The sequence below is a fragment of the Nyctibius grandis genome, chromosome 2, assembly GCF_013368605.1.
Source record: "Nyctibius grandis isolate bNycGra1 chromosome 2, bNycGra1.pri, whole genome shotgun sequence".
In the NCBI taxonomy this organism is placed as follows: domain Eukaryota; kingdom Metazoa; phylum Chordata; class Aves; order Nyctibiiformes; family Nyctibiidae; genus Nyctibius; species Nyctibius grandis.
Genome location: NC_090659.1, coordinates 110,902,924 through 111,191,281, shown reverse-complemented (window position 1 = coordinate 111,191,281; position 288,358 = coordinate 110,902,924). Strand labels below are relative to the sequence as shown.

General features: G+C 42.6%; 1 protein-coding gene across 3 annotated transcripts; it reads right to left on the bottom strand.

Annotated features, from left to right (window-relative positions):
- Positions 1 to 69,084: 69,084 nt before the first annotated feature.
- PDGFD (platelet derived growth factor D) lies at positions 69,085 to 219,975 on the bottom strand. 3 transcript variants are annotated; one of them, XM_068423896.1, is made up of 7 exons: positions 219,682 to 219,975; positions 135,805 to 136,009; positions 131,618 to 131,798; positions 105,527 to 105,586; positions 100,674 to 100,875; positions 87,117 to 87,331; positions 69,085 to 72,712 (listed from the first exon to the last, which is right to left on the bottom strand). In XM_068423896.1, exons 1-7 carry the CDS (start codon positions 219,809 to 219,811, stop codon positions 72,578 to 72,580), a joined length of 1,128 nt encoding a protein of 375 aa, XP_068279997.1. In that variant the 5' UTR covers positions 219,812 to 219,975; the 3' UTR covers positions 69,085 to 72,577. The 3 variants fall into 3 exon arrangements, with proteins under 3 accessions (XP_068279997.1, XP_068280005.1, XP_068280012.1); XM_068423904.1 differs by having other exon boundaries at positions 135,805 to 135,991; XM_068423911.1 differs by lacking the exon at positions 105,527 to 105,586.
- Positions 219,976 to 288,358: the final 68,383 nt, after the last annotated feature.

The following is a 288,358-nucleotide window of genomic DNA, read 5'->3' as shown; positions in this document are numbered from 1 at the left end:
ATAATATGCATCAGGATCAGCAGCTGAGAGATGAAACTGCTTTCTTTTGACATCTGCGTCACATCTGAGAAAAGGAGGCATGGCAGACCTGAGGTTGGGCAGAAGCCTGCTGGGTAGGCTCAGTGAGCCGGGGTGCGTCATACTGATCTTCCCTGGCACAAAGAACATTCAGCAGCTGAAGCATCTACTGAAGTTTTGCTCTGAATCACTGCTCAAAATACCTAGGGTGACCCTCCTGCCTCAACTATCTGTGTGACTTTGAGCAAGGTGCTGGTTTCCCTTGCCAGTCTGTGAAATAGTAATGCCAGTATAAAATTATCCAGTCTACTGTGAAAGGGTAGTTCTGCTTGTAACAGGCTTTGAGCTTCTGGAATAAAAGCTGCCTAGCTAACACAAAATATTACGATGGCTTTAAAACTGAATGGTATATCAAAACATGTAAGCGAAAGCACTCTACTGGAGACTGCATAGTGCCTCCAAATGCACATTTCTATTCGTGTTTTCCAGTTTTTTACTGCTTTAAAGTTCCTTGTACAGGTGTGAGGAACAATGGGGTGACCAGATCTTGTGTTGTTTCTGCTAGTAGGTGATAGAATTACCCATAAAGGAGAAAGTCTATCTTTTCTTTTTCCTAGTTTTCCTCCAATCTCACAGTGTAGTTCTCAGTAATGAAAAATCAACATGAATACCACTGTATTGTATTTTCCTTTTCAGCTCTGCAAAGCAAATACTTAATATTACATTATTTTCAGATCATCTCATAACACATACTACACTGCTCCATAGTAAAAGTTATTAAATAACGTTGCAAGCTATGTTCTGAGTAATTACTGCACGAGTAAGAAAGAAGGCATTTTTTCATGCTTTTTATTAAACCTTCATATATAAATTAATGTATAAAGGCTTAACGGATGATTAGTAGATATTTTAATAAATAACAAAATATCATATAGTTCATCAGACCAATAGTTTGCCAATTATCATGGTACTTACGTATATGATGTACTTATAACTATCTGGTACATGTACAGTTTAGACCTGTAGCATTCTTTTAACATATATTAATAATTTTAAATCACTTATTGATGTAATATTTGAATGACGTGGCGGTTTTTTACCATATCAAAAATAGAGATTTCGTGTTTCTTAAAAAGACAGAACCATTTAGTTCTTGGTTGTGTGTTCAATATGCTCAGCATCTAATTTGATTTGCAGCTTCTCTTGGTTTATGACAATGTGATCTTTCCCTGACAGCTTTCCTTTGACAGTGCCAATACCTGCAGTTGCTTGTTCATGTGTGAATACTATTTGATAAGTCTCTATATCCATATGCTGTCATTCTGCAGCAGTAAAATAAACTGCAATTTTTTTCAGACATGAGTAGAATTAGATAAGAGCTTTTCTTTTCACTGGAAGATAAAGTAAAATGCTGAAGGATACTATTGCTGTGTTTTTGGAGCATTGTGAACTGAGCTGATGAGGAAGTAATTAAAGACAGGAAAAAACAATCTCACTGAATCCATCTCGTACAAATTGCAGGAATCAGAAAAGCTTTTCATATGTAGAAGCCTGATTTAAAAGCTCTGAGGGGAGAGGAGTAAAAAGAGGCTTTATTTGTGAGCAATGCACAAAATCAATGGATTAGTCTGAACACGCATTAGCTCCTGGAGCCTGGAAACTGATTCACCTCTATTGTGTAGCAAGTGTTTGGGGGAGTTGGAGGCTCAAGTCCTTTGAGATTTTTCACAGAATCCGAACAATAAAGAATTCTATTGTGATTGCAGAATGTTAAATATTTCCTACTTACATTTCCTTCAGGGATTAAAGGCCATCACTGCACCCTTCCAGACTGAAACAGAAGGCAAAAAGGTGGGACTGACACGGGTTTAAAAGCAAAGTCTCATTCCCCGCACACTGGAAGTAAATAGAAAAGGGTAGTGTTACTTATTAAGGACTATATAAAATTCTTCCCTTCAACATGACTTTTGGGGACACACACATGATTTGCTGTGTGTCAAAGTCAGGCAGCTGCCTCTGAAAGTGAATATTGACCAACCTGTTCCCAGGCTCAGACAGACTCATACCACCAGAGCTTACTGCTGCTGAGAACGTCACGTCTCATACATGGGTTTTCAGAGTCCTCTGCAGACACAGGGAGGACTAACGCAACACTGGCTAAAACACAGGGTATGATTTAACTCAAAAGACTGAGAGAGGGAGCAGGTGGGGATGGAAACGGCTTTCAGCATTTTTCAGTGTAGCTAAGATATGTGTAGGAGTCCACTTTTCCCTAACAGCTTCCACAGGGAAATATCTGTTGCAAAGACACCGCAAAGCTTGCTGCTTCCAGGGTAAAGATAAAGGAAGCTCCAGTATAACGGGAAGTGCAAAAATTTAGCAGATGCCTCTCCCCTTCCTCCACCACAGATGACTGTAGATTAAACAGTGATTAAAAAATGTTTGTGGACACAGGAGTTTAATTGACCTGTTAATGGGGTCCCCGATACGCTTTTCATTCGTGCCTGTTTACCCTCACCCACACCACTCCTGGATATTGCACAAGGTCTATTTCCAAGGGGATGCCTGGATACAGCCACCTGATGTTGGGAGCTCTGAGAGGATGCTCTGTGGACACAAGCTAGTCCAGGTCTGTTGGTCTCAGGGACAACGACAGACCTTGGGTACATTTAATTCACTGATACATGTGCACATTCTATGCATTACTGAGTTAGGTCTCTCCCTAACCTGTCAAAGTGGGGAGGATGGAGCAGGCTGTCACCCCAGCTCTCCCAGCTCCACGTGACTTTGGTGATGAGGAGTGCTATGCACAGCTGTATAACCGGGATCTTCGCATGCCTCTTCACACTCTCATTAGGGATTGCTGTTCTTGTCAGTCTCACTGCTATGACATGATTGTGTAAGAGTAACAAAAGCAAAGGAGAGGACAAAGCTCCTGACCATCACCAAATTAACACAATCAATGAAAAGCTGGTGAGCAAAATATTTTGTGAAAGATTATATTGAGTGCATTAATTTTGTTAAAGGGGCAATAAGAGACAAATTTTTGGAAAGAAGTGCAAAGCCAGGCGTACATGAGGTGATTCCAGCTGAGGGAAGTCAAGGGGCAAAATGCCACATTGTCGTGGTTTAACCCCAGCCGGCAACTGGGCACTACACATCCACTTGCTCACTCCCCCTGGTGGGATGAGGGAGAGAATCAGAAGGGTAAAACTGAGAAAACTCATGGCTTGAGATAAAGACAGTGTCACAGTTTAAAGCTGGGCCGGCTATTAAACCTGTGGCAGATGCTCTCTGTTAACCCTCCCCCCCACCCCCCACCCTAAGGGAAAGGGAAAAGGGAGAGAGACTTATGGGTTGGAAAGTTAAAACAGTTTTAATAAACTATAGTAATGAAAAAGAGTATAATAAGAATAATAGAAATAATCAAATATATACAAAACCACGATCGAGAGCTTGGAAATCCTCCTCAGGCAGAGTTGCTCCCCCCAGCATGGGCAGAGGGGAAAATACAGTAGCTCCCCCTGCCATCACACCTGCAGGCTTTTAACTGGAGAATTGGCAAAGCTGGTACCAATCAGTGGGAGACAGGAGGGCCCCTCCCTCCTGGGCCCCACCTCCAGGAGGCAGTGGGTTAGTGGTAAATAGGAAAGTGAGAATGACATGTATGGGATGGAATACCTCGCTGGTCAATCTTGGGTCACCTGCCCTGTCTGCTCCTTCCTGCAGGTGCGACCCCCCTTCGGCTCTTCACTCATAAGCAGTGAGGAATTTAGCAGTGACCTTGGTTTCTCTAAGACTAATTGGCCTGGTTTGGGCCAAACCAGGACATTCCACCCCTTATTCCATACCATTCACGTCATACTCAGATCACCACTACCTTTTCATTTTCAAATATATATACACATATCAGTAGTTTATGATTCATCTCTATACAAAAAGTTCATGAAGTTCATTTGGTTCAGGATTGTGGGTTTCCATCTGGCTAGCAGTCTCTCAGCAGTCTCTCTGGCTAGCAGTCTCTTTTGTCATGGTTCGTGCCCACGGGTTGCAGGTTAAAGATGTCAGACTCGAGGAGGTTACTGGATGCCACTTGATGAAGCTAGCTCTGGTCTCATCACCACTGTCTTAACCTGAAAGACACTTATGCAGCAACAACATACAGTTCAGAATTAAGTAGTCTCACCCAGAATCAGATCACCTTCAGGGACACATCGGACTTCACCATCTTGCAACATCACCCACCAAGTACATCCAGGTCCCTGAGCAAAAGCAATCCCACGAATGGGTTTACCTTTGCCCGTTGCAGGAAGAACCCAGACAGTTTTTCCCAATAGATTCCTTTCATGCACCACAGGGACTTTATCTCCTTCTACTGTATGTAGAAGGTCTGACTGAGCAGGGCCAGCTCGGTTGATAGATCCTCTGGTGTTAACTAACCAGGTAGCTTGTGCCAGATGCTTATCCCAGTTTTCAAAGGTTCCACCCCCCATTGCTTTCAGGGTAGTTTTTAACAGCCCATTATACCGTTCAATTTTCCCAGAGGCTGGTGCATGATAGGGGATGTGATATACCCATTCGACGCCATGCTCTTTGGCCCAGTTGTCTATGAGACTGTTTTTGAAATGAGTCCCATTGTCCGACTCAATTCTCTCTGGCGTGCCGTGTCACCACAAGATTTGCTTTTCAAGGCCCAGAATAGTGTTCCGGGCAGTGGCATGGGGCACAGCGTATGTTTCCAGCCATCCGGTGGTCACCTCCACCATGGTAAGCACATAACGTTTACCCTGGCGGGTTTGAGGAAGTGTGATATAGTCAATTTGCCAGGCCTCCCCATATTTATATTTCAACCACCGCCCCCCATACCACAAAGGTTTTAACCGTTTGGCTTGCTTAATTGCGGCGCATGTTTCACAATCATGGATAACCTGTGCAATAGAGTCCATGGTTAAGTCCACCCCTCGGTCACGAGCCCATCTGTATGTTGCATCTCTCCCTTGATGACCTGAAGTGTCATGAGCCCACCGAGCTAAAAATAGTTCACCTTTATGTTCCCAGTCCAAATCTATTTGGAACACTTTAGCAGCTTGATCCACTTGTTGGTTGTTTCAATGTTCCTCAGTTGCCCGACTTTTAGGTACGTGAGCATCTACATGACGTACTTTCACAACTAGTTTCTCTAGCCGAGCAGCAATATCTTGCCACAACTCAGCAGCCCAAATAGGTTTACCTTTGCGCTGCCAGTTGCTTTGCTTCCACTGCTTTAACCACCCCCACAAGGCATTTGCCACCATCCATGAGTCAGTATAAAGATACAGCCTTGGTCACTTTTCTCGTTCAGCAATGTCTAAAACCAGCTGGATGGCTTTTACCTCTGCGAATTAACTTGATTCACCTTGTCCTTCTGTGGCTTCTGTGACTCGTCGTATGGGACTCCATACAGCAGCTTTCCACTTCCGATGCTTTCCTACAAGACAGCAGGATCCATCCGTGAACAGGGCATACTGCTTCTCATCCTCTGGTAGCTCATTATATGGTGGGGCTTCTTCAGCAAGTGTCACCTCCTTTTCTGGTGGCATTCCGAAGTCTTTGCCTTCTGGCCAGTCCATGATTACTTCTAAGATTCCTGGGCGATTAGGGTGCACTGTGCACCAGTGTCTACCAGGGCTCGATACCTTTGTGGTTTTAATGTGCCAGGCCATCGAATCCACACAGTCCAATAAACTTGGTTGTCCCTCTTCTCCACCTGGCTGGAGGCAGGGCCCCCCTAATTAAGAAATGGATTCGTGCTGCTCACAGGGACTGGACCTTCATTTCTCCTATTCACACTTGGGAAAAAGTGATTTGAGGCCCATCTACCCTGGCTGGGGTCCTGCTCACTGGTAACTGGAGCAGCCATCCTTCTAGAAAAATTCTCTCTGGTATTTCTTTTAGCTTGCAACTCACATACTCGTGCCTGTAGGGTACTGGTAGGTTGTCCATGCCATCTGCTCATGTCCTCCCCATAACCACGCAGGGCAAACCACAGGATACCTCGTGATGTGTTCTGTTTCCTTTGAACTGGTCCTGTAGGAGAGCGTTTTCTCCTAACAGCTGCAACGCACGCCTGTGTAGGTAGAGAGTCAAGTTTATTCTCGATCCTGGACAGTTTGTCTGACAGTTGTTTAAATGAGTCCTTGTTCTCCTTAGTCAGTTTTTCCACAGCCGAGATGCGTGCCTGCAGTGGGGAAGAAATACTATCTTCATACTGTCGCATACAGTTAGCCATTTCGCCCACACTAGATCGTGCCATAGCATCTTCTCCCCAGACTAATATTGACAATGTATGGGTATATGTCGGTGGAGCATTCTTCACAACCTTCCGGAACATGGATCGGTTGCATTCCACTTCATCAGGATCTACAACTTCCCGTGGGTGTCTATAAATGATCTCTTGCACAGCTAGTTCTCTAAGGTAGTTAATACCTTTTTCTATAGTGGTCCATTTGCTTAGGTGACTCATAACATCATCTTTATAGGGATACCTGCTCTTTACAGCTGACAAGAGTCGCCTCCAGAGACTGATAGTGTTTGACTTTCTTGCGAGCGCCTTATCAATACCACCATCTCTGGACAGGGATCCCAACTGTCTGGCTTCTCTGCCATCTAATTGCATGCTATCTGCCCCATTATCCCAGCATTGGAGCAACCAGGTAATAATAGGCTCACCATCATAACGGCTGAAGTCTTTCCTTATATTTCTCAGGTCCTTCAGGGATAAGGAGTGGTAGGTTATCTCTACGTCCGAGTCCTCTTGTGATAGTTCTGCTTTAGAAGGACCTTTCTTCTGTGATGGGTCTGCTTTAAAAGGATGATTGAGGAAACCCCCATCTGTGTTGGGCCCTAACTCTGCCTGAGAAGGGCCCTCACCTGAGTCATATGATGGCTCTGTCTTAGAAGGCTCTGAGTCATCATCCTTCACTTCACGAGCTGATTTCTTTTGGTATTTCTTCCTGGTTACAGGAGCAATTGGTACAGATTCGATAGATGCTGGGGTCTGAGTAGATGCAGTGGCTGTCTTGGGAGTGCTGAGAGTCTGAGTAGCTGCAGTGGCCATCTTGGGGGTGTAGCAGCTGTGGTGCAGGCTGCTGAGGTTTCAGTGGATTTAGTGGCTGTAGCGGCAGCACACGCTGTAGGATCTGAGGTGGCTGCATAACACCTACAACTGTCCCTGCACCGATATTTAATCTTATCCCACATCAGAAACACATTCAGGACAACCGAAAATAAAAACATGCCACCTAGACAGCACCATCCTAATTTCACAAAATCTAGTGGAATCAGCTTGGCAGAAAAGGAGAAGGTACTATTATTTCCCAAAGTAAAACTGGAAGTGTAATCATTAACAGAATCAGCTAAAGGACGCCTGGAGCGTGCAGATGAAGTCGCTGCTACTGATTCGCGATTAAAGCTGCCCATCATTGTGTCATAGAGATAAGAGATCGGAATATTAACTGCCCAGTTCATCACAGCATAAATCAGTATCAAACCCCATACCAAAACAATACATTTCGACCAGCGCCCACTGCTAAACTGCATGTAAACATTCATAAGAAACAAGCAATAACACAGTGCCCACGGCAGGTAAGGCATCATTGCAATACTCAACTGTGAAAGAAACTCTATAAAAAGACGAGATAACACAGCATTCAAAAATGACATCACCATCTTCACTATCTGTTTTAACTTTCCACCCCCCCCCCCCGTAAATCTCAAAGGAAGAAATCTGATATTCTCTCAGCTGAGGTCTCCAGGTCTCCTCCCACCAGAGCCAGGATTCAACTTATCAGAGCAACCTGTTGGAGCTTCTCTCAAGCCCCACGTTGGGCACCAATAAATCTGTCATGGTTTAAAGCTGGACCTGCTATTAAACCTGTGGCAGATGCTCTCTGTTAACCCTCCCCCCCCCCCCCTAAGGGAAAGGGAACGGGAAAAGGGAGAGAGACTTATGGGTTGGAAAGTTAAAACAGTTTTAATAAACTATAGTAATGAAACAGAGTATAATAAGAATAATAGAAATAATCAAATATATACAAAACCACGATCGAGAGCTTGGAAATCCTCCTCAGGCAGAGTTGCTCCCCCAGCATGGGCAGAGGGGAAAATACAGTAGCTCCCCCTGCCATCACACCTGCAGGCTTTTAACTGGAGAATCGGCAAAGCTGGTACCAATCAGTGGGAGACAGGAGGGCCCCTCCCTCCTGGGCCCCACCTCCAGGAGGCAGTGGGTTAGTGGTAAATAGGAAAGTGAGAATGACGTGTATGGGATGGAATACCTCGCTGGTCAATCTTGGGTCACCTGCCCTGTCTGCTCCTTCCTGCGGGTGCGACCCCCCTTCGGCTCTTCACTCATAAGCAGTGAGGAATTTAGCAGTGACCTTGGTTTCTCTAAGACTAATTGGCCTGGTTTGGGCCAAACCAGGACAGACAGTTTAACAGGTAAAGCAAAAGCCGTGTGCACAATCAAAGTAAAACAAGGAATTCATTCACCACTTCCCATCTGCAGGCAGGTGTTCAGCCATCGCCAGGAAAGCAGGCTTCCAGCACACGTAATGGTTACTTGGGAAGACAAAATGCCATAGCAACAAACGTTTCCCCCTTCCTTCTTCTTCCCCCAGCTTTATATGCTGAGCATGACATCTTATGGTATGGAATATCCCTTTGGTCAGTTGGGATCAGCTGTCCCAGCTGTGTCCCCTCCCATCTCCTTGTGCACCCCTAGACTACTCACTGATGGGGTGGTGTGAGGAGGAGAAAAGGCCTTGACTCTGCGTAAGCACTGCTCAGCAATAATGAAAACATCTCTGTGCTATCAACACTGTTTCCAGCACAAATCCAAAACATAGCCCCATACTAGCTACTATGAAGAAAATTAACCCTGTCCCAGCCAAAGCCAGCACACTGTCATGCAAAGATACCCCCATGGCATCGAAATTACATAGTCAGGGAAGTGCAGAAGCGAATGCAGCTGTGATGTTGATGGGGCACTGCGCAACAGCTCAGCATTACACCAGACTGGGAGGATGTAGGTGGACAACGCTGCATCTACTGCTGTCCTTTCCAGAGTGTGGGTAGCAGAGGAAGCCCACCACAGGAGGACGAGATTACTTCAGTTCATAGTTTCTTCAGGGCCTCAGTGCATGGACAGGCCCCTAGGCATCTCCAGTTTCAAGATTTGTAAAAGCACAAAGGTATAAAGTAAATTGACGTCTACAGGTGAACAGCACTAAGTATTCTTACAGTGATTAGTTGGAGGATCTCAAAACCAGGGAAACTTGTCACCATTCAGAAACAGCAAGATGGTATTTTTATGCTCAGATTTTTCCTTGAATGACCATATAGCAAAATCTAAGACTGATCAAACAGCAAAATCTGAGACCCATTAATTCAGTACATCACAAATAAGTACCTATTTACAATCCTAGTCCAACAAGTTGTTTTCATGCTTGTTTTAAAGTTTCCATTCTGCCTGTACATGCAATATTGTACTTGATAGGATGTTGTGAAATCAAGTCTATTTAATACATGATACCCTACACATGCTAAATAATCTTAATTACAAACTATCTGTACTTTACGAGATCACCTACAAGAATGATTTTCCATTGCAATTTGTGCATTTGGACTCCCACAGATCCCTGATATGGGGATGGATGATCTGTGAACCTTGTAGAATCGTGGTACAACCTATTAAGTAAGCCATGATCAAGCCTGACGATAGTTCATTTAAAGGATGAAGTTCTTTCTGTCTCTCACAGGGGTCCTAGGTAATTAACTTACACTAGATTCTAAATTCACTGATATCTAAAAGCAAGTGATGTGACTCTCAGCACATGTGAAAAAAGAGGGCCTTTTCCTAATGAAGGTTATATATAGCTACAAAATTTCTTCCTACTTTTGCTGTAAGCAAGAAGAAAAATGGACAGCAGTTATTCCCTTCTGTCCTGCAACAAGGGCAGGAGAAGGTGTGTGATAAAAGGGTTTATTTATATATTCCATGCAGAAAGGACTGACTTGTAGTCTACCACCACTGCCAGAGGTGGGCACAAAGTCCATGAAGTCTAACATACCATTGCTATTGTAACTGTTGTTATTGCAGTAACTTCAAAGAATACCTGCCATACATCAACACCCGACTGTACCAGGCTCTGTACTAAAACAGGCCAAAGGATGACCCTTCCAACAGAGTTTTACCATTCAAAAGAAGAATAAAATATTCTTTGTGCTAACACTTGATGATCCATGCTGATCTGAATTGTAATCTCTTCAGCAATGTGAATACTAGCTGAATCTTAATTTTTAATTTATCTTTGCTCACTGCTCTTCCAGCTCATGTGGCTGTCAGTGAGCTGCAAGAACATTTCTGCATGCTGCTGCTGGACCTATCCATTCTCAGTCATCTGCACTTTCTTCTATTTTGTTTGTTTGCTTTCTAATGTGTCCTCCTGATCACTCCCCATTCCTCCCAGGTGAGTTTCATTCTCTCCATTGAAACAGTTTCTCCAGCATCTGGATGTTTCTGGCATCCGGAAATTGGCAAAAAATGAGAGCTCTTAAAAATGTCATGCAGTTGCTTCTCACATTATAAAGGATTGCCAATTCTGAAAGCCTTTTTTTCAGGATAATCAGTGTTGAGGGAATTTATACTGCATGTAATTAACTGGGTATGTTATATGGAGCTAAGACTGGACACCCGAAACAAGTGCATTAGCAGCGATTCTGCTTCCACTGAAATGGGCACATCTAGTGCTCAGAATTTTATTTACCTAGGGAAGAATAAAGATATGTAGAAGGACATGAAATTCCAGTGATGTAAAATATGGAGAAAAACATTCTGAGTTCAGTTAAGGGGTTACGTAACAGTAAATAAAAACAGGCAAAGAGAATAGTTTGTGCACACAAAATATATTGCTTCATATTAATAGCATAGTGCAGACACAGATGACAATGAGCACAGCCATGTGTTTGTCTTTGTCATAACTGTGCATTGAATACTAAATTAACTCAAAAACCAAAACACGTTGAGGACATAGAAAGCTTGTATCTAAGTCATCAGCACAGGAGTGCTGGTGTAGAGCCAGAGTAACACAGTAGGAACCAGGAGCTGTGATTAAATCAACTGTCCTGAGCTGCTGCAGTTCTCAGAGAGAAAATAATTTATTACTGTTGTGTGGGTCCCTGAGTGAAGACAAAGAAATGCAGTAGAGTGGTAAGTGAAGAAGCTTTGATGCAGAAAACTTGTATCCTGATCTTCTAGTGTTACTTAAAAAAAAGAATCATAAACTTTCCCAAGTATTGAAAGATACCAAAAGAAACAGTATCTGATACCCCTTTTTGTTTTCCCTGTTCAGTTCTGATCATATTCGTGTTTACTTTACATACAGACAGAGATAAGATCAAGATAGTGTGCTCACGTCATAGACAGTCTTGCCTTACCTCCATTTATGTAAGCAGAATCTGGACCTCTGATGGCAGCAAGGAAGAAACTGTCTGGGGAGGAATGATAAAACACAAAGAAAGACTGTGATTTTCCCGAGGTGGAACTAGACTTCATCTGTGAAGAGCTGTGCTCTTGACATAGCGTGGTCAGCTGCTTTCATCTGTGGATTAATCTAACTAGAGGTCAGGGGACAGAGATCAGGATTCAAAACGCTAATAGTGAAAGAAAGAAATTTTCTCGCTCATCCTTCAGAAACTAACTGAAATGCCTTCAAAAACCTGACTAGAGCGGACAGGATCCTGCCTGCCTCAAGTGCAGTAAGCAAGCTTCAGCATGGGTGGTTGTGGGGCAATGATCACAGAATCACAGAATCAGCCAGGTTGGAAGAGACCTCAGGGATCATCGAGTCCAACCGCTGCCCCTACACCACCCTGTCAACTGGACCATGGCACTAAGTGCCATGTCCAGTCTTTTCTTAAACACATCCAGAGATGGTGACTCCACCACCTCCCTGGGCAGCCCATTCCAATGTCTAATAACCCTTTCTGAAAAGAAATTCTTCCTGATGTCCAACCTGAACCTCCCCTGGCGAAGCTTGAGGCTGTGTCCTCTTGTCCTATCGCTAGCTGCCCGGGAGAAGAGGCCAACTCCCACTTCACTACAACCTCCCTTCAGGTAGTTGTAGACTGCAATAAGGTCACGTCGGAGCCTCCTCTTCTCCAGGCTAAACAACCCCAGCTCCCTCAGCCGTTCCTCATAGGACAGACCCTCCAGACCCTTCACCAGCTTGGTTGCCCTCCTCTGGACTTGCTCCAACACCTCAACATCTTTCTTGAAGTGCGGGGCCCAGAAATGGACACAGTACTCAAGATGCGGCCTCACCAGTGCCGAGTACAGAGGGACGATCACTTCCCTAGACCGGCTGGCTATACTATTCCTAATAGTGGCCAGGATGCCATTGGCCTTCTTGGCCACCTGGGCACACTGCTGGCTCATGTTTAGCCAGCTGTCGATCAGCACCCCCAGGTCTCTTTCCAGCGGGCCGCTTTCTAACCACTCTTCCGCCAGCCTGTAGAGCTGCATGGGGTTGTTGTGGCCGAAGTGTAAGACGCGGCACTTGTTCTTGTTGAACCTCATGCCGTTGGTCTCGGCCCATCTATCTAACCTGTCCAAATCCCTCTGAAGGGCCTTCCTACCCTCCAGCAGATCGACACTCCCACCCAGCTTGGTGTCATCTGCAAATTTACTGAGGGTGCACTCAATCCCTACGTCTAGATCATCTATAAAGATATTGAACAGCACCGGCCCCAGAACTGAGCCCTGGGGAACACCGTTAGTGACCAGCCGCCAGCTGGACATTGCCCCATTCACCACCACTCTCTGGGCTCGGCCATCCAGCCAGTTTTTAACCCATTTAAGAGTCCACCCATCCAAGCCCCGGGCAGCCAGTTTGTCCAGGAGGATGCTGTGGGAGACAGTGTCGAATGCCTTACTGAAGTCTAGATAGACTACATCCACAGCCCTGCCCTCATCTACTAAGCGGGTCACTTTGTCATAGAAGGAGACCAGGTTGGTCGAGCAGGACCTGCCTTTCATGAATCCATGTTGGCTGGCCCCGATGCCCCGATTGTCCTGCATGTGCCATGTAATGGCACTCAGGATGATCTGTTCCATCACCTTGCCTGGCACCGAGGTCAGGCTGACAGGCCTATAGTTCCTTGGATTGTCCTTCCGAACCTTCTTGTAGATGGGCGTTACGTTTGCTAATTTCCAGTCAGCTGGAACTTCTCCAGTTAACCAGGACTGCCAGTAGATAATCGAGAGTGGTTTGGCAAGTTCATTTGCCAGTTCCTTCATTACTCTGGGGTGAATCCCATCCGGGCCCATAGCCTTGTGGGTGTCCAACTGGCACAGCAGGTCACTAACCGTCTCCTCCTGGATCCTGGGAGGTTCACACAGCCCCCCGTCCCTAACTTCAGGCTCTGGGGGCCGAGTCTCCTGAGGACAACCGATCTTGACATTAAAGACCGAGGCAAAGAAGGCATTGAGCACCTCTGCCTTTTCCTCATCCCCTGACACTACATTACCCTCCTCATTCAGCAAGTGGTGGAGGCTCTCCTTGACCCTCCTTTTGCTGTTGATGTATTTGTAAAAGCTTTTTTTGTCGTCTTTGACTGTAGCAGCCAAATCGAGCTCTAATTGAGCTTTGGCCCTTCTAATCTTCTCCCTACACGACCTGGCCACGTCCCTATAGACCGCCCAAGTTACCCGACCCTTCTTCCAGAGCAAGTAGGCTCTCTTTTTTTCCTTAAGATCTAGTCTAAGTTCCCTGTTTAACCAGGCCGGTCTTTTTCCCCGATGGCTTGCCTTCCTACAGACTGGGACAGCCTGCTCCTGAATATTTAGCAATTCCCTTTTGAAGCATGTCCAGCCTTCCTGGACTCCTTTGCCCTCCAGGACCGATTCCCAAGGGACTCGGTCCACCAGCCTCTTAAACAGGCTAAAGTCAGCCCGCTGGAAATCTAAGGCAGGAGTTCTACTCTTGCCCCTCCTTACTTCCCCCACTATCGAAAACTCTAACATTTCGTGGTCACTACTCCCAAGACGGCCACCGACCCTCACATCTCCCACTAGTCCTTGTCTGTTCACAAGCAACAGGTCAAGCAGGGCCCCTTCTCTAGTGGGCTCATTTACCACTTGCATGAGGAAGTTGTCCTCCACACATTCAAGGAACCTCCTAGATTGCTTCCTCTCTGCCATGTTGTATTTCCAGCAGACATCCGGCAAGTTGAAGTCGCCCACGAGTACAAGGGCCGGCGACTGGGCGGCTTCTGACAGCCGCTTGTAAAACGCCTCGTCCGCCTGCTCATCCTGGTTGGGTGGTCTATAACAGACTCCCACGGTAATGTCCGCCCTGCCGACCTTCCCCCTGATCTTCACCCATAAACATTCAACCTTGTCATCCTCACCATCTTCCTCAATTTCAACACAGTCCAAGCACTCCCTAACATATAGCGCTACCCCACCGCCTCTCCTGCTTCGCCTGTCCCTCTTAAAGAGCTTATAGCCATCCATAGTTGCACTCCAGTCATGAGAGTCATCCCACCACGTTTCTGTGATGGCAACCACATCATAACCTTCCTGCTGTACAGTGGCCTCTAGCTCTTCCTGTTTGTTGTCCATACTGCGTGCATTGGTGTAAACGCACTTCAGCTGGGCTAGCGGCCTTGCCCCCGACGCAGGCCTGTCACCCCTAGGTTCATTTGTGGTTGTCCTGGTGTTATCCCCCTCCCCCATCGAACCTAGTTTAAAGACCTCTTGATCAGCCCTGCCAACTTCTGGGCCATAACCCTTTTCTGCTTCTGATTCAGCTGTTCCCCATCCGGCATAAGCAGGCCCGGTGTCATGAAAGCCGCCCCGTGGTCAACAAACCCAAAATCCCACCTCCAGCACCAGTCTCTTAGCCACATATTAATCTGTTGTATTTTCATAGTCTTTTCCCTATTTTCACCAAATACCAAAGGAATTGAAGAGTATATCACCTGCGCACCTACCCCCTTTACCAAATGCCCCAGGGCCCTGAAGTCCCTTTTGATTGCCCTGGGACTTCTCTCTTCAATCTCATCCCTACCCACCTGGAATACTAATAGTGGGTAGTAGTCAGAGCGCCTCACCAGTTGAGGAATCCTCCTGGCAACATCCCTTACCCGTGCCCCTGGCAGGCAGCAGACTTCCCTGTGAGTCGGGTCTGGCCTGCATATGGGGCCCTCCGTTCCCCTTAGCAGGGAGTCGCCTATAACAATTACTTTTCTTTTCTCTTTTTTGGAGCTGGTTGCAACCCTCTTACTCGGTTGCTTCTGTTTACGTAGCCCCGCAGAGGATCTTTCACCTAGATTTGTATCTTCCTGACACTCAGGAAGACGCTCAGGCTCCAGCACCTCATACCTATTCTGCAGGGGGACGTGGGGAGGGAGGAAGGTCAGGATGGGATTCGCCTGCCACCCCGAGCAGGGACCTGCCTCCATTCCCCCCCATCCCCTAGGTCTCCTCCTGCTCCTTGTGGAGGAGGAAGAGGATCCTCCACTACCCGGGGAGCATTAGGCCCGGCCGTTTTCCCCAGGACAGGCAGGGAACAGCACTGCCCACCATCCTCTTCCTGGGATGCTCTTGCACTCCTTAACCTTTCCACTTCCTCCTTGAGCTGGGCCACCAAGGAGATCAGGTCGTCGACCTGTTTGCACCTCACACAGGTGAGGTCTCCGTTACTCTCGAGTGCCAGGGCCAGGCTCTGGCACTCCCTGCAGCCTGCCACCTGCACCTCCGCATGCTTCTGCAGCAGGTCTGTTTGGGTTGCCATGTCTTTTCTGGCACCTGCAAGGGACTTAGGGCCCTGCCGAATGGAAACCATACCTGCCTGCCCGCCTACCCTGCTCGCCAGCCTACCCTGCTCGCCTCCCTGCCTGCGAGAGCTGCTGCGCAAACTGCCACGCCCCTAGGGCTGTGCCCTCCCCCGCCCTGGGACACACCCACAGTCACTGCTGACTCCCCCTCTCCCCTCTGGGCAGGGACTAGCCACCCAGAGGCTCTTTATCACCCGATCACAGGGGGTGGTGGTACGCCCCCTGCTCTCCTGATTCATTGCCGGGAACTTCCGGGTCCAGGCGGGTCTCGGGCTGCTGCTCGGGGGGGCCCGGAGCACGGAAACCGCACGGAAACCACCCACCCTCCACGGCCCGATCTCTCCCTGCACCAACCTCAGCCGCTGCCGCCGTTGCCGTTGCCATTGCCGACTGGCTCAACGGTTGGTTTGATGAACCAAACATGGTACAGGAACCACATGCTCACCTGTTGTTCAGAAATATTTGAAGTTTTGAGGGTTTGTTCTGAAAAATCAAAGTAAGCTGGGAAATGTAAGGAGATTTCTCAGCCTAGATCTGGTAACAAGCAAAGAGTTGGGCACATATGAACAAACTATTTTGGCAGTCAGCTAGGTGGGTGGAAGTAAGCTCCCTTAACTCCAGGTGTCCAAAGCATCTTATTTCAGGTAATCTGTTTCCTTTGGGGTCACTGTAGAGACAGAGAGGAAGGACCATTCAAAAGACCAGAAATTGCTCTCTGGATGCACTTATCTTTTTCTATTGGCTATAAGGAGTTCAGACAACCAGCTTGGACTAGACACACAACTCAAGATGCATGAAATTAGCTAAGTCCTATCTTTAGTAACACAAAGCATGCCAAAAGCTTGCCAGTCAAAGAGGTATTATCATTTGTCATCAAAATACAAGTATGGGCAGAATGAGCTTTTTTGATTTGCTATATGGTTTGTAGAAATGATCCCATCCATACTTACTCAGGGACATATCCCAGGGTGAGCCAGGCAGGTAAACAGAAACGTAGTTTGCAGTATACTGGGAGTGTTCAGTACTTAACCCCGACTAGTCTAAACTGATTATGTAGGAGATTTAACTGAAAAAAAAACCCACCTGAATTTGAGGTAGATCTTGGAGCTCAACACAGAGAACAATATCAGGCCAGGATATGCAGTACGTCTGAAGATGAAATGTGGTGTATTCATTCACTAAAGTGCAAAGTTCAACTTAGAAACCATACTTTGAGAACTGCATGAGCCTGACCCAGGCAGAACTGTTCACGCTTGCAAGCCACACACCACTCAAACTCTTTGCAATTGCCTTCGTGCTTGGTACTCTTTTCACAACTGAGTTGCTAGGACTTCTGGGCTTGGGGGCATGCTGTAGGGTCCCCAGGTGTACCCTTCAGTGAATTGTCCTGCTTTGAATCATAAAGGATTTCACAAGCCCTAAGCAGGAGTGTTCTCAAACCACTCAAAGACACAAATATTTTTTTTAACCACTGTTTCCATCACAACCAACACCACATCCAGGTATCAGCATCAAGGCAAACTGTGTACCAGTAGCAGAACTTAAATTCAGGGTTTATAATGAAGTGAAGGGAGTGTTGACAGCAGCTTGCAGTCCTTAAATTTTGGAGTGTATCCAGCTAAATGTAACCTTCCATCTTTATGTATGAGGTGTCTGACTGAAGTTATGATGGTTGTGGATTCCCCTGTGCCCACCAGAGGGTTGGAGTCACAGAGCCGTGGGACCACACCAGGCTTGAAGTTATTATCAGGAGCTCCAGGATTTTTGTGTGAGTGCGGGACAAGATAGCTCTCTATGTCAGCCTGCAGTGAGACAGGTCTACCAGTTCAGAAGCAGGTTTTCACAGCCACACGGAAGCTGATCAGCCCAGACTCCAAGCTGGTTGTTGCTTAAAATTAGTGAGTCAGTGCTGTCTTGAGTGGGGATGGTGAAGCCACTGTGCTTATACTTTACCAGAGCTGTTGGAAATTGATAATTTCTGGAAAAGGAGATCTGAAAAATAGATCCTAAATATAAAATCTGTTTTCACATGAGCAACTTTTCCATGAGGGCCCACAGTACACCCTTTTCATATCCCCTGCACATCACAGAATAGTATATGCATTTGTTTCTCCATTTTAAATTCTAAGCTTATATTACCTACTTTGTAAAACACTTTAAGCTCTATGGATGAAATATGCTAGCTAAGATCCGGGTATGATTATCCTCACTATTATTCTTTAATCCCCCAAGGGGTTTGCTGAAATGACTCCGTAGATTACTTTTGAATGTTTATGACTTAATTTTCCTGTGTGCACATGTGAATAGGCAGGTGCCAACTGTTGACTACAATATTTGCATGATCAAAATTAGCACCATTGTGCATTAGCAACTGGTTGGATGGCCAGTCCCAAAAAGCTGTGGTGAATGAAGTTAAATCCAGTTGGTGGCTGGTCACAAGTGGTGTCCCCCAGGGCTCAGTATTTGAGCCAGTTCTCTTTAATATCTTTATCAATGATCTGGACCAGGGGATCGAGTGCACCCTCAGTAAGTTCACAGACGACACCAAGTTGGGAGGTAGTGTTGATCTGTTTGAGGGTAGCAAGGCTCTGCAGAGGGATCTGGACAGACTGGATCGATGGGCCGAGGCCAACTGTATGAGGTTCAACAAGGCCAAGTAACAGGTCTTGCACTTGGGTCACAACAATCCCATGCAACGCTACAGGCTTGGGGAAGAGTGGCTGGAAAGCTGCCTGGTGGAAAAGGACCTGGGGGTATTGATTGACGGCTGGCTGAATATGAGCCAGCAGTGTGCCCAGGTGGCCAAGAGGCCAACAGCATCCTGGCTTGTAACAGAAATAGTGTGGCCAGCAGGACTAGGGAAGCGATCGTTCCCCTGTACTTGGCACTGGTGAGGCTGCACTTCGAATCCTGTGTTCAGTTTTGGTCCCCTCACTACAAGAGAGACATTGAGGTGCTGGAGTGAGTCCAAGGAAGGGTAACAAAGATGCTGAAGGGTCTGGAGAACAAGTCTTATGAGGAGTGGCTGACGGAATTGGGTTTGTTTAGTCTAGAGAAATGGAGGCTGAGGGGAAACCTTATTGCTGTCTACAAGTACCTGAAAGGAGGCTGTAGCTAGGCAGGTGTCAGTCTGCTCTTGCAGGTAACAAGCGATAGGATGAGAGGAAACGGCCTCAAGTTGTGCCAGGGGAGGTTTAGACTGGATATTAGGAAAAATTTCTTCTTCGAAAGGGTTATGAAGCATTGGAACAGGCTGCCCAGGGAAGTGGTGGAGTCACCATCCCTGGAGGTATTTAAAAGATGTGTAGATGTGGTGTTTAGGGACATGGTTTAGTGGTGGACTTGACAGTGCCAGGTTAACGGTTGGACTTGATGACTGTAAAGGTCCTTTCCAATGAAAACCATTCTATGATTCTATCATTATTCCGTTCATCCCCACCTTGAATGTATAAGTCAGAAGCTGAGTGGTGAGCACTGGCTGCCATGACCCCAGGTGTGGGAAGAACAAGCATAGCAAAGATTTGCTTAGGACTCCAACACCTAATTAAATGAGGGGTTGAAGAGAGGAACAATAAAACAGCTGTGGGGGTGAAAATAAAGAAAGTGTTTTACAAGTTTGCCCATACTCCAGGGAATAGCTCTAGTTCAAAACATAAAAGAGTTTCTTTGGCTTACAAACATATGGCATGCTCGTTCAACTTAGAGGCATTAAATTTGCAAAAATTAAGTAAATATTCTGGCAGATTTATTAAGCATTCTGCTTTCTCTAGAAAGGCGTATCCTGGTTTGGACTCAGTTCAGAGAGAGGTTCTCAGGCTTTACCAGAGGCACAAAATGCAGCAATTATATTACCCAATCGATGGAGCTGCCATCACTTCCCCTGGGAGGCTTTTCACAGTCTGATAGACCTCACTACAAGGAAAATCTCATTGAAACATCAGGTTGAGTCTCAGTCTACTTTTCCCTTTCTTTTTTTTTCCTCTTCCTCCCCCTCCAAATTAATGCAAAATATTCTTAAAGTTATCAGCACTGAGGTACAGGCTGTTGCACTTCTGACACTGTCACGGTTTAAAGCTGGGCTAGCTATTAACCAGGTGGCAGATGCTCTCTGTTAACCCTCTGCCCCCCCTCCAAGGGAAAGGGAAAGGGAAAAGGGAGAGAGACTTATGGGTTGGAAAGTTAAAACAGTTTTAATAAACTATAATAATGAAAAAGAGTATAATAACAATAATAATAAAAATAATCAAATATATACAAATATATACAAAACCAAGACTGAGAGCTTGGAAATCCTCCTCAGACAGAGTTGCTCCCCCCAGTACAGGCAGAGGGGAAAAGGCAGTACCTCCCCCCAGCACAGACAGAGGGGAAAATGCAGTAGCTCCACCCAGCACGGGCAGAGGGCAAAATGCAATAGCTCCCCCTGCCATCACACCTGCAGGCTTTTAACTGGAAAATTGGCAAAGCTGGTACCAATCAGTGGGAGACAGGAGGGCCCCTCCCTCCTGGGCCCCACCTCCAGGAGGCAGTGGGTTAGTGATAAATAGGAAAGTGAGAATGACGTGTATGGGATGGAATACCTTGTTGGTCAATCTTGGGTCACCTGCCCTGTCTGCTCCTTCCTGCAGGTACGACCCCCTTTCGGCTCCTCACTCATAAGCAGTGAGGAATTTAGCAGTGACCTTGGTTTCTCTAAGACTAATTGGCCTGGTTTGGGCCAAACCAGGACATTCCACCCCTTATTCCATACCATTCACGTCATACTCAGATCACCACTACCTTTTCATTTTCAAATATATATACACATATCACTAGTTTATGATTCATCTTTATGTAAAAAGTCCATCAAGTTCATTTGGTTCAGGATTGTGGGTTTCCATCTGGTTAGCAGTCTCTCAGCAGTCTTTCTGGCTAGCAGTCTCTCTTTTGTCATGGTTCGTGCCCACGGGTTGCAGGTTAAAGATGTCAGACTCGAGGAGGTTACTGGATGCCACTTGATGAAGCTAGCTCTGGTCTCATCACCACTGTCTTAACCTAAAAGACACTTATGCAGTAACAACATACAGTTCAGAATTAAGTAGTCTCACCTAGAATCAGATCACCTTCAGGGACACATCGGACTTCACCATCTTGCAACATCACCCACCAAGTACATCCAGGTCCCTGAGCAAAAGCAATCCCACGAATGGGTTTACCTTTGCCCGTTGCAGGAAGAACCCAGACAGTTTTTCCCAATAGATTCCTTTCATGCACCACCGGGACTTTATCTCCTTCTACTGTATGTAGAAGGTCTGACTGAGCAGGGCCAGCTCGATTGATAGATCCCCTGGTGTTAACTAACCAGGTGGCTTGTGCCAGATGTTTATCCCAGTTTTTAAAGGTTCCACCCCCCATTGCTTTCAGGGTAGTTTTTAACAGCCCATTATACCGTTCAACTTTCCCAGAGGCTGGTGCATGATAGGGGATGTGATATACCCATTCGATGCCATGCTCTTTGGCCCAGTTGTCTATGAGACTGTTTTTGAAATGAGTCCCATTGTCCGACTCAGTTCTCTCTGGTGTGCCATGTCGCCACAAGATTTGCTTTTTGAGGCCCAGAATAGTGTTCCGGGCAGTGGCATGGGGCACAGAGTATGTTTCCAACCATCCCGTGGTCGCCTCCACCATGGTAAGCACATAACGTTTACCCTGGCGGGTTTGAGGGAGTGTGATATAGTCAATTTGCCAGGCCTCCCCATATTTATATTTCAACCACCGCCCCCCATACCACAAAGGTTTTAACCGTTTGGCTTGCTTAATTGCGGCGCATGTTTCACAATCATGGATAACCTGTGCAATAGAGTCCATGGTTAAATCCACCCCTCGGTCACGAGCCCATCTGTATGTTGCGTCTCTTCCTTGATGACCTGAAGTGTCATGAGCCCACCGAGCTAAAAATAGTTCACCTTTATGTTCCCAGTCCAAATCTATTTGGAACACTTTAGCAGCTTGATCCGCTTGTTGGTTGTTTCGATGTTCCTCAGTTGCCCGACTTTTAGGTACGTGAGCATCTACATGACGTGCCTTCACGACTAGTTTCTCTAGCCGAGCAGCAATATCTTGCCACAATTCAGCAGCCCAAATAGGTTTACCTTTGCGCTGCCAGTTGCTTCACTTCCACTGCTTTAACCACCCCCACAAGGCATTTGCTACCATCCATGAGTCAGTATAAAGATACAGCCTTGGCCACTTTTCTCGCTCAGCAATGTCTAAAGCCAGCTGGATGGCTTTTACCTCTGCAAATTGACTCGATTCACCTTGTCCTTCTGTGGCTTCTGTGACTCGTCGTATGGGACTCCATACAGCAGCTTTCCACTTCCGATGCTTTCCTACAAGATGGCAGGATCCATCGGTGAACAGGGCATACTGCTTCTCATCCTCTGGTAATTCATTATATGGTGGGGTTTCTTCAGCACGTGTCACCTCCTTTTCTGGTGGCATTCCGAAGTCTTTGCCTTCTGGCCAGTCCATGATCACTTCTAAGATTCCTGGGCGATTAGGGTTTCCTATTCGAGCCCTCTGTGTAATTAATGCAATCCATTTACTCCACGTCGCATCAGTTGCATGATGGGTAGTGGGAACCTTACCCTTGAACATCCAGCCTAGTACTGGTAATCGAGGTGCTAGGAGAAGTTGTGCTTCAGTACCAATTACCTCTGAAGCAGCTCTAACTCCTTCATACGCTGCCAGTATCTCTTTTTCAGTTTGAGTGTAATTGGCCTCGGAGCCCTTGTATCCTCGACTCCAAAATCCTAGGGGTCGACCTCGAGTCTCCTCTGGCACTTTCTGCCAGAGGCTCCAGGTAGGACCATTGTCCCCAGCTGAGGTGTAGAGCACATTTTTAACATCTTGTCCCGTACGGACTGGTCCAAGGGCTACTGCATGCACAATCTCTTGTTTAATCTGTTCAAAAGCCTGTCGTTGTTCAGGGCCCCACTGAAAATCATTCTTCTTTCTGGTCACTTGATAAAGAGGGCGTACAATCTGGCTGTAATCTGGAATATGCATTCTCCAGGAACCCACAACGCCTAAGAAGGCTTGTGTTTCCTTTTTGTTAGTTGGTGGGGACATGGCTGTTATTTTGTTGATCACCTCTATCGGGATCTGGCGACGCCCATCTTGCCATTTAATCCCTAAAAACTGGATCTCCCGGGCAGGTCCCTTGACCTTGCCTCTTTTTATGGCAAAACCAGCTTGCAGAAGAATTTGGATTATTTTCTCTCCTTTGTCAAAAACTTCTGCTGCTGTATCACCCCACACAATGATGTCATCAATGTATTGCAAATGTTCTGGAGCTCCACCCTTTTCTAGTGCAGTCTGGATCAGTCCATGGCAAAGAGTAGGACTGTGTTTCCACCCCTGGGGCACTCGATTCCAGGTATACTGGATACCTCTCCAGGTAAAAGCAAACTGCGGCCTGCACTTTGGTGCCAAGGGAATAGAGAAAAATGCATTAGCAATGTCTATGGTGGCGTACCACTTGGCTGCCTTTGACTCCAGTTCGTATTGAAGTTCTAGCATGTCTGGCACAGCAGCACTCAGCGGTGGCGTAACTTCATTTAGGCCACGATAGTCCACAGTTAGTCTCCATTCTCCATCAGACTTTCGCACTGGCCATATAGGACTATTAAAGGGTGAGCGAGTCTTGCCAATCACTCCTTGGTTTTCTAATTGTCTAATCAGTTTATGAATGGGGATCAGGGAGTCTCGATTGGTGCGATATTGTCGTCGGTGCACCGTGGCAGTAGCAATTGGCACCTGTTGTTCTTCAACCTTCAGCAACCCCACAACAGAAGGATCTTCTGAGAGGCCAGGCAAGGTAGACAGCTGTTTAATGTCCTCAGTCTCTACAGCTGCTATACCAAAGGCCCATCTATACCCTTTTGGGTCCTTGAAATACCTTCTCTTGAGGTAGTCTATGCCAAGGATGCACGGAGCATCTGGGCCAGTCACAATGGGGTGCTTTTTCCATTCATTTTTAGTTAGGCTCACTTCGGCCTCCAATACAGATAACACTTGAGATCCTCCTGTTACTCCTGAAATACTGATAGGTTCTGCGCCTTTATGATACGATGGCATTAGGGTGCACTGTGCACCAGTGTCTACCAGGGCTCGATACCTTTGTGGTTTTAATGTGCCAGGCCATCGAATCCACACAGTCCAATAAACTCGGTTGTCCCTCTCCTCCACCTGGCTGGAGGCAGGGCCCCCCTAATTAAGAAATGGATTCGTGCTGCTCACAGGGACTGGACCTTCATTTCTCCTATTCACACTTGGGAAAAAGTGATTTGAGGCCCATCTACCCTGGCTGGGGTCCTGCTCACTGGTAACTGGAGCAGCCATCCTTCTAGAAAAATTCTCTCTGGTATTTCTTTTAGCTTGCAACTCACGTACTCGTGCCTGTAGGGTACTGGTAGGTTGTCCATGCCATCTGCTCATGTCCTCCCCATAACCACGCAGGGCAAACCACAGGATACCTCGTGATGTGTTCCGTTTCCTTTCAGCTGGTCCTGTAGGAGAGCGTTTTCTCCTAACAGCTGCAACGCACACCTGTGTAGGTAGAGAGTCAAGTTTATTCTCGATCCTGGACAGTTTGTCTGACAGTTGTTTAAATGAGTCCTTGTTCTCCTTAGTCAGTTTTTCCACAGCCGAGATGCGTGCCTGCAGTGGGGAAGAAATACTATCTTCATACTGTCGCATACAGTTAGCCATTTCGCCCACACTAGATCGTGCCATAGCATCTTCTCCCCAGACTAATATTGACAATGTATGGGTATATGTCGGTGGAGCATTCTTCACAACCTTCCGGAACATGGATCGGTTGCATTCCACTTCATCAGGATCTACAGGATCTACAATGTCCCGTGGGTGTCTATAGATGATCTCTTGCACAGCCAGTTCTCTAAGGTAGTTAATACCTTTTTCTATAGTGGTCCATTTGCTTAGGTGGCTCATAACATCATCTTTATAGGGATACCTGCTCTTTACAGCTGACAAGAGTCGCCTCCAGAGACTGATAGTGTTTGACTTTCTTGCGAGCGCCTTATCAATACCACCATCTCTGGACAGGGATCCCAACTGTCTGGCTTCTCTGCCATCCAATTGCATGCTGTCTGCCCCATTGTCCCAGCATAGGAGCAACCAGGTAATAATAGGTTCACCGTCATAACGGCTGGAGTCTTTCCTTATATTTCTCAGGTCCTTCAGGGATAAGGAATGGTAGGTTATCTCTACGTCCGAGTCCTCTTGTGATAGTTCTGCTTTAGAAGGACCTTTCTTCTGTGATGGGTCTGCTTTAAAAGGATGATTGAGGAAACCCCCATCTGTGTCAGGCCCTAACTCTGCCTGAGAAGGGCCCTCACCTGGGTCATATGATGGCTCTGCCTTAGAAGGCTCTGAGTCATCATCCTTCACTTCACGAGCTGATTTCTTTTGGTATTTCTTCCTGGTTACAGGAGCAATTGGTACAGATTCGATAGATGCTGGGGTCTGAGTAGCTGCAGTGGCCATCTTGGGGGGTGTAGCAGCTGTGGTACAGGCTGCCGAGGTTTCAGTGGGTTTAGTGGCTCTAGCGGCAGTACACACTGTAGGATCTGAGGCTGTAGCGGCAGTACACACTGTAGGATCTGAGGTGGCTGCATAACACCTACAACTGTCCCTGCACCGATATTTAATCTTATCCCACATCAGAAACACATTCAGGACAACCAAAAATAAAAACATGCCACCTAGACAGCACCATCCTAATTTCGCAAAATCTAGTGCAATCAGCTTGGCAGAAAAGGAGAAGGTACTATTTCCCAAAGTAAAACTGGAAGTGTAATCATTAATAGAATCAGCTAAAGGACTCCTGGAGCGTGCAGATGAAGTTGCTGCTACTGATTCGCGATTAAAGCTGCCCATCATTGTGTCATAGAGATAAGAGATCGGAATATTAACTGCCCAGTTCATCACAGCATAAATCAGTATCAAACCCCATACCAAAACAATACATTTCGACCAGCGCCCACTGCTAAACTGCATGTAAACATTCATAAGAAGCAAGCAATAACACAGTGCCCACGGCAGGTAAGGCATCATTGCAATACTCAACTGTGAAAGAAACTCCATAAAAAGATGAGATAACACAGCATTCAAAAATGACATCACCATCTTCACTATCTGTTTTAACTTTCCACCCCCCCCCCCGTAAATCTCAAAGGAAGAAATCTGATATTCTCTCAGCTGAGCTCTCCGGGTCTCCTCCCACCAGAGCCAGGATTCAACTTATCAGAGCAACCTGTTGGAGCTTCTCTCAAGCCCCACGTTGGGCACCAATAAATCTGTCACAGTTTAAAGCTGGGCTAGCTATTAACCAGGTGGCAGATGCTCTCTGTTAACCCTCTGCCCCCCCTCCAAGGGAAAGGGAAAGGGAAAAGGGAGAGAGACTTATGGGTTGGAAAGTTAAAACAGTTTTAATAAACTATAATAATGAAAAAGAGTATAATAACAATAATAATAAAGATAATCAAATATATACAAATATATACAAAACCAAGACTGAGAGCTTGGAAATCCTCCTCAGACAGAGTTGCTCCCCCCAGTACAGGCAGAGGGGAAAAGGCAGTACCTCCCCCCAGCACAGACAGAGGGGAAAATGCAGTAGCTCCACCCAGCACGGGCAGAGGGCAAAATGCAATAGCTCCCCCTGCCATCACACCTGCAGGCTTTTAACTGGAAAATTGGCAAAGCTGGTACCAATCAGTGGGAGACAGGAGGGCCCCTCCCTCCTGGGCCCCACCTCCAGGAGGCAGTGGGTTAGTGATAAATAGGAAAGTGAGAATGACGTGTATGGGATGGAATACCTTGTTGGTCAATCTTGGGTCACCTGCCCTGTCTGCTCCTCCCTGCAGGTACGACCCCCCTTCGGCTCTTCACTCATAAGCAATGAGGAATTTAGCAGTGACCTTGGGTTCTCTAAGACTAATTGGCCTGGTTTGGGCCAAACCAGGACAGACACTTAGTTGTCTTTTTTCTTGATATTAGGGCCTTTTGGGTTAAATTATAACAATTCCTGGTGCATTTACTTTGACAGAATCAATCAGGACCTTAGCTACGGCAGTGACCAGCTATTAGTGCCAGCCAGGAAAATCCTGTATCTTCAGTACAGCATATGGACTCCTCTGTGCAATGCAAAGAGACATATAGGCATGTAAGTAGGGAATTTTCAGAGAAAACTGTGAATTAAACATGATAGGCTAATAGGAGAGCACCCCTCATGAATTCCTACCATTTAAAAGTAGTGGATACCCAGCTGCACTTGGCTTTCCCACTCAATGCATCCTCTTTTACTGCTGGAGCTTGATCCAGGTCAGCCCTTTAACATGAAGGACCTCAAAGACTATTGCCAGTGTGGGCCATAGATGTGGTCTGTGCCCTCCCTCCTTTGCCACCATGCCTGCTGGGGCATACTTGAATAATCCATGGCTTGCTCTCTACCTATGCTCCCATGTTTCCTTCCAGCGAGAAGGAAAGCAAAGTGTACATCCCCACCAATCATTGCATCAAGTCACTGAGCTCTTGGATTGAATCTGTTCCAAGAGATTTACTTGGCTGTGTTTTGTGAGGACGGGAAGGGCAATGACAGTGTTTAGCCTCAAATAGGGTCAGTAGCGGGGCATTGAGCCTGTGATGTGAGCTCTGAGCAGCTCAGCAGGGACACATTGCTGATAGGTTGGAACAACTGTACAGACATAAACGTGAACACCTAATGGGTGTTGCTGTCAGTTTAGGCTCTAGGCTAGTGTAAAATTAGGCTGTAGCTGGGCAGAGAGCTTGAGGACTGAAATGGTGCTTAGACACTCCAACATGTGTCCAGAGAGACCTGAAACCTGTATCTGCCATGGAATAGGTGTCTGGTTTCCCAGAACTGAGACAGACTTTTATAGAGAAGAAAGAAAAAGATGTCATTCAAGGGAGAAGGAGGATTTACACTGAGACAAGGAATTGAAATGACCTCATTTTTTTTTCCAAAGCACTGAAACACAGTAGTCAAGTAGGTCCTGCAAATAACTTTGTTGGTGGTGTGAACATTGCATGACTCTATATGTTACAGGTTTATTCTTGGATCTGAGGAGGGTTCTGTGGCAAATTAGCACTGTCTGCGGTCTGTGGTGACACCTGGCCACTGTGAAGCCAGTGGGAAAACTCCCATGATGCCAGAATGTGAGCAGCCTTGAACATGAGAACGAGAGAGTGGGATCAGGTCTGCTGGCTGTTCTGTCTGGTACCGAATCTCTGGTAGTGCTGAGTTACAGGTACTTTGGAAGAATATGGTAAGTGTAAATACTCAATTCCTAGGGCAGTATATTGTATCCAAGATATTAAGTCATTGCTTTTCATCCTTAACCATGGTTTTAGATTCTTCAGATATGTTTGTCTAATTGTATGAGATATTACACGGACTCTTCAGACGTGGAAGAGCCATGTCCTCAGCCTTGGAGACAAAACAATTTCACATTTCAGCCTCTTTTTCACCGGGATTCAGGTGATACTTTGTTGCTCTCTTTCATAGAATCATAGAATGGTTTGGGTTGGAAGGGACCTTAAAGATCATCTAGTTCCAACCCCCCTGCCGCAGGCAGGGACACCTTTCCACTAGACACGTTGCTCAAAGCCTCATCCAATCTGGCCTTAAACACTGACAGGGAGGGGGCAGCCACAGCTTCTCTGGACAACATGTTCCAGTGTCTCACCACCCTCACAGTACAGGATTTCTTGTTAATATCTAATCTAAATCTGCCTTCTTTCAGTTTAAAACCGTTCCCCCTCATCCTATCACTACATGCCCTTGTAAAATGTCCCTCTCCAGCTTTCCTGTAGGCCCCCTTCAGGTACTGGAAGGCTGCTTTGCAGGGGAATACATTTTTTCATGGTCCAAGCTACAGTTTTGTCATATATCCTCTGAGCTAAACAACTTCTGCCTTCCAAACCCGAATGACTCATCACCAAAACCCACACGATACCCAGAGTGCTATGATGTTTGCTTCTTTCCATTTATCATTTAGCATGTGAGTTGGAATGGGAAATACAGAGGATGCAGAACCCCAAGCCAGCCTGGCACAGTTGCTGAAATGCATGTCAAGTGCACCAATGCATGTTGACCTGTGCCAGGTTTTGAACAAGTCCTGACACAGGCTGGGAAGTAGCGTGTCCTCGGTCCTAGTCACTGCCTCCTTCCCAAGGGAATTCAGTGCATGCTTGTGAAACATCACTGAGGGAATGTCTCTGGCTGGGAGGGTGTGAGAACACGTCAATGGGCACAGCTGTTTCCCTCATTCCATGTGCAGAATATTTTCCTTTCTTGTTTACAGCGCTATAAATTGTTTTGTAGTTGGGCCTTTGTTCTGGGCGCAGCTCAACCTTGAGCTGGGTTTGCTTGTTTGTTTCTGTTCCTGCTGTTTCCTCTGCCTGCCTCCCAGAGTGACTAACGCTGTCTCCGCCGCTTCCCTTGTCTCCACGTCTTCCCCTCCATGCTCTGCCACAGACTCCGGCTGCTCCTCCATGCACTGCCACAGAGAGGCCTTCTCAGCGTGGAGAGTGTGGGAAAGTGTGCTAACAGCAACTGGAAGGTGATCACTTCATGGTGTAGATACAACAGACCCTTGCTTCTAGTTAAGCAAGTGAAAGCTTAGCTAGGCTTTCCTTTTTTTCTCTTACACTTATATAAGCAAAGCAAGATGTGTATGTGAGGAAGAGAAAGAGATCTTGTTAACTGTGTTACCCGAGATAATTTCTGATGGATTAGTATGAGTCTGGGAGATGTAAAGTGGCAGCTGTCTTCATTTGATCATTCATATTCCTTTGGACCAGATACGCATTTTCCTTCTTTCACTTTGTCTTATAGTTTGCTGGTTTCAGCCAAGCTTTTTGCTCTGCTATAATTGATATGATACATCTTCTTAAATGACAGCTCATTTTATCATTTCACAGAATCACACAGAATCACAGAATCACAGAATGTTAGGGTTTGGAAGGGACCTCGAAAGATCATCTAGTCCAATCCCCCTGCCGGAGCAGGATTGCCTAGACCATATCACACAGGAACGCGTCCAGGCGGGTTTTGAATGTCTCCAGAGAAGGAGACTCCACAACCTCTCTGGGCAGCCTGTTCCAGTGTTCGGTTACCCTCACTGTAAAGAAGTTTTTCCTCATATTTAACTGGAACCTCCTGTGTTCCAGCTTGCACCCATTGCCCCTTGTCCTGTCAAGGGATGTCACTGAGAAGAGCCTGGCTCCATCCTCATGACACTTGCCTTTTACATATTTATAAACATTAATGAGGTCACCCCTCAGTCTCCTCTTCTCCAAGCTAAAGAGACCCAGCTCCCTCAGCCTCTCCTCATAAGGGAGATGTTCCACTCCCTTAATCATCTTCGTGGCTCTGCGCTGGACTCTCTCTAGCAGTTCCCTGTCCTTCTTGAACTGAGGGGCCCAGAACTGGACACAGTATTCCAGATGTGGCCTCACCAGGGCAGAGTAGAGGGGGAGGAGAACCTCTCTCGACCTGCTAACCACACCCCTTCTAATACACCCCAGGATGCCATTGGCCTTCTTGGCCACAAGGGCACACTGCTGGCTCATGGTCATCCTGCTGTCCACTAGGACCCCCAGGTCCCTTTCCCCTACGCTGCTCTCCAACAGGTCTGTCCCCAACTTGTACTGGTACATGGGGTTATTCTTGCCCAGATGCAGGACTCTACACTTGCCCTTGTTATATTTCATTAAATTTCTCCCCGCCCAACTCTCCAGCCTGTCTAGGTCTCTCTGAATGGCTGCCCAGCCTTCCGGCACGTCAGCCACTCCTCCCAGTTTTGTGTCATCAGCGAACTTGCTGACAGTGCACTCTAATCCCTCATCCAAGTCATTAATGAATATATTGAATAGTACTGGTCCCAGTACCGACCCTTGAGGGACTCCACTAGACACAGACCTCCAGCTGGACTCTGTCCCATTGACCACCACTCTCTGGCTTCTTTCCTTCAGCCAGTTCACAATCCACCTCACTACCCGATCATCCAGACCACACTTCCTCAGTTTAGCTGCGAGGATGCTGTGGGAGACCGTGTCAAACGCTTTACTGAAATCAAGATAGACCACATCCACAGCTTTACCATCATCTGTCCACCGGGTTACATCCTCATAAAAGGCTATCAAGTTGGTTAAGCATGACTTCCCTTTGGTGAAGCCATGTTGAGTGCCCCTAATGATCCCCCTATCCTTGATGTGCCTAGAGACAGAATCAAGAACAAGTTGTTCCATCACCTTTCCGGGGATGGAGGTGAGGTCTGACCGGTCTATAGTTACCCGGGTCCTCCTTCTTGCCCTTTTTGAAGACTGGAGTGACATTCGTTTTCCTCCAGTCCTCAGGCACCTCTCCCGTTGCCCACGACTTAGCAAAGATGATGGAGAGTGGCCTAGCAATGACTTCCGCCAGCTCCCTCAGCACCCGCGGGTGCATCCCATCAGGGCCCATGGATTTATGGACGTCCAGATTGTTTAATTGGCCCCTGACCCAGCCCTCATCAACCAAGACAGATTCCTCCTCTATCCTGACTTCTTCTGGGGCCTCAGGGGTCCGGGGCTCCTCAGGACAGCCTCCAACAGTATAGACAGAGGCAAAGAAGGCGTTCAGTAACTCCGCCTTCTTTTTATCCTTTGTCTCCAGGGCCCCCACCTCATTCATCAGTGGGCCTACATTGCCTCTAGTGTTGGCTTTACCTGCAATGTATTTGAAGAAGCCCTTTCTGTTGTCCTTGACCTCTCTTGCAAGGTTTAATTCCAAGGAGGCCTTAGCTTTCCTAGTTGCCTCCCTACATCCTCTGACAACAGACTTATATTCCTCCCAAGTGGCCAGCCCCTCCTTCCACGATCTGTACACCCTCTTCTTCCACTTGAGTTTGCCCAGCAGTTCCCTGTTTAACCATGCAGGTCTCCTGCTACCCTTCCTTGACTTCCTACCTGTTGGGATGCTCTGATCTTGAGCTCGGAAGAAGCAGTCCTTGAATGCTAACCAACTATCTTGGGCCCCCTTACCTTCTAGTACCCTGCCCCATGGGATTGCCCCTAGCAATTGCTTGAAAAGGCCAAAGTTGGCCCTCCTGAAGTCCAGGGTTGTGATTCTGCTAGCTATTCTGTTCCTGCCACATGAGATCCTGAACTCTACCATCTCATGGTCACTACAACCAAGGCTGCCCTCAACCTTCGCCTCTTCAACCAGACCCTCCTTGTTAGTAAGGATAAGATCCAGCAGCGCTCCTCTCCTAGTTGGCTCATCCACCATTTGCATCATAAAGTTATCATCAATGAATTGGAGGAACCTCCTGGACTGAGGATGGCTGGCTGAGTAGGCCTCCCAGCAAATATCAGGGTAGTTGAAATCCCCCATGACAACCAGGCCCTGTAATTGCGAGACTGCTCTCAGCTGCCTGTAGAAGGCCTCATCACCCTCCTCATCCTGATCCGGTGGCCTGTAATAGACACCCACAACAGTATCACCCCTGCCAGCCTGCCCCTTAATTCGCACCCATAAACTCTCAACTCGCTCCTGATCCGCCCCTGGACAGAACTCAATTTCAGGCCTGTTAAGCCTCCTCGTAGCCTGGCTTGGTGCACAGACAGCCGCCGCAGCACTCCGGTCTGCAGCGCCTGTGCTGCCTCTGCGGCTGCTGGCAGTCCCTGAGCTCAGCTTCTGGTTCATGGGTTTTCACTGCTTCTCAGAAAGCGCAGACTGCCCCCTTAGCATAGGAATGGCTTCATGTACTGATGGATGTCCGTGTACCACAAGCATGCACCTTCTGAGCTGACTTGAGCAAAAAGGGTTGAATTATTTCCCTTGTCTACTACTGCTTGTATTTCATGTCTTTTGCAGGCTAAAGTGAAAATGAACTTGAACTGAATCCCACTGCGACCGGTGAACAGATTCCTGCTGATTTCAGTGGATGTTGGAGGATGGCTCTGTAACCTACAGTTCCTCAGGGTACTCACCTTGACCAGCTTTGCACCTCAAGTTATCCCACTGACTTCAGGCAAGTATTTAAAAGCCTTGTTGAATCCATCTGGGTCCACAGGGAATGTGCTTCAAAGCTTGTGTGGCAACAGAGCGATGACAGCTCAAAATGCAGGCAAGCAATGGGAAAAGCAAGAGTTTTGTTCTTGAACAAGAACAATTCAACAGAATAAAAATAAATTAGTGAGTGGATTTGATGCAAGTTTTGCCAAGCCTAGTGAATGTTTTGCCACGTACAGGTTTTGACAAAAGGGCATAATTTAAGGAATTTATCTCTGTTTTGCTTATTGCTCTGATATAAATTAAAATGTTGACAGCAGTATTATTCACTCTGGACTGTTCCCTGTGTCCTCAAGAGGGTGGACAACGTAGTGCTGGTGGAGTGAGTGTTCCCAGGGCCTGGGGTGCTGACTGAGACTCAGAGAACCTGGATCATTTTACAGCTTCGTCATGGACATCCTAAGGGTCCTATGTCAGCTACTGTACCCCATTTCTTCATTTATAAGATAGGGATAGCAGTGCCTCTCTGTTTTAGAGAATGCTGTCAGGATAAAGCCTTTTGATGATTATGAGGCACCACAGGCATGATAGTGATTGAAAGCACATACTTAGATAGATGCAACCTGTTGAGGGGCTCAGACTGGGAAATGGTTTTGACAGAAATAAATGGTGAGAATCTAAATACATATAATTGTTTTCTACTGAATTACACTGTAACAAATTTGATATTACACACATCACCTCAACACAGATGCATACTTTTTGTAAATCCTTTATAGCAATCACTCTGAATGTACACATCTTCATGATAAACAAGGGAAAGTAATTCAGGATATTCTCCCTGTACAATCTCAGTCATTACTCATGGGCAAGAAGTGAGCAAGTTGAGCATTTCCGCAGCTTTTCAGCTTTCAGGGAAGCTGAAGCCAAGCCTCATTGCTGGGCAGGGCTGACAGATGCAGGCTGTTGCTCAGGACAGCTTTCACACAGCACCAGTTGCAGAGTGCTCCTGCTGTGCTCCTGCTCTGGGAACCCATGTGCAGCCATGTCTTACATGAAGGATGGTGGAGGAGAATACAAGTAACGTACAGGAGATGTGTTAGGCACAGAAAGGGGAGCATGAAAAGGCAGGCCTGTATGTGAGCCTGACCTGACTCTATCTACTAGCAACACATGTATTCCTTTGTGGAGCAGAATCATGAAACAAGCTTTTCAACTATGTTAAGTGCTTAGGGGCTGCTATTTATTTAAATGAAAAAGGGATCATACTATCTATCTGTCTCTATGCAACTGAAAGAAATGGGCCAGGCACTGTTCTTCGGGCAGAGGACAGGGGACATGGCGTGGTTCATCTCTGCATGGCTAAACTCTGTCCTTTGTCAGAACAGAGTGGCCTCACCCATCCGTCCATCCATCCATCCATCCATCCATCCATCCATCCATCGTCCATCCATCCATCCATCCACATGTCCATTCACTGGAAAATATTTCCTGGCATCTGCCATCTCCAAACTCTGCCTGAACATGGTCAGGGAGAGGACTAGCAGGTCTGAGCCAAAACTGTTCCAGAGAACACACTTGTGACCAAACCCTGGCTGGTTGCAGAGCAGGGCTTAGGCCTGCACCTCTTTATTTTACTAGAATACCTATATTGGGTAGGTAATCGGTAGAGATGGTTGCTCCATTCTGTGTTTGTAGCATGCCTCAGATAAAAAAGGTTGTGGTCACTACATAACTGTAGTGACAACTCTTCATCTCAGTGTAAAATAATGAGTAACAAGAAAGGTGGCAGGTCTTTCCCCCCACCATGGTGGTATTACCTCCCCAAAAATATTCCTAACTGAGAAGTAAGGCAGATGAAATTCAGTCCTATGGTAACAACCAGTGTATAAAAATTTGTAATGTAAAGGTCCTGCAGTTCCCATTCTTATGGAGGTAAAACCAGAAACTTCATGAAATTGTAACTTTATGAAACTTTCATAGAAATTCCCACTTTTCTATGAGATAGGGTTCTTAATTTCTAGCCTAAGTACAAGGGCACTAAGAGATGATATTTTATGGAACCAAAAGGTATTTCATACCATTTACAGAAAGCTTTATGGCTCCCTCTGAGTCTGGCTTTATTGAACTTGTGATGAGGACATATGACATTAATATCAAAAGAATGCAAAGGAAAGACCAAATAATTTTTAAATATCCTTAAACTTTCATAAGATAAATTTCTGCATTTTCCTTGGCATGTGCAAAATTCATGATATGAGATAATACCAGATAGTGTGATGTAGTTTACAACCATCTACTGTTAGTTAGCAAGAAATCAGGTTTCCGCTACATAGACACTATGCAAAACAAACTCTGAGCAAGACACTTCCCAGTTTAGGCAAGACTATGCAGCCTGCTGACCATATATAATGGATTACTGATTACTCATTTTATTCCTACATAGGTCTGTTAAAATGATCTAGCATGGAGGGACAGGAACTTAAATAAATACTGGAATGTAAATGAAAAGGCTGGGTAAAATCTATTTATATTTTAAACAGTGAGAGCACTGTGCTGTAGGGCTCTTTTATGTGTCTCTCAACAACAGGGATAAGGAACATTTATCCTTATTGATTTAAAATCAACTGCAACTTTAAATTTAAAAATAATTTTAAAAATAATATTAAAATTTAGTAGACTTAAAAGTAATAGCTGTTACCCTTCCTGGCCTAAGCCCAATATCTTGCTTGTATGAGGTATGGTTGCCAATTGCCAACTGTACAGTGCAATGTAAGTTCCAAGTACTGGAACATTGCATTGCCCAAGTGGTTTATTCAGAGTGTAAAACAACGTGTTAATAATTTACTTAAATGCTAGTACATCCATTAGTTTTATGACATTGTGATTTAATTTATTCCCTAATTAAATTAAGAAAACTGAGGTGGGAGAAGAAAAGGGAAAAGGGCAGAGAAGATGAGATCTGATCTGAATATAAATGTAACTCCAGCGATGATTCGGGGCTGTAAAGAAAGCATGCATCCCACAATCTATACTCTTTTTCACAAAGGTAGGTATAAAGATGTATGGTTTACCTAAAAAAGGTAGCATCTGGACAACTCATTGTATGGACAACATGGAGTGAGGGAAAACTTCTGGCTTGCTCTAAAGATCTTGTTCAGGAAAAACTAGTCTTTGAGGTCACAAAGAGAACAGAAAAAACTGAATAACTCTGAATTAATTAAGAGAAAAAGATACGAAAAATATATAAAAATAAACCCATGTGGACCTCAAGGCAATCAAGGTAACCATCCAGCCTCTCCTGGAGAAGAGGAAGAAGACACCTCTGCTCCCAGACCTTCTTTCCCAAAGACTCCAGGATGCTGACACCCCCAGATAGTGACTGTCAGCATTAACACTCAGAACAGCACTGGCAGGGGGAGCATAACACTGCAGAAAAGGGTGAGCTACAAAGAAGGTTTTTCTATAAAAAATATTTAACAGATATTGAGGTTCTTCTGTATTCATTTAGGTTGTTAGCATACAGTGTTGTTACTGAGCAAATAAATGGGATTATTAACATGTTAAAACATTAACTCTACTGACTATGAAATTCTTGTCTTCACTTGTATGGTGTTCTCTCCTCTCTGCCCATAGTAAAATTTTGAGCATAACAGAAGGTAGGAGGATGGTCTTCCTATAAGCTGCATGGACTAATTTCAGAAATGGTAAGAAAGGTGACAGAAAAATATAATACTGCCAGGAAAAATTCAAGTCGTGGAGCAGAACGAGATGGTAGCGCTTAAAAACTGAGGGTCTTCTTGGAGCTTTTAACAGTTCTCTGCCTAAGTATTATGACAAACTAAAATTGCGTAATTATATAAACTGCCAGGATCAAAACATAAGGTAGAAGAACTTCGAATGAAAAAAAAAACACCAAAAAAAAAGAAAAAGAGGTGAAGTAGGTGAAAGTAATGTTGGTTTTTATGCCTGTGCTATGGACATTTCATTAGCTAAACAAGCTCCTAAGACCAAGTGTTTTTTAAAGTCATACTGTCTTATCAAATTGTAATTTTTCATCTGTGACTTAGATATGTCTTGTAACTTTTCAGAATTATTCTTCACATTATAAATAATGTATCTTAGTTTCTAAAAATAGCCTAGCTGTTCAGCAAAACAACTTAACTTCCTCAGACCATAGGGAGCTTATCACTTTTTATACGACCAATTCACACACTGTAATCATTCTTCTTTGCAAGGCTAAGATGCATTTTATTTCTCTCTGGTGGCCTTATGTACTATGATATAAGCTTTGGAGCACAGCATTTCAGTTTAAGTTAAAAGCTTTCTTCACTGGATGATTGTAATAACGCTTTTTCTGTAACTAAATTATGATTCTGCTAGCAGCTCCCTGTTCTATTTTATTATTATAAAAAGAATAACTTCCCATTAAAACAAACTTAAAAGAATATAAAAATATGGTTTACTTAGGAGTTCAACTACATCAGAACGGATTCATTTTTGCCAACTTGTTCCCAAACAGTTTGGCTTTTTAAAGTGCTCATGCACAGGTGAAGTTTCTGCTCGCCTAGGTACTTCATGTCGGTCCTGTAGGTAGAAACACTCGGGATATCACAGGAAATACACTTCCTCTGGAGTAGCATTTTTACAAAGAAACCTGCTTAAACATGAGAGCACACTTTAGGAAATGAGTACTTATATTTCTTTCTTCAGATGAGTATTTTCAAATCTAGATTTTTGTCAATCAAGATTTTGGTAACTACGAATAGGGTAAGTTTTCAAAAACTCCTAAAGACCAGAAAGCTTTCAGGGAAGTAATTGATCCACCATAAATGTGTAGCCTTCAGCAAATAATTTAAGAGGCTTTTGTGCTAGGTTATGTGGTAAGAAGCTGGTTCCCATGCACAGAAGAGCCCCCAGGATCAGTGGCGAGGACCCTAATAACATCCCGACCAGTTGCTCCTGGGGCATTGCAAAAGAGTAACCAGCTGCCTAAAGGCTCATCCCCCATCATAAAGGACCCAGGGGCACAGGGATAGGGGGGGCCCCAATGGCCCCATCACAGACCAGCCCTGACCCCTCACCCCTGGACTTCCCTGGGGATCCTCAGCCCATGGGCCAGGTCACCCCACCACCAGGAGCCAACAGGAGAGGGTCCTCATCACCCCACAGACAGAGAGATCACTGCCAGGGGGGTGAGGATCACTATGGGGGGCAGGGGAAGGGTATTTCAAGATTGCACAGGACTTATTATGGGATGTTCCAGGACAGATGGGGAAAGGGAGGATCAAGGTGGTTTGGGGAGGAGCGAGTGAGAAAACAGTGGGATAAGGGGACAAAAAGGGCTGGTCATATGCAAGCAGGGGCTGGTCAGTGCAGCTGCCTGGCCGTGCACTCTGTGTGACCAGCACAGTCTGTCCTGGACTCTCGCTAAACTCCATTTCTAGTTATTTTCCCAGGCGAGTGGCTCTGTCCTGTGTGCAGGGGTGTGTGAGGGTCTCAGTGACAGCCCCTGGGGTGGGACTGGGGTCAGAGGCCTGTGTGTTGGCTGCTGGAGGGACCAGAAGGTCCTAGGCCAACTGCCCAAGAGACTGTAGGGTCTGGGGGTCAACTGAGACACGTGTGTGTGTGTGTGTGTCTGTGTGTCTGTCTGTCCGTTTGTCTGTCTCCCCCCACCAGACACGTGTCCGTATCAGCACCTGGAGTGGGGCTGCAGCCTCGAGGGCTCACATATCCAGGTGCTAGCAACTGGGGAGACTGGGATCCCAGAGCAGCTACTGGGCAAACTGAGCATCTGAACTCAGCTGCTGGAAGGATCCACCTTGCATGATTGTATTCCCCAGTAAGTGACCTTCAGCCTGAACTACCAGATGGGAGGACAGGATGAGGCCGTTGGTGCTGTTTGTGTCTTTTGGAGTGCTGTGTTTTCTGTCTGTGTTGATCTGTGTGGCCAGGTAGGTATATATGTATATATGATATACGTATGTGGTGTATATGTGTGCTCTGTGTACATGTGCCTTCTGGGAACACCAGTTCGGCCTCTCTGCTGGCTGGACCTGGGGGTATGGAGATGTGGCAGACTTGCCTCTGTTGGGCCGCAGGATTTGGCAACCCCCTAACATCATGTGTAGCTTCACCTGCCTGTGAACACCAGTAAGAAGGCAGTACTCTGCTCCCCCCACAAAAAATCAAAGTTTAAATTAAAGAGGTTGTCCTTTAACATTTTTTTACTGAGAGAAGAAATCTGGTATTCAGCGGACTCAAACTGGTCTATGATCTGGGCTGAGATGTGAGGCCAAGCAGCTCAGGGGAATAAGGAAATTGCCTGGTTTTCAGGAGAGGGAGCACAGAGGTTTTCAGTGAAGTCACTGGGAACCCCACGTAGAGGAGATGCATGTGCAGGGGGGCTGTGCTAGCAGTCCTCACACTGAATCATGAGAAAGCTGTGGCTATTCGACTCTAGTCTTTTGTATACAAATTGAAACCCCAAGTCGTGGTACTTTCCTTATCTCTGTTCTGCTTTTGTTTCTTGAATAAGTGCAAATAATTGTCTTGAGAATGACAGTAATTACTGGAAAACAAAGCTGAAATCCTAGAGGGTGACTCCTGGGTTAAGCCCTTTATGCAGCTTTGACATTTATCAGGTTTTTTTCTATCCTGTACCCTTGCTGTACAGATGTGACAACTTCCTTTGCACCAGACAATAAGGAATGATTCCTGGGACTGAAAACACCAGACTTACACCATGACCAATTTTCGGTTTCTTCTTTCGTCAAGAGAAGAGGGCCTTTTTGTATTTCATATTTCTACCTATGTCTTGCTGCCTGAATGGCAACAACCTTAATGACATGCAAGATGGATAGCTGTGATGGATTACTTCAGTGACAGAGTCAATGTGGGGAGAGTACAAACAGTCTACACAGAGAGAGAAAACAAACACAACAGTAACCAGTAGACAGTTGGAATGCGCCTCTATAAGAAACCTCTGTCAAGCACCAAACAGAAGCCCAAGAGGGTCATTTTATACACACATTTTATGCATTGTTTGTTGCTTGTTCAAAGACTTGCCACATCTCTTTTCCAGTGAGGCCAAGCTGCAGAAAAAGCTAGCAGGTAGTTATATGTGAGATTTGGCCCATGGATTCTGGCTTAATTTAGTCATTGGTGTCTAATGGGCAGTGGACATTCAGTGCTGTGAGAGTAAGTGTTAAAAATAAAGGTCAAGTGGTTTCCTGTTTCTTCAGGTCTCACAGTGCTGTGGGTATATGGCCCTGCATTTCTCAGGTTTCTTGTAGAAAGAATACAACTAATAGTGATAATTTCTGTCCCCCACAACAAGAAAATCCTGACTGACAGCATCTCTTTGACATTCCATATTCACGATTATTGCTCTGTATCTCTTCCAGCCACTATTTTCCAGACTTGTAACAATACCCTTAGACATGCTGTTTGATTATTCTGTTGTGGTTTGCCTTATTTAGTTATAGAGCCTGAAGAAATCCAAACCCATATCTTGAAAATTTTGTTCTTCAATCTAAACTATGAACTAAAGCGCTGGAGGGGTTGATTAATAGATCCTCCTGAAGACACATGCAGCAGGACTCAAGTACGCAATATATTCGTCTTATTGGTAAGTAGAATATGGCACCTGGGAGTGCAAAGCTGCACCAGCTTTCTGTGCAGCACAGAAAAAATGGTACTGTCTTTCCAGCCTCGGGAAGATGTCACATGCTGCTTGGACAAGCAAAGAAACAGAAAAAGTGTGGGGGGGCCTTTAGTCATTTTGTGACCTTACCATATAGTGGTGCAATACTGCAGTGCTCAGACAGTTATGTGCATAGGCAAGGGAATGCTCAGCAGCCAAGTATCCTCATGCAATCATCACACTTATAAGATGGACTTTAACATTTACAAGTTAGAATAATTTATTACCGTCCTGCAGGTTTTTGACGCAGCGTCTTTAAGAATGAACACTTTGCTGCAGAGCACAGTCCTGCTTGCAGTCGTCGCCCTGACGTCCCAGGATCAGCGCATCCCATGGGAGCAGATCACCGAAGCTTTCTCTGCTCTGGCAGTGAGGTGTCCGTCTTCTCTCCTGGCATCAACTACTCAAGCCTAAGAACAATATACAGGTAACAACATATAAAGTAAAGGCCTTGATTATTTGCATTCACACAGAACTGTTACAGCATAAGGGTTCGGGTTCAAAATGTCACTCACAAACAGTACAATAGAATACATCATTCTCAGAGTCTTTGGGCATTTTTCTTTCCTTCTTTTTCAAAGGGGAACGTGAACTGACTTTCAGCAGTTTCTTTCCTCATGATGACTGCGCATCTGCCAGATTTTTGAGAGTTTAAAAGGTTAAAATGAGTTAGCAAAAGTGGCACAAGGTTAATCTCCTGATCTTCATCCTGCAGTAGAGTAATGGGCACTAACTGTGCTGAGTACTGCTGATTGCTGCAGCTTGTGTGGGTCTATGTGCATGTCTGCATTTTTTTAAGCACACGTGTGCAGTTTGGCAACGGCACAGTGATTTGTTAATTCTGTAGCTTCGTTAATTTGGGGAGTTTCCATGATGACCTCAGTATTTCAGATTAGGAAGGCCCCCACTTTGTGGCCACCAGCCAGCCCTTCCAGCCACCACTGTGCTGCCTCCAGCCCCACAGTTTGGCCACGCACAACCAGCAGCTGGGGCAGCGTGTGCTGCTGGCACAGGTGAGGCTCCACTGCTGAGCTTGCACCAGCATAGCCAAACTCATGTCTGGTTAAGAGCAGGGCAAGCTGAGGAAATGTAGTTGGGTTTTGCTCATTTTCTATGGAGAGGCACAAGCTGCTTTGCACCAGTGGCTGACAGGGACGAAGCCTATGTAGTCACAAAACCTCAGCTCGTGGTACTGATGGTACTGTGATGGGCACGATCAGATTCATTATTAGATTACGGTATATGACCCTTACAGACAGAGAGACTATATAGCGACAGTGATTTAGTATCTTGGTGTCCAGATGCATAGCGCTCACTGAAATCAATACCTGTTAGTTATCTGAGCACCTCTGAAGATCTGAGCCAATGTACTCTAATGCTTCATCAGCTCAGCAAGTGGAGCTTTTCCTCTGAAAACCAAGGACAGAGGCTCCCTCTGAGTGTCTAATAATGCCTCATTATGCCTGCTGATTTTACGTAAAAGGTGCTCTGACCATCTGCAGGTGGACAGCAGCACAAATCTTACAGGAGCTGCCTAGAAAATGCAGTGTTGGTTTTCAGTCCATCGGGTGATGCTGTTTTACATCGACACTGCTTTCCTTTCTCCTTATTACAGCAGAGATAAACTGTCAGGCTTATCAGCAATTTCTCCTCAAAGGTGTGACTTGCAAGTGCATTTAAAAAAAATCTCTGTTTTCAATCCTACCCTAAAGTTATCTATCAATCAGCATAAATTTTAACCATTGTTATCTCAAGAGGAAAAGCTATACTCCAATTAATGGCTCAAATAATTGTGCTCAATATGCAATTTGGCTGGAGGTCACAGCTTTTGTTAACTATATGATCACTGTTATGGCTCATACTGGAAAATCGTGTTATTACCATTCCAAGATAATCAGCATTCACTCTGCGAATTCGGAGGCTGAGCAGGGCAGAGTCGCATACACCAGAGTAACTCTGTGTAACATACTGCATTGCAGCAAGAAAGCTAATAACAGTGCAGCAAAGCACATCAGCTGTGAAGCAATACACTACGCTGTGGAGAATAGACTGATACCATGTCACGTTTTGTAATCATGCATACACTGGGGGATTTTTTAAGAGATGAGGCATATTTCTAAAAGGGATGCTAATACAATGAGCAGTCAAATGCATTTCTTTCACTCTGGTTATTTGTGAAACATTATCACTGTTATTTGTACATGTGGGTGAGACAATTCTCTATCTGTCAGAGCGCACTGTTTGTCTGATGGCACATCCCATAGGGGACAGAGCATAAAGTGACAAGCCTGTTGCAGTAACTATACACTGGCTTAAAACAAAATCTGGCAGCAAGAGTTATAGACCCACAATATTTTAGGATGATAATACCTTTTCTTGCGGGTATTTTCAGTCATGCAAACCAGAGTTGGACATTTGTTTTCCCAGTGAATTTCAGAAGTTTGGCACTTAATGTGTATTTGGAATAAATGGTAATTTCACTGGATAGTTGTCATTGTTGTAATGGTTGTCACTGTTTTGACTCTTAATTGAGGATGCAAGCAGTGTAGAGTATCAGAGGTAGACCTACTCCTATGAGTAAAAACCTGAAGATCGCACTGCACTTTCCCATCTCTTTACAGGAGTTCCTGTTAACTCGGCTTCACTTGAGCTGTCCTGGACCTTCCTACTGGCCACTGCATAATAAGGGGGATGGCAGGAAGAAAGGTAAGTCAAGCCTGATGGATGCTCAAGTGCCTGTGCAGTTCTATGCACAGTAATCACAGTTTTCAGTGCTCTCCAAACTGTGAGTTGATCTGCACCCACACCTTTTGCTTTGCACCGTTTCCTTACCCAGCAATGTGTGCCAATTCCAAGAAGTGGAGGTTTTCCCTCCCCAGGGCATGTCATTGCTGCATATTAGTAGCTATGAGTACAAAAGGACTGGCTAATAAATTGCTCTCAGCCAAAAAAGCCCTTTGAGCAACCTGGTCTAGAGGAAGAAAGGTGTCCCTGCCTGTGGCAGGGGGTTGAAACTAGATGATCTTTAAGGTCCCTTCCAACCCAAACCATTCTATGATTCTATGATTAAAAAATCTGTCCTGAACAACTGTCTTTCCACTTTCTACACACAAGCTTCCTGAAGAAGCACACACAGTCTGTCCAAATCATCTAGGAATGCACTGCTAGATAACATTAAATAAAGGCTGAACATTGCTTGACTATATAGCTGTACAGTAATACATGATTGGGAGAAAATACATTACTTGGGAGAAAAATCTGCTCATTTTCTACATGCAGATACATGGAGAAAAATGCTCAAAATCCCTTCAGAAATATTAATAGAAGATGCCATTTTTTAAACAGGAAGTAAATCAGGTTGTATATTTTTTGCAGATTTGATTTTATTGTGGCAAACAAATAAAAGAGCTTCCAGAATTTGCACTGAAATTCTGAAACTGCTTTTAAAGAGCTCACATAAACTACACAGTGATCCAAAGGAAGAGAATCAGAAAAATTTTAGCAGGAACAGTGCAGCCAAGGATTAGCAAATTCACAAGTACTTAGATAACAAAACCACCCTCATTTATTGTACACAAGAGTAACTAACCAAGAAAACTGCGAAAAGAAAGCATCTTGCTGTATTATATATACCAATATAGTTACATTATATATACAAATTATGTGTACAAAGTTTCAGTGGAAGAATAGAAAAGAGACAATATCTGCCTAGTGGGCTTCAGAATTTACTGATGACTTAAAAGGGTATTGTCGCAGAGACGAATTTAACTGGTCTATGGCTTTCAAACTTTATCACGAAACAAACAAAGCATCATGCATAGAAAGTTAGATCTCCTAAAAAGTGGTCTATATGAATGAAAAATGTTAATTTTTAACAAAATAAAGAGTAACAGCATACCAGAAAGGTTTTATTTTACCATTTAATCACATTGAAGAGATTTACCTCAAACTCTCCTCAAATTCTCCTCTTGTCAGAGATAAATATAGGAAATTCCAGGTTCAAAGACAGCTTTTTGAGAAAAATGAGGAGTATGTGATAATCATTTACCCAAGTTCATAACCTTAAATAGAGTGGGTTTTTTTTCAAGAAATTGGGAATTTTTTAATTTCAGGAATACAGCTTTGACTTTGTGTTCATCACTTCTATGAACATAATGATATTTTTATTAAGGTGTTTCCTCAAGTTGATTAGGTTTTTTCCAAGCAGATTTTAGGTTATGGGTCATTTGCGAGTGGTTCTCTTCACTATTTTTTCAACTGTGTGACAGTTAGTTATAAGCCAACATGATGCTTGTTTCACTACTGAAGAAGGCAGAAGGTGAAATTAATTCCATACAAAGAACCAGTGCAAATTATTTATACCTGTCATGAATAAATTGAGCATGATTTCTCCAGCAGTATATCTCAAAGTATGATCAGGGAGAAGTTTAAACTTGCCTTTTATTCTACTGCTGCCATTTGCATTTTTTGCAATGGGCTTCTGTAACATCTATGAATATCTTGTCTCTAATTATTTCATTTTGTTAACATGTCAACATGTTAATCAAAATATATTCTACTCCATGTTCAAGAGATTGATCTGCAGGATCCCAATTCCTGATCAGTTCAAAAATCTGACGTAAAGCATCTGTATGAGGAAATACTAAGGTAACTAAAAAATCTGGAGGTGAACAAATTACTCTTTATGTAACTTTATTGGTTTCCTGCAGTGTTGAGCTATAGAGATCCTTACTCCTCCTTATTTTAGCCTCATAGTGAGTATTTTTTTTTCTTTTAACTAATCTTTAGGATTTTGGTTTGGAGAGAAAACAATATAGCTCAGCTAGGAAACACCACTTTCCCACCAGTAGCCTTGAACATTTTTTCACCAAGTAGGTAACAAAATGAAAAGTACTGAGACAACATTATCTTTCTTCAAAGCCATTTGGACAAAGGAATGGCATCAAAGAAACATTTTCTATGGAGGATGATGGGCTTCTGGGCTGGCTAGTTGCTAGCAGAGCTTTTTGTGATGTTTTGGGGTCAGTTTTGGCTCAGGCTTAACCAGCTAATCTCTTTCTGGAGCATGAAATACCATGCTGGTCTGAGAATAGTTTCCCTTCCCTTCCCTTCCCTTCCCTTCCCTTCCCTTCCCTTCCCTTCCCTTCCCTTCCCTTCCCTTCCCTTCCCTTCCCTTCCCTTCCCTTCCCTTCCCTTCCCTTCCCTTCCCTTCCCTTCCCTTCCCTTCCCTTCCCTTCCCTTCCCTTCCCCTCCTGTCTCCATGGGCTGAGGACACTTGTGATCTGTGGGAACAGAAATCAGCAGAGAACTTATATTTTTTTGCATTTCCCCTCACTTTCAAGAGTTGCACTCTGCAAAGCTTAGTCAAAACCATCACACCAATGGTTCACATCTAAACATTGGCTGAAGAAGTGATGCATTTTTGTATTCAGCATCAATTGACCTCTGCTGTCATTGGCCTGAACAGTAAGATTTTCAGCAAATTCAAAACAAATAACATCACTGGTTTTGAAAAAAAAATCTCATGTAACTATTTTTGGAAATGGTCCTGGCTTTTACTCTTTTGATTATAGAGAAACTAAGTGTGGTTTTGAATTAATTGGCCATTCTTGTGAACTATGAATTTCTTGTGTTCTTTACACTGAGCCTTGACATGGTTCACATTCCACCTGCTCTGGTTTGAAACAGGTGCTGAATAGTCATCTTACAACAGAAACAAGGCATGTCCCCTATCTACTTTTGCAAGTTGCTTTTCTGGGCACAGGTATAATAAAGCATCCACAGATTAATTTGTTCCATGCTCAGTAAAAGAGTGTTAATCATGATGAACTAATGTGATTTTAATGGGAATGTCATAAGTACCCCTATGCAAATTCTATTTTAATGTAGCAATTAATTGTACTGTGATTTACACCAAATGAGATAGCTTGCAGTGCAGCATTACAGATGGTGCACTGAAATATTGTGACCTGTGATGCAGACCTGTGCTATTGGCAGCATCTTCCTACATAAACCTTGGAAACAGAGTGGGGGCCAAACAGCTGGGAGGGGGGATGTACAGACCAAGTTTGATTCTTTACTCTTGTTGTCTACATGGTAATTAATCCAACTGAAGGAATCAAAAGCAGGTGAGTAGAGTGTGGCTGGCCAAAATTTGTGGTGGAGAAATAGAGTTTGTAAATCACTCAAGACAAGAATTCCTATTTCCCACATGGAAAAGGACCTCTGCCTCCCCTGACCAGCGTGACTTATTTTTTTTGCACTCATGTCTTCTTGCACTTTTTCCCATTACTTGTAGTATTTCCAAAAGGCAGAGACAGAAGAACAGACCCTCCCATTTTACCAAAAAATGTAGAAAGTCCCTCTGTAGTACTTATGAAACAACTGGCTGTCTTCCCAGAGTGCTAGGACAATAATCTCCCTTAGCACCTGCATCAACAGTAGAGAAATATGTGTTTGGAGACCTGTTTTTGAGGCTGACATGCTCTTCTGCACACTGCTACTCACAAACCTCTGCTGAAGCGGTCTTCTCACACCTCTCCAAAACATGGGATGTCAGTCATAGCACTGCACTGGCCTTCAAAGAGAAGGGAGAGAGGGCAGAGGGGTATTAACTCTCCCCAGCTACTGTTAAACATACACGGTTTTACTGACTTTGTGCAGAAGTCTCCTCTGTCAAGGAAGAAGGAAAAGGCTGGTGTTCAAGTCATAGAATCATAGAATCATAGAATTGTTTTGGTTGGAAAGGACCTTTAAGGTCATGAAGTCCAACCATTAACCTAACAACACTATGAAGTCCACCACTAAACAATATCCCTAAGCACCACATCTACATGTCTTTTAAATACCTCCAGGGATGGTGACTCCACCACTTCCCTGGGCAACCTGTTCCAATGCCTCATAACCCTTTTAGTGAAGAAATTTTTCCTAATACCCAATCTAAACCTCCCCTGGCGCAACTTGAGGCCGTTTCGTCTTGTCCTGTAGCTTGCTACTTGGGAGAAGAGATTAGCACTCTCCTTGCTACAACCTCCTTTCAGGTACTTGTAGACAGCAATAAGGTCTCCCTTCAGCCTCATTTTTTCCAGACTAAACAACCCCAGTTCCCTCAGCCACTCCTCATAAGACTTGTTCTCCAGACCCTTCACCAGCTTCGTTGCCCTTCTTCGGACTCACTCCAGCACCTCGATGTCTTTCTTGGGGTAAGGGGCCCAAAACTGAACACAAAACACAACTGGCTTGTATCCAGTCACTGGATACAAGCAAAAGTAGCAGTCAGGCTCCCTCCTGGACATATTCTGTCCTGTCAGCAGAAATCTGATTTGCCTTCTTGTGGGATACCCTCAGTTCCGCTGGTGCTGTGAGGTTTTTTTTGTAAACTTAGGGCACATTCTGGGAAAGGAAGGGAAGGGAAGGGAAGGGAAGGGAAGGGAAGGGAAGGGAAGGGAAGGGAGAGGAGAGGAGAGGAGAGGAGAGGAGAGGAGAGGAGAGGAGAGGAGAGGAGAGGAGAGGAGAGGAGAGGAGAGGAGAGGAGAGGAGAGGAGAGGAGGAGGAAAGAATCAAGAGCTAAGGATTCAAACCCTCAAAGCCTAAGGAAAAGAAAAAAAGAAAGCTCTCCTTTTTTTTTTCTGGGCAGCAACCTGATTGATAAGCAGTCTTCCAAAGCAGACTGCTTCTGAGGGGATTTTGAATGGTCAAAGGTGCTGCTGTGCTGCCCAGAATCAGTTGCCCACATTGATATCGGTTTTCTGGACAGACAACTCCTCAGCCAGCAGGCAGGAGCTTTGGTTTGTCCTCTAGAGTAACACATTGCTCATTATCTAGATTGTCCTCTGAACCTTTTAATATTTCTGCAGCATCCCTTTTGGGCTGTAGGAACCAGAACTGCACCCAGTAGTCTAGATATGGTTGAAACACAGTTTTATTCAAAGGCATAGCTTGTTTTGTATTGCTTTCCAAGTAATTCTTAATATTTGCTTTTTGTCTGCCTTTTTAATGTGAAGGTTCCCACTTATATATGTATGTCAGAACAAACTCAAAAGAATTTCAAGTCTCAGGACAGATTCCAAAACAGTTCAGTCTCTGGCATGTCTGAGCTTTAACCTGATCATAGAGTCCCATAGTACCAGCTGAACACAATTATTAACAAATGCTTTATTCTGACTTTTATTGTGAGGCTTATATATAGCTTTTTGTTTGTTTGTTTGTTTGTTATGTACACTTTGTGAGCTCAGGCCATGAAGTGTCTTGGAAATATGTGGGGACCTTGAAAGTGATTTGAAATGTAGTGGAAACCAAAATGCAGACTACAGAGCCAGACAGATGTAGCCATGTGCAAGCATGGCTAAGACAGACTACCTGGGTTTCTACTACCTAGAATTTCCTACATGCTGAAAGTTCATAATTACATTTTGCTATTGTCTAGCAAGGAAGTAACATGGGAATAAATAATGAAAATAAACTCACTGCTCATCTGAGTCAGACAAATTCTTCTAATGAACTCGATGTGAGTAACACTGTAGATGCAATGATGCACAAACCTATCAGTAATGAGGAGTCAAAGATCAGTTGTCACCTTGGCCAGCTGGAAGCTTCACTTCTGCTCCATTGATATTATGGGCTTTTTGGTGCAGGTGTCTTTGTTCATAGGTGTCTTATCCAAGCACAGGGATGTAACGGTTTGACTGAACTTGATGAAAGATGGGCAGTGTGAGTCATCTGTATATTTCCATCATCCAACACGTTTGATCAGTCTAGTACGTTATTTCACCACTAGTTCACAGAATCATAGAATTATAGAATGGTTTGGGTTGGAAGGGACTTTAAAGATTATCTAGTTCCAACCCCCCTGCCATAGGCAGAGACACCTTCCACTAGACCAGGTTGCTCAAAGCCCCATCCAACCCGGCCTTAAACACTGACAGGGAGGGGGCAGCCACAGCTTCTCTGGGCAACCTGTTCCAGTGGCTCACTACCCTCACAGTCAAGAATTTCTTCCTAATATCTAATCTAAATCTGCCCTCTTTCAGTTTAAAACCATTACTCCTCATCCTATCACTACATGCCCTTGTAAAAACTCCAAATGTTTATTTCTAGTTTCTGAAAAGAACAACCTCCTATGACTTTGGATATCCATAAGGAGCAGGCTTACCTTAAGGGCAGGCCATTTTCTCTCACTGTAACCTGTCTCAGCCATGCTGAGCACTGTGGAGAGGTAGAGGAAGAACATAACAAACATGTCTTCTCTACCACTGATGACTAGTAGAGCCATTGAAGTTTTTTTCATATTCCCCTCCTTCCTGAATACAGATCATCATACCTAAAGTATTGGATTCAGTAAGAGAAACTGGCAGTTGTCTTACTTGGAAATGAGATTGACAGCAGAAATATATTCAGAGGATATCCAGACAATATCCAGAAAAGACTCCTTTATTAAGGGTTGAGACTTTGAAGGAGGGTATAACAAATCTTTCTCCAATTGCTTCACTGGTGTATGCAGTGTATAGAAAAGGCAACTTTTTTTTGTGATAAACTTTAATAAGTCACAATAATGGTTTAAAGGTAGGTTGCAAACAAATGGGACCGATGCTGACTTGTTGTAAAAATATGGGGTGATATTTCTCCGAGGTGAATCTATGATTTGAACTCTCAGACTTTTCTGGCAGGAAAACAAATTGGTATAAATCAGTTATAAACAAAAACAGGCCAGAATTTACAAGAAATTTCCTAAACATCTAAAGATTGAAGCTTTGGTAGAGTTTTCCAAAGCTCCTCCAACTGGGGAGGGAAACCCAACTCTGTTTAAGGCACAGTCTGTTAAAGATTAGAAGAAACTTATAACATGGCTGAATGCAACATCGAGAGACTGGGCTGAGTGATCCAGGAAGGCCTTTTTTCATTTGTATTCTTATAGTCATCACCTTATCAAGTGCCTTTGGGGCAAGATTTGGCAGCCTACATGGAAAGATTATGAGGAAATTGGTATTTTTCATCCAGTCTATCTTACCTTTTGTTTCTGCCAAAGTGATACCTGTGATCAGGTTTTGTTGTTCTTGTTTTCCATCAGGATGAACACAGGCAATAAACACCTGAGATAATCCCACAGCTATTAGCAATTGGGTTTCTTTTTCTTTTCTTCAGGAAAGTGCTTGCAGCTACTGAATTGGAATCAGAAATGCATTTGGAAGTCAAATAGTTTCCTGACTGATACATATTCCTGGTTTCTAGATGAGACTCCCTTCCCCCAGAGCAATGAGAGCTGCATGCAACTCATAGAAAACTTGAGCCTTCACTTGTGGATGTTTCCTGCATAATGTTTTCAGAGCAAATTCACTCTGCAGCATAGATCTCGATTACACATTTATTCCAATTGTTAGATGCATTGTCAGGAGGATAATAAGGATAGTGGGGAGGAGGAAGATTTATCTGGCTAGGAAAATCACATTGTGTTCACACTCCCTGTAGAGCTTTTATTGACTCTGCTGCCAGCAGAGATTAGCACAATGCAAACCTGTTAAATACGTAGCCAAGCACTTCCCACTATTTAAGTGGTTCAAATAATTAGCAGTTCTCAGCCTATCCATTTACATCTTCTTTCCAGCTGGCTGACTAATTTTTTAAAATTATATCTACATGGATTTGTATACCACTTTAACATTTTTGAATTCAAAGACTTCTACTGGGCAGTCAATCACTTTGGATAAACATCTTACCCAGTGCAACATCTTCAGGAGACTATTAAAGGCATTAAGTTAGAGCCTCTTCACAAAATTACAGAAGCCACATTTCATATGTAATTAATTTATTCCTTTATATTCAGTCATATAACTGCTGCATCTACAGTGGTTTACATTGTATGGTAGCATGAATACAATAAATTACATTCCAATTCTCTTTCAACAGAATTTCTTTCCACTGACGATAGAAACACCTGAAGGTATTTAGTCCTATCTTGACTTCAGCACCTAAAAGTATGTAGAAAGGTCTCAATGTTTGCTATCAGGTGTGAGGCAATGCACCCCTTCAGATAGCTTGGTGTGCAGCACACAATGGAAAGAAGATGAAGGAAAGACTGGGCTAAATTTCCGAAGTGTATTACAGTAATCATGTTCTCAGGTCTATATCAAACCTAAAGAGTTATGCTTCAAGACAGGAGTGTTACTGGAGCAAACTACTTCTGTGTGTTCTTGGGTGTTTCACTATATCGTATATGAGCAGCACTTCCTCTGCCTTGGTTTGTACGGTGCAATATAAGATTGTTCTTCTGCTACCTTCTTCTTGTCTGGCTGAATGATACTCTAGTTTCACGGTAGAACAGGCTCAGAATTTCAAAGATATGTGGGAAAAATTGTCGTGGAGAAGAGGTACATGGTATGTTTAAACTGTCTACCTAAGAGCAAGAATTGCTTCAGGCAGCGTGGGATCCTGAGAAAAAATGAGAAATGGGACCCTAAATTATTCTTAACCGGGCCTCCTCCAAAAGCCCATCCATCAGCCAGTTCAACTTCTTTTCCTCCTTTGCATAAGCTCACTTTCCCCAAAAAGCATCAGTATTAGGAACAAAGAGAACAGCACATACTTTGGCTATGCCATGAGAAGACTTCAGATCCAGCACTAAATGCACTGGTAATTCATTATTAGCTTTGATTTATGTATTGCCTCCTGCCAGACTCTTTCGAGTCTGATACTTCACTTTAGAGAATTGTCCCCATGAGCTCGAGGGGACCACTTTGCTTAATCTGTTTTGAAACTGCAGGTGACTACAGGGCATAAAATGGCAGACATTAATTGGTAGCTGTAAACACCACACAGCTACTGATACCCTGTAAATGTTGCTGCCTTCAGATCCTCTGACCTTGGTATCTTTGTACACTCCCAGGCAAAAGGTCTTTACACTGGTAGCTGTGGAAAAAGAATCTCAATTCCCTAAAGATGGGGATGCTGTCGCTAAAGGTACTGAAAGTCAGCAGCTGCTTTTCACTACTGGAGTTTTGAAGAGAAGTTTTAAAAAGCAAACACTGGTTTGGTGATTGTACACAGGTTCAAGTGTTTGTGTTGCTGTTTCAACTGTGATGTTTAATTTTTGGTATCCCCATCTGAGGAGATCTACTCTCTTTGTACACTGTCATCTTTACCTTTCCTAAGCTTTTTAATGTCTTTGGGAGTCATCTATAGACTTGTGAGTTTTGTGGGTTCTCATTCCAAAGTCCAGGCAATGAACCTGAGTGGGACTGATGTTCGTATTATTCTGGTCCAATAAATCACTCTGAGAAGACCTGGTCAAACCAAAGACCTGAATTCAGTGAGAATATCTTCTTTCATTTAATTGAATGAAATCAGACCCAGAATTGGAACAGCCTGGGAAAAAAAACAACGATTAATAAGCACAGCTGACAACTAGGTAGTGTATATGTGTACCAGCGTATTTGCATTTGTGCTTCCTCCTGGGTGTAATAAGCAGTGATTGAATTAAATCTTTATGTCTTTTTGGTCTCTGGATGATTCTTATTTTAGAAAAAGAAAAAAAAAAACTGAAGGAATTACAGACAGTACACGTGTTTAAACATGGAATTGATCATGAAAAATTCCAGCAGTCCCTATATCTTAGCTAAATCGCTGTATTTCCTCAGTGTCTTTGGCAACTCTGGAATCCCTTTTCCCTCTGGAGTGTGGGCATAATAAGAGCTATTTGTCTAACTCTGTAATTTTGAAGATTTCATAGTAAATATTTTCTTTATATCCTAACTGTTGCAACTCCAGTCTTTTTACCACTCTAAACTGCTGAAGCATACTGTCAACATAATATCTTGAAAACAAAAAGCTATGCTTGTCTTCTGTTTTTCTTTGGCTGTTTAATTTCTCCTTCAAATTCTGTGAGTTGCACACCAGCAAATTATAACCTTGCCCAGATAATCCTGTACCTTCCTCTTCTTCCCAAATTTGTAATATTACAATTATTAACTTGGATGACTGTTATTTGTAATCACTGGTGTCAGTCATGAATACACAGATCACAGGGTTAAAGGAAAATAGTGGTTAAAATGTAGTAGTGCTCTCCAGGATATTCATAAATCCTTTTCAGTCTGTGTTTGATGACAAATACTTGAAGGAAGTGTCAGAAGACCCTGCAAATGGTTTTAAATGAGATATTACAGTTTTATGTTTTAATCAGCAGTAGCAAATTATTGCTAGCATTAAATGTTTGTCAGAATTGACACATTTAAACAAAAAAGCTTGACCAAAATGTTATTCTAGCAATTCTGGCACTGTGCTTTCTCAGATTTATAATAAACTATTTGACTAATAAGGTGGGATGCAGTCTTCTAAATACAGATTTCAAGTTGCCTCCCTAGTAGGGCTTGAGACTCTGTAGACCTTGTTTCACATCTGCTGGTTCCAGAAGGGTGTCGGATTCCGCAGAGCATCTGAGAAATGTGGTCCTGAACACTAGTGTTCAGGCAATTGAACTCCACTCTTTATGTGTCTTATCTATCAGTTGATCTGTCTTGGTGGAAGGAAGGTAGCAAAAGAGGAAGAGGATACAAATCAGTTACCACGTTCATAACTGGTATAATTTAAAAGGTTTTGAAATTACTTAACTAACTTCTGAAAATTAAGTCTTCAGTCATTCCTACTTTTCCTATGCATCAGGACTACGTGGAAGTCTTAGAGAGTCACTTAAATTGTTGAGAGGAAGTTCTGGAGTCCTCTTGTCCAACCTTGTTCAAAGTAGGACTGTTGTTGACACTAGATGATGGCTGCATGGTTTTACTGAGCTGAGTCTTGAAAGAATCCAAAGATGGAGATTTGACAGCCTCTCTGGGCAGCCTGTGCCAGGGCTGCACTGCTATAATAGTGAAATAGATTTTCCTCATGTCCAGGCAGAATGTCTCAAGCCAGGAACTGTGACTGTTGCTTCTTGTTACACCATCTGTTGCTACCAAGAAGAGTTTTGCTCTGCTGCTTCTGTAAGTCTCCTTCAAGCAGCTGTTAACAACTATTAGATTTTCCCTCAGTCTCCTCTTCACCAGACTAAACAAGCACATCTTCCTCAACCTTTCCCTATGGGCCATGAGCTCTAGGTCCCTCATGATCTTGGTAGTCCTCCACCAGACTCTCTCCAGTTTCTCAATATTTTTTTTTAAGTCGGGGGAGTGGAGGGTCGTAAAACCGGACACAGGATTCCTAGTGTTGCCTCATCAGTGGTAAACGCTGGGGGACACTACCTCTTCTGCTGATGACAGTCACCCTAAGGTATCCCAGGATGCAGTTTGCACTATTTACATGTAGTTGGCTGATGTTCAGCCAGGTGCCGACAGTAACTCCCTGTCCTTTTAGGCATAGCTGCTACTCAGTCACTCATTTCCCAGCTTGTACTGGTGGATGGCGGTAGTCCACCTGGGCACAGAGATTTGCACTTCCCATTACTGAGCTCCATGTGATTTCTGCTGGCCCAGTTCTCAAATCTGTCAGGGTCCTTCCAGACTGAGACTCTATAATGCACTGCCTTACACAGTCTCTTCCTTTTTTCCACCTCCAATTTAGTGTCATTCACAGATTTGCCAAGGTTTTACTTGTTCTCCACATACAGGTCAACAATGAAGACACTAAAGAAGACTGCCTTAGTACTGACCTCTGGGTAAGGCAGCACGTGTACAGTCCTGTAGAGAATTCACCTCTGTATCTGATTTACATTATTTCCCTTTCAATAGTTTGTTGTTCACATGTATCAGATTACATTGGCACTACATATTCTTAACCTCAACAGACCTCTTAAAAACAAAATAAAGACAGTTTAGGTATAAGTGCTGGGAATATATGCTTTCCACAGAAAATAAAGACAGCTGGGTGAACTCAGTAACTTTGAAAGAATAGAGAAAACAACCATTTAAATATGGACTAGGTACTACATTTTTGTGGTTAAATGTCATATTATTTAAGAAATTTATGGCTTGTACAGTCTCCACATAAAGCACTAATTTTCTAAAGTCAGATACTTGACATAGGTGGCTAAGGCAGAAGCCATATTTTACTACTAAATTCAGTAAAGGAAGATAGGAACAGAGAAACACACCTCCAGCCACACACATCTTTCTCCAACAGGTACTTCATCCCATCTCAGAGGCGTCTTTGACTCAGGATTCATCTCACCCATTGTTAGAGGTCTACAGTGCAAATGCTAAGGATCCTGTTAAAATTGATGTAGGGAAATAAGCATTTTGGGGCATAATTCTTCTGACTAAATGTAAAAATCCACTTTAGGTTGCCTGTTTCTCTCCCTTGGTTGTACATGGGACATTCTTATCATTGATTTAAGTGTGGATGCTTACATTATGGGCATCTACACTTGGTCAACTGAATCTCATCCTCGTTGACTATAGAGGGATCCTGTGGTTTACACAAATTCCAAACTTCCATGCCTAAATGTAATTTGAATAATTATGTTCCTTCTTTGTGCTCTGTAATGGAATGCAGAAATGGAAACTGTCTTTTACTGGTTTCCTTGACCTTAGATGAAGTACACTTCATCTATTGCTGTCAACCTTTTCATCTTAATGCTTTGCAACCATTTAGAAGATCCATCGTTGCTGTACTCATCTCCATTCTTCATTTTAGTCATTGTAAGAATGATGGTGTCTGCAAACATCAGAGCTATCCCTCCTCCTGTACAGCTGTGATGAGAGGACACTTCAGGAGATCATCAAAATGCAGCCTAGAAAGACATGCAGTGCTGCTATCCAAACTATAAAATAAAGAGTCAATAGTAGTTGAAACTGCATGTGACAAAAAGAAAAATCTTTGATAGAATCAGAGAGGAAAGGAGGCCAAAGGAACCTTTAGAGAGATCACATAACTCAATAAAATATAGCATCCATATAGAAAATTATATGAACTTAGCTTCTACTCAGCTGGGCAATACTGACTCCATCACAGTAAATAAGCCACTTACATAGTTGTCATTTTAGTATTAGAACATATGCACAGTATTTTAATTTCTCATAATTCTATAGAACTGAATAGAGAGCCCGAATCACTTATATTAACAGGATTTAGGTAGATACCTACTGGTATTTAACCAAATTACCATATGGGAAGAATACTGGGGCGCATATAAAAATAACAGAGCATAATACCATTAGCAGCATTAACTAACTACAGTCTCTTACTTTTTTCTCAGGGAGTATGAGCAGAAAAGATATTTCCTGTTACTTGGGATCTGCTACCCTGAAAACTTCCCTTCTGCTCGACGTGGAACTTCTTTTGCAATCCTCAGCATCGTTCTGGGGTGGAAGAGCCCTGAGACACTTCTGAGAGCACTCAGAGGCCTTTGTGGGCTATGGGACCATGACTTTGGACTTCAGCAGGGAAACAGGATCCTGAACGAGGCAATGCCAGACACTAGCTAGAAATCATGATTTCTTTGAAATACAGCTATTTTCTGCTGTTTATTACAGAGAATCCCTCGTCAGGGAATTGGACACTTGCCCAATTGATCTCAATGGGAATTTGTGCAGTGAAAAAAAGATATTTTATGTAATGTTGCATATGATAAAGCTTCTTAATGAAATCATGTTTTTATTGGCAATAAAACACACCCCTCCTGCGTGTAGTAAAGTTCTGTGGGTTCTATGGAGGGTTCTGATGTGGGTTGCTCAGATAGTATTTCTTCCCTGGCAAGCTGTTCAGAGTCCTGCCTCTAAATCCAAAGTGGTAATGTATACTTTTGACAGCTAATAAGGTGGTTAAAGTTTCTACCTCTTTTAAAGACTGTGTAAAACTCACAGCATATTTCTTCTGACTGCAGAGCTTTAAGAATCATTTGCTGACTGCAGCACAGCATTACTCAAAGAAAATTTGTTGAAAAATTGGCACTATTTACAGTGCAGCCAGCAGGGGTGGCAGGTAACATTTAATTACACATTTAAATGCCTACATGGTTCACTATGAACACTAAAGCAGGAAAAAAAAATCACATTTTATTAATAACACTAATGCCTGGTCTGGCTGTTCCTCATGGCAGGTGGTATTGTTTGGATCACAAAGCTGTAATCAAAAGGGTATTAAAGCCAGATTGACCATTTTCTGAAAACTTACTTTTTTCAACTTGCTGGATTTTTACAGTTCAAAATTGTCTCTCTTTGTGCCATTGCAATTCCATGCAATTGCATGTTCATGCAGTTGCAGCTCTTTTCTTAGGCATTGGATTTTTTTTGAAACGTGTGTCCCTCTCCCTCTAACCAACTTTCTTTCTTCCCTCCCTCCCTTCCTTCCTTCTGTAAACAGTAAAAAATAACCTTGAGCTAAGTTAGCTAAAACAATTAATTATTAAAATTGACAAATTTATGATAAAGAATTTACTTCCAAATGCAAGAATACAAAGTTGAACAATTCTATCAGAGAACGTGGTGGTCCTGCATTCTCTCAGCCAGCTTTTCCTACCAGCTCAGAGAGCTGCTTCTGTTATGTTTTGTTTTTTTTTTAATTTTCATCCAGATACGTCCATGATCTAGATCACTGCATGACTATGTAAATGTTAACAACAGTAGAGGTGAAGCGGATGAGACTAACGTCCACTACAGTGATATCAAAGATAGTGGAACTTAGCATTTTGGATGAAGCACAGACTGTCCTATGGATGAAGCACAGACTGTCCTAAGTCTGCTACCAAACCTCATTACCTTCAAGAAATTAACTTAAGCATGCACACACAAGCTTTGCTGAATTTCAGTCATAAACAAGATTCAGAGATTGAAGCTGTAGCCTCTAGACATGCTCAGTTCCATGAAACCAAACCAGAATGAACAGCACTCAACTTAACCTGTTTTCCATCTTATGATGAATTTCTTCTCAGCTTCCGGCTTTTGGATCCTCTACCCCTCTGGCACTTCTCTTTTTCTTTAAAGCTATACCTCAAATCCAAAATCTTTTTAACTGCAGAACCTTGATGCTTTATATATTCTGTATATAAATACAGTATTTCTATTTCTACCTCAATGAGGAACAGTTCTTGCAAGTGGTCTTTCTGGCTAATGTTGTTTTCTGTCTCAAAAATTGCACAGGTATTATTTTTAAGCTCACTTACGACACAATGTGTACAATCAAAAAAAAAGTTTTGAGAAATAAACTATAGCACAAACTGGTTTTAAGGTTTAGAAACTGTCTCTGTTTACTGGATCAAAACAAAATTAACCCAGAGTTTCTCTACAGTTTGAAAGCAGCACTAAATTAAACGCTATCTTCTCTATCATGCTGCCAGTGTTGCTAAGAAATATAGCGTTAGAAACAAGATGCCACAGTAACTCTTTCGCACCTTAATTCCTGCAAGGCTTCTAGCATTTGTTTCTCTGCAATCTAGGATTTCTTTAGCACAGTAAGAAGCACAGAGAAGACTTCTGAGAGGGCAAAAGGATAATTTATAACATGCTACTTGACCCATTCCTCAACTAATAAGATCAATTCTACCCTCTGTGATACCTGAATGTCATGGGGAGTTAATCATCACAGCTTTTGGTCTTTACACATTTCCCATCAGGCTTAATGCATCATGGGTTCCCTCAACCTAATATCTCTTCTCAAATTCATATTGCTTATCTTCTCCATGTTATGCTGCTGAATTATTTCTTTGGGCTTTGTAGTGACGCATCACACACTCCAGTGGGTCCAACATTAAGTAAATTAACATAACAGGAGTCTACAAAAATACAGATTTTCAAAGGTGTTTTTCAATATCCATTTTGTCCATTAATGTGACTGGGAATTTGGAATGAGCTAGACTAGACAGCTTCCACATAAATATATATATATATAATCATAGAATGGTTTGGGTTGGAAGGGACCTTAAAGATCATCTAGTTCCAACCCCTCTGTCACAGGTAAGGACACCTTCCACTAGACCAGGTGCCTCAAAGCCTCATCCAACCTGGCCTTAAGCACTGACAGGGAGGGGGCAGCCACAACTTCTCTGGGCAACCTGTGCCAGTGTCTCACTACCCTCACAGTCAAGAATTTATTCCTAATATCTAATCTAAATCTACCCTCTTTCAGTTTAAAACCATTCCCCCTCGTTCTGTCACTACGTGCCCTTGTAAAAAGCCCCTCTCCAGCTTTCGTGTAGGCCCCTTCAGGTACTGGAAGGCTGCTATGAGGTCTCCCTGGAGCCTTCTCTTCTCCAGGCTGAAGAGCCCCAACTCTCTCAGCCTGTCTTCATAGGAGAGGTGCTCCAGCCCTCTCATCATCTTCGTGGCCCTCCTCTGGACTTGCTCCAACAGCTCCATGTACTTCTTATGTTGGGGGCCCCAGAGCTGGATGCAGTACTTCAGGTGGGGTCTCACAAGAGTGGAGCAGATGGGCAGAATCACCTCCCTCAACCTGCTGGCCACACTGCTTTTGATGCAGCCCAGGATATGGTTGGCCTTCTGGGCTGCAAGCGCACATTGCTGGCTCATGTTGAGCTTCTTGTCAACCATCACCTTCAAGTCCTTCTCCTCAGGGCTGCTCTCAATCCATTCTCTGCCCAGCCTGTATTTGTGCTTGGGATTGCCCCGACCCACATGCAGGACCTTGCACTTGGCCTTGTTGAACTTCTTGCAGTTTGCAATATATATATATATATATATACATGTGTGTGTGTGTATTTTTTATATATATATATATATATATAAATTTTCTGAAACTAGAATCAGAACTTCTATTTCACTTAAAAAAAAATCAGAATCTTGTGAGTGCTAGCTTTCTGTCATTACATCTGCAATATCTACAGTTTCCCTGAGCGCTCTGCAGTTCAATCTTTTCCAGCAGTTTTTATTGGCAACCGTTGCTCATGAGTGAACACTGGCCAATGCCAATGAGGTTTGACTGACCAAGGTCACTGCAGGGACAGTAGATGTGATCGGGGCTTGCAAATCACCTGCTGTACACAGGCTGGAAATGAACCTGTTTAAAATTCAGCTGTTTTTCTCAGACAAATGGTTTTGGGTGAGATTTTATCTTTATCTTCTCAGGAAAACCTCTGCAGAATATAAATATTTGTGAGGAGGGTATCACAACAGTTTCAAAGTTTCACTATTTTTCCAGCTAATATCATACATCAGGAAAGCCAGGGAAACTGAAACCCTGATTTGTATTCATTTTTGGATGCGGGCACTTAGACTGTTTTTCTAGCTTGTGGTGATATCACACCGGTGCATGTAAATAAGTACTCAGCACAAGCTGAAAACTTTGGCTTACGTGAAGCATGGCTGTTCTGAATTGCACAGAGAGAGGTTTTCCCTGTCATTTTACCAAAACACCTTTATTGCATTCAAGTTCCAATGTAAAATAATCAGCAGGACTACAACAGAAAGAATAATTGTTTATTTGTGGACCAGAATCAGTTAACTTATGAATCCAGCTGGGGAAAAAAAATATGGAGATGGGGTGAAATGAAATCTTGCTTCTGAACACTGCCTGAAATGGAGGTACCTGAAAAAAAGTGGAGCAAAACAGTTGTGTTGGATTACAAATAACAGTTAGAAATACCAAGATCTGAGTTGTGAGCATATACGCCAACTAAGCTTGGGAGCTGGGGTTTTGCTGTAGAACAATCTCTAGAAACAATTGTAATGATCCATGCCACGAATGACATGATATATGATGTTGTATGCCTGAAAAGAATTAGTACTCTACAAGCATGATAAATCCGTCTGCCATCCATCCCGGAGGAAAGGGGAACTCATGTAGTTTCCTCTGCATCACTCCATCCATTTCAGCTGAATTAAAAAAAAATTTGGGCATGGTAGGTTTCCCAGCCACTTGTACATTCTCTTGTAATAATTCTTTTACGGGAAGTGAGTGTTCCTGTTATTAGTTGGAATGTACTTTATAACTGCCCATTGCTTCAGCCAGTCCTAACAGTTCAGAATTAATAGACAGGAAGTTTACGTTTTCTGCAGTTTTCATGACTTTTTTGTTAAATTGCATCCTGCCATTGCGAAGTGAATGGAGAGTATTGTTTGCCAATAGACAAGGAAGAGGACTTTGCAGCGATCTATCATTTATTTTTAGTTTCACCAGATTTTAGCATGAAGTAATGGATGATGTAAACATTGTAGTCAGTATAGTTGGCAAACACTGCCTTGGAATAGGCAGTGTGAATAAATAGCATTGTATCACTCATTTTCTTCATTGAAGAAAAAAATAATTATTTGCAATGCAATAGTGTTCTTTTGCTTAAATTTACCTTACCGTCTACAAAGCGTGCCAGTATCTCTGCATTCTGGTCTTATAAATGCTGTATTAAGACCATGATTAACATGTATAACTGTATTTAACATCATGTTTAAGTTCAAACCTAGGAAGAGGTGGGGAATCTTTACATAATCAAGCAGGAGCAGTAAATCTAGATGACCTTTCTTCAAAGCCCAGGGAGTGGTGTGTTTAGTTACTGGTGACTCCTCAGCCCAATTATTCAGCTTTCCATCTAAAGATGTGTCTACTGGGACCAGCCTTCAACCTTTAACAAAAGCAAGACTTAAACTAACCCTTCTGTATTACCTTGTATGAGCTGATCTCCCTCAGTCCCTCCCTCCCTCACCAGTCCCTACTCCTTGTGGTAGCTAATTAGCTGTATGTATCAGGAACTGAACCTGGGACAGGTCAGCTGTAGCACTTGCATTGAAACGGGCTGTTGGGCAATCTTGTCAAGGGAGCGCTTGTTCCTCTCTGTTCTCCTTCCCTGACCTGGTTTAGATGCTTGTGTTATGGTCAGGGAAGTTGCCCTCCATGGACCATTTTCTCTCCTATGACTCTCAGGGGATGTAGGCTGGGCCAGAGATGTGCATTTAGTTAGAGGAGTCCTCTGTCTTGTCAGACATATCAACATTGCTAGGTTTCCAGGCCAAAAATCCAGTTAATTTTCCAGTGCTAATAACTAATAAGTAATGCACAATCACAATATCAAACTGAAGCAAAGATTCTTGAGGTCAGACTAATCTTCTTGCTGCTTTTAGAAGAAAGGTTCATGTTCATCATTCATCCTCTGTGTGTCTTTTCCCATTCTGTTAAGTGAAGGCTGATGTAGTATATATTAGATAACTGTTCCAAGTGTTCTCTGCGTAGGTTGTGGCCCATATGTATACGAACCTAAGACTAGTTATCACCTTAGATGAAAATGATAATGCTGGAAGGTTTTTAAGGAAGTACAGCTCAAGGCATTGCCCCTTGTGGGTGAAATGAGGTAAGGAAGATGTTTCAGCTTTCAGGCAGTTCATAATTTCCCTAAGATCTTCAGGCTTTGCTAGTATCTTGAGACAGTAAGACCTCTGGGTTCTTCTAATATGTCTGAGGCCAACAGCAATGCCTAATTCAAAGACATTGGCAGAGGTATATGTAGCATTTCCTCTTTTCTGATCACTGAATTTCTCTATCAAAGGCACATTTCTTTGATGTCTTGTAGATTTAAACACCCAAAAGACAAAGCATGGCTATTAGCAATCTTTCAAGACTTGTGCAGAAGAAGTAAAACTGCAAAATTCATAAAAAGAAATTCAGCTGAAGAGTTTCAATGAACTATGACTAACAACCTTCGGTAACTGCGTTAGCACTGAGCAGACTGCTCAAAATTTCCTGTCTGAGCAATGGAAGCCTGGAAAAGGAAGACTGGGATAAAAATGAGAGGGTCTTGCACAGTACTTGTATTAAAAGCCTTCAGTGATTTTCAAAGAAAGACAGAAAATTTAGCTGTAGTGTAAGAATAATATTACTCTCTGTCTGCTGATGGATTTTATCTTGATGGAGTAGGATTTAAAGTTTTTCCTGCCTTTTTTTAACTTGGAGTTATGGAAAAGGTTATATACATGTATATGAAAAACTACATATATATATGCATACATGGACGTATTTATACATACACAGATATATTAGCAAGATGCATTTGATCAGAGGGTTGTTCCATTTTGGATTAAATGGAGGAGGAGCAACTGCTTGGAACCAAATGCAGTTAACTAAATTACTCAGAAAACTTCCTGAGACTAGAAAAAAACCACACAAGTTCAGTGTAATATATCATTCACTATTGTACAGCAAGTTTCTCAGTTATTCAGTACTGTATCAGGTCCTCTACACTCAGGAAAGTTCATAAGGTCCTTGGCAGTTTTCAAGGACCACCCAGATAATTTGGTTTTCCTGGAGCATGCAGTCTCCATGAATTTTCTCCAAGTTAAAGGCCTTAGTATGGTCTTTTTAAATTTCCAGCATTTATCTATAGGCAACTTTTTGCCTATTTTAGCTGCATCCACATAATCATATAGTTTACACAGGTTTAACAGAGAGCAAATAACAATATTGTGTGTCAGCCTTCACTTTGAAAAGTTAAATAAATGTCAGGTAGCTTCTTTGGTCAAAGCAGTTGTAGAGTGTATACTTGTATGTCCTTGAAGGCCAGCATCACTGGGTATCAGACACTATAGTTTAGAGGGTCATGCAGTGGAAAAGGCAGGAGGTGTCAATGGGAGTAACAGTTCACTTAGCAGATGCCTCACAAACATAGTTTATAGGTGGGTTATCACTTTGCCAACTTGTAGCCACTTGATTATTCAGTAGGGTCCTACATGAATACACAACATTGCATTTTGGAGTCTAAAAGCAAATTGTTGTCTTTAAACACATGCCAGCAACAAGAAAACTCCCTCAGCACATATACAAACCATTCTAAACATGGTTGTGGTGGATTTTTTTTAATGTAGATATTTGCATGTCCATGTGAGCTCGGCTCTATGCAAGGAGTACTCTGGTCTCTGTTTTTCAATAAGCGCTGCTGTGAAGGGCAAAGAACAGCAGTTTAGTATTTGGTAAAAGTTGCATAGCTTGTTAAAATGCTTGTCAGGCAAAAGAACTTATATACTCAGGTAAAATAAAAAGCACTTGATGCTGGCCAGAGCACAGTGCAATCATCTAGTGATATTAAAATGCAGGGACTAGTTTTCTTTTGCTCCTTGAATTAGCTTTATGTGGAAGGGCTTTTTAAGGGATACTTCCATTTTAATTATTAAAATTGCTGACTTAGCCTGCATTGTTCAGTCCTGAAGATTTCAGGTATGCAGTAGCTGCATTTCTCAGTGAAACTGATTTGCTTACCTTTTCTTGTCTGGGTCTTAATTTGGACCCAAGTGTCTTCATTTTAATTGAAAAAAACAATTAGTCTTCTTCATTGAAGCCTACATGGCTTATCTTCATTTAATAATCAGTTGTGTAATTGGTGTTCAGATACAGTTTAACTGGGAAAATTGCAGCATTTTGCCTATGTGGGGTTATTTGAATACTGAAACTGCAGCTTGCTATAAAGCAATCGATTCCTCGAGGGCACACAAATCCTTGCCTGACCTTTTGAAATAAATTAGCAAGAGAATCCAAGGGTTGGTATTTTGAAGTAAAGGTTGCAATGAATGCCATCTGTCGGGTATCAGAACAGTTTAATGAAGGCCCCTTTTACATCAGGTGCTCTCCGAGTTCAGGAGGGTGCTCTGGGGGCTGTGCTGCAGCCCAGTCTGTATATTCCAGTAAAGCTGGACAATTTGCCTTCCTATGACTTAATGAGAAAATCTATCTGGAAGTGCAAAATGCTGCAGTCTCCAATCTTTTCACAATTTATGAAAGATTCCTCTGTGATGGTTTGCTGAATGGTATTAGCAGATGCTGAGTCTGATGGCCTGATGGAGCCAAGGCTGCCGCAGCTCCGTGCACCCACATTCAGCCAGCAGCAGGGCCGAGCATGTGTTCCCATAGACACACACACACTCACATCCAGGTGGGTCTCCGTTGACCCCCAGACCCCACAGTCTCTTGGGCAGTTAGCCTGGACCTTCTGGTCCCTCCAGCAGCCAACTCAGTCTCTCCAGTCATGGCACTGGGGACACACAGGCCTCCAGCCTCCATTCCCAACCCAGGGCTGTCACTGAGACACTCCCCCCCAGCCCCCCATCCCTGCACACAGGACAGAGCCCCTCACCCAAAATGGCTAGAAACGGAGTTTAGCGAGAGGCCAGGACAGACTGCGCCGGCCACACACAGGGCACAGCCAGGCAGATGCACTGACCAGCCCCTTCTTGCACATGAGTGGCCCCTTTCTTCCCCTTGTCCCTGTTTTCTCATGCGCTCCTCCCCAAACCACCTTGATCCTTCCTTTCCCCATCCTTCCCAGAACATCCCATAATAAGTCATGTGCAATCTTGAAATCTCGAAATACCCTTCCCCTGCCCTTCCATGCTCCTGGCAGTGACCACCCCTCAGTCTGTGTGGTGATGGGTACCCTCTCCTGTTGGCTGCTGAAGATAGGTGTCCCCTAGCCCATGGGCTGAGGCTCCCCAGGGTAGCCTGGTGGTGAGGGGATTGAGGGTTTCATTGGTCTGATGAGGTGACTGGAGCTCCCTCCCATGACGGTGTGCTCCCCTGCTCCTTCTTGTGTGTGGGGACAAGCCTTTAGTCATGTATGCTAACAAGTTACATCTGTGTTATTAATGAACCAGACATTTACTACAACTTGGGGGGAAAAATCCTCCTGCAGAGATGTTTGGCCCTTCTCCCCACACCACCTGATACGTGACTCCATCTGGTCCTTGAATTATCATACTGCTGATACTGTTGGGTAAGTGTGAGGCTAGGAGCTCGAAATCCTGCCTACCTTGGCAGGGAGGAGGGCCTGGTCACCAGGACTGGAGAGTCTTCCCTGAGCCACGGTCCTCAGTGGAGGTCCAAGACTTTGTCAGACTTTTCTCTGTCTCTTGTTTCTACACAGCTGTCAAAACAAACTAATGCCTCCTCCTTGCACCAAATAAAGTCTAGTAATAGAGTGGAGTCTCTGTCCTTGGAGAAATTCAAAACCTGACTGGACATGACTGAGCAACCTGCCATAGGTGACCCTGCTTTGAGTAGAGGGCTGGACAAGAACATCTTCAGAGGTCCCTTCCCACCTCAGCCAGTCTGTGGTTCTTCAACGCATAATAGTTTTTCATTTTTGGGGAGGGAATCCTGTTTCTTCATATACTGGGTACAAATGGAAATACCATACTACCAAACCAAATTGATTTGTTTATTCTTTGGTAAAAGGCTATGACTATGACAGTGGATAGAAAGATTTGACAGAATTGTATTGATATGAAGCGTGGTTCTCCAGATCACCTTCATCTCGGAGAGGGTAAGTTGATTTCAGACTGAGCTGAGAGAGCTCATCTCAGTGCCCCCACTACTTGAGATGGGGGGGCACTCAAACACAGAACAAAAAGGTTAAGATGTCTGCTCTTATTACTTACCTAATAAAATGCAATGAATAAAAGTTAAGGTTTTTTTCTTTTGTCATCACCCTTTATATCAAAATATTTGAAAGGTACCCAGTCCTTTTTATCCTGTTCTCTTCATACCGGTTCTGAAATGGAAATTCTTTTAACTGAAGCAGAAATCCTTTGTCAGCTTGAAACTGGAGAATCTAATACAGTAACTGTTACTATATAACTAGTTTCATTTTTATTAAAGCATGTCAGTGCCACAGCAACTTTCTATAAGTCATATATAAATGAGGTTTTGAAACTCAGTTTCAAAAATCAGGTTTTGTAAATTCAGTTTTGAAATATCATTTTTGCTACCCATATAGGAATTTCAGACCAAGTCTTAAATCAATTTTAAGATAGTCTAAAACCTAGAATACTTCCTTCCTACTATTCATGGCAGAATGTTTGCTGGTTTGGAAATCCCATTTCTTGAAGAAATCTTTGAAAAGAAATGCAAAATTGAATTTGCACTTTAAACACTTAAGATGGATTTTCAAGGCCCGTCAATGAATGACCAAATAAATTATGAATGTATGTATTTCAGCATATTTGACGAAGACTATCAATAAACAAAGTTAAAGCTCCTAGAATTGGAGACCAGAATACTAATTTTTGCATTTTCATTAGCTGCTGCACTGGAGTCCCTCGGAGAATAAGTACAAATTGGACATCTGTTGAATTCTCATTACAGCAGTGTGACTGGGCAATGCACTCAAGAAAAGAGAAAGGGAAATCTTAAATGAATTTGCAGGGAAGTATTTTTACAGCAGTTGCAGATCTTAAAATCAGCTAGAAGAAGACTCTGTGTTCTTCAAAAATAGGAAGAAGAATGTTTAAAAACCACATTATTTTTAAAAAAGGGTAATGATGAGTTCCTGAATGACCCCAGGAACCATATACTTTTTCAGCTGAAGAGACACAGAGCTACTTTTCACGTTACAGATTTAGAAAAGCTTTCACTCGTGAGCACAAGGACAAACTGATAGTGTCAGCTAGCCATTAGTTATATAGGTACACAGTGATGCCAGATGGGAGGAGCTTTATGCCATCCTTGAACACTTAGCAATTGCTGAGCTGCTGTCTACACAGTGTATTCAGTCCATTTCTGAAGGGCAAAAAATGTCTCCTCCACCCATTAAATACGTCCTGGTTCACTGTACACAAAAGAACTGCTTCCTTTGTTAGAAAATGTCTCTTCTGACTGCCTTTTTTTTTTTCAAAAAAAAGAAAAGATATATGAATTCTTTCCCTGAGTAACAAGGATCAAATCAAAGGGGATAAATACACTCATCTGAATGGCTGACTGTGCCAGGTCGGTGGCATTACCTTGTACAGAACAAGGTGCACATGCATGAGGACCGGCTGCAAGCTGGGTCCCTGGACTATATGCTATCTGTACTTCCCCTATCACACAGGGTGCCTAGCTAAGAGAAGAATTAATCTGGCAAAAATTTCATGTTCTTATTCAGTCGAAGATCCAGTGAAGGCCTAAGGCAGCTTTAGCTTAACACAAGAACCTTAAATTGAAAGTTAGTTATCAAAGCTATGAAAGTTATGTTCCAGATGCAACACAACAAAATTTGCTTCTGCCAAAACTGGGGGAAACGCCCGAACTCACAAGGGTAGATTAAATTTCCCCAACTTGAGAGGCTTTAGGTTCCTCCAGCTGCCCCGTAACAGCAAATGGATTCTTAGCTCTGCCCTGGTTCAGGTGAGACGTGGAGCTTCAGCGGGAGCTTCCTTTGCCAGTAAGGAGCAGCTTCAGTAGGACAAGTGAGGACATCTCTGCTGGAGTCAAGCCAAGCCCACGGGGGATGAGACCAGCATCAAATCCCTGGGAGCACCCTAATCCAGCTATCACAAATGCTGTGCTGCTGTCACGCTGCTGCTGCTCCGCAAGGAAGCTGTCAGCTCTTCCAGCTTGGGGGTTCAAACTCAATTGCCGCAAAACTGCACTTTGGTACTTCCCTGATGCTCCTGGGAATGACTGCTAAGATTCACAAGGAGAGCTACCATGGATGGCGTCCTGTTGTGGAAATGTCTTCCGATAAATCATGGGTTTTACTTCATCTCAATTCGGAATAACCACTCAGAGTATCTTCTTTCAAAAGCAGTATTTATTTTTTCATCAAGATAAGACACATTACATACTGCATAAAGTAAAAAATACTGCTAGGAAAGCTGCATTTAACTGAGATAACAAAAAAAATATATATAGATTGCACTTGAGAGAAAGTAGGCCCTATCCCAGAAGAATACAGTAAATAAAAAGCTAGCGAGTGGTTTGAAATTAGGAATCTTTCTGAATTTCCTTTGAAAATGTTATTTATTTTGTGGGGTTCCAATTCCACCAATAAAAATGAACCAGATTAGGTTTTTTAATAGCTTTGCTTTTTAAGTTAAAATAGTATGTAAACAACATAACGATTATTACATAGGCAAAAGAGAAAATACAGGTATGGAAAAACATCTCTGCAATTTCTGCTAATAAATAAAAAGGAAAAGTTTTGCTGGCATTTGGTTTCACCAGGGTCATTGCAGCTCGGGGCTCCGTTTTATGGGAGTTTTTCTTAGTTCACCTGTATGTTATCACCCCCCACCTGCAACACAAGGCCCATCCTTGACTCTCCTGCACTGGCCGGGAGCATGCTGTGTGCAGGGCAGACAGCAGCAAGAAGCCCTGAATGGTTCCATTGATTATTAAGTGTCCCAGGAGTAATACTTTAAATTTAGTGACAAGTTTAGCCTATATTTAAGAAAGTAAACCCAACATTAAGCAAGAGGATAATCCCTATTATACCAATCTCTTTTTACTTTACAGCTGAATGTTTCTGCTGGACCCTGGCATCCACTGCTGCCTGCATCTAATTCAGTTAGCTAAACTACTAGCTGTTCAGTCTTTAAAATGAGTATTCATACCAGCTACCTTTGTGTACCTCACTTAGATGCCCAAATCAGATTTCTGATCTTTCTACATAGGCAAAAGAGAGAAAGAAAAGCTCCCACACTGGGTGATTTCAAGCTGGGGGCTAAGGCACACTTTGGAAGAGCCTCTCTCTCCCAATTGCCTGTAGCAGTAATTCAGGCTCCCAGACAAGGCTGGATCCCCCAAATTAGGAGTTGTAACTACCCCTCCCAACACATGGCTGTTGGGGTGGAGACTGGGCGAGGAGGCAGAAATGTGTGGGAGACGCTAAGCGCCGTGGGAGACGCTAAGCGCCGTGGAAGCCTGGTGCACATTTTACCCTGGGAGGTAGGAATTAAAAGGACCACTCAAAGCACAAAGCCATATGAAACAGATGTTTCCTACAAGCAGTGCTAACTATGAGGCCAAAGTGCTAAGGCATAATTTGGGCATAATTCAGTCAGGAATATACATTGGAGTGCACTGTCTCAAAACCAATCAGTACTTCCAAGGTCTCGCATGCAAATTTCTTCCAAAATTAGCTAAAAATTATGGAAGGGTTGGGTCAATCTTGCTATTAAGCTAGAGACAGAAAAAGAATTAAGTCTTCTTTAAACAGTCCTGAACTACGAAACGAAGCTGGCACTCTTTGGTTACAGTGCTGTTCTTTTAATGTGGATTGCTTTAAAATGATGAATCACTTCCCAAGTCAGCATTCAGGAGCATTTTTAAACAAGACATCTGGGAGCCAGAGAGGAAAAATTAATACAAATAATAAAGACCCCACACTTTTTGAATCTCAAAGGTTAAAGTACAGGAAAGAAAGAAACACAACATTTCTAAGGGAAGTTTCAGTAAAGTTTTGCTAGAAGTTTTGCTAAAATTATAAAAGAACACTTACAAAATGCTTGAGCTGATAAAGACGGTAAGTCAGAACACTAGGGCACTTTTGTAACAAAATTGTAGATTGCTAAAACATACTGGCTTGAAGGTTCTCAACATTATATTATAGCACATGGCAGTTTCCACTAATTATAATGCACTATTGTCAAACTACTTCACTCTTTCAGGGAGACAGAAACACAAAAGGCAACACAAACAAGACGAATTGATGCAGCCTACATCTGCTATTAAATATAAAACCTCAGCCATTAAACATGCCACCCCATTCCCTCTGTTACATTCATGATCAAAACTCCAATTCTTTGCCAAACTTAAATCTGCCTGCATTTTACACTTTTGGAGCAGCATTTAAAAACCCTTAAAGCTAGCTTGGAAGGATTATTTTTTCCTTTTTCAGCTAGAGCACTTTCATAATATTTTAAAAGGCATAGGAAGCTATGCTGTAGCTTTTAAAGTGCTTATTTTATTATGAGGTGGTGTTTAATAATATTCTTCTGGAAGTTAATAAATGATGCACGTTTTCCATGACAGACAGACATTGCTTAATGAGTTAATATGTCTCAGCAAAATGCAATTAAGAAGAAATTCACTGTCAACAGTTTAACCATGGCAATACACAGAGCTGAAATGAGACAACTAACCTCAGATAACTAAGATTAATGCATATATGATAAAGCTATAATAATACATATTTAAAACAAACAAACAAACCCCAAACCAAATAACGATAATTAAATCTCAAGCAGTTTTGTTTCCCAGTAACACAACTGCAAAATAAATCAATATTTTCGACAAACAAGTGCCCTATCTTCATCGCCTGTGTGGGGAAACACAGCACTCCTCGAACTGCAGCGAGGAGCATACAAGGGGAGGGTTGTCTCTCCCTTTTCATGTAGAGGTGGCTCCTTCTGGGCAACTGCAGGCAGCTTTGGGCAAGGGGCAGGAGTCCAGTCCAGGACTGGTAGAGACCAGAATCAGCCCCAGCCCACAGGGATTCACCTGGGGACATGGTGGGAGCCCCTCTTGCAGAAGTGCCTTGGTGATGGCTCCTGTGGAGTCACCACAGAAAAAGTACCAGCCTCCGCCCCCCCGACCCCCACCAGCGTCCCTGCTTATGCAAAGCATCTACTAATTTCAGCACACGATTTGCTCGAGTACAAACAGTGAGATTTGACTTTACTGGTGTGTTATTTCATGTAGTGATGGATTTTCTTCATTATATCTCACCCTGTTGGGCCGGAATGCTGGGAAGTTCCCTCTCAGAGTGGGACAAACCATTTTACACTCACATAGGCTCAAATTCTCTCTTCATTTATACCCACAAAACCCTACTGACTGTCAGGAGAGCCGAGCAGGTAGAAATGGCAGCAGAATTTGAGTGTAGGAACTAGTGAGTAACAGAAACACAGCGCTATTTCATTGCCAGCTACCACAAATACCTACACAACTGGTGTTTAATTTCAGTGGGCATTGTGTGCCTAAGGACTGTAAGTGAGCTTTGAAAATCTCAACCCTCAGAATCTAGCCACAGATAAACATAATCCTATATTCTTGGATGCTGATACGTAAATCTATGATATACCTGTTTAGCTGCCATGGCACTAATCAGCACAGCTATGCTGAAGCACAGTGATCATTTTTGCTAATTGCAAAGGCAGGCTAGTGGCAAAATTCAAATGATTAGTGACGAAAGGTCCTTCGAGCAATCCTGTTTAAAAGTAAATGTCCGGTAAGCTGCAATTAGTGTGTCTTGGTTTTCTTCTTTTCTTTATTTATTAATTTTTTTACCGGGGTGGTCTTGAACTGCAGATACAATCACAACGCTCATGGTGATCCAGCTGTATATCTACTAAGGCCATGTTGTTCCTGGTTCTGCCTTTTCTTCTGGGATGCCCAGCCTCAGGGACGAATTTCAGCACCTGGGAGGATCAACAGAAATGCATTGGTTAGAAAACACTGTTAGAGATTTGAGGATGAGAGTGGCGGCGCCCTGAGGGCACCAACAGCCCTTAATGGCCCTGACCAGCATTAACTTGGACACATTTTTGTTTTACTTCCAGCTTTTTCTTTCCACTCTGTGACATTCTGCTGTACTGTTTGTCCTGGAGCTTTGACAGATTGGATTATTTCCCTCATCAGGTATCTTTATATCGTGCAGTTCCCTAACCGTGTCTGGAGTTGCTCCTTTCCATGAGAGTTATCAAGTATGTTTCCTTTGGCTCATCTTTGCAGTCTCATACTTATTTGAATTGCTCTGCCCCTTCTCTCACTTGTATAATATTTCTGCTCTAAAGAACAAGGAACACTTTTTTATGCAATTTGAAATTTCTGAAGCACATATCAATAGAATTGGTCCAAAAATGAAATGCCTGTGGGAGGCAGAAGGAGATGAATGGAGCTCGCACAAAATACGTGCTAGAAACCATCGAGTTTCTCTGGAATCTGACTTTTGTTGGCTTATCTTAAAAAACTCTGCCTCAATTTAAATAATTAATGAAGAATTTACTGTGAATAATGTGAAAAAAACAAACAAACAAAAAATTATTTCCTAGGGAAGTATACATCATATAAGAGGCTTCTGAAAAAATTATATCTAGGCAAGATAATTCTGAGACCCCTAAAAAAGAGGGTTGTAGGTTATAAAGAAGATGAAAAAGAGGCAACGAACATAAGTTGCAACAAAAGATATCCTATTTGGCTATATGGAAGAAAATACTGAGAGTGGTTAAACACTGGAGCAGGTTGCCCAGAGAGGTTGTAGGAACCTTGAAGATAGTAAAAATTAACAGGACAAGGCCCTGAGCAACCTCATCTAACTTCAAAATTCTCCTTGCTTTGAATGGGACACTGGGCTAGATGACCCCCAGAGCTGCCTTCCAATCCGTATTATTATACTCATCTATGATTCCCTGAAAATGGTCTTGTGGATGTGTGGAAAACAGCCCTAATATTGCATCCTATCTAATCTTCTGTGATAGTATAAGTATGTAAACCACGGACTGGAAAAAGCTGAGGAGGATGGCAGTTGGCAGGGGCATGCTTTGTGAGCCCACTGTGGGAGGTTGAGTTGCTGTGTAAGAGCTCATACCCCCACTAGGATGGTGGTGCAGGTTCAAGGGAGGAAATCCTGTTTTCACAGAATCACAGAATCACAGAATCACAGAATCACAGAATCAATCAGGTTGGAAGAGACCTCAGGGATCATCGAGTCCAGCCGCTGCCCCTACACCACCCTGTCAACTAGACCATGGCACTAAGTGCCATGTCCAGTCTTTTCTTAAACACATCCAGAGATGGTGACTCCGCCACCTCCCTGGGCAGCCCATTCCAATGTCTAATAACGCTTTCTGAAAAGAAATTCTTCCTGATGTCCAACCTGAACCTCCCCTGGCGAAGCCTGAGGCTGTGCCCTCTTGTCCTATCGCTAGTTGCCCGGGAGAAGAGGCCAACTCCCACTTCACTACAACCTCCCTTCAGGTAGGTGTAGACTGCAATAAGGTCACCTCGGAGCCTCCTCTTCTCCAGGCTAAACAACCCCAGCTCCCTCAGCCGTTCCTCGTAGGTCAGACCCTCCAGACCCTTCACCAGCTTGGTCGCCCTCCTCTGGACTTGCTCCAACACCTCAACATCTTTCCTGAAGTGCTGTTTTGTTAGTTTGCTGTTGATGGGCCTACAGTAGTTTAACAAAAGAGATATTTATTTCCAATTTCTGCCCTGAGGCTCAAATACTAGTTTGGATTAGCTACAACAAATGAGTTAGGACTAAGAACACTTTAACTCTCCTACAGCATTTTTCTTCCCAAATCTCACAGCACATTGCACAGAAAGATATGCATCGTTGCCAAACTTGTATAGATGGAGAATCTGAAACTGATTTGCTCAAGGCTCTGCAACACATCAGCAGAAAAACTACCAGTGGCATTATATGGTCCTTTCCCATTTGAAATCACTTATTTACTGATGGGGAGCAGGACACAGAAAGCAAGACTGCAGCTCCACAGCTGGTGGTAGGCAGGTGGGCCGGTTCTGCTTTCTGTGGCCTCAAGCACTTGAGTCCAGAAACCAGCACGGGTAAGGTACTAGAGCTAACACATCTCACCTCTTGGCAGGCTGTCGTGACTCACGCTAGCTCGGCCAAGTGACTGCTAGATCAGCTAGATTTGTCTTGCTTGTTCAAAAGATGGAGAGAAGTCCATCTTGTCCATGACCTGCCAAAGCGACTGGTCAAGCGGGAAGTGGGACCTAAACATCTTTAGCGTCTCAACCACAGAAACACCCTCACTTCTGCCCTGAATAACAGGTCCCCTAACTAACAGATCATACTGTTACTCAATTAATAATCCTCTCTTTTTTTTACAAACTACTTTCTGTATTTTGATATCACAGCACCATAGAATAATCTCAAGAATTGAGATGGTCTCAGGAAGGAGAGGGAATAAGGGCCTGCACACTAGATCAACCAAGTATTAGTAATTTGAACAGAATTAGAAAGTCCCCAAAAGTAAGTGTGAATGCCTCCTCAAAGGTTAACCAGGGATGCTGTGCAGAGTGGGTGGGGAGGGGCAGGCAGGTGAGCAGCCTTCGGGATGAGACCATTCGTTCTCTACCATTAATGCCTGGAGGGCAGGAAAGCCATGCGATGTAACAAAAGTGATAAGCACTGAACACAGTCTATTATTTTGTCCTTCCTTTTGTGATAAAATTCATGTTTAACCTATGTAACACTGAGAGGAAGGACTGTGCCTAAGCAAGGTACAGACATGTTGCTTTAACTTGTTGGGAAGATATAATTACTTTCCCCTGTTAGAAATGCAGAGACATGCCATTTTATTTTTTTTTTAAGCAACAAAATTATAATAAATTTGAATTGACTTCAAACATTGACTGCCTCAATATATGCAACAAATCCTGATGGACAGCAGGACAATTCACTGTACCACATTGCCATTCAAAACACAGAGGAACTGAACCCAATCAGGTTGCTGTGATTATTACAGAGCTGAAAATATACTGCAGCTTCAATGATGTTTTTTTTAAGAAAACATACTTTTAAAATCAAGTACAGCTGCTGACGCTGAACCCATGATAAAATTCTTTATTTAAAGAAGCCTTTCATCAAAATCTGACAAATTCAGATGACTGGCACTTTGCAAGATCATGGGTAGGTAGATCTGCTTTTTTCAATTGAGAGAAAAGGAAGCGTGCAACGGGATGAGAGTAAAGATGTGGGCTGTATTTAAGCTAACCGACCTCCTGACAGCTTGGGGATTTTCCCTGTGTTTTATATTAAGAAACATGAGCATAGTGTATGGGCTTTGCTGATAAGAGTAGAAAAATGAATTGGTAGGCACTTCCCCAGACAAGACAGGAAATCAGTGTTTGAACACAGCTGAAATTGGACTGCTTTAATAGCTGATCACAGAACTGATGTTCAAAGCTCTCCATCTAGCTTCCATTTAATAGTTTTAGTTTCAGCTAAATACAAGGGAATTTAAAAGAATCAGGAAGTAAGGCCACTTCTGGTGACCAGAGTAGCTGAAAGAAAACCTTTTATTCTGAAAATAGCTGCTGTTTATTCATTACATGGTCAGGTCCTTAAAGATGAGGAACTACTGAACTAATGAAAACAGTTCAAAGAGATTTTGTTCAGGACACTTTATTGATGGGATCAGTAGCTGTAAGAAAATATGGATGTGAGGAAGGTCTGGAATGCTCAAAAGGTTTGTTTTGTGTGGGTGAAAAAGAAGAATAACCTTGCAGGTTCAAATTAAAGGAGCCATGTCTGTCACTACTAATCAAAATGTGGTGCCTCAGCTGTTCAGATCATTGCCTCACAAAGAGTATATAACTACAGCCATATCCCCCCCATCAAACACTGAATTAATTATGGTCATAAAACTATTAAAGCAATAAAAAACCCCATCAAGACAGAGGACTGACTTAGTTTCTGAGCTGGATTTGGTGTTTATAAGTAATTAATACAAAAAAGGGCATCAGGCCCTTGTAGCATTTCTTGTGCAGATAGCTCCATAGAAGCACACCAGTATGCTGGATGGCATTTTAGTTTGTAGGTATGCCTGAGCATCTGAGAGGTTTCAAGGTGAGGTGACTGTGGCCACTGCATTATTTTCTTTGGGGGCGGTGGTGAATGAAATATAAAGAAAATGCTTACATGTGTTTCCCTGCCAGGAATCTTGCTCATTGATTGTGCATTGCATTTGGATGCCAGCTTCTGAAGGGCTCTTTAAATGAGCGAGCAAAGTCATCACAAAAACCAGTATCTGGAAGCTGAAGCCAGAAAAACTCAAACTGGAATTCGGGCACACTTGTTTAAGTTAGCCCTCCAAGAAACTGTGGGGTTTCCAGCCTGTTTGAGGACATCAGAAAATGGCTGCCCTTCCAGAAGGTATACAGTACAAGTTTGGGTCTTGCTTTGGGGGAAACAGGGTGCTTTCCTGGAGCACAGGAGGTCAGGGCTGATGGCCCAGCAGCTCTTCCAATCTCAATAGATCCGTAAGAGCACTTCATGATCAGGGGCTGAGGAGAGCAGAGCGGTGATGACTGCTGGGGAAAGGACCCAGATGGAGATAACCTGTTCACCCTGACCCATACCCGGCATTTCTCCAGTAGAAGCAGCAACAAAGACGTGACTCCAGAGAATGGTTCACCTGAAACACCCACCTGTGGTGGGGCTAGCTCTGGTAACTAGGAAAGGAGTCCAAAGGCTGGACTTGCAGATTTAGATGGGTAGAGCCAGATGAGGTAAACCACTCCCTTCAGCATTTGCTGATAGTCCTAGCCATGTATCATTTACCTTTGAAGTCAGGCAACATTTAGTCATGACAGTCCACGATGACTGATTTCTGTTTTAATAAAAAGCAAAGAGTAATAGGAAACCCAGTCAACACTTCTTACAAATAATTAAAAAAAAGGGTGTCCAGTTGCTCATAGCCATTTTTTACTTATTATCATTTACTTTATTTATTAGGAACAATAGTGGCATTCTTTGTTAAATTCTTGACTAGTAGTTTAAACCCCAATAGAATCTGAAGCCTCACTCAAAAATCAGCTCTTTTTTTTTTCTGATTAGCTTAAGAAGACCATAGCTAATCATAACATGATTATGGCTTACCAAATATCTGGTTAGCTTCATATTCCAGTGACAGAGGATGGACAGCAACTCTGGATGCTATTTTAGATAGTGAAATTTGCACTTTGAAGAACTCATTTTAAAATCCTGCTATGCAGCATTATCTAATCTCCTTCTGCTCATCTAAAAATACCATCATTCTAGCATGCAAACCAAATTATGTTTGTCTGAGATTCATGAAAGAGGAAGCATCAAAAGCGCATAACATTCAACACAGATCCAAGTTCTGATATAGATAAAAAATCTTACTCCGCAATTTTTGAAAGTTATCTAATCCAAAGGTCATACACAGTTTAACTGTGTGTGGAACATAAGAAACCAAGCATTATGGGAATGTGGTTCATAATTTAGCACAAGGACCTTTATTCTAGTAGGAACATAGCCTAAAATAACGACACAGACGGAAAGCTGTATTCTGTCTTACCAGAGATAATTATAGGATACCAGGAACAGCAAAAGAGTTCATTTGCTGATCAGCGGTAGCATTCAAACTAAGGGATTATTAAATGGAAATGGGATTATTGATTCTATTTTTTTATTTGTATGAATAAGAAACACCTGCTTTTAACACAGCAAACATGGGAAAAATTTTAATTGGCTTAAAACTCAAACACGTAAAACAGTCACTAGAGGTATGATGTTTCTGACATACCTGACATCAACAAGACCCTCACTTTTGGTGATCTTGTCAGGCATTATAGCTCCAGCTATTGCTTTTTCACTGACCAGATACAGGTGTTCACCCTTCCTAAACTGTGTCTCTGCCCAGACATGTGTCACAGTATGTCTCACCTGCTTAACTTCCACATGTCATCCCAAGAACTTTCATTTTTCATCCAGCAAAAAAGGAACCTCTTTTCTCTCTCTGCACCTCTGTGCTCTCTCTGTGACCTAGCAGTCATTTCTGACTCATTCTGTTTCCTTGTATTTGCATTCTAAATAAATCCCATTGCTTCTTCTTGTATAATATTTCTATGCATAAACTCTTTTGTCAGGTTAATTCTGTGCCTTTATTACCATAACAACCTTTTATCTCCTGCTAGCAACTCCAGGACATACAGCAATCAGACCACATTCCTTGCACATTGGTTTGATGATGTTAGCTCTTTTAAATCCCTTAGCAAATTTCCTTTGTTGTATCAATAACATTTGTATCATTTTTGTCCAGTTATCTTATGTTTCCCTGTGTAAAGAAAGGGTGAGAATTATTGTCTGCTCTCTCAAGTGCCTCCTTAAGGTTTGCTTCTCATTTCTCTGAAAACAAAAAAAAAGAAAAAAAGAAAAAAAAAGCCCCCCCAGCTCCAAATTGTATTAAGTTACATTTCTTAACTCCATTGCAACAACTCCTCTGTCTTACTGAAGTCCCATGGCACCTTTTTATTTTCTCCCCTGCTCCCCTATTCTTTTCTCCCCAATAATATTCCCTACAGTCTTGTTCTCCCTTTACCATGTTGGGTCCAGTTAAAGCTGTTTCTATGCCCCAGCAACTTGTGCGAAGACCTAGTATTGCGTAGGTACTCTGAGGCACCTGCTAACTCTCTCAGGGCAGCAAGAGGTTATGAAGTAGCTACCCTAACACTAATCTAAGCCTTGTTCTTGAGAATTAATTGCACGTATGTCCTGTGAAGTCAGCAGACTAGCTCCAGTCACTATGAAACTTGAATGGAGGTATAATGCTTCAAAAAGGGGAGGATGGGGAGGGGTGGGGAAAGAAGCATCATATAGACAATGAAAAATGCATCAGTCTTTACAGGACAGACAAGTATGCAAAAGATGCAGTCAGCTTTCACCCCTTTGTTTTTTTCTTTAAATGCCTTCTAGCTGTGATGCTCATCACTGTGTTTGTGGAGGTTTATACACTCTGACAAATTCTGGTTGCTACCTTAAGTGCATTTATTCCTCATGGAAACTCATTTCACATCTCATCAGTTACAGCAATGAATGGGGAAACTGATTTCTTGTTTCTCTGAGGTATGGGCATCCTGGGCAGATGGCACAGCCACAGACTGAGCTGAATTGAGTCCTGGCCTGAGTTCCCCCACACCTCCTCTGGGCTGGGCAGATGGCACAGCCACAGACTGAGCTGAATTGAGTCCTGGCCTGAGTTCCCCCACACCTCCTCTGGGCTGGGTGATTTCCAGATTTAGAGCCCCCCTCTCTTTAAAGAGCAGCTCCAGGCATTTCCAAAGAAATGCACTGTAATGGAAAACACACTTTCATTTCAGCTCCCCTTTAGCAAGTTAGACAGCAGTAGACGTGAGCATTTGATTAAGGTGTGCTGCATCCATTTCCATGTGTTGCTTTTTCTTTCCCTTGCATGGAGCCCTGCGACATAACTCAGTATCACTTATGGCAGACTGTGTCTGAGAGATGTTTTGAGACGCTGCCAGCACTTAGCCTGTTTGGTTTGCAGGGTTCGTGACACTATGTGCTAAGTCATGAGTATTTGTCCATGAGCTCTGGTCTCAAGCAAACCCAGAAGCCACAGAAAACCACAGAGCATCACAAGACTCCTGCAAAAAAACCCCACCCATAAAACTATCTGTTTACTCAAGTTATGAACTCGTTTACTTCTGGAAACTGCTGAGTATTTTGGTAAAGTTATGGCAAACTTCCAGGTTATAAAAAAGACCCAAGATCTCATTATTAGCATTTCCCAGGGTAATAAAGAAAAAGATACCCCTTACCATGACATTCTTATTTTCTCATTTTCCCTGCTGTTGCATTACTTCTTACAACTGTGATAGGAAAGAGCTATACAGTCTGTTCAGGGAACTGGAGCAGCACTCACAGCTTGGGGAAATTAAAGGCTACACGTGATAGCTATTAGTCCTGTGACAGTAGGAGGGAGCGCTCGGCGATGAGTACAGCATGAGGCTTTGAACAGGAACTAAGGGAACTAAAAAACATTAGGAGCATAAGGAGAAGATAACCTTGAAATCTCTCTGGACTAGAAGCCTCTTTCTCAACAAACACTCTGGGTATTAGTGTCCCCACAGCTGCCAGCATGCAGATACTCCAGCACTGCAAAGCACTGGCTACAAAGCCAAAAAGGAGCCTATCGCTTCTGGAAAACTTGCCTGCTTGCCTTTCTCACCCAGAAACACTGGGTAGCTCAGAAATGCCAGACAACTTTTAAGTGATTTCCAGTCACATTTTTAATGTTGAGAACAAGCAGGTCCTGCTTGACTAACCTGATCTCCTTCTATGACAAGATGACCCGCTTGATGGATGAGGGAAAGGCTGTGGATGTTGTCAGCCTGGACTTTAGTAATGCCTTTCACACCATCTCCCGCAGCATTCTCCTGGAGAACCTGACTGCCCATGGCTTGGACAGGTGTACGCTTCGCTGGGTAAAAATCTTACTGGATGGCCAGACCCAAAGAGTTGTGGTGAACGGAGTTAAATCCAGTTGGTGGCTGGTCACAAGTGGTGTTCCCCAGGGCTCAGTGTTGGGGCCAGTTCTCTTTAATATCTTTATCGATGATCTGGACCAGGGGATTGAGCGCACCCTCAGTAAGTTCACAGATGACACCAAGTTGGGTGGGAAGGTTGATCTGCTGGAGGGTAGGAAGGCTCTGCAGAGGGATCTGAACAGGCTGGATTGATGGGCCGAAGCCAACTGTATGAGGTTCAACAAGGCCAAGTGTTGGGTCCTGCACTTGGGGCACAACAACCCCATGCAACGCTACAGGCTTGGGGAAGAGTGGCTGGAAAGCTGCCTGGCGGAAAAGGACCTGGGGATGTTGATCGATGTCCGGCTGAATATGAGCCAGCAGTGTGCCCAGGTGGCCAAGAAGGCCAAGAGCATCCTGGCTTGTAACAGAAATAGTGTGGCCAGCAGGACTAGGGAAGTGAATGTCCCCCTGTACTTGGCACTGGTTAGGCTGCACCTCGAATCCTGTGTTCAGTTTTGGTCCCCTCACTACAAGAAAGACATTGAGGTGTTGGAGAGAGTCCAAAGAAGGGCAACGAAGCTGCTGAAGGGTCTGGAGAACGAGTCTCATGAGGAGTGGTTGAGGGAACTGGGGTTGTTTAGTCTGGCGAAAAGGAGGCTGAGGGGAGACCTTATTGCTGTCTACAAGTACCTGAAAGGAGGTTGAAGCTAGGTGGGTGTTAGTCTCTTCTCCCAGGTAACAAGCGATAGGACGAGAGGAAACGGCCTCAAGTTGTGCTAGGGGAGGTTTAGATTGGATGTCAGGAAAAATTTTTCACGGAAAGGTTTATCAAGCAGTGGGACAAGCTGCCCAGGGAAATGGTGGAGTCACCATCCCTGGAGGTATTTAAAAGATGAGTAGATGTGGTGCTTAGGGATATGTTTTAGTGGTGGACTTGGTAGTGTTACGTTAATGGTTGGACTTGATGATCTTAAAGATCCTTTCCAACCAAAACGATTCTATGATTCTATGATTCTATGACATATCCATGTGCAGGACAAGTAGCTCTGGTGGGTCCGGGAGCTCAACAGATGAAGCAGTTAGGCAAAATCAGCCTGTCAAGAGAAGCGGTCTGGGGTCTGTGGGATTCGGTTTCAGCTGCTACAAATACCTTCTTTGCTCCACTACCTTATACTTCCTCCTGGTGTCTTTTGCATGGAAATCAAAATAATTGAGACTTGTGTTTTAATCTGGCCTACATTCTCCTGCGACAGAAGGCAGAGATTTTTAAATGAAATTAACAGCACTGGGGATTTCATAAAGTGTGAAGCTCTGTCCTTCGTTATGCAACTAAAGGCTTTTTGGTTAATGTTGGTGGGTTTCAAATTGGCTTTGAAAAAAAGGAAACCAGATCCATGGTTCTAAAACTGACATTCTGAGAGGCCCTTCCTCAGTGCCTTTACTGCCAGGCATTTAAATAAAATTAGAGTTAATTGTTGAAGCAGAATAAAGAATAAAAGTGATTAGCTGTGCGTGGCTAATAATAATAATAAAGTGGAAAATATTTTGGACTAAAATTAATGGACACATCTTTAGTATGTCATACGTGAATTTATCTGCATGACTTCCACTCATGTTAATGGGAGCCACTTGGCTAAATTTCTGCTCAGTGAGCTGTTAATTTATCCGTAAGGGATTAAGTTTAATTTTAAACTTACACAAGCCATTTAATGTTAAAGTTGAAACACTGTCTTGAATTCATAAGGTTTTCAGAGAACAAAGGAGCAGTGAAATATATTAGCAGTGATACATTAGTGTGAATACTGAATTTCCTGAATTTAGTGATTAATTTGGGACAGTCATAAGTTGTGACATCCTGGTTCTGACCAATACCTGGTTAGTGTGATATTCTGGTGTCCCAGCACCAGATGCTCCCAAACACTTGATAAAAAATAAGTGCTTGATTACATGTTTATAACCAGCATAATTTTTTTTCTAGCTACTGTCAATAGGTGGCTTAAGTTCTGATACAGATGTATCCCAGGATTCTTTAGTTTATATTTTACTTCTAGTTCTCTCAGAATCCTTCTGAATTATACACCACTCATATTTAAGGGTCGAAATTCCATATAGATTTACTGTGAAAAAAAATCAAATTTCTTTTTGTAATTATAACTCACTTTCAATCTCTCTCTTGATCTTTTCTTAAGGAAAAGATTATTTAGAAAGACCTAATTTTCCTTTAGGTACTATTCACTATGTTCTATCTTTCACTATGTCCTCTCTTATTCCAAGTTTTTTCTAAATGAAATCCAAAACTTTTGAGCCACTTTCCTTACAAATGCTTTTGATGTGTACCTTCTCCTGTATCTCTCTTGATCTATGTTTTCTGCTTCTATATACTCCTGCCTGCATCCTTCTAAGAACCAAAGGTCAAAACCCAGTCTAAGTATCCCACCAATTTACCCAGGCCATAATATCTGCTGTGTTATCACCTGTTCACCTCTCTTCCTGCAGCAGACTGTCACTTGTTTTTTTCCTATCACCACTGCACTAAATAACTGTTTTCCTAAAGGTCTTATTGGTGATTCGCTGCTTGATCTTTAGTCCAACTTCCACCCCTTGTTTCTCCTTCCTCCCCTCACACACCCAGTGTTACACAAATAAATAGTTGAGACTACTCATCCTAATTCTTGCTGCTTTTCTAAACTGCATTTATAAGCAGTTACATAGGCCTTCTGAAATCCCTTGCAGCCTCCTCTGCTGTTAAAGTATGTTATCTCCTGTGCTAGCTGTCATTTTTGCCACCTCTCTGTTCACCTCCCTCCAGACTGATCATACATGAAATAATAGCAGTTAGTCCGCGTGCTGGGGGCACCCACAGATAGCCACTTCCCATGTAGAAAATTGCTCATCTCTTCCACCTCTTTGCTCTTTATCTCTTAACTAGCTTCTGATCCACATCTGATCTTGTCTGGTTGACTGTTCACTCTCTGAAAGAGGTGCCAGGTCTTTTAGCATTCTTGTACAATGTTGTGGTGCTGTACAAATATTTGTTCATACATAAGGCATTCCGAGTTCATTTTTTCAGCTCATAGTCATCTACGTGCTTTATATCTATTATTTTTTTTTTCCAGTTAACTTCTCTACCACTGAGATAAGTCTGTCCACTCTGTAATTTCCAGGGCCATCCCCTGCATCTTGTTTAAAAATGGATAAAATATTAACTATTCTCTAGCCTTAGCTGATGTGGAGTGTGCTGTATTCTGTGGTTAATTGTGACAAAAAATCTCTTACCTTGGAAAAGAGTAACCACATTGCTCACAGCAAGGCAAAGGTCTGACCTTCAACAGCCTTCTGCTATTGCAGCCCTAGGGTCTCCCAACTTAATGCCTTTATGGTAGGAGACCACATCACATCCAAATTTAAAGACCATAAAGTTCATTTTCACTTGAGACTTAAGCCAAGTGGCAAATCAGGCTCTTGTAAGAGATATGTGTCAGAAATCAAGTCAGCATGGCATGCAGCTACCTACTTTCAGACAACTGAAAGGATAATACCAAGTAACCTTCCTAGATATGTTCACGTTAGTGAACATTGTTCATGTCTGGTTCTGAAAATACTGTTTCAGAGGCAAGAATATAAAACACTCTTTCCTTGTTTTTTTCCTCTCTAAGTGTGTTCTGAACAGATTAAAAATTAATATAATGGACTTTGTTCTTATGCAAAAATGTTGCCTTCCTAAAAATTTGTTGAATGGGAAAAAAACTAAGGCTGAAAGATTCAGCTGCTTCCTACAGGTAATAAATCTGGAAGGGAGGAGAGTTTACAAGTGACTTTTAATTGTCATTTCCAAGCATGGTCAAAAGTTTAAAAGATATAGCACAAAACAAGAGGAAGTGCAGTCAAATGCCTCAAGGAACACATGTCTCTTAGTTACTAAAAATAATAATTTCCAGTGGTGTATACATTCACATTGTTTCAGTCCTTTGCTGGGAAAAATCAGTCCAATGCAAGCCTCACTCTTGCAACAAAGTTCACTAGGATGCTGCGGTAGCATCCACACAGAGAGGTGGCAAAAGTTCTCTCCAACTTCTAAATTAACTTACCCATAAATATCTGTTAACATCCCTTTCTAACACATATATAATCTCCTTCCACTCTGCTCATTCACCACTTCCAAATGCAAATCACTGGGCGATGTTCTGGCATTAAAGAGATTAATATTAAACTTATTTAAAATCAAGCCTTCCTGCAGGTTGACTGCATGGGTGTGTGTCTCTGTATGGCTTATTGCAGTGGAAGGTGTGAATGCTGCTCCACGAGGTACCAAGCTGGTATCTAGCATGGACAGCAAGAGCAATGCCATCATCTAAGTCTAGGCTCCACTCTAAGGCTACCTGAACCTGTCTGGAAGCCTAAGCAGATCCTTCAACTCAGGAAGAGAGGCGACCACAGAGGTCATTCACTTAAACACTCTGGCCTCTCTCAAATGTTATAGTAAATGGGGTTACATCGGGCTGGCGACCATTCACTAGTCAGGGACCCATCCTGGGGCCAGTGCTCTTCAATATCTTCATTAATGATTTGGATGCAGGACTTGAAGGACTACTATCCAAGTTCACTGATGACACAAAACTGGGACGAGCTGTTGACACTCCCAAGGGCAGAGAGGCCCTTCAGAGAGACCTAGATAAATTAGAAAGGTGGGTGATCACCAACCGCATGAAGTTTAACAAGGGAAAGTGCCGGATTTTGCACCTGGGACATGGCAACCCTAGATGTACATACAGACTGGGCAATGAGAGGCTGGAGAGCAGCCCCGCGGAAAGGGATCTGGGGGTTCTGGTCGATGGCAAGTTGAACATGAGCCAACAGTGTGCCCTGGCATCCAAGAGGGCCAACCGTATCCTGGGGTACATCAAGCACAGTATTGCTAGCCTGTCGAGGGAGGTGATTGTCCTGCTCTACTCTGCACTGCTGCTGCCTCACCTTGAGTACTGTGTGCAGCTTTGGGCACCACAGTATAAAAAGGATATGAAGATACTAGAGAGTGTCCAGAATAGAGCCACAAAGATGGTGAAGGGTTTAGAGGGGAAGCCATATGAGGAGCGGATGAAGGCACTGGGTCTGTTCAGCCTGAAGAGAAGACTGAGGGGAGACCTCACTGCGGTCTACAACTTCCTCACAAAGGGAAGTGGAGGAGTAGGCGTTCACCTCTTCACCCTGGAGACCAGTGACAGAACTCAAGGGAATGGCAGGAAGATATGCCTGGGGAGGTTTAGGTTGGATATTAGGAAAGGGTTCTTTACCCAGAGGGTGGTGGACCACTGGAACCGGCTCCCCAGGGAAGCAGTCACGGCGCCAAGCCTGACAGCATTCAAGAAGCATTTGGACAATGCCCTCAGACACATGGTGTGAATTCTGGGGTTGTCCTATGCTGGGACAGGAGTTGGACTTGATGATCCTTGTGGATCCCTTCCAACTCAGGACATTCTACGATTCCATAAATGATAGCATCTTTGCCTATGACGTTTCACTGCAGTCAGTAATCTTTGCCCACTAATTTTTGCACTGCAGATCCAACATGATAAACAATACAAGCATAATAATATAACATGATAATGATAATATAACATGATAAAGCATAATGATAATATAACATGATATAGCATGATCAATATAACATGATAACAATGTAAGCAGCACCCATGGCTTTGAGAAGAGCCTTCAAAATCCATGTAAGCAATAAATACCCCAAAGAAGTACCAAATAAAAGAAAAAGGGTGAAAATACCTCATGATATTTTTTCACTGTTTTTCCTGACATGCATGTGCAGGATTTCCAGTTTGAAGTCCCGCAGCCACAGTTTCCTCCACAGCGCTGGACAAGAAGGCAGCGGGGGAAGAAAACTACATTTGTCAGCTTCAGTTCCTCCCTTAAGTTGACAGAGTAGTTTCTTGGAGTGCAGCTGTAACGTTTCACATCATCATTCAACCTGTCCAGGTCAACTGCAATGCAAAATAAGTTTCATTAGTCAGGTTTGAGTGGGACATTCCTCTAGTTTATACCACTCCCCAGGCAGTCAATAACACAAAGTGATGTGACACTGGTTGGAAAATACATGAAGTATAGCAGTGATTTCTGAACAGATAAACATAAACCCACCAATTTTAAATCATTACAGGTGGCCATCCAGGCTCTCATCCGGCTCCTGCTGACTCCCATAGCAGAGCTCATGTTGACTATAAAGGTGAAGGGAAGGCTTGCAGTAAAATATTGGCCTGAAAGCTGAAGAGTGGTTATTTTATTTGCTTTGTCACTGATCTGTTGTATCCTTGGGTAAGAGATTCCACCTTTGCTACTCTCTTCCCTCCTCTGCTTATACCTGGCTTGCTTAGACGATGAGCTCTTTTTTTTGTTATTATGGGCATAACTCCTTCTGCCTAACCACAGGCATACAAAAGGCAAACACTTTAAACAAGGCTCCTCCTGTGGTCAGTAGAGAAACATCTTTGGGAAGTGATTCATCCTTTCCTCACAAGGGCATTTAGGACAGGTGGCATGACTTGCTTTCTCAAGTTGCCTGTCTGTATTGTTTATGGATAGAGTCTAGATAACTCTCTTTTAGATGGAGAAATCAATCCAAGCAATATTAATTTCAGCTGGTAAATGCTACTATAATAGGCATACAAATAAATACAATTAAAAATAATGAGCTTCATTGAATGCCAGTAGTTGGTTGATGTTTAAATGCCTGTTATCTCTGTGAGATATGTCAGGTAAACAAGTAGCAAAGCTAACCATAAAAATAACTTACAGACTATCACTGTGAGTTTAAGTGCTGTTTCTAGCTTTAGCTTGTAAAACTAATACAAAACAAAAATAACCTTCAATAAATACATTTTTCACAATTGTAACACAGATAAAAGTACAAATTTAATGAGTTTTATTTCTATGGAAGTCTTCTGATTTCTTTTCCCCTCCTTTTCTGCTTTCTTCTTTTCCTTAGGATTCTGTCCACCAACTAAGCATTCAAAAGCTCAATAATTCATTCAGGACTGGAGGACATGTGAACTTGTGTTGAGTTCCCACCCCAAAGAGTATTTGCTAATAGAAACATCATCAGGAAAATAGGAAGGGCTCAAATGAGAACTGAGATAATGGTGTAGTGTTTGTGAACATACCAGATTTTCGTGGGCATGCTTAATAGCTCAACACCATCTCTGGTCCTGATTGCACCTATGCTTGCACTTTACTATAAGCATGTGAAAACTTCCAACAAAGACACTTCATACCTTCTGTGACTCAGTCCCTGTCAACATCACAAAGTAAACTGTGGAAAAAGCTGTGGTTTTTAAATATCATGCACCTTTTCCTTCTGGCCTGGAGATATTCACAAGGCAGATATACAAGAGGCAAGGGTACGCAAATGTCACAAGTGCTATTATAGAAAATCACAGCAGCTTCACTTTTCTGGCAAGGTGTTACCTCAGTCAACGGGAATTCAGCAGAGAAATTGTGATTTTTTAGCAATTGTGATACATGTCACCATGAAATCTCAGTGGTTCTCTACAGAGAGCCAGCATGTCTCCAAAAGAGGTATAGATCATCCTCCTGACATAAGCACAAAATCAATGGGGCTACTGGTATACTCATGCACTGGAAGACAAATGCACTCAGAATGTCCACAGCCAGGACTTAGAAGTCCAGACAATATTGATTTTTTGCTTTAACAGATGGTATTTTCTTCTCTGCTGTCATTCTCCAGAGCTACCCCTTCTCATTGCAGGGTCTCAGGCTAATTCTTCTCGCAGGGAAGTGTTTCCCACTCCTCTAAACATTCTCATCAGGACCTTCGCCATCAGCTTTGCTTACTGATATAGCAAAGAGGTATCTGGCTACTCCTCATTTCAGCCGATTGATGTGAATGAAAAATTAAACAAAGGAAGAAGAGGGCTGAAAATATTCTGCCTTCATGATAAATGAGGTTTCTTGAGGGGAGAGCCTGGATCATCCATGCTCTGGCACTGCAGCAATCCAGGGGAATGGATACTGATATGAGCAGGCTCCTATCAGGACAGGCTGGCTGTGGACTAGGATGGCATTTGCTGATGGTGCATCTCTGGGCAGATTCAGAATAAAAGGCTCAAAGGCTTAATTCAGCCTTAATTCAGCTGAGGTAACACAGGAAACAAGGCTTCCAGTAACAAACTGGCCATTAAAGAGGGCCCAGACCCAGGTCACGTGAACTGACATCTGTGTCCAGGAGAAGATGTCTGGGAGCTGAACAAAATTTGCTGTATCACAGATGAAATTTCCCCTCAGGCTCGACAGTCCTCCTTCCTGCATTGAGCTGATATCTATTATCACTGCTGTGTTATCAACACAGAAATGAGTCTTTGTAATGAGACTGGCAGAGGGGGAAAGCACCCGCATTTAAAGGACCAGGGTGGGGGGGCTTTCCTGCAGAGAGCATATTATATCCATCACAGTGTTACACATATTAGCTTCAGTACTTAAGCTGCTCAATTTAAATGGCAAGGGGTGACCTGGCAAAGGGCTTTCACTGGAGGGAAGGCTTTGCTCACTAGCCTCCAAAAGCCTAGTTTTGATGACTTTCAGAAGTCTTTGCAGGGTCTCTTCGGCTGTAGCTGAGTCAGTACTGAGGATAGCTGTTGACTTGCACTAAGCATAGGAAGGAATAACCAGATAATTAAGATTTTTTTTTTTTCTCTATGCAGTATGAAGGAATCAGCTGTTTTCAATGAGGGCTCAAAACCTTCTCTGGATGAATTCCTTCAGGAATTCTGAAATCAACCAGTAGCAAAACACATTTTATTTAGTGTATTTTTCCATGATGAGCTATATTTGAAAAAACTATGGGAAATTTTTCAATGAAAAATTGTATGAATTCTCCTTGGTATCATACTTAAAGCATTCTGATCCTGACTTATTAGCAGTTTTCAAGACCCCAAATCCCAGAATTATCAGTTAAGATATGAATTCTCTGTACTTCGCCATATCTCAGTTATCAGAGTCCAGGATGAAATGGACAAATGCAATAGCAGAAAGCTCTTATTTTAATGATGCTGAAATCACGAAAATAAATAACTTCAAGCAGAGGAGGAAAGACTAAATAAAGGGTTTAAGAGATACACAAGACATTTTCCATAAAAATTCATCTGGAGGTAAACACCTACGCTTCTTTTGACTCTGCTCTACAGAAATCCAGTACCTGATGGGATAAGGTGAGTGTGCAATGTCTTCTGTGAACAGCGTATACTGTACTCTGGTAGCACCATACTGACACTCAAGAACAGTTCCCATTGCCTAATTAGCTTTAGACCATGGTTTACAGCCCGCTAACGAAAGAATACAGTTTGCTCTGAACAACTCTCTCTGCTGAAAACTTCGATATGCAATTTTCCCTGTCTTGGGATTGTTTTATTGTCTGGAGCCAGTACATTTCCTTATCCATATAACAATGAGATTTTACAGTACAGTCAGTTTCATGCATCACTTCACTGCTGTGACTAAAATGTAACTGAGCCTTGGTGTGATTGGTGTGAAATCCTGCTGCTTTACTTATCAAGGACTGAAACCACTGGAGTCCTTAATTTAAAACTAGAACTAAAAGGTTCTGTAGACTGGATGCAAATAACTTCAAAGTATTATTACACAATACCTGCATCAGAGATTCAATTTAAAGGCAAGGCAGACATAAAAAGATGTACTGGAGCAGTAAGCTGGATAGTTGGGGTACAGTGTTTGCCCCCTCCTCCCCCTTAAATCCTATGCTTAAATCCATCCTCATTTCGCACAGTGCTATGGCATGTGCTTACTTTGAAACATTGATCTTAATCAGAGGTAAGCACTGAAATCAGGGACTGCAGCTAATACCACGTCTTATTCAGAAGGGACAGCCTTAAAGATTGGAGCGAAAATCTGTGCTGCTGGTCGCTGATTAATTTTAAAAAGACAGGTGGTCTGTTAGGGTTTCTTTTAACACTTTGTTCCACTTTCATACATGGCCCTAACATTGTCATAACTGAACACTACATTTTTTTTCATGCATCAGCCACAGACGAGAGCTGAAGCGTAAGAGATGGTAGCCACCTTGCCACACTTTCCCTATACCACATGCCAAGGCCATCTACAAGCAAGGCAAGAAGGATTCAGGCACGTGCAGACCAGTCAGCCTAACCTCAGCCCATGGTAAAATTAAGGGGTAAAACCTCCTGGAAGCAACGTCCAGGCATATGAAAGGCAAGAGGGTGACTGGGAACAGCCAGAACAGATTTACCAAGGGCAAATTGTGATGGACCAACCTGAGAGTCTGCTATGATGAGACAATTGTCTTGCTGGATGCAGTGAAAGCAGCAGAGGCATCTGCTGATTTTTCACAGTGATCCAGAGCATCCTTGCAGCCAAACTGCTGAGATATAATGGGAGAGGTGGACTACAAATTCGGTAGATAATAGGAAGGTCACAGAATCACAGAATCACAGAATCAGCCAGGTTGGAAGAGACCTCAGGGATCATCGAGTCCAACCGTTGCCCTGACACCACCCTGTCAACTAGACCATGGCACTAAGTGCCATGTCCAGTCTTTTCTTAAACACATCCAGAGATGGTGACTCCACCACCTCCCTGGGCAGCCCATTCCAATGTCTAATAACCCTTTCTGTAAAGAAATTCTTCCTAATGTCCAACCTGAACCTCCCCTGGCGAAGCCTGAGGCTGTGTCCTCTTGTCCTATCGCTAGTTGCCCGGGAGAAGAGGCCAACTCCCACTTCACTACAACCTCCCTTCAGGTAGTTGTAGACTGCAATAAGGTCACCTCGGAGCCTCCTCTTCTCCAGGCTAAACAACCCCAGCTCCCTCAGCCGTTCCTCGTAGGTCAGACCCTCCAGACCCTTCACCAGCTTGGTTGCCCTCCTCTGGACTCACTCCAACACCTCAACATCTTTCTTGAAGTGCGGGGCCCAGAACTGGACACAGTACTCAAGATGCGGCCTCACCAGTGCTGAGTACAGAGGGACGATCACTTCCCTAGACAGGCTGGCTATACTATTCCTAATAGAGGCCAGGATGCCATTGGCCTTCTTGGCCACCTGGGCACACTGCTGCCTCATGTTTAGCCGGCTGTCGATCAGCACCCCCAGGTCTTTTTCCACCGGGCCACTTTCTAACCACTCTTCCCCCAGCCTGTAGAGCTGCATGGGGTTGTTGTGGCCGAAGTGTAAGACCCGGCACTTGTTCTTGTTGAACCTCATGTCGTTGGTCTCGGCCCATCTATCTAACCTGTCCAAATCCCTCTGTAGGGACTTCCTACCCTCCAGCAGATCGACACTCCCCACCCAGCTTGGTGTCATCTGCAAATCTGCTGAGGGTGCACTCAATCCCTACATCTAGATCATCTATAAAGATATTGAACAGCACCGGCCCCAGAACTGAGCCCTGGGGAACACCGCTAGTGACCGGCCGCCAGCTGGACTTTGCCCCATTCACCACCACTCTCTGGGCTCGGCCATCCAGCCAGTTTTTAACCCATTGAAGAGTCCACCCATCCAAGCCCCGGGCAGCCAGTTTGTCTAGGAGGATGCTGTGGGAGACAGTGTCGAGTGCCAAGAGGCTTGAGTAAAATGGTCAGCAATTCCAAGTACAACTGGTGGCTGGTTACTAGCAGTGTTCCCCTGGAGGTAACACTGGGGTCAATATTACTAAAGATCTTCACTAATGATCTGAACAATGGAATGATGTGAACCCTCAGCAAGTTTGTCAGTGACATCACATTAGGGAAATTTGTATATGTACTGCAGGGCTGCCTTTCAGAAGGACCTCAGCAGGCTGGAGAAATGTGCTGTCAAGAACCTCATGAGTTTCAGTGATGACAAATAGAAATTCCTGTGTCTGACATGGAATAACCCCATGCATCAGTCCAGACTGGGGACACATTGGCTAAGCAGAAGCATTGCAGGAAAAGCCTTGGCATCCTGGTAGACAGTAGGTTGAACATGAGTCAGCTGTTTGCCTTGCAGTGACAGAGGCTGCATGCCGACCTGCATTAGGAAGAATGTGGCAGCAGGTTAAGGGAGATGAATGCTCCCCTTCATTCAGCTCTTGTGAACCTGCAACTGGAGTACCGTGTCCAGTTTTGAGCCCCCTCCAGCAGAAGCGAAGGATGAATCACAGAATCACAGAATGTTAGGGACTGGAAGGGACCTCGAAAGATCATCTAGTCCAATCCCCCTGCCGGAGCAGGATTACCTAGAACAAACTATGTGTTCAGTGAAGGGTGACCATGATGGTTAAGGTGTTGGTCCAAAACAGCCACAGCAAAGCTGAGGGAACCAGATTTGTTTAGTCTGGAAAGAAGACTAAAGGGGGTTCTAATAAGTGCCTCCAGCGATCTAAAAGGGGCTCCAGGGAAGACGAAGCCAGTCTCTTCTTGGATATGCACAGCAAAAATACAAGGGGCAAAAATCACAAGTTGCATCAAGGGACATTTCAGTGAGCTCTAAAGAAAAACTAATCACCATGAGGGTGGTCAAACACTGGGACAAGTTATACAAAAGCTTGTGGAATTGCTGTAGTTGGAAATATTCAAAACTTAACTAGAGAAGGCCCTAAGTAACCTGATTTAACTTTGAGGTTGGTCCTGCACCGAGCAGAGGTTTGGATGAGATGATCCACAGAGTGCCCTTGTAACCAAAATTATTCTATTAATCTATGATTGATACTAACTGTCATGATGCCTATATGTGTGCTGTCCTCCCTGAAAGGGTATTGACATCACTATCCATATGGACAAATAAGGTTTAAAAGTCTGATTTTGGTCTGTTATGAAGGAATGTGGATGTGTGGAACCAGATTTCAGCATGACACTCAGCACCAGACTATGTTGACGACAGGCCATGTTAAGAATCATCTGTATGTAGACAGACTATAAGGCTCAGATCCTCAAAGATGTCAAAATACCTAACTTTCACTGAAGGGACTTGCCCACATTATACAGGGAACGAGTGCAGAGACTTGCCAGCCACCGACCATCCTCCCCTGGATGTCAAACAGAAATCTACATCCCATTGGGCCTCCTGCCAAAGGCATGCAAACCAGTGCCAATTCTGCTAAAATTTCTAACTCTTGTGCTCTTTCTGACAGCTAAAGAGATGTACTCACGAAAGGGGCCTGCATGTGTTAGCTTGCCCCTGTTCATATTTTGTGCATCAGCAAGGCATGGAACTACAGTGTGGTTGGAGTATTGTGTGTCAAGTGGGGACAGTTCTAGTTTGACTCTCATCCCTTTTCATGTGTGGCTTACAGTTTGTAACAAAGGTTGTTGTGCCACTGTTTTAATTTTGACTCTTGGCTGTAAAAAATTCCTCCTATAGAGCACATAATTTCTCAGAGACCTGTGAATGTATTGAACCCTTTCTCCCCAGCATTCATGCTCCACTAGCATAAAGCTCTGTGCTAGGACTGTGCCAGGTAGAATAGAGGTACTGTACAAGCAGTCAAAGACATGCAGAGCCGTGCTGTAGCTGACTGAAGCTATGCTGTGGTTGAACCTGAGCTGGAAAATGCAGTCCCATACATATGATAACCAGTCACATCTTCCACTGGTTAAATCACTTAAATGCAGTGACACTAATGAAAATATTCTTCTCCATACCGAACGTTGACCAAACCCTGTGGTTTTCAGTTTTCAACACATACGGCTGATGGTTTTCACTGTTTCACTGCACATGCTTAATGATACCACAATAAGCACTTTGTTAAATATACCTGAAAACTCTCGGAGCTGTCCAAGTCTTTCTCGCGGGAGCTGGGGAGAAGATGCTGCAATTTGCATTTACTACAGAATCACAATGCCAAGATAAACCTCCTCAGTACAGCAGCTATTATTTTAGAGGAATGAGAGATCAGGATTTCAGTGGGATTGTAACTGCCCGCATGAAACAAGGTTCACAATATATAGGCCTATTATGGACTGGCAAACCAATTATCAGCTGTGGTACGGGTCAAAAAGCAAAAGCAGGCCAAACTATCAGTGTCGTAAATGGACACAGCTTCATTGAAATCAATGGAATTGAACAGCTTATTCCAGTGATAAATAATATGCTGCAAGTTTCACTAGCATTTTATAAAAGGGTTTAATAAGAAAAGCTTTCACTGCAGTGACCAATAATAATGTCATGTAAAGGATAACGGAAAATCTCATTTGTCACAGAGGGGCAAGAGTACAAATGTAGATATGAATTAGATTGTGAAATGAACGAATGTGTGTAGTTTGGATGAAACAGACAATTTTGTTCCCAACTGAAGAAGGATGGAAGAAATACCCTGTTTTTTAAGCACGGAGAATACTTTAAGTTAGCAGCTATTTGAGAAGGTATTCCATCTACTTGGAATACTCACATTTGCTGTGAATGAGCGGCATTCAGCATTCGTGATGCCTGCACTCCCTGTCTGGTGCACTGAAACTTGCTGGCAGCCATCCCAGAACCTTTCAAGGAAGAGTACATGGACATTTGCAGTAATTTATTGGCCACTGTTTGCAAACCTCTGAGTAATTACATTCCTGAGTTAAAATGTTAACTTCTTGCTAGACCATTGTAAGCAGTGACAATTAAAAACTATTGTTAAGGACATGGTGAACCTTGCCTGATCTTGGGAACCTATTTGGCAACGGACAGCAGAAACATTCCATGAAGACTTGTGGTCTCACCTTGCTACTCCCCTTCTAGAGAGCAGTGTGGCTATGCCAGCAACTGTTTATTTATTTAACTTACAAAGCTGTCATTGCAGACAGATGTTATTGCAAGAATGTCCCACCTGATTAATTTCTTCTGATAGCCAAAGGCTTCTTGCACACTATTTCCAAAAAAAGAAAATGAGCTCAGAGGCATGTGTAGTCTTGTTAATTACCAGAATGTATCTACCTACATGTGTTCCTGCTTCCTATGTTTATTTGTGAAAAAAAAAAACAAAACCCCAAACTCTTCCTTTTTAAAGATGACCCCTTTCTCTAGGTACCATCGCCTAGACATTTGGATCTACTCCTATGACGAGAAACAGTGAACTTTTTCTTTCTCCTTTCTTTCTTCATTTGTACACAAGCCACTTCACAGGAGAGGTTTTTTTTTTTTTAAATTATAAAGACTTTTTCAATGGGGTGTAAAAATTCAGAGTGAACAACAAAAGATAAATGTAAACAAGCATTTGGGAAAAGTTAAATAATGTTTAATTGATGGTTGGAACTGTTTACAACAGTATCTCTGAGGAGCTCTTCTAATATTATCAAGCTGATACACTGATGCTTTCAAAAATTTAAACTATAGGATGAAAAGGTTTCCTTCAAACAGGCTGCCCAGGCAAGTGGTTGAGTCACCATCCCTGGAGGTATTTAAAAGACGTAGATGTGGTGCTTAGGGATATGGGTTAGTGGTGGACTTGGTAGTGTTAGGTTAATGGTTGGACTCGATCTTAAAGGTCCTTTCCAACCAAAACAATTCAATGATTCTATGATTCAAACACGTCTGAGTGCTCCTTATGACTCTCTAAAAGAATAGAAGCCTGTTTGTCTAGAAGTTCAACATAATTGTAGAGTATGGCTGTTTTCGTTTCCATATCTGCCTGTGTTCTTGCTAAGAACAGTATTAAATAATCTAAAAGCCAGTATCCTTTTAGAGATGTTTTATATTTGTAGTAGCCAAATTACTAAGGCACTGAGGTCAGCCACAACATATTACAGCAAGGCAAAAGTAATTATTTTAAAGGATATACTTATTTAGTATGACCTGCTTTTTCCCTAAGAGTCTAGGATGATCTTAAGGCTGAATATTCAAAAACGCAGCAATGGCTAGTAAACCTTTTTGAATATATTTACAACTGCTTCCAAGGTTATTTGAAACCTCTATGTGCCACATTTTCGTCTAGGAGGTGTACACTGTAGTTTATAGCTTATACAAGGCCTCTCCTTTAAGGATTTTGAAAATGTGAATGTGTGTCTTCTCCCTTCTTTTCTGTCCTTTTCTGCCAGTCTGGATTTCACTATGCTTCTATAGTTAACTTTTACAAGAGGGTTTAACAGCAAACCTCACTGAACATATGTAGAATTAAATTGCAAAGTTCATATGATTATTAGTGAGACACACCCGATACCAATGTCTCGTTTCAATAGTGTAAATAGAAAGAAATGCATTTAACTCAGTAGAGTTGCATCAGTGTTGTAGAGGTGTGAGATCAGATTTTTAGATGAAAAGGAGTTATCATACACATAGATTTAATCAACACGCTCTTCATCTTTAAGGTTCTTGCAGGAGGTATCCAGGAAGGGATCGATCTGTGTATGTGAATATCGATGTGTATAAATACATGATGGGAGGGAGTAAAGAAGATGGAGTCAGAGTTGGCTTTGAAAGGACAAGAGGTACTGGACTCAAATTGTAACATAGGAAAACCTCTTTAAATGTTAAAAAAACCCAATTTTTTTTGTTTGTTTGTTTGGAGGGTGGTCAGACACAGGTTGTCCAGAGAGGTTGTGTGGTCTCCATCCTTGGAGATGTTCAAAACCTGACTGGACATGGTCCCGAGCAACCTGCTATTGGTGACCCTCCCATGAGCAGGGGAGTTGGACTAGACAAACTCCTGAGGTGCCTTTCCACTTCATCTGTTTTGTGATTCTGTGAGTTTTCAGCTATGCTAAAATACTGTACTTCTTATCTCCTTGACCCTGATCCTTGTCGTTGTAGATTACTGATTGCCAAATTAAGAAAACATACCATTTAAATGTCATTTATCACCTATCCCTGTTATCAGAATCGGTGTTCAGCAACACTGCCTCTTAAGCTCAATTTTGTGGCACAATTTGGTATGGCAGAGTTGTATAGGAGCGAAATCATTAGTGATTCATTTATACCGTTTATATCACATGTTCTGTAAATGCTGTGAAAGATAGGCAGAGATTTCATCAAATTGTTCTTATCTGCCTCAGGGCTGTTCTAACTAAGGATAAAAAATAAAACCTAAGCTGGAAGAAACAGATAGATATCTGAAATAAATGACGATATAATCTACTGCTCTCTTTGTTGCAAGGTTATCCCAGTGCCTATAAACATTCCTCAGAGATCCACAGTGTCTGTGTTTAAAAGCCACCAACCATTTCTAATTTAAGGACTTGTTAAAGCTATTCCCTACTCCTGACATCACCCAAGAACAAGTCTTTAATCTTGTCAGAAGTTTATGACTAAATAAAAGTTCTTAAGTGAAATTTTTTAAGGATTTGATTGAGGTGAGGTACTTTTGTCCAGTGGGCTCCTAACAAGTCAGGGAATAATAACTGGAAAACTCTTTTATGTTTTTTACAGTGTTTCATTATGCAAGAAGCTGAATTACATTTGTACTAAATGGAGAAACCTTTATGCATCTGAATTTCCCGAGCACTATCAGATCAGACTGATACCTCTAGCCTACATGATCAGCATCAATAAAGCAGAAAATGCTATTTTATATATATGTGGTCATTTAAATATATGGGATACTAGGCCAAATATAATCTGAGAATCAAATGAAATCTGGAGAGCAGAACCAGTATATGATCCAGGTTTCTAATCAGCTTCTATTAAAATCAAAACAGACCCTTCATTTCTTTTGTATACATGTCTCTCGGTGCCAAATCCAGCACGGGAATAAGGGACACACAGGTTGCGTTTCACAGATCCCTAAATGAGATCAAATTGATCTCAGAAGTGATGCAATGGCAGTTAGGTGATGTTTTTCACAAAACATGGGCTGTTGGCGGTTGCCTGAAATTTCTGACGTGCCAAAACGAAACAAAGTAAAGGGGTCCAGTTTTCACTGGATGGGTGCTCAGGGCTTTATTGCAGATTCCTTTGAAGTGCTGAGCCTAAAAACAGAGACGGACAACATGTCTTGGAAACTATACGCCAAGTTGGGCTGTGCTTCTACCAATAAACAGTATGTGCCTGAGGTTATTCTTCTACACAAAGGACAACAGCCATGGGACAGCCCACATCCCTACCATTTATCTCTTACTCTCCCAGACAAGGTGGCCACATGCAAACTACCCACCAGGAATGGTAGGTGGTCTCTGCCAACTCCTGGTTCATGCCCAGCAATGACCTGGGAGAATGACACTTGGCTAGGCCAAGACTAAGCACAGACCAGGCTGATAATTTAGCAATATAGTAACTGGATTTCAGGGCCTGGGAACACTCCTCGACACTATTTTCCCTAATACAGATGTAGCCTATATATCCCTTTTAAGATCAAAGCCTCATCATTTGATAGCAAGTAAGTTACAAACATAGAATTAAAATCCTCTCTCCCTGCTTAGCACATGCTTAATGTAGAGGGGATGGGATTTGAGATGCAAATAAACGGTAGATTACATAGAATCAGAACTGTGATTTGGGCACTGTAATTTTAAAGTTATAAAGAAGAATGCTTATGAATACATACTCCATTTCCAAGAATGGAAGACAGTATTAACAAGAGAATTCAAATAAAATATTTAACTCCAGATCTTCTGTAAAAACTACAGCAATTGTCATCTTGGAGAACCCTAACAGACCTCCTAGATCTGTACTTGCACATAAAGGACAATTTCATCAGGCCCTTCAGTGCATGGTTACCCCAGAGCACGACTGTCTCTTCTAAATAGTGTTTCTTTATCATTATGGGTTTCTACTGCTAGCTGAATATCCTTTTGCTTTACCATTTGGTGGATGATTTGAACTAACAGAAGGAAAGAAGAAACATAACCCAGAAATGTGTGCTTTGCTCAATTACAGACAAAGATGTTAAACCATAATACTGTTCCCTGCCAACATAATGAAAAACAGCGAGATGTTCACATCCTAAAAAACCAGCTGCACATACAGGTGTCTGCACCAGATGCTTCCCTAAGCACAATGAGAAAAAAGTGATTATTCCTCACTCAACAGAGAACAATCCCTAAGCAGGGTATTTAAAGGAGGATGATAGTGCAGGTAATTAGGACCCCATACCTTACACACAAAGCAATGTTTAAGAGTGTGAAGCTGAGAACCATCTGTCCTTTACACGTGGACCTATGTTTTTATTTGTGAATTCATCATAATATGGGCAGTTTTCAGTCTGATTTCTCAGGCGAGATCCTACTCAGTCAGAAAATGATTAAGGATTAAATGACTTATCCCTGGTTTTAATAGGTGGCACCTTGCCCTGTGACTCCAACAGGAACACAGGCACCAGAATCTAATACCTCACCAAAGGACATTTCTGTGAGGAGTGAAGGAATATCCTGGTCTTGCCCCAAAGTATGTATATAGTGTCTTTTCCTACCTTTGGACTTCCTGTCATGGTAGCTCCTGCCTCGATAATGGTGGCCACTGTCTGTGTACAAATTCTCGAGATCTTCTTGCCAGGAGTCTGGGTTAAAGTGTTTGAGCAGATCCTCCACCGTGTCAAATGCAGCAATGGTCTGATCCAGTGCTTCCGCTGTGAGCGTAGGGTCAGTCACTGATGGAGAGGGATAGGATACCCCCTAAGAGTGACATACATCTCAGTGTACTTGGAATAAATTACAGCACCACTTAAAACAACTGAAAACAGTTACTGAGAAATTTGTCTCATTATTGACTGAAACAGCTCCTTTGGGCCATCTTTTGAAGTCCTTAGCTGAGCCAGGCTTTGTTATGCCTGTGTTTTCTTTTTGCAAGGAGAAGAGACACCAAGGAACTCCGAAGCAAATCCTGGAGGAGATGCAGGGCATGGAAGCACTGCCACTGCTGGTCTGTCAACATGCACACCCACTCCTCAAAGTGGACGACGGTTTGCACATATACAAAGATGCAATGGAAATATCTTTTGAAACCCCTGTGATGGCCATGACCACAGAATGGAGGTGCCTTGTAGTGCTGGGGTGGTGCCTTCACAATTCTACCAGCTCTGTTGGTAAATCCATAATAGGCAGATCAGAAACCACAGCAAAGAGGCAACAAGTCCACTGGACTGTCTTTCTTTCCCTGGTCAATTTGGATGACAAATTTGGCTTGGTTAAAGACTTGAAAAGATGGCCTTTTATTCCCAGTAATTAAATGCATTATGAAACACTGATGAACACCAATTCTCTCACCCTTTTACCAAAAAATACAAGTTACTAAGAAAACAAGAAAAAATGTGATATTTGGATCTCAGCAATGTAACAATGAATATTGGGATTACCAACATAGTGATATCCTCACAATTATATTGTAATACCAAATGGAATATTATTTCCCACCAGGAAGGGCCAAGTACCATTCTCTAAGCGTATCTGATTCCCACTGAACTTGTGGCACAACGTGACTTTGACAGAAAGACTGCAGCAATTTCATTTTTACTGGAGACAACTTTAAACATTTTTAAAAATCGTTATTTAGAATCACAGTATACACTACCCTGATACCACTTTTTCCCTTGTCCAAGGGAAAGCCTAATAGTATGGGTAAAATACGTGTAAGAAAAACTATTAATGCAGATCTGTTATGTTATGAAGGACCACAATCAAAATACCTGATTTATCCAACAAGAAGCATAATACAGTACAAGAGCTGCTTGGATTTTGGTCTTATAAATTAAAACATTGGGGGAAAACCCCTAGAAACCCTCTTCTCTCATGAGAACCCAGCTCTGAAGTAATGTAGCAGAAATATGACATTTAAAATTAATGGCTCCCCAAAATAATTTTTTGCCTCATCTCCCAAGTAAATGCATACTTTAAACTATTAATCTTTGTAGTTAACTTCACTTGGGTAGTAATAGAAAGGTCAACTCATTTGAGTGAAGTTACTCACTTGTTTGCAGGATTGTGTCCTTCAATGCTTACTAAAATAGTTTTAAAGTATATATGTCTTTTAAAATAAAACATTTGTCTTTAACAGTAAGTTATATCACAAAAGTAACAGTCCTTGATATTTTACTCCATATGTTTGCTGAAAGTATGGACAGTCCAAATTATTAAAAACAAGAAAAAGAATAGAAAACATTACAATAGTGTGGTCAAGAAAGCATAGCTGCACTTTACCGCTTATCGCCAACAGCACAAAAAGTTTCAGAGGGCCCACTTGTGACTGCGATGCCTCTACAATGCAGCGCTAAATAAGACACAGTGCAGATGGCTGTAAAAATTCATGACCCACTAAAAGGGAAGGCATACCTCAAAGTATCTCTCCTGACTTCTAAGTGGCTTGGAATAGAGACCATCAGAGAGATGGGAGGCCCAGGAGTTGAAAAGCTCACGCCAGCAAAATGAACACAGCGTTGTTATCTAAAACAATGCTGCAGGAGAGACTGTGCTGTGGGTGAGCATCACGCAGGATGCTAATGCAGTCTTTGAGGTTACAAAAGAAAAATGCACCCAAATGCTACTTGCTTATTGAGGAGAGCTCAGTGGAGCTCATGGCTTGTCTGTGACTGCAGCCCAACAGGGAAAAGTCAGTCCCTGACTGTCTTTCAAAAGTGAGGGAGATGGTGCAAGGATGCTGAAGAAACAGCAGCATAAAAATTAGGCCATAGGTGTGTGGCTTAGACAATGTAAGAGTTTTCTTCATGTGTTCAGCTGTGCATTTCATTACAGAACTGTGGGTCAGGCTGTGAATTTGCAAGGCATTTCAAACCCATACAGGCAGCAGGGATTTCCCATTTTCTTTTCATATAAAGGCTCCTACTCAAGAGATTTGTGCAACCTTGTTCACACACAGAAGAAAGCTTAACTTTTTCTCAGTGACAGCCAAGTCAAGAGGAATTATTTCAACAGCTCAGATAACCTACTGGCAGCGACATCGTGTGACAGGCCCAAAAGCAACTTCAAAGCTGCCAACCCAACTGCTTCTCTTTTGTCTTGCCAAGAACGATGTGCAAGCTTTAGAAGAGCTTGTGCTCGTTGTAATCTGGCTTCTGAGATCACATCCAAAGAGAGGGCACGAGGAAGAGTGAAAAGCAAGAAGCAATGAAGAGCAAAGATTCTCCACATTATGTACCTCTTCTACATTTCTTAAGAGCACTGAACACATTTTTAATTTCATGGGACACAAAGGTATCTTTTTTTTTTGTCAGTGCTCTTACCCTTAATTTCTGTTCCCTCATTCTTTTCTGTTTTCTATCTGTATTGTGAAGCTAACAGGCAGTTCAATGTGTGCACCACAGTTGTTTGTTGGTCATAACATTACTTCACAAATAATGGAAACTAACCTAATAAGAGGTGAATTTTGCTTCCTTTTTTTTCTGGATTTGCCATACTGGGTTAAGGGCAGAAGTATTGGTTTTAACTTTCTGAGAAAAAGAAACTCAAAATATGACTCTGTGATATGACCTCAGCCAAGGAAGAAAGCATTTTCTCACTCTCAAATGAGAGCTGTAATGTACCCAGATCCTAAAATGAGTCTTTGGGTTGCCTGTGGGTTGAGGGGAAAAAACTTAGAGCTGCCATTCTAACTGAGCATCAGCAGAACAGTATGTCATCTTGTCGGCAACTGACAGGACCCTTGTCTGCCCCTCAGGACCAAAGCAGAATCCCTGAACCTTTCTCTCCTGAAGAATTCAGATGTCCTCAGACTTTTTACCTGGTGTCTTTGGGAAAAATTGCTCAACCTCTCTAGCTTATTTTCCCTTAGGATAAGAAAGGGCTAGTGGGTGCAATGCATGCCCAGTGGAAGAAGGTATGTCATATTAGATAGGGGATGGCATGGGAAAACTAATGAAACTGGCGTTCTGCTTTTAGTTTAGCCGTAGGTTTCGATGTGACCTTGGGCATCAGCTTGCTACCTGTAATATTTGTACTGAATTTCCCTACCTGTAACACATTAACAGCAACTTTTCATAATCAAGTAGATGTGAAACATAAACTTTTTTTTCAATATGAAAAGAATACTGGGTTATTGTTTGGCGTGTTGTGCGCCTTATGATGTTAAGGAGGATAACTAACATGGCGCTTACCATGTACTTGATCTCATTTTCATAGTTACCTGATGAGGGAGCCCTAGGCTTACATTTTCAAACATCAGCCTATCATACTTTAAAAAAAATATTCTATCACATAGATTTTTTTTCTAACCCCATAACAGAATGAAAAATGAGTTTATGTCTTTCAGTAAAACAGTGTTTTAACATCTCCTGCTTGGCACATCCAGTAGATCTCAGCCCTGCTAACATTACTACTCAGGACTTTCAGCACAATTAGTTCAAGGCTATCAATGCATCGTATCATGAAGGGCAAGTGTAATTTGCAAACTCAAGGGTAAACACGAGTGAGATCGGCTTAACCTCTTCTAATTTTGGCAATACAGAATTTTCTCTCTAGTCACTGCCTGCCTTGGACACCAGTCAGTAGAATTTACCCATATTTTATTTACTGCTCCTCAACTGACAACTCCTGGCAGCTACTGTAACAAAGGTGCCATCACTAAATCCTCTTCCATGAACGCTCCAAACATTGGTCTCAAGTCTGCTTTGAATGCTTATCCTTGTCTCACATTTTAAGAGGAGTTTACAAGAGCTGTGACATGGTGCTGACCAGCCAGGAGAGCACACAAAAGACGACTGCCTATATTACGAATTCTGATGCTACATTGCCATTCCCCAGCATTCAACTTTACTTGGGAAATCAAAGAGGGGACAGATTTTTGGCTAATGACACAAATCAAATCTAATGAAGAGGAAAATAAAATTTTACACTGGATTACTTGTTTTCCTTCTTTTTTTTCCCCCCAAGTTGCATTTCACTGCTGAATATGGAGACTTCAGATATAATATTTTATTATGAACACTTAAAAAAAAATCTCAGTATTGACAATGAAAAGCTAGAACCATTTTCCTGCCAGACTGTTTTAAGTATAGTCTTCCATTTAGGTCAAGACATTTTACAATTGAAAATTCTAAGGAGTTTATATCTTCTATTTTCATCTTGGCAGAAGGAGTTTGAAAGCAAGAAATGTTTCCCAGTGGCTATCTCATGTGGTTACAACAGCTGATGGCATATACTGAATCTTTTTTCCTTAAAAAATACTGGTTTACCCCAGTATCGGTTGGATAAACTCTTAATTCATCCTCTTCCAAAGATGGACACATGGTTCCTCTCTGCAGGTGCCATTTTAGTGAGTTCGATTCAAGCCATCCTATCAATCCATCCATGGGCAAAATAGTAAGAAATTACTTACTGAGACAGAGCTTGTGACTGACTCCCAGTTGGTTTCTGAGGCTGCATGCTGGAAATCATCCTAAGGGGAAAAATCCATAGGAAAAATCACCATTAAGGCAATCTCCTAAGTTAACTGCAGAAACTAAAAAATGTCTCAGCATTCAACATCTGTGACCTTTTTCAAACCTCTTTAATGCAAGAGGCCCTTGCCATGTGTCATTCCTAAATAATGCTACTTCCATTCAGGTTCCTTCCTTTTCAGTGTTTATAAACTAGCTCCTTGTGAGCTTGCTGGGGCAAGAATAGGTATTATTATTTGTAACATGATATACGCTGCTTTGCGTAGGAGGACCTAATCTGGTCAAGGTCAATACATTTATCTTCTAACACAAATATTAAACACCACCTCTGTATGTCTACAATCAGAGTATTAATGTGGTTCTCCAAACTGATCCGTTCTGGAAAGAATGTGGACATGCTAATACCCTGGTACTACTTAGCCAAGGTGAAAAGTAGGGTAATCTAATCCATTTGAAATGAAGTCCTAACACGACTGTACTGCTTTTGGTGTTTGTGCTCAACAGGACTTGCTCACCTGTGCAGAGCACTGAATAGCACTATGTCTTTTACATCAAAAAACACAGCCACAGTACATTCACATTAGAAGTGGCATCACAAAAAACCTCTGGGCATTAATGAATAATTTGAGCACAGGGATGGGATTCATCTCATCTACCTTTGGACACCTACAAAGCAAACATCTAAGTTAGTCACTCTTGTTTCCATTTACAGTCAACTAAAACTAGCATTTTTAGGGTGCAAATAATCTGATCTATATTAGAAGCTTAATTTGGGATAACATTGCATCCTAAAAATGCTTTTTTTTCTCCATTGTCTATAAAGGGAGCCTGGGAAGACTAGCTTAGATACAGATGTCAAAACAGTAGATATTGACATGTGGTCACCTGAATCCCAATCCGCTTGTCTGACCAGTGATGGGCAATCATTACTTAAATAATGAAGAAGCCATTTCTTTAATCTTTTGGCAGTTTTACTCATTTCCAACTGGAATAATTAAACCATGAAAAATGGGAAAAAAGGCAACATTACAGAATGGTTATTAAACACGCACATGCAGTGAATAGCTAATGAGCAGCATGAATAGGCAGGTAAGGAAAGTGGACTGAAGTGACATCATACAAAGATTTTCATTTCTAATAACAGAATTTATAATGAAAGGATTTAAAGATGATGGATCTGAGCTCTCCATTTTACACTGACTCAGTACCTGCTACGCATTTTTTAAGTTGGCAACTGAAAGGGAAAATAGAAGGGTAGCTGCTCAGCTGATGCTCTCTAGACTCAATGCTGCATTGGACCATACACATACACATATATTCAATTATTTCTTAGGAATGGAAAAGTGAAAATTGATCACATAATCTGCTAATTCATGAATAAAATTCTCCTTTAGTCAAGATGGAACAGAGCCGCTTTCAGATGCACACTCAATATACGTGTTATTTTAATGTTTTTAATTTGTTACAGAAAAATATTCAAATGTCTCAAAAGTCACAAGATTGTTTATTCAATATTGTTATTGTTTCTTCTTCCTTAAAATGTTCCTTTCTCTCAAATTTGAGGCAGTAAAACTGTAGTGATTTCTTCAGTACTTAAGATTAGTAGAAGTTAAGAAACCCCATCACACAATAGTGTCACTAAGTGACCACTGAAACTGCAGGGCTATTAAAAGTTAATAATTAAAGTGGTCGTTTTCTTCTAGCAATACAGAAGCAAAACATTATTGGTGAAATTTTTAATGCAGATTTTTTTTTATAAACAGTAAATAGATCTGTAAATTATATGATCAGGTCATAAATAATTCAGGAGCAGTGGGCTACCTTGGCCACATTCTCTAGACATTTGGTTGCCCAGTTCTTGACAAGCCACGATTTAAAGTACATAAAAATGGATTTGAAAAGCTCATGGATCCTCTGGTAATGGTTGCCAGTTGCAAAACTTGTAAATCATTTCCTCTCTATCCTTAGCTTTCATTTAGCACTTCCAGAAAAATAGTGGCATTGAGTTCTGAGGCATTATTTTAAAACAGGAACAATCTGCCTCATTGAATATCTGGAGAAGACCGTAGACAAGGAATGATTTTGTGTTTGAAGTGACGGTCCCCCTGTGTTATCTAATTGTAGATATAAAAACTCTTTCTTTAGTCTATGATTATTTGAGATGGTTGATGCCAGGGAACCCCTCCAAAACCCTGAGATAGACATGTGTACCACCTGCTTCTTGGATCTCAAACCTGATGACTGCACATTTTGACTCTATGATTATATTTCATCTGCATAAACTATTCACAACTATATGGCTTTGTTCCACCATCACTCAAGGCAGCTGCAGTCATTCTTGGCTTCTTGGAGCTTTCAACCTCTACAGTTTGAAGATTATTATTACCTATGGCTTCTGCTTGCAGCTATTTCAATTGATAATATCAAAGTGGTTGTCATCATTACAAAACCCTCTCCTCCTTGCTCACCATTGTCCCTAGCAGAACCTGAAGGACAAATCTATTTTCAGTGCTAGCTATTCAATTCATACTACTTTGTTTACATGAGTTTGCATATGATCACTTGACTATCGTATTTTCCTTTACTTAAAACGACAATAAAACTTTTCATTATAAAAAAAAAAATTACATCTTTTTTAACTGAAAAGTGGAAAAAGAGGGTGGTAATAACTTGGATACATCACCCTGACAACAGTACTTTTATTTTCGTATGTGTGTCATGGTAACATAACATTACATGAGACTTCAGCAAAGCATTGCATTAACTGTTCTACAAGCAGCAAAAATACAGGCAAAGCAACAGAGCTACCAGTTACCTTCTGATAGCAGCTACTTTTATTGAAGAAAACCGACTTCCATACCTCAACTTCCAAAATTACACCTCAGCAAGACAAATTCTGAGTCAGTCCTTAGAGTTAAATATGTGTGGACATTGATATATTGTTCTTGGCTCTGTTTCAGACAAAGATAAGCTACTCTCTCCTTCACAGACTGACTTTGTCTATAGCCTGTCTCCCACCACTGATCTCCTGTGACAAGGAGGCACAGGGAACACACTTTGTTTCACCTAGGGCTTTCACAAGTGGAGATTGTGAGGCAAAAACACTGCTATCAAGGATATATCAGACTGCAGAGCCAGATAGCACTGGTTGCTGAGGAAGATGTTTTGCAGCCTGGGGGTCCATGACCTGCAGCAGCACAGGCTCTGCCTGGCTCAAGCCATGGGGTTTGGCAGCATCAGTAGGAACAGGGAGGCATCAGGAAAACACCAGGGATGAGGATAGGAAGCTCGCCAGTTTGAGAAGCATGCTGTCCGTGACTCACTTTGCCGTACCACAAATATGGCAAAACATGTGAGTCCTCCCGGCAATGCTGAATTACTCCTGGTCCTCAAATTAAAAGCAAGAAGCACTTTCTAACATTTCTGTGATCGTTCATTTTTTACATACCTTATGACTGTAGGCCAGTCTTTTGTCATCTTGGTGCTTGACATCTGAGAGACATGATACCTGGGATAGGCAGTAACTGCCACAGGATGGGCACAACACACCAGCAGCTCTCTCCAGTGAAAAGAAGCATCTCCATATCTCTATAAACTCCTCTCTAAACTCTTTCTCCTAATCTGCAGGTCTCTGGGGTGACTGGATTAGGTTTGGTAAAAGATTGTTTATCTGCCAAAACAACTATAAACTAATAAAAGCTGAGGTGATTCCCTCTCCTTCAGGGAGTGCGAAAGGTCCACAAAAGAGTTGTGGTTAAGAGCCCAGACAACATCCTAGAGTGATGTTTAGGGCCTACAGGTTTAATAAATTCCTCTCCTGAAAGATGACTTCTCTACTGTGACCTTGTCATGGGAGTGGAAGAGAAGTGAGGGGGAAAAGGTAAAAATGCAGGCATGTTATTGGGGCAAGTAAACATGAGAAAGAGGAAGAAAGAAACAAACTAAGGAAAAATTAACACAGAGAAGCTGCAAGTGTTGGGCTTTGTCTGTGGTCACCTCATTTGTGGTATGTAGATGCCATAGCTATAAACTATAAATAAAGAGAAGCAGTTTCTAGAAATTTGCAGAAGAACAGGGCTAAGGAATGTACTGAAGAACAAAGCAGATTCTGCAAAACCAAATCAGAGGTGAAATGGGACATGTTCAAAGAGGACCAGTACAGAAACAAAAAGAAGTAAGAATCTTTCACTGGAACGTAAGAATTGGGAACTAGGACAGTGGAAGGTCTGTAAGGAAAACCTAGGGTAAATTACAACTTGAAGAAAAAGAGATTAAATTATCTTAACATTTATGTTAATAAAAGGAAACTCAATGACATCTGTTTTTGAACAATAGTCAACAAGCATCTATTGCATTCAGAGCTGTTTGCAGACAGGTAGCTGATAAGCAGATAAACTTGTAGTTAGTAATAATAAATTATAACAATCTGGAAATAAGGTTTTTCTTTTTTTCCCTGTAACAAGCCATAGTACCAATATTTCCTCTGATCATTGAATTTATAGATATTACATTTTATATACAAAGCGACAGGTATTTCAAGCAAATAGACCCCAAACTCAGAACACACTGTGTAACAGCAACAGTGTTAGGTAAGTAAGAGGCAAAAGAAAAGTCATAGTTCCATTCAAAAAAATGTTGTAATAAATACTCAAATCTGTATACTTCCACTGATTAATTATAATTTCTTGTGTAGCATTTTAGTACACTCCAATTTCTATTCTTAAAGACAAATAAAAGCATAAAGATGTACACTTTGAAATATCTTTTACTTTTACCATACTTTCAGTCCATCACATTGCTAGGTTTCATTTTCGTATCAGAATGATATTTATTACCACTTCTCCTAGGGATGTGGAAAGATACCTATTTTTTTACAGTAGGATATTCACTAGGAAGTCAGAGGCTGCGTTTTTCTTACCTACAGTAACGGCCAAATCACTGCTCTGTTCAGTTCTGGTGACCAGGCTTTAAAATAAAAGATACTGAATTTGGAAAGTATGTAACAATGTTTATTTGTAATGTGAAAATCATGCCTTGCGATGAAACATGAAATAAAGGCCAGTGTCTTTCAAGAAGGTTAGAGGTAACTTAACCTTGTCTCTCCAGGTAATAACCTGTAGTTAACTACAGGAGGCCATTACCACTGTCAACAAGCTTTTATCTAGCAGTGCAAGCATTTAACAAAATCAGGTGGCTGTAATCTGAAGGCAGCAATATTCGAACGGAAGTACGAGCAAATTTTACCACTGATGGCAACTATTACTGGAACAGATAAGAAATGAATGAATAACTTTAACCATATTGAATTTTCTTTTCTATTTTTTTGGTGTAGTCCCATAGAGGCAGGCCATCCATGACACCACTATTTTAAAGTCAGTAACAAAAGGTCAGACAACCACCAAAGTGTCTGATCCCAAATGTGACAGTATGATTCTTGCCCTTTAAAAAAAGACACGAATTGAGTTTCTGAAGCCCCGTTGCCACTACATATCAGTAGCTACAACTTTATCAGTTATGACTAAGTTAATGCTAGCGCAAGATGACATATAAAATCACTCTTGATTTGTTCTGACACATTTACTAGCTAGAACTGAGCGGGAAGCACAAGATACTTAAAATTTCAAAAGTTTAAGGCTGTAATAATGATTTAGGTTAACTGCAGTTTGATACATTTATTTATGAAAAGTTGAAGTAAAAAAATACATTTAATAAGTTATGTTTGGTCAATACTTCATTCTTCACCTAGTTTTGGTGAAGGATGAAGAGGCACTCCTGTGCATATTGTAAGAGTGCCCAAGACACTGACATTTAAATGATCTCTCTAAAAGGTCAGATAATACTTGCTCAAGTGAGATGTTAGCTATGCCTTTGAAAAATCAGATGTCATCTAAAACTACACTGCCCGTGAGCACCTCGTTTGATGCACATGCTCACAAGAGAGTGCATAGGACTTCACTGCCATGCTGTGCAAATTGTTCATTGCCTTTAATTTTTCTGTTTATCACAGAGGCCTGTCCTTATATCTCCATGTTCAAGGGATTTCATTTGCTAATAGCTACTCTGATGCATACTGCACTTAAGCACTTGTATACAAAATATAAATCAACTAACATTCATTGTAAATACTCTGCAATCACTCCTTTGCCATTTTTACCTGAATGGCAATTTTTAATTCTGCAATTAAACACTGGGGCACAAAACTTGAAAGGCTCTTCCAGGTTGTCACTTCCAAACCCCTCAGACTGGTTGGCTGTTTCCAAGCTAAATTTATCTTTATTGCACTTATGTAAGTGCTAGCTTTGTCCTTTTGCTTCCTGCAGTACTTCTGAAGAGATGTTTTATCTCCTCTCAGCATCCATTTTATTACACTAAGCAAGCCAAGTTGTCTTGGCCCTCAGTAAGAAATGTCCTCTTTTCCCCCGACTGTCCTGTAGCTGTTCCCTGAACACAGTCCAAGAAAGATGTGGTTGCTCCATACTATAGGGACCAAAAATGTACAAAGTATTACAGAAAGATGCAACTACTGCTTCATTGGTCCTATGCCTAGTACACCCAGAAACCTTCTCCGTCCTTTGCTAACCAGTGAGATGCCATTTAACAGCAAATGTTTTTGTTATTGATCTCTAAATGAGTGGACTCTTTGCTCTTTTTGGGCTGTTGCATTTCACTGCAAATCAATTCTCCAGTGCTCAAGATCACCCAGTTCTCCTCTCCGATACTCTGATTTTCCCATTCATGAGCAGTGCACTTCAGCTCTCTTCGTATGCTGCAAAAGCCATTAAAATGCTACTCTGACAGGCTGTTTTAAAAAAACCCGAAAATAAAACCGATCATAAGACCAACCCTTTAGAAACTCCCATTAGCGAGCTCTCCCTGGATGGATACTCCCTTTTGCATTACAGCACAGTCTCCCCTTTGACTGCCTCATGGCTCTTTTATTAATTGCCATCTCCTCCAGCATAAGTGATTACTTCCTGCATGGCACCAGGTGAGATGCTCCTCTGAAGTCCAATTAGATTTGCTATACAGCATTTCCTTCCTCTCCAGACTATCCTCCAGCCTGGCATGAGCTCCTTTGATAGAGAGACGTGGAGTTTTTTTCTAGTTTCCTCTATCTTTAACCACCTTCTCTACTGACAAGTGCCCCATAAGATTTCTAGGTCAGACTAATGAGCGTGCAGTTGCCCTGACCACTCTCCTGCCATTGATGTTATAGACTGCTGCTGCATTTGCTGTTTCCATGTGAGCCCTGGCTCACCTTATCGCTCCCCAGGGATGCAAGCCAGGTGCGTTAAGCTAAGACTGTGGCTGCTCCCTGATCCCTGCTCCCTCTATATTACTATTGTATAGAAAGGAAAATTTGCTTTCAGCAGTGATTCTTTGTGCCTTATGGTCTGCAGCACCCATCTCTTGGCAGTGACAGTGGAGGGTGCTGAAGGCAACCAGGCTCCTTGCTCGCCTTGGTTTAGTGTCTAAGCATGCCTGGGCCATGGTGCCAGCCCATTTTGCAGAGCTTGCTGGCCCCCCTGTGATGCCCCATGTCGGCTCTGCCAGGGCGGTGAGGAGCGGACATCAAGAGGGGTCCTGGTCAGTGCGATATTTCACATTAAAATGGTGTCAGGATGCTGCCAGGTGGAAAACAACTTGGGAGGAGTGATCCCAGGAGCCAAAAACTCGCTCCCAGGCCAGAGTCCAGTGCCCTTGAGAGGACTTTGGTGAACTTCTGCCATGCTGACTGGCAGGTTTTGGAAGCAGCCTCCCTGGTAATAGGTGAATCTGCCCTGAGCAAAACTGAAAAAGCTGACACTTCGCTTGCCCGGCAGCATCCAGGTGGGCAAAAAAGTCTTTCAGAGTTAACAGAAGGCAGTGACAGCTGGTTATTTCAGGTCCTGCTTCTTGGTGTGACTCACACCAAACAAGAACGTACTGAGGCCCCAGTACTAGGGGTAGAAGGAAAAAAATTAATGAAAGAAAACCTCCTAGGACCTAGCTATTAATTTTCTATCTTTCTTCCACTTGGGTTTCTACTCATTTTTTATAGATTTAAGCACGCTCTATAATCAGTGGAAAATAATCATTAACAACTACAGCCTAATTTCATTTAATATTCCAAGTTTTCAGTTGTTCTACTAGGATGATATGCTAAGTGCTCTGACATGCATGCTCACATTTGCAGATGTGATTTGGGAGAAACATGGGAGGAATAATAATAATAATGAAAAACTCTAATGGAGCTAAGCAAATTTAATTCCAAAGCTGAGGACACAATGTAAAAAGATACCTGTAAGGGACATTAGCTGTCCTAGCAGCAATTCAAGCCTATTGATTTTTTGTGAAGGATCCATTTGTTTTTGAGCTCTCTCCCAGAGGATGTCGTTTAATTCTGCAGTAAGCATGCAGCAGGAGCATGTGTTATGTTTCACAGATAATGCAAAGCAAAACAATTTGTTTACCCTCCTGCTTTGACTGGAAGGCATTGCGTTTTCTAGGACAACAAAAAAGGAGTGCTATACAACTATACAACTAACAAAATAACTAGGAAAGCTAAGGCCTCCTTGGAATTAAACCTTGCAAGAGAGGTCAAGGACAACAGAAAGGGCTTCTTCAAATACATTGCAGGTAAAGCCAACACTAGAGGCAATGTAGGCCCACTGATGAATGAGGTGGGGGCCCTGGAGACAGAGGATAAAAAGAAGGCGGAGTTACTGAATGCCTTCTTTGCCTCTGTCTATACCTGCTGGAGGCTGTCCCGAGGAGCCCCGGACCCCTGAGGCCCCAGAAGAAGTCAGGATAGAGGAGGAATCTGTCTTGGTAGATGAGGGCTGGGTCAGGGACCAATTAAACAATCTGGACATCCATAAATCCATGGGCCCTGATGGGATGCACCCGCGGGTGCTGAGGGAGCTGGCGGAAGTCATTGCTAGGCCACTCTCCATCATCTTTGCTAAGTCGTGGGCAATGGGAGAGGTGCCTGAGGACTGGAGGAAAGCGAATGTCACTCCAGTCTTCAAAAAGGGCAAGAAGGAGGACCCGGGTAACTATAGACCGGTCAGCCTCACCTCCATCCCCGGAAAGGTGATGGAACAACTTGTTCTTGGTGCTGTCTCTAGGCACATCAAGGATAGGGGGATCATTAGGGGCACTCAGCATGGCTTCACCAAGGGGAAGTCATGCTTAACCAACTTGATAGCCTTTTATGAGGACGTAACCCGGTGGACAGATGATGGTAAAGCTGTGGATGTGGTCTATCTCGATTTCAGTAAAGCGTTTGACACGGTCTCCCACAGCATCCTCGCAGCTAAACTGGGGAAGTGTGGTCTGGATGATCGGGTAGTGAGGTGGATTGTGAACTGGCTGAAGGAAAGAAGCCAGAGAGTGGTGGTCAATGGGACAGAGTCCAGTTGGAGGCCTGTGTCTAGCGGAGTCCCTCAAGGGTCGGTACTGGGACCAGTACTATTCAATATATTCATTAATGACTTGGATGAGGGAACAGAGTGCACTGTCAGCAAGTTCGTTGATGACACAAAACTGGGAGGAGTGGCTGACACAACGGAAGGCTGCGCAGTCATTCAGAGAGACTTGGACAGGCTGGAGAGTTGGGCGGGGAGAAATTTAATGAAATATAATAAGGGCAAGTGTAGAGTCCTGCATCTGGGCAAGAACAACCCCATGTATGAGTAGAAGTTGGGCACAGACCTGTTGGAGAGCAGCGTAGGGGAAAGGGACCTGGGGGTCCTAGTGGACAGCAGGATGACCATGAGCCAGCAGTGTGCCCTTGTGGCCAAGAAGGCCAATGGCATCCTGGGGTGTATTAGAAGGGGTGTGGTTAGCAGGTCGAGAGAGGTTCTTCTCCCCCTCTACTCTGCCCTGGTGAGGCCGCATCTGGAATATTGTGTCCAGTTCTGGGCACCTCAGTTCAAGAAGGACAGGGAACTACTAGAGAGAGTCCAGCGCAGAGCCACGAAGATGATTAAGGGAGTGGAACATCTCCCTTATGAGGAGAGGCTGAGGGAGCTGGGTCTCTTTAGCTTAGAGGAGACTGAGGGGTGACCTCATTAATGTTTATAAATATGTAAAGGGCAAGTGTCATGAGGATGGAGCCAGGCTCTTCTCAGTGACATCCCTTGACAGGACAAGGGGCAATGGGTGCAAGCTGGAACACAGGAGGTTCCAGTTAAATATGAGGAAAAACTTCTTTACGGTGAGGGTGACCGAACACTGGAACAGGCTGCCCAGAGAGGCTGTGGAGTCTCCTTCTCCGGAGACATTCAAAACCCGCCTGGACGCGTTCCTGTGTGATATGGTCTAGGCAATCCTGCTCCGGCAGGGGGATTGGACTAGATGATCTTTCAAGGTCCCTTCCAATCCCTAACATTCTGTGATTCTGTGATTCTGTGATAATAATCATAAAAATAGCAAGAATACATAATCTCTGAGGAATACAAGAACCATTGTCTCTTAGCTTTTTCAGGTTTTTGATGGGATCAAAAGCAGTTGATCTATTGTAAACAGCACGGGATACTGCTTATTGGGAATTTCTTTTAACTTGAGTTTCATCAAACAGCTAGAGTAAGGAAAAGAAAACTATTCAGACTGGACTTCCGCCCCCATATCTATTCCTAAAAAATGTCATTGCTGTTAAAGCTAAATAGGAACACTCACACTTCCCATTTCTCTTATGCATTATTCTTACAAATATCAATTGTAAGTAACACTATGAATGAAGACTAGGTAAAAATAAAAGACCTTACTTTTGCCACATTTTTGTACACAATCTGTCTAAACCATGTTATTAGTTTTGGGATCAGCTTACCAAAAGCCAACCTGGGAAATCCTTCTAAACACCAAACTGAGACCATGATCTCAGGACCAGGAAGGTGTGTACTGGGTCAGAATTAGTGTGTGACATATTTTATCTAAATTCTGACTAAATACAAGCATAACTAAATAGACTAAGGATGGATGCAGAATTATAATAGCCTAGATATTTTTCAAGCAATTAAAATCAAGAGGAACGGTTTATTTCAGTTTTATACTAATGACCTGGAAAATGTCACAGAAGTTGAAGCTGGAAAAAAAAAAAAAAAAAGAAGTTGTAAACACCATTTAATACAAAGAAATATGCTGTGACTACCAGAGGTCAGAAGCAGAGGCAGGAAAGAAAAACAAGCTTTCATTTAGAAGAATGTAAATGGAGAAAAAGGTACAAGCCTATCTCTATTTGATGGCATACATGGACTCAGAAAGGAACTTGTGCCAAGAGCCTGGGCTACGCAAAGAAGAAAAACATGAAACTAATCTGCAATGTGACATGGTAGCATGGAATGCAGGATGATTTATGCCCACACATACAGGGCATGGGGAGATCTCTCCATACCAAGGGGATACCATACCACCACCAATCACCACCTCCCAGGGGACCATGGGCAGAGGTGGGGCCTCTCCTCACTGGTGGGGGTCTGTGAACATCTGTGTGTCTTCACACCTTCCCACAGGTGCAGGACAGGGTTGTGCTCAGAGCAAGGTCTATGGGTGCAAGCGGCTTCTCTGGAAACCAAAGATGGGTATTCTCCAGACAACAGGCACATCCAGTTAGTTTTAACCTACTTGGGTGTGATATCAGTATCAATAAAAATTGCAGGAGGTAGCTTCATACCTTATTTATGAAGATACCAAGGTGGCACCAAACCCTTGCCATCCTAGGCTCGCAGTGCTGGTCTGAGCATGCCAGGTTTTTAGGCTGTCCACCTCCATCAGCAATGCAGGTTTATGGGGAGAAAACATGGGGACAGCAGTCGTGAACTCCCTGGCAGAAAGACTTTGCTCTGCGGTTCAAAAACTCTGAGTCTTTCCTGAACACCAGACAGCATTTTTAAAGTACCAAACCTATAGTCTGTTGAGTTTTTACTGCTGATTTTAACACAGCCCTCCTGGCCACCCTGTCGATCTTCGTTCAGGGTGACAAACCCTCCTGGACAGCCACTGCACCACCAGAAGACCTGCAGCTGTGCAAGGCTCTACATTTCAGCTGCTGGCATTACAAGCATTTTCTCTGCTTTTAATCTCTTTCTTAATGCACCTGGAAGATGTACCTGAACTAGCACTGAGTTTGCAATGCCAGCACACAAAGTTGCTGCTATGGTGGGAAAGCAGAGTGTTTACTTTCACATATTTCTGATGGAGATAAATTACATACATAGGGAGCAGAGTGTCCTATTTTCTACTGCCTTATATTACCTGTCCTGATTGCTCCTTTTTTTTTTCCCTTCAGAGCTTAATAATAACAATTTTTCTGTATAAATTCATGCGTATGCAGAAAAGGGATGGAAGGCTTGAATAAGAGTATGACCAATATATCCAGGCTCTTCTCTAATCATGAGCATAAGATAAGCACATAAGACCTTGTGTTCATCATGTCTGCCTAGAGGACAGGCTGCTCAGGGCTAATACGGACATGTAGTACAATGCACATTTTCAAATAAGATTCTCACTTCCAGTCAGGTGCAAAAGTTTCACCTCTTCTGTAAAAACAGCAATTGCTTTATGTTTGGTTTAGGTACACATACCTACACAGTATTCCCAATTTCTGTTCACTTCTAGAGAAAGCAAAGTTTTCAGCAGCCTATTTCTATCACTAGCAGCCTCTTCAGTATGCCACACAAACCATACGGAGCAGTCAGACTACCTGTCCTCATAGTGACCAGGTTCTTCCAAGCATTTTTTTGTTTCAAGTTTATTGGCCAGACCTTAGTGTGAGAAAAATTTGGGTGGCCCAAAGGTGTTTGTTTTACCCTGCCTTACAGCAGCTGAAAAATTAGCCTCATTCTTTCTAGGCCGTTTTCCCAAGTATAAGTGTTTGTTTGTTCTTTTTATTTTTCTTCTCAAAGATAAGATTCTCGTTTAAAATTACCCACAAGTCTGCAAACACTGAATCCCAGGGCTCACAGATGCCGTTAACTGTCACTCACGGTGCTGTCAAGCAATGATGAGAAAATGATAGAAAAGACTGACCTCCATGCAAGAACTTTTGGGCTACGTCTATATTAGTAAATAAAACGAGGTAGAGATTGATCAGACATGGTATGACTCATGTCCGAGGATATAACTACTACCCTGCAAACCAGAATGGTCACAACAAACCACATACTGGAAACAGCCAGAGGCCTGTGCTGGCCCCAAACCAGCCAGGCTAAAATTGTGAGAGTGCAAACAACCTTGTGCCTATGCTTCGGCTCACACACAGCATGTTTAATAGTCTTTTCTCACAAGTTGGGATACTTTAAAAGTCTTTGCTGGCAATTTAGGGTACACAGACTTCTTTATTAGACGGTCTGATTCTGCAAGAGCTTGTATTTATGCTTCATTATATGACTGATGGTTGGACAACAAAGGTGCCTAGAATCAAGAACATGAAATGAGACAACACGGTGCCTGATTCCTACACTCTGAGGGAAACTTTCATTACAGAGTATTTTTTACCACACGTCACCTAAGAAACACATCAGGGCACAAATATTGATTGAAAGGAAGCATTTTATAGCTGCCAAGATCAGAAGTATTACTAAAAAAAAAGGCCTCTGCAGCTTAAGAAAAGAAGGGAACCTGTAAAATAAGTTTTGTCTGCCACAAATCATCAATTCGTACAATTAAAATACTTCCACAAACAAAAGCAATTAAAATGAAAAAAACCCTGTTGTCAAGGGTCACAGAAAAACTGGATGTTATTTGATTCGGCTGAAAATGATCTGACAACAAGATACACAAATTCCACAGATCTAAAAATTATTTTTAGTTTCCAGTGCTGCAGATGAGTTGCAAAATCTGACCCTGTGTAGTTACAGGCTCAGACCTTCTTTAATTAAGAACTGATCGGTCATCAAACTGACAATTGAGGAAAACAGAACTGCATTTTTCTTGGTATTACAAGAGATAGGAAATGTGATAGATCTTTTTTTTTGGCATGGCATGTATGTTCAAAATCAGTTCAGCATGGAGAGAAATGTGTGGGTTGAAGAACAGACAGGGGCTTGTAGGCAGAGCATTATTGTAACAACCTAGACACTGGGTTTGAGGAGGTGTTCAGTTCAGTAGCACAAAGCTCAGCACCAGGAAAGGGCTTACTTTATGTAAGTGTCACTTAGAGAAGAATTTTCTAGTAAGATTTATCCTATCAAGTCTAAAGTGACAGGAACCCTGTGACTAATAAAAGATGTGTGTGTGAATATGCATGTGTAAGGGAAAAGCAAAAACACTCTGTGACATATCCGTCATCTGTGTTATTATGAAGACATGCATGGACTTTATCAACTCCTCAGAGCAAAACAGGAGGTTGTAAATTTAATAAGGATGTATGCATAGAAAATACAAAACAGATTTATACAGCACCATTACTGTCTTTGGAAATGTGGTATATAGCATGAAGGTCACTGAAACCAGAAGCAATGTTCTGAGCAAAGAACAGTGCCAGCCTGCAAGCACACCAGCTTCTCCAGCATGGAGGGAGGACCTTCTCTGATGACCTGTGCCTGGAATTGCAGAGTCAGAATAAGACTAAGAACTGTTAAAAGGAAGTGTGGTGATCCCAAGAGCTCCAGTTATGATGCAGTCCAAGGAGGACGAGAGGGACGACAACAGCTACTGGCCTTCTCCCACCCACCAAACCAGTTGCAAGAGGCTCGGTGTGGTCTGAAGATGATTTTTGCTGTTTCAACTTCCTGGTTTGGAATCTGGGATTGCTGTTCTCCATTTCGTAATCACTTTCTTAAACTAGAGAGGACCTCAGGTAAGTCTGGCAGGCACAGAAAAAGCAAGCACACGAATAAAAGAGCATAGCAGACAAACGCCTTTGTTCATCAGTCTCAGTCTGGCCATGCAGCCCACCCTGCTGGCACAGTGTCCCAGACAGCAAGCAGGAACAACACAACGTGCCTCTGTAGAATCTTTTAGAAGTTCATCTTGTGGCATTTTACAAAGGTTCATTGTGCTTGCTTTGAGGTGGGAAGACCTGAGGCTGTGAGAAGCTGTCAAGGCAAGCAGTGGTGGAGCCTGGCCCGGAGCCACGGCTGAGAGGCCAGCCCCCTCCCCGAGGCCATGATGCTGCGTCCAAACCTGCAGGCAATGCAATAGTGGGCCAGCCAGCTTCACTGAGGACACGGAAAAATCACAAATATTATCACAACCCAGAAAGGGGAAAGTTCACCCGGGAAAAATGCAAGCTAATGTGTTCCTAAGTCACATGCTGAGCAGAAGGAGGAACCTAGGAAACTTGGGAGCTCCAAGATGGACTGAGCTGACAGAGGAAAACACATTAAAAGACACATTCCTAGTGTTAGGGCAGCCAAGCTGGCCACCACCATATAGACCTGCCTAAGCAGGGTACCATGACAGGTGACACTGCACCCATAACACAGCCCTGGTGGTGCACGAACCACCAGATTCAGCTCCCTTCACTACTACAGAGACATTGTAAAAAGCTAGGAAAATCTGGCGGAGTTTTGAAAAGAACATCAAAAACTCTGAAGGGATTGGATAGCATGAATTTTGGGGAAAGATTAAAAGCTAAATATGGACATCATTGCTTGACTGAGAAATAAGCAAAGAAGTGTGAGAGCACTCTGCAAATACCTGAGGAGATAGACATGCACGAAAAAGAGAACAGACTTCTTTATCATAAATTAGTACGGAATATAATTACAGGAAATGGTATGGCATTAAATAAAGGAAAATTAAAACTGATTATCAAAGAAAAAATGTCTTTCCAACAGTGATTTATTAGTCTACGGTTTAATCTCCTGTGAGGTATGCTCCCATGCTTGCTATATTTAAAAATGATACTAGATGAACAACCAATGAATTTACAATACAGAAAATTCTTGTCCTTACAGAAAAATGGGTTGAATGACCTCACATCTTTAAATTATCAGATTTTAGGTTTGGCTGCATTACACATTACTGAACAAAAAAAAAAAAAAGCCTACAACCCCCTAAATTTAGACTCAGAAATCTTAAAACAATCATACTAATTTGATCCAGGGCTGTAAGTATTTTACAGCTGTTGCAACAAACAAGGCAAAGATTTATTCTGTAAGGAATTAAACATGCATTATACATAATGCATTGTTTTCCCCAGCTTGCCAAGAATGACAAAACCACATTGAACAGCGCTAAGGTTGAAACAGACCCTGCAACCCAAACTTGGGTTAGAACAGGGCAAGAGCAGGATTGTGCTGCCAGGCTTTCTAAGATAATGTTGACACATAGTCAAATAAATAGTATCTGTGGAACGCAAAGCATGAAGTTGAGCCAAGAAGTCCATCTCTCCACAAGACTGCGAAGACATGCAATTCTCCTTTTGATTTAAAAAACAACTTGCAACCAACACCTGGTGTGATGGATTTTCACAAGTTCCTCAGTGCAGGCTGGAGGTCTAGCATGTTTCAATTCACCAGTCACTTCCTCTGGAAGTCTGTCAGAAGAAAATTCTGAAAGCAGGCTGACTTCCTACTCTTTTCCAGCACAGTTGGCACATACTACACCTTCAGCTTTTGTGGAAAATCTAGAGCAGAGGCTGCTCAACATGAACAGGGCCTGGGCCATTTCCTCTTCCCTTGTGGCCACGGTGGTCAGAGGGACCAGCCTTGACACACTGAAGCACCAGGAGTTAATTAACACTTCTTTGCAGCATTGTAATACAACCTTAGTGCCTAACTAACCTTTTTACAGAATCATCATGGCATCTCTGTGCTCCCTACAAATCTGTCGTCTATAACTAGATTTCTATAAAACACCCTCCAGAGTTACCAAACAAAAATAAAAAGCAAGTTAAGTTCTTCATATATTATCATCATTTCACGTGCTAACATTTTTCAACTGTTGCTGAAGTGGAATTAAAGGACAGAATATGGATTTACAGAGACAGTAATATGTCCTCAAGTCAGCAATCTAAAATAGTCCCACTTTTCAACCAAACAGCTTGGTCACGTTAAAGAGTGCTCTTAAAAAAGTTTGACAGTGTAAACTCACCGCATGTTCATACACACTGATGTGTGGTTTAGGGTAAACTTAGGTGAGAATGTTTGGATTTAACCTTCCTCTTTAGTGTAGACACAGAGAGGTCCACACAAGGGGTGTTTATGGCAAACTGGACACGTCACAAACACCCCATGGGTGGTGCTTGCTACTGTATTTCCCATCTCTCCTTCTGGTGCCCTCCTAATGGTCAACTCTAAGCAGACAGATTAGCTACAAGGTCTTTCCATGTCTTCTAACAGGAGCTGTATTAAGACTGCTATTGGTCTGTCCCTATTGCAGGGTTGAAATACCATGTCCAAGCCATTGATATTTTCTGTTTGGTTACACAGACACGGGAAGCAAAGTCAGGGAACAGGATGGCTTTTGACCTCTCCCAGGTTATTGATCATTATGGCACAGAAAATGTACCCTTTCATTTCATGCACTACAATTTTCAGTGTTGCCTCCATCCTAACTTTCTGCTGCCTATACACGTTTAATATTAATTAAGAATATTGCTTTATGGATACCCTGAAAAAGCTGTCCAACATATGTGGTAAGTAGCATTACTGATTTTAAGACTGGCAAGCTCTAAAAAAAGCCTGAAATAATAAATCCATTTTAAAACTGATTGATTTGCTCAGAGTAGTTTTAATACAAAAATATCTTGAATACCCTCCATGCATTTTTTAACCACTAGTCATTCACAAGATTTCCAGACTGTTAGGAATCCTTGATTTATTTCTCTAATTATCAATGGTTACTTAAGACTTTTCCAACAAGTTTGGAGATGGGTTTCATTTCCTACTTGTCCAATAGCACAATTTTGCCACTGACCAGTAATTCATGAACTGTGGCTCACTGGAAGTCTACTTGTAGTGTACTCTGTATTTTTATTTAACAGAGATTGCTTGACCCTAACTGACATTTGAAGAACGAGGAAAAGATTACCTTTCATATAGAAATTTTTAATGTATCCATCTATGTTAGGACTAGAAACTGATTATGAAGCGTGAAGCAGCATGAGCATGCAAGCTGAAGGAACAGATAACTCACCATGAATCTTCACACATCCCCTGACTTAGCCAAGTACAGTGGCAAGATCATGGCCAGTTGCTATGAGACTGGTGTTCCCTTCATTCATTTAATTAAAAAAAACAAAGTCACTATTCTGCCAGTATTACACACTCCCCAACAACTGCAACATTCCTGTGGCCCTTATCTGCTATTCTTACACGCTATGTAGTTTGATCTCACTACTGATATGGTTGCATGCTTCTTGGAATTTGCATCTTCCATTTGCTTCTGACATATTTTGCAAGAAATTATGTTGATGTTGAATAAGGCTTTTGAACTTCTACAAAGAATAAACTATGTTTTTTTTTTTTTTCTAACATGGGTAACCCTCTTGTACTGCACATGATGGTCTTTTTCTGTTTTTGTCTTTGTATGTCTAACTTACCTTGGAAAAGTAGGAATTTCCTCTGGGTCACTGACTTCCTCAGGAATTCTTAAAACAGGTAAGTACTGCCAGCAGGAAATGCAGTCCTTCAAAATCTAAAGCTGTCCTAAATGAACAATACCTCTAAGTCTTGTTAGAGTCAACTATTTGGGACAGGATACTGGATCTGAAAATAACATGCTTGTGTTTGTATAATCCTTTGAAGATGTAAAGTGTTGTTACATTTTCTTATCCTTGGCCACTGCTATGAGTTTGGTGAATTCTCGAACAGTGCATAACACACTACTGGATTAAAGATGTAGCATTTTCAACAGGAACTGGACATCAACAGGATTGCTCTTATGTTAAGGCAGATCGATGACAACGTCCTGCAAAGGAGCCACACTTTAACTGAGCTGTCAACAAATCAGGGACGGAGGAGAGCAAATGGCCAGTTCTCCACCTTGCTGTTCAAACAACAAAACTGCCAGGCACACATGCTTGCAGCTGTGAAAACACAGACACTAAGGTCTATTTTCCTTTCCAATTAAAACAATTGTTTTATCAGTTGAAGACTGACAGCTTCCAGGAGCTTCTGTGTGCTTATTGGGTCCTGCTGCTTCTGGTTTTGGTATCTTCCTCCCCAGAAGGTCTGTATTTCCCTGGCCGTAACTTAATTCCTCACCCATGTTCCCGGCTGACTCTTTTCACTTTTGAAACATCCCCAAATCCAGCCCTACTACTCCTGAAGTTCACAGTCAGAGGTTCTGCCATAAGAGGCTGATGTAGTGAAATGGCCCTACTTTTGCCCTGCTTTCTACCCGATCCACACCTGCCCTCCCTCCTCTCCTAGACCCAGTCTTTTCTATTTCAGGTCCACTGCCTGTTTAAAATCTCCAATTCGTTTGCCTCCCTTCCTTCCTAACCATGCCACCACAACTCCTCTGTTTACACAAATCCCTCCTTCTCTTCATTCCCTTGTTAAAACTGTTTCCTTAATTGCCATTCACCCTTCTAGATGTGGTGCTTAGGGAGATGTGGTGCTTAGGGAGATGTGGTGCTTAGCAATATTGTTTAGTGGTTGACTTGGTAGTGTTAGGTTAATGGTTGGACTTGATGATCTTAAAGGTCCTTTCCAACGAAAACGATTCTGTGATTCTGTGATTCTTCAGTCCAAGTGAAACTGCTTTCACGCTACTGTAATGAAAAGTGACACGTGGACATCTTGGAAGAGGAAAGGCTGCTTCTTCCTCATCGTTCATGATGCGTTTGTAAAGTTTGATACTGTCAGTCACACTCTCTCTGTCCTTTGGCTTTTCTATTTTTCCTTTCAGCTTCCAAGAATCTTTGCTTGTTTGAGGCTTCTTCCGCCTCTCTGACCATTGTGTTTTGGTGTTTCTGCTGCCTTCTCTCTCTCTGTGGACTTGCCTCTTCCACTGCGTGTGCTTGCCTTACCCACAATTACCTTTATTTCTGAACTTGGACTATACTTAACTCTCTTCCATTGTCTTTGCTGCTGCTGCTATTTCATTGCCATTCCTGGATGATCCTGTATCAGTCCTTCCCTTTAGTACTTGTAGCATCCTCTGACACCAAGCTGGCAGGTGATTTCTTTTTTCCCTGAAACCTACTTTTGTTCACCACCCTCTCTCTTATCAGTGTCATCTCTGACTTACAAATGGCTTTAGAAATTAGGACACAAGACAGGGAGACTCCTAATGAAATTAAATTCAGAGTCACATCGTAGAAGGATTGGGACCAATCTTTGTGTCTGAGACAACAAGAGTAAACACGGAAAAGGCATCAGACCTTCAGAAGAGCCTTGCCAAGAGAAGGACTACTTTAGACCACACTCTAGGGAAAATGGGGAGAAGATGCAGTCTGGGACAACTGACTGTGAAGTGTTGGGCCAGGTCAGGTTATAGCTTTGGCTGCAGCCCCCAGGCTCCCTCTGACTCACATGCTGCATTCAGCTGGTGGGTCTCAGGCTTGAAAACCTGCAAAGTTTTCCACCTGAGGAGATGGAGCAGGCAAGACTTAGGAGCTAGGCAGTGAAGGTTTGGGGTTTTGGACAGTGTGATAGGACGTTGGAGGGATAAATATCTCTTGGGTAGATGGAAATGTTGTAATGAATCTTTTAATTAGGAATTTGGGCTGCCCCTGGAGCAGCCAATGCTGCCTGTGAAACTGCTCGTCCAGACATGCCTTCTCAACCAAAGTACACCGTTTCCTTATTGCCAAGCTATCTGACTCCCAGTTTTGCTTCTTTTGTATTCTTCACTATCTTTTGTTCTGCCCTGAGTGCTGGGAGAACTGCAACATCCCTGCCTACCACACTGCTTGGCTTGTCTACCACGCCAACTTCCTTTCTTCATCAAACCCTGCTGAAGGACAGGTTAGGTCCTGTGAGATGAATTAAGCAGCAGATTGAGGCTTGCTGGTTTCTCACGAACCTTCACTAAAAGGAAAGCATTCCTCCTCCCCATATAAAATTGCTTCATGTCCCAAGATGCACTGAGGCACAATCTCTCTTTTTAACATGCTGTCATTTTACGTTGCTTTTTAAAACATTATAACACCTTCCAAAGTAAAAAAAAAAAATAAAATTGTGCATAGATTATCCCTTAAACCCTCTGCTTATGTAAAACTAGGGAAGGAATGTTAAAGATTTTGAGCAAGTTTTATCTAATTAGAAAGGACTTAATTACTTCTCTCCTGAAAGATGAGCCTCTGGCTGATAATTTTATGAGGATAGTATGCCATGAGCAAGACCACAGAAAATAGTTTTCTGCCAGAACTTAAGAAAACAGAAGTTTCATCATATAGATTGTTACGAGTTTTGCACATGGGTTGTATTTATAAAAAATCTTTGCTGTCTAGCATAGACAGGCAATCAAAACTGAAATCAGAGAAAGAGTAGCAGAAAAACAACTGATAAAGCTTCCACATGTAAGTTCTTGCTTTTTGATCGTGAGATCTATTTCATGTTCAACCACTTTATTAACCAAGACACTCCTGCCCCCCATTCCTCTCCTTTTATACCCCCAGCAATTTACTGGGATTCCTTCTGTGGATTATCTAAAAGCAGGGAAGGTATTCATGCACCATTATCATGCCTGTTGTCACATGAGATATATTATATGGGTTTTCAGGCAGAATATTTTGTCTTGGAGACAGAAATGAAATGTCTATTCTGTGAAAGAAGTGGCAAGCTTAAACAGAAGCACAGCAGCAAAGACTCATGCAGCTTCGGGGCTGGATTCAGCTTTGTGGCCAGCGACAAAGAATTAATCATCCTTTATGGTCTTTATGAATCTGTATTCACACTGGTGGCTGAATCTTTCTGTGATCATGTTAACTCTTACAAGGGAGTTTGTTTATTGACTTATTGTAACAAACGGCAGCTTGGTGCTGCATTACTTGTGCAAGCAAATCTGCTAAAATACAGTGAGCCAGTTGCTTAATTCAGAGTGACTGCCTATGAGTACAAGTATCAGGATCAGGTTATTATTCTGCCCATTTTCATTTTCTGATTGTGCTTTGAATTTTTAGTGTTTTCTTGTGAGCTTAACAGGCAAGTATCAGAGAGTTTAAGTTTAGTATTTGAACTAACTTTTGTCAGTATTTTTTTCATGGCAAAGTAATTAAATTTTATTAGACTGGCTGTGGTGTCTTACCCTACTTTGTGACCAATGCTCTTTTTTTGATCATATGAGTGGTGACCTATAGCCTGGGTGTTTAGCAGACAGCTACTTCTCTGTAAAATTCCACGTGATGGATCAAACCCCAAAGTTCCCCCCCTCCATTCCATTAATTTCTTTATGGCTCCTTCATTCAAAAAAATGTCATTTCAAACAAATAAAAAGTACTCGTGATCTAACACACTGATACACATTTTGACACGTAAGTTTATCCTGGGACAAACACACTTATGGTCTCCTGTTTAGCACCACATGTCCACCACTGTTGGTTTACAATTCCCAAATAAGTAAAGAATGCTCTTAATGCCATGTGATGTTTCCTAGTCATGAATTATATTACAAAGAAAAGAAAGGTAAAAGCACATATATATGTGTATATATATATATGAATGATGTATATGTAAATATGTATTTTTTTAACCTTACATCTTTGTATATATGCATGTTTGTACATATACATACACATATGTTCCTACCTTTTTTGTAGCCCTTGTTTCCAATAATGATTTTAGTTGAAGTTCCAAAATATGGATTCATTTAGGATGAACAAAACAGTTAGTAATGCAATAACAATTTACTGTTATAAACATATAACAAATATTTGCCTTTTACAATAAATTTAAAATAATGTTTTTAATTAGCAGATGGAATCCAACATTTTCTAGTTGTCTCATTAAAATGAAATTAGATGCAGGGTTAGGAATTTTAATTCAAAACATTCACCTTTATTGTTGGTACACGTTCCTGAATGAGTTCCTAGATTATTTTAGAAAACGTCCATGCTAATGTACTTGTAAAACATGGGGTTCAATTTTGTTAACATTCCCTTCCAGAATTAGGACATTGGAAGAATTTCACTTCAGAAGGTAAAAAGGGATTGTATAAAATGACTTCAGTCAAGCAAAGATTATTTCCATGTGTAACAGTGTAACTTAATTTACACTCCTACATCTCAAAATAATTAATGCAGTATTTTTAGTAGTTATTGAATACTTACTTGCTACACGCAAGATCCCTTGGTTGAGGTAACTGCACTGCAAGCAGCGGTGGAATGAAATTTTACATTTGTGGCAATGTGGAATATTCACATCACCTACTTTAAGGTGTGCAACCCAGGGGCCTTTCTCCTGACAGTGCCTACCTCCCCTCTAGCAACTGTGTAAGCAACCTAAGATTACTTATCTTCCTCTGTATCACACATTTCTACAGCGTTTGTTGTGAAACACTGTTCTTAGAGTAAGAAATTATATAACGTGAGAAAAAAACACTGGAATACCTCAGAGCCTCCTATACTGCACATTAATGTTTCTAAGGCAACTCAATCAAGAAAAGCAAAAAAAAAAATGTTTGAGAAATAAGCACTTTAAGTGACAATGGCAGGGAGGAATTTCAAACAAACTTGCAGCTAAGGGAGGCTCATGCCTAATAGCTGTCCAGGGCTTGCTCCAGACCATTTTTGCTCTAGGTCTGTGAAACTTGAAGAAAAGACAAATTTTAAAGAGGTTCAAGGGAGACATTTCTCTGTGTGGGTACCCAGGCTAAGACAATGTCCTAGTTTCATTGGGATTTGGTTTCAGTTTGTGGCCAGCCATGGTGATCAAGGCCCTTAGCAGTTAAATCCAGGGCAGCTGACCCAGGCTGGCCCACAGGTGTATTCTATATCATTACATCAAGTTCACTATAAAAGGGAGGGCTTGTGAAGTACATGAAGATAATGACGTATGTTTCTGCTAAGCTCTGCAGTACCTCATTTGTGCCTCACACAGAGAGCTGAACTAAGTAAAAACTTGATCTGCATCAAATGAAGTGAACTTAACTGACTTCCTTGAAGATTCATACATGAGAAGGCCAGAGAGCAAGGCTGCGAGGCTGTTTGGCTGCATGCATAACAGGGAGAAATTCACCCAGCCATTCTGGCACCACGCTCAGGAGATGCAGCTAATCAATAAACTCAGCTGAACTCTCCAAACTGCTTGCTTCAGTTTTCTCTGGAAAATTATCAATCAGAGTCTGATATACAAATAAGTAACTGCCATGCAGATCCAAACTCCAAATAGAAGAAAAAATAGCGGAGTTAAAGATTTGCACGTATCTTGTGCACCGTTTTCCAAGAAAGCCCCCAGAAGTAGCCTTGTCTTGGAGAAGGTTGCAAAGGAAAGAAAAAAAAAAAAAGCAATGTAAAGGCCTTTCATTTCATCTGATACAAAATACCGTCTGTTTTCGCATGCTTCATTAATGCTCCCTGGTTTGCCGCCTAGAAACGCACAATGAGTTCAACCTTCAGGGGTCAGCAGTGCTCAGCATATCTATGAACTGAGCTCTAAGCGACTGTGGGGACTACTGAATAAGGGCTGACTGCCGAATATTAATCCTGCAATTTTAGGTTGGACTGTTTGGAATCTGAAGACCAGCTAAGTACATATCGCAAATGCCACTGATCGCCTGCACAGTTCTCTCCTCAGAAATAAAATAGTATTTCATTCAGAGGGTGCACGTGGAGAGTATTCTTCTGAATAGATTTGCTAGACTGTAAAATTCTCTGTTTACTCATAGTTTTGAAATTACATAAATACAGTAGCTTTTTTTTTGACCTTTCTAGTGCAGTGTCTCCTGTGTTTTGAGTGATAACATTCATTTTTGGAAACCCTAATACTATCAGACGCTAGTACGTGGTCTGGAATAAAGCTTGCTAAATGCAGCAGAGTTTTTGTGGCTGTACTGAAATATGAGCAGTGTAAAGAGAGGCTGCTTCACTGTCTCATTTTTATGCCCAGTGGTCTTTCATAGACTGTTCCGCCTAAATTTTAGTTTTAGATTACCTTCAAATCAAAGTGAATTAGAGCTCAGGATATACTCACAGTGCAATGCTTACTCCACTAGAAGCCTAACAATTTAAAGGCAAGGGAGCACAATATTTATAGCTTTATAGTTGTCTTAACCACGTGCTGTTTATGGACTCTTTTTAGCATACATAGGCATACGTGCACGCAAACCAAGATGTTGAAGTGAAATGACTCAAACAGTGGATCTCTCCTGTTACAGCATTAACATTATTGCTGTTCCAGGCTTTCTTATTCTTGTTAAATAACAGTGGATTGAATAAAAAGGGAATAAGAAGCGTGATGGATATGAAAATATAATGAAGACAGTATAACAAATTAATGCTTACCATTTTATGAGCGCTTGCAAAATCTGCCTCTTTTGAGCTACACTGCACCAAAAGCATTATAATATTAATCAGGACAATACAAAGGCATACATATTTGTATCAAAATCTACTTAGAGCAATGAGTATTCCTGCTCCCTAAAGACAAAACCAAAATAAAAAAAGAGGAGGTTTTAATCTCATTGAAACAGTACATGATACACTGCTAATGCCACTGCATATACAAAGAGGCATGTTTATACGTGGTTAAAAATACAGCCTGAGCCATACCACATTGTCTTGCATGTAGAATTTTATTGCACATAGAATAAAGTACTCTGCATCTAACTCAGAATCACAGCCATAACCCCTCAAGGTATTTTTATTTGACCTCAAATGAACATGAAAAAGGAGTTCATAGAGCAGCCATTTCTTTGCTATTTCTGCAGCATCTGTCAAGGCACTGACAGTGCAGCCTCAGTGTAGAAAGTGTTAGTGCTTCTGAAACATGGTATGAGTGTAAATCTTGGCCTGGACTTGACTTTATTTTATATTTAATGACAGGATGTCAAAAATACTTTGATCTGTATTAATGTAGTTGCTGGAATGAAAATACTTTCAGTCAATTAGTGTTTTGATCCAATGCAGTTAGCTACACCATCCAGTCTTCAAGTCCTGATGCTCTTTTACACTACAATCTGTCTCTCACCCATGACACAGCTAGGTGACTTACCACAAGGGAATAACAAATCTTGAATCCAGGTTTAGCCACAAAGTAGTCATCGGATTTGAAGGTTATCTTTATCTGATTTGTTCTTGATGTTATTCTTGGAGGTACTTCCTTGTGTCCACACCACCGTCCTCGTATAACCGTGCTGGTCTCTGATACATCTTCCACTTCCACAAAGTCATACCTGGGAACCAGTTTGAAGGATTAGTTTTTGCTAACTCTGGTTACAGAAGGTGGCTGCAAATAGACAGGAGCACAGCTGGAGATGCAGAGACAACCGTCCCCCGTTCTCTACTGCAAAATATCAGACTAAATATTACAAATGGTGGACATGCTTGTGTAACACAAAATACACTAAGCTGCAAGCTACTGCCTGAGTGCTCAAATGGCTCCTGCAACATGACAGACAGTATTTTGTACCATGTTAAAATAGCAATGAGAGACACTTGCATGTGCTTAGTACACAGTAAGCACACACATTGTGTTTCATGTGGTGGATAAATAATTTAGAGACCTGATAAAATATTATTTAAGGCAGGCTGCCCAAGCTGAGCAGCTGAAGCACTTGTGCACTTTCTGGTGGCCCCCCAACTCCTTGCACCAGCAGCCACCGGCTCCTGCCTGCTGCGCCTGTCAGAGGGCTGGAGTCGGGCTGCCACCATGCCAGGAGCAAAGGGAGATGCTGGAGGGACAGAGGGCACTGCGTGCTGCTGAAAGGTGCTTTTCAGCACCTTCTTTATATGTCGCACGGTGCCCCTGCTAGATGATTTGGCAAGACTCATTTCAAGCTTTCAAGCAGAAAAGGGCAGGCTGGCACTTTGCATGCCATGGTGGGGACTCCTCCGCTGTTCGCATGGGTGCTGTCACCAGGGGAAAAGCAACAGCACATCTTGCCCTGTGCAAGGTCACACCTTGGCCAGGCACCCGTGCCACAGTCGTGGTGTCCTGGGCCCAAAGAGCGCTTGGCCAGGAGCAGCAGACACCGAACCCCAGGGATGAGAGGAGGACACAGTGACAGCACTCACTGCCACAGCCTGTGTATTTGCTTGGTTGGGTCATTTATTGAGTTCATTTATTGAGCTGGAGAATAAGGAAGGCAGAGAATAAAGTTCTGATCTCACTACGTCTGTGATAAAAACAGTCCCTCGATATCTGTGGAACCAGAACTAGGCCCCACACATTGTGGCCGGTGACGGGGAGGTGATGACGAGAGGGGCAGGTTGAATGCAGGCAACGAGAGGTGGGGAGAGCTGCCATCCTCATGGTACAGTTAAGCCTTAAAACTTTGGAGGTCTTTACCAGCAAAGGTTTTTATTATCAAAGCATGTGCTCCCTCCAAACAGGGTGTTTAAGACTGCTAACCGATCCTTACTAGCAATGTGCTGCTCCCCACTCCCGGGCCTGTGGACCAAGCGCCCGCCTCCCTGCCCAGATGTGGGAGCTGAAAAGCTCTGTAAATAACAGACCTGCTTTTCTTTTTCTGCTGAGAGACCATGTGAAAAAAAAAAAACGCAAGTACTATGCGGCTTGAGAATATCAGCACTGCTGCTTTTATATTCACCAACCCCAAATTGCACAGAACAAAATAACAGATTCGCCATAACCAAATCACTTAAGTCTGCCCAAACTCTGCTGAAAACATACATTTTTTTGTAACACAGAAAAGTTTAGTTCCAGACAGAGGTAAACTAGTCTCAGACTCTCTCCGCCGTCCTCTGCTCCCAATCTCTCATGGTGATGGACGTGGTACCTGGGCAGAGCTCTGCGCTGCCTGCACTAACATCCACCACTGCCCCCCGGGCAGCGTGACAGCCAGTGAACGCTGCTTGTAACACGAGGGGCTGCAGAGTTTTCAGCATAAGATGACCTTGTAGGATTTGGTGAGAATTGTCCTGAAGGGCCTCCCCACTTTTTGAGGCCAGGAGCTAGGGGAACTGCTAGCAAAAATGGGGCAAATCCATAGGCTTTCAGGGATTATTTCTGCTTTCAACAGCAGAGGGTTTGCTGCAACGATCATGGAAGTAGGTGCAATCTTGGTTGTTTCTGTGCATCCAAGCAGCCTCAGAGGCTGGGTAATTTAATTGCTTTTCAGAATCATATCTTATCAAGCGCCTGTGGAAATGCTAACAGCACTTCTAGAAAATTCTGTAAAACCTTGAATATTTCTCCTCCTTCTGAAACAGCTCTGCTAAAGTATACCTTTTCATTCCTCAGCCTGAATTAATTTCAATCAGTTCAGTCTTAATAGTATGCAAATTACAATAATTAGCATTAATGAAAAATTGAAAGAAAACACTAGGCAGTTTCTCAAAAAAAAAGCATAAGGTCGAAAGCAAGTATAAAAGGAAGGTAAGGTGCAGAGGTCCTGAATTACTGTCCAATATGTGCAGCATTCAAGCACATGCTCAGCTCTCAGTATTCATTTCAATTAAAACACGCCTGGCTGTCTCTCTAAAGCAGCACTGCAGGGATTGTCAGGGACTGAAGTTGCAGAAAGGACCTCGTTTTGAAAAACATATTGAGTGTTAGCAAAAAATCTAACTATGCACACAGTACTTAACAGGCTTAAAGCCATCATGAGCTGTCTGCCCGAGAAATTCCTCACTCTGGAAGTAATACTACGCAAATAAAGGTCTTCCAGGAACACCAGGGAAAGCTTTATTGCACAAAAGAATGTGATATTTCTCCAGCTTCTATAGACACTATGGATGATGGAAGGTCTTTCCTTCTCTCTGCATCCTAAATTAGCTGCTCTGGAAAAAGCAAGCGGACTGTCTTCCAAGACGGTCCACAAACCCATAATGCTTGACTTCCCCTCACCGTGCCACCACCTTTAATGGTTCTTGACATTAAGCCATGGCTTCAACTTTTTTTCCACAGTAAATTAGCCCTCCATTTCAAAGTTGCAATGCTTTAAGGTCAGCCACAGTTTATCCACTATGTAAATATTAACAGGCTGCTTCTGTATGCATTAGGCTCTCAATCTGGGAAAGCGTTTGCAGTGCTAGGAGGTAACTGTCGTTACTGACTCTGCTGCTGATCTTGGACCAACAGTACCAGAGGAGAGCAGCAGCTGCCAAGACCATCAAGGCCCAGGGAAGGAGCGAGTTTCAGGCTATTCTGTTATTACTAAATGGAAAGCAAACCTGCAGAAATGGTTCTCTCCATTGGTAACACAGAAAATTAACAAAGCAAGACAAGAAAAAATAATCCACCCTGTAAACCCTGCAGAGCTGCCAAACCCTATAAATGCAAATTAATTGACAAAGAAGATAAGATAAGCAGAGGCTGGGTGTGCAGAAATCCTAACAACTCAGTTCTCTGCATAGCTAAGGCATAAGTAACAACATGATCAGGCAGAGAGCTGGAAGCTGAGACTTGAGCGTTTTATGTAAGCAGCATCACAGCAATCTGCCTTTCGGAGCACACGGGAATCCTGAGCCTGCTCTCTCCCACAGAACAGATAACTGAATAAAAGAAATGTAAACAAAAAACTCCATGGATTTATACTGGTTTAGTGCAAGTTCACCTCTGTGCTCTGCTAATGCAAAGCAGTTTATTCACCTGCGTTAATCAGACAGATCAACGGGGCTCATGGTCGCTTTTGCTTAAAGGGGAAACTAGAGCAACTGGGTATAGTAGAGTATACTTTGTTAGATATATTATATATGCAGAGTACATTGATGTTTGTGGACCTAGATGTAAAGGTTCTAAAAGAAACTGTAATAGTGAAGAATAACACTGAACACAAATAATTTGAAGATCACAATTATATTTTTCAGTGCATTTTCATCTGTCCCTCACACCCCAATATAAACACATACCTACTCACTCACACCTCCCAGAACCTTCCACCTACTGCCTGGCTGAAACACAACAGAGGTGACAGAGGACAAAATCCTATTAAAGTAGTACTTGAGTTTTCAGGTAGCTGGATTTGAGCGTACAAGTGTCTTGTGCTTAAAATGTTATAGAAGGACTAAAACCTGCCAAGACTGCTTCAAGTCCAGGACAGCAATTCAGGTTGGAAGGTACCTCTGGAGGCCTGTCCTTGAAGCAGGGCCATCCTAGACCCAGCCAGAGATACCCAGGTTTCGGTTTGCAGTCTCCTGCCAGTGGCCACATCCTTAAGCTCGGGTCATGTTAAGGAGCCCTTTGCTAACTTCCACACAAGATGGCTCTCCACTCACCTGCAGATATCATTTTCGGGCTCCTCCAGTCCAAACTGATTATCAAAAGCCAGCTGGATCCTGGTGTTCTCCGGGGAGTGAAGCCGCCACGTCAGCAGGAGATTCCTGGGGTAACTGCTGGGGAAGCGTGGACTGTGGATGCAGCCGTTCCCAGCCACGCTGATGGTCTCTTCTTTTCGGTACAAGTCTGTGAGGTGATTGCTCTCTGTTAGTAGTCACAACTTGTAGAAATTAGTATGTTGTTCCAGTTACAGGAAGGCAAAAAACACAACAGTTTATAACACAGCACAAATTATTTGCTATTAAAGTCTATAAAAAGTTGGGTCTAGGAGCAGTTATTATTGAATAAGTACAGTGTATTTTCTTTTAACTCAACCCCTTTTAAACAATAAGAACAACAGTACTCAACTATATACATAAACTCTTTATTTTATGATAAATATATCATTACTTTTACATCGATATCAATTATATAATTTCCTTCTCCCCATTTTGTTTTTAAAACAGAATTTAAACTTTAATAAAAGCTGCAAGCATGAGAACAATCAAGTGAGACAGAGTGAAGTAAAAAGGTAAACATTCCCAAATTTGGTGCTCTGGGGAGACATGCCCTCTGAATAAAAGCAGCAGTAACAAGGAAAGTACGTGCGAGTGAGTCTAAGTTTGTTTATTGTGCTTAAGTGCTTCCTCCCAGAAGCATGTGTTAGGTCACATTTTGATTTTATTTATATGGTGTGAATCATTTGCTGTCAATGGATCATTAACACAAATAGCTACTCCATGCTTACACCGATGTAACTGAAGTCAGAAACTGTCCCATCAACCATCTTATTGAGTAACTTCAAGACAAATAGCCAAGTCTTTACTTAATTAAAATTCCGCAACTTCTGCCTGAGCAAATACTCAATTGTTCCTAAAGTTTACTTATACTGAACTAAAGCCCCAGCTGCTGTAAATCCCTGGCTCCAAGGATAACAGGAACTGTGGCAAGACCCAGCTCTCTAAAAATCAAAATGTCTTCTCAGTTGCACCATGCACTTGCATTGTCCAGCTGTTACTGACACTGGATTTGACTCCCAGCATCAAAGAACTGCAAACAATTAGTTTTTTGTTCATTGACAACTTCAGTGTGGTGAAATTTCGAGTATTGGAAGGCTTCAAGGCAACATGCAGATCATGGCAGGATTCGGTCCCCAGTTAGGACACTCCACATGCGAGATGGCTATCTGTGTTCCCCATGTGGTGCATGGGGATCTAGGGCTCAGTTTAGTTACTCACAGAGAGATTTCTAACGTGATTTAAGACATGGTATGGTTTCCTGCCTGGCCTCCACGAGAACGGGGAGGACCAGCAGCACATCCATCAGCTCCCAGCAGAAGTCCTGTGGAAGATGTGCTGTCTCGCAGAACCACCTGCATGTGGGCAAGCTGAGCCCCTTCTCAACACAGCTGGTACAAGCTACACCTGAGAAGTCCTGAGTCAGTCACCCAAATGCACTGACCAAATTTCTACTTACTATGGGAACTTGGACACTTGCTTTCATGTAAATACCTAAACTCTGGTGTCCTGATCTTAATCTGAACATCACTCCCACTACTCTGCTGAAGGACAGGTCAACCTCCAGTTCCACTACAAGCAATACAAATATAAAACTGGTGCCTTCTCCTGAACTTGGCTACAAAGGAAGGGCAAATGGGGGGGGAGAATTTCTCCCACCAAGACACTCTATGAACGCTGGAAATACAAAACAAAAGTAAGCAACCAGCCATCTGTCACACACAGTAATCAAAGTTTTCTCTCTTAAAATAAAATCTAATGTTTGACTGAAGCTTTCTCAGCTCTTTATATAAAAGAAATATATTTGTTTATGAAAAACAGGAACCCAGAGAAATAGTACAAACTTCATGGTAAGTACATCTATTTTTCAGGTTTCTTTTCACTGGTTCCTGGCTGTAAATACCTCCCTGCACGTAGCTGTAAGCAAAGCATGATTGTGTGTCAACAGTCCATTGTACCCTTCTGACAGGGTAATAATTCTAGTTTCCAAACAACCTGAAACTTAGAAGATAAAAGTCTTGGTTTCCTGTAAAAACTACCTCCAAAGATCTATTTGTGACATCTTTCTAAGATGCTTTCATTCAAGATGAAATGTTCTCACACCCTGAGCCACCCTTTCTAAGCAAATACAGCCCTGACTCCATAGCTCACAAAGTGCAGAACTAGCCAGTTTTGTTCTGGTTTGTTCTGTTTTGACCAAATAATTGGCACTGGAAAAGTGACAATTCAGTGAGAATAAAGACCACACACCCATTAGTTTTGTAGCAATTTTCATCAGTAACATCTACACTCAAGTCTGTTTTCTATTTCATTTTATTCTTTTTTTTTTCTGGAAAAAAAATAGAGACACCTCTGTTTTCTTTTTTTCCCCTAATCTGGAATGAAACAAAATGTCCAGCCAATACTACTGAGTTCCTCCTGAAATGCTAAGGACCTTTGGACTCTGAAAACACCCAGTACACCCAAGAGGACAGAGTATTTCACAGGACTATGTCCAAAACATCCAGGAAAAGGGATAAAAATAAAACAGTTTTGATGAAAGCAAGTTCTGGACTTCTGAATGAAACAAACATTCCCTAAGACAGAACAAAAGTTTCTGCAGAAAAACACAGCAGAACTCATCCTATACCTGAGAGTACTTTGCTCTTCTTTCTTGGACAGCAAACTCTTGCCATTTTCCCACTTTCATCACGCATTTCACTGTGTGGTTCAATGCGGTTCATGCTTCTGAGGGAAAGGTTCCCCTTTCCCAGCCAGTCCTAGTACAGGCTTTACTCTGGAGCTGTCAGCTGCTGAGATTAGACTGCTAGGGACAGTGTCTTTTAAATGTACCCATATATATACCCCCAAACAAAAAATCTGTGCACTCTACTCAGCACACTAGCTGAGAAAGTATGTTACCAGTGTTCTTGTACCCCAATAAGATAAGCTCTGTCACGGCTTTTCATTTAACTTAAACTCTGAATCCCACAGAGTGGGGTGCTCTGTCTGCAAGTCAGCATTGACCAAGATCAATGCTGAAATGTAACGCCTGGCGCAGCACTATCCAAGTTGAACAGGTAAATGGAGAAATAAAGCTGCGCATGTTAAAAAGCTTAAAAATCAAAGCACAGTGACTTGCTATTTCTATCATGGTAAATGCAGTAACTATACAGTCGTTATAGAGGAAAGGCTGGAAAGAAGAATGGGGAGACAATTATCGGTACAGTAAAACAGGGGATATAAAATTATTACTGTATGAAGATATGCCTTTTCCACAAAGGAAGAAAATATATTTGACAAGAATTGCCATAAATATTGTTTCTATAACTCACATGGGATGAAACGCAAAGCCACTCAGAGCCTTCACCTGACATTGGAGTAGACTCTTCAAGAGCTCTGGAACAGCTTGATCCCCTCTTACCTCTCTCCCCACGTGCTCAATTACAACCTGAAGTGGTGCAGCCAGGACTGAACCAAAAGCACTAGAGTTTTCCAAGGGAATTTTCAGTGGGGTTTTGCAGAGTTAACTGGTTTAGATAGATGCGGTAACACAGTCAACCCAAACTCGGTCTCTGGAGGTTGGCCCCTCATGAAACACCAAGCATCTGGGAAACAGCTTGGGGAGACCTGAGCAACTCCTGTATTTCTTGCAGCAACTAAGATGTGAGACTAAAATGACAAGACCTTTCCAAGCAGACAAGCATTGTCCTCATCAGATACACCGGGGGAACTCATGGAAACCAGACACTGGCTGTGCAGAAAGTCAGGAAAAAAAACCACTTGAGAAAAGATGTAGGCAAAGGAAAAGGCAGTGCCTCTTTCAAGGCACTGAACTGTCCCATGTTGCAATGCAATACAATGCCGTACTATACAGCATCCTGAATGTCATATACTAACTGTATTCCATAATGCTTTATGGGAGTAAATAAAAGACGAAAGTCGGTAATACACTGCCTGTCACATTTACTAAAAAGCACATAAAATCATTTCACAATGAATAAAAGTAGGTGTTAAGTCATAAGGCAAAAAGGCCATTTAAAGCAATACACAGAAGGAGGATATTCTAGATGGCTGGAGCCACAAAGATATCCTTGCACTGGGCGAGGGAAGGTATCTCATAAGGAAGAGGAGTGGGAAGAAATCTGGAAGACGTCATTTGCAGTGAGGTAATTCCCTGCAGAGAGTCTGAACTGACTGGAAAGCAGCTTGCTCTCTATTTTATTTATCTGAACTAATCTCTCTTTTCTTTCCCTCTTAATTCTTTCCCAAGCACTAATTTTAAACACAATGGTATACATGATAGTCCAGTTGTCCAAATTAGAGGAGTTCCCATTCAGAAGGGCTCGCCTTCCTCCCCCTGCGTGGAGGGCACTGGGTATCCAACTGGGAACTGGGAAGTTCAGCTCAATATTCAGAAAATTGTGCTTGTCTCAAGACGTTCCCCAGTGTGGGTGCCCAGCACATGCAATGTTTCTCCTTCCCAGCTAGGGCATGTTCTCCTAATGCCATGCAGCGTGAGTAGCAAGATTCAGACACACAAATTTCATCCTGCGTTTGCTCTGGATGCCTGTGTTTTCTTGCAAGCTTTAGCAGTGTTTCCACACTTTCTTGTGAAAGCTACTCTAGTCATGACATACATACCTACTACAGAAAGAAGTTTGCTTTTATTATCATCATTCAACAGACAATGAATTCCTTCACTAAAATGAAAAAAAAAAAGGGCAATCACTGCTTACTAAGAGCTAATCTGACATCTGTTCTTGGATATCCATTGAGCAAGGAGAGTCTGTAAGTGTCAATTCCTTCAGAAAGAAGAATAATTCACTGAATGACCTTGTCTACGGACCTAACCAATAATATGGAATATTTAGTTACACTTTTCTAAGGTTTCTGGAATTTTAGCCTCACTTCCTAAGGCGTTGTCCTGTGTATAAGTTTGCTTCTGTCTTTCTTCCTCTTACAGAAGAGGTTGGCCAACCTCAACAACTTTGACACAGTGGTAGAGGCCAAAAAGATACCATATTCTGAGATGTTTTATGAGAAGAAATATACCCTCTTAAATCCCATGGAGCGTAACCTGATGAGCTCATCCTCTGCTACAGCTGAGGAGAGAGTTGCTGGAAACCACGTGAAGTTCATTTCACCACTCGTGAAACTATTTGTTATTTCAGGAAAGGACCTTGGGAGTTTGCACGTGGGAGTTTTCCAGATATAACCCTCCTCCCCCATGGCTGCTCTCTTTGAAACAAATACAGTGGTCAATGGTTTGCCACCAGTTTTTAAACAAATGAGATAACCTTCGGGGAGAATAATAGCTCTTCAGTTCCTTCAGTTGAAAATTAGCCTGATCTAAATAGCTGAATCCACAGAGTGAGAAGCAAAGAACAGTAAAACGTTTTGGAATCCAGGCCACAAATCAGTTCATCTTGGGTACAGGCATGCCAAGTAAGCTGTATTTATGGCAGCCTGTTCAGATATTCATTGGCTTTTTTTTTATTTCCCCACCCTCCTGCAATAAGTAGAAACTTTATCTGTTATCCTTAAGGTTCTGTGTAAATCAGAGGAAAAGATGACAGAGTTCTCGGTCAACAGAGCATACTCCATAGCTGGTCACAGCTTGTTGGGAAGATACAGAACTGTAAGGTCATTTACCTTGTTAAGAATTATTTTTTTTAGTGAACATAAACACAATCAAATGAATCCTAGCCAGCAAACACATTACATTTCTGTTCTCTAATGAAGAAAATAATACTATATGGTAGTACCTGTCTAAGACACCGCTGTCCTTTTAAGGACAGAAGCCTAACACACCTAGCTCAGCTCTGCTCCCACCATGATTCACCAGCAGTTCTCCAAGACGGCAGACCAAAGGAGGGAAAGAGTTGGGATCACCAGAAATAAAACAGGAATAGCATGACCCTGGCCAGGCTAAAAATGGTATATGGCAGCAGTAAGCTGAGAAAGCAGTCATTCTGGTAGAAGGACACATATGTAAGAGTATATAAGGCCAGTGGATCCAATCCAAAGCATTACTTCAGGTTGCTTTCAGCTTTATAAAACTTCAGTAGTCCCATTTATTTCAAGGAGACTACAAACTAATTTATAGTTAATCTCGTGGAGTTTGCTGGATCAAGACTCAAATTTAAGAAAGCAGCATTTTAACACCGCTCTATGTGTTACTTGTCACCCAGCAACCAAGCAACTAAGAAGTGGATCCAAACCCCACTGGAGTTGATGACAGACTCTCAGTTTGGTTGGCTTGCCACTGAATTTCAAAGAAGCAGCTCCAGGTACCTGCTCCTTCTCTGATCAGCTGGCCCTTTCTTTTTATCAGGAGCGTGAAAGATACTTCAGGCATCATCAGAGTTCAAATCCAAAACATGACCTGTTCTGTCACTGAGGCAATATCAAAAGATGCTGTGTCCATGTTCTTCCACATTCAGACCTCATGTGCACTCACCCAACTCCTTCTGAATCCCTGAGCTGTGTGGAGATCTTTGCTAGAAGAATGTCTTATATCTATACAGGATATACCAAAGCAATGAAAAATTGAGCTGTAGTTGAAAGAAGCAAAATTATCCAGCGCAGAATACCAGTGCAGAAGGTATCAGAGAATGAAAAAAACTCCAGCCACTTAAAATTCGATTCAGAGTCATCATTCATTTTATAACAGAATGGTTAGTAGGCTGCCTGTGCTTCTGTGCACAGCAACCCCATGAGTCTTGGCACTACATAGCCAATCCTTAATTTAACAGGACCTCAGTGAAGACCACTCACGAGAATACTAAGTGGGCAATTGATCAGGAAGTCCAGGCATATAATTCATAGAGACAGCCTGTTACAGTGCTTCTCACTACAACAAACATTATTTTATTTGCATTTAATGATATTATTTGTACTGTGGAATGGTCACCATTGTAACTGCACTTTGAATGCAGTACTAAAGAAACAGTCCCCAAACTGGCCTGGATTTTGGTGGGATGAGAGCTGTGACTCTCCTTTGTCCCCTTTGATGGATGCCTTGCTCAGCCTTCCACAGATGAACACCAAGAAAACAATTCCTGACTTATTTTTATTGGGATATCAAACTCTGTGATGTTTGATTTTTGCTTACTTGCCATTATTTGAATTCTTGATAGAGATTTTGTTCTACACGAACGAACATGCTGAATGTCATATATTAAAGCAAAAGTGTCTATAGAAAAGTAACATATGTTAGGCCAACATATAAAAAACTTTGTTAACTGCAAGTTCTTTCATGGGTGGTAGTGTTGCAATGCATCTCTCTCTGTTGGACTCTTAAACTAACAGCAAACAATGTATTTTTCTCTTGGGATTCCATAATTAAGTACAAAAAAGATAATGTGTATATCAAGAATGTGTAGCTCTAATGATGTGGAATAAGACTAATGCAAACAACCCCGTGGATGTGAGAACAAAAGTACATAAAACCTTGAGAAACCATGAAAGAAAATAAAGAGGGAAATGACTCTCCTGGTGCTCCAAAGAGCTTAAGGGAAACCTGATAACTGAAGCAGAAGTTTGCAGTGAGCACCAACACCTCCATGAGAAGGCTGGTACATAACAAACTTGTGTAGTGCCTCAGATGAGGTGGTGCCCATTATAAACACAATTGCTGTTAAGCATGAATATCAACACCTGACTCCGTCTCACATTGTTTTGCAAAGAACTAACACACTGTGGATTTAGGCACTCCATTTTTTCCTTTTTAAGCAGTGGCTTCAAGTAAGCAGACCTTTGTGGGAAGCTTCCTTCAAATCCTCCTGGTGCAATGAAAATATACTCCTTTTTCATTTTCCCTTCATTATTTTTCAAATTTTTACAACCAAGGACTATTTGTCTCAGAAGTCTGGCATGGCTCAAGTCTTAAATGAGAATTTGTTTTAAGATATTGTTTTAGAAGCTGTTTCGGTCAAGTACCCCTAAGACTCCACAAGATGGGGAATTTCCTTAAAAAAAGAAAAATGTCAATAAAAGGAAAGAGAAAATTCACTCAAAGGGGGAAAGGCTTCTCATGTTAAACATATTGTAGCAGACAGACAAGCAATTACTGAGTGGAAGGTCACACGTTAGAACATTAGGCACTAAAAGGAGAAGCTGTTTCAAAAGACAAATCAAGGCAATTTTCTCTTGTAATATGAGTTTTCTTACCCTCTATGTCAGTATTAAAGATCTGAAATCTCCGGAAGGGAGTGAAAAGTCACTTCTTATAATGGGAAGTCTGGAAACAGTATTCTAGCAGACCGTTTCCTTGGTCTGAGATTGCCATGGGCGTGCCTTTAGTCTCAGGGTCCGTATATCAACTGATTGCACAAAGATAAAAGCTTGTGGGGATATTTCAGTCCCTTTAAAGCAGGTGCTTTAAGGACCTAAGTACCTTAAAGTTACCTAGATCTTTGAAAAAAAAATAGCCATGTCTCACTGTATTAAAATATGATTGTCGGTAGTCCTTTCATTTTTCTATAGTAGCCTAGCAGCTAAACCTCTTGCAAGGCAATAGGAGCCTGTGTTGTGATTCTTCTATCTGCTTGAGAGAATTCAGACCACTTCTGTCTCCTCTAAAGGGACGGATGGGTTTTGGATGCTGCTTCAAAGATGAGCTGTTAATTTTCCAAGAAACAGTCAGAGGTAAAATGCAGAAGCAGTTCTTGGAGCAGGGACCAGAACCTAAGACTTAGCCACAAAGTAAAGATCCAGAAGCTTTTCTACTTTCTACTCCAAGGCATGCTATCCTGGGTCTGTGACAGTTTAGACCAGAGCACACCACGGCTCCCTTTTTGTCCCCACACCTCAGTTTTGTTCTGCTGGAAACCACAGCACTGGGGCAAAGAGGGCAGTAGACATCCGAGGTCTTTTCCCAGCATGGAGGAAGAACACAAGTAGGGCCACAGGGATGGCTTTCTATCATTTAGATAAAACCCCTGTGCCGAGAAACATTTTCCCAGTCTGGAAAGCGATTTAAGTTGTACATACTGAAAGTACTGAGTACTTTAAGTGCAGAGGATCTTTCCTGTAAGTGCTTAGGATTTTCTCTGGAGGTTTGGCATCAGAATGCTGCAGAGCTGTCATGTGCTGCAGATAACTGCAATTTAACAAAGTTTCCAGGCACATTCATAAAATTCTTGGCTGTGGCCTTCTTTTATTGTTATGATCTTGCACCAAAGGATCATCTAGAGATTTCCTTAGTGCTGCACCAAAGAACTAAACTACGTGTGGTGAAAGAGCAGGAGAACTCATTCACTGCCAATATACAGGGACTGGTAGCTGGGAAGACGATACTGGTGCACATCAGCACAGCCCACAAGCTCAGGTGCTGCTATGCCACATGCAGCAACAATCTTTCACACCAGCACAGCCACATCCTGATCACTGTAAGCTGAAACCAAAATTGGAAACGGAGTTGGCTCCAAAGGCTCAATTTACACATCGCAGCTTCCCAAGTCCTTTCTGGAAAAACAGCTGTGTGGCTGGTTACCAAGAGGAAGTGATTGGAAACATTCCTTCTAGGCTGTGTGGGGGTGTATGACAAAAAAAAAAGAAGAGCCTAAGAAGTTGTGGACCTAAGCCACCATTCAGGCTCAACTCGTGCTGCTGCCCCACAGTCCCTCCTGCAGTCCCTCCTGCAGCCATCTCACCTGCCCTCAGCCCCAGCGGTACAGGGCTTCGTGCATGTGACTGGCTGGTCACAGCTCTGCAGTGACGGTAAGGATGTCAAGTAATGAGAATCACATCATTTTTAATTCTGACTGTGGAATTTACCAGTCATTTAGTGATACTGCATGAGTTGAGCCACCTAGTGCAAAACTTAGCTCTCTTACTGTTTCCTCATTGTAGTGCCCGAGATCGGAGGGGCAATGTAAAGTGTGACATAACGTAAATTAAAAAAAAAGTAAAAAAGCAGTGTAAAGACACACAAAGGTAAAGGTAATTCCAAGGTCAGAAGACTATTGCATTACAGTTCGCTGTTTAACAGTGGATGTCTCATTGTTTTTGCTCCCTGTCCACATGAACCTAACATGTTCACTGGCAATCTTCTAGTGGTTGGAGATTCTGATCAATGTTGTGTTGTGCGCGATGGAAACAAAGCCAGACATAACCACTCCTCTGAAAAGTTTACAGTTTACAAGATGAAGGATGAGAGAACAAGAAAGTCCAGAGAAACATCATTTGTATTGTTCAGCAAACCAGTGATGGGACAAAGAATTAAACATATCTTTCCAGATTTCTATTCCAAAGCCCTCATTGGGCAATGCCCTTAGAAAAACAGGTTTTGTTCTTTACCCAGAAGCTCCCTAAATGGAATGAGAAAACTACGAAGAATAATAACAATTTTAAAAACCCAGTAGGTTACTTTCTCCTTTTCTAGCAAATTAAGACGCAATAAAATGGAAGCTGAGCATGGAGGTTTTCTTCCTGAGAGAAAGGTTTTCTGTCCATTTCACCCGTTAAATAAATTCCACCTCACACACTTTCAGCTGAAACACATGTGATCACAGCAGGACTGGGACTTTCTGCTGCACATGTTCACAAACCTTTCATAATACATTTTCCTACTCTTAAGTTTGTTAAGTTAGAGCCACAACAGATGCTGCATGAGCACAGGAAAACACATTGAAACCTGCGTGGAGGAAACGATATTCAGACCCTGCTAAGACTCCATGGGGAGCAGACATTATGTATCTTTATGTTCTCAACAGGCCTGAGTACACTGTTGGAAAATCAAGAAGTAATTAAATAATCCTTCACTTTCATGGGCCTTTGATGAACTCTCACTTTTCAAATGGAAAACTGGAGTCCCCCATGTAATTACACTGGAGGCAAAGCCAAACTTCAGAGTTGTTCTTTGACTGTGGATTCAGTGAAACGTTTGACATAAGAACTGAGCAGTTACAATGATAAATTCAGCCAGCTTTGGCTCCACATCTTGCCAGCAGGAACACGAATCTGCACATTTCACTCCTCCAGCTTTCAGAAGACATGAGACAACATTAACCAGCAGACACCACCAGCACCCCCTCACCTTAAAGCTTCCAGACAAACATGGTCAACCAACCAAACTCAGTTTGCCCCTACCTTGCTGAAAGCCTAATGCTGTGGAGAAATGTTTGTAGATATCAGGGCAGAGGATTTAAGGGAGAAATCTCAGGCTATGACTTACTCTTCTTGACCTAGATTGCATATGAAAAAAGCAGAGAAGCACACAACAGTGGTATGCATGTGGCTGGACACCAGATGGGACTTCAATGCTTGGCTCAAGCATGACTCGAGTAGGTCCCTGGGAGCATGCAGGACCCAGCATGTGGAGACCAATGCCAGGCCACCAAGGCTTGCAGCCTGCAGATAGCCCTACAGTGAGAAGGTCCACCCTCCATCTGCGCTGGCTGGGGAAGTCAAAGGGGACTATTTCACTGCTGTTTCACGCCAGCTCTGTGCTGGTATTGGTGTTGCACTATCTAGATGAATGTCACATGCTGAGGTCCTGTCCACTGGAAAGGCACAGCTGTGTGTTGACTATTTAATACAGCTCCGAGCAGCTGTTTGACCAGAGAGGAGCCCACTAAGAGGCTTATGTGACTGAGATAAAAAGGGTAATAAAGTCCAATAAACACAGCACTCTCACATCATTTCATTTTATGAACACCCTGTATCAGAGCTATTGAATGGAGATAGGGACATAGTGCACCATTTCCTAGGAAAACATTTTTCCACACTAATGCTTGAAATGCAGAATGCTACCTTGGCATTCTTTGGACCACCCAAACAGATGCCATTTTCACGGCATCTAGGATTACAGTAAGACAAAAAATTTAGTATCAGTCCACCTCTACCCATAACAAGAACAGAATATATGATACCAGGGTTTTTTTTTATTAGCTCCAGCAACCTTGAGCCAGATATACCAGGTATGGCAACAAGAAAAGAAAAATAAATTCACCATAGTACTGCCTAAAACTATGCTTAGGTCAATTTCCAGAAAAAAATGAGGAATAATAAATGCTCCTTTATTGCATTTAAAGCTCAGAAAATAACAGTTACAAGCCACTTCACTTTTGCCAGGTTGAACCCTTGCCCAAAAGAGGAAAAAAGTTCATGTGTTTGACACAAGAAAGAAAAGCAAAAAATTCAGCTTGGCAGAACAGATATGAAAACAGGATTAATGACAAATTTGGTGTCAAAATTGTATTTTTCTGGTTTCTATTTGTTGGAAAGAATTCCAGAGACCTTTTTTTTCATTGTTTGTTTGCACTTCCAACCTGCTTCACACATTCCTGCTGAGTTATCTCAGTCTTTTCCACAGAAACCATGGAAGAATAGTCCATCAAAGATAAAATTTTAAACCTTTCTTGATTTAGAGACTTCAGAAGTCCTACTTTACAGCTGACACTCAAGAGTAGTCAATAAGATGAAATGGCAACAACCATTTTTGGGTTCCCTAGGGTGAAATGTTCTGGGGGTTTTTTATAGCTTAGACTGTAATTAAGAAAATACCACAAATATGACCTTCAATATCTTCTAGTATAAACTATAATTAAATAAGTGACATCTTCGGTAAATAACAGCTGCACTGTGTGTTACTAAAATCAGTTGTGAGTCGTGTAAGTAGTGTTTTATTTAGACAGCTCTGCACTACTGTCCTATCAGTTACTTACCTGTGTATTGATTTACTTGATTTGAAGTGGTTACTTTTTTTTGAATTCTCAGGGTGCTCCTTGTCTCACAACAGCTCCATCTTTCTCAGACCTTCACTTCTGATTTGTTACTAAAACAAACTTCCTAGATTGTAAACCTCATGTGCTCTTATGAACACTGATTTGCTCCATTCTCAGCCATTTCTCTCCCCTCTGCTCGCAGCTGAAGCTGGGCAACTGCAAGGACCAGTGAGATGCTGGACTCGGCTACGGTGGTAGGGGAGGGAAGCAGATACCAGCTCAGGGAAGCTGCGGGAGCACTGGGGGAAACACACCAAGACGTTTCACCCCACCTCCTTCGCACACAGCAGATTTGCCAACCCAGTCCTTGCCCTGTCAGTGCACAAGATGTGGGGCAGCGTTTCAGAGGCCTCGCCCTCACTGCACTTCCTGAGAGCATCATGGGCTATGGATGGGATGGAGCGTGCTACGGCACGGGCTGCCCACATCCATGCTCCCTCTCCAAATTACAGCTGCGTATGCACTTTTCAAATTCACACTGACATGAGCAAACATTACCAAGATTTGTGCAGCGAATATTTGGCAAGGAGAAGGCAGTCCTCCCTCCCCTCCGTGCTTGGGCGCAGCAGGGTCAGTGCTGGCACGCACTGGCAGAAAGCGGTGGTGTTCCCAAAAAGCAACAGGAAAATCCGAAATCCCAGCAGACCCACAGGCTGGAGACTGCCGAGGGTTTGTCTGATACAAGGTAAAGGCCATGAGTCTTCCTGATTCATTTGCTTTAATTAAGGGACTGGTAATCCCCCACCTGCCAATTCAAGTCTACCCGTATACACATTTACTTGGTTATTTCATACATAAAGCTTTAAATAAAATGCCTTTCTTTTTTGTTCCTACTTTTTAATGGATGCAGAGAACCGTTGTGCCAAGAAAGAAACAAATGTTCCAATAAACCCATCTCAATGGACAATTTGTTTCTTCAATGCAGCATTTAAGTAATAAAGAAAGAATAAACATAAAATTCTCCTAAGAAATAAAATGAAAAAACCCTTAAAAAACACTTGTCTGAGGCATATTAGGATGCTAATAAACTCAGATCAGACATTTACAGATGAAGCTCCCTCGCCAAATTCCTTTTCATAAAACGGTAAGACAATCTGGAACCAGATCATTTGCTTGTGTAAATCAGCAGCATCCTTATAGTGATCACAGCTATTTACACCAGTTGAGGATCTGATTGGAGCAGCAGATGAAAACGGGATGAGAAAACTCTAAAAGCAGGATGCAAAATCTGAGAAGGAGCGGGAGCAGTAAATGCCCAGTGCAGCGATACCCTGGACTCATGAGAAATTGAACTAAATCAGCTCATAGTGATATCAGGGAAAATTCAAGATGTGCTTCTCTGACCTAGCAATTAGAGTTGAAGAAATAACAGATGTTTTTCAGTCACAGGTTGAATTGGGGAGCGGAAGATTCCTATTTATATCAACATGGGATGAGTTGTTTGATCCAAAGGAAAACATTTTATTTTCAGGTAGTAACATTCATTTAAACAAATAGTAAAAGATAGTATATCAATTTTTTTCTTGTCATTTCTGAATTATCTTATGGCCATAAAAGTAATGGCTGAATTCAGCCAAATTTGTGAATTTCATTCACTATTTTCACATTTTTAGCAGAGCTATAATTTGCTGGGGTTAGCAAGGCACCCTTGAAAGTCTCCCCAAGCTGCACTGGGGACTCTCATATGACTCAAAGAGAACATCAGCTCATCAACCGGTGCAAATCAGTATTGTTCAGATGACTGAAATGGAGGTGGTCTGAGTTATGGTCCCAGAACTGGGGCTGAGCAGCGAGCGCACAGTGAAGCCAGCTGCTCTTCGGCCTGCAGGAGCAAGACCTCCGAGCTCCCTGCCATTACCAGAGAGCAAAGGAAAACACTCAGCCCTGTACCAGAATGCAATGATCAATGCCTTCACCCAGGCAACGTAATTCCTGTTACGTTTTTTCTTTTCCTGACTGCGTCTTTTGAACTAAATTTCCACTACTGCACAGAGCGCTAGAACACAGATGTTGAAGTAAGAGTTTGACATTAAAATGCATAGTTTACCATTTATGAAATTACTCAGATGCTACACTGTTTGTGAATTTTTTAAAACTAATGTAATCCCTTTAACATCATGCTACTGACATAAACACTTAGATAGTTTCAGGCCCTTAATCAAAAATTCACCTAAAAACTTGTCAATAGCAGATTCTTGGGCATGGTATTTGACTTTGTTTTTTTTTTTTTTTCTCCTTGAATCATCTGAAATATTTCCATATGGCCATAAAAAGACTGCTTTTAAGAAGCAAGTCCTGAAAGAAATGCCAGCTAGTCATTAAAAGCCTTATGAATCAATTAGATATGTGCTGAGTTCTTCACATTCTCCAAATACAGGTTGCTGTTTATGTCAAGATGCAGAATTATCAGTCTTCATATACTATAACAATTAGTCAAGAAATCCAAGGGCAAAAGGAGACAGCTCAAAAAAACCTGAGTTTGGATGAACCGGTTCCAAAAAAGCACATTGGCAACAGCACTTTTTGTTAAAAGGAATATTAAAGGACAAAAAGTCAAGCCAACTGCAGGCTTTAAACAAGATAAACAATGAAAAGAGAAATTAAAAAACTGGGGGTTTATTTTCTTAGTTGAGAGTGTACAGCATGGATGTAGGGATTCATTTTTTCCTCCCCCAAAAAGACAAGAACTCACAAGCTGGACGAACTACTAGAAAGGAAAAAAGTTTGCAAAGTATGACTTTCTACCAGAACATAATTCAGGGCTGATTACAAGGAAGCCTGCAGACTGTATTTTCTTTCAGAAACTGAAGGAGTAGAGCATTTGATATTACCATAAATATCTAAGATTAGTGAAAGGACATTAAAGGTAGTATTACTCTCCAAATTCAACAGTGGCAGATAAGAAAAGGGAGTTTTCTTGGCTTCTGGAAAAGACAAGAGACATGTTAGGGCTATAAATTATTAGTATCATCATAGTAGCAGCAATATTGTTAATATACAGTAACTTGCAGCAGACTAAGACCAAGGCTCTGTTATTGCAGGTGTTGACAAATATAATGGGAAACAGACTGTAGTCCTAGGAGGCTACATACTGAATAGATATCACCAAGGGAATCTAAATTATCTTGGGATTCAGACAAAACTTACAATTCAGAGCGACTGCACACTGGATCGCTTTATCAGGAGACTCAATACATTTGTCATTACTCATAATCTTTGTACCCCAAATTGTGTCTGGATCCAAAAATACCACTTGGGCATCATATTTGTACTACAATTCTGGCAGAATTGTACTACTGAACTCCACCAGCGCACTCCACAAAACTTCTGCCTCCCTTCTTAGGTGCCTGGGAGCACCATACCTTCTGCAGGGCTTTACCCTCCACGTTCTGCCACAACTCACACCCACGAGGTACCAAACACAGACTGACTGGGCACAAATTACTCCTGATCCCATGTTTATAAGAGTGAATAGGTGTTTTCTGGCAGATTATAACAGCTTTTCGTCAGGCACGCCATGGAGCACTATGTACTGTGATAGTAGTCAGCATATTGATAGTGTGAAGTTCTGTGCATGCAGGGAATATGTATTCACAGTCATTTTTCGAGAATCTGCATACACAGCTATGACATTTCTGCATGCATGCCTCCAGTGATTTTTTTCCCTAAATGAGCACATCTATGATTAAATTATAATAGTTTTCTACATAGTTTTCTTAATGTTTAGACTGATTGATAGACGAATATGTTTTACTCACATTACTTGAAAAATCTCTCTTATTGAAAGTAAATAGTGATTAAAGAAACCATAAACATTGCTTCATTCAGAATTAAAGCTGCTTCAGCTACTTCTTTCATAGTAACTACAGAAAAAAGTGAAGCAGGCAGGGTGCTGTTCTTGCACAGAATCTGCTCACGGCATGAGTATTTTTTAAGTGTCTTCATATTTTTGCAGGAAGTAATACAATTACCAGAATAGGTCTGGATCTCAAAATGTTTTATTATCCCCTTCTCTGCTGTTGCCAGCATGAATAAAAGAAACCAAGCAGACAGAAACTGAAAAACAAACCACAATCAAGTTGCAATTAGTTATTATGAAAGGCTCCCTTGTTAACAATATCCTTTATTCTAGATCCTGCTTGTCATTAAAAAGGGAATTGATTATTACAGAAGACACCCAGGGGCTTAAGCACATTCTGAACAAAAAACAGAAATCTGGAGAGAAAAGCCCCCACTGCTCTTGCCAAGCAGAATTAGGGGAGGATGGTATTTGTGGATGTTCATGTAGCCTCTCTCTTAGGACATAATCTTACTCTCCTTGAAGCTGCGTTAGTTTCATCAGTAACAGGACTGGGCTCCAATCTTTCATTCATGCTGGATTTTCTTTCTGTGCTTCTTTTCTCCCCATCCTTTCTTCATGGTTGGGAAAGATGTAAACCGTATAAACAGATGGGATTTTGCCACACTAGTTAACATGTTGATCGATCACATCATCTGCTGTGTGAGCCATCCTTCCCTTCGTTCCTCTCCTTCCACAAACACACAAAGAAAGCCAACCAGACAGTATATCATTGGCCACGATGACAGGCAACACATTTCTCAATTTGCTCCTCGCTTCGAACATATAAAGGTCTACACAAGGTTTTTGCACCAAACTTAAAAATGCTCAGAAAAAAAGCCTGGTGCTGGTTTCTGCTGTGCAGTGTTAAGATCTAGTACATATATTCTTGGAAGCCTTCCTCCAGAGTTGGCAAAGGAGCATGCCACAGCTGCCTGGGGACACCTTCAGTGACAAGATGTCTCTTTATAACATGGCTGTTGCTCTTAAAATGCATTATGGCAATGACTTGTAGTCCTCAGGATTCAAGGTGTTTCCTGAGCTAGGCACCATATAGTTATGCAAAACCCTTCTGCAAAAGCTGCCGTGATGACAAGAGGCAGGATAGGAAAAGAAGTGGAGAAGGAACATGAAAAACAGATCACTGCAACAATGATAACTGATAGGAGAATATACATAAAGCAACAGTCACTGCACATTCACATTAATTACTAATTATATGTCTAGTGTTTGCCAGCAGAAAAATGCCGTGTGGCCTGAGGGTAGAAAAGAAAGTTTGCAAGAAAAGGTAAAATTTTTTAATTAGACTGGCTGAATGGGCTTGAAAAATCAAAACGCCTTTGGGCACAAAGTATTTTCATTGGTCCTCTCTTCTTCACGGCTGAGTCCCGCTGGTGAAGTTTAGAAGTGGATTTTTAGAGGCCTCACTCCTTCTTATGAGGGACTCAGGGGTGTGGGAAGGGCAAGTGAAATACACTTTCCAGACTACTGGGACTGGTCTCCTGGAAGTGGGCACCTTGAGGAAAACGGAGAAGGGCCAAAACACTCCTGACTTAAACAACAGTCTTCCTTCCTGCATGCAAATGAGACATCAGGGCTGGACCCCATTTTTTTAAGGAAACCCATAAATAGAATCATACCTACTTTACTCTGAGCACTTTTTAGTAGTAACTAACACACAAAGATTGCAAAGCTCTTCTAGCAGCTGCGATGCTGCTGTTCTGTAAAAATTCTTAGGAAAGACATGACGCTGCTCCTTGCCTTAAAAGCTGCTGTCTAATAAAAGCAGACATTAATTCCAAATTGCATTCAGAGCACATGGGGGAGCAAAATCAATGTTTGGCCAAACAGATCGAGGAAAACAACTCCTTGGCAAAGTAACTGTGTTTTTCAGGCTCCTATGTGCCCAGTTCAAATGCTACAGAAGTCGATGCAAAAACTCCCTTGGGGTTTTGATAGAATCAAAAAACAGTGCCAGAAAAAATAATCAAATACAAAACCAAAACCTTGACCGTGAAGCACATTTAAATTGCAAGCAATACACACCTCACATTCTCTGGACGCAGTGTTTTAGTGTGAGAATCAGGAAAAGGTGCATAAGGTCCCTTCAGCTGGTGTACATATTAGAGAGAGAATTTTGCCAACCATCAAGATTTGAACTGAAATATCACTTCTGTTTAATGTTGTCTGAAAGAGCTGTAGCATCTAATATTTAAACATCAAAGGAGTTGAACATATCCCAGCAAAACTATTAATCTTTAAAGGCAGAAAAAAGCTAGTATTTTCAATATACTGAGAGACTGAAGATTTGTCTGCATTATATTACTATTGTTCAATAATCTGTGTCAATTCATAGGTAGCAGCACACGTTTAAAATGTTGAAAAAAAAATACATTCCAGCAGTGGCAACAGTACAGATGCAATCGGCTTTTGACTTTGATTCCTTTAAAGGAAAAAGGCTGACAAATGGGGCTGTATTTATGGCAAAATGAGTGCAAAAGTAGTTGGAGAAAGGGAGGGAGAAAAAACGCCAAAGCTTCTCTTATAAAGTGATATCAGAACTTGAATATAAAGATTCAATCATTGTTTATAAAGTTGTGTTTGCAACAGACCTTTTCATCAAACCCATAAAGGAACAAACAACTCCATCATTAATCATCAATCATTTGTATTTCACCATTTTTTCCATTTTTGTGGAAGGTTTACCACTAGAAAATGGTTGCTAAAAACCTATATTAATCTCTGAAACTGCTTTTCTTTAAAAAACTTCTGACATTTTCTTTTTTAAAAAATACATAAAATACAGGCAAAGAAATGAAAGAAAAGAGAAGCAGCAAACAGAAATCATATTGTCAAAAATTACTGATGTTGTATAAGCATTATGCACAATCTAAGAGCAAGGACTTGCTGCTCTTCAGGATTCAATGGTTTATGCAATACTCATTCATTCCTGCTAGGGAGAAACCATGGGCAATGCTATTTTGGTTTTCTTAACTCCATGACCAAAATGTGAAAATCATATGCATAGCATTGCCTTCTGTGTATTTGCATTCTGTGACTGGATTCAAATGATTCAGAGCATTTTTCTTACAATAATCGTCGTGTTCTGCAACATTTTTTATGACTTTTTCCACATCTGGATATTGCAACTGTATTAGAGAAAGACACTCAGAACTGATCAGGGACCCAAGATTTCAAGATTCAAACCCAAATGCACTCTCTCTCACACGGTTTGCTTCAACAAAGCCTTTGGATAATACTAAATGTCCAGAAATAAAAGTTAACAATTGTGCTTGCAACTGATTTTTGTGACAATCAACCAGCTTTATGGAATTCTAAGATAAATAATTTCTAAAGATTTCTGTACAGAACAATCTAGTAGCAAACAAAATTTAGACCAGTATTGTTTACCTGTGTTTTATAGGCATCACTGATGCAGTAGCTGTCGAATACTACTGTGGAAAAGGGATGGAGAGAAAATGTGACTTACTGTTCATGTCCCTTAGTTGTTCTTAAAGGTGCTAACACACACTACAGTAATACCTTGACAGGTCTTGGAGGATGCGGGACTATCCTAATCCAGAAAGTCCATGGCTGAAGAAGGTATAAAATGGCTTGAAGAAAAGCTCTTCTCAAAACCTCACTAAAGACATTTCAGAGCAGTTTTGAGATAACAGGCAGCAGTTAACTACCTAATCAATAATCTAATCACACCAAACCCAAATCATTGCCTAAATCCATGATCAACAGGTTATACTCACAATGTCATTAAAAAAAAAAGAAAAAGGAAATAAAAAGAAAAACGGGGACAAGGGATAGACCTTGATACGTATCCAAGAATCAACTAATATGTTATTCTCAGATAAACAGTTCACAGATCATAAAACCAGAAGGGAGTATCATGAATATCCATTATAACTTGTGGCAGCATATAGACTACAGCCCAAAGCCAAAGTGTATTGGGTTAGAAACAACAGTTCTGTGAACAGCAGAACAAATGAAAATTGGTTTCCTACTGTCTCTCTCTTGCTCGCTCAAGAGGGATCAGGGAGACCTGTGGGAACCAGATGATACAAAAATTGCCTTTTCTAAACCTTAAATGTGAAGATCAGAGGTCAGGAGATAACTAGTAAAATGTGTATATGTATATATACGTGTATATACACATATATTTGTGGTAACCAATACCTATGTATGGGAAAGAGGTATAGCACTTTGGCTACTTACAGGGAAATATTAATAACTAAACACAGAGATGTCTCCCAGCTTGACTCCAGCAGCAATATGGAGTATATGTTCATGAATCAGATTTCTTCTAGATGCCTCTAGGGATAATGAGCAAAACTAATTAAAATGCCATCAAAAAAGTAATGGCATTCTTTCTCCACTAAATTCAGGCACAAATTTAATTCTCCAAATGCTGTGTCAAAGCTGCACTCTGAGAAGGACTAGTAGGTCTTCTTGGCTGAATAGGATGTAACCAGATCTCAGGGACTGTACATGGTATTTAAACTAGAAATCTTTCAATTCAGCAAAATACTGAATGGAGAAGGAATGTGGAGAAAGGAGTTCCCAGCTGTATTAATTTGTAACTGCGACTTTTCCCAGAAATTATTACATAGCACAGTGGTCAACATCGGTCCTTCAGCTTCATCCAGGGTGACAGCATATTTATGTGTTTGACCGATATGACGGTCAAACCATTACTTGCCACCATTCGTTATGGATCCCAACCACATTCCCCACACCCTGCTTTGAAAGCACACACATATCGAAAAAGCAGAAAAATAGATGAGCAATTATATCAATTTATCCCACTTTGAATCCCAAGCATTGGAAGAAGCACCTTTGTCAATGCTCATTCAGTTGATGGAAAAAAACAGTTGCTAACACAATATTATCCAATCTTTCTGTCACAGGCAGTTTTAATGTACCCTTCACATGGAACCTACATTTAGGAAAATGTAAGGGTCAACTTAACATAACAAGGCAATTGCAATATTTGATAAAGAAAGGAGGGTGAGAATGAATAAACTAACTACCAGTTTGGTAGCAATGTTGTAAAGATATGTGCAATCTAGAAAATGTCTTAAAACAGCAATGTCCGTTACTGTAAGTGGGGGAAGGTTTGGGTTTTTTTTCTTTTGGTGTTGTGGTTTTTTTTTCTCCAAACCCTCCATTTTCAATACATAAAGCAAAAATTTCCAATTTAGAAGACAGATATGTACAGTTCAATTATAGGGGAGATAGTTTTCTCTTATCCTATAAAAGAAGAATTCCAGGGACCGTACAGGATTTTTCATTCGCAGCAGCACCTTGGTTTTATAACGCGAGTCAGAGAAAACTGCTTTGGGACCCAGCAGCTACTCCTTGAGATTCTGAAGACGTTCAGGTCATGCTTAGTCAGGAATACAGCATGGAAAACATTTTATTTTAAATAGATGTTTTCATAAGTGTTTTCAATAAGCAGCATTTTTTGACCTTGAAAGGCAGCTATTCATAGGGCTTTGTCTATCCTCGGGCAGAGACTGAGGTGAAGAGAGTTCCTGTCACTTGCAAAAGGGATCTGAAGTCCCTCAACAGCACTTGGTGCAACTGCTCACATCTCTGAAGTTACATATGGACCTAAACGCCTGGAAGAAGACAAGTGTCACTGCATTCACTTAGTTTTCTAACAAGCATGAATAATATATGCAAAATTCACTCCAGAATTCCCCTCTCAGAATTATCTGTCGTAGTTGAGATAAGGTTGTGTGCATTTGGTTGTCAAAAACCAAAGTAATTGGCTATGCTGTAATTTTAGCTTGTGCCCTGCACAAGGGCTGTGTGTAGCTCTGCCAGCCCCGCGATGGACCAAGGCATGAGGGCACTCTGCCGCTCACGACTCATTTAGTTTGCTCTGGGTCCTGAGGTCCAGAGCCCAGGTCAGGATGCTAATCTGACAAAGCCGTCTTGGTGGAAGTATGCGGTCCTGCACACCCATGTCCACACACACACAAAGCAAACATGACTCCGTAGTGAAACCGAGCAGCATGTTGGCTTCAGGTCAGGGAGCTCTGATATACTATAGTCAGCAAAAAAAAAAGAGCAGCTTTAAAAGAGTTACTCAGAGCTACAACACAAGAAAAAGATTTTCCAAGGTAAGAAATACCCGAAAGAAGTGGATTCGGTTTTCTGATTTCAGGAACAAATGTGACCTTTATGGAAGCCTTGCTTTGTTCCAAAGGTAGAACTCTAATAAAAATGACTTTAAGTTTTATTATTCAAGTAAGTCCTTCAGAGGTGCCTTAAAACCAAACATATAACAAGCATTTATTTTAAAAGGCCATGTTCATGGTTTTCAGGGGCAAGACTCTGAAATTCCTTGTTTACCTGCTTTCCCTTGTTCAAGAGTAAGTTGCAGAGTTGACAGTGTGCCAAGCTAACAGAGTGCCAAGCTCCTTACCAACACGACAGCCACAAACCTTGTACAGCGTCACATTTCTGAGGACTGAAAACATTGATATTCTGCAATACTAAACAGGAAGACAACAGAGCAAACCACCAAACCTGACCTTGTCACAATGCTCACATATTTCTCCACATACTTTTTCATGTAACCCAACAGCAGCCATTAAGAAATTGTCGCTGCCAGGCAGTGAGACATCCAAGCTTCACTGAATACTCCAAACCTGGGATAATTAATTTCAATTGATAGCTGACAAATGCTGAGCTTCGTTGCATCCAGTTAAGTCAGATGTCTATGACAAAAGATGTACTGATATGGAGAAAAAGAAACAGGTAGACCCTTCCCTCTCATTCACTGGGGTCCTGTAACCATGTTTCTGGCCTGTAGTATTAGCAGCATTTTCTCACTCCAGATCCTATATTTGTTATGCCATGCATAAGCTGTTCTATTCTCTCTGGATAACAGGATACAGACTTTCACAGCTGAAATGTGGCCTAAGCTGTCATCTCTACCTGTACCATGCAGACTTGTGCACCATTCATATCCATCCTGAAACCTCCTGCAGATATCATTTCCCAGGCCTCTGCCTTTGACCATATCACCCCATCTATATGTCACTTACTGACCCCCTCTGCTCTGTTGTATCAAATATAAGGTACTTCTCCTGACTTCCAAAGCCTTTATAATTTATTATGGCTCACTCATAACTTCTTATGTGCTATCAAACTGTTGATGACTATAGTGGTAAACTATGACCTATGATCTGCAGTACATGACCACATTGTCTGCTATCTAACTTTCAAAGATGCATCTTCCCATCAGCCCCTGAGGAATTCATTTATGCTTCTTTATGCTCTCCTGTATATAATACCTATGAAAACTTTACAATGGACAGGTCAGTCCAGCTGCTGGTTATTATGCTAACCTGTTTTAGAATCATAGAATCGTAGAATGGTTTGGGTTGGAAGGGAACTTAAAGATCATCTAGTCCAACCCCCTACCATGGGCAGGGACGTCTCTCATTAGATCAGGTTGCTCAAAGCCCTGTCCAACCTAACCTTGAACACTTCCAGTGATAGGGCATCCACAACTTCCCTGGGCAACCTGTTCCAGCATCTCACCACCGTCATCATAGGAAATATCTTCCTTAACATTCAATCTGAACCTCCCCTCTTTCAGTTTAAAACCATTACCTCTTGTTCTGTCACTACAGGCCTTGCTAGAAAGTTTCTCTCCATCTTTCTTATAAGCCCTTTTTATATATTGAAAGGCTGCAGTAAGGTCACCCCAGAGCCTTCTGTTCTCCAGCCAAACAACCCCAACTCTCACAGCCTTTCTTCACAGGAGAGGGGTTCCAGCCCTCTGACCACTTTCAGGGCCCTCCTCTGGACCTGCTCTAACAGGTCCATGTCTTTCTTGTACTGGGGACATCAGAGCTGGACGCAGTACTCCAGGCAGGGTCTCACCAGAGTGGAGCAGAGGGGGACAATCCCTCCCTTGACCTGCTGGCCACGCTGCTTTTGATGCAGCCCAGAGTATGGTTGGTTTTCTGGGCTACGAGCGCACATTACTGACTCATGTCCAATTTTTCATCCACCAGTATCTCCAAGTCCTCTGCAGGGCTGCTCTCAACAGTCTGCAAATTTAGCCTGCCGTTGCTTGTGTTGGACTCCACCTGGTCAGGGTAACCTCCTCTTCTTTTTCATTCATGCAGCACTCATGACAAAGAAGATGCCCAACTGTATTGATGTCAGAGGATAACACGGGTTTTTCTTTAGGGAATGTGACCTAAACAAATTCAGGAGTGGGACGTGAACATGCTGAAGAGGTCATGTCTTTGATATTTAGCTGCCTGAAAGTAAGGCATCTTACTAAGCCTGTCACATAGGCTCCATTTACATTCAGTGGATTCAAAATTAATTAAGACGTTTATCTGCTGGCAGCAACAGCTGAATTGTCTCACTTTAGGATGCCCATCGTTTGGTATGGTAATGCTCACCTTGGAGTAGGAGGCAGCAAGCAAGGGCATGGGGCTGTTGGTTTCTCCAGCTCCTCCCTGGAGACTCTGGGGACCACCTGCCCTGGTCCACTGAGGATCTGCTCACACCTGGGCAAGGTCCAACAACCTGCAGTAACTTCCTAACTTGAGCCCCCCTGGCCACAGCCAGGTACCTCGATCGAGACCATGACAGCATCTGGTCTCACTGAGAGGGCTGAGGATCTTGGGGACCACTGCCACAAGTTTTAACCAACTACTGGAACCTAACATCACCTCTATAACAACAGCAAGTTGGATTTAAGGAAAAAGGGATCAGCCTCCTGGTTTGCCTGCCCTGCTGTCAATATGCTGCCCTCGCTGGAGTAATGGGGGCTTCTCATACATGACCTGAAGTGAATGGTTTGTATTAAGTTTTAGTGAGAAGCAGAGAGCTAAATTGGCTTGGGAGTACTTTGGTCCCTCCTAACTGGGGCGGCAGGGGTGGGCGGGGGCGAAATTAAAAAAAGATTCTCTATTCTTTTTCTTCTGAACAAGACCATGTTTTGCCTTTTTTTTCTTCCCCTCGGCTAACTCAAAATCAGAGACACAGCACTCATGTGCCTCCAACAGACTTGACATCAGCTGTTACAGGCTGCAAGACTTGACAACACTGACAACTTTACCTGATTTTGTAGGAATGCGTTGTTTCTGCCTCCTTTTCGAAAAGCAGAAGGTTTGACTGCTTGTTCTTAGCTATTAGCACAAGCTTGGATGTTGCAGGTCAGAAGGTTTGACTGCTTGTTCTCAGCTATTAGCACAAGCTTGGATGTTGCACGTCAGAAGGTTTGACTGCTTGTTCTCAGCTATTAGCACGAGCTTTGGATGTTGCAGGTATTTCTTTCACCTTGGTCCTTACCCAAAACCTCCCCAAACTGGCACAGCTTAAGAGGAACAAAGAAGTTAAAAAGAGTAGAACTTGATTTACTTTCTTTTCCCCTTCATGTAAGAAAAAACGGCACCTGCACACATATCAATTTCATGAGACAAAATGCCTAGTTCATCTAAAATCTCTCCAGGGGTGTGTATTAGAGTTACCTCGCCCTCGAACGTCCAGCTGTAGAAAAAGTCACTAAGCACTTACACAGGTCAGAAACAGACCTAAACAGGGCACACACAAAAGGAGGACCCTCACCGTTAGTGACCACTGCTGGCTTGGTTTAATGGCTGGAGTGTGATTTCCAACCTCATGCTGCCAATTTTGGGTATTTTGAGTACTATGACTCAGGAGCCAGGAATCTGTAAGAACTGAACCACAGACCCCAAATGCTGTTGCAGCCAATGATGCACAGGTGCACGCTCCAGTTCACGTGCCAGAGACAACATACCTGACACGAGGCTGCACATCACCCACCGCTTTGAGATGGAGGAGCAGAGTGTAGGGCTCCCTCCTGAGCAGTCCCTTCCTCCTGGTGCGCACTGGTAAATATGGTGCCTTCCTTACACAAATCAGCTATCCTCTACACCACTCAGCCAGAACGTATGTCATGGAAAACACATGCAGCCCTGTGTTCCCCGTGGAAGCCCTGGTGTCACTGCAGGGAAAGTCTTTGTCAGCCTCAACCAGGAGATGCTCCATGTGGCTGCACTCGCAGGAGCTCCGGGGAGTATCCACTGAGCACGGACAAACACACGGCTTTTCTATATAATTATAGGAGGAGTACATCAAAAAGCCCTTTCTTATCAGAAATTCGGCCCCTCGTCCCCACGACCAACCATCCCCTGACAAATTTCAGGTCTCCATCAAAATACAGAGGAGTTACAGCTACTCAAAGGAAGTCACCACCATTTATCAAGATCAGAAAACAAACTTTTTCTTCCCTTGTTTTATTCCCAGAAATGCCTGAAATTTTTTGGTCACCATTTTCCCAAAGAATATAATTAAAATAATATGGCTTAGGGCAGATATCCATCTTGGAAAAACCCATCCCAAGCCGTCCAAGTGTAGCACAGCCATTAATCTTAAAAAAAAAAAAAGAGGAGGAAATGAATGAGGTCTTCGTAAGACATGTTATTCCTATGAGTGCTCAATGGGACTGTGAGCGGAGCGGAGCCGATCTTTCCTCCCAAAACACATCCCACCGCACAGTCGGTGGTATGCCAGGCCAGCCCCGGAGTGTGCCGAGCGGTGGCTGCCACCGCTCCTCCCTGGGGCATGGTGGTCAGCACATGAGCTCTCACTCCAAGCACAGAATGAAAATGATAAAGTCCAGGCCATGGTAGTGAATCAAGTCTAGCTTTAAAGGCAGACGGATATGATTAATAAACCTATAGATTTTTTTTTAAGAGCACTATAAATGTTTCTCAATGAGCTTCCCTGATGCATCTCTACCATGGAACCCCTCTGCTTTGGAGTGACACAAGGGTTTATCAGCACTCCTCCAGGAGAAGTGCATCACTGTGTCATGGCTAATCTCCAGTAATAAAGCCAGACCTGAAAGACTCACAATAAAACCCTTATATCATATCTCACAGTACACTGTTTTTTCCCCTCAGCCTTCATTGCTCCCTCTCACCCTTCTCTCTACCCATAAACACACACAACTTTGAGAGCATTTCCACATACTCATGAGTGTAATCTTGTATAAAATATACACATTGTATTAATTATACCTGAAAAAATAATCTCACAAAATATATTACCTGAATTTTGCTTTTTAAAAAATAAGACCAACATGAAAAGCTTGTCACATTATGACATTCAGATTTCTCTGACTAAAATTGATTAAAATGTGCACACATCCACACATGCACAGAAAAGAGATGGTGAACATAGATACTCTCAAAGAAGACATCTTTAACTGAAAGCTGCCTTCATATTTTGCTTGCTGCAAGGATATACTTCTAAATGCTATAAGCACAAAAATCTGCATTACTAACTAGTATACTTCAGTCTCAACTTATTCTATGTTTTTTTTAAAAAACTCATCAGTCACTAATTCCTTTGCCCTAGAAGGTCAATCATTTAAGAAGACAACATTTCGCCTTTTTAGAGCACTATATATCACTAGAAGTGTTGAAGAAAGAACTTCATTGAAATCCCTTGATGAAACATGCCTTTGAAAAAACAAAAATCAATAAAATCTTTGAAGTGTTGTTCCTAAGTACAACTGGTCTCATTTTCTGATGTGTCAGCATAAAACTGACTTCTGAGTAATTTTTACAGAAAGAAATAAGTAGGAATTGTCTTATCTGAAATGGAAGCCACAATAAGATCAATAGAAAACTTACGCTATCTTTTAGATAAATGCTTTGAGAGGTCAACAAAAATAAACAAATGCCGTAAACATTTTAAAAAATTAATGACAGAGCCAAACGCTTGAATTTAGTGAGGTATGTGTTCAATATCTGGAATTTTGGATGGGGGGAAGAGGAATTTGAGCTCCCAATTCCAAGGATCCTGCCAATTTTCTTGGAAAGAGAGTTGAAGAGGTCTGCTGGTGGTCCCTGCAGCCTCCCCTGCAGTCCCACTGACGCTGGCGTGGCTCAGGAAGATCACAGCAGTCTGCTGCAGCAGACACAGAAGTCTGTCTGTGCTTAATTTCAGTTTTTAATGGCATTCATCATGACCCTTTATTGTACTCAAACCCAGCAGGGCCCATGCCCACACCACATTCATCAATTTGTGCAAAAGGCTACAAGCTTTAGCTTCCACTCTTGCAATTGCCCACTGTGTACCTGCCACGGACCCACTTGGCACCTCATGTATTTATTCCACCCTTCACTAGAGTGCTATGATATCTATGGAATTGTATAATCCCAATTAATCCTAATCAATGATTAATAAACACAAAGCCCACACAGACTACTAGAGTAATTCGGAACCACTGAATGATAATACTACCTAATAAGGTTGCAAAAGATTTTGTCACCGTCTCTTAAATAAAAATTGCAATAAAGGTGTACAGCGCATCATCTCTCTTCAGATGTTTAGCAACATCTTTCCCTGTTTCCAGGGCTATCATAGCACTTATGGGATACTCATAAGCATCAAAGTAATGTTTTAGCTGCTCAAGTATCACCACATTTTCATATTGCATTGGTAAGAAATGTTTTTGACTTAACATGGTATTTTCTATGCACGTCACTGCCTTAATACGTTTTCACACAGTTGTTCTTTTTTTTTTTTAATTCCATAATTTTTTAATGTGTTAAAGCATCTTTGTGAGATTGCTATTCAAAAGGCATTCCTTGGAGGGAAGGTTAGAAGCAGTTACAAGAAAAGACTGTTCTGCCATTTTTTCCTAGCATCCATCAAGAGGAATACAAAACAAATAGTCAGACCACTTCAAAGGGACCACAGGCAATGCTCACAACGCTCCTGAGAGCACTGCCCTGCCCTTGTCTCGCAGCTCCTGCCTCTGAAGCCGCCTGCTGAAGAGTTGCTTCCACTCCCCCTTTCATGTTCCACATCTTGTTTCATTTTGAAACATAGTTCAGCATCACTCCCACACTGCAATGCTCTGTGCAGCCTCAGAATTAAATTATTAGCAGTACATAAACATGCTGCCAGCATCGACGTGCCCGTGCCACACCAGGCGTCTGATGAAACACAAAACATTCCTCACTCAAACCAGACTCGTGTCACTCTGACCTTCAGGCAAACATCAATGTCAGGAACTATTAACTTTGCTAAATTCATTATCTATTGAGTGTTTTTCTTGGAAATGTTCTCATTTGTAATCCTGTGTTGTATAATGTTATTCTCAGGCTTATATGATTTTCATAATGGTCTGGAATCGGACTTTGAACAATATTACTACAAAACCAGAACAGCCATATTTATATTTCCTTAATTTTGAGACAAATAATTGCAAATAATAGAGAAGAAACAGATGGGCAACCACGTAAACAGAAGCAGATATGGCCTCTGTTTAAACTGTTGCTGAGTTCTGTCATCAGACCACCGCTTCAGCAAAAAACAAGACAACATCCCACTACTCCATGAGCTATGGGATTTCACATAACCAGATGCAATGATAGGAATTATGCCATTATTAACATGAAGTCCCAATGTTTTAAATTACAGACATCATAATTTCATGACTACTGAAATAGTACAGGGCTAATTTGTAAAACAGAAGTCATGTCCACACAGGCAGCCATGGACTAGCAAGATCTCCAGAGTCATGCAGGTGACTCAATGCCTTCTAAACAATCTTTAAATGCCTAATCTTTTAATGATCTTTAAATGCCTTTTAAAACCTTCTGCAATATTAGAAGGTCCTGGCATGGTTAATGGCCAACAGCTATTCTGAAGTAATGTGAAAGACCCCTCTGTTACAGCTCCTTCATAATAACGGGCTCCACACTACACTACACATTTTTTTTTTTGCCTCAGAGCAGTTCCTGAAATATTCAAAATAATCAGTGTGATTACTCTCCAGCTGTATATATGTGTGGGTGATATATAGGATCTCAGTGTCTTTCGCCCTTTTCATACTCCTGCGAGGAAAAAAAACTGCTTAATGTCTTCATTAATATTTTGCAGGCCACTAATATACGTTATGAAATGCAGCCTCAAGTGAGAGGGGAATAAATGAACTTTCCGAGCCACCGGCAATTAGTTTTGAAAGATCGTGTAGATCTAGCAAGCTCCTGAAGAAACAGAAAAAGAAAAATGTGGCCTCTGTCTTTCAAAAAATAGAGATAACAGTTATCCAAAAAAAGCAAAGCAATGTGCCTCTGGCCCTTCCAAAGGCAGACCAACCAAGTCCCTTGTCCTCTATTTTCCCACAGTGTGAATATACCACCTGGGTGTTGTGTTGAAGGAGAATCAAAGAGGAGAAAATTGCTAAACTACCCATGGGACAGTGACAAAGGTGTGACATGGAAGAACAGCAGCTTTCTGCATCACGACGGGAAATTTTCAGGAAAAACAACGAAGAACCTGGAAGTTCATTTGCAATGTAGAAAAACACATCCAAGGAGACAATGTTTTCTCTCCAAGCGAAGTGCTCCATATGAAATGCTCGACTTTGTTTTTAACCCGTTCACTCATTTACAAAGAAAGACTATCCACAATATGCCTAACCAGAATTTTACCTTATTGGGTGATGAAAACTGACAAGTCTGTCACTGCGAACCATATGTTAGACATAGCTGGCAGTTCCTCTGCTTATAAATCTGAGTCTGGCTTTTATGAGCCCTTGCTGAAGACATGGTGATGAGGTTGTTACTTCATAACTGAATAATGCAGGTTTATGGCTTGTAAATTCACTGCTGAATGGTTTGACGTGAACTCGTGGAAAACTGGGGGAGGCAGAATGGCTGTAGAGGAAGATCGCTGCAGAAGTCTGTCACCCCCACTACCCAGAGGCAGCTCCACACTCTTACTAAAGGCTGAGTCTGCAACTTCAGAAGGTGCCAAAGAATTGAAAAATATTTCAGGATGCATGACAAAAATAGTGAAATGTGTTTCGCCTCTGTTTTTTGCATTGGTTTGAGAGGAGAAGAAGAGTGTATTCAGAGGCTGTGCTGACCATGTTTAGTTCACCAAATAATATTCTGCACCCCAAAATTACTTCAGTAGATCTGAAGTTGTTGCAGGTCAGATCTGAGCCTCTGGAATTTCTTGGTTTGTAAAAGCACCCTATTCCACAGAGTTTATGTTCATATCAGGAGACAAGAGTCCTGGAAAAAATACTACCAGAGAAACTCAAATAATTTATAAAAAAAATTAAGTGCTTTATTGCAAAAGATAAAGGGGAGAAAGAGAAATTGCAATACAGCATTGCAGCATAGCAATGCATGAACTTGAATGAAGTGTTACAGTAGAAGAAGAAGAATTCACAGAGAAATCCAGCAAAGACAACTACAAAGTATAAAAGATTAAACTGTATTTCTATGCTACATGCTAACCCCCAGGGTATTTCAGGGCATACATATTCTGAAACGCTGTGACTGAACAAGGGTCTGGAGAAAGCTGTTTCAGTCAATTAAAGGCAGATTTTTCTGTCACCAGTGCTGAAGTGGCCATTTTATTCCCTGCCAAACTACAGATTGCTTTGAAAGAAAAAAAGGTTACTTTTTTTTATTATGATCACTCTAAACCAGTTACAGCTGTCTAACAAAACAGATGCGGGACAGCAGAAGTGGAGGAAAGTTCACTGGATCGACTCTAAAGGAAATAATTGTGAGACAATACACTATTCTGGAAACCTAAGTCAGTGCAGAAATGCTAACAGCTTTCATGTGGACCTCCCTCCCTTCCGAATGGCACTGCTGACAAATGCAGGTGCTGCTGAGCTGTGTTCGCTTGCTCCTGGAAGGCACCGGCGCCGCGCGTGCTGCTGCGATGCTCAGAATTTTAATGCTGCCCTATCACAAGAAGAAACAAACACAGTGATCCTTATCATGATGATGTCCTGCCCCTCCCTCCCATAATTTTCCTCCCCTTTTTCATTTCCTGCAGTCAAACTGAATACCTACAAATGAAGAAAATCAGTCTTCCTTTTCCATTTTCCATTATCTTGTTGGGTATACCCCATATATTATATAGAATACTTATTCACCGTGTAATCAGAGTACTTACTCACGGTCAACACTCCAGTCACTAGAGCTCAAGGAAACATATCTGAGCTATCTTTAAATTACCTATCTCAGTACTGATAGCAGGGCAGCTGTCATAACACAGAGCACAGCACAGCATGCCGAATATTGCAGCTGCTTCAAAGTTACCACAGGCATTTCTACAAGAGCTGCAATCTCAGCAGCATTTGCAATGAAGGGCTTTTTTTTTTTTTTGCATCTTTACTGTAGCTATCACAAGTTCAGAAATGAAGAAGGGAGGATAATGAAATAGAGAAAGAGAAGGCGGGATGAAAACCAGCATGAATCAGCTGAAGGACGGAAACAAAAAACAGGCTTACCTTCTTCATCCCTTAAATTATTCAGCATTATTTACCAAATTACAATGTAAAACAATCTTTTTGGCTTAGATCTGCTCAAATTGAAGTCAAGAGAAAAAAAAAGGCAAAATGAATGGGGTGAGGCTATCAGCTAGAGAGATGTTCCAGGGCTTAAAACTACATAGAAATGTGATGAGAAACACTAGGAATTTTGGAAAGTCATTACTTTTACTAAAGCTTAGGACCCTGAAAGAAGCTAAATTTGCAGTTGTGTAATGGACTCTCACATTTGCTGAAATTTTCTCACAGGAAAGTGAGAAAGCATATGCTTACTTGTGGGTGACAGAGGGATATAGTCCTGGTCAGTAGGATGGATGGATGGATAGGGGAAAGTCCTCAGGTATGATGCACAAGCAACACCTACCATTTCTATTTATTTCTTCAAGATAAGGACATTTCGAAGTAATTAGTGCTGGGAAACTGTCTACATTTGGAAAGTCACATCAGGCATCACACACAACAGAAAGCAGATCAGCAAAAGGACAACATGACTTACAAAACAAACTTTGAACCCTCTTACTGGTTAGTCTGGTTGACTTAAACCATTATTTGAGCAACCCACTGTTCTGAATTAGAGATCTTGATGCAAGGTAGTATGTACAGATAGATGAGCCATCAGTCAGTTCCTTCTCCTCCTGTTTTGAGACTTATGATCTATCTACACAGCTTAAAGAAACACTCACACTGATGCATTTTCAATATTTCATGAACTTAATCTTCATTTTCACCCAGATGGTTTGCTTAGTCAGATGATAATTTATATGATCAATATATTATGAAGCCAAGAATTAACACAATACAGTATGAAAGATCTGGAAGACTGGAATAATGATACCAAAAAAAGTTGTTTGAATTATATCCCAAAACTTGTGTAAACCTAGAGTGAACTGAACCGTCTTCTCTCATTCCAGTGGATTACCGCATGTCAGAGGTCTTGTATGACCCAAGCAGAGATATGGAATAAAAATGAGCCCAAAAGCCAAAGTCTATCAAAAAAGATTTAGCTTAAAAAAGGAACAGTGCTATAAATACCCATGAAAAGCATTCCTGGCAAGTACTTACCAGAGGGAGTGCCACAGATCTAGAAAGAGATACTGAAGCTGAATGCTGAAGCTTAATTTTCTAACAGATATCAGATTTTTAGTCTCTGTAGCCTCTAGAGACAGAAAGGGAGTTTGGATAGTCATAAAAATGCTCTGGGGGAAAGGGATGATACTGAATAACACAAATGTTTAGTGTTGTACTATGGTCTGCACAGGTTCTTATCAATAAAAAATTTACTTACCTGAATATATCCTGAGGCAAATACTGTCCTCAGCTACACCAAGGCCATTCAACTGAGGTCCATGAGTTCAGGCAGATGCAGAAAAAGGCAGGATTATGTTATTTAGTGCAACCCGTCATTTATGAACCATGCTAACAACACCCACTTGTAATAAAAGAAATATATGGAAATATCAGATTAGGCTGTTATTAGTTAACTTTTTATATAAAATTATCTTTCCCTTTTGGAGAAATTAGTCTTCTTCAAACTAATGCAGCATATTCATGGGTGACTATCTATGTCCTCAGAGAACAGTAACATTAGAAATAATTATAAGCCATCTTAATTAATTAAAGCTGTTTTTCCACCCACTTAAGTTTTAATCTATTGCTGCGCTAGCCAACTGAGAATTGACACACTGACAGTAAGGAACTGATTATATCACCTACAGCATTTTCTGAAAAAGCTAAGAGCCAAACAGTGGCTCATCCTTGGGAAAGAATGCAGTTCTAGGAGAGAAAGTGGAACTAACCCTGGTAAAAGCAACATCAGATGCAAGACTTGAGGCATTTCTGTACTGATGTCTCTTCCCAAAGCCAAATTTCAGGAAGACATATGCCCATACTGGTACATGTAAAAGGCCAGAATGAGATCAACGTGCACAAAACCCAACAGAACCAACCTAACCTCCCTGCAAAATGAGGGAGCAAAAATATTTTTTTCACTATGTCCTTAATGTAGGTGTATCTTTAAAAAGGCTTTTCAGAAAGAATGGTGTTTGCATGCTCCACATTCAAAGCAACATTGTCTCCAAATGATGTTGAAAACTTTGGCCAGCAGTACCTGTGGCTCTGCTGCTGTAGGTGTCACTGCACAGAATTACAGGGTAATACTGGCTCATGGAAGCAGTGCTCATGCAATTGCACCTACAAAAGCAGAGCATGTCACAGTACAAACCTGGACCAAGACTTGCGTGGAACAGTGATATGAACTTTCATTCAAGAAAGAAAAAAATTAATTTAATAAATAAAAGCTACCAATGACTCAAGAAAATTTAACTCATCTCACAGGTAAGCTTTAAAACTGCTATATTTGAGAGTTTTTCAGTTATGTCCAGCTCTGCTGGAGCCGTTATTGCTTTGCTGGACCTGATATTCATCAACAAGAAAGGACTGACCAGGGATGTGAAGACTGGGGGCAGACTTGGCTGCAGGACCATGAAATGGTGGAGGTTAGGTTCCTCAGAGGATGGAACAAGGCAAACAGTAGCATTACAGCCCTGGACTTCAAGAGAGCAGACTTTGGCCTGTTCGGGGATCTGCTTGGAAGAATCCCACAGGAGCAAAGAGGGGTTCAAGAGCTGGTTGATTTTCAAAGATCACCTCCTCCAAGCTCAAGACTAGTCCATCCCTAAAAGTAGGAAGTCAAGCACAGGTGGCAGGCAGCCTTCATGGGTAAACAAGGAGCTGCTGACTGAACTCAAACATATACAGGAAGCATACAAGAGGTGGAATCAAGGACAGGAGAAATGTCTGAGCATGCAGGGATGGGGTTAGTAAAGTCAAGGCCCATCTGGAGTTTAATCTGGTGAGGGATGTTATAGGCAACAACAAGAGTTTCCACAAGTTATCAGCAGCAAAAGGAAGACTAGGTAAAATGCAGGCCTGCTGCTGAATGGGAGTGGGGACCTGGTGACAAAGGACATGGAAACAACTGAGGTATTCATTGCATTCTGTATTGACAACACGATGAAGTATGGACTAGGTAAGTGGACAGTGAGGTGCACTGAAAACTGTCAGGCTCACAGGGTTGTGGTCAGTGGCACGAAATCCAGCTGGAAGGCCAGTCACTAGTGGTGCACCCCAGAGGTTGATACTGGGACCTACTAAATACTGCAATTTTTCAGATGATACAAAATTGGGAGGAGTAGCTGATATACCCTGCCATTCAGAGGGACCTCAAGAGCATGGACAAATGGGCTGACAAGGACTTCATGAAGTTCAACAAAGGGAAATGTCAAGTCCTGCACCTGGGAAGGAATAACCAAGCACCAGGACAGGCTGGCATCAAACAGCTGGAAAGCAGCTCAGCAGAGAAGGACCTGGGTGTCCAGGTGAACACTAACCTAACCACGTGCCAGCAATGTGTCCCTGTGGCAAAGAAGGCCAACAGCCTCCTGGGCTGCATTACCAAGTGGAGGGAGCTGATCACTCTCCCCTCTGCTCAGCCCTGGTGAGGCCACACCTGGAGTGCTGTGTCCAGTTCTGGGCTCCTTAGTACAAGGGAGACATGGACATATTGGAAACAGTGCAGCAGATGGCCACAAGGATGATTAAGGTCTTGAAGCATATGAGGAGAGGCTGTGAGAGCTAGGACTGTTCAGCCTGGAGAAGAGAAGGCTCAGGGGGATCTTATCAATGTATATAAATACCTGATGGGGAGTAAAGAAGATGTATCCTGAGTCTTCTCAGTGGTGCTCAGTCAAGAAAAAGAGGCAATGGGCACAAACTGAAACACATGGAATTTCATTTAAACATAATAAAAAACATTATTTACTCTTAAGGATGGTCAAACCAAGTTGCCCACAGAGGTTGTGGAGTCTTATCCTTGGAGATATTCAAAGGACACAGCCCTGGGAACCTGCTTAGCTGACCCTCTTTTGAGCAGGGGGCATGGACTAGATGATCTCCAGAGGTACCTTCTGACCTCAACTATTCTGTGATTCTGTGACTCTGTGATTCTGTTTTACCTAGCATCCTCACACTTCGCTTTCTGTCGTGTGAATAAACACAGAATTTTAGGAGCATAACAGCAAAAAACGCATACATGCTTGCATATACAAAAGCAGTCTACACAAATAGAGTAGCAGGTACCTTTACAGACATTCATTACTGTGCATTTCTGACTGGCTGGAAGTTGTACCACAACCTCTGTTCTTTGATCGAGAGAGAGAATTGACCCAAGTCCCTACACAGCAGAAAAGCAGTTATCCCTTATTCATCACTTTTCAATCAAAGGCGAAGAATAAAAGTGATGTGCATGCTGCATGTACCAGGAATGTTGGGAAGCAAAGCACCAGCGAGCAAACCACATCTGTACTCCTGTTATATCAATTTACACTGTTCATGGCTGGAATGTGCTGAAGCACCATGGCCCAGTTGGCAGCCGGTGAGTCAAACCCAGTGCCTCCGTTCAGCCTGCTGCCTTTTCCCGGGGCGGCACAAAGAATGGCTGAGCAGCCAAACGCCTCCTCCCGCACCAGCCCATGGGCCTCCGGGCTCTGCTGGCTGGCTCTGAGGGAGCAGATGGGAAGAGGTTGCTATTTCTGGAGGAGGGATGGAGGGAATAATCCTTGGTTGCCAGTAGGGTGAGAAGCCTACCTAAGTAGGAATAAGGTAGGAGTAGGTTGCTGCTGTCCTGGGCTGGTGGGGAAGGCAGGTGCTGGTGTAGGGAGGGTGAAGATAGGCAGATGCTATTAGAAGAGTGTGTGGTGGTCTTTAAGGTGGAGAGACAGGGGGTAGCCCTCTCTGGGATAACACAGACTGGATCCAGCTGCCAAGATCACTCCGCACAAGTGCATCTCCACAAATCCCTCCTAAACAGCACTCGTGATTAAATGCCTTGCTCCTAACATCGCAGTTCTATGCTACCTAATTCCCCACCTTCCCCCTCCAGGTGTGAGCGAGCCACCTCCCTGCCCAGGGATGCGACTGCACTGCCCAGCTTCTCTGGTACGTGCACAGCTGCAGCCATCCTGCAGTGCGATCATGCTTGCAGGGAGACTGCACGGAGGGAGCTGCCAATCTGGCAAGCCTCTTCCGAACCTGCATGTTCCTTCCTTACATACTTTCTTCTTTGACATATGGTATTGTTTAAGCACCACCAGTGCTTTAACTGAATCCTATAAATAGGAAGAATCCTATAAATAGGAAGAAGAGATATTACTTTTTGTTTACCAATAGACTGTTAATAACTTTTACTGGCAGTCTCCTGTCCTCTCAAGTAAATTTTTCAGGTTAATTTTACTTTACTATGTTCTTTAACTATGCAAAATTATGATGTAATTTTTCACAGATATATGCAAATATGCCTATATGCATGGACATACGCAATATTAGACAGAAGAGACATGGCATCAAAATTTGTCTTAAAATGTAGTTAATAACTTGACTGACCCAAGAAAGAGTGTGTTGGACACTGACAATCAGAGGAAAATGTATCTGATGCACAGATTCTGTTCACTCACTGTACCATAACTGCACACACGTATAGAAACTACTGTGGTAGCCTCACCCCTCCTAGACGGGGTAGTACTCCGGCTGAATGTATAATACTGTTTCCAAAACAAAGGCAAACTCCCAGGTCCTAAATCCAGCTTGCTTATAAGACAGGCTCACAAAGCTAATTCCCCACCGAGTCTGCAGTGAGGTGCCCATCTGCTCTTCTCAACTGGAGATTTATTTCCACAATGATAAACAGCTAAGCTTGAAAAACTTTGAGAGACAATAATTTAGAACAATACAAATGAAGACAAGCTATATCAGAAAAGTCACTTCAAAAAACGTGCATTTCTGATAATAAACCAAAAGGCCTGCCTGGGATGTCAATACCCTCTCCAGCTAGTGGTCCCATACTAGCACCCCTAATCCCCTAGGATCTCCAGGGAATATTTTCTACTCCACGGAGAAATTATCCATCTCTATAAGCTGCAAGATGCTAGACAGATGGGGAACTAACACCACACACTGAAGACACTAAGCACTTTGTGGCTATCTGTCTTGTTTGGCAGGACAAATGCTATGGCAGAAAGGGTGGTGTGGCCTCAGCTGTCGGGAAGGGGAGAGTCCAGGCAGAAGGTGTCTGGAAACAGCTGGGAAACCTCCCCACACTTTCCACCCCATGATAAGCCAGCAATAAAACAATACTTTGTAAACCAAGTAAGTACCCAGATTTAGTGTGGAGTTTCCTTCCAGTGACCCCTGCAGCGCTGTACAACGATGGGAAAGTGTCACAGTGTTCATTTTACATGGGGGGAACTGGCAGCGCATCTAATGGCAGTGATGGGAACGAAATCCAAAGCTGTAACCCTGGCTCCATGGTAATCCTAAAAGTTTTACCACTAATGCCACTGGGGGCAAATTTCACTCAGATCTTCTGACTCCTGTACTAGCCTCTGTGCATTTTTCAGCCTCTTTTTTTTTTTTTGGTACGAATTTGCTTTTGGTTTTTTAGGGCGTGGGAAGAGCTATTCCCTAGGATTCCTCTTAGCAATGCCCATCCCTTTGTCACAAATATGGTCACTACATGCCAGGGAAACAAAGCCCAGTTCTGAACTTTCAAATTCAGAAGCCCTAAGGTGGATATAGAGAAAGATGAACACGGTGAGGATCTGACAGAAGAAAAATAACGTGAAATTTAAAAAAATAACCTGCAAAAATTGATTAACTGCTTTTGCTTGTATTTAAACTGGTAACATGCATGGGTAGCAATGCAACCTTTAACCTTTCTCCATGATATCCTCCAAACACACTACCTCCTGGATCTGCTGGGATCAATTCTAGGAGCACAAAGATAATTCAGTGCCCATAATCATTCAGGTTGAGGCCTCTGAGGTGAGGCACGTGGTAACGTCAGCATTGCTATGCTGTGAGTATGATGCAACTCCACTATTGTTATTTTCAGTCTTATAAAATATTCATTAATCGTTTTCTATCTTACCACTAACTTGTGCTGGAAGTCCTCTCCCATGGCTGATTCTCTGACCTCATCTTTGACCGTTCTCAAAACCTGCTCACATCTTTCTGTTCCCTGACCCCACTGCATTAATGATTCTGCCTTCACGTTTCCATATAGCTCAGTCCCAGTCACGGCACAGTCCCAAGCCCTCCTTCAGCCCCGAGGACCCCCGTGCCTGCCCACTGGCACTTTGATCCTTCCCAGAGTCATTATGCTGTTTTAACACACCTTCTCTTGGGCAAAACATTCACAGAGAGGACAGGGGGCTATTGGCTGAATAAGGACTTTGCAAAAAGCCTCAGATTGTGCTCACTGAGGTTATATGCCTCCAGAGGAGACCAGTTCACAGATTCAGGCAAGGCACTAAGACACTAAACCTGACATGCAGATAAAAAGGTATATCTCTTGAATTAGTGTCACAGGGGGACATCGCCTTCTCTCGTCAACATAACCAACCAGCACACACTCTCTCCTTACTCCAAACACAAAAACCAAACAAACCAACCCAACCCAACTCAACCCAACCAAACCAAAGCCATGACAGGTCAGAAGCTGTCCTCCAAGACACCTGTGCCCCTGAATCGTGCCTTTGAGCAACACAGACCCACATCATATCAGCAACAGCTAATTCATTTCAGGTCACCACAATTTTTACGAGGGTGGCAGGGAACAGTCCTTACAGAAGGCATCCCTGCTCTGTCCCTGGCCAGCGCTTGGGGCAGGGCCATCACTCCTCCCCGCTAGGAAAAGCAGCAGCGTTCACTGTCACCTCTCATCGTGGGCAGAGGAGTTGAGCAACTCAGTTTGGCTCATGCAAGGACACACATGTGACAACGGCTTGATTTGGTCAGGCTGCATCCAGCATCATACCCCATCAAATACACTGGGCATGCTACAGGCTGTTTAAAAGCCACAATGAGGAGACAACAAGCTCTTCAGTGCTAGATGGCTCTACACAAGCTCATGCATAAAATTAGAAGCAATCTGTAGAACTGTGATTTCCATTCTCCCATGGAATTGAAAGGAGGATGATTATTATAGCAGAAATTGCTAGGGCTGCTATATCAAAAGGTCAGCCTGCAATTTTATTACTTCCACCCCTCAATACATACACACATAACAAAGACCAAACCATTCACATTTCAAGAGCTTGTAACTCCTCCAGACATGTCATGTAGTATACCAATCAGAGCCCAGAAGCACTCACTTGCCATAGTAAAACTAGAAGGTCTGTTTGTAAGTATATCTGAAGTTGAGGAGGTGTAATAAAACCTGGGTACATTTTCATGTCAGCTTGTTTCACACACTTCAGCAAAACAGCTTTTACTTTTTCTTACTGAGAAATTTTGCACCCTATTAACCTTCTCTCTATTGTACCAGAAACATGAGCACAGAAACATTATTCTCCTATGCAGGAACCAAAGACCGGACCTGTGACTGGGGACTGATCCTTTCCTTTGATTCTTTCAGTCTCAGTACATTTACAGAATGTAACCAACTTACAAACCACATTTCTACAGGATTAAAATATGTATTGCTACCAGCAGTAAAAGGTGAACCACCTTACTGAAAGAGAAACTTTAAACTGGCATTGTCCCTTTAACATTGCAAAAGCTTCTTCTGAAATAAAAGCCATAATATCTATTGGTTTCAAGACATTTTTTAAATTGCTAAATGTTCTGTGATTGTGATCAGAGAAAACCAAATTATCTTCTTTCACATAACAGCTTCACCTTCTAAAAAATATCATCAATGAGGAAATGATATACTAGTTCAATATAATGCTTAACTATGATGTCCCACAAGAACCTCAGTGAAATTTTGGGTGATGAACACTGTAATATTGAACATTATATGAGACTGAAGGAAAAAATGAGGGAATCTTCAGTACATTAAATGCAATTACCAACTAAACTGAGATCAATGACATGACAAACTACAACACAGGAATGCTTTTGCTTGCTTGAACTGCTTCATCTGCTCTCAAGCTTCAAATAGAAGACTAAATTAGAGCTTCTGAATTTCATGACCTTCTAATACAATTTGCTTAGTTCACACCAAAATCTTGCAGATAAATACATCAATCAAGTCGCTTTGATGGCATAAAACCAGTCTGGACCTGTTGCAATGCATTCTTTTACACAGCAACAATACACCATAGGGCAGTCACTGAGATTATCTCAACCTAAAATGTACATTTACTTTTGACACCAAACGCAGGGAATTTTTTTTAAAGGATTGTTGTAGTTAGGTCATTATACAAAACTAGAGGAAAATAAATCTGAACTCTCTCTTTAGAAGATCTGACATCAAACAAAGCATGGAGGCCTGGTAAAGAATTGAATTTTAGTCGCTTCAGCAGATATTTTGGCAGGAAAAAGTAGGAACAGGCCAGAAAATTATTTGCTTCATCCGAGGCTTCCTACCAGACAAACTGGATGACATTTGCTATTAATTCAGTCTTAAGAAACTTATCCCTGATGAGGTTTTCTAAATGACTGGGTGAGGGATAGGAGCATGGTCTGAGAATTTTGGCTCGCCCTTCCTTTGTAAGCAGAGCCCTCTCTTCTCAGCAGAGATGACAAAAATCACCCTGCTCCAGAAGAAAGAAAATGTGTTAGTGGGTGCATAGGAGGGGCCTTTTAAAAACTGACTATGGACATTCAGAAAAAAACCCCACCACTTCCAGAGTAAGTTGATCTACACAAAATCCTTTTTAGTAAATTAAGAATAAAGAAAAAAAAGAGAATCCTAATCCAGGGATATTACTGCCTCCAAGCTACTTGCTGTACAACCCAGATGGACTCAACTTCTTCAGAGGACAAAATCCCACCACCTCCAAATCCACCAAAAAGCTGAATATCAAATTATGCATTTAATACATTTGACAATGTGTTAATTGTCTCTTTAGCTTAGAGAAGAGGAGACTGAGGAGTGACCTCATTAATGTTTATAAATATGTAAAGGGCAAGTGTCATGAGGATGGAGCCAGGCTCTTCTCAGTGACATCCCTTGACAGGACAAGGGGCAATGGGTGCAAGCTGGAACACAGGAGGTTCCACATAAATATGAGGAAAAACTTCTTTACGGTGAGGGTGACCGAACACTGGAACAGGCTGCCCAGAGAGGTTGTGGAGTCTCCTTCTCTGGAGACATTCAAAACCCGCCTGGACGCGTTCCTGTGTGATATTGTCTAGGTAATCCTGCTCCGGCAGGGGGATTGGACTAGATGATCTTTCGAGGTCCCTTCCAATCCCTAACATTCTGAGATTCTGTGATTCTGTGATTCTGTGACAATGCTATCTGTGCAGGAACATATTCCATAAAGGAGCAACAACTGCACAAGAACATCCTGACCTGAAATTTCAGTCCCAGTAGGTCTGTGTAAGGACATATCCATGGTATTCCTGTGCCCAGCACTGCCATAGTACTGTACAATCTTTAACACATGTATCCTCACAAAACTCCTGTAAGGCAAGGGAGTATTATTGCAACAGGAGATTCAGGTCAGTGCTACAAGAGGGATGCTACTGCATCACATGGCATTGTTTTATACTACTGAGAGAAGACAATCCTCCAACAGTCCCTGAAATACCTGTCATTATTAACACTGCACAGAGAATTGAGATGCAGAACGATCACAGGGTCAATAAGGATTGCAATGAAGTGGTAGGGGAAGCACGGGTTTAAAATGTTCTTTCCCAAGCAGCCTTCAGACTCTTATTTTCTTCCAGACTCTTCTTTTCTTCCACTATTCTTATTCAGACCTAATATTTATCACCTTCAAACCTCCTCTTGGCTTTATTTGCCATCTACATAGGACCTACAGCAAACTACTATTACAGACCTAGTGCTGGTCTGATTCCCCCATAATTATCAGTTTAAGATGAGAAAGAGGAACTCATGTCAGGAATTCAAGCCTCCTGAAGGTTTTGATGAGGAAGGAGAAAGAACTCACAGTAATTAATACGGAATCATATTTTGAATTCCAGTCTATGTCTGGCATCTTTTGCCTTATCATGACTGAATCTACACTATGAGAGAACAAAAAGGTCTCACCTTATTTACAGACAACTGCCTAAATGCTGACTGAGACGTGTACTCTGCCTGAAGTGTCAAAAACTATGGCAAAAGCTAGCTCATTTTTAAAAGTTATGTACATATTTGAATAGCATGGTTATATGTTAAGGATAAAAGAAAAATGTATTGTGGCTGAAGTCTGGCATGTGTTTGGGAATGTAAAACAGAACACGCTTGCAGAGGAGACGTTGTCAGAGTCTCAGTTATAACAGGCAAGTTATTTCCATTATAATACAATGCAGATATTTCAAATAATTCAAACATTTAGAATTTCTGTACAATCACAATGCTTTTGAAAATCCACTGCATTAGCCAGATATTCAAGTTCTAGCACACATTTTTACATGCAGCTATAGAATTTCAGACTCCAATAAGAGTCAATTTTTACTACTCTATGTCTAATACAGCTTTGCTTTCAAAAGAAGATCAACATACATTTATAACCTTTAACTCCTCTTTTCCTCATGACAAAAACAAGTTAGGTTTTTTTTTCTAGTAAGTAGGAAATACTTCTTTTTGTAAAATATCTTGTAAATAAACTGCCTTCTAAATGTGTAAATTCCACAAATTAGGTACTAAGTACCCTAGGCTTTTGCTTCAGAATAACAATTTTGCACAGTAGGTGCAATTTCTTCTTGAGCACAGCTAACCATTAAAGTAACATTAAATTTTACTACAAAAATAGTAAGACATTTATGAATATTTCCTACGTAAAAATGGGACCAAAAAATCTCGAAGCAAAACTTAATGATAACATCTCTCCCTTGCCCTATTAATAGACTAAATTACATATGAAACCATTTAAGCATTTAATTCCTTAAACAATAAAAATTTTACCAGGCTTTAAAAAAGGAAAGAAAACTGAATATATTTAACATTAGTTCACTTAGCACTTGATGAAATCCAAAGGAAACCTGTTTATCTACCTCTGGAACCAGCAGCTCTTAAATAATGGCTGTGCTTTGTTTTCTCTGTGTGCAAGGAAGTATCTAAATCACTGCTCTACACCACCCACACAGCCACACTCTCCACCCTTGCCAGAACCCAGCTTTATTCTTGCCGTTTTATAGAGAACTGAGGCCCAACCTTAGTCCTATGAAACCGAGCTAAAGCTTCTCTTGCTGTCACCAGAGCATCAGAAATACCCAGTGATGGTTCACACCACCTACCAGAGATACCGTCTGTGGGACTGGATGAACCGCCTTACAGAGGTGGGTAGCTCTTTCCATTGACTGTGGACGAAGATTAGAGAAGCTTTCCCTAGGCTAGATGCTTAACTTTAAAATCTCCAGAGCCAGATGGATTCCAGTCTGACACGGAGAGAGATCTGGCACCCATCACAAAGGAACCTCGAAGCACAGCAGCCACCCAGGGCTGGCCAGTGGGCGTCCCAGGGCGGTGGGCCACCCTTCCATGGGGAATAGACCAGCCCTGCATGAGCATTTGCAGCTCTGACTTCTTAGAAACACAGGTGGTTCAGCAACAACTCCATAACTTCATAAGGAAAGCCGCGGGGGTAGGTGGGGTACAACAGCCACTCAATAAAAAAGGTGTGCATGGTCCTCAAAAGTGACCCTTACACCTCAAGTGAGTTTCATCTTTCCCTTCTTATCCAAAATCACTTTGTTTTCCCCAAATAATCTTAGTTCACACGATGTCAGTGAGGCCACTCCCTTAGAGTAGGATTTGTTCACATGAATAAAAGTCACTTACTTGACCCCGAGTGCGAAAGAAGAGGCCTGTAAGACTAGCACACCTATTCAGCTGTCCCAGGCTGTGAGAGGCCTATGATCAGGTTATTAGATGACTGGAAAGTGCCTTGCATCAGCACCAACTTTCTTACATCTGAATATGTACATATTTAGCTCTATATTTTTAAGCAAGAAGAACCAAAGACACTATTTGCTCCGACTATTCACTGAGATGTGAAGAATCTCTCACTTCATGAACGTAACGAAAAACAAACAAGAGTCGTAACATATATTCTTCCAAGAACAAGCCGTGGTTGTTCATACAGCTTTTGAATGGTCTAGCAGCCCTTTCTGCCCATGAACAGGCTGTAATTGCTGCCGCACAGCTGGAGTGAACCTCCAGCCTGGTGCCTGACCTTGTGGTCACCCCCACTTTCATCTTTTATGTTGGCTTAGCAGACAAGAAGGCTTTATAAAATCTGTGCCTAACACATTTTGGCAAAGTACAACTCGATACTGTTCTGCTTTTGACAGGCTTCTCGTAACTCTGGCCGCTTCTGTAGTTTCACTCACTGCAACTATTCGGTATCATCCAGGGATCGAAATGTGCAAGTGGAATGCTGCTAGTAAAAAAAAAATCAAAAAAAGCCTCCTTCAGGCCAAAGGAAATTCACCCCCTGCCCTTGAGCTGAGCTCTCCTCATTCTCGGTCTCACTGGGCTTCAGTCTGGAGGCAGAGATGTGCCTCCTCCTCTCCATGTGCCAGAGGAGAAGCTGCCAGCCCCCAGCGAGGCTCGGGTCTGGCACAGACCCCAGCAGAGACCTCAGCAGCAGGCGTGATGGCTGGGACGTATGACAGAGGTGGAAAGGTTAGAGCTTCCAGAGCAACTGGGATGAGAAAGCTGGCAGTTCTGTGGCGAAACAAGATTTGACACAGATATTTTGGCCACTGTTTGCTTATAGGTTTGGAAACAGAAAGATCATCAATAAAGTTCCTTAACAAGAAAAGCCACAATGAAACCAACACAGCAATAGAAAGGAATGCAGGCTCTTGCAAAGAGCCAGGATTTTTAAGTAACAAATTCCAGAAAAGGAAGGCGAAGCTGACACTTACTTGGTTGCTGATGCTTTCTGATTGGAAAAATTGAACTGCCTCGTTTGTGTCATGCAACTACCCCAACCCAAAACTCTCCCAGACGGGAATGGACCACTCCTGCCCTCTCTTCACACTCTGAGTCCAAGATAGGTACCAGCTTGAACCCACACAGGGAATTTTCTTCTCTCACTTCCAAAGGAGAAGAAAATAAATACATGTTAGGTTACCCAAGGTTGGGGTCATCCAAGTATAGTTACCTAAAGCAGAGCTATCTCTGTCACTTCAAGGCTTTTTCTGTAGCCAGCAAAGACAGGCTGCCCTGGAAAGGAGTTCGCTCTCTGTGCATCTCAGAATGGGAATGCATTTACTTTTAAACTAACAAAGTTGAATGACGTAAATCCCCACCAGAGTGAACCATTTTTCCCGTACCTTCTTTCCCACAAAAGTTCAAGACAATTGCAAGGAGCAAAACAGCTGCCAAAACAAAGCTAAAATAAAAATGGTTTGCATCAATTCAGGCCAATCCCCGGCTTCAGTTGAGGTCAGGAATTCCTGTAGCAGTGAATTGGAGCTCGCACTCTGAATTTCATGGTGGGGTCTGTGGTGGGGATGTGACAAAGCTACTGAATTCCTGGCCTGTGTCATTCCTATGTTAGGGGATTGCTCTCCTTGCCCCACTGCAGCATGTTTGTGGCACTTCTACGCTGACAGGAGAGCACACGCAGACTGTGTCAGGGATGAGAATCAGCTGCGATAACTCTCTGCATTCAAATGCTAGAAGGCAGCTGGCTTCAGCTTTTTTGTACCAAGCAAAGTGATGGAGATGAGAGCCAGAGGGGAAATGCAGTACTTTAGGAGCTCCTTATAGCCTCACTCCTCTGCTCCCTTGATCCTCATTAAATGTTTGCTCAATCCATCAAACTTACTCAACTATTGTTTTCCCAGCTCAGCTGTTTTGCAGGGACTCAAAAACAGAGCACAGTTCCCGATGAACTTCTGGGATCCCCAGCAACGTATTGCAGAAGAAAGAATGCCAACACTGCAAAACAAAGGAGGAAGAAATTGCAGAAGACATGGGGACATCCAGACTGTAGACCACAAGACAGAGGAACTCTTCTCCATGCCCACGAATGAAGAAGAAAGGCTAAAAAGCTACCTTGAACAAGCACTACCCTGCTGACTGGTTTGTAAGATACATACTGCTTCAGAGGAGTAGTTTCCATGTGCCATAAGAAAAAGTGAACTAGAGTTGCTACAGAATCCCTGACACAGAACAATTTTAAAGCCTCATAAAGGCTGGCTGAAGTTATTTGTGGATATTGCAAATAATGGAGGAGGTGGTAATGTAGAAATGCATGGGGCAGACAGCCAAGAACACATGATTTCTATCTACTGCCCCCCTAATCTCATCCTAGAAAAGTCTCCAATGAAGATCAGATCTAAATAAAAAAGACTAACTGATTAAAAAAAAAGATCACTGGCAACTGAATGGGTACTTAGGGATCTCATGCCTCTGCAGAAGCTTCAGCTGTCTGTGGCCTAAGAACTAGAAACTGATGGACCTGGGCTCTCCAGGATGCCCCTTGGCCAACTACAGGTGAGTAAGGGTCAATCAAGAAAAGGCCAAATAGAACCCAACCAGTATTTGTTTAAATTATGCTATTGCATTTGAATGCATTTGTCCCTAAACCTATTTAAAGTCAAATTGAAAACAATTATATCTATTAAAACATAAAATATTAATACTGTTTTAGTTATACTGAATAATTGAAGCAGTACATGCTTGTTGTCAAAGTTTTAAAACAAGTCAAATATCTAAAGTGGTTTATTAGTAACAAGTTAAATGGAAGACAGTGGTTAAGCACCTTGAATAAGAAGTGCTAAAACAGATTCTGACAGCACTAGTCTCTTCTGCAAACACAGAGATAATGTATCTTTCTTGACAGTTTATTTAAATATTTTTGGTTCACTGAATAATTCATTATGAGTTGAAACGAACTAAAAATTGAGGGGAAAAAAAAAACAAACCAAAAGGCTTCAGAGGCAGCTTGCTTTCTAATTTCATCTTGTGCATAAAAGCACAGGGTGAGAGGATGAGCACTGCAGTTCCAAAATCCTGAAGGAGTTATCAGAAAGAAACAGATCAAGTCATTAATTAACAAACTCTTTTGTTTAATTAATCACTTTGTTTTAAATGATAAAACTTGCAGAAAAAAATTATCTAAAGGCAAAATATATTCCATGTATATAAGGTAGTTCTGACTCTTTAACAACATTTTAAGAATACTGCTTTTGAACACTTCTTAGTTAATCTGGAAAGTTGGGACTTGAAAAAGTAGGAGAAAATTATTGTTATTACCCAGGGAGAGCTGCGCTATTCTTTTTTGCTTGTTTGTTTTATGATAACGTGTAGATCAAGGATCTGAGTGAACTTGGTGTCTCTGGGTCACAAAAGGGACGCTAACTGCACGTTGCCACTTAACAGCTTGTAGAAGGGGAGGGCTTTGCTCACAGAGCAAAACTGCTGCTGGGGAAGGTGCCTTGTATGAAGAGAGGGTAATGGCAGTGCAACCCTACAGCCTCCCTCCTTAGTCCGTGAGCAGGGAGAGCTTGGTGCAGAGACCACCAATCAAGCTGCGTGTGACCGATGGAGTCCTGGGAAGGGACAGGGGCCACAGCTCTGCACTTCAAACACGAGGAGCAGGTTTAGCTGTGGCAAAGTGTAAGACAAGAGTCAGCTGTGCAGACCTCATGCTCAACACATGGGTCTAGTACTTGGGACATCAAGGCCCTGCTCTGCCACCGACCTGAACTCTAGCAAAGGCACAGGCTTTCTAAGACCTGCACATTGGCCAGGAGACTTTTTACCTTGATTTTCCGTTGTGAAGTGATGGGAGAAATGTTTCCCTACCTTCCTTGCAGCTATGCAAGAAAAGTGATCGAGCTGAGGTTTGGAGGGCGCTTCTGACAACAGAAAATGCCATATACCTAAATGAAATTGACTGAAATGTTAGTACTAAGATCAACAGGAAAAGGAGGCAGGAGGATGCATCTTCACTGCTCTCTTAGAAGCAGATTCAAATCTGTACATGATCCCTACAACCAAGAAAAAATAACCCCACCTAATTAAAAAAAAAGAAGAAAATGAGGAAAGTCAGTATTAAGGATTCCTCTTTTAGAGATCAGGTTACTGCAATATTTGCTTTCTTTAAAATTCTTCAAGCTGTAAATTTTAAATATCACAGGTCCTTTATTACTCTGAGAAGACAAATTTATGCTGCTTAATTTGTATCCAGAAGTAAAAAAGGGGGGAAAAAAAGATTCACCTGACACTCAGTTATGCAGTCATTTTTTAGCTCTGCTGCATTACTGCACAAGGGAGATAAAGTACCATCACTGGGGAAGCTCTGAATGCTGCCATGTAGCTAACAGCATCCTGGGCGCATCTCCTCAAATGGAGCCACGCTTCACTCACTGCACCAGCACTTCTCTGAACGTTGTGCTGCAAACGATGGGCTGGCAGGCTCCCTTGATGGAGTGCCTTGATGGAGTGCCTGGATCTGCAGCGATCCAATGTCTGGAGACACTCAAACAGTTTTCTTCAAAGATGCCACTTCATAAAAACTGCAATATATAAATTAAGTTTGGTCACGTCAAACATTGTTTGGGCACAAGACAAAGACTGCTGTTGTGACAGACAGAAAGTCTGCCTGAATTGCGTGGTTTGGCACTAGAAAATCCCAGCCCCTTTCCATACTTCAAGGAAAGAAACAGCAGCGAGAGTTACTGCTGTCAGCGGTGGGACACAAATGCTCAATTTCCACTAGCATAAAATGGAAATTATTCAGGGCCTTACCTGTATAAACAACCTTCTGTACTTCAATCCTTCATGCCAAAAAAGTAAAGCAAGAGGCTTTACTCCACAGCATATGACTACAGCAGCGAGACTTTGCCATTCCTGAGATGCCGCAGAGAGGAGCGGTGCCCACACCCCCACCCCACCCACCCCCCCCCCCCCAGCTCCCCGCACACTCAGGTGCCCACCTCCGTTTTGGTGGTCGGGAGGAGGATGAGTGGTTCATCGCACCCCCTGGCTCCTGGTGCAGACAGATGGTCACAATCCCAAAACTGGGCACCTTGGGCAGTCCCAACTCCTCCCTGCCTCCCCATGCTGTCTCCACGGAGGACTGGCACCCGGCAGTGTGGGGTACCCGATACAGACCCACTCACTGCTCTCATGAGCTCGAGCATCACGATGGCTGCAGCTCTAGCTGTGTGTCGCAGAAGGTCTGAACTCAAGGAACCTGAATTAATTCCCAGGTCCTCAGTGAGGAAACAGAAGCCGCTGAAGCATCTTGGCTTCCCAAGGCGAAGCAGGAGTTAGCTGTTTTGTTTATCTTGTTTGCTTCTTCCAGGGTGGCCCTCTGTGTCTTGAGCACAAGGAGTTTTGCAGACACAAACAACATTCCTGGGCCTTTGCTGCTATTTCTGGTGGGTGTGGACCCATCTCTCACCAACACCAGAGCTGCTCCTCCCGGCTGCAAGCTTGACAAAGCAGTATCTGCTGAGGCCAAGCTCTATACCATGACAAGATCATCAATTATCTCATTAAGAACCATCATCTTAAGGCAGAATTTAGCCTTTGAGGTAGGGAAAAAGTCACTGGGGGAGATGCCATGAGATAGCACCATGGAAAATCAGTGCACCATAACAAGAACACTACAAAGCAAGCCAGGCTGTAGCAAAGCAGTCCTACAGAACAGGTATTCCACATCTGGGATTTACAGAAATGTTAGGAGTTCAAGAGAAATTACTCCAAAAAGCCACAGGATTTATTAGAAAGTGCTAAACTTTCTATTAGCGTTTTGACCTATCACATATAAAATACAATAGGTGTGCAGCTTTTTAGTGTAGAGCATGTTCCAAATCCAACATATATTTTTTTCTTATTTTCTATTAAAAGTTACATGAGTTTTCAGCAGGCATTTTATGCCTATAGAATTTATTTGAGATCCTCGTCTGTTAGCCCAGTGGTGGTCTAAAAACACTTGAAAGGTCTCACGATGACATTTTTCCCTCCACTGTTAGATCCTTTCAAAAGGTGAAACACCCTCCATGAATGGCTGGCGAGCTGCCCAGCGCAGTAAAGAGATGAAGCACCTGCCATCTCCCCTCCTGTTTATGTAGGGAGGAGAGAAAAGGGAAATCTTCTATCCTGAAAGCACGAGCTGAGCTGCATAGACATGCTATTGTCTATAGGTTCTGTGGGAAGGCATGGGGGAAGGTCTCCAATGAACAATCAAGAGGAATCAGGAAAAATGTCATCCTCAGACAAAAGGGAACTCCGCCTAGAAAGTGAACAACCAGGAGAGACCTTGAAAATTTGCTTTTAGTGCTCTTGGGCAATTCGGAGCAACGCTGCCAGACCCGGGAAGACACTGTCCTGCAGAGACGATGCAGGTGCACTTGCAAGGTCCCTCTCCTGCTGCAGGGACCCCTTACGGCAGGAGGACCTGCACGGGCCCTGCGGTACGTGCCAAAGTCACCGCGGGTTTAACGAAGAACGCAGCCTCCTCCCCACTTGTTTCTCTCATGGAGGCCAAGGGAAAGAAATGGGTCCAGCATTAAAACACAATACCAGACACACACACCCCATAATCTAGTATTAAAAAGAAACAATAGACACCATTCAGATCTCAGTGGATATTAATCCTCACCTTGTGTACTATCCCTATCCACCACAAAACGTACAATTGGTTGTGTATTAAAGATTATTTACATATGACTTTAATTTTCTCTTTTTTAATTAGCAGGAGTAAGGAGGTTTAGTGGGTTTAAGTAAAATTAACTGGAGTAACTGTCTGATGGTTTTAAGGATTAAATGCTTTCCCATTCCTAGGCTGAAAAGCATACAGTGTGTTTGCAACACAGAGGTTATGGGGAAGGTCAGACACCTCATTGAATACAGTTTCTTTCCAGAAAGTCAGCAGAAGTGCCACCGACAGCTTTTTCTGACAAAAGAAAGCACGCCAGTAAATGGTTGGGTTGAGGTTAAAATGAAACCTATACTTTCCTACAGCTAGGGAATCTCAAGCAGAGAGGCCAGTCACTCCAGTCATGTGCTGTGTGGCTCACGAGAGGCAGAAGGACGGTCACCACGTGCACGAGCACGGCCAGGCACCCCAAGCCCCGCTCCCCAACACCTCATACCCTCTGCACAGGCACGGGATGGGAGTCACACTCCAGTGAAGAAAACGGATATTGTGGAACACAAGCAGCACGTTTACAGCCAGCAAAATGAAATAGTTTCCATCCAGCATGTAATTACCTCGCAGAGCTCACTAGTACAGGATACGGAAGAGGCTAATGGTTTAAATAAGTTCAAAAAAGGAACAGACATTTGTAGAGGATGGATTCAACACGAGCTGTAAAATATGATGGTTTGGATGCAAACTATGTCTCAGCAAGTCTCTACAGTATTGATTACTGAAAGCTGGAAGAGTGTAGCAGAGAAAATGTCTCTAGATTTCCTCTGATTTTCATATTCTTTGGTCTGACCTTGCATTATTGCAGTCTTCGCACAACTGAAAATAACCTCGCTGCGTGCACAAGATTGCAGCAGGAAAGCCAGGAACTACTTTGTACTAGGCTCTGACTCCCTTTATGGCCCTGGGCAAGGCATTTGGCCTCTGTTCTCCTGCAGTCACCAACTTGCAAGCAGTCTGAAGCAACTAATTGGCTAATGTTACATATGTCTTAAACATGAAATATGCTATATATCATCAATTGGTCTCATTTAACAAACTCAAAAGAAAAATATTAAAAACCATACTTCTTTACGACCTTGTACGAAGAGGTGGCTGTTACAGCTTCTAGCACAGCAAACTGACATTTTCAAAAAAAATCTCTGTATTAAAATACCATATTAAAACAGTACAGCCTTGAGGGTGAGATGGAATAACTGATGACACAGCCAATTCTGCTCAGCTTTTACATAGTACTAGCTTCAAAGACACGATATTAAGTTTACATGGATACAAGCCAGGTGTCACAAACTTCCAGATATTATGCAGTATCTTCCAGATGGATCTCAGAGACTGAAGAACATGGACATGACTATACCACAGTCTGCAGCAACAGCAGCTCGTGGAAACCACTGCATTATCTTGAAACTACCTAAATCTGGATAGCTGTAACAGTACATGATGAACTAACTACCAAAGCATTTACCCAGCTCCTTGGCCATGCTTACCCACCAATCCTGAGCTCTATACTTACACTAGTGGCAATGCATAATCAAGGTGGGCCAAAATTACATTGGGTAGACACAAGTGCAGTCCCTGCAGTCAAGGAGAAATGGCCTCACTAGCTGGTATAAGCCATCTGAAGCTACCTGTACAGTCTGAATTAAATGTCTGGGTTTCCTCTGTAGTCACAAGGGCTGGAATGACCAAGCACAGACCCAAAGCTGATGCTGTGTATGTAAGAATCAATACCTAATTCCGGACACCAGATTTTCTGGACATCTGATGTGAACTACATTTGTGCCTCCATCCTTCATTCAGGTTGTCTGCTGTTTTAATTGAATAAAATAATAAAACTATCACTGTGCTATGTAAAAAGCCTTAATGCGGCTTCCAAGAGGGCCAATTAAGAGACAAAAGGACCAGTAATTTATCACATGGTTTATTGCTGAGAAAAACAGTACGCTCAAGCCATTATCAGTATTATGCTACAAGTTATAACAAGAAATCAATAAGGATAAGACAGAGAAATGTTCACATTCATCCCCAAGGTACTGAAATCTCCCCTCCTTTATGCAAAAGGAAAGAAGAGAATTGAACGGCTGCAGTGTCCCTGAATGATGTCAAAAGGCACGTCTGTAACCCACCGTACAAGCGTTGCTGCAGCAGCCACTTAGTGAACTTCTGAGTGCTTTAAACCAAACGTACCCTCAGTGAATTTCCTAACACAGAAGTATCAGACTGTAGGAAATGGGGTGTAGCAGCAAATCCTCTGCCCAGCATAGATACCCCCAGCCCTGACGCCGGCTGGAGCTGACGTCTCAAGCTGCCGACAGACAGGTCTAACGTACATCTTGGGTGCAACTGAACGTAAAGGAGCTTCCCTACGCTCCTGCTCTGTTCCTGACACTGCTTTTCTCTTGCCAAGCCCAGCTGTGGCACAGGCTGTTCCTCCCTCCCCAGCTCATTGCCTCTTGACCTCCAGGACCTTCTGCTGAACGTTGCCACTTGCTGTTGTCATTAGCACTTGGAAAGAAATATATCCATACTACAGGATGGTAGTAGACCAGAAACTAAGACAGACATCTCTAAAACAAAGGTCAGTTCATTCTCCTTGGGGAAAAAAAGATATTAAGAATGATTTTTATGCAACTGTGTTTCATCCATTGACGTTGCAGTGTAGCTCTTGAGAACAAGTGAAGGAAAAAGAAACACAGGAGTGGGTGAGGAATGGACACAAGGAATGAATGGATGGGGACAGTGAGGACAAGGGCAGAGACAAACTGCATGTAGTAAAAGGGAGACCTATATTAGAGAGAGCTGGGAGAAATGAAACAAAATAAAAAAAAACATGATGATGATGCTATTAAGTAAAAAAAGGCTGCAGCTGCTGAACCTCCAGATCTGAGGGCTGTTCTTACTTTTCATCATATGCTCACAAAAAAAACCATGTTTATTATTTGCTTAGTTATTATTAGTACATCTTCTTTATGCTTTATCAATGAAAAGGGTCATTATTTTATCTGCTCTGACTCACAAATTAGTCCAACCTATTTATAGAACGTAAGAATACAGAAAATAGAACTCATTCATTTTCTCCCAAGACATCTATAAAATATAAAAGATCAGCTTTTGTATAAATATGTAATATAAAAAAAAATCCATGATGTTGAAGCCTAAGCATAATACTGAGGTGTGCTTTGTCCATGGCTTCGCTTCTATCTTATATTTCAGTATCTACACGACAACGTTAGAACAGAAGAGAACTGACCAGTTAACATTTCTCAACTGATGCACCTGATTAATGAAATAACATAACTGATTAGCGAAAAGTGATGATGGTGTTTCATTTTTTTCCCCCCTCCATTATCCATTCAACTTAATGCTGTTGTTTTTACAAGTAGGAATGCATAAAAAATGACACTTTTTCAAGCTCTCTCAAAATATTTCTAAAATACATGAGACATAGCCAGAATGTTTAATTTAATGCTGTTACTGAAAGAAAACATACTCTTCTGGATGGCTTCAATTTTTGTTTAACCTCAAGTAAGCAATGCACCAAATTGAGGAAGCAATCTAGGAGGTTCCTAGAATGTGTGGAGGACAACTTCCTCATGCAAGTGGTAAATGAGCCCACTAGAGGAGGGGCCCTGCTTGACCTGTTGTTTGTGAACAGAGAAGGACTAGTGGGAGATGTGAGGGTCGGTGGCCATCTTGGGAATAGCGACCACGAAATGTTAAGAGTTTTCGATAGTGGGGGAAGTAAGGAGGGGCAAGAGCAGAACTTCTGCCTTAGATTTCTGCCAGGCAGACTTTAGCCTGTTTAAGAGGCTGGTGGACCGAGTTCCTTGGGAGTCGGTCCTGAAGGGCAAAGGAGTCCAGGAAGGCTGGACATGCTTCAAAAGGGAATTGTTAAATATTCAGGAGCAGGCTGTCCCAGTCTGTAGGAAGACAAGCCGTGGGGGAAAAAGACTGGCCTGGTTAAACAGAGAACTTAGGCTAGAACTTAAGGAAAAAAAGAGAGCCTACTTGCTCTGGAAGAAGGGTCGGGTAACTCAGGAGGTCTATAGGGACGTGGCCAGGTCGTGTAGAGAGAAGATTAGAAGGGCCAAAGCTCAATTAGAGCTTGATTTGGCTGCTACAGTCAAAGATAACAAAAAAAGCTTTTACAAATACATCAACAGCAAAAGGAGGGTCAAGGAGAGCCTCCACCACTTGCTGAATGAGGAGGGTAATGTAGTGTCAGGGAATGAGGAAAAGGCAGAGGTGCTCAATGCCTTCTTTGCCTCGGTCTTTAATGTTAAGACCGGTTGTCCTCAGGAGACTCGGCCCCCAGAGCCTGAAGTTAGGGTCAGGGGGCTGTGTGAACCTCCCGTAATCCAGGAGGAGACGGTTAGTGACCTGCTGTGCCAGTTGGACACCCACAAGGCTATGGGCCCGGATGGGATTCACCCCAGAGTAATGAAGAAACTGGCAAATGAACTTGCCAAACCACTCTCAATTATCTACTGGCAGTCCTGGTTAACTGGAGAAGTTCCAGCTGACTGGAAATTAGCAAATGTAACGCCCATCTACAAGAAGGGTCGGAAGGATGATCCAGGGAACTATAGGCCTGTCAGCCTGACCTCGGTGCCAGGCAAGGTGATGGAACAGACCATCCTGAGTGCCATTGCACGGCACATGCAGGACAATCGGGGCATCGGGGCCAGCCAACATGGATTCATGAAAGGCAGGTCCTGCTTGACCAACCTGGTCTCCTTCTATGACAAAGTGACCCGCTTAGTAGATGAGGGCAGGGCTGTGGATGTAGTCTATCTAGACTTCAGTAAGGCATTCGACACTGTCTCCCACAGCATCCTCCTAGACAAACTGGCTGCCCGGGGCTTGGATGGGTGGACTCTTAAATGGGTTAAAAACTGTCTGGATGGCCGAGCCCAGAGAGTGGTGGTGAATGGGGCAAAGTCCAGCTGGCGGCTGGTCACTAGCAGTATTCCCCAGGGCTCAGTTCTGGGGCCGGTGCTGTTCAATATCTTTATAGATGATCTAGACATAGGGATTGAGTGCACCCTCAGTAAATTTGCAGATGACACCAAGCTGGGTGGGAGTGTCGATCTGCTGGAGGGTAGGAAGGCCCTACAGAGGGATCTGGAGAGGTTAGATAGATGGGCCAAGACCAACGGCATGAGGTTCAACAAGAACAAGTGCCGGGTCTTACACTTCGGCCACAACAACCCCACGCAGCTCTACAGGCTGGGGGAAGAGTGGTTAGAAAACAGCCCAGCGGAAAGAGACCTGGGGGTGCTGATCGACAGCCGGCTAATCATGAGCCAGCAGTGTGCCCACGTGGCCAAGAAAGCCAATGGCATCCTGGCCTCTATTAGGAATAGTGTAGCCAGCCTGTCTAGGGAAGTGATCGTCCCTCTGTACTCGGCACTGGTGAGGCCGCCTCTTGAGTACTGTGTCCAGTTCTGGGCCCCGCACTTCAAGAAAGATGTTGAGGTGTTGGAGCAAGTCCAGAGGAGGGCGACCAAGCTGGTGAAGGGTCTGGAGGGTCTGACCTACGAGGAACGGCTGAGGGAGCTGGGGTTGTTTAGCCTGGAGAAGAGGAGGCTCAGAGGTGGCCTTATTGCCATCTACAACTACCTGAAGGGAGGTTGTAGTGAAGTGGGAGTTGGCCTCTTCTCCCGGGCAACTAGCGATAGGACAAGAGGACACAGCCTCAAGCTTCGCCAGGGGAGGTTCAGGTTGGACATCAGGAAGAATTTCTTTTCAGAAAGCGTTATTAGACATTGGAATGGGCTGCCCAGGGAGGTGGTGGAGTCACCATCTCTGGATGTGTTTAAGAAAAGACTGAACATGGCACTTAGTGCCATGGTCTAGTCGACAGGGTGGTGTCAGGGCAACAGTTGGACTCGATGATCCCTGAGGTCTCTTCCAACCTGGTTGATTCTGTGAAATTCAGTTAGATAAGTTTTATTTGACAATACCTATCTCTCATATTCTTACCTGCTGCCACACAAAAATTATCATCCATTTGAGGAAGTTGCCAGATTGCACAACCAGAAGCTAGAACTCGTAAAGCAAAAAAGCGGTGAGGTCACTCATGATCACACCTAATTCAGTCCCTTCGTTCCACTGTTCAGCCTCTGCTACCATTCACATTAACCCACTTTTGCTTCATGATTTTCTCTGGCCTGTGCTATGCAAGACCTAAGGCCCCAGAGTAACTTTTGCTAAATTACAAGGAAAGTCAAATTTAATCTAGGCTATTAAACTTATTGGGGGGGGGGGAGGAGCAGGCTCTCAGTAAATATTTCAGATTCCCATTTCTTTTTCATTTCTCATGCGCATCCTCTACTCTCTGTCCTTTCACAGACCCTCGTATCATATATGAAATATATTAACTTCTCTCTAGTATCAAGACACAAACACAGAAATTGGCAGCTCATGGTAGCTTTCAGCTTTTCCACACTGTCCTCCATTTCGGCCATTTTTGGTCCCAGTTGTGCAACATTTAGGATGTGCTACAAGCTCTTCAGAGCAACACATGACCTAGCACATTAATTTACAAAGAGACAGAAACTAAGTCAAAAAAGCAAAGTAAACTAATATATTCTCCCGAGGGTCTGGGGCAAATAACATAAGGAAAAGAAGGAAGAAAACAGCTCATAGATCAATGTAATACCCTAACCAAAGTTCTTCATTTAATGGAAATTAGGAAACAGCTAGAGTGCTCTGAAATGCTAACAGTTAGGGGAATGCAGACTTTGTTGCGCAAAAACAGTCCCACAGGACAGTCACAAGGTTAGCCGAAAAAAACAGGAAAGCAGAGGGGATTAGTATCACCTTGCCTTAACATCAGCCTGAGGTAGGGTAAAGCCTTCTCAGGATGAGCCTGTCACTGTTCATTGCCTACAGAGAGAAACCAGATGACCGGCTTCACGTACACACTGCTTAAATCATTAAGTGAGATGAAACCAAAGGTGTCACCAACCCTGCTCCATTTCAATGCAACATTCTTCAACGAGGACAAAAAAAAATAGCTGTGAGCCAGCTTCAGGGAACATCTGTGCATGTATGTTCCTCTGAACCCTCTGCAAGTCTGCATTCCACTGAATCTCCCTGTAAACAAGATGATATCACTTTCTATTTTTCGTCCTTTCTGGCACACTATTTCATCTGCATTTCTCCTATAATCACTAATTGACACCACATGCTAGCATTTTCCGGCATAATATTTAACATTGCATACAGAGAGATCTCTGCCACAGTTCCACTGTTTCACTGGCATGTTGGGCAATGCTGGAAATATTCTCCTATCAGAAAGCTTGCCACCTCCACAATCTACTCTTCTTTTTGATAAACTATTTGAAATTCACTCTTCCCAGAATCTACAGGAGTCTCAAGTTTTCTGGAGTATTTTTTTGTTCTTTTCAAGCTTCATTAAAACAATTAATACATTAATAAAATTTCCAGTTAAGTTCCCAATGTCCTTTTTCCAGAATGACATCCTATAATCTGCCACAAGCCCAAGCTTCTGTTAAGCAAGAGCTAACAGCTCACAGAGTGGTTACACATGGGGCTAACCATGACTCACGAAGCCACACCAAATCTGAAGGATGACCATGCTGGATGGAGAGGTCTTATGCAGATACTCCCCAAATCAAACTTACAGAGCTCTCTTCATGATAGGAGGGGGAAAAAAAAAAAGCTTTCCACATAAAATCCTGTCCTTCAGAGCCCATGGCTTAAAAAACTGTAGGTCTGCTGCTGTCCTACAGCAATCCAGGTTTCTGGGGACTGACAAGCATGAATCCCAAGGGTTCACACTTCCAAACTTTTACGTGAGACTTTCTTCAGCAGTAAGGAGGACAGAGGGGAGGAGAAGTTCGAGGGTACACAACAGGCCTTAGTACGTGGAAGACAGGAGATACAGGTCCCCTTTTACCAGCTGGAAAATAGCGAATTCCACAGTTCTCCCAAACGGAAAGGAACAGACCCAGCAAAGTGGCAGGGAGAGAAATTTGGTCCATAACAACAACCTTCAGTGGAGAGACCAAGATATAAAGTGAAGTATGTACTTTTGGCAAAGCAGCTGTGTTATGATCATGCTTCTCACCAGTAGATCATAAGCTGCTCTGAGGCTGGAAATCATTCTGGGATATACCTCACATAGGTATAACAGGGCTATTTGATTTCATATTACATCATATTTTAAAGTTTATTAATAAAGTGCAAAGTTGACTTGAAAAATCTGAATTCTGATCAGTCACATAGGTGACAAAACTGTATAAAACTGCTATAAAGAACAAGCTTGTCTTATTGCCTTAAAAAGATGGGAGTAATCTTTCACAGTAGAGCAAATTCACATATTAAAAATCTTCTTAGCCAGTACACATCTTCTGTTCCCATTGCCATTATTGCAAATGTTTATATTTAAGGCACAGCAAGCTGCTATAGTTCAAAGACAAGTCTAGACAAAACCAGACTGAAAATGAGATCAAATTAAACTCTGAACCAGTGGATAACTTAACAATGGATTTTATAAAGTTCACATTTTTAAAAATAGGATTTTTAAGTAATGAAACAAAAATTTGCTCTGAACTTAATCAGAAATGTGTCACTGCAATGAAATAATCATGTGGTGAAATAGTATAGTCTGCTTCATGAAGAATGCTAGAATAAATCTAGTGGTTTCTTCTGGTCTAAAACTTGCTTACAAGTTCTGAAGGAACTCCTCTTGCAGAGTAACTATCCCAGGACAAAAAACCCTGTGTTTATAACAATATTGTAAGTCCACCACAATGGCATTATTGGAAAGGCCACTGTCAGCATTACAGGCCTAACACATCAGGCCATTCCTTTGTAGCATCCTACTTCTGCTGAAATCATTCAAGCTACACTGGCACAAAACAAGAGAAAGGTCTTGAAGACTCAAAAAATGAAGCCTTCGTTCAGAGCTGAGAGAGCTGGTGAGACCAGTCTTTCAACTCAACATCCACATGGTGATCAGCAACCACAATGGGAATAATGATGATACACAGATGAAGGGTAAGTAGGCTTCAGTGTAAGAGGAAGAGTCCTCAAAGTCTTTCCACCCTAAAAAAGTATTCATGCTTCTTTTATTGTATGGTTTATGTTAGCCTTATTCATTCCCAGATCACAATGCACACAGAATCACACAGAATCACAGAATGTTAGGGATTGGAAGGGACCTCGAAAGATCATCTAGTCCAATCCCCCTGCCGAAGCAGGATTACACCTCTCAATAGGAAAAAAGCTCCAAAGATTAATAATATCAAATATATTCGGTTATTCTAAAGAAATGCAAATATTGGTCATGTTTCACCCTGCAGTGACATGAAACTTGTGCTGAGAGTCCCCTCAGCTCTAGTTGCTGGCACATAGCAGCATAGTCTATGATCTTCTAAGTATGAAGATTTGACAGTGTGTCTTGGATGCAGATTTCCATCTTTAGGCAACTGCTTCACATAACTTTTGCAATCAGACCTTTGTTTACAATGTACATGCATGGACACAAAGAAGCCTAATGCTGTTGAAGTCAATGGGATGGAATTATGTGCTTGGGTGTTGTCTTGGTTCAGGGCCAAAAAGTAAGGCTCTTAAAAAGAAGAGGTTCAAAAATGGGTGTTGGAAGGTGGGACACACTCTGATGGAGAATTCCGCTAAGTATTTAATATGCCGTAAATCATGAGATTCAAATGCTCTTGCCCACTTTCTTCCACTTAAGCCAACATAAAATCCAAGAGGTGCAAAGCATTAGAGCTCTGACCCTTAACCACCTCAATGGGTTGTATATGCCTGATATTTCAAGAATATCAACATTATCTCCACTTTCTGCAAAGGACCATGGTAAACAGACAGAGCTACTCCTTAATACAGGCATGAGATTCGCCTTTAAACTCTCTCCACAGAAATTCTTTAGTCATATATATCTTCCATTAAACTATCTTAGTATTTTTAAGCATGTGAGACTTGCACTGTAATTTAATAATTATACTATGCTTGAAGCATGCACAATAACATTCAATATACAAAGGGATCTTATATCGAGTCAGCACATTTACAGGCAAACAGTTTTAGAGCTGGTTTCCCATGTGAAAGCACTAAGTCTACACATCTGCTTGTCAATCCCCACTACTGGATTTTTAACCTTTGAGCTAATCGGAACCAATATGAGATAGGAAGAGAGGCTGCAAGAGACAGTATTTCTACACATTAAGAGAAAACAGGAGGCCAGCTAGAAAAAGGGACTCTGTTAATGACACCTCTCTGAAAAAGGCTGCAGAATGGGAGCATCCGTATCAGGCATCAGGGAATCCATACTGGCTCCCACCATAAAGACTGAAAACCCTTAAGAAACCAATTTTTGTTCTTTCACTGCTCACAAAAAGACTTATCGTCACTCAGAAAAGCATTTTAATAACTTAGCACCCAAAACCTAATTTATCTTCTTCTCTGTTAGTTTTCAACCACTCTTAATACGCTGCCACTGCTTGTGCAGCAGCATTGCGTTCATGTGCTAAAACTGGAGACCAGCGTGCTAGTTCTGCATTCCAGAAGGGAACGGGAAACAAAACGACTCAGAACATCTTCCGATTATCAAGGGTCAGTTTATCAATACGTAACATGATCATTTTCTATAAATACACCAAAGAGTTCATTGCAAAGCAAGAGAACCACCTCAGCTAGAGGACAGAGTTCATTCGGGAGCAAAGAGACGTAAACTTGGCACAGCCAAATCATGTCCAGAATTACAGGGAGGTTGCTGAGCAGCTTTGGAACAGCCCCCAAGTAGTACCAGCAGTAGCATAGAACATACTATTTTTAAGATGGAGCTCACTTGACCTGTTTAGAGGGGTTTGGACTGAGGCAGCCCTTCCAACTGCCATGTAAGCTAAAAAAGGACAGAGGTGAAGCACCAGCACATATTTTAAGTTGAATAAAATATATGAATTTTAGCAAAGGATTGCTTAGGAAATGTGAAGAGCAGTAAATTATGTTAGGAATATTGCCTAGCAGGAAGACAGATATAGCTCTGTTAATGGGGAAAGATTCAGGCCCTAGAAAAAATGCTGATTTAGCATATTTAGCAGAATATAGCATACAAAAAAAAAGGCATGAGAAGTGAAAGACTTCTCTGTGGGTAGCATGAGGCACTACTTACCCCTACTGAAGGCTAGAAAGGGGAATGAGCTGCACAGAGAAAAGGACAAAAATCATTTAGCCGAAGAATGGGAGAAGACAAAAATCTGAGAAGATTCCAGTCATAAGGAAAAAAAAGCCCTTGAAAGTGGACTATAGCTTAGAGCAGAGAGACCACAGGCCTGCAAAATGTAAAGGACACTGAGTAATCTACTCTCAGGATTAAACACGTTTACATTTGTTGCTATATCTGAGCCACAAGTCTCAGTATTTTTTAAGATCAAGCCAGGAAGGAGGAGAAGAAAGCCATCTAACAGTTCTGAACCTCATGAAGATGTCAAGTGAAAAGACAGAGAGATGCAGGAAGAGAAATGACCACCTTAGTTTTATTTTTAATGCCTGTCAAAAGCCTTCAAGGTGCAGACTAAAATTAAGATATGAAAGGCTATTATCTTCAGTTCCTTCATTCTGAACTAGTCTTTCCCCCAGTGGACTGCTATTCAGACCAAAAGATGATTGATGCTGAGATCTTTGGTTCAGATCACATCCAAGTGAGTTTTTTCAGTGTCAACAGATAATAATCAGAGGAGAGGACAAACAGCCACTGCTTGTCCAAATCATTATCTCCAACATATTCCACACATCTGCCTTTGCTTTTCTGTTTAATCTAAGCTCAATAATAACAGCCAAGAAGGAACTCTTGTGATTGTTGGTTTGTATGTCTTGGTAGGAACTTCTGGAACAGTCCAAATCAGTCAGTCAGTCTGGCATCTTTTTTCTGATAGTACTTGTGCCAAGTTCCTCAGAGGGCAATTTAAAACTACAGCAGGCATAAGCGATTTTGTAGTATTATATAACAAAAGAAAACATCTTTTTGATTATAGACTTTTTAATTCTATTTGGACTCATAGTCCTGGAAAGAGTCAGTTAATTTAATGATAGTTTCTATTAAATTTCATTCAGGGCCAAGTTCTGCACATTGGAAACAATGGTAGCAATATCATCATCTTCCAGGGCATATGGTCAAATCCAGAAGTGTCTCAGCACTGGTCAAAACTTATTAAACTATTTATCTCACATTAGAGTAAATCAAGTACCCTTCAGAAATCTTCTAAATCAGGCCTTCTACCACTTGAACTTTCACAAGTGAATTTATTGTGTAAACAAATCCTTACAAGACCTCTACAGAAACACTGTTTTTCAGTTAAATTGGGTTCCATCATCAATTCCCAAAGAGGGTGAAAGAAAGAATCCCATCCTAGCTCTTCTGGACTGTGTTATTTATACACCCTCTCACTTCTGTGTTTCTACTCACTAGCTCTTACATCTCTTTTTTGTGCAGTTTGTTTGCCCAAATAAAAGATGCCTCACAGCTGTTAAGACAAAGAAGCAAGACTTAAAGTCCCCACTGGACATGTCTGTATTTCCTCAGTTTGGATTTTTGGTGTATCAGAATCTAAAGCTTTTCAAGCTTAACTTTGAAAAGACAACTGATTAATAATTATACCATTTAAACTACAAGTTATTTGTGGGGACAAAAGTCCAAGCTTGCAAATACTTTTTCAAATGTGAGTAGTTGGAAGGAAATAATGTAAAGGGATCTTTTCTTGAAAGGGATGAAATGGGGCACGCTGAGCTATGATGTTTTATTTGTGTTGTAAATGCAGTACATGTGAATCAGAAACAGTATTTGGATGTCCAGAAAATACTCAGTTTCTAGTTGCAATTGTTTTGGATTCAGAGCCACTGCATAATGCCAAACAAACCTTATAGACTCATGGTGTTCTTATAAATATATAAATAATATGATGATTCTTATAAATATATAAATAATGATATAAATCTCAGTCTAATATCCAAAATGTGATTTACCTCTCTATTTCTCCCATGCAGTCTGTAATCTATGATATATGTTATGCATATGTTCTACTTTCAGATGGGAATTACATATTAACTACCTTTACCAGCAAGTGTAGATATACATACCTTATGTCCATTCTTAATGGCACAGAATCTCTCCGGACTCTTGCTTACATTCACTTCTTTTGACTATTATCATTTTCAAGAAGAGATACTCATTTTCTCTTCTTTTTCAAGAAAAGAAATTCCCTACTTCCTATGACTGTGACTTTCTTCCTTTATGTGTTTAAATACTACTATCTGAAATACTCATAAATCTCTGAGAAATAAAAATATGACTGGATGGGGATTTCTGAAAGCTCTCAATACTCTGTTCCCATTGAAGTCACTGCTAGATTTATCCCACACTCCAGTGGGATGAGAGCTCAGGCATGCTGAAGCCTGATTTCACATTGTAGTGCTTCCATAAATGGACTTCTAGGCGTACACAAAATCTATTTTTTTAATACTTTAGCAGTAAATAACATCACCAGTGTGAATTTGCTCCATGCCTATATTCCCATTTGTGAGCTTCCCTAGTAACTATTGAACCTGTTGGCTAAATTGAGGACAAAAGCCTCAAAAGTATTTCAGTTCTGTTAGTTTTCTGAAGACAGGCAAGAAGACTGAAAGAAGAGAGACTGTATTAATGCCTCCCTGGGAGCAGGGAAGCAGCACGAGCCTCATCCTCACTGGGCAGCAGGCAATCCAGAGGGAGAACATTACTGTACGCCTTAACACTGGGAAAAGTTTCAAATGCAGCTCACATTTCACAGCAGCCTACCAATGAGGTACAAAGCCTTTAGAGATCAGGTTGCATTACTTCTGCTGTCCAAAGAATTACATTTTATTTGAATTCAATATATTAAATAAAGTTTAGGCCTTAACATAGTAAGATTTTGACATTTTATATCTGCATTTAGATAGATTTATGCTAAGCAAGAAAACACAACTTAAAAGAAATTCTAAATATGTGGGGGATTATTTTTTCTTTGCTTTTACATCTGCTGATCAACAAGGGAAAACAGTATCTTACAACACGAGAGTGGTAGTCAGCCACCAAATATCTCTCCATTACACAGTCTGAGGTGCTGGAACACATGTAGAAGTCAATGACCACATGTGCTACAGCAGCAGGTCCACGGAGGAAATCTGCAGGGCACAGGTCCCTCACTCAGCATTCTGTCTGAGTTGGTTTGGTCAGGATGAGGGAAGAGAGGGAAAGGGGAAGAGGCTTCAGCTGAGCAGCAAGATAAACACAACTGCAAATCTTCAGAAGGTAGAGCGGTAATGGGCTCAAAAAGTATAGATTCATGTTTGCACTTACATGTTTACACAACCAGCTCGCACCCAAAGGTATCTTCCTAGGACAGCTACCACAACAAGATTAATGATGTTCTTTGCAGTTTGGGAGTCGACATTCAACCAAACCCTTTTCCCCTGAGTAATTCCAACTCTGCAGCAACCTCTGGCTCAATTTTCATGACTGTGTGTACCTTCAACCAGGCGTCGCTGAGAGCTGCTTCCTTACAAGCAGTGATTTCAGTCCCTGCCAGAAACCTCTGACAAATTCATTCTCCATGAGTCAGAGCCCAGTGCCATTATGAGGTCTAAAACAGCTGGCAAGGGTGATACGAATTAATCTCAGTTGACCTCTGTACTTATAAAAAATTGTTAACACAAGATCTTGCACAAATATATGCTGGTCTAATTCTGTTTAATAACTGCCTGTGATCCTGAAAAAAAAAAAAAAGGGGAAGCCAAATCTAATCCTAAACCTGCCCTTATTCCAACAGTAGTGTCAGCCCTCCACATTTGATCCCAAAAGCAGTAGTAGCAAATGTTATTCTTGAAGCTCATTCTCTCAGTGACATACTGATATCACTTGCCAGTCAGAAATAACTAGTATAATGCCACTGTTCATCTCTCTAAAGAAACCTCTAATCTTATCCTAAAGATGCAGCATTTTGAAGAGACCAGGAAGACCCAGCTCAAATTTCTCAGGGAGTGATAAAAACTACAATACTTTTAGGTACTTTTCTGAGCTTGCTGTGCTACTGACCCAGTCGCCCTAGACTTGCTCTGCATTGAGTGCAAAAAGGCGGCACACATAGAAGGTAATTCATCCCACCTGAAGATGGACATCCAGAACAAATGGATGAACGGTTCCCTGCAGGTGGCTTTCTCTCCCCCTCAATTACAAGGGAAGCTTTAACAAGGTGCCCCATTTTTCCAGCCACCAAAGTTTGGTAAAATGAACTTTTTTCCTCTACCAGTTACATTTCTGCCTCATGTAAACACACAGTAAAGCAGACTGAAACTAAATGTGAATGTGTAAGAATCCCTTAAGCACAAGGCAAACACGAACATACACACATACAGAGGTGTATGTACATACTTATACGCACACACACACTTTTCAGAGGCCTGCAGCCAGGACCTGAGATAAAGCGACTGACTTCACGACATATTTTCTGATCCACTGTGGAATTGAGAAGATGGACTGATTCACGTCTGAGATTGCAGCTTGGATTTAAAGCTACTAGTAGGAAACTTAGCTTTATATCTTTAATTTTAAACTGAGTTTTCATTTTTACTTTTCAGGCTTGTTTGTTTTAAAAGAATATCTAAAGACACAACCATTAAGAACATATTTGTCTGCAATTAAATATAGCTTACCACAAGATCTGGTAATTCTTTCTGTTCCCTAGGAAGATGAGCTATGTCTAATAATATTTAAAGCTACTTTGTCTCACCATACATTTATTGCATAACCTGAATTTTATGATTTTTAAGATGTCAGAGAACATATTCATAATAGTGAAAATTATTGTTTTGACCGTGATTTGCATCAAGCTGCATTAGGATAGATATCAGAATTCCACTAAAATGTGCATATCCCAGCATTTTAAATAGCTTAGCTAAATAAAATTACCTTAATTGTGTTGAAAGCATCAGAAAAGGAAGTACCATAATATGTTCTGCATTCAATTTTGACTTAGTAAATAAAGGAAATACTGCCTATTAATGAACTCCCATCCTATTCACACAAGAGCAGCCATATTTCTGAAATGATTCATGGGCCCCAAAATAAAATGAAGTGAAAATTTAAATCTTTTTGAAAGCATCTGTTCAGGTGTATTCCTTTTTGTATTTTGGATGGTTTTTTTAATGCAATGCTGATATGGACTGATCAAGAAAACAAAACATTCTGTTTGTGTTCTGTTTGATTTGTGGTTTTTGGTAAGCCCAAATTGATTTCTCAATTTTGAGTGTACTAAATAAACAAAATGAAAAAAGAATATTCACTCTACACTTGCCAGGTAAATGGAAACCAAGAATAATGAAAGCGAAATTTCTGTACAGCAGCAACTGAAGTCTCAGATTTTGAAAAAATGCCAAAACCAGCATTCAATCTACTGAAATAGAAAATACAGGTATTTAATGAACTACATTCTATTGTGGTATGTTTGCAAAACTTGAGATGATCTCCAGGGATAAAAATAGTTCTTCAATTCCACACATAATTAAGAAAACAGCAGTATTTCAAGTAGTAGAATTTGACAGGTCTCAATGAAACAGCATTTTGCAGTTATCCAATACCATGTGTTATATCTTGCAAGGTATTACATTTTGCTCACATCTTCAAATAAGCTGTCATGATTTCAAATGGGTTTCTTTTTCGAACTAGAAAGCATGCATTTTTGATTATCAATGTTTTTATTACATAATCGAGCCCTATATTTAAGAAAAAAACTCCCTCAAAAACTAATCATAAAGAAAAATTTGCAGATTTTAAGGATATTTGTGCAGAATAGTCTCCAGAGTATAGCAGCCCCACCACCATTCAGTTTGCAATGCAATAGATGTAAACAACACAAAAAGTAAATAGACCTTCACAATGCTATTCATTTTATCAAGATCATGACATCAATTCTTCAACACAACACAGGATTAGAAAGATTTTCATTGAAATATAAAACATGATAATAGCTGAGAACAACACGTTTATTACTGTAATATAAAAGTTTTATGTCCAGACAGTTCCAAAACTGTAGAAGCAAAAAAGCATGACCTGCTTTTCTATGTCTATCAGAACAAGAAAAAGTCCTATATAAAGTTTATATAGAAGGTTGTAAGGCCTGTTAACAAAATTGTATCATTTAGACACCCGAATTTGGAGTTAGGTCCCAGATACTCAGACATGAGCATCAGCTTAGATCTCATGCAGACTACCAGGGAATAGTGGAACTAAATAAATTTATAACACTTTGCAGTTATTGGAAAGAAATCATAGAATAGAATCATAGAATCATAGAATGGTTTGGATTGGAATGGACCTTAAAGATCATCTAGTTCCAACCCCCCTGCCACAGGCAGGGACGCCTTTCTTCTAGACCAGGTTGCTCAAGGCCCCATCCAACCTGGCCTTGGGGGCAGCCACAACTTCTCTGGACATAAGTGACATAGGAACCTTCTCACTGGCTGATAATGTCATTTGGTCCATAGCAGAGATTCTTTTCAGAATGGAGGCAAATATAAAAGGATTATTCTGAAATTATTCTGGCAGGAAGAGCCGAAGGAATGAAACACAAATGTTACAGCACAGAGGTTGCATATTATCTTCAGAATGCTGTATGGAAACACAGCTATTTACACTAGAAACAAGTAATACTGCATGGCATTTGACTACCTTCCCATAGATAGCCTAGTTGCTACACACACAGGTACCTGCACACACAGAATCACACAGACCAGGAACCACTGTTTCTCTCTTAGAAAAACAGAATGCAGGAGAAGTTTACAGAATACTGTTAAGGTCTCAAAACTAGATCCTTGAGAACACGGGAAACCAGAACTCTCTCCAAAGATGCCCTAGGACCTCCACTTAACATCCCCATCAGTGGCAGCGTGAATGCAAGCCTGAACCACCTTTGCAGCAAAGGATTTCTGCAAGGGGAGGACAACCAAAGCTGTCTGAGGTGTATTCATTACATTTTAGTTTAGAAGTTGCCAGAATAATCACAGGGAGAGAAAATAACCACTAGAGGACAATACAGCTTACAAAAGAATAACTCATAATTTACATGCTTAAAATTACATGGTATCAGCTGCTGCCCCAGTGTTGACTGAGTGATCGTGACAGATTTGTGAGATATGATGCCAGAAACCGTTTCCTCTCAAGATTTCCCAAGCACGTGTTTCTTTGCATACAGGATGGTCTCCGTCTACCAGATTTAGAGGAAAGCACACATGAAGATAATGCCTCTCATGTTTTCTGTAATATTCCTTTCTCCTCTGCCAGCCACAGGGGAGAAAAGCCATAGTTGTTTTATACAAAGTTCAAGGAGTTCTATTCTTTCTCTTCTCTCCTCTCCTCTACTAAAAGTCAAATAGGAATTCGTAGAGTATGAATCTAGGAATACCAGTTAATCCTGGAAACAAGGACCTCACTCAAACTACAGCGGCATTAACAGCTTCATTATAGTTTGATTCCTCTCAGCAAAGATGCCTAAAAATTGTCAGATTAGATTCAGTGTAGTGCGGAAATTAGGTGCTAATTAAGTCATCTGAACACCTGAACTTTTGCAACACAAGAGCTGTAAAATAGATTAGCATTTTATTTACCAGTCATTAGTAAGAGGTGAACGGCAGCTGAAACCACACTACGTTAATAAGGACACAATGACTGTAAGTTACTTTTGTACAAACTGAGCACAATCACACAATATTTAAAACTGCATTATTCCCAGTCTTGGGGGTGAGGCGAGGACCAGATCTACACCCGGTGCCCATCTTCTGCGGGAAGTGAAAATGGCAGGCGTGGACACAAAGGGACACAAGAGATATGCCTCACGCAAGGTGCACGTGGGCTGGCTCTCCCACGCAGCTCAGCGAGGAATACAGAGTGAACACACCATCTCTCCTTGCAAAAGCTGCAGCACCACATGGAGGAACCACAAAAAGACACAGCTGGCAATACGTCGGATCGTTTGGTGGCACAGGGCAAAGCTGTGGCTTCAGTTCTTCAGGCAGAAGGGAGGAGGCAGGAGGCAGCCCTGTCCCCGCACACACTGGAACAAGGGGATGCCCTTCTGTGTTCATCAGCAAGACACGGAGCAGCTGCTTCAGTAGGGAGCAGGGAGGAGTCTTAACACACTATCCAACTACTTCCACCTCTCTCCTTTGGTCATTATTTATGACGACCCCCTTTCTGTTGCACTGTGTTTGCACCAAGGGGAAGATTAACTGGGAAACCGAGGCAGGGCTGCAGCTCCTTCCCCATCTTCCGCCTGACACTCAGTACGTGGCTCGTAATGCATATGCTCAACTGGCATGATTTTACCCTTTAGTTCTGCTGTGTCAGGCCCTACAATGAATCTAACAAAAAGAAAAATAACATTTTTAGTTCTGTTTTCTTTATTTTGTACATTTAACAAGGCTGTGTAGTCAATTCCACTTCGTACCTAACGTGGCTTTGAACTTCACATTAAAAATATGTTTCAGGTTAATTCCACATGTTTAGTCATCTGGCAATGTTTCTTTTTTGTCCTGGCAATAAATGATATGAAAATGTCTCTGTTTCTAAGATTTTTTTTTCTTCCTTTCTTTCTGGTTGTTTTCCTTTGCCTTATTATAAGAGCAAATATTTGGCAAAAGGTTTGTGAGGGCAGTGGTTTGTTTTCAATGTAGTAAATGTGGGGATTTGACAGGTACTAGAAATCTTCAGCTCCCAGTATTGTCAGTGTGTTCTCAACTTTTTTTTCTGGACCTCAGATGTTAGCATCGAAAAGTCAAAATTTACCAACATTTTAACAGAAATGGTCCATATGTGCAAGAAAAAAAAAATAGCATTCCATGTGAAATCATTCAGCAACCATTACAGGTATGAACCCTCTATTCGTATTCATCATAAGCAAGCCCGGTGTATCTTGGATGTGGCATGTAGCTTTTTTATAGAAGTTCAGCTAAGTCCCTAGTGGGAGATCCCTGGGTTTCTTCCAGTCAGCTCTTCCAGCAGGCCCACTCATGCTCTCTGCAAAGCTGTGCCAGCTGCTGCTGCACGGGTGAGAACCTCTGTCAAAACCAATTTACAGAAGTGCCTGGATTCATGTGCTGGCATCGGATCCTCTATTTTATCTGGTAATTTTAAGAAATTTTAAACTGGCAAGAACATCAAGCCAATAAAATAATGATAATACTGTGAAGCTCATGCTGGTTTGTCTCTTAAGTTTAGGCTTTGCTTTAGCCACTGTAAATGTAAAATAAAAACAAAAAATCAACAATACTGATTTATAATAAATAAGCAAAGGAAATGCTTGTCTCCTACCCAAGGAAACAGAAGGGAAGCAGAAGCCACATTAGGTGACCAGGCTGGCTATCTTCTCTAGAAAGAAACAAGGCAGATCTGGGTATTTCTGTTCTGGTTTGGCCAATCATCTTTGAAGGCCTTCTTGAAATGAAGTGCTAGAAATACATTGTCAAAACTACAATGATGGGTACTTAAATTTGCCATAACTTCATTGCAAACGCATATATAGAAATACATTCTGTCTCTCTTCTGATAAAAAAAAAAACAAACCAAAAGCAGGTGACACTTTTTTCCCTGTCAATATTTTGACCAATGGCTTGCCTAAAGTAAGCTGAAAGGCAATCTGCCTGACAAAACTTGACTTTAGGTCCTGCAAGAGTTGGTGATGGCACAAAAAATAGCAGTAGCAGCAGGAAATGGCATTGTCATCGTAAGGCTGCAGAGAGAAATCCTGAGACAAGATCCTTGTACAAAAATAAAAGGCAGAACCTGCAAGTCTCAAAAAATAACCTGCACGTATTGATAAAAAAGCCTTTAAAGTCATTCTTCAAAAAAATAAACTGAATTGCCATATCAGGTGATCATGATTTCTTCTTCAATGGCCTTCCTCTATTTCCTTATGCACTAGATGAAACCAAACGCAAGGAACGTGCAAAGAAACAAAACCAGGATAATAGTAATAGCTTTCCCTGTTTTGTTCTGGGGTTTCTCTGGAGGGGAGACTGCTATTTAACTCCTACGCCACAGGAATTATTTTCAGGCAAGCATGAGAGAGCCAAGTTACTTGATTTTTATGCAGGACATCACACTGTTGCGTTGTTTGATTCTCTGTTCCCCAAAAACAGCTATCCACATGCTGTTATTTTACCTCAGTACGTCACACAGCTCTGAGACTGCAAAAACTGTGGCAACTCTGAGCAGGAAAGGGGACAGGAGGTGGGAGAGCACAGGCAGCATGGCCCCAGCATTTTAAGGATGGCTGCACCCTGGTAAGGATCTCCAGTCTTGGCCCACACGTAATGACTGCTGTGGGTGGCACTTCTGCCTCTGCAAGCTGCCGGGGTCAACCCCTACAGTGAAAGAGAAGGTGTTACCATATAGTGTTACTGCCCGCAGAAAAATGTCATCAAATGCATGAACACTGCCCAGTGAAGGCCTGCTACACGTGCTGTGACTGGTTAGGGGACTGGGAAAAAAGCAGGCTGAACAGCCACGCTGGGCCACTTATCCTCCTCTGCTTGCCACTGTGGGAATGATGCCAGTCCAGAATCAGTCCTCAGATGTGCACTCGAGTCTGGCATGAGGTTCCTCTGTGGTGAAAACAAGTTTCTTTTCTGGAGTGACGCTTGTTTCTGTGTTGTCATGTGGCCAAAGGAATTACTCGTGTCTTGAATTCTGCTGGGCGGCAAGCAGTATGTATGGAGATGGAGATCTAACATCAAAACCTGGCTCTGCCATGAAGGTCCAAGGACAGACCCAAGACACCTCAGCATCACTCAAGGGTGCTGCAAAGGTGGGGCTGTCACAAGGCTTCCCTGCTGTGTCCATTTCTCAGAGGCACCGCTCAAGACACCCTGAGTGCACTGTACAGTAAACGTGGTGTGCACCGCCAGAGAACTGACTTTGGAGGTTCACATGTTTGCACATGCCGATTATGTAAAAGCAGATCTCATATATACTAGAAGCAGCCAGATCTCTACTATGTGATGGAAGACTTTTATCTCTTGCTTAGAAGAGGTTAAGTTTGGCTCCCACTTTCCAGTATCTAGTGAATGATGAGAACTGATGAGAAATGCATACCATGTCATTAAACTCTCCTGGGTGACAATTGTTAATTACAAACAAAAATAAAACCAAGACTATCCAGATAAAGAACTGTTCTCTACCATTATGAGGATGGAAGGAGCAAAGAATATCTTTCCCCTTCTCACAACTACATAGCCACCCTACCAGAACAGCAGTGTTGCGTACAGGCACGGGGGTTTGGGAGCCCCAGGTCACACCACAGGGACAGCAATGAAGCAAACCAGCATCCCCGGTTGCTGCCTTCCAAACATTCAGCAACCTAACACAGCAACATGAAGGCGTCTTACAGCAGCAAGGCCTGCAACCCGATCCAGGAAAAGAAACGGTACTGTAACTTCAGGGCTTGTTATCGATTTCAAAGCAGCAATTTCTCTGTAGGCTTCTGTCATGAGGTCTTAAAGCCCTTTACTGACATCTGGATGTGTTAGTGAAATCATTCCTATCAGCGTTTATCCCTGCTGAGACATCATGATTAGGAAGCTGTGTTGGTCCATTTCCACGAAGAATCTAAAGGCATTATTACCACCTACTTGCTGTTTTCATGCAACACGTCTGTCACTGGTTTGCTAAAGCAAAGGATTTATCTTTCAAGCACATTCCTGGTTGAAAAATTAAGGGCACAAGGGTACATAAAGGGTTTCCAAATTCCACAGTACTTCTGGTAATCAACATTCTGTGTAACTATTTTTATTCCTTCTCTCTAACCAGTCTGGGTCTCTGCTTTATCCTCAATCCACTTTTATTGTGAGTCACATCAGATTAGAAATACATTCAACTATGAGAAAAATCTTCTGCAACTGATCCAAGAAGAAACAGTAACAAAAACCCACGCACATTACACTTGGAGCCTCTTTAAAACTAAAAACCAAACAGAAACAATGCAAGACACTGAAAAATACTGACAGGTTTCCTTAAGGTCTTTTTTAGAAATGTACTGCAGCTGAAGTCTCTTATAGGATATCCTGTGTATGACACGCAAGATTGTCAGTACAGGAGAAAACGCTGCCGGACACATTGAACCCACCAGGCTTTGTTCTGTACTTCTGCTACACGATCTGTGACCACATCAGTTACCCCTTCATCTCTATCAGTGGAAAGGATTTGGGTTTTTTTTAAGTGCATGGACTCTAACTGAGTATCCTAATTGTGACTATTGTAAAGCTTACCTACATAAGCCCCTCACTACAAGACATTGAGGTGCTGGAGCGAGTCCAAAGAAGGGCAATGAAGCTGGTGAAGGGTGTAGAGCACAAGTCTTATGAGGAGCGGCTGAGGGAACTGGGGTTGTTTAGTCTGGAGACAAGGAGGCTCAGAGGAGACCTTATCGCCCTCTACAACTACCTGAAAGGAGGTTGTAGCGAGGCAGGTGCTAGTCTCTTCTCCCAGCTAACAAGTGATAGGATGAGAGGAAACGACTTCAAGTTGTGCCAGGGGAGGTTTAGGTTGGATATCAGGAAAAATTTCTTCTTCGAAAGGGTTATCAAGAATTGGAACAGGCTGCCCAGGGAAGTGGTGGAGTCACCATCCCTGGAGGTATTTAAAAGACGTGTAGATGTGGTGCTTAGGGACATGGTTTAGTGGTGGACTTGGCAGTGCTGGGTTTACAGTTGGACTTGATGATCTTAAAGGTCTTTTCCAACCTAAATGATTCTATGATTCTGTCACAAACTCATCACTGAATTCCTAACCATTTTCTTTTATGCTGTATTAATTCATGTAAACTGTGAGCCAGACTCTGCTGCAGTAAGAGCTGATGGAAGTTTTGTCATTGATTTCAGTGCAACGAAGGTTAAGACGGCTCTTTTTCAAGTTTTTTCATGGACCTAATGTTTAATAAATATTTTTACGGAGTCTAACATCATCAAGTCCCAAGGCACAGAAAGGTTAAAATACATTGGCAGGATGTTTGTACAGAAGGTAAAAGTGTGTCCTCCTGCACCATCTCCAAGTACGCAGAGCCCTGATTGCCAAAGCAGAAATATGGGATGTTGGCCTTCGTAGCGTGGGACACAGATCAAAAAGGAAGCATGAAACTGAAGATTACTCAAGTACAATAGGAAGCTTGAGATCATGTAGGATTTATTCACTACCAAAAATATTAGAGCCAAACCCAAACTCCCAAAAGAAAATGTAGCCAGTTTGACACTGTAAACAAGACATTTCCTTAGCTTTGTAAACAGGAGATTGATTTGAAACAAACTGCCAAGTAACCTAACACAATCCAGTATTTTAGCCAAGAGATCCTCACCAGAAGCAGTGATATAAGTGGTCTCTTTTATCCAAAATGTGGTATAATGTAATCAACCTCTTAAATATAATAGCAGGATTTTTGGAGGCAATTCTTGAATACAGCTTGAATCAACTAACTAAAAGGACTACTGCTAAATTTTCGTGCATTAGTGGGCAAATTCTTACTACAGAGAATGCCAACACAGAGCCTTCATGGTATTTCTTAGGACTCATTTAATATGCTAGTGTCAAATCCCTGCAGGTCCACAAAAGCCAGAGCAGGCAGGGGCAGATGGCCCTTCTCTAGCGCTGGGAACGTGCTGTGAACGTTGAGAGTTAACTCATGGTTTCTCAGCTGGGTAGGCAAAACTGAACATTGCTACACAAGGAATGGAGGAGGAAGGCAAGGAGAAGGGACACAACTGGGCCCAGAGATGTGGGAGAACCAGACTTCATGTTCCCGCTGCTGCTGTGTGTGGGAAAAGGGATGAGACTGGGAAAGAGGGAAAGCGGGGCGGAACAGACGGGGAAGGTGACCACTGCTTCTGAGGCAGGATGTGTTCCACCCACCGCCACCCCCTGTCAGCTGCAGTGGGTGCCATCACAGAATGGCTGAGGTTGGAAGGGACGTTCTTGTTCTGGAGGCAACAAGGAGCTGCACATTTTGAAGCCTTTTGGACTCTGGTATCGCAGGCAGCTGCCTACTTTTCCTGTGTTCACAGCCAGTCGTGCAAGATATTTTACTTGCTGTCAAAGAGATCAGTCTGTAATTTGCTGTAGATACATTTTAATATAAGAAGACTATCCATACGAAAAGACCGGCGTATAAAACATACAAACTTCTGCTGCACCTTTTGTATATGTACTATTACTAGAGGTAGGAAATGAAAGCCATTCCCTGTCCTTCTAATTTACTGTTCCCCAAAGGAGTTTCTTGCTGTATAAATAACACACATTTTGCAGATCTGTTCCTTTTATGTAATATTTACACCCAGTCTAAAGGAGTGCCCGAAATGTAATGTAGTGAATTTGTATATTATTTTGTTGAAATAATTTCTGCCTTCGATAATCCTTTTCCCTATAAGTTCCTTTTTACTTAATAAAAATTTTAATAACATGTAAAATACTTCCAGAACTTTCACTCGCAATCTGGGAAAGTGACAAACATTTTTAAACATAACTGTCACTTTCAACCCAAATTCCATAAATTACACTGCTAACAACATCACGTACAGAGGATCTTAACTACCTCGAAAAGTTACGCTCAAGTATATATGTGCATATATAATATCCTACACTACACAATATGTAAAAGATACAACATATATTTATTCTGTGTATGCATGTACATAATATTCATGCCTATGATACATACGCATTATATTTTTAACAGAATATTTGACAAATTCTGCTAATACTTGTACTCTTGCTTCATTGTAAGATACAGTTAGTTTTACTCAACATCGTCTCACTTACAAATAAGCTATTCGAGCTTTGTTATCACAGAATCCTGCAGGACTGAGCCCCTTGACTTGAATCGAATTACAAAGATGCTCGAAGTTAAGGACATGAAGAACGTTATTGCACTGAATCCCCGTGAGTTACCTATCTACGCCTATTCCTAGGTGTTTGATAGAACACCACCCCTCTCTGAGATCACAGTGAAAAACCTATTATTGTAGAATTTTCAGCAGTGTTCAGTTTCTAAGAATCAAAGCAATAAAATTATCAAGTTTTCTCTGCAAGCCTTTTAAGAATTAGCTGGCCTAATTAAGTTTCATATAAATACATTTTAAAAAAAAAGAAACAAGTGTTGAGAGACTGGCTGGAGCGTTTGTAAGTGAAGTGACTTCCACTATGTGATATACATCTGCATGATAAAACATGTTTCAAAGCTCGTTTAGAGCATTCCTCCATGCTGCTTGCTGCTGAGTCAGAGTTGGAATTCTCACATAATATTCTTTGATAATTCAGTCCAAACACTTAATTATACAGATAAGAGACTTCATCAAAGTTAAACAATTGTAGACCAAAGTGCATTACTACAGGTAAATTACTAAGTTGTTGGGTTTTTTTTGCAATCTGATGAAGCCTGAAATACATAAAAAGCAAATTTAGCTATTTTCCAGTTGACACAATTTAATGGTACCAGAGTCCTTTAAAAAAACATGTATACAAGCCTAGTATTGAAGAACTCAATAAGCATTCCAAAACTGAGGCTCCTATATCACTAGTGATACAAGAGCCATTTCAAAGTCATATGAAAGAAACACCAATTACATCTTTTCCCAAGAGCAGACAGTTAACACCTATTTGGTGAGGGAATACTGCCCAAATTATCAAATGCTTTTCCCTGTGCTTAGGCACAGGCCAACACAGGGAAGGGGAGGGTAGAGTTAATGGCACACAACACTTTGGACAGGCCATCAAAGAGCCAAAAGCTGTTGCCATTTCCCCAGAATGGCAAAGTAAATTTTTTCTTTGTATTTTGGTGGTACACAAGCAAACCAAAGTTTAGAAATTCCTAATTTTTTGGATTCAGAATGAAAACCACAACAGCCCAGAATCTTATCTCAAGTCATCTGATGTTATGGTTTCAAATCCACATCAGAAGATACTGATTCCATGGTTTTCAGTTGTTTACATACTGAAATGATTTGACACTATGCTGTTTGTTCTGTTCTGCCTTTTCTTTAAACTTTGGATTTTAATTTTTAAAATATGTATAGTGATGCTTAGTCTGAGTATACAGACTAGGCATACTTTCCTAGATTGAGTATTCATGCAGATGTTTGTTCAATAAGAGATAACAACAAGCAACTGCTGTTTCAGTTAGACACCATACAGTAAATATTATTACTTACCACTTTTCATCTCCAAGTACACATAAACAACCAAAATAGCAGAAACAAACTATTAGACTTCTTGTAATTAGGCAGTATTACCTGCATGCTGCAAATTGGGAATCTGAGGCAAAGAAAACAAAAGAGGCATCTGGAAGCCCTCTGTGTGTTATTCTGCTGAACTTCAAAGGCCTTAACAGGTAAAGGCATTAATAAACACTTTAAATAAATACCACCACTACATGTGCTATAAATGTGGCTGGCATTTTCAAGACACTTTTAAAAATTGATTAGTGCTGCACTGGACAGCTGAGTCATCAATGCTCGTCCTTCCACCAGGACAAGAGGATGCCTTGTAAGCAGGTTATTTATATTCTTAATAACTTCAGCAGGAAGTACAGTCTGGTTAGGTTTGGTAGACATTAAACAGCATTTTTTTTGTCTGTGCTGCCCTTCACCTACAGATTTCTTCCCAGAGCAACCTCAGCCTTATGTAAGAACAATTACAAATAGGCCAACCTCTTTTAGCCTAAAAGAAGAAAGACAAACTTGAATCACACACAGTGCAAAGGTTTGTTTTGGCCGGAAGCAAGACCAAGCCTCCATATTAAAGCTCTGTGTATGCAGTATCACTAGTTTATCCTGCTTGAGGGTAACAGAAAACTGGAATCCAAAGGATTGTTTTCTTTTTTAATAAAATGTGCAGGTGGTCTTGGACTTGCCAAGATATAATATTTTTTTAAAGGGCTGAACAGACCTTGCTTCCTCTTCAGTATCTCTCTTAATTCCACAACATAATAATTATGATCATCAACCCAGGACATAATATTAAATTAGTTTTTATCCCTGCTGTGCATTTTGAGAGAGACTGTTGGAACATATTACTCCCAGTGTATTCTGTGCTCTCAGATCCTATTCCGTATTGTCATGTCTGCCAACATTTACAAAGCAAAAAATACTGTCCCACGCAGCAATGCAACACACATGTCTTTAACGCTATTCCATATCAGCGCTTCAGACCAAAACAAGACACAAACACCACTGAAAATTATAAAAGACAGAAATACTTTTAGTGGCCTACAGCCAACTATGGTCTAAACACTTTGCTTGTGAGCTCATCACATGCATGCAACATTTGGAATACAGCTCATAACCTCTGGCTGCACAAATATCAACCTTTAGTCAACAAACTCAAGCAACATCTTGGTTCATTTGAGTAAAATCAGGGTGATCAGCAGCTGATCTGCTTTAGATGTTGTGACCCGATGCCCAGCTCCACCAGCCATACCAGAACACACCGGTCTTTGCAGGGAAAAAGCAAGAGGATTCCCAAACACAAGGCCAGAGCAAGGCTGCAGCATGCTAGGGGTCTGCATGTGGTCTTCCTAGAAGCGTGTTACCTCCTCAACTACATGGATAACATCCACTAAAGGACTGCAGACGTGTCTGACTTCGGGGTGCATTTCACTATGTCTGTAGGCCTGCCTAGCATATGGCCCAGGGAGGGTCAAAGGTAGCATGTAATTTCATATACATCTGCCGCTTTCTGTCAGAAAGTTCAGATGTATATGACATCTGTGGATTGTGGAAGATAATTTTAAAGGTACAAAACTTAATCACAACGTTAAATGATCACAAGTAGGAAAAAAGCAGTTACGTAATCATTTCAAATAGGCTTGTTCTCTTCATCACTCCAAGAAGCAATTTCACCACAGGAAAACTTCTGCAGAGTAAAACACCCGTCACGCTGCCAGTAAGCTGGAAACTTTATTTATATTAGGGGTTACTGATTTCTTCACTGACTCTGCAGGGAAGATCAGAGTAAAACACATTTTGAAGTTCTAAGTAAATCACTGCAGTTTTCCACGAAAAAGCTCGTTTGGAGTTTGACTTGGAAGCAAGCTGTCTTAGCTTAGTTCAGAGATGGTCTCAGTTCTTCTATGAAGTTTAAGATAGCAGACTAACAAGTCATGAAGCTTGATAAAATATACAATAGTTTTAAAGGATGAAACAGAAATAATGGACATACGCTTTTATTACAAACACCTACATTTTTTATTAGATTCAATTTGACTTCTGAGACAGAAGGAATGGCAATTCTGTCTTGTTTCCAGACTCGCTATCTCAATTCTAAGAAAAAGCCTCTTCACCTTCCCTATGCCTTCTTTCAGTGACTAAGAAAGGCATACAAAAGATTATAAGTTCAATACGGCTCCAAAGCTGAAACAAAAACAATCTTCCTAAATCAACTGTATACCCATTATACACATTGTATACATGCTGAAAAATAAACACTGGCAAATACAGAGTACAGTCTTGGAAATGGCTAAAGTGACCGGGTTTTTGAAAAGGGTTTATAAAATATATAAATTCTGGCAACTGGAAGATGGTAACTTGAAGAATGAACTTAACTCTGTTCGTTTTCAGAGACAACATCTTGCATTTCGCTCTGCAAGAAGGTACACTATGATGTGCAAAAGCAGGTCCTCCCACATGAAGTTGGAACAAGAGGCTCATTGCCCTTCCCAAACCAAAAGACCTGGTTTTCTTTATCTTTAATCATGAACAAGTGTATTCCAAAGGTGAATTTCAGTGGCACTATTTTTATGCAGTCCCCACATTCATTCACCATGGGGCCACAGAACACGGCCATGCTGACTGCTCACTTGAGGCACTTGCATCCCACGCAGCTGCGCTGCAGACCCTCGACAGCACCTCAGCTGCCGAGGACATGATCTGCCGGCGGCTCAGAGCTGGAAACGCTCCAGAATTCAAACATGAAGACTGAAACCACCCTTCTTGTGAGGCGGGCAGTGTCCCAAAGCCCACAGCTGCCCTCCTTGGTGCTCACCATCACTGGGCATCTTACATCTACAGCAAGGAGGTTCTAGCAAGGAGGGTGTTACTCTCTTCTCCCAGGTAACAAGTGATAGGACGAGAGGAAACGGCCTCAAGTTGCTCCAGGGGAGGTTTAGATTGGATATCAGGAAGAATTTCTTCACAGAAAGGGTTGTCAAGCAGTGGAACAGGCTGCCCAGGGAAGTGGTGGAGTCACCATCCCTGGAGGTATTTAAAAGATGAGTAGATGTGGTGCTTAGGGACATGGTTTAGTGGTGGACTTGGCAGTGCCAAGTTAATGGTTGGACTCGATGATCTTAAAGGTCCTTTCCAACCAAAACGATTCTACAGTTCTATAATCGTGTGGCGGGTACAAGGGATGAGGCCAGTCCTTGCAGGGGATTGCCCAGCGAACGCCCAGCCCCTGCCGCCGAGGCAGCCCTCCGCCGGGAGAAGGGCACTCCGAGGGCCGTTACAGGAGCCGAGAGCCGCGCTCCCGCCAAGCGCCCCTGAGGCGACGCCGGCACCGCCCGCCCCCCGCCCTGAGGCCCAGGGGCCGCCGCCCGCGTGCCCTCCCTCGCCCGCCGCACACCGCCCCGGAAGGGGACACGGCAGCGGCCCCGCTCCGGCCGGAGCCGCCACACACCCGCCGCCCTCCCGCACTGCCCCCGGCGTTGGCACTTCAAAGGGACACACAGGAGACGGGGCCCGCGGGTGCCGAGGGGCGCCGGGCGGAGCCCTCCGCGGCAGCTGGGCCGGGCACCCCGCGTTGTCAGGGGCGAGGTGCCGCCCGCAGCCGAAGGGGACGCGGGGGGCGCCGCCGGCTCCCAGGAAACCCCCTCGAAGTTGCCCTGAGAAGTTTGGGACCGCCCGGAGGAGCAGCCGCCGGGCAGAGCCGCCCCCTCAGCCCACACCTCCCTCCCTCCACCTGGCCACATGCTCCCGGGCCGACCCCTGCCGCCCTCCGGGGACCGGCCCCCAAGCCCCGGCCGAGCCCGCCTGCCTCTCAGGGACGGGACCTCCCCCCGCCAGACAGACCCCCGCCGGCCTCTTGGGACGCGGCCCCCGCTCCCGACGAAGGGGGGGGACGGCAGCCCCCGGGGCGCGCTCGGGGCTCGGGGCTTTCTCTGCAAATGCAGCCCTTGGGAGTAAAGAAGGCAGAGGGACACTTACCATCTCGCCTGATATTCGAGGCCCGCAAGGCTTTTATAGATCCGCTCTGGGCAGGGGCAGTGGTGCCCTGACGGCTGCAGAAGTTCGCACAGACCACAGCGTAGAGGAGGAGGAGGATGAGCAGTCGCATTGGGATCCGCTGCGAACGGGACCGTGTCTCTGCAAAGAAACCCGGCTCTCCCCACCGAGGGTGCTTCCCTCTCTCGTGTTCTCTCGCCTTTCACGGACTTTTTGGTTGTTGTTGTTGCGGGTTGCTTGTGTGTTTGGGGGAGTTGTATGCAAGGGCGGGGGGGGGGGGGGGGGGGGGGGGAGGGAAGCAGAAACAGAAAACTCCAAACAAACCAACCCACCCCCCCGAAGCAGCAGCCACAGCTGCCGAGTTACTCTCCGAGCTGCCCCCAAACTTCCTGCATGCTGAACTTTCTGCCGCGCTTGTGGGGCCGGCCGAGCTCGGCAAAGGTGAGAACTCCCCGGGCCGGGACGGCCGCCCCCTCCCCTCGGCCGGCAGCGCCGTGCGCCGCGGCACAGCTCCGCGTCCCGCTGCCGGGCTGCGCCCGCCGCCTCGCACCGCCCCCGCCGCGCCGCGCTGCGCTGCGCCGCTCCGCTCGGCAGGAGCCGCCGCAGGGGTCTGGAGCGGCAGGAGCGCTCCGCGCTCCGCGGCGGGGGCCGAGGGGGGGAGAGGCGGCCCGGGGGAAGGGGGCGGCCCGGGGGCAGGGAGGGAGGCGGGGGGGAGGCAGGGAGCGGTGCCCGGGCTCTCCGTGAGCTGCCGGCCGCGCCGCCTCCAGCCCGGGCAGAAGGTGGCAAGAGGGGTGGTGCGAGGGGGGCTGGCCCCGCTGCGGCGTGAACCTTCCCTGCCGGGACGGCGGGGCTCACGGCGGGGCTCCCGGCGGGTGGGCCCGGTGGGAGCCGTGTGCCAGGGGCTCCCCGCCAGCAAAGAGGCCACGCACCCAAGTGTCCCGTCACCCGCGGGCCCGCAGCGGCCACGTAAAGGTTATCGGTTGGGCTGGAAGGACTCGCACCACTGAGTTGCCCCAGGGCGGGTGAGGAGACTTCACAGAATAATGGGTGAAAACACGTTGGCTGAAGAAAACCCTTAGTTGTCCCTGGGATGAATATATGGGCTCTTATGTCATGCCAAGCACTGTCCAAAGCTTCTCATAAAAAGTTAATTCCTACTAATTTAGGCCCTCATTAAACTGGATCTGGTATTAAAAGATGGTATTACTGCCTGGAAGAGTTTAGGTCTAAACCAAAGGTATGTGAGGATTGTGATCAGATTGCTGTTTTAATACTTTTTCCTTCCATTAGCTACAATGAAAATAACCGAGTGAAGGCGCAGAAAAAACAATCAGGTTTTAACAGTTCTTAATAAATCCTTACCTACACAGTTTATTTCTTAAGGCATTTCATATAATCTTAGCCAGTCTAACAAATTGTAATATGCTGCCGGGCCTTTAACAAGATGAAACAGCACCTCACCAGCAGAAGAAGAATGTTGATACAGTGCTGTATAAGGAGTATTGAACGAGCCCTGCTACACTCAGAGGACTGCCTCTGGCTGCATGAAACATTTTCTCCGAGAGCGTGTTAGGATGACAATGGGACTGAAACATCTTGTATGTCTTAACGAACCAGTAGGGTGCAATTCTGTTATGCATAATTCATGGTTCTTTATCCCTTTCATGGTCCCCAAAACTGACAGTGAACCTAATCCTGCTCCCATGTGGTAGATAATGGAAAGGCTCCAACAGTGCTTCATTTGTGAGCAGATGTGCCTGTATTTTAGTTGCCCATTTCAGGGGGGAAACTGGGCAAACGGAGGGAAGGTGGCCAATCCAATCATCCTAATAGAAGCAGAAAGTCAAACAGAAGAGATGATACAGCAAATGAAGATAGGGGGAGCTCTGAAGATGTCTTCTGTTCATCCAGTCAATGTGTCTGCATCTTTCCAATTACATTACAAGGAACCAGCAGAAAGCATCAATAGGATCCCAGCTACCTAGCTCTCTTCTGAGTGCAGGTACCTTTTAAGATAAAAGGAGGTGGTCAATACCCTGACCTTTACCACAACCCCTTGGTGAAGTCTTTCTTTTCTCAGTGACCTCAGGCCCTCGTTCTCTCTTAGACTCAGGGAGTTAGAACCCGTAATTGCTTCTCCTTGGGGGCTGGCAGTGGCCATTTTAAGGTGGTAGAGAAGGAAGAGAAGGAAGGACAGATTAACTTCCACCCAGAAGGCAGGCAAAAGGTGTTTTCACAGTATGTGAGCAGTTAGATAATTCAGTCAAGAAAGGGTACTGTTTCCAAGGCTGTTCCTCTTTTCTGTACCCAGCTTTACCCATACACATTTTCTTATATAAAATTCACACACCTTCCCAAGGGCTGGGTCTGGAGCTACAGTCATGTGGTGTCTTTTTCTGGCCCTATGTCTCCCTGTCTGCACAGGTCCAGCTTTGACACAAAAGTGGAACACGCTTTCACCTAAAACAGTCCACAGCTGTTTGGCTGATGTGCTCCCTGGCTTGATACAGACTATAACTTTAAACTTCCTCAAGCTGACCAGGGCACAGGAATGAGATTTTCTCAGCTCTTTTTTTTTTTCTTTTAAAAAGAATACATGCTGCTGTGGCGCATAAGATTAAATTACTATTTCTGCAGCAGAGGTACTTGTTGCTTAGCAAACTCTCAAGCAAAACAGCATGGGGCCTCATAAATTAAGACAGTGATGAAAACAGGCAAGTGGATTCCACCACCAATGGCTTTGATATGTATCAAGAGGAACTGTGTATAACTCCGTCATACACTCACGGTACATTTCTGTTCTTCCCTGTGCAAAGCATGGGTTGCTGCCATCTTTGTTCAAAAGCCAAAAATATTTTTGTAGCAGAAGGGGCGAGTCTCTTTCTCTCCCCACAGCCAGGGAATATTACAGTGGGGTGCCAAACAGAGGCCTAGCTCTGTCAATTAGCAGACATTTGTTTTAGTCCCAGTATCAAAAAATCGCAGATTTTTCCATTTGATGTACAAGTGTACAGAAGGATTTTGGGATAGAGCAGCAAGACTGACATGCATTGGTAGACCTTTGTAAAGATGCCTGCATTTCAATGACTGTTGCTACAGCTTCTGAATCCACTTTAAAAAGCACTAAACCCACTACAAAACTAAATATTATCTTTATAATAAGGTGTCATAGAAACCCATGTCAAAGGGTGAGAAGTTTGGATTATGCTCAGACAATTTTATGAGCAGATCACTGGATCTTCACTTTCTGGAGAACATTCTAGTACATTGGCTAATCTGTATTCTAAGGGTTTGGGATAATTTAAAGCATCAGGTGATTTCTCTATGAAGACCTATAGCAAATCATGGTTACTGCATAAAAGGATATACTGATGTATAAGAGTTATGGCCTAGGTAATTACAAATCTGTCAGCCTGAGTGGGATCCTGATAAAATAATGTAATAGTTGATATGAGACTCAATTAATGCAAATTAAAAGGAAAAGAATATAATTAATGCTAATCAACCTGGAAAATCTTATCATGATAACTTGGAAATCTGGTTGACAAACAGATTAGCTTCAAATTATGGCTTTCATAAGGCATTTGACTTGGTACCACACAATTTAAATTGTATGAAATGAAAGTCATGCATACTAAACGTTTTCAAAGCTCATTAAATGACAGGTTTAGACATGTTTCCTAAAAAGGGAAACATTATTAAATGGATTCTTTGCAAGAGAGCCCCACTTAGGCTAATTTTTGCTTCTGCATTGATTTGCATTTCCAACAATGACCTGGGAAAAACGCAGTCATTGCTCATGACATTTGCAGATGACAAAAACCTTGGGGGAGTAATAGGCTGATTTATAGTAATGGTGTTATATGAGATAGATGTGTAGATACTGGGTAGAACTATAAAGTTGAGCTCTGACATAGATTATGCTTTAAAGTAGCCAATGGCTGCGCTACCCAGTGCCTGTGGCATCCATCTCACCTCATTTTAGTCTTCTGAAAGTGCCTGGTGTCAGCCAGTCACGTAGGTTCTCAGTGTTCATGGGGAGAATTGGATATCCATCAGAGGGCACTCTAGCCCAGCAGTTTTAGGCAGTTGAGCTGGGATGGGATAAATTGTTTTCCAGAAGGTGCAGTTTCTCTCCACTGACTATGGAGAGAGCGTAAGGAACAAATACCTTTATAGTTACTGGATAAAAAAGTTAATCCTGGAAAGCACTGATGCAGAAAAAATTATGAGGGTGGATTATCAAGGAAGTCAATGGGCTGTAGCCCTCTGTTATCATTTATTGGCTGGGAGATGCTCCATTGTCGTATAGTTTGTCCATGGAGCACAGATGTGCTGTGTGTACACCCCTTAGAACATTGGAAATATGCTGATTAAGTAGCAAAACCTAAGATCTTTGTGTATATCACTGTGATCCTTGGATATTTATTTAAAGAGGGGAATATCAATTAGAGTAGGGACATTATGCTTTCTTCTGTTATTATTAGACTGCTGCACCAAGTTCCCGTGAATATAGTCTAAAAAGGACCATGATAAAGTGGAAAATACTGAGAGAAAAACCACAGGATTGATTAGAAGTTGAGAAACATGCAATTCAGGAAAAGCTTAAATTCATGAGTCATTTAGCTTGTCAAGGAGAAAATCACAGAGGTCACAGCTACCTCCCAGAGGTAGGATATTGATTCTAGAAGGGTATTCTGTCTAGTGGACAGTGACACATCAAGGTGAAAGTTGGAGTTAGACAAATTAAGATTAGAAATAAAAGGCATACATTTCAGTGTGGAAAGCCATGGAAGCATCAAAGTTGTATATTCTTCATGACTGAAAATTTGAAAGGCAAGATTTGATGTTTTCCTAAAACCAGTCAAGTTGTTTCAAGCTGTACTTAGGAACCTGTGGAGTCTATTGATCACTTCTAAAAGGTCTGTAAAGGTGACAGAGAAAAGCATGTTCATATATACTGTACTAGAAGCCACAGATGAAATTTCTAATTGGTGCAATTTACTGGAAAATGACAACTAAAAAAATGTACCTCCAGGGATTAATTCAGGACAGCACTGTGATTTCTGTTATATAGGAGGGCAGGCAAGTGATGGCAATGACCCCACCCCCCAGTTTATAGTCTGTTAATGGTTTGAGAATGGGCAGAGGTGCATCGAATAGGACGGAGAAACGTCTCACATTGCTAAGATGTGTGTCTTGAGTAAATGAATGTAGCCATGATGGCAGACCAAAAGAACACAGGGAAAAGGTAGACCAAAGCCATTCTGGAATTCGAAAATAGGGGCAGAGTCTTCTGTTGCTAAGAAAATCACAATACCCCACAGGCACCAAGAAGAGTAGTGCAGCACAGCGATCCATGGCCCAGATTTATGATCTGGGCTACAGGCAGCAGGTGAACAACATACAAAGAAAATCACCAGTGAAACTCATCACTTTAGGTGTTGAGATTATCACACACATGCCCAATCACTGCTGACTGGTATCACTATAAACTAGTCATTGATTCATGGGAACTCATGCTAAAACGCTCTGGACATTAGATCTGGGTCACAGACCTGCCACTGGTGCTGCTGTTCGTCCTCTCCCAGCAGCCAGCTGTGCACACTCGGTTGTCTGGCCCATTCTTGAGACCAGCTGCAGGCAGCTTTGATTTCTCCAGTCTTTCAGTTTTCCCTCTTGTGTCTGCACTGCTGCAGGATGCTGTGCCCTTCTCCCTTTCAATGTATACCTGCTTCCCTTCCCAACTCTCAAATTACTTTTGCTGGCTGTGTGTAACTTTTAGCTAGTTCTCTACTGCAAGTATTAGAGACAAATATTGCACCTCTGACACACACAGAGGGAGGGAGAAAAAAAGGATATCCCAAGTTGAACAAGTTCATTTCCTAAATTTTGAGAAACTGCTATATCACTCAGAGTCTCCAGCTGGTACCTAGTGACAGGGCCAATTGACATATAGTGTGCATGCAGTATTCAGAGTCACGCTTTCAAAAACTGAAAGAAGAAATGTTGCCCTCCTGAGGTTACGTAGGACTTTTTCCCCCCATTAATATCAGTAGAACCAGCATTTAGATTGAAATTCAGGTTTAAAAGTAATGGGGGTCACCATTTCAGGCTGGTGGGCTGTTAGGTGGATGATAGATGCTCTCTATTAACTCTTTCCTTCCCCAGAGAGGAAAAGGAAAACAGAAAAGGGAAAGAGACTTATGAGTTGGAAAATTAAAACTGTTTTAATAAACAATAAATAATGAAAAGGAGTATAACAAATAATGAACTATATATCAGACCAATATTGAGCTCCCCCTGATGATGATCATGTCACCACTGATGCTGCAGGGCAGGCACTGGGAAGTCCTGAACTGGACTCAGGAGCAGATGGGAACTGGATTCAGGAATGCACTGATTGGAATCAAAGGCAGAAGTACGGGCAGAGTCCTCCCTGGATGCCAGCCATGGGGAAAGAGAGCGCGACCCTTGTGGTCCCCCAGCTTTAAACTGAGTATCATGTGTATGGGATAGAATGCTTCATTGGTCAGTTTTGGGTCACCTGTCCTGTCCGCTTCTCCCCCCAGGTGCGACACTTTTACACCCTTTAACTTGTGGAACAAAGAGACCCAACGGGGACCCTGGTTTCCATGGGCACAAGTGCATGTAGTCACCTTCAGAAAGTACAGTCACTTAGAAGAAACTTAACTGAAAGGTCTGCCCTAGTCCAAACCAGGACAATGGGCTATGCTTTCTCATAAGTTTTTCTTAATAAGAAAACAATATCTTCAAAAAGACTACATTTCTTCTGTATCCCAGTTCCCAGGTTCATAGATTTAAAGGATACAAGAGACCTTTCTGACATGATATAGTTTGACTTCTTGCATAAATAAGCCAAAGCGTTTTGCTGTCTGACCTCCTGCTTTGATTTCTCAAGAGTTAGCAGGGTATCTTTTACCAAAAAAAAGATGAAAACTTTATTTTAAAATAGGAGGAAACTCAATTTTACAGTATCCTGAGACAGAGAATCCTCCACCATCAGTGTTAAGTAATTCAAGTGATTAATGACTATTTTTAAAGATTTGGTAATTTTCCCCCTCTGGATCTTGTCCTGTATATGAACAGTAGCGGTTTATCAGGATCCTCTGCTTGGTCTTTCAAAATATTTGGATACAAGTAATTTGGACCTACTGCTCTGGACTTTGCAAAACAGCTGTCCTTAAGCCACCGTAACTTCTGCCTAATCGCTCTTGTTATTTCTGTGATCAATTCCTTTGTACCTGTCAAAATGAGGTCAGTTTTTATTTGTCTTGGATATAATATATTTGAGTTAGAAAACCGTCACCTAGAATTTTCGAGAAGTTCTAGGAATATTTTATTACTGGTAGCCCGAGATCTCCAGGATCAGAGGTTTCAGACTGGAATTTCTCATGATAATTCGTGTTTTCTGTCTGTACATGACCTAAAAAATAAAGCATCCCATTTTAGTAAGACACAGAATAGTATGGTGTAGGTTCCTCTGTGTGTTATCCTGCCCAGACATTCCCTCTGGACTATTCTTTGTTCTCTCTTCTGGGACACAAAGCATTTTACTTCTCTTGACTTGACCATTTTTCTTCTCCAGCACATTTTTAGCATGGGAACACTCTCAAATTCTGTAAATTATTATCTTGTGAACAACTTAGAACGTACCATCTGAGCAATGTTGTGAAGACTGAAATACACCTCGATGCTAAACCCTCAGAGCAGTAACTTCTGTCTTGGCACCACAAAGATGGCTCATGAACTTCTTGTCATCTACTGTTTTGCAGTTTGTGCTCAGTTGAGAAGATATGTTGATTAAAGATTCCCCCTCAATTTCCTGAGAGTTGAAGTTCTGAGCAGCCATTATACATGTGTGTCTTATACAAAGCCCTCTGTTCAGCCATCTAGATCATCAGAAGTTTATTGTAATATTTGCAGGATTTTATAAAGACTGAGCCTTCTAGTTATGTAAAATTTTTCCTTGTCCTCTTGACTTACGTCCTCCTGAGTTACAGTTTGCCTTTCATCCTTTGTCTTCAGTTTTACAGAACACCACTTACTCATCTCGTCAACAGTGTTTCAAAACTGCTGAGCCATGACTGTGCTTTTTTTTTCCTTCGTGGGTAATTTCATTCCTCTTTGAGGTCTGGGTGCACATGTGCAATGGAGATACTTACTAAATCAGATTGTCAAAAAACCTCAGCCTCGTTTTTTTCTGTTCTTCTTTCCCACTCATGAATTTTCCAACATCATTTTACAAATAAGGAAGTTTGTGGCTCACAGTAAGACACGTACAATGCATAATGGAGAACCATTTTCCATTGCTGACCATCTTAGTACCGTGTGTGGTTTTGTGCTTGGAAAGCAACTTGTCATACTTCCTCTTGATGTGCCTATATTTCAAAGATATGACAAAATGAGGCCTTTTCAGTCATTTCAGAATCAATAAGTAGACACCATTAAATGGACATATCCAGAACCTAAAGATCAGAAATGCAAGAAGGTGAAACGGTTCAAACTCTGCCTCCTGGAGCTTGTATCATAGAATCATAGAATCATAGAATGGTTTGGGTTGGAAGGGACCTTCAAAGACCATCTAGTCCAACCCCTGTGCCATGGGCAGGGACATCTTTCACTAGATCAGGTTACTCAAAGCCCCATCCAACCTGGCGTTGTACATTTCCAATGATGGGGCATCCACAACTTCTCTGGGCAACCTGTTCCAGTGTCTCACCACCCTCATCATAAAAAATTTCTTCCTTACATCCAATCCAAACCTAACCTTTTCCAGCTTAAAACCATTGCCCCTTGTCCTGTCACTACAGGCCCTGGTGAACAGTCTCTGTCCTCCTTTCTTATAAGCCCCTGCTATATCTTGAAAGGCCACAGTAAGATCTCCCCAGAGCCTTCCATTCTCCAGGCTGAACAACCCAACTGTCTCAGCCTGTCCTCATAGAACAAGTGTTTGAGCCCTCTGATCATTTTTGTGGCCGATCTCTGGACTCGCTTGAGCAGGTCCATGTCGTTCTTGTGCTGAGGACCCCAAAGCTGGATGCAATACTGCAAGTGGAGTCTCACCAGAGCAGAGAGTAGAGGGGCAGAATCACCTCCCTCGACCTGCTGGCCATGCTTCTTTTGATGCAGCCCCAGGTATGACTGGCTTCCTGGGCTGCGAGCATATGTTGCCAGCTCAAGTCCAATTTTTAAGCCAACGGTATCTTCAAGTTGTTCTCCACAGGGCTGCTCTCAGTCCCTTCATCCCTTCAGTCTATATTGATACTGGGGATTGCCCTGAGCCACGTGCAGGACCTTGCACTCAGCCTTGTATATCTTAAAATGTACTCTGTGCTTACAGTTCCTTTTTTTTTCAGGGAAGGCAATTTTATATCATACTGAAAATAGAACCCATATACAACAGAGTACAATATATAAGCAACCATATTTTCAACTGGAGTTAATTTGTAACTATTGGAGAAAGCACATTAAGCATATTTTAATTTGTTTCTTTTAAATACATGCAGTTTGTAAATCAGCTTGTTAAGAAAAAATTCTTTTCAATCTATCTCCTTTAGATGGCAACGCATGAGAGTCTTCAGCTTATCTTAGGGGCAACAGTGAGAATGTTTACTTCTGGTTCCAAATTACTGGGAATACATTCAGGCTGCCCAACTCTTTCTTCAGATCATGTTGTCGTACAGAGAAGTTGAGTTCACAGTTTTATGCACACAACACATTAACATAAACTAGTTAACCACCTGGCATTGGTTAAGCAGAATTTATGCTGATACTGTGCTAATGACCTTGCACTATCATTAGACTAAATCAGTCTCCTGGGGGGAAGCCCAACAAAGCATACTAATGCAATGCATTCCTAGGAAGTAGCATGTACAGTGAAATATATTTTGTCATTTATCTAGCTCCATTTTCATTCAGAAGTACTTTCTAAATTAAATACCGAGGCCTCTTCAGGGGCCTCTGGAATGGCAGAACGAGATAAAAACATGCACTGTAAAAAGACAAACAGAAGAAATATTTGTGCACACCTACAGTCATTGTTGGCATTTTAAAGTAAAGATGTATTGTATTAGCAAGTGTAGGAATAATCTGCTCTAAACGTAGACTTAGAAAACAAAATTTAGAAGGCTAAACAAAACTGAAAAGGCTAAATCTGACATAGACACCATAGGATCCCTTTGCAGTCTGTGAAAGAAAGAGGTGCCACCAGAGCGTGCTTAATCTGACATGCCATTTTCATAATTATTTTAGGAAGTGTTGAGTTCCTCTTGCCCTTCTCTCCCCTCCAATGGCTTTCTCTTTCCCCAGTGACTGTAAGACAACCATGGGTGATTAGCGCAGACTTAGATGTCTAACTTCAGGAAACATATGTTAGGGCAGGTGAATTTCAGCCCAAACAATCACAGCAATCAGAAGTTAGAAAATTTCAGAAATAAAATGCTTCGTGAATCTTAATTCAGCCTCCTTTTACATATGTAGGACATATGCTTTAATTATTAAGTGTGCAAACTACTTTTTTCAGAGAATTCAGAACACATAATGGAGGAGATGAATCATGATTTTACAGTACAAAGGGAGACAGTCTGTAGAAACTTCATTTGTTGCAGAGTTGAAAGTTATGAAGTGAGTGGGGCAGGAGGTGGATGGAAAAGAAAACTGAATCCCTAAGGCAGTTGAGTGCCATGAAAGGGTTTCTACACCCGCCTGTTTGTGTTGCTACACAGATGACGTAAACCAGATTTCTCACAGCTGGTCTCTAGTGCTGTGTTTCTCATTTTCTGGATGCCCAGCTGGAGACAGTAGGGTGCGACGTGAAGAAGTGCAGAGCACGCATAACTATATTTGATGTTAAAAGAAGTTGTTTGTTGAATATGTGTAGTGCTATATAATGCCAAGCATTATAAATTTCAGTATCTAAAACTAGTGGAAACTATTTACCTTAATCTTTCTGCGCCCCAATGCCGTTTGAGAAAGGCGATGATGTCATACTTCACTATACGCTGTAGCACCCAAATTAAATGCCTGATATATATTTGTCCAAATAAAATACTGCATCTAACCATAGCTATGTCTGTAACATAGACAAAAATTGACAGTTTTTGAACAGGCTTCATGTGTTTTAGATGTTTTTATGTTTAGAATTAGCTGAGTTGCACCCTAGAAGTACCTGTTTCTTTTTCCAGTGACACTAAGGGAAACCCAAAGTGACTAGTTCAGGTGCAGACGTTAGGGCTGCAGATGTCTGAAGGCAGGGCAGGTGAATCCTGCCTTCTGTGATGACTTCCATTTTGGGCACTGAATGAGGCAGACACTCTATAATAAAAAATAGTCTCCCATCATGTTGTTTGTTAGTTGGCTTCATACTAGGTATGCACAAGGGACCACATTAAGGTTGCACAGAATACCTTTTGAAAGCTTGGCATGGCAATCTTAATAGCAGTATAATAGTTATTCTCTGGGAATGAAAAGACATCAGCCTGAGGCAGACACTTGGAATGTTGCATTTCAGTTCAAACAGTTAAAGTTTGAAAAGAGTCTTATAGTAGGAAAGAAGGGCAAATTAATAATAGGTGGTTTTACCAGCTCTCCCTGAGAAACTTCCAGCCTTTCTCAGTTCTGTGGTAGGCAACAGAGCTTACATGGCAGCCCTGTACGTCTCAGCTCTAGTCCTTTGTTCAGCGTTCCTCTGGAGTTAGTAAGGACACTGCATTTTCAAAAGTTTTTACAAAAATGGCCCAATCATCAGAGCCTTTCTCCGAAAGCTAGCTAGGTGTTTGTTAACATTCACACTGTAGAGATAGGGAAAACATTGTTTAAAATTATTTGTCCCATGTCACGTCGCACAAAATTATCAGGTAACAAATAACAATCCAAGTCAGCGTTTAACTCATTAGGCTAAAATGTCTAACAAAATTTTCTCTCTGATTCTTCTTGGCAAAGCTGCACTTGTACTTGTATGTAGGGCAATGACTCTGCATGCTGATGGTACAGACATGTAAAAGGAAAAGGACCTTGACTAAGCACTTAAAACTGTGTGATATTATCACTTAAAACATCTCAGGGACTGCAGTGTCTGGCAGGAGGTGATTGTACCGCTTGATTCACAGTTCCTGAGACACAGTTTACATTAAACTTTAAAAGGCATCTTTCATGTGTCCTCCTGATGTAAGTCTTAGGGATACTGTATGAGCAATAAGAAGTCTTTCAGTCTCACCAAACAGCATTAGCTACCATTACCTCTCCTTCCTAACTTCTTTTCATCTGCACTTGACTTGCTCAGAAGCTGCCCTGGGTGGTGGAAGTCAGCAGGATCAGGCATTAGAGGCTCTGCTGTAGACTCACTCTGGCTGTATCGCGGTGGAAACTTTCATTAAGCAGGGGTAGATCGTGTGAGCTTCTTATTAGCCATTATCAACCCACTGAACAGTGTATGAGAATTTGGTGACCTTCCTAGGCAGGGCATTAACGTCTAACATATTGGAAATGGGCTTTGGAGACATGAATTCTAAGCCTGACTTGATTTAGTTTACTGCAGGACACCAGAAAACGGATTTAGACCTGTATTTCCAAAATTGCCTACTAATTTTGGAAACCTGATTTTCAGAAGAGTGCATCATCTGCATCCACAGTAGATATCCGGGCATTACAATGTATGTCTATTGCAGTTGTAGATTTTATGTGAGAAGGGAGAGGAGAATGGACCATGAACTTTTTAGTCATGGCCATTAACACTGACCAATTCAGCACATGATTAGGCATATTTACATTACTATCATTCCCCACCCTCAGTTTAAATAAGGGCTGTGGGACTATTCACTGTGTTAGAGAGATGTTTTGGAGAGATCTGCTATTTGTATGGCTATACTGGCAGCTGCCCTGTTTCAAAAGTCAGTGGAGGTGGGAATGAATTGTATTTAACAATCTGACATCTGAATTTACCCTGTGCAAATCTGCATGGCCGAAAAGTGACATGCCACACAGGGACTGTTGTACACAGACAGCTGTTTTAGACTGAGCACATTGTGGTGTTGGTGCAAATCTAAGACACCAAGCAAAACCTCCGATAAAGAAACCTACAAATATTTACCTATGCAAGAAACATCCTTGCTTAGAACTTCAGGACTGAAGAATCTGCTGCTCTGGTCTTCAGTCAGTTGTCAAAGTAAACTAATCTGGAACAAAATCAGCTGAGTCACTGAGATCTGAAAAGAACAATTTGTAGAGGGCAAAATGATCGTGATCTTTCTTGGATAAAAAGAGATAAAAGAGGTTTACTGCAGATTTTACAAAAGCATTCGAACAATGTTTTCTGATCAAGCTTCACAGTTTTAACAGAGAAGGAATTTATTTAAGTAATTGAAAACAGTGGTGTTTGTGCAAGATTCTGTATTGGAAGTTATGCGCTTATCTTAATGCTATTCTTACAGCTGACGCTTTACCTATCCACACGGTACTGGCTATTTACTGTTTGTTAAAGTAATTTGTGTTATGCACCTGCACACACATACACACACAAAGTCTTCTAATATATTTGCAGAAGAGAGAGACCCTATTTTATATTCATCATCAGACCTAGTCAGTGATGAAAAGGAGCTCAGTTCCAGTAACTTAGCTCTGTGACTGTAAGGCAGTCCATTTTTGTATCATATTTTCTTTGTGTTTTCATAAACAAAATAAGGAAAATAACTCCCTGCAGAAGGAGTAATAATGCATTCTTCTAAATTCTGTTGCAGAAGGCACAGAACAAAAAGCAAATGAAGTATAAGGGACAATTTCTGTTTGCCTGACAATCCCCTTCTAAGTCTGTTACACTTTAAATAGTGTAAACAGAGATTTAGATGAAAAATGAGAAACATTGCTCTTATATTAGATATTTGAGAAGCACGAAGAAAAAAATTGAATCCAAGGAAGATGTGCTTTCTTAGCTTGGAATTCAGTCCATAATTGCAGTGGAAGGAGCTATGGTTTAAAGAACTGAATCAGGAATGTTAGTTTGTTATTCATAAAAGTTGAACAGTAGATGATTTTAATAGCTTTACTTCCTGTCAATTGATGTGTATTTTCAGAATCAGTCTCAGCGCAATTGCCAGCCATCAGCAGTAGTCCAGGTAAGTCATTATTAACTGTAGTCCAATTAACTGATTATTAACGTATGTTGAACTACCATGCGCAGCATTTATGGGTTACTTTATCCTCATCCCGAGTTTTAAGATACCCAAGGTGATCGTTTTTCCCTTCCTGAGGGAGTGATGGAAATGGCCTTGGGCTTATTTACAATCAGAACTGATTTATGAGCAGGAGTTTATTTGTAGTTCTTTGTTAATCTCCATTAAGCATTATTAATTTAAAAAAATGGAAATCCATAATGTTGGACATGCCTGGTTTGGTAAGAATATCTCACAGTTTGAGTAAATTAAGCTCTTGGGAGCTTACACCAATTTGTATCTTTTCAGGAGTACTGAACTTCCAGTGACAGTCTACCTGGTTGCAGGATGAGGTGTCTCAGTATGTTCCACACCCGCTGAATTACTGTTTTAGGTACAGTCTGTAATCAGTAATTTGAGACCCTCTGTTGGTCATACAGAGGCGTGAAACAGAGTTAGTGAAATCACAATACATTTATGCCTTCCTTTGATTTGTAACTAACATTGCCTTCATTTTCCTCCTACCTCCCCAAATTCACATTTTTTTCCTTTTTTTTGTAGCTATTCTCGAACTTTGTTTTCTACATCTTAGGCTTTCTGAAGGTAAGTATATTGGCCTATGCTGTAGTAATCTTCCTTAATTGATTTGGGATGTCTGCCAGTCTCTTCTATTATTCTGTGCTGATATCTTTATATGGACTGGCTTTTATCCAAGTGCTGTCATCTTTTGCATTCTCTTTATCCCTTTGCTCTTTTTGTTGCTGAGAGACCGTATTCTTAGCCTTTGAGGGTTGCCCCTTCATCCCTCACGTTTGCAGTATAAAATGTACAAAGGGCAAACTTTCCAAATATTGAGATCTCCATGCTTGCCCTTTCTGATATTTTCTCTACTCTTTTTGGTTAAGGCAGTGGTTGCATGGCATTCATCTACTTAATAAGATGACATTTAAAGGTTTGATTCATTTTACTCCCATTTAATACTTTGGTGAACTCATTTTTAGTGCCTTAATTTTTTTCTCGGTATTTTACTTCATATTTTCCACTCTATATTTGATTCATTAGAGAAAATGATGTGATTCAGAATCAGAACACTGTGCTATCATCATGTTCCCGTAAAGCTTTCTCATGAAGCTTTTTGATTTCTGTAAAACATGTTGTAAAAGAGATGAACTTACAATGAGGTTTACTGTAATTGAAAAGCAACTTGGTTTTATACTGAGGATCCTTATGTTTTCATCTTCATTATAAGGCTCATAATGCATATCACGTCTTTTAGATTAAAGGAAAAAAGCTGTCTCTAGACAACTGAAAATTCCTGTGTTGTGGTTATATTTGATTGCCTTTACATGGTCCAGCTCTTTCTTCATGCGTCGTCTGCTGCAAAATGAGCTCTGCTCTAAAAAACGTAGAAGAAAAGTAGTTCTTCAGTATCCTGCTATAAAATAGCACTGATCTGCAGAGGAAGAAATATAAAATTCAATTTAATTATAGACCAAAACAAAATCACATATAACTGATTTCCTCAATACATATTTTGTTAGTACTTAATCCAAATCCCAACTGAACCAAAAGGATTTATTTTTTTTCTCATTTCAGTGGTCTGTCAATCAGGCAATTAATCCTTGGATAACAGAGCAACCATATTCAGCACAGTGCATTACAATTCCCTTACCCAAAAATGTGTGGCTAATTCACAGTCAGTTGAACTAATGTGATTAGTAATAAACCTCTATGTAACGTTAGCATTGATAAATTAAGTATTTGCTAAAGAACAGGGCCTTGCAAACTTTGTTTTTGTTGATTTATTATCAGATGAGCCGGATACCCATCACCAGCTTAACGAAGACCTTGTAGCCATCCTCTCCTGTCTTCAGTTCATGAAATCATCAGTGATTCATCTTTTATTACTCAAAGACCTAATCTTTTTGCATATGGAAAAGCTTTCATGGATGAACCCAGCTGGACCCCAGCTGCCCAAGTGAATGGAAAAAGACAGTTTATTATATTCTTTTTGTAATCAAGATTATGATTTTGGTGTCTACATTTTTAGGGTTGTAAGTACCGGAGAACATACATATAGAAGTTGGAGATCTGATTCTACCAACTATAAGCATTATTGTCTGAATGCTTTAGAGATGGCACCATCTGGATGCATTTCAGAAGTACTGGATTTCCTCTTGGATCAATATGCAAATATTTATATTTACAGATAACACATTGTGACTGTTTATAGTTATTTTTTGTTAATGCTAAAAATAGTGATGGATTATCATGCCTTTAGTATATTTTATGTAATATACCACGTGGAACTGATGTAATTACAATCAGTAATATATACTTATAGTCCCCATCTAAAATAGTATCTGAGCCATTTTTAAAATATGTTAATCTCCATAATACATCTGTTAGGCACTATTAATTATAATCTGCCATCGTTTTACAGAAGGAGAACTGGAAAACATAGGCTCCGTGTGTACCGTTTTTTTGAAAGCAGATTCACCAATTGACCATGTTATTCACCACAAGGAGTGATGCAAGGGCCAGGTTTAGGGGAAGCCAGCTGCTGCACACAGTAGGAAAATCTCTAGTACCTTCCACATTGTAAAGTGCATCCAAAAGCACTTATCTGCAGTGACAGCAGACCCACCCCAGCAGCACGTGTTTGGCCATTTTCATATTTCTTGCCTGCCTTTGCGGTGACATCACAGGACTAATACCATGCATGCAAGAGAGCCCAAAATTCTCTCAGAAGGGACTGATTTACCGTTTACAAGGGAAGGTGGGATTTTTAGTCAGTTGCTTACAAGGACAAGGTAGATGTCTGGAACCAGGTCTCCAGAGTGTATGAGCGTGTGACATTACTGTGACCAGGCAGCTCAGGTTCAGTATGGATGCCATCACTGAGATTAGGTAACTTGCCTTGTATCACACAGGGAGTATGTATTAAAGTAGGGAATTAAATTCTCTTTCCATATCCCACAGTAGTACTGTAGCTATTGAGCCTTCTATTCTATAACTGGCAAGTATAACTTGTGTATAGCATTGTGTATTTTTTAAAAGTTATATAAACAGTAACTAGATAGTGTTCACAAAATTCTTAGAAGGCAGGGGATGAGGGCAGGACTGTGGATGTAGTCTATCTAGACTTCAGTAAGGCATTCGACACTGTCTCCACAGCATCCTCCTAGACAAACTGGCTGCCCGGGGCTTGGATGGGTAGACTCTTCGAGGGTTAAAAACTGCTGGATGGCCAAGCCCAGAGAGTGGTGGTGAACGGGGCAAAGTCCAACTGGCGGCCGGTCACTAGCGGTGTTCCCCAGGGCCTCAGTTCTGGGGCCAGTGCTGTTCAATATCTTTTATAGATGATCTAGACATAGGGATTGAGTGCACCCTCAGCAAATTTGCAGATGACACCAAGCTAGGTGGGAGTGTCGATCTGCTGGAGGGTAGGAAGGCCCTACAGAGGGATCTGGACAGGTTAGATAGATGGTCCGAGACCAACGGCATGAGGTTCAACAAGAACAAGTGCCGGGTCTTACACTTCGGCCACAACAACCCCATGCAGCTCTACAGGCTGGGGGAAGAGTGGTTAGAAAACAGCCTGGCGGAAAGAGACCTGGGGGTGCTGATCGACAGCCGGCTAAACATGAGCCAGCAGTGTGCCCACGTGGCCAAGAAAGCCAATGGCATCCTGGCCTCTATTAGGAATAGTGTAGCCAGCCTGTCTAGGGAAGTGATCGCCCCTCTCTACTCAGCACTGGTGAGGCCGCACCTTGAGTACTGTGTTCAGTTCTGGGCCCCGCACTTCAAGAAAGATGTTGAGGTGTTGGAGTGAGTCCAGAGGAGGGCGACCAAGCTGGTGAAGGGTCTGGAGGGTCTGACCCATAGGTTGGACCTATGGGGTTGGACCCTCCCTCCCCGGCTGAGGGAGCTGGGGTTGTTTAGCCTGGAGAAGAGGAGGCTCCGAGGTGACCTTATTGCAGTCTACAACTACCTGAAGGGAGGTTGTAGTGAAGTGGGAGTTGGCCTCTTCTCCTGGGCAACTAGCGATAGGACAAGAGGGCACAGCCTCAAGCTTCGCCAGGGGAGGTTCAGGTTGGACATTAGGAAGAATTTCTTTTCAGAAAGGGTCATTAGACATTGGAATGGGCTGCCCAGGGAGGTGGTGGAGTCACCATCTCTGGATGTGTTTAAGAAAAGACTGGACATGGCACTTAGTGCCATGGTCTAGTTGATAGGGTGGTGTCAGGGCAACGGTTGGACTCGATGATCCCTGAGGTCTCTTCCAACCTGGTTGATTCTGTGATTCTGTGAGATTATTGTCCTGTGTACACAGGTATTAGCCCTGAACCCAAAGGCTGCAGTGTTTAACTAATGCAGATCATAGATTTGAATTTCTGTTCAACTTGATATTCAAGACATAGCATTTCAGAAGATCAAATCTTTGCAAGGTCTGTCAAATGACTCAGGATGGCTATTTTGCCATCTTGTCCTATAATTAAGTTATAGCAAGTAGTAATTAACAAGGGTGCTTTAAATCCTTGATTTAATGTTCTTTTAAATAGATACAAGGTAAATGGAAGCCCTGGACAATCTTGTCTGGCTGTCTCTTCTCTAGCATTTCAAAGGCACCTAGAAACTTGGCTTCTTAGTACTACTAAGCAGATTTAGACCCAAAGGGCATGAGATACATAAAAATTATTCTGGCTGTAAGAGAAAATGGAAAGGGCAGATTGGCAGCATTACATCAGAGGAGACAGTCTGTTCAGCATAAAGGAAGAATAGAATATGATACCAGGTTGGACTATCTCTTAAAACTCTTAGACTTCAGATGACATTAATAAGCTACTTTCTCTCTCATGTTTGTAGCATTATTATGTACAGGAGAAGAATATAATGCTCATGTGTATTATTTATTCTGTCCCCAACCCGTAGATGCGTAATCTCATGCTCTGGGGAGAATTTTCAGAGTTTGACTCCAAATTCACAGGACTTTCAGAGATGCCAGAGCAAGCATAGTGGCAGACATGTGAACAATAAAGCTGATATTAAAGAAAGTAGATAGGAAAGTGAACTACCAGTATAACTCATTGCTACAAAATGTACTGAAGCTAAGAATTCAGGAGCAAAGAGAAAGCACTGGATGATTCATAAGTAATAAGAATATCCAGGTTTAAAACAGAATATAAACCAAACCCAAACCAAAAGAATCATTAATTGGAATTACTCAGGGTATATTCCTACAGAATGATGGGAACAAGACAATATCACTGTGTTAAATTATTTCATGGCTATGGGAGAAGGGTGAGGCAGTATGCTCAGGAGATGGTGCTCACTGTGTAAGTGAGAGGTAAGGACTATTGTGGCGTGAAATAAATCTTTCATACTTCCATGGCAGCAGGCATTACAACTACAGCCTTTTGTCTGATATGCCTGGAGCTTTAGACAAAACCTAATCCTAATCATAGCATGATTCTTTCCTGTGGTGGTTTCTAGTATGCGTAAGTGTGAAATACTCTTTGTCAAAAATATTCTTCCTCTCATTTTACTGATTGGGAAATATGAAGCAAGATGAAATTAATTACATAATGGGAAACGGTGCCTAATAGTCTAGTAATCAGAGTGGAAGTTATGAGATCTGCAGTGTGTTCCAGTTTTAGGTAACTAAAATAAAATAACTAAAATAGTGAATCGATACCTGGTTTTGGGACTTTGGAATTATATTTAGTTCTGCCCTTATTTGTGTCTCAATTGAGCAAATAGTGAAACAGGTTGAATTGGAGCAAAGAATATTAAGTGTATTGGCATGCTTCCATATTCGGAAGAAAAGCCATTAATAAATACCAAAGTGGGAACTTTTCCCATCATGACAATTTCTTACAAATTATGACCTATTCTGTTCTTGACTGATAAGTCACAGAGCAGCAGCATGATCCACAAGGAAGTCTTCAAAGTTTCATGTATAGTATCATCTCAAGCTTTTCCCACTAGCACAGAAAGAGGTTGTCATTGCAAGCTCTGTAAGACGCACTGAGCATAAATGTTATTTCTTTCTCACAACATAGCTTCTACAGTAATTTCCATGAAGAAATTTGCTGTGCACTTAGTTTTCTATTAAAGATTTAAAAGGATGATGAATTTGGCTCTCTTTCGAGCCAAAGATGGTTGATTTACTTCATGAATCAATTCACCTGCTACTAGTATGCAAAACTGAAGTGAAAATCCTTTGAGGATAGGGTAGGCATCCAAAAATATAGGGCAAAGGGACTGCAGAAGATCAGTTAGATCAAACTCGTACCTTGAAATGGAATAAAAACTTAGTGGCTGGAACCAGTCTTTCAGCAAATACTTCTGTTTAGAAGTAGCTCAGATTTAGTATCAAATGGGATATATAATGAAAAATAGAACAATGTAAGAAACTAAAAATGATTTGCTGTTCTTGAAGTAGCAAAAAAACCCCAAAACCTTAGCAAAAACATCACTGTCCCAGTCTCAGACAGTATATAAGCAAGTATCTAAATTTAAATACACATATAGTGCAGGGGACAGACTTTTAAAGGTATTTGGGCACCTAATTCTTAGCCTCGTGCTCTAGTACCTTTTCTGATCAAGTCACATTCATCTATCAAGCACTTGCTATCCTAAGCTAGGAATCTGCTTTGCAAATATTAAATTCTTGGGTTCCTGTGAGTTAGGCAGACTTCAGGACAGGCACTTTAAAGACTGGTACATACAAGTTCAAAGGTGCTAAATGGATGATAAGGCACACCAGTAGAAGAGCTGTGTCAAGTACCTAGCAGACTTAAATTCTAGTCCTCTACATTCAACATTTTTTTTTTAAGTTGCCTGTATATTATATAAAGCCCCGACAATGTGCAATTTAATAATGTTTCTTGTGCTCTCCCCGAGATTCTAGGAGACCTAGATTCTAGTCTCCTAGAAGTCAAGGCAAATGATGTATAAATAGTTGCAATCCCAATTCTTAAGGCATAAGTGGGATTTTTCCAAAGCTCATCTTGCTGCTGGAGTTTAGTGTGACTTTTTAGTTGTTGGAGTTATTTTTCAGTCTTCTGTGCAATGATTTGGTAATCTTTATTGTTAGAGAGTATGGAGCTGTCCTTTGCAGCTTGCTTTGCTTTATGGATGACAGCAGGAAGACACTGCCAAAGGTTAGAGATGGCAAAATTCACTTTATTTGCAGCAAAATAGAAATAGGAAAGATACTAAAATCTGGTTTTTTTTGTACCTTTATAACAGATCTTACAAATTACCTCAGTTGCAAAGTGTCTTATCATTGAATGCTAAATGGCATTCATAATAGTATAAATTCTACAAGATGCATAAGACAATTTTATAGTATAAATTTCGAAACGTTTTGCATAGGCAAAGAAAGGCCAAAAGTAGTTTGTAAAAGGAGTTTCATACATATTGCTCAGCTAACATTTGCTTCTGGGCTGTAGTAGCTTGCATCACATTAAGTGATATCCAAGTCACCTTAATTTTCTCAGTACATATCCGCTCAAGGGAGGCAGAAATTCTGCAGCACTGGCAAGCCATACAATTGTAAAGGATGGTATGTAAAGGCCCTTCCTCATCTTTCCCACTTTTTATTTGGACTAATAAAAAGCATTGCCATTATTTACACACTTTTCCATGCCTATGTTCAGGCGGCTGTGATTACATTACTACTGGGTGCTCTTCTGTGGCACTTATACAGAATACCTCGAATATGGTGAAACTAATGAAGCCTTGAATCAGAAAAATGTCTTGAGCCTTATTTTAAACCCTACAGCATCTATCTTCAAACTGAACCTGCTTACAAGCCTAAGTGTAGGCACCCACTTAATTATTTTGCTGAATGGGAATGCTGATGAGCCACAGTGGCATAAGAGAGGGAAACCTTACTAAAAGGTTTTAATAGCGCTTTGCTCTGTGTCCCAGCTTCTCAGGATATGTTGGTGTAAACCAACACAAGAACAAAACAAAACAAAAAACACAGAAAACAAATGAGGGCAAAAATAAATGAAGAAAAAAATAATTTGGAGAAATCTCTGCGAAGAAAGATGTTAAAAAATATGTGTAAATAAATACTTCCTCTTCTTCAGATATATATGGTACTGTTATGTGAGAAGAAAGTATGAATTTTAACATTCACCATAACAACCTATAATGCCACAGTTTATTTTTTCATTGTACCTCGTAAGCTATTATTATTTTATGTTACCATAAGTATGCAAAGCCATTTACACAGTGGTATGTAAAAAGCCATGTTTCAGTGGACTTTCAAACTATCTTTCAAACTTTATAATTGTTTATTCTTAGAGATTGGACCAGGTGATTTGTCTATTTATTTTAGTTATTTTCATCAGTTTCTTATCCATTGGATTTAAGATCCTGAGGATTCCTGAGGGAATCACCAGAATTCATGAATGATGCTGGATATTTTTCTACCTGTCTTGTTTGAGCATCAACAAATAGCAGTAACCTAAACCAAAGTGGCAGGCAATAGATTTGCTAGAGGTTTGCTGTCTGCAATTGGCTAAGAACAGAAAACAGTAAATATTAAAAGGTTGAAGTAACATAATTGTCTTAAAGAATATGAAGGTTTTGAAAATGTATTTAAAGTGGTATACTAAAAAAAAGAAAAAAAGAAAAAAAGCTGCAGTGACTAAAAATTGATCATTGGCAAAGAGCTAAGGCAACTCCAAATTCCTCTGAAAATCTACCAGGTGCTCTTTTAGATGTGCCAAGTGTATCTCTCTGCTCTTTTTCTTTTTCCTCTTTCTACAGATTTCTTACAAAATTTGCTATGTGGTAAAAAGCGATAACTTCAATTTTTTTCATGATTGATTGATGCCACTGTCAAGATCCAAGCTTTTAGGTTGCCTCACTGCTGTTAGAAATCCATCCCTGTTGTCATTTTTTATGAGTTGCATCAGGTCAGTATTCTACCTCATGCACAATTTTTGTCCACTGGTTTCAAGGGGTTCTAATGGAATATTGGGGTTCTAAGAGGCGAACCTGATTACTTTATTTTTCAGGTGGAACTCATATATGGGAATATTAATGCTCAAATCTATGAAAGATTCAGACATCTCCCCAGGGCTGGGTGGAATTTAGACATTCAAGTGCAGAAATGCAGACCCTAATCCCATCCCTCTTAACAGTAAGGTTCGGCAGATGCTTTGTGTTCTCATCCTGGGCAGGACCAGACACATGTGAATCTTTTATGGAGGCTGAAAGGTTTGGGTTTTCACTCATTAAGAAACCCTTTCCATAGAGCAGACATTCTCACAGTCCATACTCATAAGTGGCCCAGTGGCCCAGTGACCTAGCTCAGTAGGGGTGCCTTTAGCTTATCTCAAGAGGACCTACAGAATGATACACAGTAAACAAACCCAGTGATCACTGTATTCATACAATAGGACTTGAGAAGAGGAAGTACTAGTCTTGCTTTCGTGCAACAGCATGGTGGTTAAAGCATTTCCCAGAAATGTATCAAATGTAGGTCCATTGACTTAGCTACATTTAAAAAGGCAACCCCATTCCCTCTAAAATACAAAAATAAGACAGGACTTTTAGAAAATAAAAATATTGTTGTTGTAATTACTTGAATAATTTTGCATTATCATGCTTTACAAGCAAAAGAACAAGGATTTCATAGGAAAGGAAAAGTTATCAAGTGAAGTGCAAAAGAGAAGTTTTTTAAATAGTGGAAAGTGTTTTACAGAACAATTTCTTCATTGCAACTGCTGCAGAAAGGGAAGACAGAGCATGTGCAGAATTTTAAGTATCATCTCTTCAAATACAAAAGACTTCCAGTGAGGAGAAAAAAACACCATTTTCCAAGTTCATGAACGGGTAATCAGGTGATGCACGGTATTTTACAGATACATAATCTTTATACTTAGCCAACATTGATTACAAAATTATGAAAAAAATTGTAAGATGAACAATGAAGACAAGTAAATATCCAAGTCTAATAATCTATTTTATAGGTATTTTTAAGTTAAAATATCGCTATAGCTTGTTACTATCTATTTAACTGAGGGCCACAAAGATGATCAGAGGGCTGGAGCACCTCTCCTATGAAGACAGACTGAGAGAGTTGGGGCTGTTCAGCCTGGAGAAGAGAAGGCTTCGGGGAGACCTTCTAGCTGCCTTCCAGTACCTGAAGGGGACCTAAAGGAAAGCGGGAGAAGGGCTTTTCACAAGGACATAGAGTGACAGGACGAGGGGGAATGGTTTTAAACTGAAAGAGGGTAGATTTCGATTAGATATTAGGAAGAAATTCTTTACTGTGAGGGTGGTGAGACACTGGCACAGGTTGCCCAGAGAAGCTGTGGATGCCCCCTCTCTGGCAGTGTTTAAGGACAGGTTGGATGAGGCTTTGAGGCACCTGGTCTAGTGGAAGGTGTCCCTGCCTGTGACAGGGGGGTTGGAACTAGATGATCTTTAAGGTCCCTTCCAACCCAACCCATTCTATGATTCTGTGATTGTTATGCCCAAAGTTTTTCTGACTTGCAGTATACCTAAGAGTTAACACTGTGCAGAAAATTATTCTCTAGATGTTGAAATTCTGGCTTGAATTTCATACTAATGTGAAACCATTTCTCAAACAGGTGACTTAAATGGTAGAGAGCTTCATGCTATCGTGAGAAGATTTTGCAGTTTGACCACAGAGAGGTAGAAATAAAGGACTGTGAATACCTTGCCATTTTACAGAGCCTGTATATGCAGTATAATTAACTTTTTGCTGCTAAAATTAATTTTAAGCAATACATATTCTGACCAACTGAACTCCTCTCCATAAACATTTGTTCAGATGCAGTTACTTCCATGTCTGAAGCTGAGTTTATGTATTTCTATATTTTAAAGCCCTAAGCATGACAAAGGCAATATCAACTACAAAACGGCTTGAATAACAGGAATGTAACTTCTGTTTCAGTCAAATCATCTTTGTAAAAAAATACCTACTCACAGCTGAGATATATGAAGTAATAGAGTCCAACCCGTCCATTTGACCCAACAGGCAATTGCTTCACTTCAAGCACCAGTTTTAGTTTCTCTACTTTTTTTTTTTTTTTTAGATGCTGTATATTGTCATTTTCAAATTGCTTCTTACTCTTTTTTCTTTACATAAATGGACTGAGTTTCTTCTTTTACTATAATGCTGGTTTTCATAACATTCTTGTGACTTCTAATACCTTTCCACTTTTCCAGCATATATTTTTAAATGAAGACATTAGTGGCCTTTCACAAGTAGTCCTGTCATCTCCAGACAGGGAAAATCACCTTCTTATTTGATACTGTCTTGCTTACAGAGACAAAGTTTACATTTGCCCAGTTAGCTGCCGCAGCTTTGTTTTGGGATTACACATTTAGCTGATGACTGATGTGTTTTTTTAAAGACATTTCATCTCTCTGATGGTAAGGAAGATGCCCTTTTATAATAATTCCATCCGATAATAACTCCATTTCAGTATGATGCATGCTCTTTTCTTCTAGATTTGTATTATTTGATTTAAGGCAATGGGATAGCAGGATAACACCACCAAACCCAAACTAATCCTCAATGAAAACAGTTCAGAGAATGGAGAAATCTACTTTCAAACAAACATTTGGAACAAGACAGCAATGCATATGACCCTGGCCTTTAGAGTAGTGGCCAGAGCTTCTTCCTAACCCTAACAAATTATGGGCATTTAAAGAAAGCTCTGTGCAGTCATAGTGTTGAGCAATCCTTCCCATGTTATCTGGGAGTTACTATTTCCTTATCTCCTCTGACATGTCTATGTATGTGGAAACCCTTTCTCTTGCCTGGATCATTGCAGCCCACTGCACCTGTCTCCATAGGGAATATCCAAATGAAGGCTTGTGAAGTCCTTCATCTGTTAGCATTTGACAGGCACTTGTACCAAAAAATTCTCAGGTGGATGCTTTTGTACTAAAGTGAAAGCGTTGAAGGATTCACAGTGCCTTCCACAAAGAGCTCTTCTCTAGGCAATATACATTTGTTCTCCAGACAGCATATTCATAAATGAGCTGGAAAAGAGAGTGAGCTCTGAGATGATAAAGTTGGCTGATGATATGAAGTTATTCAAAGTAAAAAAGACAGGAGATCACTATGAAGAACTACACAGGGAACTTATGAGACTGAGTGACTGGGCAATAAAATGCTGAACTTCGCTGTAGATAAATGTCAAGTGAGGCATGTGAGGAGAAAGACTCTCAGCTTGCTGTATAAAATGATGGGCTCTGAGATGACCATTAATGCTACATGAGGGAGACCTGAGGTTATGAGCGAGAAATCAATGAAAAACTATGCTCAGTACCTGCCAGTTGGCAAAACGAACAACCAACCAACCAAAAAACCCCAACAGATCAAATCCTGGGACTTATTAGGAAGTGATTTGAGAACAAAACAGAAAACAAAACTATGTCAGTGTATAAATTCATGGGTCACCCTGATGCCAAATCCACGGAGCACCCAGAGCACAGACGGTTCCTGTCTGGACCACACAGTTTCCCTTTGTGCAGAAACCAGAACTCCAAGGAAACAAAAATATAGGTTCAGAGAGACCTAGACAGGCTGGAGGGTTGAGCGGGGAGAAATTTAATGAAATATAACAAGGGCAAGTGTAGAGTCCTGCATCTGGGCAAGAACAACCCCATGTATGAGTACAAGTTGGGGACAGACCTGTTGGAGAGCAGCATAGGGGAAAGGGACCTGGGGGTCCTAGTGGACAGCAGGATGACCATGAGCCAGCAGTGTACCCTTGTGGCCAAGAAGGCCAATGGCATCCTGGGGTGTATTAGAAGGGGTGTGGTTAGCAGGTCAAGAGAGGTTCTCCTCCCTCTCTACTCTGCCCTGGTGAGGCCGCATCTGGAATATTGTGTCCAGTTCTGGGCCCCTCAGTTCAAGAAGGACAGGGAACTGCTAGAGAGAGTCCAGCGCAGAGCCATGAAGATGATTAAGGGGATGGAACATGTCCCTTATGAGGAGAGGCTGAGGGAGCTGGGTCTCTTTAGCTTGGAGAAGAGGAGGCTGAGGGGTGACCTCATTAATGTTTATAAATATGTAAAGGGCAAGTGTCATGAGGATGGAGCCAGGCTCTTCTCAGTGACATCCCTTGACAGGACAAGGGGCAATGGATGCAAGCTGGAACACAGGAGGTTCCACATAAATATGAGGAAAAACTTCTTTACAGTGAGGGTAACCGAACACTGGAACAGGCTGCCCAGAGAGGTTGTGGAGTCTCCTTCTCTGGAGACATTCAAAACCCGCCTGGATGCGTTCCTGTGTGATATGATCTAGGTAATCCTGCTCCGGCAGGGGGATTGGACTAGATGATCTTTCGAGGTCCCTTCCAATCCCTAACATTCTGTGATTCTGTGATTCTGTGATACCCTGATACGGCGTCAGCTTGAAAATGAATCACGCTGAGAACCATGATCTGGAAACACCACTGTGTAAAGTAATATAGACTTTGTTTCAATTCTCTAGCACATACCTTTCTGCACAGGAATGCTTAGCAAAATCCTAGCTTAGATATGTGGATTTCCATACAAAAGAGAAAGAAAGTTTGTGGGAATGAGCAATATTTTTATTTGCCTAGCTTGTGTGTATATACATACATATATAGCAAAAAGCAGATAAGCTTTCAGAGAAACAAATCATTCTCTAGGAGAAACAGCAAGAATCAAGCTAAGTTCCAGCTAGGAACAATTGATATAATTTGTATACTAGAGAAAAAACAGACTGTGTGAAAGGAAAGCTTGGTTGGCATCTGTGATGCAGAGGGGAGAAGTGACAGCAAAGTTGTAAAGAGCTGTGAACCAATGTCTCTGTTCAGTCTGTGTCTCCAGTAGTTACAAATTTTAGCTGCCAGATTTGTATTTTCCATATATTTTGTGGATCTCTATTGAAGATCAATACTTAGATGCAGTGATTGAAAAAGAAAGGGACATGCAAAAACATGAATCTGATCAGGAACCTGCCGATGGAAAGCAAGAAGGTGATTTCCCACCCCGAAGAGGGGAATGTGTTTTAAACTACACCCTTGTTCCCCAAGGGTTTAGGAGTCAGTCGCCGAGGGGAGCTGCTCCGGAGCGGGCCCGTCCTGTCCCGCAACGGAGCGGCAGATCTCGGCGCACAGCGGCTTTTCCTGAGGCGAGGAAGCGCCGGGGCACCGGCGGGAGCCGCCCGGAGCCGGCAGCTCCCGCAGAGAGTCGCTGACCAGGCGGGGGTGTTGCCAGAGCAGCCGCGCCCCCCCTACAGAAGGGGGCCTTGGGAGCGCCAGCGAGCAGAGCGCCGCGCGGCGGTTGGCGCAGACACCCTGCCTGGCCCTCAGGGCAGGATGGTGGGCGCTCGCCTGAGAGCGAGGGCTGCAGCGCCGGCTCGGGGATCTGCACCATCGACCCCAGCCGTGACAAATGCCTACACCCAGACGGAGCTGCTGAAAGGAGAGGCTGGAGTGCAGACGTCGGGCTGCGGTGTCTTAATCTTTTGCCCGGGGCAGGGATGGGCAGCAGCAGACCTGCCTGCATCAGGTGTGCCCAGGTGGAGGACCTCCTGCAGCAGGTGGCTGAGCTGCAGGAGGCAGTGAGGAGGCTGTGTAACATCAAGGAGGCTGAGAAGGAGTTGGATAATGGGGTTCAAGTGAAGTCTGCAGTGGCCCCACAGTCCAGGGCCCAGCGGCACACTCAGTAGGAAGGGGGGATTAAACTGCAAGAGAATGGAGGATCGTAAAGGCAAGAGCCAGCAGGAGGAATAGACTTCCTCCAAGGCCTGAGGTGCCCCCGCAGAACCCTCCAGTGGCACACACAGAAGGAAGGGGGGATAAAACTGCAGAGGAATGGAAGGATGCAAAGGCAAGGACTAGCAGGAGGAAGAGACTTCCCCTGAAGCCTGAGGTGCCCTTGAAGAACTGCTTCAGTCCTCTGCAGTCTGAGGAGGAAAGACCCGCCACATCAGCAGAGACGCTGGAGCCCAGTAAGGCAGCCCAGTGTGCCCCCCATATAAAGACCAGTACTACCAAGAAAAAGCGATGGGTGATAGTGGTAGGGGACTCTCTACTGAGGGGCACGGAGGCGCCCATCTGCCGACCTGATGCGTTCTCTAGAGAGGTGTGCTGCTTACTGGGGGCTCGCATCAGGGACGTCAAGGAGAGACTACCGAGCCTAGTAGAGCCCTCAGACTATTACCTGCTGCTGCTGTTTCACGTGGGCACCAATGATACAGCTAGGAGCAGTCTGAGGCATATCAAGGAGGACTACAGAGCCCTGGGAGCAGCAGTAAAGGACTCTGGGGCCCAGGTAGTTTTCTCATCGATGCTCCCAGTCAAAGGGAAGGGGACTAAAACAGACATTCCATTTAGGCAAATCAACACATGGCTACAGGACTGGTGCCACAGCCAGGGGTTTGGCTACTTAGAATAGGGGACTCATTTTGAGAAACTCGGTCTTCTGGCAGCCGACGGGGTCCATCTGTCAGAGAAAGGGAAGACCATGTTGGGTCATAGGTTAGCCAAGCTTATCCTGCCTTTTACAGCCACAGGCCCAGACAGGTACAGGACCAGACCACTGCGCACTCCTCTCCTCAGCCACACAGCCAGAGATTCCCTACATTCTACAAGGACCCTGACACAAAGTTATGGAATCAGGACTCTGTCAGAGTTCTGGGCAGGGCTTGCTCATGGTGAGCCAAGGTTCATGCTCTCTTTGGTGACATTATGTGACCTTTGCAGCAACAGGTCCACACAGGGATGGGAGCAGAGCACGGCGAACTCCTGTCCTCGGCCACACCGACACAGATGTGGTATGTTCTACAAAGACACTAACACAAAGTTAAAGAATCAAATATGATGCAAGCTCCTTGCAGATGTCTGGTGATGCAGTGCACAGTCAGTGTGGGTGTTTGGCAGGTGGTGGCCCATGCCACCATGGAACGGGTGTCTCCTGGCTGCCAAGGACATGTGGAATAGAAAGCCTTGGTCTGAGTCTGGGACAGCCCCGGGCAGGGCATTCCCATGGTGAGCCAGCGTGGCTGCTCCCTTTGTTGGCATTATTGTGCCCTTTACAGCCGCACGTCCGCACAGTGACAGGACCAGACCTCTGCGCACTGATGTCCTCAACCACACAGCCAGAGATTCTCTACCTTCTACAAGGACCCTGACAGAAAGTTAAGGAATCAGGACGCTGGCAGAGTTCTAGGCAGGGCTTGTCCATGGTGAGCCAGGGTGGCTGCTCCATTTCTTTGTTGTTATCTTGCCTATTACAGCTGCTGGCCCAGAGAGACACAGGGCCAGACCACGGCACACTCCTGTTCTCAGCCACACAGCCAGATATTCAAGACCTTCTACAAGGACCCTGAAAAAAGTTAAGGATTCAGGACTCTGGCAGAGTTCTGGGCAGGGCTTGTCCATGGTGAGCCAGGGTGGCTGCTCCCTTTTTTGATCTTATTTTGCCATTTGCAGTAGCAGGTCCGCACAGGGACAGGACCAGACCTCTGCGCTCTCCTTTCCTCAACCACGCAGCCAGAGATTCCCTACCTTCTACAAGGACCGTGATACAAAGTTAAGGAATCAAGAGTCTAGCAGAGACCTGGGCAGGGCTTACACATGGTGAGCCAGGGTTGTTCCTCCATTTTTTTTTGTTATCCTACCTTTTAGAGCCGCTAGCCCAGACAGAGACAGGACCAGAACACGGCACACTCCTGTCCTCAGCCACATAGCCAGAGATTCCCTACCTTCTACACGGACCTTGACACAAAGTTAATGAGTCAGGACTCTGCCAGAATTCTCGTCGGGGCTTGTCCATGATGAGCCAGGGTGGCTGCTCCATTTGTTTGTTGTTATCTTGCCTTTTAGATCCGCTGGCCCAGACAGAGAAAGGACCACACCATGGCGCACTCCTATCCTCAAACATACAGCTAGAGATTCTCTACCTTCTACAAGGACCCTGACAAAAAGTTAAGGAATTAGGACTCTAGCAGAGCCCTAGGCAGGACTTGCCCATGGTGAGCCAGGGTGGCTACTCCATTTGTTGTTCCCTTCCTTTTTCAGCTGCAGGCCCAGACACAGACAGGACCACACCAGGGTGCACCCCTATCTCAAACACACAGCCAGAGATTCCCTACCTTCTACAAGCACTCTGAGACAAGGTTAAGGAATCAGGACTCTGGCAGAGTTCTGGGCAGGGCTTGCCCATGGTGAGCCAGGGTGGCTGCTCCATTTGTTTGTTGTTATCTCGCCTTTTAGAGCTGCTGGACCATACAGAGACAGGACCACAGCACAGCACACTCCTGTCCTCAGGCACACAGCCAGAGATTTCCTACCTTCTACAAGGACCCTGATAGAATGTTAAGGAACCAAGAGTCTAGAAGAGCCCTGAGCAGGGCTTGCCCATGGTGAGCCAGGGTGGCTGCTCCATTTCATTGTTGTTATCTTGCTTTTTAGAGCCGCTGGCCTATACAGACACAGGACTAGACCACGGCGCACTCCTGTCCTCAGCTACAGAGCCAGAGATTCCCTACCTTGTACAAGGACCCTGACAGAAAGTTAAGGAATAAAGAATCTAGCAGAGCCATTGGCAGGTGCTGCCCATGATGAGCCAGGGTGGCTTCTCCCTTACTTTCTTATCCTGTATTTTACAGCCGCTGGCCCAGACTTGGACGTGACGAGACCACTGCGCACTCCTGTCCTCAGCCACACAGCCAGAGATTCCCTACCTTCTACAAGGACCCTGATACAAAGTTAAGTAATCAAGAGTCTAGCAGAGACCTGGGCAGGGCTTGCTCATGTGTCACAGTTTAAAGCTGGGCCTGCTATTAAACCTGTGGCAGATGCTCTCTGTTAACCCTCTCCCCCCGCCCACCCTAAGGGAAAGGGAAAAGGGAGAGAGACTTACGGGTTGGAAAGTTAAAACAGTTTTAATAAACTATAGTAATGAAACAGAGTATAAAAAGAATAATAGAAATAATCAAATATATACAAATATATACAAAACCAAGATCGAGAGCTTGGAAATCCTCCTCAGGCAGAGTTGCTCCCCCCAGCACGGGCAGAGGGGAAAATGCAGTAGCTCCCCCTGCCATCACACCTGCAGGCTTTTAACTGGAGAATTGGCAAAGCTGGTACCAATCAGTGGAAGACAGGAGGGCCCCTCCCTCCTGAGCCCCACCTCCAGGAGGCAGTGGGTTAGTGATAAATAGGAAAGTGAGAATGACGTGTATGGGATGGAATACCTCGTTGGTCAATCTTGGGTCACCTGCCCTGTCTGCTCCTTCCTGCAGGTGCGACCCCCCTTTGGCTCTTCACTCGTAAGCAGTGAGGAATTTAGCAGTGACCTTGGTTTCTCTAAGACTAATTGGCCTGGTTTGGGCCAAACCAGGACATTCCACCCCTTATTCCATACCATTCACGTCATACTCAGATCACCACTACCTTTTCATTTTCAAATATATATATATACATATCACTAGTTTATGATTCATCTTTATACAAAAAGTTCATCAAGTTCATTTAGTTCAGGATTGTGGGTTTCCATCTGGCTAGCAGTCTCTCTTTTGTCATGGTTCGTGCCCACGGGTTGCAGGTTAAAGATGTCAGACTCGAGGAGGTTACTGGACGCCACGTGATGAAGCTAGCTCTGGTCTCATCACCACTGTCTTAACCTGAAAGACACTTATGCAGCAACAACATACAGTTCAGAATTAAGTAGTCTCACCTAGAATCAGATCACCTTCAGGGACACATCGGACTTCACCATCTTGCAACATCACCCACCAAGTACATCCAGGTCCCTGAGCAAAAGCAATCCCACGAATGGGTTTACCTTTGCCCGTTGCAGGAAGAACCCAGACAGTTTTTCCCAATAGATTCCTTTCATGCACCACAGGGACTTTATCTCCTTCTACTGTATGTAGAAGGTCTGACTGAGCAGGGCCAGCTCGGTTGATAGATCCTCTGGTGTTAACTAACCAGGTAGCTTGTGCCAGATGTTTATCCCAGTTTTCAAAGGTTCCACCCCCCATTGCTTTCAGGGTAGTTTTTAACAGCCCATTATACCGTTCAATTTTCCCAGAGGCTGGTGCATGATAGGGGATGTGATATACCCATTCGATGCCATGCTCTTTGGCCCAGTTGTCTATGAGACTGTTTTTGAAATGAGTCCCATTGTCCGACTCAATTCTCTCTGGCGTGCTGTGTCACCACAAGATTTGCTTTTCAAGGCCCAGAATAGTGTTCCGGGCAGTGGCATGGGGCACAGCGTATGTTTCCAACCATCCGGTGGTCACCTCCACCATGGTAAGCACATGGCGTTTACCCTGGCGGGTTTGAGGGAGTGTGATATAGTCAATTTGCCAGGCCTCCCCATATTTATATTTCAACCACCGCCCCCCATACCACAAAGGTTTTAACCGTTTGGCTTGCTTAATTGCGGCGCATGTTTCACAATCATGGATAACCTGTGCAATAGAGTCCATGGTTAAATCCACCCCTCGGTCACGAGCCCATCTGTATGTTGCATCTCTCCCTTGATGACCTGAAGTGTCATGAGCCCACCGAGCTAAAAATAGTTCACCTTTATGTTCCCAGTCCAAATCTATTTGGAACACTTTAGCAGCTTGATCCGCTTGTTGGTTGTTTCGATGTTCCTCAGTTGCCCGACTTTTAGGTACGTGAGCATCTACATGACGTGCCTTCACGACTAGTTTCTCTAGCCGAGCAGCAATATCTTGCCACAATTCAGCAGCCCAAATAGATTTCCCTTTGCGCTGCCAGTTGCTTCGCTTCCACTGCTTTAACCACCCCCACAAGGCATTTGCCACCATCCATGAGTCAGTATAAAGATACAGCCTTGGCCACTTTTCTCGCTCAGCAATGTCTAAAGCCAGCTGGATGGCTTTTACCTCTGCAAATTGACTTGATTCACCTTGTCCTTCTGTGGCTTCTGTGACTCGTCGTATGGGACTCCATACAGCAGCTTTCCACTTCCAATGCTTTCCTACAAGACGGCAGGATCCATTGGTGAACAGGGCATACTGCTTCTCATCCTCTGGTAGTTCATTATACGGTGGGGCTTCTTCAGCACGTGTCACCTCCTTTTCTGGTGGCATTCCGAAGTCTTTGCCTTCTGGCCAGTCCATGATCACTTCTAAGATTCCTGGGCGATTAGGGTTTCCTATTCGAGCCCTCTGTGTAATTAATGCAATCCATTTACTCCATGTAGCATCAGTTGCATGATGGGTAGTGGGAACCTTACCCTTGAACATCCAGCCTAGTACTGGTAATCGAGGTGCCAGGAGAAGTTGTGCTTCAGTACCAATTACCTCTGAAGCAGCTCTAACTCCTTCATATGCTGCCAGTATCTCTTTTTCAGTTGGGGTGTAATTGGCCTCAGAGCCCTTGTATCCTCGACTCCAAAATCCTAGGGGTCGACCTCGAGTCTCCCCTGGTACTTTCTGCCAGAGGCTCCAGGTAGGACCATTGTCCCCAGCTGAGGTGTAGAGCACATTTTTAACATCTTGTCCCACACGGACTGGTCCAAGGGCTACTGCATGCACAATTTCTTGTTTAATCTGTTCAAAAGCCTGTCGTTGTTCAGGGCCCCACTGAAAAATCATTCTTCTTTCTGGTCACTTGATAAAGAGGGCGTACAATCTGGCTGTAATCTGGAATATGCATTCTCCAGGAACCCACAACGCCTAAGAAGGCTTGTGTTTCCTTTTTGTTAGTTGGTGGGGACATGGCTGTTATTTTGTTGATCACCTCTATCAGGATCTGGCGACGCCCATCTTGCCATTTAATCCCTAAAAACTGGATCTCCCGGGCAGGTCCCTTGACCTTGCCTCTTTTTATGGCAAAACCAGCTTTCAGAAGAATTTGGATTATTTTCTCCCCTCTGTCAAAAACTTCTGCTGCTGTATCACCCCACACAATGATGTCATCAATGTATTGCAAATGTTCTGGAGCTCCACCCTTTTCTAGTGCAGTCTGGATCAGTCCATGGCAAATAGTAGGACTGTGTTTCCACCCCTGGGGCAGTCGATTCCAGGTATACTGGATACCTCTCCAGGTAAAAGCAAACTGTGGCCTGCACTTTGGTGCCAAAGGAATAGAGAAAAATGCATTAGCTATGTCTATGGTGGCATACCACTTGGCTGCCTTTGACTCCAGTTCGTATTGAAGTTCTAGCATGTCTGGCACAGCAGCACTCAGCGGTGGCGTAACTTCATTTAGGCCACGATAGTCCACAGTTAATCTCCATTCGCCATCAGACTTTCGCACTGGCCATATAGGACTATTAAAGGGTGAGCGAGTCTTGCCAATCACTCCTTGGTTTTCTAATTGTCTAATCAGTTTATGAATGGGGATCAGGGAGTCTCGATTGGTGCGATATTGTCGTTGGTGCACCATGGCAGTAGCAATTGGCACCTGTTGTTCTTCGACCCTCAGCAACCCCACAACAGAAAGATCTTCTGAGAGGCCAGGCAAGGTAGACAGCTATTTAATGTCCTCAGTCTCTACAGCTGCTATACCAAAGGCCCATCTATACCCTTTTGGGTCCTTAGAATACCCTCTCTTGAGGAAGTCTATGCCAAGGATGCACGGAGCATCTGGGCCAGTCACAATGGGGTGCTTTTTCCATTCATTTTTAGTTAGGCTCACTTCGGCCTCCAATACAGGTAACACTTGAGATCCTCCTGTTACTCCTGAAATACTGATAGATTCTGCGCCTTTATGATCTGATGGCATGAGGGTGCACTGTGCACCAGTGTCTACCAGGGCTCGATACCTTTGTGGTTTTAATGTGCCAGGCCATTGAATCCACACAGTCCAATAAACTCGGTTGTCCCTCTCCTCCACCTGGCTGGAGGCAGGGCCCCCCTAATTAAGAAATGGATTCATGCTGCTCACAGGGACTGGACCTTCATTTCTCCTATTCACATTTCGGAAAAAGTGATTTGAGGCCCATCTACCCTGACTGGGGTCCTGCTCACTGGTAACTGGAGCAGCCATCCTTCTAGAAAAATTCTCTCTGGTATTTCTTTTAGCTTGCAACTCACGTACTCGTGCCTGTAGGGTACTGGTAGGTTGTCCATGCCATCTGCTCATGTCCTCCCCATAACCACGCAGGGCAAACCACAGGATACCTCGTGATGTGTTCTGTTTCCTTTGAGCTGGTCCTGTAGGAGAGCATTTTCTCCTAACGGCTGCAACGCGCACCTGTGTAGGTAGAGAGTCAAGTTTATTCTCGATCCTGGACAGTTTGTCTGACAGTTGTTTAAATGAGTCCTTGTTCTCCTTAGTCAGTTTTTCCACAGCCGAGATGCGTGCCTGCAGTGGGGAAGAAATACTATCTTCATACTGTCGCATACAGTTAGCCATTTTACCCACAGTAGAACGTGCCATATCATCTTCTCCCCATACTAATATTGACAATGTATGGGTATATGTCGGTGGAGCATTCTTCACAAGCTTCCGGAACATGGATCGGTTGCATTCCACTTCATCAGGATCTACAGGATCTACAATGTCCCGTGGGTGTCTATAAATGATCTCTTGCACAGCTAGTTCTCTAAGGTAGTTAATACCTTTTTCTATAGTGGTCCATTTACTTAGGTGGCTCATAACAGCATCTTTATAGGGATACCTGCTCTTTAGAACTGACAAGAGTCGCCTCCAGAGACTGATAGTGTTTGACTTTCTTGCGAGCGCCTTATCAATACCACCATCTCTGGACAGGGATCCCAACTGTCTGGCTTCTCTACCGTCTAATTGCATGCTATCTGCCCCATTATCCCAGCATCGGAGCAACCAGGTAATAATAGGCTCACCATCATAACGGCTGAAGTCTTTCCTTATATTTCTCAGGTCCTTCAGGGATAAGGAGTGGTAGGTTATCTCTACGTCCGAGTCCTCCTCTTGTGATAGTTCTGCTTTAGAAGGACCTTTCTTCTGTGATGGGTCTGCTTTAAAAGGACGATTGAGGAAACCCCCATCTGTGTTGGGCCCTAACTCTGCCTGAGAAGGGCCCTCACCTGGGTCATATGATGGCTCTGCCTTAGAAGGCTCTGAGTCATCATCCTTCACTTCACGAGCTGATTTCTTTTGGTATTTCTTCCTGGTTACAGGAGCAATTGGTACAGATTCGATAGATGCTGGGGTCTGAGTAGATGCAGTGGCTGTCGTGGGAGTGCTGAGAGTCTGAGTAGCTGCAGTGGCCATCTTGGGGGGTGTAGCAGCTGTGGTACAGGCTGCCGAGGCTTCAGTGGATTTAGTGGCTGTAGCGGCAGCACACGCTGTAGGATCTGAGGTGGCTGCATAACACCTACAACTGTCCCTGCACCGATATTTAATCTTATCCCACATCAGAAACACATTCAGGACAACCGAAAATAAAAACATGCCACCTAGACAGCACCATCCTAATTTCGCAAAATCTAGTGCAATCAGCTTGGCAGAAAAGGAGAAGGTACTATTATTTCCCAAAGTAAAACTGGAAGTGTAATCATTAACAGAATCAGCTAAAGGACGCCTGGAGCGTGCAGATGAAGTCGCTGCTACTGATTCGCGATTAAAGCTGCCCATCATTGTGTCATAGAGATAAGAGATCGGAATATTAACTGCCCAGTTTATCACAGCATAAATCAGTATCAAACCCCATACCAAAACAATACATTTCGACCAGCGCCCACTGCTAAACTGCATGTAAACATTCATAAGAAGCAAGCAATAACACAGTGCCCACGGCAGGTAAGGCATCATTGCAATACTCAACTGTGAAAGAAACTCCATAAAAAGATGAGATAACACAGCATTCAAAAATGACATCACCATCTTCACTATCTGTTTTAACTTTCCACCCCCCCCCGTAAATCTCAAAGGAAGAAATCTAATATTCCCTCAGCTGGACTCTCCGTGTCTCCTCCCACCAGAGCCAGGATTCAACTTATCAGAGCAACCTGTTGGAGCTTCTCTCAAGCCCCACGTTGGGCACCAAGAAAATCTGTCATGGTTTAAAGCTGGGCCTGCTATTAAACCTGTGGCAGATGCTCTCTGTTAACCCTCTCCCCCCGCCCACCCTAAGGGAAAGGGAAAAGGGAGAGAGACTTACGGGTTGGAAAGTTAAAACAGTTTTAATAAACTATAGTAATGAAACAGAGTATAAAAAGAATAATAGAAATAATCAAATATATACAAATATATACAAAACCAAGATCGAGAGCTTGGAAATCCTCCTCAGGCAGAGTTGCTCCCCCCAGCACGGGCAGAGGGGAAAATGCAGTAGCTCCCCCTGCCATCACACCTGCAGGCTTTTAACTGGAGAATCGGCAAAGCTGGTACCAAATCAGTGGAAGACAAGAGGGCCCCTCCCTCCTGAGCCCCACCTCCAGGAGGCAGTGGGTTAGTGGTAAATAGGAAAGTGAGAATGACGTGTATGGGATGGAATACCTTGTTGGTCAATCTTGGGTCACCTGCCCTGTCTGCTCCTTCCTGCAGGTGCGACCCCCCTTTGGCTCTTCACTCGTAAGCAGTGAGGAATTTAGCAGTGACCTTGGTTTCTCTAAGACTACTTGGCCTGGTTTGGGCCAAACCAGGACATCATAATGAGCCAGGGTGGCTGCTCCATTTATTCTTCTGTTCTTTTTTCAGCTGCAGGCCCAGAGAGAGACAGAACCAGATCACGGCGTACTCCTGTCCTCAGCCACATAGCCAGAGAGCCCCTACCTTCTACAAGGACCCTGAAATAAAGTTAAGGAATCAGGACTCTGCCAGATTTCTTGTGGCGCTTGCCCATTGTGAGCCAGGGTGGCTGCTCCATTTGTTGTTCTCTTCCCTTTTCAGCTGGCGGCCCAGACAGAGACAGGACCAGATCACGGTGCACTCCTATCCTCAGACACACAACCCTGACACAAGGTTAAGGAATCAGGACTCTGGCAGAGTTCTGGGCAGGGCTTGTCCATGTTGAGCCAGGGATGCTGCTTCATTTCTTTGTTGTTATCTTGCCTTTTAGATCTGCTGGCCCAGACAGAGAAAGGACCAGACCACGGAGCACTCCTGTCCTCAGACACATAGCCAGAGATTCCCTACCTTCTACAAGGACCCTGAAAAAAATTTAAGAAATCTAGACTCTGCAGATTTCTCGCGGCGCTTGCCCATGGTGAGCGAGGGTGGCTTCTCCATTTCTTGTTCTCTTCCTTTTTCATCTGCATGCCCAGACAGAGACAGGACCAGACCACGGATCACTCCTATCATCAGACACACAGCCAGAGACTCCTTACCTTCTACAAGGACCCTGATACAAGTTAAGTAACCAAGAGTCTAGCAGAGACCTGGACGGGTCTTGCCCATGGTGAGCCAGGGTGGCTGCTCCATTTCTTTGTTGTTATCTTGCTTTTTAGAGCCGCTGGCCTAGACAGAGACAGGACTAGAACACGGCGCACTCCTGTCCTCAGCCACACAGCCAGAGATTCCCGACTTTCTACAAGGACCCCGACACAAGGTTAAGGAATCAGGACTGGCAGAGTTCTGGGCAGGGCTTGCCCATGGTGAGCCAGGGTGGCTGCTCCATTTGTTGTTCTCTTCCTTTTTCAGCTGCAGGCCCAGACAGAGAAAGGACCACACCATGGCGCACTCCTATCCTCAGACACACAGCCAGAGATTCCCGACTTTCTACAAGGACCCTGACAAAAAGTTAAGGAATTAGGACTCTAGCAGAGACCGGGGCAGGGCTTGCCCATGGTGAGCCACGGTGGCTGTTCCCTTTTATGACATTATTCTGCCGTTTCGTGTCGCTGGTCTGCACAGGGTGAGGATGAGACCACCCCACACTCCTGTTCTCAGCCACACAGCCAGAGATTCCCTACCTTCTACAAGGACCCTGACATAAATTTAAGGAATTAGGACTCTTGCAGAGCCCTGGGAAGGGCTTGCCCATGGTGAGCGATGGTGGCTGTTCCCTTTTGTGGCATTATTCTGCCGTTTCAAGTCGCAGGTCCACACAGGGACCGGATGAGACCACCCCACACTCCTGTCCTCAGCCACACAGCCAGAGATTCCCTACCTTATACAAGGACCCTGACAGAAAGTTAAGTAATCAAGAGTCTAGCAGAGACCTGGACAGGGCTTTCACCTGGTGAGCCAGGGTGGCTTCACCCTTACTTTCTTCTCCTGCATTTTACAGCCACTGGCCCAGACAGGGAATGGACGAGACCACTGTGCACTCTTGTCTTCAGCCACAAAGCCAGAGATTCTCTACCTTCTACAAGGACTGTGATACAAAGTTAAGTATTCAAGAGTCTAGCAGAGTTTTGGGCAGGGTTGTCCAAGGTGAGCCACGGTGGCTGCTCCCTTTTTTGATATTATCGTTTGCAGTCGCAGGTCCACACAGGGACAGGACCAGACTTCTTTGCACTCCTGTCCTCAACCACGCAGCCAGAAATTCTCTACCTTCTACAAGGACCCTGACACAAAGTTAAGGGATCTATAGTCTAGAAGAGCCCTGGACAGGGCTTGCAAATTGGTGAGCCAGGGTGGCTGCTCCCTTTGTTTTTACCTTGCTTTTTAGAGCCGCTGGCCCAGACAGAGACAGGACCAGACCACGGCGCACTCCTGTCCTCAGCCACACAGACAGAGATTCCCTACCTTCTACAAGGACCCTGACAGAAACTTCAGGAATCAAACGTCTAGCAGAGCCCTGGGCAGGGATTGCCCATGGTGAACCAGGGTGGATGCTCCTTTTGTTTCTTGTTATCTTGCCTTTTTGAGCCTCTGGCCCAGACAGAGACAGGACCAGATCACAGTGCACTCCTGTCCTCAGCCAGACAGACAGAGATTCCCTACCTTCTACAGGGACCCTGCCACAAGGTTAAGGAATCAGGACTCTACCAGAGCCCTGGGCAGGACTTGCCCATGGTGAGACAGGGTGGCTGCTTCCCTTGTTTGTTATCTTGCCTTTTAGAGCTGATGATAGCCCAGAGAGAGACAGAACCACACCATGGCATACTCCTGTCCTCAACCACACAGCCAGAGACTCCTTACCTTCTACAAGAACCTTGACACAAAATTAAGGATCCAAGAGTCTAGCAGAGCCCTGGGCAGCTCTTGCCCATGGTGAGCCAGTGTGGATTCTCCCTTTCTTTCTTATCCTTTCTTTTTCAGCCGCAGGCCCACACAGGCACTGCAGCAGACCATGACGCCCTCCCAGCCCCTCCCTCCACAGCCCCTCAACCAGAGATTTTTTCATATTTCAACAAAGCCATTGCTCTAAGGACAAGGATGGTCACAAGGCCCCACTCTGCAGCGTTCCATTGTTCCATTGTCCCACAGGCAGCTGCATGCTCCCCACAGCTGCGAAGAAGTGGAACCTCATGCCACCTCCCCTGTCTTTGTCAAAGTGACCTTGCAATAAAATGCTCTCATTCAGGAACCATTGGGTGCTGGTTCTGTTTTGGGTGCTCTTTTGGGGGAAACCTCCTGGGCCTTTTCCTTATTCTCCTTATTACATTGAATTTCTATATCTTCTTATATGTGAAGAGATGTATATCTCTTTATATATATATGCATATAGAAAGTGGACCTGTATCTTTCTTATGGGAAGGAAGTGGGGAGCCAATCAGAGGCTGCTCTGAGATCATGTGGGTATGACGCCTTCAAGACCCAGAAACCAGCCAATCACAGAGCAGTATGAAAACAGGTGGGGTGTGAGCCAGGAGCCATGGCCTTGGGGCAGCAGGATGAGGCAGGAGCCAGAGGTCAGCCTGTGGTACCCGGGCTCCAGGCAGACCTCACCACCAGGTCATGTGTTGTCACACGCACAGCTGGGACGTTCTGCACTCTGTCTCTGTGGATTTTCACCTGAGGCCTTCAACACAAAACATTTCTCTGTCTTACCTAGAAAACATCCATTATCCCTGGAATTACCTATAGATTCACATAAAGATGCATATTTCTGCTATTCTGAATTTATTCACTGAAATATTACCATTTATTGCATCAAATCCCGGGCAGACTTTACTAAAGATTGTTCCCAGTAATTCATTATAAAGATTCTTTTTAAAACTCCTCAAATTCTCAGAAAATCATAACGCCTTCAAGACCCAGAAACCAGCCAATCACAGAGCAGTATGAAAACAGGTGGGGTGTGAGCCAGGAGCCATGGCCTTGGGGCAGCAGGATGAGGCAGGAGCCAGAGGTCAGCCTGTGGTACCCGGGCTCCAGGCAGACCTCACCACCAGGTCATGTGTTGTCACACGCACAGCTGGGACGTTCTGCACTCTGTCTCTGTGGATTTTCACCTGAGGCCTTCAACACAAAACATTTCTCTGTCTTACCTAGAAAACATCCATTATCCCTGGAATTACCTATAGATTCACATAAAGATGCATATTTCTGCTATTCTGAATTTATTCACTGAAATATTACCATTTATTGCATCAAATCCCGGGCAGACTTTACTAAAGATTGTTCCCAGTAATTCATTATAAAGATTCTTTTTAAAACTCCTCAAATTCTCAGAAAATCATAACTCTCAGTCAGTAACGATAAGACAAAACTGGTATCTTAAGAATATCTTGGTAACTTCTCCAAGTCATGGTTGAATCTAAGTGTTGCCAAACTATGTAAGCCAATTTTTTATGATTCCGATGGCTCTGGGGTAAACTGTGTCATGAGAGCTGGTGCAGCGCTCCTTTAATTCCTGCGCAGTGGAATCTCATTTAATGTCTTTCTATCATTCTTTTTATTATTATTGGAATCAATGAGATTGCTGATCAGGTAATACGATGCAACTAATGTACAGAATTAGAATACTCTCTAGATGAGACTCAGAACCCTAAACTCGTTGGCAATTTAACATCTATGGTGTTTCCAATCCTCCTGCTTTGATTTTTTGAGGCAGTCCTCTTCCAGAAATGTCAGTGCATAGAAAGGAAGTGCATAAAAGTCATGTTTCGCAAAGCCAAATGTGACATCCTCATGTTACTCAGAAAGTATTGAGAAAAGATACTGGTTTAACATAGGAAGGTTATTATAAAAAGACTGTCATGATAAATACTAGTCACGTTGCACCACATATCACTTGGAGGTGTTGAAGTAACACTAGGACAGGTGCAGTGTAGGGCTCAGTGGATTAGACTGGACTACGTTAAATGGAAAGCTGCCTCGCCCCAGTCTGTCACCCAAGGACAGAGAGAGTGCAAATAAGAGTTTGGGATTCGCTTTGAAACAAAGTCCTTCCTCAGAGTTGAAACCTGATTCAAATCCCATATAGTTCAGGGTTAAGGTACCTCTCATGGGTGATGATTTGCTCACCTGTGATGTATAAAGTATCAAAACCACTCAAATCCTATTCTGACTCAACTCAATTACTTTTTAAAAGCCATGAGATCAGGTCTCTTAATCACATTAGGAATGCCTGATCACTCAGTTTCAATTCCAATATGGTCTGCGAAGCTGAGGTCTTGTGTTTCTGTGATACCAAGTTGGGGCTTCTTAGTCCTTGGGTGACTTCTGAATGTATTTTCCCTTACTGCCGATCAATATTTTCATATTTTCTTATCTTACTTGTACTAAATGCCTCACTAGGTGTGCAGGTCTTCTTTAGAGGCCATTGAACATTTGTGAATCAAATGATAAACTCTGAAGTCGGGGTTTTTTTGCAAAACATTTCAGTGGACCACATCTTTTATGACCTAGTGTAGTACAAATGCTCATTTTTGTGTGTTGTGCTAGAGACCCTTAATGTATTGCATTATGCATCTGTTAGAAGTATTGATAAGCCAGCACAGAATGGATCAAGCAGTCGTTAGAGGTGAGACTCACCTCATCTCTTTTCAGTGTGTATGATGCAAATTTCTCACCTTCTGAGTTAGGCTTCCTTTTGAGCCAGTGGAGAGAAACAGGTGCTTTTAGGGATCATTCATTTGACCTGCTTCAGACATTGATTTAGGATGAAATTAATCATATCCTAGAAGGGCGCTTTTTTTTTTTCTACTGACCGTGAAATGAGTCTTGGACATAACTCAGCTATAAGCATGGAAGGGTGAAGTTCAGTGAAATGTCCTAGCAGACTGTGAGTGATATAAGGGACCCTATGTTACACATGCTTACACCGTCTTTAGTTATTCTGTGTTTCTGTTATAGTTCAGACTAACACTTTGCCTGTTTTATGTTGAACTAGAGCTGATCTTAATGAAAGCCATTGACCATTGCAAAACACTTAACTCCACTAAAAGAAGTGGCTACTCAGAATTTGCTATGATTGATAGCCCTACATATGCACTCTTCAAAAAGTGATGCAGAATACCTGCTCCACCGTGGTCTCTCTCTAGGCTGCAGTGTGGATATCAGCTCCACCGTGGACCCTCCTGGGGCTGCAGTGTGGATATCAGCTCCACTGTGGTCTCTCCCTGGGCAGCAGGGGAATCTCCGCTCCAGAGCCTGGAGTACCTTCTCCACCCCCTTCTTCTCTGACCCTGCTCTTCATACAGTTGTTTCTCACACTTTTTCTCCTCACATTACCATGCAGTTTAAACACGGTCTCCCAGAGGTGCCCCACAGCTGAAGGGCTCAGCCATGCCCTGAGGTGAGTCTGTTGGAGCCAGCTGGATCCGACTCTCTGTGGCACCCGGAAGCCCCAATCTCTCCTCACAGAGGACCCTGAAGCAACCTGCTGCCAACACCTTGCTATGTAAACCCAATACATTACTGCCAGTCTCATCTTTTTTTTTTTTTTTAGGATGTAGCTAGGGGAAAGAGAGGAAATCTACTCATTTACCTGGTCCTGGCTGCTGCTCTCCAAGCCAGATGAAGTCTCAGATAGGAGAAGTTCTTCCCTGAGAACCACTCAGTGGAAAATGAAATTAATGCAATCTGAGTGAGCCCTGGGAAGGTGTTTTTCCGCTTCAGGCAATATAGCGGTGATGGAGAGCTTACAAAGAGGACAAGCATTAAGTATGGAGCTGGACCTCAGACATGATGGGAACAAAGACATACTCTCTGTGGGTTTGGAAGATGACTGACTGCAAGTGAGGAAGCTGCTGAGCTGAGAGAAGCCTGAAAGAAAGGATGTAATTGGTGAGAGGTAAGGGTTGTTTATATCCCCTCTATTCTTGTGCTGTTTTATCTAGTCACTCTGAGTTTTGCTATTGTAAAAGAGATGTTGTAGCACGGCCTGGCTTTTAAGGCCTGAAGCCCTTTAGGGACTTTGTATTTACAGAAAGGCAAGGAACTGCTCTATCTCGAAGGTTTGGTGATGGTGATGTAGCTCCCCTTTGCAATATTTCTTTTTGTGCAGGTATTAGTTAATAGGGATCTTCGTATGGGTTTTACCCAGAGCAGGAGGCACTCCAATAGAGAGCAATTCAGGGACATCAGGTCAAGATGGAGTAAACCCTTTGCTTTCTGATGTTCACAGCTGTGTAATGTGCCTGTGGTAACTCTGAAAGTTACTATCTTGACAAATTAAAATTAGGGGACTCCTTGGTATGTTTTAAGTGTCACTCCTGAACTAATTTAGCTTTTGAAGGGAAGGCAAAGAGTCCGTACTATGGCGTGTCAGTGGAAATCATACCAGTCATTTTGTGTGCCTGGAAGAACGTGATTTATTTTAGGATTTGCTGTGCTAGGCAAATACTGGTGTTGTCAAGTGTCCCATACCTTCATGTGACACAGCTGAAGTTCCTGCACTCACAAGGACATTCTCTATGTGGGGCTGGGCATTCAGCAAGTGATCCACGGCCAGGTGAGACCCGACTTCACCGTGTGCTTTCTCCCAGGCTGAGGAAGCAGGACGGCTCCAGCAAAGGATGAGCCTGTGATTTCTTTCCTCTCCTACACCTGTAGCACAAAGGTGTTGCCTCTCCTCTAGCCTGCATTAGCTCTTGCTGAAGAAATGAATGAGGTTTAGTCAGCTCTGGCAGGCATCTGTTTCTCAAAAACATGACCTAGTCTCAAATAATTTTTCCTCTCTGGCCAAAGTGTTTAAAATAACTTCTTCTCAGGATTTGATCAGCCTTAATAAAGGAGTAATTTTGAAAGTCAGAGTTCTTCCTATAATAATGTTCAAGCCTAGGCACAGTCAGTGTTTTTGTCCAGAACAGCACAAATAAGAGCGCTTGGTGTCCACCACAGGAAATAATTTTTTTCATTTGAAGCAAACAACTTTTCCTTAGTCACATCATGCTACTGCTCTTTAGTGAGCCTTTTTGTTTATTTGTAGCAAGAAAAAGGAGCTTGAGGAGTGCAGAGAGTGTGTGGTGTTTCCAGGAAACCCTGTCCTGTGTCTCTTGAACTCAAAGAACCTGTTCCAGACAAAGGGTGTCCAAGGCACGTGTCCAGTCTGCATTTGGTATAGACTGGCAGCAGCTTGTAAGAAGTCCCTTGGGCTTTAGTCTAAGGGCCTTTGCTTTTGGGGGTAGGTGAGTCAGAACCACAATTTACAGAAATAGAAAATGAGTGATTTTCTTTTTTTTTTTTTTGTAGCCACCTGTCTGTCATTCTATCAACAAAAAATTCTGCGTACTTACACACACAGGTTACTGAGATAGTGTATAGACCTTGTGACACTGGAGGTAATATTACCTAGAGAGAGCAGTGAAGGTGTGGCTTACAGGACATCTTCAACAGAAAGATATTTACTGTGTCAGTTGGGCTCCCTTATAAAAATGAAAGAATTCACAGGAATTCTTTCCACTTTAAAAAAGTGTATGACTTTAAAAGCAGTATCTCTCTTCACCATGTTAAAACCAATTTATATTTGAAGCATACGTTAAGGAACAGCTCAGATATTTCGTTGCTGTACAGCTTTGGGTAGACTGATAATGGGTAAGATTTTTCAAAAGATAACAAGAAGATAGTTTCAACTGAAATTATGTGAAATTTAGGCATCTTAGTTGCTTTTGGAAAATTCACTTATGCAGCTTTTTGCTTCTTCAAAACCTTTACTGTCATGAGATCATTTTATTCCTATCAATCAATCATTCAAGAAAGAGGAAAGAGAAGGATGACAGTTCTTGGGAGATCTGCAGGAAGATTTTCTGCTCTGGATGTTTTTTGCCATTAGGTGGCACCTTTAGAAGTTAGGCTAGAGAGGCACAATGCTTTATGTCCTTTTTATGAATGCATACTATTATTAACGTCCCTCGCCATGGTAGATGTGCCCCTACGTGCTTCATCTGTGTGCGCACCTACTAAGTTAAGATGGCTTTAGTCTTAGCAGTGACCCAGCATGTAAAGGGACACTAGGAAAGTTAGCTGGCAAAGTCAAAGCTGGAAAGTGTGAGTGTGCTTGAGTTGACGTGACTGAAACTTCATCACAGATTAATTTTAAAAGGAGACTGCTTTTGTGGAGAAGGTGGATTCCCATTTGTTTTTGTTATCTCTCAGAGTGACATTACATGGTGCTCAAGGGCAGTGTGTCTTTTTTTTTTTGGTAACTGTAGAGTATCATATACTACTGGTGTATTCTTTACAAAAGTGAAGCACAGGTTCAAGCAACTAAGAAGGAGATTGGCTAGCATATGTAAATTGATCACAGAATAAGCTGTGAATAAGACAAAACTGATGGTAAGAGTCATTGAGGGAAGTACTTCAGCAGAGACAGCAAAATTTTTAACTTACTAAACCAGCATATATTTTAACCCAGTAAAACAAGAGCTTTGAGGATCTAGGAGTGCTGTATATAAATATATTGGGGGAGGAGAAGGAACTAAACCGCTTTTGGTCCTCAAATATGAAAAGGGTTTTCTGTTGTTTGTACAGAACTGTTTCTGTTGTAATAGGAGGGGATACATCTGATGACCTGAGTTTCTTTTCAGCCTTGGGAAGACCTGGGAAGCAACTAATCTGGTTTTGTCTTTAGACTTTGAAACTTTTCTAGGGCAAGGCCCTGTTTTTATATTCAAGTGGGACACAGCTCGGAGTCCTGTATCAGTTCTTTATTGGAGTGAACAAAAACACCATATGCATTTCAATTGCCAGGAGTAGCTCTGAACACAGTCAAAGCAGGTGGTAGCTTACAGCAGTTGCCAGTCATGGGTGGGATAACAGCCATGGCACAATTGTTTACTTAACTTGTGTCAGAGCTATGAAAATCAGGTTAACCACCTTCCTTTTCCCACTGTTGTTTCCCACTAATGCTTCCTGAAAGGAGGTTTCTGGCATCACTGTATCCATCTGCTCCTCCACAACCAAAGCTCTCCAGGTTTCTGTCCTTGACTCTGTCTCAACTTTGTCCCTTCTCTCTTATTCTCCTTCACTCGCTACTCTGGCCCTTTTTTGGCTCCAACCTTACGTCTTCAGGGAAAATGCCAAACTGAATTTAGTTACTGCCAAGAAGCAAAGAAGAAAAGCTTCAAGTTGTACAGTGTGTCACACGCCTAAAGCCTTATGCTGTTTGATTTCAGTAGAAACACTTAAGTATTCATCAAGTGATGAGTTCCACAGAACAGCCCTGATTCAGGCAACTGACTGGTAGTGCAGCAGTTGCCCAGTCTTAGGGAGCCACACAAACAAACCTCCAGGCTCTCAAGATGTAGGGCAACAACATTGAGCTGACAGCGGCGGCAGCAGCGACAGCGACTTGAGGTTAGTGCAGGGGCGAGGGCAGCATCGGTCTGTAACCGGGCGGTTTTTGTACTCGTGACCCCCGTGGAGCAGCAGCCCCGAGCTGCTTCCCCCCCACCCCAGACCCAGAGGTTCCCGGCAACAAATCAGGAGAGGAGAGGGCATAGCCAGAGGCACCGCGGGCAATTTAAGCGATTTAAACGCACCACCCCCTGTTGATTGGGTGATTGATTGATTGATTGATCGGGTGATAAAGAGCCTCCTGGAGGGCAGAGACTAGTCCCTGGCTAGAAGGGAGAGAGAGACTCAGCAGTGACTGTGTGAGTCAGCAGTGACTGGGTGTGTCCCAGGGCAGGAGAGGTTGCAGTCGTTTGCAGCTCGTTGGGGAGGGCGCTGACTCCCTCCCAGTGCACAAGGCGAGGAAGGCGCCAAGGAGCTGTGAACCAGGGGTGTCACCAACAGGTATTTCCCAGCTCAGTGAAAGAACAATGGTATCTACCCGGCGGAAGAAGACCAAAATGGATGTGGGAACCCAGACAGAGCTCCCACGGAAGGAGGCAATGGTGCAGGTTGCCGGCTGCAGGGAATGCTACAGCGTCTCTGTGGTGTCAGGGGGCTGTGTGCGCTGTGAGCAGGTAGATGATCTGCTCGGCCGAGCGGCACAGCTGCAAAGCCAGGTTGAAAGGCTTCAAGCCGAAGTAGAAAGGCTTAGGAGCATTCGGGAGGCTGAAATGGAGATAGACTGGTGGAGGCAGGCTTTGCCCTCCCTGCAATAAAAATGGGAGCACCTGCCAGAGAGCTCCCAGGGTCGAGGGACAACTGTACTCTGCCCCTCTCAGGTGGAAAACAATAACCTAGAGGAGAGGAGTGAGTGGAGGCAAGTCTATGGCCATGGCAAAAGGCGAGTGTCCTCCTTGCCTACCTTGCCTCCACAGGTGCCTCTGAGCAATAGATATGAAGCCCTAGTGGAATACAGCCGGTCCAATGGGGATGTGGTGGAGAGGCAACCTATATCAGAGGTCCCACCACAGTCAGAAAAACCTGACAGGTGTATAGCTACCTCCTCCACAAGGAAGAAGAGAAGAGTTTTAGTGGTTGGAGACTCCTTCCTAAAGGGATCTGAGGGCCCAATATGCAGAGCTGACCCCCATCACAGGGAGGTCTGCAGCCTGCCTGGAGCCCGAATCAGGGATATCACCAGGCAACTCCCCAACCTGGTGAAGGCCACAGACTACTACCCCCTGCTGATCTTCCAGACAGGTGGGGAAGAAGCTGCATCGTGTAGTCTGAGGGGGATGAAGAAAGACTACAAGGCCCTAGGACGGTTGGTGAAAGAGTCTGGGGCACAAGTTGTTTTCTCCTCCCTCCTTCCATTTTCAGGTGATGACGTGGGATGGAATAGTAGGATTCTCTCTATTAATGCCTGGCTACGAGACTGGTGTTACAGGCAGGGCTTTGGGTTCTTTGATAATGGCTGGTTTTATAAGACACCAGGCGTGACGGTAATACATGGGAAAGGCTTATGTCGTAGGGACAAAAGGGTTCTGGGACAGGAATTAGCAGGGCTCATTTGGAGAGCTTTAAACTAGATTCGAAGGGGGATGGGGTAGTAGCTGGGCTTGCACCACTGGGGCAACGCTCTAGTGTTGAGGTAGACCAGGAGGCCTCCCATCCCCCTGGGGTGAAATCGGCGTGCTCAGCTCGCTCCCTGAAATGCCTGTACACCAATGCACGCAGCATGGGGAATAAACAGGAGGAGTTAGAAATCCACGTTCGGTCGGGGGGCTATGATTTAGTGGCAATTACAGAGACTTGGTGGGATGCCTCGCATGACTGGAATGTGGTCATGGATGGATATGTCTTGTTCAGGAAAGACAGGTCTCTAAGGAGAGGTGGTGGAGTTGCTCTTTATGTGAGTGAGCAGCTAGAATGTATTGAGTTCTGTCCAGGGGCGGATCAGGAGCGAGTTGAGAGTTTGTGGGTGCGAATTAAGGGGCAGGCTGGCAGGGGTGATACTGTTGTGGGTGTCTATTACAGGCCACCGGATCAGGATGAGGAGGGTGATGAGGCCTTCTACAGGCAGCTGAGAGCAGTCTCGCAATTACAGGGCCTGGTTGTTGTGGGGGATTTCAACTACCCTGATATTTGCTGGGAGGCCTACTCAGCCAGCCATCCCCAGTCCAGGAGGTTCCTCCAGTGCATTGATGATAACTTTATGATGCAAATGGTGGATGAGCCAACTAGGAGAGGAGCGCTGCTGGATCTTATCCTTACTAACAAGGAGGGTCTGGTTGAAGAGGCAAAGGTTGAGGGCAGCCTTGGTTGTAGTGACCATGAGATGGTAGAGTTCAGGATCTCATGTGGCAGGACCAGAATAGCTAGCAGAATCACAATCCTGGACTTCAGGAGGGCCAACTTTGGCCTTTTCAAGCAATTGCTAGGGGCAATCCCATGGGACAGGGTACTAGAAGGTAAGGGGGCCCAAGATAGTTGGTTAGCATTCAAGGACTGCTTCTTCCGAGCTCAAGATCAGAGCAACCCAACAGGTAGGAAGTCAAGGAAGGGTAGCAGGAGACCTGCATGGTTAAACAGGGAACTGCTGGGCAAACTCAAGTGGAAGAAGAGGGTGTACAGATCATGGAAGGAGGGGCTGGCCACTTGGGAGGAATATAAGTCTGTTGTCAGAGGATGTAGGGAGGCAACTAGGAAAGCTAAGGCCTCTTTGGAATTAAACCTTGCAAGAGAGGTCAAGGACAACAGAAAGGGCTTCTTCAAATACATTGCAGGTAAAACCAACGCTAGAGGCAATGTAGGCCCACTGATGAATGAGGTGGGGGCCCTGGAGACAGAGGGTAAAGAGAAGGCGGAGTTACTGAATGCCTTCTTTGCCTCTGTCTATACTGCTGGAGGCTGTCCTGAGGAGCCCCGGACCCCTGAGGCCCCAGAAAAAGTCAGGATAGAGGAGGAATCTGTCTTGGTAGATGAGGGCTGGGTCAGGGACCAATTAAGCAATCTGGACGTCCATAAATCCATGGGCCCTGATGGGATGCACCCACGGGTGCTGAGGGAGCTGGCGGAAGTCATTGATAAGCCACTCTCCATCATCTTTGCTAAGTCGTGGGCAACGGGAGAGGTGCCTGAGGACTGGAGGAAAGCGAATGTCACTCCAGTCTTCAAAAAGGGCAAGAAGGAGGACCCGGGTAACTATAGACCGGTCAGACCTCACCTCCATCCCCGGAAAGGTAATGGAACAACTTGTCCTTGGTGCTGTCTCTAGACACATCAAGGATAGGGGGATCATTAGGGGCACTCAGCATGGCTTCACCAAGGGGAAGTCATGCTCAACCAACTTGATAGCCTTTTATGAGGACGTAACCCGGTGGATAGATGATGGTAAAGCTGTGGATGTGGTCTATCTTGATTTCAGTAAAGCGTTTGACACTGTCTCCCACAGCATCCTTGCAGCTAAACTGAGGAAGTGTGGTCTGGATGATCGGGTAGTGAGGTGGATAGTGAACTGGCTGAAGGAAAGAAGCCAGAGAGTGGTGGTCAATGGGACAGAGTCCAGTTGGAGGCCTGTGTCTAGCGGAGTCCCTCAAGGGTCGGTACTGGGACCAGTACTATTCAATATATTCATTAATGACTTGGATGAGGGAATAGAGTGCACTGTCAGCAAGTTCGCTGATGACACCAAACTGGGAGGAGTGGCTGACACAATGGAAGGCTGCGCAGCCATTCAGAGAGACCTGGACAGGCTGGAGAGTTGGGCGGGGAGTAATTTAATGAAATATAATAAGGGCAAATGTAGAGTCCTGCATCTGGGCAAGAACAACCCCATGTACCAGTACAAGTTGGGGGCAGACCTGTTGGAGACCAGCATAGGGGAAAGGGACCTGGGGGTCCTAGTGGACAACAGGATGACCATGAGCCAGCAGTGTGCCCTTGTGGCCAAGAAGGCCAATGGCATCCTGGGGTGTATTAGAAGGGGTGTGGTTAGCAGGTCAAGAGAGGTTCTCCTCCCCCTCTACTCTGCCCTGGTGAGGCCGCATCTGGAATACTGTGTCCAGTTCTGGGCCCCTCAGTTCAAGAAGGACAGGAAACTGCTAGAGAGAGTCCAGCGCAGAGCCACAAAGATAATTAAGGGAGTGGAACATCTCCCTTCTGAGGAGAGGCTGAGGGAGCTGGGTCTCTTTAGCTTGGAGAAGAGGAGACTGAGGGGTGACCTCCTTAATGTTTATAAATATGTAAAGGGCAAGTGTCATGAGGATGGAGCCAGGCTCTTCTCAGTGACATCCCTTGACAGGACAAGGGGCAATGGGTGCAAGCTGGAACACAGGAGGTTCCACTTAAATATGAGGAAAAACTTCTTTACGGTAAGGGTGACTGAACACTGGAACAGGCTGCCCAGAGAGGTTGTGGAGTCTCCTTCTCTGGAGACATTCAAAACCCGCCTGGACGCGTTCCTGTGTGATATGGTCTAGGCAATCCTGCTCCGGCAGGGGGATTGGACTAGATGATCTTTCGAGGTCCCTTCCAATCCCTAACATTCTGTGATTCTGTGATTCTGTGATTCAGGACGATTTCTCCTTCCTCCAAACATGTTCATGTAATGAGAGAGCTAAATTTGTTCTTTGGTGTGATGTAGTGGTGCAAGGCAACCTTCACTGAGGCTGGGAGTAAGCTCCAGAGTTTGTATTTGCTTTATTTTACTTATGGCTAATCTGTTCTTATTGATGCAGAGTTAACACATCCTGTACCCAAACATGTCACATATACACACACCCCCCCACATGTGTATTACATTCGTATACAATCAGACTAGATTTACTTACCATTTATCTTATTTCAGATAGATTAGGGCATTTGTCTAATAAACTTGCAAAAAATGCAACACGATACAGGTTTTTAAGAAATAAGATACTGTGTCTTTTACCTGGAAATTTTTTATAATGAAACTGGAAAAAATCTAAAGTATTCAGATATGTTTACAGTATGGTAATCTGAATCTACTTTTTTAAAGGCTGTGGTAAGTCAAGTTCAAGCTGTCTAACCACCATTTAAGGTGTTTTATTGATATCTCATTGCTTGACCTTGACAGTACAACTGAATTGAATTATAGGCTCAGACATTCCCTGTGACCTATTTTATGCTTTAGCACCCCAAATATGTGTGTGATTTGGGTTGGGTTCCCTCCCCCCATTTATTATGGGTTCATCTGATGCGGAGCTGATGTGCTGGTAAATTGATTATGTGCCTTTGGTGATATGGCATCTTTGTCTGTCTCCTGCTCTAAAACAAGTATAATTCTTCATCAGGAAGAAGCTTGTAAAGAGATTAAAAATGGGTGTTTGATCCCATTAACATCAACAAACTATGTTTCCATTTCTTTGTTGCTGGCAGCTTTTTTTTTTTTATTATTACTATTTATCAGTTCAAAAATATAAATGGATCTCTTCAAATAATTTTGGATGCTGGATATCTCTAAAAATTATTGATAAGACACACATGGTATGAATATCAAGCTAATCAATCCAATATAAACAAGTATGGTAATTACTATCTGGTAGATAAAATTAGTATATGAACTAGATATGGACATTTAAAGAAAAAAATCCCAAGAAACAGCCATCAGTTGTATTGTTTTAGTCTAGAGAAGCTAAAATAGAGGGGAGATGTGATACTCTTAAATATGGAAAATATTGCAGCAAAGAGGTTGGAAAGAAATAGTTCACAGTGGACTTGGGCAGAAGAAAATGAATGGACAGATACAGCAGTGTGAGAGATTTCAGTTAGGAAACAGAAAATGTTTTTAATGGTGAGGGAAGTTGAGCACTGAAATAGATTGCTTGGGGAAGCTGTGAAATCTCCATCACTGAGGTTTTTAAAAACATGGTAGATAAACAATGATCAGGAATGATTTAGGCAGAAGTGATTGTGCCCAGGGACAGGAGGATAGCCTATACGACTTCCCTTTGGGAGTTATGTCATTATATAGCTCTTTATTGAGGGCCTAGGAGGAGTCCAGGAATCATATGAGTATGGAGAACGATTGTTCGTAGTGATAGTCTTATCAGTATAGTCACAGTGTGTATTAATGTTGCCTTTGCTTTGGAAGATCTCCAGAAAAGTCTCTGATTAATAGAATTTCTGATATTTTAGAAACTCTTTGGAAAGGCAGCACTGCAACTTGCATAAGAGACTAATTAGAATATTTTGGCCAAAAAGTTTAAAGAGCTTATGCTCTTTTGTATATATTTATAAAAGCTGTACTCATGCTCTCTCTTTCTGTAAGAATTTCAGGCTGAAGCTCATCAAGCACTTCAAAAGTAATTTAGGTGTGATTTGAAGCTTGTTGATGACAGCAGAAATTCTTCTATTACTTCTTAATAGGCTTGGCGTCAGACTTTTTGTGTGGTGTTCATATAGAGAATCCTATTTTCTTACTAGGAATAAATAGCCAGCATGATAAATATTGCTTTTACCTTGGTCAAAGGAAGTTTTTTTTTTAATTCTACAGTCAGCTAAATGTGTCTAACACCATGTTCCTGGGCTGTGTTTAGAAAAGCTGTTACATATCTGTTGAGTCAGATCTATCTGCCTTAGGGACTGCAAGAGTCTTTGATTATTTATGGCTGTTAAGAGATCATGGTACATAGAATCACAGAATCACAGAATCACAGAATGTTAGGGATTGGAAGGGACCTCGAAAGATCATCTAGTCCAATCCCCCTGCCGGAGCAGGATTACCTAGACCATATCACACAGGAACGCATCCAGGCGGGTTTTGAATGTCTCCAGAGAAGGAGACTCCACAACCTTCTCTGGGCAGCCTGTTCCAGTGTTCGGTCACCCTCACTGTAAAGAAGTTTTTCCTCATATTTAAGTGGAACCTCCTGTGTTCCAGCTTGCACCCATTGCCCCTTGTCCTGTCAAGGGATGTCACTGAGAAGAGCCTGGCTCCATCCTCATGACACTTGCCCTTTACATATTTATAAACATTAAGGAGGTCACCCCTCAGTCTCCTCTTCTCTAAGCTAAAGAGACCCAGCTCCCTCAGCCTCTCCTCATAAGGGAGATGTTCCACTCCCTTAATCATCTTCGTGGCTCTGTGCTGGACTCTCTCTAGCAGTTCCCTGTCCTTCTTGAACTGAGGGGCCCAGAACTGGACACAGTATTCCAGATGCGGCCTCACCAGGGCAGAGTAGAGAGGGAGGAGAACCTCTCTTGACCTGCTAACCACACCCCTTCTAATACACCCCAGGATGCCATTGGCCTTCTTGGCCACAAGGGCACACTGCTGGCTCATGGTCATCCTGCTGTCCACTAGGACCCCCAGGTCCCTTTCCCCTATGCTGGTCTCCAACAGGTCTGCCCCCAACTTGTACTGGTACATGGGGTTGTTCTTGCCCAGATGCAGGACTCTACACTTGCCCTTGTTATATTTCATTAAGTTTCTCCCCGCCCAACTCTCCAGCCTGTCTACGTCCCTCTGAATGGCTGTGCAGCCTTCCGTTGTGTCAGCCACTCCTCCCAGTTTTGTGTCATGAGCGAACTTGCTGACAGTGCACTCTATTCCCTCATCCAAGTCATTAATGAATATATTGAATAGTACTGGTCCCAGTACCGACCCTTGAGGGACTCCGCTAGACACAGGCCTCCAACTGGACTCTGTCCCATTGACCACCACTCTCTGGCTTCTTTCCTTCAGCCAGTTCACAATCCACCTCACTACCCGATCATCCAGACCACACTTCCTCAGTTTAGCTGCAAGGATGCTGTGGGAGACCGTGTCAAACGCTTTACTAAAATCGAGATAGACCACATCCACAGCTTTATCACCATCTATCCACCGGGTTACGTCCTCATAAAAGGCTATCAAGTTGGTTAAGCATGACTTCCCGTTGGTGAAGCCATGCTGAGTGCCCCTAATGATCCCCCTATCCTTGATGTGTCTAGAGACAGCACCAAGGACAAGTTGTTCCATCACCTTTCCGGGGATGGCGGTGAGGTCTGACCGGTCTATAGTTACCCGGGTCCTCCTTCTTGCCCTTTTTGAAGACTGGAGTGACATTCGCTTTCCTCCAGTCCTCAGGCACCTCTCCCGTTGCCCACGACTTAGCAAAGATGATGGAGAGTGGCCTAACAATGACTTCCGCCAGCTCCCTCAGCACCTGCGGGTGCATCCCATCAGGGCCCATGGATTTATGGACATCTTATGAAAAGACAAGCTGTGTTATCAAAGTACTGCTAACCACACAGTGAAGCATCGAAAACCCTTATCTCGTTTGTTTAAATGCATCTCAGTCTGAATTTAATGGTGCTATTTTTACCCAGACATATTTTAGAGTACACTCACCTCTGCCTGACATAGACAAGTCTCTCAAGAAGCACAAAAAGGATTTTAGAAACTTGACTGCAATTGACTCTATTAACATTTGTTGTATTGAGACTCTAAGATGTCAAGATTAGGAGTTTGCAAACATGTAAGTGCCTTTTTAAAACTTTGTTGTATTTTTAAAGTTTGCTGCACAGATGAACATTCGTCTCTCTCTCTCTCTCTCCCCCGCCCCCCACGCCCTTCTCCCTCCTCATGCTTCCCCCAGCGATGTGGGTCTTTCTCTTTCCCCCCCTTCTTCTTCCCCCCGCCCTTCAAAAATGCGGTTATTTGCTGAATTTTATAAACTAGGAACACCTGCTCTATCTGCATTATTAGAAAAAAGCATAAGTAAGAATTGCAGTAGGATGGAATACTAGTGTCCAGACATGACACCAGGATAATCCAGCAGTGCTTTGGCAGAGTTATTGGAGGACTATGAGAATAATTATCGTTGAAGAAGGTATAAATATCATGAATTTGAAGGTAGATGGTTTCAGACTCTATCTTGTACTTTTAATGCTTCTCTGCAGTCCAGTACAGTTGCTGTTATCTCTTTAGGTTCCTCGTTGGTATCTTTTCTGTGAAAAGCAGGAAAATTTGACAAAATTGCATGCTTCCAATTAGCAGTCTTGCCCAAAGCCACATTTGTCTCATACATCATGGTTCTGATAGTGAGTGGGTGAGGGATGGTGCTTTGAAACATGGCTGTCTGTTCTTCAGCAAAATCCAGGGGTGTCTGTAGGAGGGAAACCCCAGGGTGAAAACTGCCTGTTGGTTCCTGAAGGCACAGCCCTTAGTGCTGGTGGTCACCACTTAAGGGTTTCAGAGCTCCTTCCTTCAGGGAGCCCTGATGGTGCGTGTGGCCAGAGCTCTGAATGTCTATCTCCCTGTGGCTTGCTCTTGAGTAAAACTGAACACCTGTGCTCACTGTTAGATTCCAATTTCAAACATGTTGCAGTAGTTAAGCAGGTGACGACAGGATGTTACTCATGCTTTCAAAACTGTGACAAGGAGACACCTTCAGAGGAGGATCAATACCAGTGAATCGGGGAAGAGGCAAGAATCGGAGCCTGTGAGTGAAAGCCAGCTTCATTTAAAGGTTTGTGTTTCTGACCACAAAAGCGGTGAGTGGCTGGGACAAACTACCATGAGGAGTGGTGGGTTCTTCATCTTTTTGGATATTAAATATCTGGACACTTTCTTGGTGGATGTGTTTCTTTCACCTAAATAATTGGAAGAAGAATTATAGGAAGCATTATATAAGAGGTTGGATTAGGTGATCATATAGTTTGTTCTGGCTTTAACTCCATTCACATGTAATGACTGCTCATTTATTGCATGCCTCTCAAGTCTGCTTGTCACATGCTTCTGACAAACATCTAATGACTTTTTGTAAGTTGGAGTATTTTCTGTATTGTGCCAGTACATCAAATACAGACCCAGCCTCTTCTGCAACAGTCCCAATAGGTGAGGTGGGTGAGTAAATGGAGGTGTCTGGGCTTGAAGCAGCTGTGGCTCTCCGTTAGTCCATTTGCTGGAATTACAGGAAAACTGCTTTAGGCATTCTAAATCATCTCAAATGTAATATAAGGGTCAAGATTTCTTTCTTTGTGGGGAGGAAAGAGGGTCTCTTGAAGTCTACAATAAAAAATTCCTGCTTGCTTTGTGGAAAATATTTCTGCATAAACCAAGAAAGAGAAGGTGTTTCTGCTTTCAAAGTAGTCTTGTTTGTCTCTTATAAAAAAATAAAAAATTCTTTGGCATCTGCTCAGTGTTGGGGGTTTATTTTATTTTGTTGGTGCTTTTTTCAAAAAAAAAGCACAAATACAGGCTGGGTGGAGAATGGATTGAGAGTAGCCCTGAGGAGAAGGACCTGGGGGTGATGGTTGACGAGAAGCTCAACATGAGCCGGCAATGTGCGCTTGCAACCCAGAAGGCCAACCATATCCTGAGCTGCATCAAAAGCAGTGTGGCCAGCAGGTTGAGGGAGGTGGTTCTGCCACTCTACTCTGCTCTTGTGAGAACCCACCTGGAGTACTACGTTCAGCTCTGGGGCCCCCAACATAAGAAGGACATGGAGCTGTTGGAACGAGTCCAGAGGAGGGGCATGAAGATGATCAGAGGGCTGGAGCACCTCTCCTATGAAGACAGGCTGAGAGGGTTGGGCTTGTTCAGCCTGGAGAAGAGAAGGCTCCAGGGAGACCTTCTAGCAGCCTTCCAGTACCTGAAGGGGGCCCACAAGAAAGAGGGAGAGGGGCTTTTTACAAGGGCATGTAGTGACAGGACGAGGCGGAATGGTTTTAAACTGAAAGAGGGTAGATTTAGATTAGATATTAGGAAGAAATTCTTTCCTGTGAGGGTGGTGAGACACTGGAACAGGTTGCCCAGAGAAGCTGTGGCTGCCCCCTCCCTGTCAGTGTTTAAGGCCAGATTGGATGGGGCTTTGAGCGACCTGGTCTAGTGGAAAGCTGTCCCTGCCTGTGGCAGGGGGGTTGGAACTAGATGATCTTTAAGGTCCCTTCCAACTGAAACCATTCTATGATTGTATGATTCTATGAAATTCTTTTCATTGTTTTGGGCACCTGGCAAAGATTCACTAGAGCTGTTTAGCAGCAATATAATGTAGCCACAGCCACTGGGCAACTACTGCAAAGGACTGGTTCCCAATAGGCACATATATTCATTTAATGTCCCTTTGCTAGGACATTTGCAGAAAGAATGACTTGTGATTTTACCTGGAGATGGAGGCAAAGAGCAGTGTGCTGTTCCCATGTCCACACTGACCAGAAGGGGCCTCCGAAACCCTGGTCTCTTCTCTCAGATGTCCTGACTGCACGATGAGGAAAGATGTGCTCTCCCCAGGTTTGACAACACTGTTCTCCGAACCAGAAAGTATAATCCACCCTCTTTTATCCCACTCTGATTTTATAGGCTTTATTATAAACCCATCTTGTTTCTTCCTTTCTTTTCTTCCTCTCTTCCTTTCTCTCCCTTCTTTCTCTCCCTCCTTTCTCTCCCTCCTTTCTCTCCCTCCTTTCTCTCCCTCCTTTCTCTCCCTCCTTTCTCTCCCTCCTTTCTCTCCCTCCTTTCTCTCCCTCCTTTCTCTCCCTCCTTTCTCTCCCTCCTTTCTCTCCCTCCTTTCTCTCCCTCCTTTCTCTCCCTCCTTTCTCTCCCTCCTTTCTCTCCCTCCTTTCTCTCCCTCCTTTCTCTCCCTCCTTTCTCTCCCTCCTTTCTCTCCCTCCTTTCTCTCCCTTTCTCCCTCTTTCTTTTTCTCTCTTTCTTTCTTTCTCTGAGATAAATCTCATCCTTTCTTCTTCATGAGTTTCTGGGAATTTTGATCTATTTACTATTCTTGTATTTTGCCTTTCCTTATCCATGAAAACAGAGATGGCAGCAGGACAGATGCTTCTTTCTACCTCACTGTTCACTGTCATGCCCATATGGAAAGTGCATTCAGGGGCTTTTGAAGTGATGCTTTTTTGTCTCTATTCTATAACATGGAGAGATTTTGCTTCTGCATAAATCAGGCCATGCCATAAAATTACGGAGAGTTTTGAGAAGTTAAACATCCATTTACTTCTGATGAGTGCCTGCAATGAGTTGCACTCAAGTAGTCTGGGAACTGAGAAAGTGTGGAAGGTGTGGAAGGTGTGCTCACCATCCAGTCAAAACCATTCCTGTTTTGAACATTCTTAATTTGCTATTCAGAATAGATTATTGGATGTGATTTTACCAAGAACTTTGAGTAATGACTGGACCACTGCAAAAAGCATGCTCTGCTAAGGGATAATTCATGAATTGAAAGTTTATGGGAGAATACCATGTATGATATATTAATCTCCACAACAGCCACAGTCAATTTTCCTATTCGGTGTTTGTTTTGTTACTTTGCTACAGTGATAGAGCCAAGCTAGCATAGCAGTAGCAGGAAACATACAGATGTTTCTGTTGTACATAGGTCTGCAGAGCTCACCAAATTATATGTCAGCTACAGGCAGTAAGATATCACTAAGTTATTTTTCAGTTTTTCCAAATGTTTCATGCTGCTGATGTTCGGCAGGCCCTTTAGAGAATTCATCTCTGCAGTCTAGGTATCTTCTCTAGGAAGCTTCACAAAGGAAGCACTATTTTATTGGGTCCAAGCAATGCACAGAGCAGACAGCATCCCATTATCTCCTATTGCAGTTGCTTGCTGCAGAGTAGCAATGCTGACAGGTTACTGTAGAGAGCAGAGAATTGTTGATAAACCCATTTTTCAGTTTTCTTATATTACATACTGCATGATTGGGTATCCTGAACCCTTTTGTATATTGTGAATAATTCCAGCCAGTCTCACAGAAGGGGTAGAATATAAAGGTCCATCTCAAAGGACGAGATGTAGCTGAAGCAGCAATGATCGCAATCGAGAAAGGGGGTTTCAGTGCACATGACTTGATGTTGGATGCTGTGATGCGGAGGCTGTTTTTTCACTGACTGTTGATAAATATGCCTGCTGAGGTCACCAAGGGCACAAACGGGTATTAAGACAAAGAGAGGGCAGGAGACGAAAACTCCCTTTCCTCTGCTGAAAGCAAGGGCGCATTCCACCTTTTTCTCTGCAGAGGATTCAATTTTCTCACTGCACACTGCTGTAATTGCTGAAGGCGCATGCATTCCCCTTGCTGCACTCTTGGGCTGTATAACCTCTCTGAGCTTCATGTTTTCACTAGAGAGATTTTTCTCCCAGGTGGCTAAGACTCAGATTAAAGAGTCTGAGCACCAGCTTCACCACCTAAGTCTACCAGTCATCACTTGATGACCTGGGCTTTCCCGATTCTGCCAAAGTGGACCTTCCTCTCTCCATGCCCGTTGCCTGGCAGATACACAGCAGATGCCTCTTACAAGGTGCTGTTGTGATGGGTTACTGCTATTAACATTTGCTTCTGTGCCCCATCTTTGACCTTATGATACTGTGCATTTTTAAGACAGTAATCATGTTTCAAGACTGATGTCATTGCAGGGCAAAACAGTGGAAAGAATGGGGTCAGAGTGAAAGCTTTTATTCCAGTATAAATATCTGAAATAACAACACAGGCACTCCCAAGTCTTGACAACGCATTTCTCTTTGCATGTGTGTTTCCTTTTCTGTTTAATGAAACGTCCTCTGTTCCCAAATTCCCACTTCTGTCATAGAAGTGTTAGAATTGGATGAGCTACGTGGTAACCTCTTGAAAGATTAGTGATCCTCTAACACAGATTTTAATGGCTTGTTAGTGTAAAAGGAAGTGTTGTTGGACTGATGGGACATAAACATGATTCATATTAAAAAAATGATATATTGCTCTGCGTTCACTTGCTAACTCCCTCTGGCTAAAAGGGCAAAGTGCAGCTGTTAAAAGGCAGAAACCTAGAATATACAGACAAGTACTTCTGACCTGAATGATATGCAGGCAAGCTCTCATAACTGAAGGAGGTCAGATTGTTTTATGGGTTTAAGTGGGTGCACCTCTATGAGATTAAGTAGAGCTATTGAGATTTACAGCAGCCAAGATTCTAAGCCCAAATGTTTTAATAGTTTGGTACACAGTTGGGAGAACAGAAATCTACTATCCATCATATAGATTTATTGACCATTTGGACCACTGATAATCGCCACTGACTATCCACCCAAGAGCTGGTGTAAAACAGTTTGTTTGGCATTATTCTCTGCTGAGAGCTGGCTGAGTAACCTGATTACTCGTTGAATGCATTTTTTCTCTTTTATTAATTCTGTCACTGTTTGACTCCAGAACCTGCCTAGTAACATTTGCTCTGGCACTTTGGAGGAGATATTCATACATTCGGCACCTCCTTTGATGTTTTGAGGCAACTGGGGAAAAAAGGATGCCCTGTAGGACTCAGCTATAAGTACCTCTGAAGTGGGAATAAGCTCGTGTTATCACCGTATTAGCAAGATGTACTTAAGAATATTCCTGTCTTGCAGGTACTCAGTAGCATTAATTTCATTTCAGTAGTAATTCATTCAGGAGTAATTAACTTCATTTTTAGCTAATCAATATGCTTCAGTTTAGAAATTACTGATTTGGGGTTTTACCTGCGTTTGGGCTAGTGGCCTTGATTAAATAGTTCTTCCCTGATTTCTAGTGCAGTGACTTATTCAAGAAGAGTTTTGCAAAAATTGATAAGTATCTTAAAATGAAATAATTCTGTCCAGTCAATAATGGCCAATCACGATGAAGGCTCAACAATTCTCTTTCTCTACCTCTCTCAGTGAAGCTACATATATGTGCATATTCTCTTTAATAGCTGAGGCAGTATGCCTTTGTCTTGTGACTATTTTATTTACATTGAAAGAATTGTCCATTAAAAAATTATTTGTAATTGACAGTACTGCCCTTTTATGTGCTTACATTGTCTGTTTTTTTTTTCTCCTTCACACTGGTCTTCCACGGCAAATTTCAAGTATCCTATCTGTAGCTCTTTTTCACGTTTCTTCCTCAAGATGGATTATAGATGTAAACAATAAGTCAATGGTGGGTTAAGAGCTTTTCATTAATCTCTGAAGACTGATCTAACTGATGTATGTTAAGCAGTTTTGAAACATGAAATAGATTTAACTGATGCAAAAAAGTCTTCTTGAATTCCTAGCCAGTCTGAAATAATATTTTTCCTGTCCTGTTCATTTCAAGAGATGTTAAGGATCAGTGATGACAGAGGTGGCAGTTAAATAACTGGTCCTTTAATAAAAAGAAGAGGACGTGATAGGGAAAAACTTTTCTTGAAAAGTTGCAGTAGGATGCAGGATGACACAAGGAAAGGCAGTGAAAGGAGGAGGCAGTGCATTTATCTGACCAAATACATTTTTCTTATACAGCTGTTTACACTTGAGTTGGTTGTTGAACCTCCTTTTGTAGTCAGTGAAGAGAAGCAGAAGCTTCTGAGATTTATCTTGTCTTATATTAAAGTAGACAGCTAAAATAGATCAGATGCACCACACCCTCAAAAAAGTCCTTTTCTGTGTGTTTACAGAGAGAGCCTTAAGTGACTAGCCTCACAGCAGGCATCTACTGAGGTGTCCCACCTCATGAGTCTTGATGTTACCTGGCTTAGGTTTAGAGCAATGGCTATGATGCACTGAAGGTGTTTTGTTCCAAATTCATCCAAGTGGATGTGGCTCTAGTGAGGGTCTCCCTTGCACTGAGCTGCTGCCATGAGGTCTGATTTACGTCTGTATGGGGAGATGACCCTGTATCCTATGGTGGTATGGGAATCACTAATACTTCTTGATCAGGGAGCTGCCTGAATTTAAGTGGAATAAATCCCTGTCCAAGGTGGTCATTGTGTCTGTTCATCTCCCCCAGTTTCATCAGGAATACTGAGAAGTCTTGGTTTTGTGGTCTGATATGGAACAAAAAAATGTTTGAACTAGTCATGTGAGCAACTCATGGTAAAACTACAAAGGATCAGGAGAGAACTGGCTAGGTCTGACTTTTGTTAAATGAAGGATCAGTTTTCAACTACTTGAAGGGATACCCAGAAGTAGGAATAATGTTAGTCTACTGGAATATTCCTATAATTTCAAACAGTTATTCCTTTAGTACCATTACATAGTGTTTTTTTAATAGTTGCCATTAGCAATTTAATACAGGGTGGTGTAGGGGCAGCGGTTGGACTCGATGATCCCTGAGATCTCTTCCAACCTGGCTGATTCTGTGATTCTGTGAATACGCATGCTGTTTCCTTATCTGTTCCTGAAAAAAATATCCTGTTCTTGGAAGAGCTGAATTATCTGCTTCGTTTCCTTTTCTCCTTTTTACTATCCTCCCCTTTGCTACCAAACCCTGCACACTTGTTTTTTTTTTTTTTTTAAAAAAAAAGCAAACCACAAAATGCATGTGTGTTTTAAAGTCTACTGATTGTTGTCTGGAGATCTGGCAAATAAACATGGTTTCCAAATGGAATTTCCAAGTACATTAACATAATGATGGTATTGTGCCTATATTTATTTCCTGAGCAGTTGTGTTCCCTACAAAAAGCGAGTTGTGTAGATAAAGAGAGCTTATAGTAGATGATAACTGAAATTAAATTTTTCTCTAAGAAGTTCAGACTCAGCTAAGAAAATGTAGTTCTAAACAGAATGGTGGAGACATTGCTGCAATTGATTGCTGTGGTGTTAGCCTAGGAGATCAAGCTGACTGCACTGTGTAATTATTACATTGCAATGAATGCACTGGATTATATCACTTAATAGGAGGAACTTGGGCGAACCATCATTATCAATACTGCTTGCTTTTTCAATTTCAGTTTGTGGTTAACTGATTTGACATTAAATTCCCCTTTACTTTTGCCCTGCACTGCAGAGATGAATTGTTTTGTGGCCTGAGATCCACAGAATATCGATCTACAAGTCAAATCTGTCTACCCACCTTTTACATGCCTTTTTGCTTACTATGTGGCAGAGTAAATTAAACTGATCTGCTACTGTAAGCTTCTACTTCAATATAAATCTCTCCTTTTATCTTAAGCTTGTTATCACGGTTTTAACAGTGAATTCTGCTCACTCAGTTATTCCTGTCTGCTCAGATTCACCAGTTCTAGGATCCTTCACGCCAGACAGTATCTGCTTCAGTAAGATGAGAATAATTTAGCAGCTTTGAAAATGCTCCTGTCATTTATTCTAGGAGTCAGCCGTCTTAGAAAGACCAGGAAAGGCCAAAGTAGTTTGCATTTATTGGCAAACTATTGTTTGTGTCAGTACTGACTTTTAATTTCACTGCAAAGATGAGAAAGTAAACATTATTTTGGAAACTTTAGTCAATGGAGATTATTGAAGAAATTTTTCTTTATTTAGAAAAGAATAAACCAAATGTTAATACAGGAATTCCATATTCATCAAAAAAAGGCTAATGCTTTAAAAGCCTGGAATTCTATGCTGGAACAATGAAAGGCTGTAAGTAATAACCTTAAAATGGTTTGGGGACAAAATTGGTCACTATGTGCATATATTTACCTAATTGTAATATACTGTTTCAAGAACACCGGAACAAGGTGCTGGCATAAAAAGCTATCCAACAGTAGCTATCTCAGGAAAAATACAAGGTCTGTCTTTAAGTCAAAAGTCACAGATCTGAGCATGAACCCTCAAATACCCAGTCTGTGTGTCTTGTGCTTTGCCAAGGAGGTTTGGGAAGCTGGCCCTGACTCTGCTTAGAGGAGGAGAACTCGTGATTAGATCCGCAGCACACTGTTGTCAATGACAAACTTCGCTAGGCAGAATCAATAAGATTCTCAGATTTGTGCACCCATATTCCTTTGCAGTTACTGCAAGAAGGCTGGGAAATAAAAATGAGTATTCTGTTGATAAGTCTGAAGTCTTTTTACAGGAATGATGGGAAAGTCCAAATTTGGTGACTAAACACACAACCCATCTAGAAAGAGAGGAAGAGGCAAAATAAAGATAGTTTCTGTGGTACTCTGTATATGGTGTAGAGTGGAAAAGGGAATGAAACACCAATGCCCATAGATTTTAATCAATTACATCTGACTTGCACTTCCAGAAATAATGTTTCAGTCCCACTTTTTAATGAAATATAATAAAATGCATGATACAAAGAGGACTTGGTTATTTAGAAGCATATCACAGAATCACAGAATCACAGAATGTTAGGGATTGGAAGGGACCTCGAAAGATCATCTAGTCCAATCCCCCTGCCGGAGCAGGATTGCCTAGACCATATCACACAGGAACGCGTCCAGGCGGGTTTTGAATGTCTCCAGAGAAGGAGACTCCACAACCTCTCTGGGCAGCCTGTTCCAGTGTTCAGTCACCCTCACCGTAAAGAAGTTTTTCCTCATATTTAAGTGGAACCTCCTGTGTTCCAGCTTGCACCCATTGCCCCTTGTCCTGTCAAGGGATGTCACTGAGAAGAGCCTGGCTCCATCCTCATGACACTTGCCCTTTACATATTTATAAACATTAATGAGGTCACCCCTCAGTCTCCTCTTCTCTAAGCTAAAGCTGTCAGAAACTTTAAAAGTTTCTAAACTCTGAAGCATGAGGTTTAGTTGAAGAGTTTAACCACTCTTGGCATATCAAAATGAGCTGTGATGTGGCAGATAACCCTCACTATTTTTTCAGCTTTTACTGGAAATTCTCTTAGACTGTATACTGGTGCATGGCAATTTTTTATACGAAAGTGTGATGGAAGGAAATTGGTGTTGCTTGTCAGTGCTCAGGATATGTATAAATCACCTTAACAACTCTCTGCAGATGTTTTCTTAATTAATTTGTATTAGAATTGTAAAGAATAGCTTTGCTGCTGGTTTTGACTGCAGAAATGATTAATATAACTTTTTAAAAAATATTTTAACAGCACAGATTATAGGTTAAAGTGCTGGATTTTAAAATGGTTTTGGGGATCTACATTTCCATAACTCTGCATTAACTTAGAAAAAACATTTGTTTTGGATATATGCTTTCAGCCAAGTTGGTCAAAAATTCTGCTGGTGCTGAAGTAGTCTGGGGTTAATATAAGAAAAGTGCTAGTAAGCAAAAAAGATTTGACAAGTGTTTGACTATAGTAACATGCTGAGGGTGGTTAAAGGTTTTAGAAATGTTAACCAATGATTATTTTTATTTCCTTTCTAGTAGTGATTGTGCCTTTAGGAGAGGGGACATTGAATAATTGCTCTGCCTCATTTAAATATGTCAAGCATCAGTAGTTGTCTTTCCCCTCACCCTGAATCAAAGTTGTCTTGTAGGCAGAAGAGAGAGGTTTTATTCTCTACTAAAAGAAGAAAAGATTTTAAGCTCATCATTGCCTCCTCTAATGGACAACAATTTTAAAATTTCCAGTATTGTCAAGTCTTATGATTTTTATATATTATTGGGTTTTTTTAATCATCACACGATTTAATACTCTCTTTGGAGTCTGTTTTCTGGGAATCAGGGACTTGTATGAAAATCCTGGCTTGTACCAAGGGAAGTTTTTTTGGGGGGAGGGGGTTAAAGTGTGGTCACTAGAAAAATCTAGTCTCGAGGTCTGAGATTCTCACTTACATCAGGGAAGCTCACCCTGGAAGGAAATGGGTAACACAAGATCCTCCAACACCAGAAAAACCCTCTTCCACTTTCTGGAGGATGAGGGAAGAGGGCACTGACAAGAAAGGACAGATCTATGCTGACTATGACTAGTAGTACTTTAGGATAGTGCCTTTTATAAAAAGTCAACTTATGTGTGTGAAATGGTTGCAGTAATGTTGTGCTTCACCAGGATGAACAAGTGCTACTTTGAGTAACTTTGTTTTCCTGCAAAACTGTAGGCAGCAGAAAGGGGCACTATGTCATCTCAGTGACATTTTTATAATCATTAACATTTCGACTTGAAATTCTCAATAGCTGCAGAGAGGCTCAGTCGCTGAAATAAATGTGTCCACAATACTGATTAGAAACTGAAAGGATTAGCCTGATGTCTCTGATGTTATTGCTTGCTGAAATGAAAAGGAAAAAATGTTCAAAGGCCCAGACATAATGTACCTGACTTCCCCAGACCTATCAAAGG

Excerpts from the sequence above, each read along its gene's own strand:
- PDGFD (XM_068423896.1), bottom strand. The coding sequence starts at position 219,811 with ATGCGACTGCTCATCCTCCTCCTCCTCTACGCTGTGGTCTGTGCGAAC. Across the intron at positions 100,876-105,526 it reads CAGTCACAAGCTCTGTCTCA|GGGGTATCCTATCCCTCTCC; the intron begins GTAAGTAATTTC and ends TGTCACTCTTAG. Across the intron at positions 87,332-100,673 it reads CCATGACAGGAAGTCCAAAG|TTGACCTGGACAGGTTGAAT; the intron begins GTAGGAAAAGAC and ends TTTGCATTGCAG.